The sequence below is a fragment of the Scomber japonicus genome, chromosome 17 (genome assembly GCF_027409825.1).
Source record: "Scomber japonicus isolate fScoJap1 chromosome 17, fScoJap1.pri, whole genome shotgun sequence".
In the NCBI taxonomy this organism is placed as follows: domain Eukaryota; kingdom Metazoa; phylum Chordata; class Actinopteri; order Scombriformes; family Scombridae; genus Scomber; species Scomber japonicus.
Window position 1 is genome coordinate 11,785,479 of NC_070594.1, and position 288,358 is coordinate 12,073,836.

Genomic DNA, 288,358 nt, shown 5'->3' on the forward strand with positions numbered 1-288,358 from the left:
TGAGAATATTGACGAAATATTGTGTGATGACACTATATATTCTGCGCGGGGGTAGCTTCGTCCCTTGTTGAATGCATGTTTACGGTAACATCTTCCCCTCGTTAACTGTAGACTTCGGGAAAGGAGAGAACAACGGTCTTCCCAGGGTACTCAGGGTGTACCGTGAAGTTTATCCCTTCCCAGTGGAGGGAAAAAAAGGTTTGTGTGTGGGGTCACCGGGGTCAGATTCCTCCATGGTGTGCGATTCCTCACCGTCTGTACGTCTAACACCAATCCTTGTGGGGTATGGCATCAATACTCTCTTTTATGTCGGGAGACAGCGATCAATGGGTCTCTCTTTCCCCGAACGGAAGCACTCCATATTCAGCGGTTGATTTCACGGCTGGATATCCGACACACCACTTAATGGATGCGTGTGTGTGTGTGTGTGTGTGTGTGTGTGTGTGTGTGTGTGTGTGTGTGTGTGTTTGTGTGTGTGTTTGTGGCTCAGTGTACAGTTGTAGCAATGTAATTTAATGTGATTAATCAACATACAGTAGGTTTATTGAACTCAACAAGGGAAGCTGTTTTTTTACACTCTGATTAGTATTCTCACAAATGCTAAGGTAATGAGAACACCACAACATTGAATATATAAAAGCACAGTTCATTGTTACTACTCATTAGGCTGAATACACAGGGAGTATACTCACCAGTTCAGCTCTTTAATCAACTTTAGATCATTGAAGTCCCCCTCCATTCAAAAATGTGTTTTTGTTCTTGTTACTATAGTAGAGTATTTGAGTTTCACTGTGCAGAATGATACTTGCAGAATTTAACACCACAAGGCTAACTTCACATTCATCTACTGCAAATGGAGAGTTCCTCTGTGCTTAAAGAAATTTGATTTTAAGAGGACCTGTGAGCATGATTTGTGACATTGCAACTACTTTGGAAGCCAATTCTGGTCCAATATTCAATTTGTATAAGTGTGATGTTGAAACTTGAAGCCTCAAGTCTAAATATACTTTAGATAAAACTTTTCAGTGAACAATGAGGCGTCTGGTGTCCAGAAGTTAAACCTCCATGAGATTAAGTGCATTTGCATATTCATAGATTGTGGATTCTTTTAGTGAGGGAGGAGTAGATGCCATTTTAAGGATTTTAACATGGGAATAGTAAAACTATATCAGACACACATTATTGTTTCAAGCAGAGTATTTTTATACGTCTTAACACATGTCTGGAGGGGATCTTCAAGCTTTTTTTTTAATGGTTATTAAATCGTTATCTGCTACAATATAAACTGTTAGAAAGAATGGAGATTCTAAAAGTGAAAGAAACATAAGCGGATGTGTGATTTGTGTGAACTGACTGTTGTGTTCCTGTGCCTGCCTGTAGAGGTCATTAATACAAAAATTCAGATTTTCTTTTAACACATCACGCTTTTCTTGTCATGTTGAGAGATCAGCCAAAATCACTTTGGATTCTTAACACAGTTAGCATCTTGGTTGGGTGCCATAAGCCTCTTCTCTCATGAAATGTAGATTTTCATACATACATTTTTTTCTAAATTTCCATGCAAGACAACCTGGAAAATTGCTGGCTCAGGATATGCTGGAATATCTTCCATCATGTCCCAGTGAGAATAAAATTCCCAGGTAAAGCATGCAAAAGATTGCACCATTCTTATGTATGCTAGCCAACCATATGTGAAGTATATGTGAGCTTTCCCAAGGTAATTGAGTCTAGCCATGCTGCAGGCTGCATGTAAGAAATGCATTTGACAGTGTTTTTCCAGGGCTTGATTTCCAAAAATATATCTCTCAGGGTCAACATTTCAAAGTAAAATTTCTTGCAGAGTAAAGCTGATTTTGGAGGAAATAGTGCAGGATAATTCAATACAGCTAAGCCTCTTTTAGATTATTGTACAGAGAAACCTCTGCCAGACTATTGCAAGATCGTGTGCTTTAGCATCATAACATATTGTTGGTAGTAGTATTAGATGCTTTGCTATCCTTTCAAGGTTTTTTTTTTAATTCCTGTGAGCTACATTTTGTTCCTACTGTAAGATATGTTGTTAAATTCCTGGTGCAGTGTACATGATGTGGTTGCCTTTCATTTTTTTCACAGTAAAAAAAAAGTGATGGATCAGCAGTGGAGCTGGAAGCCAGCGGTTCAGGTGAGGGGGAGCAATGTAGAAGCTTTGATTGAAGAAAACATGAACATGTGCTGAAATACCCACACTATACACACAGGGATACTGAGCCAAGCATGCAAACTCTCCCTTGCTGACACGTAGACATGTAAACACACAGTCTTTGCAGGTGCCCTTGTTAGAACATTGCACTAACTTCCATTCACTGTGGAAAACCTAACCCTAACCTTAGACTTATAGTGCAGAACTCTTACATATGAACTCATGCTGTTGACAGATGAGTTTACACAATGCTGATAAAGTCTGTCTCTGCCAGGTATATCGCTCTGTACTTCACTCCCACCAGCTGGGCAGCTAACTCTGCTAACTTGAATAGTGATAAAATAATTTAATTTTGCTAGACTTTGCAAATGTTATCGGACTGAATTGATACATTTCTGATAGTGACACAAATGATTTAATAGCCGTTGTATGATGTTCAAAACTATTTATCCACTGTTTTACAGCTGCAAGAGTAGCGATGGAGTAGGGTACAGTGTTGACAGGGTGTTTCTAATTATTCTCACTGCCAGAAGGGGGAGACAACTATTTACACCTGACCTCTTAGGCTTAACCAGGACCTCAGAAATTATACTTTGCCTCATTAGAAATGGGTTTTAATCCCCATGAGGAGTACTGGTCCTGACAAGGTCAGTGTTTGTACTAGAAAAGGTCCCCAAGAGGTAACAGAAATGCACATGCACACACACACACAACACACATACCAGATCTGAGGAGGAAAATGGTTTGTGCATGTAACTCACGCCCTTAACGGCCCTTGGGACAGGCTCAGGCGAGGAGACTTGGTCTCAACTCTATGAATAGTAAAGCAGATCCAGCTGGGACTCCCAGTCATCAACATAAATAACAGATTAATATCTTTTCTTTTACAGATAAAACATTATCTTCCTCGGCGTGCCAAATGAATCGCTGCGATTCAGACAGCGTTCATTTACACTGAGTCCTGGGCAGAATGCAGTGGCTGTGAGAGTCTGGTAGTGTGTGCTGTTGAAAACTCATAAAGGTGGAATTGCAAAGCTAATAAACATTCCTCGATTAACTGTCCTCCATATGCCTTGTAGATATACTTCTGATCGCTGTTGCTTTGTGAAATCGAATCACAAAGTAGGAGACTTGCAGGTATTACAGCCCTTAAAATTGTAGTTACTTTTAATGAAGTTATACGAGACGTTGTTTACATTAATGTAGTGTAATGGTGAGTCTACTTTATTTGTCTACGGATAGCCTCGAGGCTTTGTAAAGGCAATGTGAGCTACAGTATTGAGCCCAAAGAAGATTCAATGTCTGCTGTGGGGTTTTAGATTTAAAGCTATGAAAACAAGTCTTGCAGTGTTATATGAAAGAGTTTCATTGATGTGTATCATTGGGTCAGCCAACTGAATAATGTGCTACTTTTGGTGCTACAAATGGTGGAAAATGTCTTTCGACCTTTGAAGTTAAAGTGATTTCTACAAGGCAGTGTGTAAGTGAAGCCAGTGGTGGCTGATGGCACACAGATCAGTATTACTCACTAGACCAGACCTCCACGGCTGAGGGAGAGAGTCGGCCCCAGTGCTGTCTGTCAGCCCTGTGATATACGCTCGCAGAGAGAGGTTGCGGGAATGGGAGGGGAGGTAGGATTTGATGGGTACATGCTGCTCAAACAACAAATGGCCGCTGGGCTTGTGTGTGTGAGAGAGTGTTCACAGAGAGCAGGAGCGAAAGCGTGTAGCCTTTAAGGGACTGACTTTTATTTGTGGCACGATGTCACATTTCCAAGCGTCACACCGGCAGTTCTTTGTGTGCGCCCGAGGTTTTCTAGCCGTTTTTCTAAAATGCAAATGGCCCTTTCCGCTTTTTTGTCCAATAAAGAGAGGAATCGAGATAGGGTAGAGGCATTGTTTGTTTGTCATCACACAATGACATTTCTGCTCATCTCTGAGCCTGGAGCGAGGTAGCAATTTAAATGTTAACATGGAACGGGTAACACTGGCAGGATACAAAAGTAGACATGGCATCTCTTAGACAGAAAGGCCCATTCCTCCTTATGGGTTTTATATAAGATTCCTACTGTCTATCAAGCACCAGTTACAGCCAGTGTTCACGAGTAGAGATCTGAAAAGATGCATGTGAAAATTATGTGAGTAATCATACTAAAAATCACAGGATGATGAGTAAAAAAATGAATCCTGTTGGCACTGGGGCTGACAGATTCTTGTAGAGTACCGCAAAAAAAAAAAGTATATCACAGAAAAGACTTGGATGATAATGTCAAAATATTGATTTTAGCCACTTTAACTATGATTTGTAATCAGTTTGTAACGTACATTTAAACTGTAAGTGACCATAGCAACAATTGTGTCTCACTATAAGTGCTACCACATACTGAACTAACTGCTAAGGGTGTAAAAGTTAATTGATGTGTATCAGGAAAGTGTGAAAGATTTGCCTACAGTGGTACACAACTATCTGACACAGACACAGCAAAAAACTATCTTTGCAAATAATGCTCTCTCAGCAGCAGCACTCCTGTGCCTCTAGCATGTGTGTGTATCAGTGTGTGCAACAGTTACTGTTACTGTGAGGAGCAAGTCAGCAGAAGGTGCAAGCTTTAGCTTATCTCAGTGTGTGCTACAGTGAAGTAACATGTGTCCATACAGTACAACATGATTGAAAATACCAAAAACAGAGGTGAATTCCCTGTTTATTTTAGGGTGTTTTCAAACCTCCATCAATCAGTCGGGTGGATCAGACTTTAGTTTGTTTCCCCTTGGTATGATTCATTACGGAAGGTCTGAACATTGCCATGGCACTTAGAGCGCACCATAACAACCCTAAACCCTAAAGTCCCAAACAAAGTTGGAAAAAATCGTTTGTGGCAGGAACGTGATCCACTCAACTACATTGAGCTAAATGGGACTTATAGCTATGTGCATAACTGCGATGCAGATGAGCTAGCAGCAAGTTGGAGAATGAATCAGGAGCCGACCTAAACTAGGGCAACAAAATGCACTACCTTCTTATATTTGGGCAGATAAGAAGATCTTCCTCACAACATTCTTCTGGTGTGTATGTCCTTGCTCTTGCCCCAGACACATCTAACCAATGAACAAAGTGAATGTGTGGCTTTCGGTGATGTATATGGGTTCATTTGAAAAAATGTTCTGTGTGAAAAGAAAGCCAGCAGGAAAATGCAACAGGTCTACTAGCTCAGCCACTGATTTGTACCGAGTAAACGAACTCTAGGTATGAAAATTGAATTGATTTGGCTTTGACTTTATGGTTTTTGTGTTGGATGGTGCTTTGTGTATCTAGAACTGAATTGCTCAAGCAGTAGATACACACCTTTACCAACCACTGACTGACACCAAACTGACTAGAAACAGAAGCACGGTAATGCACTCCAAGGTGTTTTGTTACAGACCTCAGAGGAGTAAATGCCTCCACTACATCTATTATTTTTCTACTTCCTATGCCTCATTGTGCATTATTGCTTGCGAAAAGTATGAGGATCTGCTTATACTGAAAATAGCAATAGACTAATGGGATAATACTCAAATTTGGGCTTGTGAAATGTTTGCTTGAATAAAAATGAGCAGAGTGGAATATCAGTGCATGGTAGTTGTTTTCGGGTTAGAAATGATTTAAGATTAACTGTTCAACATCTTAGATGGAAATAATACTGTGCCTCCAAATTGGATTTCATTTCAAATGTTTTTATTGTGGAGCATAATTTTCAAAGATGGTATTGCCATGATTCCTTTCTTTATAAACAAACATCATTTTAAAGTTACAGGGAAAACAGACTTCAACAAACACATATTACATATCAAAGAAAAACCTCTGAAGACCTCTAACCCACAATCAGCGTCACACTCTCCCTATTATCTACTTCATCCTGACCCCAACATCAGACTCCAATTAAGATTCGGTTCCTTCTGTGACATGAGAGACTAAATGTTGGGAATTGTTTTCAAACTCTTTTAACTTGTCTTTAATGATAAATCAGACACTCTCGAGGTGAAGTGTGTCCATCAGTTCTGTGAGCCATAGTTTCAATGTTGGGACTGCTGAGACTCCATATGCCAGAAAGCATCGCTGTGCCAGTTTTAGTTTCTTTACATATCCCCAGATACATCTATTATTAAAATTGGGTCTGGGTCTAGCTGAATGTTCAATATCTTTGATAAGAAAGTGAAGACATTAATCTAGTAACCTTGTATTTTGGGACAAAGAGTGAAGCTATGTATAAGCTATGTAATAAATTACCTTCCTCTGAATTGCATTTTTCATACAAAGGAGAGACCCCTGGAAATATTTAATGCAATTTTTTCCTTGGAATAATGCAATCTGTATATGATTTTAAACTGTATTAAACAGAGGCATGCATTTATGGAACATGTGTGAATATAAACTAGATTCTCATCCCATATGTAATTTTCTATCAAAGTACTCAATTCTTTTTTCCCATTCCACTTTTATGTTGATTGTGGTTGGGGCGGATTATGCCATGTAATATATCATATCAACATGATATTATATGATCTCATCCTGCAAACCCTTTTAAGTATTCATCCAACCTATCTGGTCCTGCATTCTTAAATTGGAAAGATGTACCTTTAAATAATTTCTGACTTGAAAGAACTGAAAAATTGATTTTTTTTGGCAGAACCATATTTCTGTTGAAGCTGATGGAAAGATGTTTGCAAATGTCCCATCTATATAAAAGTCCCCTATACATCTCCCCAGTACTTTCCTGATGTTGAAGGCCCCATCTAAACTGGATGGAAGATAAGAAGGACTTGCTGATATTGGCAACAAAGAAAGAGATCATTTTGAGTTTGAGATGTTTTGATAGCTGTTTCCAGGCCCTTATTGTATTTTGTATTATGGGGTTGTGTTTATAGCATGTTTCTCTAAGAGGAACTGGAGATAAAATGACTGCACCAATAGAGTATGACACTCAATCTTCTCACTCTATCTCTAGCCTGCTATGAAGCAGAGCAGTACATCTAAACAAGATGCAATAGAACAGATGCCTGCAGCCTAGCAATACTATATAATATTAGGTAGTGCAAGTCCTCCATGTGATCTGTAGTGTACTTTCTTTATTCTATGAGATTTATAATTCCATAGAAAAGGCAGAATTATTGAGTTTTAAAGGAAATGGAGATGAACATTGATATATTTTGGAGGTGATGAAGCAATTGTGGAAAGAAAACCACTTGAATTGGATAGGTCATGTCCAATAATGAAACTGAAAGTGTCCTCTAGAACTGAATGTTATCTTTAGGTTTGTCTAGTAGGGGAAGAAAGTTTGCTTTAAACAGAGAGCCCCCAGGTGAGTGTTTCCAATGTTACTCCAAAGGGAAGTGATATAAACCAATCATAATATTCCAGTCTAAGGAAAGCATCAATTTGCTCTTATTCCTGTTGACCCTATTTACAGAAAAGGTGCCGAATAAATCAACTACAGTTCAAATTGATGGGATGGTGATTTCAGGTTGGGATACACATAACAAAATATAACACACATACATGTTATCGTATCGTATTAACAGTACACTCACATTGACATTGAACAGCCTCTGCAAGTGGCTCCAGAAAGTAAAGCAAACAGCAAAGGGTAAGTACGCCCCCCCTGCCAAGAGCCTTTACAAAGCCTAAACTGGACAGATAGCATCTGATCTGTGAGTTTCATTGCAGTCGGGTTGCTGTACAGTAACTTGATCCAAGAGAGACGAACTCATCACCCATCTGAAACTTTTCCAGAACTGCACAGATATGGCCATTCAACTTGATCAAACGCCTTTTTAGCATCTAGACATCATATTAAAAAGTCTTTCTGAATTCTAGGGGAGTGCATGGTATTAAAGAGATGTCTGAAGCTGAGAAAAGAACTCCTTCCAGGGACAGAAAAAAAATGTTTTGGTCCATGTTCAGTAGAGAGATACTGTATCTTCTGAATCTTTATCTTTATTTTGAATTAGGATCATAATAGCTTCATTCAGTGTTTGTGATAATACACCATCTTTTTACACATATTTACACATTCACACTTGGCAGATAGGGGTCTAATAGACTACTAAACTTCTTGTATAACTCATTTTCTAATATATCTGGAACTAAGCTTTTCCCCTTTTCAATGAATCAATTGATGTTATTGAGCATTTGACCAAGATGTATACACCCCCTCATAAAATTGATGGAATCTATTTGTTGTTTACGTGAGGTATGGAGATTATCGTTTTCATTTTCTATTTCACATAGCTGCCTTGCCAGTAATTTGTGTGGCTTATCTCCGAACTCAAAGTATTTTTGTAAAGGCTCTACTGGCTTTCGTAGATAGTATTTGATTGAGCTTATACTTGAGTGATGAATTTTTGTTGTATTTTTCTGTGGAAGGTAGTTGAGCTTTCTCTGCATCCATTTTGCTTATTTAGTTTTCTAATTTTAGTTGTTCAGCTTTGTCACATTTTCTTCTGAGAGGATTGAAAAGATGAAATCCCATCCTGTCACACATGATTTAAAGGTTTTCCATAGCACTGGATGAAAAGTTTCTTTATTATCATTTGTTTCAAAAAATGATGTAATTACGCTTCTAGGTACTCACATGGTACTCAACTTTGGCTTATTGAGAAGTTGAGGGTCAAATCTGCAATTTCTTTGGGGCCAAATTAAGTCAGTTTTTTATTGTAAGTTGACAGGACAGTGATCAGAGATAATGACGTTATGGTATTTTATATTACAGATATTTTCCCATCTACCAGAAAATAATCAATCCTGAAGTAAACATTATGCGCCCTAGTATGGAATAAATATTCCTCCCCTGTCTGTTTTAAGATCCTCAATACATCATATAAATTGATATTATCCATATATGTTTTTATGAGACTACTTGCATTAGAATGCTATCTTCTGAGTAAAAGACCTGTCTGAAAATGGGTCCAATACCAAATTACAATCCCTCTCAATATTTAGATTAGTATTTGATATATCTTCTATTAAACCTAAAACCTTCCTAAAAAAGTTCTCAATCATCATACCTTGGCCCATATATATTTAACAATGTCATTTGAGTGGAGTGCATTTCCCCAATAACCATAACATATCTCCCATTATTATCCAGTATTGTAGATTGATGTCTGATCCTTCCAGATCAGTGTGGGGGGCCTCCTCTTGCTTTCACCAAAAATTGGGAGTGATATATTTGGTTTATCTATCTACAACTAAGCTTATTGTGAGCATCATTTTTCAGATGAGTTCCCTGTAAGAAAATCACATCTGCTTGTAGCCTTTAAATTGGATATGACCTTCCCCTTTTCACTGCTTTATTAATCTCATTCACATTCAATATACAAAAGACTACTTCTCTCCCATTTTCCCTTTATCAATGCTATCACGCATTGCAGATGAAGTGTGAATCTTTGCAGCCTTGGGTTAAGCAGTCCACCCCAACCCTCGATCGAGCACAAATATCAAGTTAACCAACATCATCGGAACATACACCTATCAGAAGAAACAACAGCCTATATACAACCTCCTCGGTACAAGTTATTAATCTCTAAGTTCCTGCACTGCAACAAAGCCAGATTCAGAATCCAGATATATAGTATATATCTCTTCCTGGATCAGTAAAACAAATTAAATGAGTCCATCTTGATCTTCAACAGAATAGAAAACAAACCACTATCAAGAGAATTGGCTCACTTCTATCGGACTTCTATCGTCTTCTCTTATTAAGTCCCAACCACAGGCTTTCATTATTTTCCTTCTGACAACAGAATGAAATATAAGCACATCGTTTTGGGAAATTAAGTGCAAAACAAATATTTTAATCAAGCTCAATGCCCGTATTCGTAGTCTAACCATTTTAACTCTCTGAAAGGAGAAACAGAGAAATAAAAATAAAGAGAATTAATTAAGGCGATGAACTTCTTGTAATAGTACAAATGTGTGTCTGTGTGTGTGTGTGTGTGTGTGTGTGTGTGCATATCCACGTCAGTGTTTCTTATTAATGTATCTGAGTATTTGTACATGTGTATGATTGCGCTCCCCTTTTGTACAAAAACCTGCCAAATTACATAAAGAGACCAAACTGCTTTTCCTCACACCAGCAAGAAGCACTCCTCCTGTGCCACTGTGAGGTACTCTCAATTTGGCAAGGTAGGAAAGTCCAACTTTCACTCCCAGTAAGTTCCTGGCAGGGGTGAAAGCTACACGGTGCTTAACCACAGCCTGTGGCAGGTGCCAGAATGGTTGGATCCGATCGTCTACATATTTCAAAGTCCAGTTGCCTGTGACTTTCTGCAGTATTTCTTCAAGCGTGTGAGAGTGTTTCGGTGGCCCATCGTCTCCTGGACGTGTCTGCTAGGCTCTGTGGGTTCAGTCTATCACCAGAGTTTCTGCTAGATCAAGCACATTTTTAAATAACTGTGCCCTAAAGTCTCCCCTCTTTTGCCTATTCTCCTTCCCCTCTATCACCTTGGCATTTTTTAGGTTTTGCCTTCCTCTAGGTCCTAGCATATCTCAGACAGCTGTTTGACTTGATTGGAAAGGTGTTTTACTTTATTTTCCAACTGCACCATGGTGTTTGAGGTGCAAGTAGTCCATTCAGCTATTCCCTTTAATGCTTCATTCCAGGTTTCAATTTGTGCTTTTAAAGTAATGATGGCTAAATCATTTTCCGCTTTCAATGCAGCTATTTTCACTTGGTCCACCACAAAGTGGTCATCACATCTGAAATCTTCTCATCAACATTGTATATTTCTGATTTGACCTGGGACAGCTTGAGGGTTGGGAAGAAGGGATGGGAATATGTGAGGTGGGGTGGGTTTGAGGGTTGGGAAGAAGGGATGGGAATATGTGAGGTGGGGTGGGTTTGAGTGTTGGGAAAAAGGGATGGGAGAAGGGAGGCCTTGGGTTTTTGGGTGGACTGGGAATGAATATTGCTTATGAGGATGATGCGGGGATGACTGTAATTGATCTCTATTCACTCAATAAAAAATAATTATAAAAAAAGAACTAAATCCTGATTATCCAACGTCTGTGCATTAATTTTGGGGTCCTTCCCCCAACTTTCCCCAAAGGACCCATCTTTGTGTTTCCTCTTTTTGTTGGCATTTTTGGTTTCTAATTCTATTGAACACTATTGAGTACTTATACAGTCTTTTTTTTATAATGCAGCTTTAAACGTAATTTGAGAGCTACCAATACACACGTGCTATCTGCTCATCACAAAACTGGCATTTTTATTCATTCAAATTGAATTTCACTCTGCACATCAAAGCAGTTAGAAATGCTGCTGAATATTGCTTAAAAATAAAATTCTAACTTTGGAATGGTTTTGATCAGAAGAGTTTTTCTGACACATTAGAAAATATGCTGCTGTATCTCACTTTCCAGACTATTCGAGTGTCAAACACTTCTATGGTACCTCGCTTGTCACTGCCAATGGTTTCTAATTCTGCTTAATTAATGATGGAAAAACACCTTTTTCCTTCATTAATTAAGCAGAATTAAAAAAAACCTGTCTGACAGGACGGTGAGATTAACACCAAGTGAATCTCATGGCTATTTCCAGGATATCTTTTTTCTTCTTTTTTTTTTAAATCAACATTTTTGTAAGCAGACTCAAAGGCAGACTGACCGGGTTGTTTTGATAGTGAGAAATAACGCCCGTCGTGAAAGACAGGGAGTGCACGCCCTTCCATCAGGGATTCTTCTTTCATTATCCAGTCTATTTCCATTTTCCTATTGTACATGCCAAAGCTGGTGTTATTATGCAAACACCTACCATGATAGAAACACAAACATCACATTGACATCTTATTTTTCTCACTAGACGCTCTTCTTCCTCCTACTACTCCTTTCACATTAACACACCTTCATCATGATTAAAAGAGAGGTAAAAACAATACAGATGGAGATGTCTTGAACAAAAGCTGAGACTGTATTCCTGAAAACAATGACAGCATCATTTATTACAGCAAATTGTTTATGTTAAACTGACACACCCTTATAGCATGCATTCAAATTATGACACTTATACATTGGAAGTGAAGGCAGAAATGGGGTGACTTTATAGAGCCTCATTATAGAGGAGGGGGTTGGTCATCCAAATTTTGGACCTCTAATTTCTAACTTTAAGTGTGTTATCCAGTCATCACACAACCATCATTTTACTTTGTCAAAATTGTATTTCACTCTACACATCAAAGCAGTTAGAAATGCTGCTGAATATTGCTGAAAAATAAAAATCTAACTTTGGAATGGTTTTGATCAGAAGGGTTTTTCACCTACACATTGGAAAATATGCTGCTGTATCTCACTGTTCAGACTATTAAGTGTCAAATCAACACACTTCACAACAAAATGCGTGGTACTATAGTACCTGACTGTTTTTTAATTATTTATTTTTTGCTGCATTAATTCGACAGCATTATGAAATCTCTGTCACTGTGACAGAACTGAGAGATCTTAAAAATAGACAATACCATCACCTACAATATCACACGTGAAGTGAATTGCATAGCTGCTTCCACGATATCATTAAAAGAAAATCACTGTTTCTGGGAGCAGACTCAAAAGGAAGATTGACTGGGTTGTTTTGATAGTGAAAAGTAGGAGACTGGCAGGAGAGACAAGGAGTGCACACCCTTGTTATAATATGCAAACACATAACCACCATAGAACACAAATAGCACATTGACTACTTATTTTTCTTGTCAGACACTCTTCTTCCTCTTACTTCTCCTTTGACATAAATTCAGGTTTAACGTGATTAAAAGACAGGTAAAAACAATATATACATAGATATCTGTCTTTTTAAGGCCCCCTCCTGATGAGTCCACTCTGTTCTGATTGGCCAGCTTTCCAGAGATAGTTTACAAGACATGAATCATGTTCCTCACCAAATTAGCACAGCTTCGTCAGCAGTAAAAACAAGTCGATACAATACAAGCATATATAGAAATCCGTCACAATTTGCATTCAGAGCAGCCTGACGCCACTGCCTTTTGCTCACTGGCACCACTTCTACATACATTCACTTCATTTTCCGACACTTTTAATGTAAGCATCCAACATTGTAACATTATACATATGAGGGAAAATTGGGAAAAAGCATGATAGGTCCTCTTTAATCTTAGCTGTTTAAGATGAGGAAATATTTAGATTTTTCATCTGTGATTTGCAACCGTTTTAAAAGGCACATACATAGATGAGGATCAAAAAACAGGATGAAAAAAGAAGCCTGATATTATTTTCTACAGCCAGAGTTGTTGATAGACATAGACAGAAGCACTGCTTTAACCATACTAATTTCTGCGCTACCATGCAGTCCAGATGGCAAATCAGAGACCCCATAAAAAACATTAACTTTAACAACACCACCGCAAGCAGCTGAGAGCTACTGCACTACACCAGTTGGTACATTAACAGCCGTGAATCAAGTGGAGCAATGTCGGTCTCTGAGTGGTCTTCAAACAGAGCGTCGTTTTAATGGGATCCTAGGGGCCCTACATATCAAGGCTGGAGGTCGTACAGGGAAACGCCTGTTTCTCTAGGAAATAATGAGGTCATTCGGTGTATAATGAGGCAACTGATGTGGCGAGGGAGGGGTAGTAAGACACAAGGGATTTCAGGCTCTACTCAACATCAATTTGTCGAAACAGGTTTTGGATTGCAATTTCTTTTCTTGTGTTTTCTCCCGTGCTCTCTTCCTCCTCCTCCTCCTCCTACTGTCTTTAACACGCTGTAATTTTGTCGTGTCATCAGTACCAGCAGGGTGTGACATCCCGCTGCTTTTAATCATTCTCAATCAGGAGGGACTGTCTCTCTTTCTCCGTGTCTTTCGCCATGTCTCTCGCTCTTTCTCTCTGCAGGAGACAGACAAAATGGAGAAGAATGAAACATGTGCGTAACCTTTTCAAGGACAGCAGTGAGGATGGGCCGTCCGGCTCGAAAGCACTTTAGGAAAAGAAAACCACTGGTGCGGTTAATACAGAAAAGAAGAAGAGAAGGAAAATAGATGAGGGGGCCTGAAAGCCGACTATGATGACTTCTATATATAGCCGCTGCAGTGCGTGGTGAAGGCCTGCACCGCTAAGACGGCATGCTCTTCCAGCTAAAGGGATTTCACAGAGAATATGTGTGTGTCAGAGTGTGTGTATGCACGCATGTATCTGCATGTGTGCATGTGTTTATTAGGACCAGAGATTACACTGAGCGGTGCTGCCGACAAGAGGAGAGGAAGAGAGGAGGAGGAGGAGGAGGAGAAGAAGAGAGCTGTGTTGCTGCAGGAGATGTGGCGTCCTTAATTACAAAGCAAACAACCAGGCCTTCTCCCTTACAGGATAAATGCTTATGTATTTCTCTGACGGGCTATTATTACAAAACTTTTCTACTCAGCAATTTCTAATAATTAAATGTTACAAAGACCCATTTTCCTTGCCAGGATTGTATGGATTTTTTTTTAGGTTGTGTATTATTCAGCAAAGGCGACATCTTTTATTCTCCCAGGGTTGGTTTGTGGAAAGAACCCAGGCTGCAAATTATCCACATAATAAATGTGAGGTATAACACATTCAGACCACTACAGAATAGTGAGTAATATTGCTATTATGAAATTGCATGCATAACGTACTACTTAACCTGTTTAAGGACACTGTCCCACCCGTGGGATATTTTATACTCTATACTTTGGTCCAAGATCACTTATACTCATTCTCACTTTTTGGTTGTGAATTTTAAAGAGTTGCTTTTCAAATGAGACCACAGTTTACGAACAGTAACCTCATTTTGGGTACATTATTTTTAGGCTTGTGCACAAACATACTGTAGGGCTGCCTGGTAAGAGGTTAACACTTCTTTTAGATGTGTAAAGAGCTTCATATTTTGTAAAAATCAGTATGCAACATGTTTTATTCATAGATTAGGAACTTGGTTTAAGTGATAGATCCAAATTCATCTTCACTTCTCAATCTTTATTAATTCAAGGTTTACTATGATTCTATGGTTAAGCATGCATATTCCATGATATTAGATATTTTTGCATAGGTTTTAACAAATCTTTCAGGCTCATTCACTTTGAAAGAGCATACAAACCATTTATTTTTAATCCGAACATAAAATGTTTAGAAGTGAGTTCCTGCTGGGATATAGGATATAAACTGGGCAAGCTCTACCTTCAACTACCCTGATTTCTGTTTTCCTTCCCAAATTAAAACTTACGACCAAGCTGACACACTGGTAACACTGCATCCACCCTCTCTTAGTCACCTCCAGTAAATGAGGATTGTGACTGAAAGCAAAGACATCAATATACCCCAAGATTGTCTCATTTAACATTTCATTTTTAATGCACTTTTCATTCATAGTGAAACTCAAAGTGCTACAGTATTAATGACGTAGAACACAATAATGAGTTAAGATGAAAAACCCTTCCTGAATAGAGAGGTTTTTAAGCCTTCTTAAAAGAGTCTAGGGTCTGTGCTGTCCTCAGATGGTTAGGAAAGCTGCTCCACAGAAGGCTCGATCCCCTACGGTGCGAAGCTTGATACTGGGGGCCTGGAGGAGTGAGCTGCCGGCAGATCTCAGGGTGAGGATGAAGGTTTGTGGTGTGATCAGTTCCTGTAGGTAGGGAGTCCTGCTGGTGTCCGTTTTTTTTTTTGTTTTTTTTTTAAATACACTTCCACTAGGATGTAGAAATTTGATGGATATGAGAAGTGAATTTTACACTATAAAAACTGACAACCTGTCTAGTGTTGAATACTACTGAGAAATTTCATATTTACTGGATTTAAAATATTGATTTTAAAATGGAAAAGTCAGAGAGTCCGCTGGGAGACATGAACAAAAAACTGAGTTATCCTTTTAGGAACTGCAACAGCCCCATATTCTCTATCTCTCTCTCTCTCTGTGTGTGTGTGTGTGTGTGTGTGTGTGTGTGTGTGTGTGTGTGTGTGTGTGTGTTTCTTGGTGGAGGACAAGGCAATAACCACAATAACTGCAGTTATTGTGAAGACTGTTTGGAGTCGTGAACTTGCTATTAATCAGATCCAGCTCAGACACACCAAACATGTCTGCAGCTTTTGAGTTTTCTCTGTGTTTGTACAGATTTTACAATGTGCCATTTTTCCTGCTCAGCTATTATTTACAATGCAATTTAAGATTAATGTTTTTCTTCAGGGTAGATCATATCTATGCTTGCCAAGGGGAACAAAATTTGAAGAGCTCAGGTATTTCACTACTTATTTTAATATAATAAGTAAAACATCTCCATTATCTCTCATTGTGACGGTAAGTAGCGATGGAAGTAAATAAATGACTCCTGATTGTGAAATAATGAGTATCCCACTTGCTGCTTGGCAGCCAGCTGCTGCTGTCAGCAGGTTTTGAATCACTGTGAAAAGCAGTGGAACGAGGGAATAATGGGAGTTATTAAAATTGGTATAAAGAGATTATCAACATCCACCTATCAAACACTTCACTTGATGTAAGGAGATGAGCAGATAGGAGAGACGTCCACTTGACACATGAGTTCATTATGGTCAGATTTGATGTTATTAGTGGATTAATAAGGTTATATTATCTGGGATCACAGCCACAGGTGTGAATTAAAAGGGAACATCCACTGTCTCAAAGTGAAGAACTGGATTTGCCGTAATACAAATAGAAAAAATTATTATTATTGTCAAACTTGGTGTGATTTCAATTCAAGGCCCTGACAGAGACAACTTCTGATGTAGAATCATTGGTTCAGTGTAAAAACATACACGTTCACTCACAGAAAAAAAATCGATAACATTCCCAAGTAGACCTGGGTTTACTTGATCGCCATCATTTACATTATTAAAGTTAAGGAAGCTTTTCCACCACAGCTCAATGTATAATGCACAACTAGTCTAAAGTTTGTTAAGTTATAACAGGACACATGATGCCACTACCAGAACCACTAGGATGCCCAAACATCATTTTGACATTCTACATTCTGAGATGATTCAACTGTGTATCATAAATATATTAGGACTCAATTTTAGGCATGTAGCATTGGCTAAAATATTGGCTGGGAAGGTATGTAGAGTCTTGTTGAAGGACACTTCAGCCACTTATCTGCTTACCCACACAAGGTCTCAATCCCAGAATCTCCAGTTAAAGGTTAGTCTCCAAGCTAATTATGCAACCCAGAGGCCCCTGTGCAAACCTGTGTGTATTTCTGTGGAGTTTGGATGAGGTATGTTTCACTAGGGTTTCATAGTACCAGCCTTCAGTTAATGGTGTCTCACCATCATGGCTATGAATTCCAACTACTTGTGTTTTTGTTTTTCAACTTTTTATAGACTGTGTCATTTTCATAGATTAGTGGTGAAACTTGGAACATGAAATATAACTTAATCAGGTCAGCGTTTTCTCTTTGTTTAGTAGTTTGATTTACCTGAAAAACTCTTGCATTTATATGGTGCCTTTAAAGTTTTCACTCAATCACACACACATTCATACACTGATGGCAGAGGCTGCTATGCAAGGTGCCAACCAGCTCATCAGGGGACCTAATCTAATACTTATTCACACACTCACACACCAATGGCACAGCTTTCAGGAGCAATTTGTGTCTCAGTATCTTGCCCAAGGACGCTTCAACATGCGGACTGGAGGAGCCAGGGAATAAATCACAGATTTTCCATTTACCTCCTGAGCCACAGCCGTCCCTGCATAGTGCTCATTAGCAAATGTTAGTGTGCTAACAGGCTAATCTAAAATGTTAAAACCTGCTAAACATCGGCATATTAGTACTGTCACTGTGGGCATATTAGTATGCTGATGATAGCATTTAGCTCTTGCACCTGTCGCCTTACCTTTTCTAACTTTTGTTTTCTTATTTAGTCATGAATGTTTAATGTGATTGAGGACAAAGCACTAGCACTCCCTAGCACTCTCTTGGCCAAACAGTTATCTGGAGAATAGGAATCAATATGTGCAAATTAATCATGTTGAATTAAAACTATTGAAGGTTAAGTGTGGGATTCCCCAAGGTTCTGTGTTGTTATATTAATAATATGAAATGAAAGTGTAGTTTGGAGAGAGAGAGAGAGAGAGAGAGAGAGAGAGAGAGAGAGAGAGAGAGAGAGAGAGAGAGAGAGAGAGAGAGAGAGAGTACATACATGCATATCAATAGTGAAAATCTGTATTTGTTTTGCATCTAAAATGTATCCTTACATATGAGGGTATACTTCCTGTGCTTTCATCTTGTACATGCACGTGTAAGTCTCAGGTCGGTGCTGTGAGTTTGTGGGCGCCAGACCAGAGTTACTGAGAGCAGTTAATGAGAGAGTTGGCAGAGATATTAGCTGATCGCTGTAAGTCAGTTATCTGTGTTAGAGAGGATTAGGTTCCACACGTTGTGCACAACCTCACAGGAGCCAGGAGCTCAGTCTAAGGGAAGCTCATTAGATTTAAATATGGTTGTCTAGAGCAAATAGTGGACAAGATGGATGTAAACTGCTATTGTGATGATGGTGTAATTCAGACGGTCAAGCATGAGTGTGTGTGTGCGTCTGAGTGTAGTGCATGTCTTTGTGGTGCGCATTAAAATGAAAAATGTAGATGTACTTTGCCTAATCACCGCTTCACATTCAAATTTGATTATCTGCTGTAACAAGATGTTATTCACTGAAAGAGATAAACATAAGGTGTCAGGAGACTAATTTTGGCAAAGCCCACTGACTGTTTATTGTCATTCAGTTTACTTAGGAAGAAAAAAAAACTTTCATTTACGGCACATAGTTGTTATAGTAGACTGTCACTCAAATAAAGCAACACATACTGTCTGCAAACAGGATGCCACTCGACGCCTTATGTGATGCCGTTTTGACAGATTGCTGATTGCAAAATCCATCTTCTTTCAAATAATTTAGTCGGACGTAATATCTAAACACATTTGTCAGCATTTGAAGACGATGAGGTGTTAAGGTGTTCTTAGAATATGGTGTCTCAAAGAGAGCAAAGCAGGAGACAGCAGGCAGACAGGATCCAAAGGAGAACTATTTATTGAAAAATCAACAGAAACCGTGACACAGGAACAGGCAAACTGAGCAGCCGAATCGACCAGCACTGAAATAGAAACTGAGCTTAAATACTAGCTGAACTAACGAGGCGATAAAGTGCAGGTGGGGACATGGGCAGAGAAGCTCAGGTGAAGGGAATGAGGTGAAGAAACAGGACGGCAGTAAAGGAGCTGAATGGCTGGGGAAAACACTGGGAACCGAGCAGCAATAATGAGGCTGATGCAGGGCAGAAGTGGAGGGAAAAGGAAGGCTGAGGAGGAGAGTGGGACGCTATAGAAAACACACCAAAAAAACCCACAACAACCAATAACTGTAAATTTAAAAAAAGAAAAGAAAACAGAACTTAATCCGTGAGTAAAATTAAAGTATAATATAATTATGTACAAAATGTTTCAGGAATCATGTGAATATAGCTTAAAGTATGGCATCATTTCAGTGCCAAAATGCCTTGTACTCATTCGCCTTTGCTGAGTTTTGGCACTTTGGGGGCGGGCATTGAATAGACGCCCCCCAACCCCCCCATATTAAAGTGCTCAAATCACAACGAGCAAACCCAGCGAATAAACTACACCATAAATTACTAAACTCAAAACATTTAATATAATCTGCAATTGATCTGTTCTTCTCCCTCTCAGCCCACTCTAAACAAACAGGGAAAAAAGTTTGAGCGTAACTGGTGCAGAATGACAACCAAGGAACATGGAGCCAGACTGTGACAGGATCATGACGTATGGACAGAGATGTTATAGTTTTTATGAAAAAACAATGAAAACAGCCCATGTTAGAAATCACCTTCAGCAGCGATGTCTATGAAACAATAGACACAGTAAGTTACAGCAGACTCTTATTAAAATAGAGTATGTGACAGTAACTGTGATGAAGGAGAATGGAGCAAATATTTATTTTAGAAGAAACTATAACCAGGACTGGAGGAACTCCAACCCACAAAGACTCTTTTGGAGTTTTAGTTACGCCCTTAGAGGTTACCATTTACTTAGCCATTGTAGCTATGTGTCAACAATGAATGTTATTTTGGTGGTTAAGAAGACACCAAATGGATCTTTTTGGCTTCTGGTGTGTTTTCCCTACAATTTATAATGCTGGTGGAGATTGCTTATAGTACAATATAAGGACAGTATTAACCATCATGTTAAAGTTAGGGTCATTTATCTGTTTCTTTCCAATAACACACATTAAGCAATGTGTGACCCCCTCGGCTCACTGCATTCATCTCTTTCCACTTCCATAACTGTTTCTATGAACTGGAGTCACCTGGGTATTTTTTTATGTTGCTCACAAAGGCACATCAAGGCACTTTTTTTTTAGTTAACTCTTATTCAGTTTTTCTTTTAGTTACTTAGTGTGCTTTCATATGCTAGCAGTGTCATAAAAATGCATAATTTCACCATGAAACGACCTTGACAGGAGAAACCAGAAGAGTAAATAAGAAAGTGGAGGCAAACAAAGACAAGGCGATTTTTAACAGCCGGGGGGCCATATGAGACCACCTGTGACAAGTCTTCAGTAGCTCCTCCATCACTGCTCACTCCTGGCTCTGCTGTTAGCAATGTTTGTCAGCCAGCAGCCAGAGGAAGGAACTCAGTGCTCAGCTTGCCTCAAAAGCTCCACTATAGTCAGAAGAAGCAGTACTCCTAGCTGCAATATTCTCCCATTAAACATAAATGTGAACTGTGTAGTCTCTCAATTAGAACTTGTTTTTATTGTCAGTTTTTCTACCATCAGAAGTGTTTGGAGTAGGCGAATTTGGCTCCCACATGTAACTTGCAGTCATGAATTACTACTTATTAGGCACTGCAACTAGTTCCAGCAAGAAAATATCTCTGGCACTGTGTGGGAGTGCAGCAACGTCAGGGAGGCTGACTGTGGCTCAGACCGGGTCGTCCATTAATCGCAGGTTGGCATCACCAAGCGGGTCCCTCTTGTCCACATGATGAATTGTCCTTGAGATCCCCAAGTTGCTTCCAATGGTCAGGTCAGTGCATGGTAGTTCACTGCCATTATTATGTTGGTGTGTGGAGGTAATGTGTGAAATACTTTGGATAAAAAGTGCTAAAGTCCTTTTTTTTTCTTTTAAAAAAATGTCACTCAATTACTAACTGACCAAGCAGCTCCATTGTCAGTCAGTAATTGAGTTTGGCGATGAGAAAAGGATCCAGAAGAATACACTATTCTTTGAGAATGAAGCAGAGGACAGGATTTTTATCTCCTGGGGGTCTAAGGTTGAGGGAGGCTGTTTTCTTGTTAAGGATTGCTGGTAAAAGACGTTATTTGATATGTGATATGTTCTGCTTTCATACTAAGGCCTGCTCCGATGAAGAATATAAGATTAAATGAGACAGAGATGGACATGTCCTGCAGTGATAGGTTATTATATAAAAAAAAGGCCTTCTGCCAGTCGTTACATAACGCAGTGGTGAATCAGGGAGATGATGACAAACACACAATGCTGGGGACAGTGGTCGTACTTTAAGCTCTCTCTCTCTCTCTCTGCAACTCTTCCTCTTTGTGTTTCTCACTTGGTCTTTCTCCCACACAATATCTCCCCTCCAGACTTTTTCTCTTCCTGATCTCCTTCTTCTTTCTCTCCCTCTTTACACTCCCTGTCACTTTGTCTGCCCTTCTTCCCCTCTATCTACCTGCAGTGAATAAAACAGAGAAAAAAAATACCCCACCTTATCTTGTAATTATGTGTTACTATCTCATAATCACAATAAAAGATCTCTTAATTACAAGAAACTAACTCATTATTACAAGATCATGATCTTATATGAGATTCGTACAAGATTAGCAGAACTACTGCACGACCACGGAAAGTTATCAGCATGGTTAGCTTGATACTTTCAATGTATAGGTTATAAGTTAATGAACATTTTGTTGCTAGGAGACTTTAGGTTTACAGATAACGGTGTGACGACTGTGCTTTTTGTTACCTTGATCGGTTGACGTGTCATTGGAGTTGTCTCCGTAGGCAACAGAGATGATTAACTTAAGCTAACAGGCATGATTGACTTGATAAGTAAACATTAGCTTATAGCCTCGGTAACAAGGGAAAATTATTGATGTAACCTGTAAATGTTATACATTTTTCAAGTGTTCTGTCACTGCAGTGGGAAACTGAGGAAATGGCAGAGCTAACGCCACATTACCAACGTAACGATGATCTGTGGAGTTTTCTTTGAAAGCTACGTGTTGTTGGGAAAAAACATTAACCAAATCCAACAAGACAAAGTGATTCTAGTTTCATCGCACAAACCATATTTCCCTAGAAATGATTATGTAGGATAACTACGGTGTTAGTCATTATAGGTTGTCAGAAATAAAGAACACTGAACTACTTAAGTGGCCTATGAAGAATTATAAAGTTATAAATTAGGCATTAATTAGGTTCTGCTTGTGTTGGATTTGAAGATATCCTGGGGCTTTAAATCTGTGGACTAAAAGTATTTGGATGTGTAAGACCTATTAGCCTTTGTAGTCTGCAAGAGAAATTAAAGTTTCTTAATGTGAAGGAAGATTTGGAGCTGTAAAAAAAAAGGGGGGCTTCCTTGAACAACTGAGATTCTCCTACAGGTTTACAAAGACTGTTGCATAACTACTTACACGAAGAAGCACTAATTACACCCAGGCTCAGTTAGTTTTGCAACTGATTTGCCTTTTGTTTCTCTTTTTGTTAAAGAACATAATGATTATTCAGTAAGAAAATATCAAATGTTTTTGTTCAAAGTAAATTAGTAATGTGTCATTGTATTTTATCTAGGATTAATATTTATTGTCGGCAGTGGCAATTTATATGGAGAAAAAATGATGGGGCACCAACCACTTCAATAGACTCTTGCTACTGATGTTTTTTTAACATGTCTTGGATCCATGTTTCTAGTAGGTCTTATATACATACACAAGAATAGAGTATGTTTGTATGACTAAGTGAGAGAGAGAGAGTGTGTGTGTGTCCATGAACATAAGCTGACACAACCAAGCTCAGAAGAAATTAGCTTACAGGGCCATAATTGAATAGCAAAGAGCGAAACACATCTGAAGGCCACAATAAAGTGCACAGACAACTTTTTAGGGGTACCAATTCAACCTGTGACAACAACTTAAATGGATTAGCCTGGACTCACTGACACTCATCACCATCTATATCAATCAATCCAGGTCAACAATATAGCCAATACACAGACCAGCACCACAAAGGCGCCGGGATGATAAAATATGCTTTCACTCACCAAAGCTGACGGCTCTCTTGAAAAGAAAGGTGACAGGGCAGCTCTTCCTCAGGGTAAACTTCTCGATTACTTTTGGATGAAGCCCTGTAGCTGCTGAATCAGCTGCTTTTCGATGGGCATTGCAAGTGAAAGTTTTTATCCTCTTCAAGGTGGAAAAGTTCCTGTTCGACTCAGATGTTGTCATAGAAATATTTTTTTCAGCAGAGTGACCGCCTGAGCATAAGCCTCCTAAGTTGTTAACATGGATATACTGGGCTGTCTTACAAGTATGATGCTCAGTGTGGCGGTATAGAGTGGTTAGCTCAGACTTGAACTTTTCTTGTTTCCTACAGGCCACAGTTCCACAGTACAGTCAAGCTCAAATGTAGGGAATGACAGGACAAATTGTGGGAAGAGCGAGCAAACCAGTTTTGCAGCGATCAGATGGTCACTCATTGAAAAAGCTCTGTTCCGCCTGTGCCTCATGCACACATAGTTTCAAAAATAAATCTGAATATTACCAGATTCAGAGTCTACACTGCTATTTCACATTTTCCACACAGCTTAATACATGTGATGATCCCACTGAGCACATACCTGTTGTCCTCTACTTAGTTGTTCAATTGAGCATCTGTATGCACTGTCAATGTGGACAGCGACATTTGCTTTTCTGAGTAAGTTAACCACAGTTTCATAGCATTGTGCAGATGACTCCCATTGCTCTTGTGTTTTGTAATCCTCTCAGAAAAGATGTTTCAAATCTTTGTAACTCTGTCCTCGAACAAATAACGTTAACATCTCCACCAAAATACAGCCGGGAAACAGCTGACGGCTGTCTGCTATAGGTCATGACAGGGCCCTGGTACTTGAATGATTATTGTGCATACCAAACTACTGTAGGTTCAATTTCAATACATGACCTCTGTTATCCTATCCCTTATTTCCTGTTTGCCTCCTAACTATTCTTTACACATACACATCCATGTGTCTGCCCCACTCTTCAGCATTTTGTGTGATATACACTGAATGTGTTTGCAATCTGAGTCTGCATATTCTTAGATAATAAATTATAGAAGATTGATAAAATCATCATTTGTTTGCACAGTTCTTTTTTGTGTCCCACATGAAGTCAACCTAATGACCAGTCACCAGTGCTTTGTGAAATGACAATGTTATGCTATTGTATTGTATTACAATATATACTCTGCTACAAACAAACTGGCATTTCATTTAAAGCTAGCTCTGTGATCAACACATCACTTATCAGAAAAATGGAGGATGTCTAGCTTGGATGCTATTTTATATACCAGTGTACGGGGACAGGATTGCTACAAGGCGATGCTGTCTGGACAAACAAAAACAAAAAGAAGACAATATTTCAAATATGTCCCTTCTTGACTGTAAAAGGAAATGAATACAGCAACAGCAAGCCATTGTGAGGAATATGAACAGGAACCTTGGCCCAAAAAAAAGCAAGCTTTGATCAATCTAAAAACGCTCAAAGAATACATGAAAAATTGAGCTGGGGTGGATCCATGAGGTAGAAAGCACTCTGGTGGGGATAACAGTACTTCAACCAAAAATAACTTTATGTCTCATGCAAAAGAGCTGTTTTTGTCTTCATGAATTTGTACTTGATGAAAGCATCCCTGTTAGTGAGTCATTCACACTGTCAGAATGTAGGATTTTATGGTTTTACTAAAGCACAACATGTCATGTAGACAAATGTGAAATCAGAAAGGCTGTGGGAAGAATACTGGCCAAGTGATTTCTGGACCAAGGATACTTTCCGTTGTGTTATTCGAGGTACTGAATGTTCCATAACAAGACCCTCCTTCAATTAGCACACAAACAAATAATTCAGCAACCAATTGTACGCCCTTGATAGAATGTCAGCAGTTGCAGGACAATACCTGAGGATCACCATAACTACAACAGCAAAGCATACAGGTCATGTAGATGAAGATGAAAAACCAAAGTAAATCCAGTAAAGTGCTGATGCTAATTGAATCAAGTCCAGTGACTCCAGTTTATGATGGGCTCCAATATTATCTGTGTTACAAAAATTGGAGTCATAATTATAGTTTTGGAGGGCATTTGTTATTGTGAAGCGACCTTGGGTTTCATGAAAGGTGCTATACAAAATAAAGTTATTATTATTATTATTATTATCAATCAGTTGCTCACACTTGTTTTGGAGTTAACTTGTACAAAAAAGCTACCCAGAGCTACATGTGGAGAATATACTGACCAGTAACTACTACACTATGGATGTGTAGTAAGAGAATACACATACAGTACTGTTAACACTTGCTTTTTCGTTGTTGTTGTTGTTACTTCTGGAAGTCGTAGAAATAATAACCATTTAACTAAGTATAACAAGCCATGCAGAAACCTTCAGGGAATCTCCCTTTTTGCAAAATGCCATGCAACATTATTTGTTCAAATTGTTAAAAAATGTTTTTATCTGAAACTATTGCAGTAAGTAATGTACCTGACACACACATAATTACCATAAAATAAAACCCCTTGTGGTTCTCACGTATCAGTAAACTAATATCTGAGCAATGTAAACAGACTGCTAGGCTTAAAGGCTGTGAAGTTTGCCGACTTCTATTAATCTTATAGTGAATACAGAAGCCAGTTGTCAGTCATGGATGGGTGAAAAGAACACAGCGTTATAAACAATGATTGATTTTCCTGTGTGCGGTTCTTTCCGTTAGAAAAGAGCAGTAAATGTAATGCCTGTCGTGTCAATTCACACTTTTCTACTTGTGCTTATCAGTATGTCTTTGATGTGCCTTTCAAACTTTGATGTGTTAATGTTCTGTGTTGAAAATTTCTTGTGGTGGTGGTGGTTTCCCCTAATGTCGTATCACTCGAGAGTTTAAGTAACAGCAGTGTATTCTGTGATTAAGTTTTACCTAATTATTGTTCCAAAAATGTCTGATTTTCACACAATGACCCCGTTTATCGCAAGTTCTATTCCAAATTATGAGTAAATGAAATCTCTTATACAAATGATTAAAAATACTGTTCTGGGTGTGATAAATATTATTATGGTGGAAATTTACTGTATGTACATTTTGACCGATTTAATGCACCGAAGACAATTTTAAAATTCTATGACCGTGGCCATTCCTGTTTTCGTGGTTGTTTTAAACTCAGCTAAAACATACTGGCTGCTTTTAGAGTGTCCTGGTGATCGAGAGGTTAGAGCACATGCCACGTAATTGCAGCATCCCTGGTTCGAATCCAGCCAGGGACCTATGCTGCAGGTCATTCCACTCTCTCTGTCCCTGTTTCTCTCTGCCAGTGATTATATAAATAAAAAGGCAAAAAAAAAGCCCAAAATAAAAAAAATGTACTGGCTGCTTTAACATTGGTTGACTAAAGCAGGTGCCAGTATTTGTAACCAATATTAATAACATACTTCAAAATTGTTTTTATTTTTAACTAAAACACAGTTGAACAAAATATTATCAGAAATATTATTTTACCTGAAGTCTAAACTTAACTGCATTCACCAACATGTCAGATAATTGATACTAGTCTTCATCATTTGCAGTTTAGTCTAGTGTGCTGAACATTATTTTATGTGATTTGTAACTTTCAAGATGAAGTCCACGTTAGAGTGTTTGAACCTCAACTATATATATATAAAGCTAGTTGGTACATTTATGAAGTGTTTCACAAGTATTTGTCACAGGTTACAGAGCACATGGACCCAAATACAGAGACTGTAGGCAAAAGCAGGACTGAAGAAAAAGGTGTTTATTTTTGGAAGTGTGGGCAAAAAGCTAGTTGAGCAAAAAAAAAAGCAGATACAAGACACAACTAAACAGCCAGAACATTGCAAATTCAACAGAGCAGACGACTCAACAAAGAATGAACTGAAAACTTGGCTTACATACAAGCTAAACTAAACAGACAACACAGAACAGGTGGCACAACACAAGGGCAGGCTGGGAGCTGATTGACTGGAGAAAACACTGGGAACATGGCTGGGCTAACGAGGATGATGCAGGGAGGTTGTGAAGGAGGGAAAGTGTGGAGGGATGAGCAGAACAGAGACAGAAACACCCACTACAAACACAGAGACAGACTGGAAGGACAGAACAACTAATAAAAAGCAACAAAAGTAATATGTTAGTCTTTCCAAAAAGCCAACTCAACATAAGCTCTCTCCCACACAGTCCAGTTTTCACAGAAGGGAGAAAAAGCTGGTGGACAATGCCAACTACAGACTCTAGTTTCAGTGACAGAACCATAACAGTATTGTTGAAATGCCTAAAGGGTCTATAGTAGTATAGACAAAGCCTACAGTGTGTACACATACATAATACATGCCTTAAATAATCAAGGCCATGTACACCTGCACATGACTTTCAATACAGTTCACAATATGATAACAAATAAAGAACAGATGTAATACAGGTAAGTTTGCCATTTACCAGCTCAACACATTAATACATTTAGGAGTCTGTAGGAATCATTTAGACATAAGATATTATCAGATAAAAAGTAACAATTCTGTGGCAATCGTGACATTTAAGGACAATTTGATATTAATAATCACTGGCTTCTGTGTCCTACAGTCTGGCAGATCTGAATATTGCCTGTCTTCTTTGTGCAGTTCTCCAATGTCTTTGAGGGAACAGCCCTAAACACACTGAAGGACACAGCATTGTTAAACTCTCAAAATGGGAACCATAAAAATCTGAATATTGTTTGTTGTTATGGTTTTAATCCAGACTCTGGTTACTGGCAGACAGAGACATAGACTGAACTGGCTCACTTGAAACATGAGGCGGAGGATAACAGTTGCAAACACCTGGATACATTAACCACAATCTGGCAAAACTCTTCTTCTTTGTCTTTATACAGTGGTAGCAGAACTATATCAGTCCAAAACTGCCACCCTTTGGTCTGGAATGATCACTGCAATGGTGTACAGACTAATGTGTGCATTATTACAAAATTAAAATACTTTTATCCGATCCTGTTTCTCCAAAAAAACATATCTGGTGTTCTTATTTTTGGTGATCTACTCAACATTCCTCTGACAACAATTCCTCCCTCCCATTCTTACCCCCTTGTCTCATTTCTCCAACTAATCAATTAAAGCGTTGTTCTTGACATTTTAATAGTTTACCGAAGAGCTCGACTCAAACACGTCCTCACATGGCTCCGCACAGACCGGAAGTCGTATGTGTGATATGAGATGAAATGGTGATACCATAATGCTGTTTTAAGAATGGCAAAAAGTCATGTTCAATTAAGTGAAATGTAAACAACAGTCTTTAACTCATTGGCTGCCAGCCATTTTCAGAGCAGAGCCCCATACTGCCAGCATTTTGACCTATCTTTCAAGACCCACAGAATATTGTGTTCTATGACTATGTAAACACCGAAGGTACCAAAAGAAAGAGAGAAAAACATAATTGACGTCAATGGCAGTGAACGGTTGTAATCAGATTGACGTCTATAAACGTCAATGGCAGCCAATGAGTTAATCATAAAACAGATGTAGGGTTAGGGTTTTCCTAATATTGAAAGTAGGCTATGTTTAAAATAAATGTAGGTATTATGACTTAGAGTGAGCATTCTTTGCAATTTAGTTGGATGATGAAGAAACTATTCAAAGTATGTCACATAAAAAAACTTTGGGTCTATCCAACCCAAATGTTGCATTTATAATCCTGGGAGCCAAGTAACAGTGTGTGGATTAATTTTCTTATAAAAGACAATCTTTCATTTTTATTTTCAATTATCATCACAGTTATATTATTCTGAGCTGCAGTGATAGAATCAGAGTGTAAAATCATCCACACTATCAGCTGTAACTCCAGGCATAAAATAAACTTTGGAAGAATTAAGATGCAGCTAAAATCATCATTATGTGCTTAGTGTCGTAAACAATCTCTCTGTTTGTTAGAAGCTCTGTTTTAAATCCAGAGTGGAAATAGAAAGTCTGAAAAAATAAAATGTTTCCATTGAATGATAAAAATCTATATTACTCTTTTTTACTTGTCACTTTATTATATCTCAGGACCGACTCACTGACCATCCAAGTTAACTCTGGAGCGAGTCAGCTGTTTAGCATAAGTTACCATGGTAATGTACCTCAGTTAGAGGTGAAACCTGAAGTTACCTCGCTATTCCCAAATCATACTTCATAGTAAAGGTTCCAGGACTCAAAATAAAAACAACGCCACGTTCAAGCACTAAACAAAGAAGCACAAATGGTGCCAAACAGGTTGGGAAGGCATCATCAGTGGTCGTCCATTTGGAGAAACTGCAATCCTGGGGCGAATTTCGTGGTAGGTACTTTGTGGTAGGTAACATTTATTCTTCATACATCTTTTCAAATATCCCATGTCCATATGTACATTGAAAGAGTTACTGGATACTGCAGTCATTCCTTAAAGTAATAGCGGACTATATAAATTCCTGTTCAAAATGCTCGGCTGAAGTTCATAGTTTCAACAGAGAAAAGATGGTGCCTTTAAAAGTTCAAAAAAAGTTTAAAAGTTCATCTTTTCTCCTGTTTCTTCCTTTTATTACTATCCTAAGCAGCTCAGCAGGAAAATGCTGTCAGTGAAAACAAAAAGAGGGAAATCTGAACTAAGAGGAGTAAAACTAGAAGACAGCTACTCCTGGATTTGTCTAACTCTGACTGCTGAAGCCTCATTTATGCTGCAGATGAACGTTGGAGGGCAATTTAGCAAATAAGGACAGTGGATTGTGTCCTTATTACTTACATTGGAATTGTGGATAGGAGAAATTATTACAGTGCTGGTAAATTACCAGCTCAAGTAAGAGACGGTCTCTCTCTCTTTATGGTTACCTCTTACAAATATCTGCATCTGCTCCACAGGTCTCTGTTCACTTAATTAACCAGAAATAATCCTGGGATTGCTATTTGTGGATAAGCATGTGACCATACGCAATCTGTTGATGGCACCATTAATACATATTCCGTCTTAGTCTGACATATGAATTGAAATGCTACAAGAAATTAGGACGTGGGTTGCTGAATCGATGTCATCTTAGATGTTTCTGCAGTTTTAGATATACTCCTTAAAGATCAAGTACCTGACAGTGACACCACCAAGCCAGCTGAGATGCATTTCAAATGCATGAATTTGTATCCATGAAGGACCCAGTGTTGGTTTAACTGCTCCCACAGGAAGGCAACGACTTTCAGCAGGTCAGACTGAGCTTTTCGCCTGAACAATCCCAACAACTTGAGATGCCTGCACAGTGTTGACATATAAATATTAATGCCGTCTACGTCAAGTAACATTTCCCAGTGTATGATACTGAGAAGGAAATAAAAGCAGATTAAATGCGATAGCACCATAATTGCCCATACCAGTGTCTTATCCTGTAGCCTAGGTTAGCAACAATAACTAGGCTACATTAACGTTTCCCATAATTACGAGATATTTTCTTGTAATTATGAGATTGAAACTCATAATTATGAGATGAGGTGTCCGATTCTTTTTCTTGGGTGAATGCATTGTGCTTCTATACCATCTTTGTTGTAGATAGCATCTCTTTAAATACACCATGTTTTGTTTACAGTGTATCAGTGTGACCTTGCAAATTTTGGTTAATTTGAACAGATGCACTTTCATTACGTGTACCATCACATCAACAGTGGGGAGGATACCAGACTGCTGTTTCTCACAATGCAGAGTTGAATTTGAAAAAACATCATTGTCTATCTCTCTGATTCTTTTAATACAACAAGACTTCCAGAAGACAAGCTTCTATTTTGAGCCTCTTAATAAAATGATTCTTTTGTTTCATCATTTTGACTCTCCTTTATGGTCTCAGCTAAGCTGCATGGTCAAAGAGGCGCCACGGGTGCTTTCGAAGTGTCCTAGAAAAATGAAGAATACTGTAATTTGATTTCATTTATGTTTGCTGCAAGCGCAATGAACAGCTTCATTGAGCAATCTGTCACTGGCTAGCAATAGAGGCTCTGTGAGCTCATGCAGGATGATGCCTGAGAGCAGGAATTGTTATTTATTTACCTATTTATTAACCCGATGTTCCCTTCTGCTATCTTCCGGACTCGGCACATCCTTTCCAGACACGGTGATAATGAACAAATCATGGCAAATATTGAAGAGTGTCTTCAAGTATTATAATCTAAAATAAAAATGCACTTTCCGTCTAAATGCAATAATTTGTGCAGTTTCAACAAATGTTTTCTGCATTTGGGCACAGAGTAAAATGTGACCTTCTGTAGAGGAGTGGTAAGTGTTAAAGATGAAGAAAAGAGGAGGAGGGGAAGCAGGGCTGAGTGTAGCCTAATAGATGAAACCTCCTCTCATCTCTCACTGTCTCTCTTCATATATATATATATATATATATATATATATATATATATATATATATATATAAATACACATAATGAACGCAATGACCCATGAAAGAATGCAGTGCCAGCCACCACACGCCTTGGCCATCCTTTCACTCTGTGTACCGTGTGTAAAGTGTCTTTTATTCACCCCTCCCGCGCCACCACTCACTCTTCCCCCCTCTCCATCCAAGTAAGCCAATCAAAATGAAGTGGGATAATGAATTACGTAACAACAACTTCTGTATAATCGTCTCCCTGTCTGCCTCCATGCCCCCAGCTACATGGACAATTAGAGAAGAGAGAGAGAGACAGGACAAGATGGGAGAGAGAATGCATGAGCGAAGGATGGCAAGACAGGGGGAGAGAGGGCTTGAGAGTTGAAAAGGGAGCAAACAGCAAAAGCAAGAAAAAATTAGAAAATGAGACATCTGACATTTAAAATGTCTTTATTGAGTCATTTAAAGTTCATGTGGCACAGCAGAGCATCTCTTCTAAAATATGGTTGACAGAACATGGAGTATCACACACACATTATGCTACTAAACAACATGATATCACTGTTTCTTTGCTGTGTAAATGTAAAGCCCGTGAACCTATAGTTGTTATCAAGGTTTTGAAAGTCAAAAGGTGATGAACAGCCTCATCTTACTCTAATGTGTGTGTGGTGGAGATAACTGAGCCTGTAACAACAGTTTCAAATGATCATTTTAACCCAAACAGCATTCTCACACCATAAGACATCATTATTTCTTAACAGTGATGTGTAACTGTTTTGGAAAGCACTGCTGATAGAGGTACCAGATTAGAACACTCCTACACTCCACTGCTATAGTACACTACACTAAACTGCTGGGTTAAAGATAACACAAAAAGGATTATTTTTGTAACCTAGTGCTGCGTCAACAAGGGACTGTCCTAGCAATGAGCTGTTATAGCCAAGGGTCATTCTGAAGTGCATGGTCAAAAGACCTATGTGGTCATTTAATTTGGAGGACTTGTTGAGATAACCAGAGCGAGGAGGAAATTGTTCCCCTGAGACTAAAGAACTGAAAACACAGAAACACAGTGATTAAACACAAACCACAGCCTGTCTTGTAAAGTTCACAGGAAGGGGCTGTTATTAATGGAACCAAATACACTTCAGTTCAATGAAAAGCTGGCATCCCAGGCAGGTCAAAATGGACAGGTGGATATACTGTAGTTTGTGGGCTGAAATTTGTCTAAAACGCACCACGGTTGATGCCAGTATGATAAGCCTCAACCCCAAGTGCTCACATCTTTTGTGGGCACAGAAGACTTTATATGAGACACTTCACACAGCAGATCACTCACTTGGAGGCTCACAGTCTTTGCAGGCTGTGTGTAACATTGACTGACTTGACACAGAGGTCACGCAGAGACGTCTTCCCCATCTTGGCTATAACATCTGGCTCAAATCCCTGAAAAAGGGATACTGCCCATCCATTCTCTAAACTTCCAAATCCGTTGGAGACACTAAGGTCTGGTAAGGTCACTTCCAAAGTCTTTTCGAACCTGCCCCCTGCCCAGTACCCAAGCCAGTTGTATCTCTTTGCAGACTCAGTACTAAAGGCATCAAAACCAGAGAATGATTAGATAAAGACCTTTGTGAAGTAACTTGGACCGAATGAGCCTTAAGCTTCAGTTCTCTTCCTGGTCTAACAGCATTAAGGATTAAGGGCAATTGTGCAGATTTGTGGTTCCAAATATTCTGCCTTACCTAGACTTTTGCACTGCAAGTTTGACATTGCTCAGAGCAATTTTGAGCTTTTACTTCAAATACACTGACCTCCACACAGTGTGTCCAATAGGTTTCTTACAATGACTTAGAACTGAAATTGCGACTATGGAGAACAATGGTGAAACAGTTGATATTTGTGTGTCTCTGAATTCAAGGAGTTACTGTATGTAACTGTATGTACTTTCCAGTCTTAGCAGGATTTGGGTGAGAAATCGGAACCATGGGGTACAACAGATGAACAAGGTCAAAAAATATTTTTTTTAATATTTATATTATGATGGAGTCTGTAGCCTCCTAGTTACCCGCACTGCAGGACCATGTGCTCTTCTTCTTTTTGATATCTACATTGCATGAACTATTTGCGTTAAGTTTTGGCTTCAAAGCGTCTTTATTGTGCATTCAAACTACAGAATTGTGCTAAATACTGTGCTAAAACAACCCAAGAAGCTGCATTGGTGAGGGCATGGCATGTTGTTTTAAATACTGCTGAAATGATTATGCTGAAATATGATTCAGGAAGAATTTGAGTAATATCCACAAACCTGGAGGCTTTTTCAGATGCCAAAACACTGCACAGAGGTTTCACATAGGGGACTTTACAATTCTGGAAAGTTATCACAGGAGGAATCTTTCATGATGATCAACAGATAAACAGTAAAATGTGCATTTCCTGATATTTGATTGGCCAATGCAGAATCTCGCTGGATATTGTTGTATTGTGTTGAGGCAAAAGTTGAGCCAAGTTCAGCTTTTTTCCCCGATGACCCTGAAAAAGCTTCAGCAGTCTCATTGAAATGAATGCTAGATGTTTTTTTATGCAGTGCTGTCATCTGTCTTAACATAGCCTTAGCCTGCCACGATCAGTTTAATTTGATGGACTGCAGAATAAATACACCTCTCTGGTCATGCTGCTATGATGTCATTGCCCAGCAGTAGGATCAAAGAAACATATGGCAGAGATTTGAGATTTGAACAAAGTTAGTTGCTGTCATTTTTTCATTTCCACATTTCACTTACTTGTGAGGTGGTCCATGTGATCTTGAGTGGTATCAAAAACAAAAAATACTGATAGATGAGGGAAAGAGACAGAAATGAAAGCAGGATAGAGTCAATGAAAAGAGAGATTAAATATGAACCTGAGGAGTGAAAGCCTCATTAGGTGGAAAAAGGGAGTGTGATAAAGGCGAAGGAAGGAAATGAAAGGTGTAGTGAAAGTGAGAGGGAGATGGAGTGTGAATGTAAAAGAGGAAAATACTATTGAGAGGTGCAGGCTGGAGAAAGCGAGGGATGTGTAAAGACAAGAGACTGAAAGGGAGCGGAAGAGAGATGGAGACACATGGAGGGGTGCGTTAGAGGCTTCATGCCACAGTCAGTGGAGTGTGGACTTGTTCGATAAAAGCTGCGTAGATCCCAGCAGAGGCTCCGCTGGACAGAAAAGCTTGACACTGACTGTATGACATCAGACTTTAAGCTTGTGTAAAGGTGACTGTGATATTGCCTCGGCTTGACTGCCTCTAACAGCAAATGCAAGAGAATACACTCAGAATAGTAATTAGCTGCTTGATGTACAGTTTTATGTGGTGTGAAATTGGGTTTTTCAGGTGTTATTTCTCCTCGCATTCGCCGTAATTTACTCAAAGACTGTCACACAATGCAAACCAGCTGCCAGTCTCATAATTGGGAAAATTCAGCAGAGGATGGTATAATATACTCCGGTACTTTTTTTTTTCTGCTTACAGTGACTCTGCCAGTTAGTCAGGCATGTATGACACAGAGCAAAAATGCCATCCAATTTCCTTTTTTTTCAAAGGGAAAAAGGCACCTCACTATCAAAAGCAAACATCTCTCTGAGCCTGTCAAAACAGATTGCTCTGACACGCTGGTTTGACACAAGCAAGGGCACCCTCCACTCCTCAGAGAGGTTTGGTAGAAGATACAGAGACATAGAGACAGACAGCGCTCATAAAAACCTCCTTCCACTGACAAACTCAATACCCCATAGGAGAGGATGCTGCCAAATTGACATATAACTTTACTGTATCTGTCAGTATTTCTCATTTTCTGATGCAATAACCCTTGTACAGTACACAGTGCCAGACTGCAGAGATAACACTATGTTTCTGACACCCGTGGCCTTTTGTGATGGCTATAAGTCAGTTAGATAAATTAGGCACACTTACACGCACGCACACGGGCACATCCTCATACATCGCATTCTGCTTATGTCATCAAATGTGCGCTTGTAGCAAGAATACACTTTACCTGTCGCCATGGCAGCTGCGTGGGGTGATTGCAATCACACAATCAGCAGAGGCTCGTGGGAAATAAGCTTGGAAGAATGAGCTCTCCTGAGAAACAGAACAGACAGAGAGAGAAAGAAGGGAAGATACATGGAGCGAGAGAGGCAAGAGCTGAATGGAGGCGAGGCGAAGGAGAGACAATCAGAGCAACCTTTTGTCTGCAATGATGCGAATAAAGAATTTGACTTTGCTTGTTTGCAGAATTTGAATACATGTGTGAATAGCATGAATTATCGAACAAGAGGCAGGCTAAATTAATAATGATGCCTTTCATAATGCACGTGCAGAATGTAAAGCCTGGTGAGAAGGTAAACCACAACAAGAACAAGAATTAAAAGCCCAACAATAGGCTGGCTACTTACTAATGAACAAATGTCTTTGCTTTTAAAAAAAAAGAAGAAAAATGCTCTTGAGACCTGTTCTTTTTTTCTTTCTTTTTTTTCTTAAAGCACCCATGGTTTGCTTTGCTCCTGGGTGACTGTGTAGTTTGTTCCACCAGCAGGGGGGAGTCTGCCACGCAGGCAGAAGAGCCCCCTGTGGTGCAGGCTGTTGCTTGACCTGAGGATGCCAGTGGAGGATTGTTGATAATAAGCTCTCTGAGTTATGGGCCGGATTGTTTTTGTTGACTGTAAAGGCAGCAGAGAGATTTTAAATGCAGTCCTGAAGGAGACAAACTCCCACCTGACCCAATCTTTTACAATTCCATGATATAACACTCCTACTTATGCCCTAAGCTTGTATTTCTCTTTCTTGCCTCCCTCTTTTATATATCTCCTTCTATTCCACCCACTCTGTCTGCATCTCTCGTACATTGGCCCTCTATGGGAATAAACTGAATGAGTGAACCTGACTGTTTGAGTGAGTCGACTGTTCAGCTCATTCCCCCGTCCGTATCGCTCTACATTAGCCTCATTGTATTTCCTCTCCCTCCCTTTCCCCCCTGGGCGTCAAATTAGCCTTTACCCCCCTGAGGTGCATGAAACATGACAACACGATTCACCCCTTCACCCCCACGAGCCCATCTCCCTGTCATACTTCCCATTCCCATAAGCCCTGTGTGTCCCTGCATCACCTTCCATGACTCTGCCCTCCACCTCTCCCCTGTCGATCTCTCTCTCCCTGTCTCCAGCTGCATACAAGCCATATTTAGCATAAGCTGTAGAAAATGAAAATACTGTGCTGGAAGATGCCATCGCTGTGTGTTAGTGGGTGAAGTTTTTACACTGGGGCCTGGGGTATGTGTTCTTGCAACTATACAGCTCAAACCGACCAGATGCTCCACGGGGGGATGAAAGAGCGAACGTAGCAGTTTTACAGTGCTGCAATTACTTCACGCTTCACAAGAGTAAGATGAGGAGGGAGAAGGAAGAAGAACTAGTAACACATAGTGCCTTCAAAGAAATGGAAACCACAACAATGCTGTAAATCAGCAGGGCTCCAGTGCAGAGAAATAACTTGAAATACATCGATCAAGACAGTACACCTCTCTGTGGTCATATGTCTTTCCATGTCTTGCCTTGTTAGCACTCTGAAACACCCTGGACAGCTCTCTGTAATTTATCTCCCGAAATTTAAGAAGTAGGTTTGGTTTGACAGAAATTCCCTTTTCCTCACACTGAGAGGAGTATAGGATCACGCCTTTCAGTGACTGACTGCCAGACAGCTTCTGTCAGGCATGGCACAGTCAATAGAAGTGCAAGCAGAGTGGAAATATTATTGCCCCAGGCATGCTTTTCCTAGCCCTGCAGTACACCCAGATTATCATTGCCCAACAAAAAACGATAAAGATAATCTCCAGTACTGTGAATACTGGGGAGGAACATCGAGGGCAAAGAAAAAAAAAGAACAGCCAATTCCGGAGAGTTAATTAGGGTTCGGATGACTGGCTGCAGAGGGTGTGGATGAGCAATGTGCTGCTCACCGATAAAGACGATTGGCTCTATTTATTGTTGTTTCCTCAGCCCTTTTTTCTCCTCTTGAAAAAACTCAGCCTTGGTCTGTTAATGATTGCTGATTGCCTGATTGTTTTATTAATGCGATTACTGACCAAACTGTCTGTTATCTTAGTTTGGATACAGGACATTACAGGGAAGAGATGCATGTTATCTTACTAAGGCAACAGTAATTATCAAGGGCGTAGGAATGAGTTTACCATTGGGTGGACACATATCGCAAACCTGACAGATCTGTTAATGGTTTGAACAGAAATATGTCATAAATGAACTACACTGCAAAACATTCACACACACAAAAAAAAATTCTACAAAAAAGATAAATTTGTAAAGGTAAACGAAAACACATTTTGAATGGAAGTAATGAACTGATAAATATAAAAAATATCAATTCTTTAATTGCAGGCCTAATCATCCAGTTTTGTAGAGAGTAATAAATAACATGGGAAGAATATTGATCAAAATTTGAATTCAAATTTTCTGAATAAATTTTCTTTTCCTAGTTGTATCTTATGCCTCAATGAACAGACACAGATACAGGCAAAGAAAGGCAAAAACAGCATCAACAATTTTAACATGTAAATCAACTTGTTTTTACTCTCGAGTGCGATATCCTTCCACATTTCCACTAACTAACATTTCCACTAACTGTCTGATATGACTCTGTCCTCTGACTTCATTGTCTCTCAGCTATCTGTCCCTGCTCTGAACACCCTAAAAGGAAAACAGTCACAATGACACACAATGCGACAAGCCTGCAGTTACTACAAGAGAGTAATCCCATGTTTCCCCTTTTTTGTGAAATCTTGTAAAATATCTACTGTACTGTTATGTGTTCTAATGTAGCTGAGTGCAGGAGGCATCAATTAATCTATAAGCAGTTACTGTATGGTGTGTGTTTCTGTATTTTCACATTTACTCAGTTATGTGTATATTACTGTATATATTACATTTACTCAGTTATATTAACTTAATGGCATATCAAACAATTTGCTTTCAAAAACAAAATCCACCAAGTGGTGAAAAGGCTGCTTTTTAAAATATTTAGCATCATATTTTTTTCAAAACAAAGAAAAGCTCTTTTTAGCCTTGAGGTGGTTCAGAATGTGTCAGTTGACCAACAAAGTTCAAATTTATATTATTCTATTGTAACAACAGATATATGTTCTTCATAAACAGAAAACATATCACATGATTTACATGTGTTTCATATGTAGTACCACAGATCTTATAATCCGATACAGATATAGATCAGTGCTAAATTCTGACCAATCATATCATTCGGACCAAATGATATGATTGGTCAGAATTTGCACAGAATATTATAAGAATGGAATAATGATGAGTTTCTATGCCTGGTGGATCTCTCTAACATTTTAGAGTGCAAATACCTTATTAATAGCATTTTAACCTAAACAAAAAATGTGTAAAAATGTAACAAAGGTAAGGGTAGCTTTAAATACAACTAGGGGGGAGTGATCTACAGTTTTAAATAAAAAATATAGTTTCTCTCTAAATAAGCACTAACACAATGCCCAGAACCAACTGAATGTAAAATGCGGTGAACTCCCCATCAAATCAAGCATGTTCTTGACATTTAAATCCCCCTGTGGCTTAGAGGGGGTCTGCAGGACTTTGTCATTGCAAGTGATGTTTCTATCGACTCTTCAGTCATACAGCTACTGGCCCTCTGAGCTCTGATCAATGGACCCTAATGCTTCTATTATAATCCATGCTCTCAAATTAAGGTTGCATTGATCAACAGGCCTTGGGTTTCTACAGTGTGGAGCTGCGTGAGGGACTGGAGGGAAATTTCTGTTTAAAGCAAACAGAAAATCTTGGCAACAAGAGAGGATGGTGTGAGACTTACACAGGAAGCGTGTGTGTTGCTTTTTCAAACTCAATGTTTAATTTGTACCCTTTCCCCAAGGTTTTTAAGTATGCATTGTTGCTATCGGTTTAAAGGGAGTGAGAAAATGCATCACGCCTGTCGATCAAAGATATTGTTGGATTTTAAATACCGCTGAGCTTTGGGGCGCTCAGGGAAGAAATTGCTCCAGGTGTTTTTCGAACAAAACAATATTGCCTCAGTAAGCCCATTTCAGCATCGACATGCATGCAGTTTTTCTTGTATGCTCACTGTGAAATAAGAAATCATGGTTTTGATGTACAGGTACTGCAGATCAACACTGCAGCTCTGACCTGTGGATGTGCACTCTGCTCTCAAAGTCCTTGCCCTTGCCATACAGTGATGCATGATTGCTAAAGTCTTTATTGTATTTCAGTATACTATTGTCAGTTTTCATATGCACCAATTCCTATATACTGCATGATGATTCAATTAACTTGCAAATCATTAATGTCACAAGGACAAAAGAGCACTAGATAGCGTGGAAATCCAAATTAACTCAGGGTAATATTATTTTCTATCACCTGAATAGAAATTCTCATTTGTTTGACAGAGCAATAACTCCCATATGTTGATATTCATCATTAGAACTCCAGGTCTGATGATTTAAATACATGATCCTTTTCTTGTTTCTTATCACACTCTATCAGCATGCCAGTTTTATTCTGCAAATGATTTCTGTCTCTCTCTCTCTCTCTGTCTCTCTTCTCGGCCTTCGCAGGTCTATCTATCTTTCACCTGGAGAGCTGTTATTTATATAGCCAATCAGTCTCCTCTCCATTTCCAAGGCTGACCAGGGCAAACACACCTAGAGAGTGAAAGCAAAACATGATGGAGTCAGTCAAAAATGCAGTGTCAGGGAGCAATGTGAACATTTCACTTGCAGAATATCCAAGTCAGTGCATCTCGTAACAGTGTGTAAACCTCCTTACCCTATGACACTGTATAATATAATAGTACATCATACAGTGCAATACAACTGTATAACATTTACAGCAATGCGATACAATGTAAAGCAATACAATATGACAAAAATGGTATACGTAAGCACAATTAAACGGTATTGCATTTTACATCCAGCACTATACATTAATATCACTTATTTAGTGTGTTTAGTTTTCTTACTTGCCTTACTTGGTCAATTAAAGCCCTTATGTGTAGGAGAGTTATGCAAGAACAGGATGTTTCGAACGTTTTTTTTTGGTTGGGGGAGGGGGGTGTTGTACAAAAATGTCACAATTATGGTGAATATTGGGGCAGTCTGTGTTTTTCAACTTCAACCAGTGTAAAGGTCTAATCAACTAACAAGTGAAAACACCTGTGTAGGTGTGCTGGATCGTTAACAGCACTAATCATCTTTTATACAGTATTACAATGATATTACAATGAAAGAATCCCAGCTCACCTTAACTTTACAGAGCACTTTAGCATGTTTCAGTTAATTGGTTTGGTTTTATGGCTAATTTTACATTTTGTGGTTCACTCTCACTGCTCTCATCAGCCTCATTTCCAGCAGCCAGCTGCTGTTTTCAGCAAACCAACTCAACCTACTGTGTGCTACCTGCCCACGACCAGACAGCAGACAGACATAGTTAGCAACTAGCTTGTGAGCATACTGCTTGTGGAGCATTTATGGGGTCGTATGAAAAAAAAAAAGAATTACAACTAAATGCTTATGTTGTTCAGTGTCTACTGGATGTGTTAATAGACAACTGTTTGCTAACAGATTAGCCTTATCAACTTCATACAATGATAATAGATCAGTGTTGTGTTTATAGATTGTTACGATGCCCCCAAGTAGCCAAAAGGGAAGCAATTTTGTCTCTAAGCTATTTGTCTTGAATGAGCAATGAATAATAAATTTAGTTCTGAAGCATAATAACAGGATGGGATAGTCCATAAATATAATGATTCCAGTCACATGAATTGGATGGCTATGGCAGAGATTCAAAGTTTGAAACCACAGAATTTACTCTTCAGCTCCTTTCACTGCCTCCCAAAAAGACAGCCCCACTTCTTGTGTTACCACCATTATCTCACAGTCAAGACACTCAGTCCAGTCCTAAATTACATCTTCCTCTCCGGCTTGCTAGCTGCTCATTTCCACTTCTGTCTTTCCATTCTTTTCTCTTTCTCCCTCTATCTTACTCTCACACACTGCCTTTCAGTGGTGACATTAATTACAATGAGGAGCAAACGATGGCACTCATTGCTCTAGCATTACAGCGGGCGTATTCAGCAAATGCTGAGCCTGATGAAGTGTCCGCATCACACTGCACCATGATTTATCACTTATTTCTGCCACAATGCTTGGGCTGATAGCTCTTATTCTACACCATTTACTGCCTCAACATATGTCTCACACACAGCGTGGTGACTGTGTCATTTCTATTGATGCAGGCAAAGTGTGTGTGTGTCTATGTGTGGAAAAATATGGTTATGGTTATATGCACGAGTGGGCTTTTTTCAAATTCTTAAGATACCTATGTTAATCATGTGTGTGTGCCTATGGGCAATTAGCATGTGTACACAGTTAATTTGAGTTGGTCTTTATTTCTGTGAAAAAAGTTCAAGGCAAATGCTTTTCTCATACTGTCAGCCAGACACTGACTTGGGTTTTTTTATTCAGAACTTAATAGCAGTGAATCTCGTCTGTGCACATGTCATATGGATTGGAAGTTACAAAAGGAACATGCAAGTGAATGCACGCCTTTGTATGTGACTGTAAAAAGATATAAAAAAGATAATAGTTTTTTCCAGAAGCGACAGCATGGGCAAGGACAACAGAAAGAATAAAACAAGACAGGTGAAATCAATTGGGAGACACAAAGGTAGGCGGACAACGGAGAGTAAATGAACAAGTCACAGGTGCAGCAAAGTGAAAGGAAAGCAGACATGTGAAGCAGATTGAGAATGTGACAAAAGATAAGTAAGAGGCGGAACTTGCATAAAAGAAGAAGTGCGTGTGCTTTCTCAGTCTAAATTAGTTGGAACTCAAAGATGGCAGGAAGATCTCTAATCCTTTCTCCCCGAGGCCTAAAATCACCTGCCATCCACAAAGTCACTGCCCATCCCACAGGAAAACACTCATTACAGGCTGCCATTACGTTTGACTGCATCTCCCTCCATAACCTTGAAACACTGTTCACTCAGCCAAAAACACTTCAATCCAGTGGGAGAGCCAGGTCAATTGAGTCAATGTCGAGTGACTCCTTTCTTGTTAGAGAATGTTACAAGGACAAGCGTAGGTATATCACATGGGAACATGAAGGAGTGGGTGTAACTATATACATTGATCTCAGGAAAGCCGTCCAAGGAAATCAAACCTGAAAATGAACCTACAGAATGAATTTCTTTGAAGACTTTCAGAAAGCTATCCTTTATGATACGTACATGTGTTGTGTGTGTTAGTGTCTTAGTGTTGTCTACCAGTCAAAAAAGTCTAAATGAAGCAGTCAAGAGTACATTTTTAAGGCTTGTTCATCCTTTTTCTTCCCTTCTATCTGAGTTCACTTGATTGAAATTCTCCTGTTTGAGAAACAGTTCCTTGTGGGGATTGGAGATCAGCCGAAATAAAAAACTAACACATTTTCAAGGCATCATTGCAGCATTTTTCTCCTCCCATAAACAATTTCATCTTTCCTTGTCGATTCAAAATATGTGTACTCTTTTGAAATGCAGCACACATTACTCAAATCCTTATCTTTTATAGCGGAAAATTATGTTACAGCATTGCATTGGCTATGACTTTCCACACCACTGCAGTGCTGACCCCTAATAATAAATCTAATCTGCATTTTTCTGCTACTTCATTTGTAATGGAAAGTATAGCAAAATATACAGCAGGGAAGCATCTGATGTCTAGGGAGACAGATCACAGAGGAGGGGAGCTGTAGCTAATTTCATGCCTTGTATTTTTCTGTCATGCATGGCTAATTCACGGTTCAGGCCGTCGCAATGAAATGCGTGCCCTGTGATCTTCTACAGTCCCCACACGCCTGGCCCCCCGATTGGTGGAGCCTGAGCTATCTTTATGCAGGAAGGCCTTGCAAATTCATATTACAGTTTGCTTTCATACAGTGCTAATTCAGAGACAGCACGATAAAACCAAGGGAGAGACAGTAGTGGCAGTTCCATTTGGGTTCGCTACCCTTGACTGGCTCTGAGATGTAAATGACTATCCACCCCCAACGTCCAATGTGCCTTCTCTGGTCTTGCTCCATTTGTAATTTAATACCTTCGACAGAGTGCAGTAGTTGGCTGAAAAAACATACAAGTAAACGTATTTTTCATCATGGGATACAAAAGGTACTTTTAAGGGAATAGATGTACATTTGAGGAAATATAGTCTTACCAAAAGTTAGATAAGATTGATGCTACTGTTACGACTGTACGGTGTGTGTGTGGCTGGAGTCATCAACAAGTTAGCTTAGCACAAAAAAATAGAAACAGAGCGAAACAGCTGGCACTTTGTTCAAAGTAACAAAATCTGCCAACCAGAACTTCCATAGCTCATTAATCTGACCACTTCTTGTGGCCAAGAAAGATGGCATATAACTCCCGTCAGATGGTGAATTGACATTTGTAAACTTTGTGCGGCCTAAACAAATGAAATATAATGTATTGATTAATGAGCTTTTAAGTTAGGTAGTATAGGCAGACTTACTTTCCTGGACAGACCCAGGCAAGCTGTTTCCCTCTTTTTTGTTGCTGTTTTATGTGTATCTTGTATGGTATCCTTGAGTGTTTTGAAAGGCAGCCTTTAAATAAAATGCATTATTATTATTATTATTAATTCTACTCTTTGTGCTAAGTTGAGCTAACTAGCAGCTGCTTGTAGCTTCATATTTACTGTACTAGAAACATAAGAGCTGTATCGATCATCTCATCTCTTAACTCCAGGAAAGAAAGCAAATAAAAAGAAGCCGTCTTGTTTTATTGTAAATAATCTGTCAACATAAAGGTTTTGGACTAGTGATACTACCAAGTGCTTGAGTTGTATTATTAAATACCAACTCTGCAAGGTGGAACAAACCCTGAATATCGCAGCTGTGCCCCTTCTTTCTCAGGAGACGATGCCAGCTGATGTGCAACCAGGTAAGTGTGGGGCACAGCTGCACATCCTACCTCCCTTCTCCTTCACCTGTCGAAAGCAGTTAGGCCAGAGTGGCCCCATCGCACCACCCGCTACCGAAACACGACGTCTGGTTGCTGTGGAGAATGCAGCTGTCCCTAGGTGAACCTGGCTGGCACTTATTATGATAATAAGGTCCGTTTTAGAACACTGGCTGCCTGTAGTGGGGTAGTTAAGGGTAGGGTTGAGGGTGCATGGATACACGGGGTGAACAGAAGAAATTGAGATAGGAGGGAAGTATAGAAAATTGGGGGGTGGACCGCCTCAGGGTACCTACATGCATAAAGATGAAGGCACAGGGGCCAACGTTGCTCCAACAAATCAGTTAGACAGTGGTTGGAGGGCGCAGCTGGCCTAGCAGTTCCCAAACTGTGACAGGAATATGTCTCACATAAAGCTGTGTGTGTGTGTGTACAGATCTGTGTTCAACTATGTCCACTGACATACATAGATGAATCACACACTCCACCACACATACACTGGATTCTATCTCAAGATGTCCCCAGAATTCAGATGAAATGCAAAAGAGAATTTTGAGTCTATTTGAAAAAGGAGGCGGTCGTAGAAATTTTCCAATTGCTTGGATTATCCTTTCACCACCAGAATCAGATTTACTGTACTGCTCTGCTCTTTCCTGCGTTGTTGTGTATGTGACAACACTGAAATACACTCTCTGCAACATCTTCAACAAGTTCCCTTACAACCTTGTGATGCACACACATGCACACTATTGCCTGATTTTCAGTCACTTCTCAAATTCACAGCTCAGTTCACTACTGAACTGTCTTACCTTTACTGAACATCAAACGGCGCAGAAAATGAGGCTGAACTCCTGATGCTTAAACTTGCTTCTCAAATCCTTTGCCTCACTTCGAGGGTTCTGTTTCAAATATGGAGCGATACATATCTCCACTGCTGGAGACACTGCTGCTCACTATCAGCACCCTTCATCGAGCGACATGCTCTGGAGATTAGCCATGTGCGCTGCTGCTCTTACTGGAGCTGCCTGAATCTTCCCCTACCCCTTCTCAAGGTCAGATCAGTGTGGAGTGTGGCGCACCAGTGCCACGTGTGTGAAGGCATGAACGCAGCATGAAATGGGGTTTATCAGAAAGCAACTCTGCTTGCTTATTTATTTGAACACATGCAGCAGGCTGAGTAATTGAATAAAAAGTCTGTTGTTGTGTGCTGAGAGCATTTTAATTAGCTCAGCTCTTTCGTTCACCTTCTCAGCCACATCCTCTCCCCCAATGACAAAGTAATTTTGTGTCAGTTAGAGACTTCCTCTCCAACCTGGAAAGGGGCTCCCTAAAAACCTGGATGGGCGTGGTTTTGCAGGATGTAGCAGTGAACGCATCGGCGAGTTCTGTGACCATCAACCCGTTCTCTGAGTGGATGTTTTTCCATGATGAAGGGTGAGTTACATTAGTTTTGTAAAAACAGTGTAGGTTACTAGTTTTAAGTGAGGAAAGACCTGAAGACTTACAAAAGATCAAGATCGAAGTATTGATGAAAGAAAATCCCTCGTAACACAGTGCAGGAGAGAAAAATATTGGGGGTCTGAGGGTGTCAGACTAACTACACTGAATAATACATGTGTTCAATATGAGATAGGTTATTTGTGCAGATACATAATATTCTATTAAAGTATTCCTACAATTTGTATGTTTGGTCTCACATCTGTAGATGTGAGATGGAAATAAGGAGGAAATAATTTGTGTGTGTGCTTTATAAGCCTGTGTGGGTTGAGCATCTTGATGTAAGATAGGACACTCAGTAACCTTTAATTTGTTTGGACAAACTCTATATTTAAATAATGAGACCGAAGGAGTTGCAACATACACTGCCTCTGGTGATTGGATTAACTGAAATGTAGTTTAGTGAGGAGTTCCCAAACTTTTTCATGCAAAGGACCCTAAAACTTATTGAACAGAAACCTTTTTTTGTGTGGAACCTAAATGCAGTGTCCCCCTGAGAAGTGGTATCTGACCCATGATAATACAAGTAGGTAAGTGAGGAAGGCAGTGTATTTGATCTGTGACCTGGTCAATGATGAAAATATTCAAGCACTTAGCTCTATTGTAGGTTATTTTATATGAAAACCTGTGCTAGATTTATTTCTAAAGCTGGGGGAATTAGGCCAACTGGACTGAATAATACAATGTGAGATCAGTTTATTTGATGCATGTCATGTCAAGTATGAAGACATAAAGAATATGAAAATCTGCAGTGAAGTCTGGTCGCTGTTGCAAAAATTCTATGTTTGAAGGTCTGCAGGTTTAATCTTGGGGTTAAGGCAAAGGTTATGTTAATAAACAACTTAGGTTATGGTTTTACTAGCTTTATCCCAAAAGTGACGAGATGACCAACAAGAACGTGCATGAGGTACGCAACACTCTGTGATGCAGTATTTAATGGGGTGTTCACACTACCAAATGGCAAAGCCACATCATAGCTGAGTCACCACTGAAGTGTTGCTCAAGCACTCTTTGATGTAGTTATGTCATCATGGGCTTGTGTACCATATTAACTTCCAATTACCTTTAATAGCTAGTAAACAAGATTTAGTATTACTAGTATGTTACATACCTGGTACTCCCATAACAGTTGCCACCCTCTACCAAGCTGCATTTTTTGGTACAGTTACAGTAAATGCAAAGGGCAGGGTTAAATAGCACAAGGTACTAATGGCAAGGACCAGATTTTCTTCCATTTTTTGATGCAACAGAACAGGAATTGTAGAAATAGAGAAGGGGAAATGGTGAAACTAACTAACAGTTGAGGACAGCACAACTTTGATTTGTAGTGTGTCACACAGTGACATGTGTCAGGGGTCAGTTTGTAACATCATGTTGCCGCCTTCCATCGAAAATTACTTTTAGGCTGTTGCTTTGTCACCGGAAGTCTAAGCACACAATAAGGCACTGCCATCTCAGAATAGGAGACTGATGATGGGACTGCTGGTGCTGATGGGAGGCCACCTCCCTCCTACCACTATCACCCTGAATGGGATGTGCACTGTGGAAGGTGGAGAAAGTCCAAATATAGAGGAGGGAATAGTATCTCAGACAGCCAGCCTGCTGATGTAAAAAGGCCCTGACTGACCGCTGCTGGCTCCCTCTCTCCCACTCTCTGCTAATGCTTTCTCTGGCACTCACACAGAACTGCGCACAAGCAGGCTCACATGGAAAAAACATGCAGTTGTGTATAAAGCTCCAGCATCATCTTGCCATTTCAGTGCCTGCCTCTTTCTCATGTAAAACAGATGCAGTAGTAGAGCTCAGTCGTGGAAACACCTGCAGGTATCTTTGTTGTCACTTGTGAAAGTTTGTGTGCTTGGATTTGTGTGGGTGTGTCTATGGTGTGTATGTGTGTGTACAAGACTGACAACCCACCTTTGAGTAGTGCTGCCATCTAGTGGTGAAAATATAAAGTGAGGAGAACACTGCATCTGATTTATATGACATGGTTCATTCATCATGTAATAATTGGTGAATAAATACATTGCTATATCACATCCTCATGCTGTGGTAAATTAAGAAAAGGGGGAATGTGCGATTTAACAATCCTGTAATTAAGGTATCATTCCTATATTACAGCCTGCATGGAACACACTGATATCCAGGTTGGCATATAGATATCTCAGTCTTGATATTACATGTAGATGAAAGGAAGTGTTTAATGCACGATTCATACCCCCTTAAGATGTGTGATGAGCAAATGTGTTTATGCTGCAACACAGCATAAACTACATAATAAACATAAACACTGATTCATCCATTCTGCTGCAGACTTAATCATGCATTCTTGTGACCTAATTGTGTCCATAAGACAAATGTAGGCATATTTTTAATAGAATAGCGCAGTTAAACCAAATCAAAATGGTAAGTTATTGGGACACAAAGATGACAAGTAACATTTTTATCAAACAGTGTGTCATGTTGAACATCAATCTACCCTCCCCCCATAGCTGCTCCCCTTCCTTTAGATTAAAGGCTCCATTGGCAGTGCCTGCAATTTATTTACCTCTTATAAGCTGTGCAAGTTCTCTGCTGACCTTGTTTGGCCCAGTCTTTCTCTGGCCTCTATCCTGATGCTGGCAAAGAGGAGCACTGACCAGGAGTGACTGCACTCTGGGAAGGCTAGATAGCATGGCCCCCGGCTTCAACAACACTGGGTTAAGGCCAGTGTTAAAGGTTAAGGAGAATTTAGCAGCCATTAAAACATTTTACAATTTCTGTCAGTGTGCTGGTTGTAACCTTCCTCTTATTGTGTGTGTCCATGATTTTTCTCATATTTCACAATCTAGCTCCATTTTCTCTCTCCTTTTCCTCACAATATGGGGATTTTTCTACCATAATTGAAATGAAAATCAAAACAGACGATTTATAGGTAGTACAGAAAGACAGTCAGCGCATTTTAGGCACACATGAATCAGTCAGTGTTAACCAAAGAGCACAGTAACTCTCCATACCTGTCTCCTGGATTTAGGATACATTTTGGACAATATACAGGAACACACACCCATGTAATTCAAACTGATTCCCTTCATCAACGCAGCTGCATAGTGGAACAGTAATGACATTCACTGTGTAACCATATTTGACAGGTAAGGAGTGAGTGGAAATAAACAAATCTGGGAGCATCTTTCTGCCGTCTGTAATTTAAGGTGACACATCGTAAAAAAGCTATATGAGACTGCAGTGCAACAATGAATAAGCAAAGTGCTACAATAGCATTACTTCACTTTGTAAAACGTGTTGTGCCTCATGCAGTAAACGTCCTCTCGAGTATTTCAATTTGTATGTGTGTGTACATGTGCATGCATATTATGCATGCTTTAAAATGTGTTTGTGAGAGCATGTGCATGTGCATTCACCAGACTGGGAACTCGCAGGGGTCTGACCCACTTTGAGTTGTTTTCATTTTCATTCACTCCCCATGAGCAGCCACAAGGCTCTTGCTTTCTCTCCACTTCTCCCCTTTTCTTCTTCCCGTTCTCCTCCCAGTATTTACCTGGTTATAATTGTGACATGAATCATTTCCGACAGGGAGGAGCTCAGCTTGGAGAACAAACTCCCCGACAAAAGCCAGGGACAGGAAGAGAAACTTTCTTTTGATTCCCGTAGTAAAGCAACTGATGAGTTTACAAGTGCTCCCTGTATCTCTGTGTTTACCTGTTTGACTGATTGCACTGGAACAACATCCACCTCTGGGTGTTTAATAGGAATATGAGATGTTGTGAGCATGAGACGTATGAGTGGAAAAGACAGAATATTTGTATTCACTTTTTTTTTCTCCAAATGAAGACAGGTTTAAAAATATAAAAGTAAAAAAAAACCTCTATTGAATGAGTTATCTTTAATGCCAACTCCGCTCCCTAATGGGGCTGTAGATATTATAGATATCTGTAATAAGTGTGTGTATATATATATAATATTTTGCTAACCCCTAGATTCACTTATTCAACACTATGGGTTTCTTAAAAAGGGAGATGCACTGATGGTATCCTTTTTGTTTTACTCTAGGTGGACATGTTGTTTATCATCTCTATCTCTGATGTTATGCAGCAATTTCAGTGGTTGGAAGAAGAGTGAGTCTGTCGATGCTAACACCCCTCTATAGTGACCAAGCATCTCCTATATGATCCAATGGCCAAGTGCTCAGCGGTATCATAAGGGAGGGAATCTATCAGTCCTCCTCCTTGCATTGATTGTCCAACACTAAAAAGGACTCACATAAGGTAATAAATTCTGAATATTCAGAAATCAATGCTGAGATGATTTGAATGGGTCCATTTTAATGAACTAAATTAAACTGGGGACATGCTTATGTTTATTACTCTGTTGTGATAAAGCCCAGGAAGATTTGCGTTTGCTTTTATCTAGACTATGGTCAGAAAAATTCTAATCTGATGCTTAACACAGTTTATAGCACCTCTGCAAAACAGGTGTGGTGAACTTTATCACCCTCCGAGTGAGAAGAATGGATGAAAGACCAAGTCGAAGTTCTTTGAGTTTTCTTTATTGCCAATATTGGAGACAGAACTCTATCAAATCTGAGGCTGCTAAGTGTCCCTGGTCAATGGAGCCTTCCTTGCCTGTCTCTTCCGTTCTCTTACGTGTAAGATCTTTTATACTAAAGTTACGCCCCAGAATGTACACAATTTCCCAGACATGAGCACTCTGCATCTCATCCTTAAAAGGGCACAATCTATACTTGTTTATATTCCAAATTCCAATGCCTTTACCATTTGACAACCTCTAGATATTAATTACCATTATACTGGATGGAACCAGATTTCACATGAAGACACTGACTGTTATATAAACTATACTTTAAGGCCTACACACAGAGACAGAACTTTAGCTTAAAAATACAATAATAGAAATACATAGAAATACATAGCAGAAAATACACTACATATGTCCTATGATGCAGCAGGTGGAGGATCAGTTTGCTATAAACGTGTGCTACTGACTAAGTGAGGTTGGACCTATGACAGCACAAACACTGGTATCCATTCCCCTAGCAGGGAATACGAGAGGAAAAAGTCTTGATGCTGAGCTCTCTAACAAGCTTTCCCTGTTACACCATAGCCCCTGAAGACCTTGTAAATGAAGAACACACCATGACAAGGATGGGCCTCATTGGCTTCTCTTGTTGTCTCCTGGTTGTGCATGCACATAATGTTCTGTGAGCAGGAGCTGGTTGCACCTGGTATAAATTCTGCATAGCTAACTTAACCAACAAAGTGTTATAGCTTATAAATGTATGACCCATTTAGAGGTGAAATAACAGTAATTTCGGATATAGTCAACACATCATAACTGGTACTTGCTGTAAAAAAAATGCTGTTTAATAACTATGTAAACAGGGAAGGACTGTACTAACTCTGAAACATAAATATCTCCATGTATGCAACTATAACTCAATTTCAAGTTAAATGTATGATTTGTCCCCCAAAAACTCATTTTTAGAGGATATGCTACAACCTATGATGCTACAGTGACTTCCTGGTAGATAGCTGGTGCAACATCAGCAGCAACAGTCCCAGCTGTGTGAAGTAGGGTTACAACTTGTAACAGTCAGCTTTAAGGATGAATGACTATGTGTTTGCTGACTTTGAGCCACTGAATGTCAAATGTACTCAACTAAATGCTACTTCTTAGACAAGAGAAGGTTCAGAGAATCCCATTGGGAGATGCAATCAATCAATCAATCAAGCTCCTGTTTGAGTACTATGAAACACAATATGACAATATGTCTTCCCAAAACTGAATTCAAATATCTCCCACCATCCTTAAGAAAACACTCAACAATCTTAAAGTGCTGCTTACACACTCCCTGTAGGGTGATTTCAGTTGAGTGGTGATACGATGCCCAATCCGTCAGTCATCCTGCAGTCCAGGGAGGGGCAGACAGAATGGTATTGGGCTTCTCAATGCCAAATGCCATGCACGGCTGGAAAGTGAAGCACCCAGATGATTGGGTTTATTAAAAGCTTTCTTGTCCTGTGCCACGGCCCAGTGATTGATCTCCTTTGACGTGTCCTTTTACCCCGTGTCACATTAATAAACTACGTCTCTGCTGAGAGACTGACAGACTGCCTCCTCCTCCGAGAAACAGAGAGGGAGAGGAAGGAAGAGGGATGGGAAGGGAACAGAGACAGGGGATACAGAAAGATGGAAAAGGTGCAGACGCTCAGAGAAAAGTATTAGCACAGAAAGAGAGAAGGAAGACAGAGACAGCAAGGTTGCACTTTTAATGCTGATCATTATGGCAGGAGAGCATGAGTCAGGATATTCATCACTTTCATAACATTGGCTGTGTCTACTGCTGTGGTAACATTACATAATATTCATATTCCATGGGAAGAAATTTACCAGCTTTTACGTTTTCCCTCTGTTTAGTCTCAAATGAAACATTCAGTATAACTTAATGGCAAATGAGACAGGAACACAGTTTTATTTTGACTATTTTATAGAGGATAATGCTGGCTGTCCTTTCTGTATCTGTAAGTAGAAACAGGTGTAGGTGGTTAGTAGTGCCATCAAAAGCCATAAAAGACATTATAAAACTATTTTCACAGATTGAGTGATACTCTTTATAAGGAGTGAACTGTATAAAATTACTGGCCCCTTTAAAGTATTCCACTTGTGACTCAAGATGACTCCAGGTGAAACAACATGAAATTATTATGAATGGATTATAAAATCATATTTATGATTGATTATGACTGAGAATGTCTGCATGTAAAAACTTGAATAAAAGTTTGCTACACTTTTAGATCCTGATTAGTTTTACCGATATGTTTTAACAAGGTAAAGATTTTAATCATTTAATCTTGATCTCAAGAAGCTGTCAGCTCGATGTAGCCTACTGGTCTGCCTTGACTGCTGTTAGGTTTGTTTTTAGCCGCCTGGCCACACTGGGGATTTAATGAGGATTTTAAGCTATCTTTGGATTTTACTCTTCTTTCCCTGGTTGGGGGGGGGGTTCGTTTGACACTACCTGACCTGAGTATTTATGAGGTTTCTCTAATCAGATATTCACCAGCTAACAAGTTAACACGGAAGAACTAAACCAAAGCAGCATGCCACCATTTACTTGGTTGATGTGAGTTTATGTAAGTTATTTCTCAATTAACACCCACAACCTGCTTTTTAGATCCAATTCACACATTCTTCAAACAGTTTATAGCTTTTTTTGATGAAATTTACTCAGCATTGTAAACTATTCAGATGGGTTTTCATTCTACTGCTCTTAAAACATTCAGTTAAATCTCTTCTGAAGTTAAACAATTTAGTTCCCTCACTCAGGGGTGATTTTAGACCCTTTCTCGGGGTGCCCTACACCCCTAAATTTGATCCCAGCAAAAATTAATAAATAATTGTATTTTTTGTTAACACTAGCAGGGCATTGTATATCAAATTCTCATTGGAGAGTATGTGGAACAGGTGAGGAGTTTGAAGTATCTTGGTGTTCATCTCTCAAGGGACCTGACATGGAGAGTGAACACCATAGAGCTGGTAAAGAAGGCCCAGCAGAGACTCTTCTTCCTGGGGTCCCTCAGAAAAGCTGGGCTCCCACAGAAACTCCTCACCAACGTCTACCAGTGCACCATAGAAAGTGTCCTGAGTTATGAATGCACGGTGTGGTTCTCCAGCTGTACCTTGGAGGAGAGGAGAGATCTGCGGTGAATCACCAAGACTGCACAAAAGATCATCGGTGGGCATCTTCAAGCCCTGGAACAGATCCACTCTGCTCGGCTGAGGAACAAAGCTGGAAAGATCAGGTCTGACTGCACATATCCTGGACAATGTATTTTTGACACCCTCCCCTCTGGCAGACTCAAAGTCATGAGGGCACAAACTGAGAGACTAAAAAACAGCTTCTTCCCCAGGGCGGTGAAAGCTCTGTTGGAAGCCTGATATGGACACTGGCACCTTACTGGACTTGCACCTTACATTGCACTTTATATGTGATGGACATTCTGACCTTGTATTCCTTGCTATTCCTTTTATTTATGCTTACTCCTTTTATTTATGTAGAAATATGCAATGACAATAAAGCATCTATCTATCTATTAGGAGCTAAACCCCCCTAAAGGTCTGATCCTACAATACAGAAACTTGTTTTTAATCAGTGAAATTATTTTATGAACTCTTTCGGGCCAAACATAGCACTGAGACAGCATAGGTCAAGCTTGTAAATGGGCTGTCCGATATGGATATGAATAAAACGTTCTGCATTATTACTACTTGACTTGTGTGCAGCCTTAGGTTGGTGCATACCATAGATCAGTTGATTCTTTTAGGTAGACTTCACTGTCTGATTGGCCTCTCTTGGACTGTATCTTAGCGATGAAAATTAATTCTGGTGCTCCTCAAGGTTCAATTATAGGTCTTAAACTTTTGATATGCTGCCACTTGGAAACATCATGATAGGGAAAGGCCTCCATTTCCACATATATTCTGATGACACACAGCTTTACACTGCAGAGTCTACTGATTTACTCAGGCTCAATAGATGCCCTTCTGAAATGTCTTTTAAATAACAGGTTATAGATGGCAGATCATTTTCTACAGCTCAACCAGCACAAAACTCTAGCCTTGGTTATTGATTCTGAAACTCTTAGAAACAAACTCAGTGAGAAATTGAAAAATACTGGCATTATAACCCTGTCATCAAGTAAAAAAAAACCCCATCTCGGATCAGTTTTGAACATCACATTAGAAACAAAGCTAAGAATGCATTTTTTTCACTCTATGAACATTGCCAGAGTGCAACCATTTCTCTCTCAAGCCAACACAGAGACACTAATGCATGGTTTTATCACTTGCAGGATTGACTGTTGTAATGCTCTATTTTCTGGTCTCTCTAAAAAGAATATGACTCAGTTACAGTCACTTAAAGATTGAGCTCATGTGTGTTGACAGAAATGATTTTAAGATCCCTTTATTGATTTATAAAGCTCTTAATGGTCATGGTCCCACCTATTTATCAGATTTGCTTTTAGCCTATAAACTCTCAAGAACCTTCAGGTCTCATATAGCAGCCTTTTAATTATCCCAGTGAGGCATCATTTTATTACTATGGTCCAGTTTCTGGAACAGCCTTCCTGAGGACTTGAGGGCAGCAGCCAGCAGAGCATGTTGATATTTTTAAAGTCAAACTCGAAATGTACCTTTTCAGTCTGGCTTTTTATTACATTTGTTTATTTATTTGTCTATTTATTTATGTATTTTAGTCTTTTTTACTTTTTTGTATGTCTTTTTTTTCTATTTAAAACCCTACATTTTATATCTGGTTTTACGTTTATGTTATTGTGTCCGCTTTTCATTTACCTTTTATACGGTTTGAAGTTTTAAATTTTTATCTATGTAATTTTAAAAAATGTAATTGCATTGTTTAGGCTATTTCTAATCCTGTATCTGGCGTTTCCCCCTTGCAAATTGATTATATTTATGAGAGCATTTCCTTTGTTTTTTATTGAGGGATGTTATTATTGAGTGTTTTTCTTTTATTTACAAAGTCGTTTTTAGCTTTATGTGTGGACTTCTTGTTACATTTTATTTATTTGTATGAAAAGTGCTTTAAAAATAAAGTCTGACTGATTGCATTTGTTATCTGAATTATAATTAGGTTGATCTTAAAGTCTTTGATGGCTACAAGTTTGTTAGTAAATTACATTGCCTTATATTTTAAAAAATAAGATGCACCAGGTTCATTACGAGTCTAACATTACACTGTCTAGTCTACACAGCTCGAGTCATTTCTGTTCTACTTTAAGGTTTTCTATATTCGCACTGCGCATGCTCAGTGCAGTGCTAAGGAAGAAAGGGGAAAATGTCTCTGGCGAGGTGAGTACCACGACAAGGCCTTTTGTGTGTTTAATTCGCTAACTCGTGTCTATAACGATATAGTCGACAAAGATAACACACTTAACATGTCTCGACGATATGTTTGACATGCGGGCTGTTGTTTTCCTTCTTTTTTTTAATTAATTAACGAAGTTGTAACGTAAGCTACGTTAGCTTAGCCGCACGCAACCATGTTCACAACATATCAACTGTGTGGCGATTAATGATGTTTAAACTTCATTATTGAATCTGATCGTTCCAGAAATGTTGCTACAGTGTTAGCTAACTAGCTGTTTGATAATCTAGCTGAGTAAAGCTAATCGGTGTCTCTGTCGGCTAATGTTAGCTCGGCTTTACGGCAGCTGAGCCACCACGTTAACACTTTACCTGATACTAATCTATACATCTTTGTGTGTTTAGCTTTTTACCGGCGCCTACCCAGCTGTCCCAGGACCAGCTGGAGGCAGAGGAGAAGATCCGAGCCCAGAAGTCCTACTCCACCGCCTTGGTATCATCCCGGAGAGAGCCTCCTCCTTATGGACACAGGAAAGGCTGGGTGCCACGCTCACTTGAGGTAAACACGTTTATTTAATGAGTGCACATCAACCTGGTATGTAGTTAAGTTACCAGATCGCTTGGCGTCATCAGGGACATTTGTGACCTGGTTAATCAGAACTATCTACTTACTTTATATTGTAGTTTGATTTATCCACACTTCATATACTGTAATATTGATTGGGCCAATAAGTATGAGTAGATTCAGAGTTATCTTAGATATGATTAAGCAGTATAAGATATGACTGGGTTTTCTCATTTATGTAGTGGTGGATGGGTATGTTTTATGTTCAGGCCAACTTTTCAGGTTCAGGTTACTTTATTGATACCCGTAGGTAAATTTGTTTTGTAGTGAGATGAGATGATGTCCTCCAGTTATATAATAGACAAACAAATGTACAGTAGAGACAACAAATTCAACCTAAGAGACACAGAAAAAAGAAAAAGCATCAACACCAGCAAACTGTCTCAATAAAGTGAAGGGATTAATGCCACAAATTTCGTATTCTTTAACACAAGGTTAGGTTTTTGTGCTTTCTCTCTCCCTCAACCCCAATTGGTTTATGACAGATAGCCTGTTTCTTTTTAAGGTTTCTTCACCTTAAAGGGGAGTTTTTCTTTACCGCTGTCACCAAGTGCTTGCTCATGTGGGAATGTTGGGTCTTTTGAATTCAATCAAAGGGTACGGGTCTAGGTCTGCTCAATGTGAAAAGTGCCTTGAGAGGATTTCTTTGTCGTGATTTGTTGCTATATAAATAAATATTGATTGATTGAGTGAATCTGTTTCTGTAGGACTTTGGAGATGGAGGTGCTTTTCCTGAGATCCATGTGGCCCAGTTTCCTCTGGAGATGGGCAGGAAGAAGAAGACATCCAACGCTCTGGCAGTGCAGGTGGATGCTGAAGGAAAGATCAAATATGATGCCATCGCGAGACAAGGACAGGGCAAGGACAAGGTATATGGGAAAAGTACTCCTACAACACAAACACTATCATGAAAAATATCGAGCCCAGATGAAACTACCAAGACTTGTTGTTAGGGGGCGGGACGATATGCTTTGGTCACGATTCCATTGTATCACAATTCTAAGGTGCCGATTCGATTTGTATCACGATTCTCGATAATTACGATTCTACAAGTATTGCGATTCGATATAATCAATAATTGCAATTTTCTTTTCCTTCTTAAAAAACAAACAAATTGAATCATACACTTCTAGAGATGACAAACCATGAATGACATTCCCATAAACACTGCACATCAGTCTGTCAGTCAGTCCAGCAGCTGACATTTATTTCAACTGAGACAAAAAGAGGTACATAACATGTACAGCATTTTTTTAAAGTTATGTTTACACAACACAAATGTGGGCTAGTTTTAATATAATTAACTTAATGTAATGAATTGTTCAATAGATTAACCATATGTTTTTGAATAATGAGTAAACTGTTCTGACTACTCAGTGCTCTCTGAAGTAGTGCTGTAAGGTAAAAATAAAACACTTGGCCAAAATAGAGCCTCTAAAAAAAAAAAAATCGATTCCGGGGAGAAAAATTTATTTTTAAAATCGCCCCATAAAAAATCGCGATATGTACATTAAGGCTGCTCAATTAATCGTAATTTGATCGTGATTACGATTTAGAGGCCAAACAATCTCAAAACTGATAAAATCGGGGGGGAAACGATTTTTATTAATAATGAGATAGCACACAATAACAAAGGTTTTATTTTGAAAAGCTTTGACTAATATCCCTGCAAGCGGCAGATAAAAGGCTGCTGCTTGGAGAGAAAATTAATTAAGCTGAATGGACAAGGAATTGTGATTATGATTTTTTTCCCCCATGAATCGATTTTTTTCCCCCCACCCCTACTTGTCGTGCTCTGTCTGAAGTTGGTAGTTCAGATCAATTTGGCAACAAGTAGTCGCACATTAAAATGAGAGATGAATGTCTCTCTATGACATTTAGCTTGCTTCAGTGGTTGTTTCTAAACATTTCTCATCTTTTGGTTGTTGCAGGTGGTCTTCAGTAAGTACACAGACCTACTTCCTAAAGAAGTTCTGAATGAAGACACCCCAGAGCTACAGAAACCTGATGAGGAGGCTATACAAGAGGTAAGATGTGGTGCTAAATAATGTGAGAAAAGTTGATGCAAAGTAAAGTTTTTAATTTAATATTTCAATTATATATTTTGTATCTATTTATTTAGTTATTTGAAGATGGAAATATAGTGAGAGTTAAAGGGGGGAAAATCAATACAAGGGTTCCGTCCATTATAATATAGCAGCTTCACTGAACACAAAAAATTGAATCTGTTTTTTGTTCTTTGATATTTTTAAGGTTTGCTCTCACTGTAATTCTAAGCAGTCTACATGTAAGCACGGCCTCTGCACTTTCAATTCTGACTTGTGTTTTGTGTCCTATTGTAGCTGACAGAGAAGACCCGCGCTGCCCTTGAGAAGCAGGTGTCTCAAAAGATTGCTGCTGCCATGCCTGTAAGAGCAGCAGACAAACAGGCTCCTGCACAGTACATCAGGTATGGGTTATCATCTGGGAATGACTGTATAGCAATGCCAAAGAACTTAGCATTGAGATCATTTCCATTTTTGAGAAAAACTTAACAGACACATTTTTTTTAAGCCAACAGCGCATAAACCAGTCTTCATGAAAACTTACACCTGTCATCTAGACTTGAGTTATTCATGTTTGTTCTTGTGCTCTTCAGACTGATCTAAATTATTTAGCAGTTAGTTTGATGTATTCGAGCTGTCAGAAAAGTGACTAATTCCTAGAGTGCAGTCTAAAGCACATCCTATCTTTAATCTGATCTGGGACCTACCTTTTTTTTATTCGTCATCCTATGTTTTCAGTTACTTTTAAATTTTACATCTTATAGACAAATACTTACAAAAAATATTTGCTTCAAGTGAACTGTTTTTTTGTTTTGTCATGTTTGGGAATAGAATTAATTATGTCAGTGAATAAAGCTGCAAGCATTTGTTTGTTTGTGTGAAGGTAAACGTCTTCTTCTTCCTCTCTTTCTCTCCCCAAAGATACACCCCGTCCCAGCAGGGAGTGGCTTTTAACTCAGGGGCCAAACAGAGAGTCATCCGCATGGTTGAAATGCAGAAAGACCCCATGGAACCGCCACGTTTCAAGTAAGTAAACATGTTTGCGTCATCAGTCCCTCGCTACTTTACACACAATTATTTTCCTGCTAAAATCTATGTTAACCTACTGTAACTGGATTCTCCTTGGCCCATAATTACATTTGATGTCTATACACTTGTCTTTCAGGATTAATAAGAAGATTCCTCGAGGACCTCCTTCTCCCCCTGCCCCGGTCATGCATTCTCCAAGCAGAAAGGTATTGTTGACTTTCCACATTTGGCTGAGTGGTTTCTTGTTATTCTTGTTTCATTCCATTTAAAGAGCTTAAATGTTAAATTGATGAATCAAAATGAAGCTGCTTCCATTAACTTGATTTTCTCTCTTTTTGTTTTAGATGACAGTAAAAGAACAGCAGGAGTGGAAGATTCCTCCATGCATCTCTAACTGGAAGAACGCTAAGGTAACGTAACACTGGGCTTATTTGTATTTCTTAATGTGAGCAATGATTAGTCTCTGCAGGCTTTTTCTATGTTTCCTATTTAATACATACATATAAAGCATAATATTCCATTTTTAGGGCTCTAGGACTTCATGATAATTGTTATAATTACTCATTACCCCTTTTCCTCTCTGCTCATTTCTTTCTCTAATGATGCTTAACTGTTTCTTTCAGGGCTACACCATTCCTCTGGACAAACGTCTGGCTGCTGATGGTCGGGGGCTGCAAACAGTTCACATTAATGAAAACTTTGCCAAGCTGGCCGAGGCGCTCTACATCGCTGATAGAAAGGTACAGCATCGTGTGTGATTCATTTATTGTTCCAAATTGTTGCATGTGTGTCTTTTCTTTTTGGACTAAATAATGAAATGCTGGTTGTGTCTGTAGGCCAGGGAGGCAGTGGAGATGAGAGCCCAGGTGGAGAAGAAGATGGCCCAGAAGGAGAAGGAAAAGAAGGAGGAGAAACTCAGGGAGCTGGCTCAAATTGCTCGAGATCGCAGGGCGGGAATTAAAAGTCACGGGGATAAAGGTGAGTTCCTGGTGTCGGTGGGAGGAAAAAAAAGTGTCAGATTTTTTCATTTTTCAACCAATTGGCTTGTGTGTATTTGCGGTATCTTTGGGTGTCTGGTTTTCTGAGTGAGCAGAGCAGACTTTATCATGAGTGCTGTTGCCACTTTCAAATCTGGAAACACGATTGGCACAAGTGATGACAAAATTTTTCATCCTGCCAGTGTTAACAGGACCAGTAAGCTGTGAAATGATATGTCTGCTTCTCTACTGATAGTTCACATATACTCTGTAGAAGTACCATCAGCTTTACACTGTCCTGTTTTTGCTGATATTCTTTGAATGGCCATTTAAATGCATCGTGTAACATCGACTGAGAATGCAAAATCTGAACATCTGACATTGTTTTTGTTATCAATTCCAACATTTGTCTTGCTGGTTTACCGGTTTCTGACATTTTCTCTTCACTATATCTTCCCTCTCCTGCTGCGTTTGAACTCTATCTGTTTTTCTTTTCATCATGTCGGAACGCTGCCTACAACACAAATCCCGTTTCTCATCACCCACGTTTTCCTTCTTCATGGTATTTAATTAACTTATTTTACTGTTTTTGTTTCTTTGCACCCGCCTTCTCCCCCTTTTCCCTCCATCCACCCCCCCTCCCTGTCTCACCCAGCAGGTGGCGAGGACGGTGAAGCAAGGGAGCGTGACGAGATCCGCCATGACAGAAGGAAAGACAGACAGCACGACAGGAACATTTCCAGGGCTGCTCCTGATAAGAGGTACTGGACACACACTTCAAGCACACCACATGTGAACTCATCCACCCCATCCCTCCTCCGTGTACACACACACACACACACACACACACACAGATGCACTTGCACACTGCTGAATCATTCATGGGGCCAGCAGTAATACTGAACAAACGCAGTAGGATCCAGCTGAGTACTCAGGCAGTAGTCCTTGTCTGCAACGATCCAGAGACTGTTTGTGCATGTGAGATGCGTGGTCAGTGTGTGTTCAATCCATGTATGCGTGTGTATGTGTATGTGTGTGTGCGCACCGTCAGGCTTGTCAGTTGATGGAATTGCAGGTCCCTGGAGAAGTGGAGGAAGTGAAACTCGGGAGGAGAAGCTCATTATAATCACGATTCCAGCTGTCAGAAGCCAGAAACCTTGTTATCTTAAAATTAACTTTCACGTAACTTTGAAAATGGCTGTTAGCTAAAGGACAGTCAAGACGTTAAAGTCACCAAGAATCAAATGGAAAAACTTTCACTTATTCCAGTCTCATATTTCATCATAAATTAATGCTGTAACTGAAGGTGTACATAACAAATTTGCCAATATATTATCACATTATGTTAACAAGACACTGTAAAATGTAACACTCCCTTGAGACTTCATATATTTGTTGCCGCAGCATTTTGTGTATTCAAATTATTTGTCGAGTTGAAAACTTTTCTAGCTCTAAATTTCAAACATTGTTCTTCGTTCCAGGTCGAAGCTGCAGCGAGACCAGGACAGGGACATCAGTGAGCTCATCGCTCTGGGAGTGCCCAACCCTCGTTCCTCCAGCGAGGCTCAGTATGACCAACGTCTCTTCAATCAGAGCAAGGTTAGAGCACATCATACATACCTCTCTGCATTAATAGAAACCCAGATGATTTGTTTTTTTATTTCATGGGAAAAAATGCAAACGAGTCCAAGACTTGAATGATGGACCTGCTCTGTGACATGAAGAGAGAATATTTCCTAAACAGATTTATGTCAAGGCAAGAGAGAGACAGTTGCCTTGCAGAGTCAAGTCACTTCAAATATCTGCTCGGCTCTTTGAAAAAAAGTTTAGCGTCACCTCAAACTTGGAAGTAGTAGCAGTGTCGAGTGGTTTTGAGAGTTTTGAGAGAGGACAGGATTTGATGCTTCAGTCGCAGAACAAACTTTATCGGCGAGGGTCCAAACATTTTCCTTAGTGGGTGCAAAAAGCCAGTTAAGAGATTTATATGCAGGCAGAAACTCACCTCACAAGATCTGGCTATTACACTGTTGTGCTCTACCAGACTCGATTAGGTCTCAGTGCAGTATCAGTAGAAAGTTAAATAATTGTATTAGTTTAGTGTGAAGTGTAGCGTAATTGATCTTTTTTTTATAATTAAAAATATAAAAGGTTAGACTAAATTGAAAATATAGGCTGAAAAGTGCCACATTGGCTGCGTAGTGCTGTCTGTGAAACACGTTAGAAGAAGGAGTGTGCTGATTTGGGGGTACTTGAGTTCAACAGGTGTAGGGGAGATGACCATCACATCCAAATATGTGTATATATAGAGGTTGGCAAGAGAGGAATATTCCAACATGACAATGATTGCAAAAACCCACAAGACTCCAATAGAACAACACTTTAGAGTATTTTAAAGAGGAAGGTAGAGCAACAAAAAAAACCCTCCAGCAAAGAGCAGCTAAAAACAAGTCATCTGTGACGAATGGCAGACCATCTTTTCAAAGATTGTCTCTAGACTGGTATCGACCCTGCCCAGGAGGGTCCAATCTGTCATAAAAAAATAAAGGCAGGCATACAAAAATATAAAGAAACAGAAGGATGGAGTCTCACTAATGAGGGGTGTTCTGCAGGGCTCAAAATTAACACCAGCCATAAGCCAATTGCTGGTGAAATATGAAAGTTATTGTTAGATTTGAATCACTCACCGGCCAAAAAAAACAAAACAAGGGTGGCTGCTAAAATTTGAACATGGTCTAGCCGTTTGGTCGATGGACAAAAAAAGTTGATTTTGAACCCTGGTGTTGAGACTTTCGTTGTAGTTTGGAAATGGAAAGGATGAATAATTACTTAACATTTCCATGCGTATACTACTTCTCTCTCTCTTGTGTCTTTGCAGGGTATGGACAGCGGTTTTGCTGGCGGTGAGGACGACACATACAACGTGTACGACCAGCCGTTCCGCAGCGGCAGAGACATGGCCTCAAACATCTACAGGCCCAGTAAGAGCATAGACAAGGACGCCTACACAGATGACTTCGACACACTCATGCAAAACAACAGGTACTACGGACCACTTTACGTTTTGCATGTTATTTGATTGAATTGTCTAACATAACATTCTTCTGTACAGTTTTACCTGATGTGATTTGATAAATGTGCTTTTTCAGGGAGTCCTAGACAGGAAATAGAAAATTGTAGATGCACATATATGTACCAACAATTGAAATACCACTCAGCAGAGAAGAGATGTAGCTTAATTGTTAATTGCACTATAGTTCTATTAGTCCATGTATGTTATGTTATTGAAGCTTATTAGTTCCCAAAAAAGCATGATGATTATTATTATTATTATTATTATTATTATTATTATTATTATTAAATCACACTGATGAGCACCACCTGCACACTGACTCCAAACCACACTTCTTTTTAGAGAAGGCAGCATCGGCTCAGGTGCTTCAGTAACAATAAAAACACAAATTAATGAATTTCTTGATTGTCTGATGTGATTTGATGAGTAACATTCGCCTCAAAAACTAAACATATTAAGCAATGCACAATAAAGATACCAGTACATGCTGCTTTCATTCACAATACACATTAATTAATTAGGAAAAACATAATTTCTCGTAACTGCTTTAACTTAATTAGCATAATTAGATTTTTTTTTTTTTTGGTAATATAAAATTTGTTTAAAAAAATACTCACAGCCCACAATGGGTCTCCAGTTGATCAAATTTAGGACATGCAAATTTATCAGCACTGTTGAAGTTTAACCTTCTTGGGGGAAAAAAGAAAAGAGAGCCTGAATCATTTTGAGGTCGTCGTAGCTTTATTTTGAGGCACGAGGCAGGCGTGCACATGATGTCCCAGCAGGAGCTTTTGTCCTTGGGGCAGCAGTGCCACACTCCACTAGCAGAGCATAGCCTGTCCCATATGTTTAGTCACCAGCTTGTCAGTGTCCTTTAGGAATAGCTGGCTGGCTGCAGGGTGCTACACCATCGTGCAAAACCACATATTTAAAAAAAACAAGAGAAATAAAAACATATGTTCCGTGGAATACCCTGATAGTTTGTATCCTGTCCTTTTTTTTTTTTTCTTTTCATAGAGAAAAAAAACATTCGTACATCTGTTAAAGAAGAAGAAACCTGCTTGTTGTTTTTTTTAGTTTCAATCTTTAAGTCCTCTTTTCTGCCTTGAGAATATCTGAAGGACAAAAACGAGTCCAACAAAACTTAAGATTGCTTGTGCGGTTAAATGACCTCCTCACATCAGTGTGACCAACTATGCATTTTTAGCACAATCTAATTATCCTTCTACCCCCCCCCCCTCCTCGCCAATCAGGTTTGTTCCAGACAAAGAGTTCTCTGGCGGCGACCACGGGCAGAGGCGGGAAGGCCCAGTCCAATTTGAGGAGGATCCCTTCGGTCTGGACAAGTTCTTGGAGGAGGCCAAGCAGCACGGCGGCTCCAAGAGGCCCTCCACCAGCAGCCGCTCAAAGGACGACTACCACGACAAGAAACGCAGGAAGGAGTGAGAGCAGCCCCGTCGCTCAGGGCAACAGCTGCTTGCATGTTAAGAGGACCGGGGTGGTAGCCTTGCAACTTTCGCAGGGGCTGAGAGGTGTTTTTATTATACTCAAGTCTCTATTGGGTTTTCTTTCAGAGTGAGAGAAGATGAGAGATTGTAAACATTTTTTTTTATTCTTTATTTTCTATTCTTTTTGTTTTCCTTATTTGTTGTTTATTCAGCTGTAGTCAGAACACGCTGAGCATTCGATGTCATCTGCGCTAAAATGTAACATGGCTGACTGATGTTAGATATAATGAAAGTGGAGCTGAAAGGATAGCTGTTTGTTGTATGAGTGCGTGTGTGTGTGTGTGTGTGTGTGTGTGTGTGTGTGTGTGTGTGGGATCTGAAAACTTATTGGTACAGTGCAACCAATGACATTTCGGATGTGGACGATGATACTTAGGGTCTATGCCGTGGAAATATGTATGTATTTTTTCCCCCACATGTATACAGAGTAAACCCAGCAAAATCTCAGCAGGAACCACTCCCTCTCCACCACCAACACCCCCCCCCCACCTTATTTTTTTGTGTTAATATTTAAGCCCCTAGTGTATTTGTTACAGCTACAGCCCGTATTTGATGCCAGATAATGTACAGCAGTATAAACTTACCTGTAAGTTGTAAAGCAAACCAGCTTTATAATTCTTGTACAATACTACCAATGGAATAAATTTGATATAGTGTGTCATTTGTATCCCTCTTGTGTTTCTTTTTTTGGAGTAAAGTTTTGTATTTTATTTCAACTAACTATACTGATTTTTTAAAAATGAGATGCGTTTTCCACCTGTCAGCTTCATTCAATCCATTTTAGAGCAGCTTAATTCCAACTTTTACAACACACAGTGGAAAGTCAATTAGTTGTGTAATTGTTATAGTTTGCTAGTAGTAGATTCCCACTATTTAAATCACTTTCCCGAGTAATGTGTGCCATTTACATAGATGATTAAATGCCCAAAATGGACACAGAGAAGCCATCAATTACAAAGTGTGAGTGGTGACATTTTTACCAGAAATGGGCTCAGCGATTTATGCGATGATTAGAACAAAACTGGTTCCATTAATTACAATTAATTATGATTTATGCAGTCTGACAGTTTTATTTTCCTGGGCTTCGGAAAAATAATCAACATGGCATTACACAGCCCAGCAGACTCACAAATCTCTGCTCGGTGCCATCTTTCACTCATGCCTGAATAAGGCTCCGACAGTTGTTATATGCACATGATTTATGTTTTCTTCAGTGGGCAGTGTTTGGTATTAGCGCAGTGTCTTGGACTTGTGTGCTGTGTTTTATTGCTGGGCTCTCACCAGCATTGGAAAAAATATAGCGGGGGGGGGGGGGGATAGGAAAATAACTTCCTGAGGAGCTCAAGAACAGAATCCAAATGAAAGTGAATTATATTGGGGGGGTATACAAAAGGAACATTGTACTTGGCAAATTTACTGCATGTGCTAAGGTTGCTTGTGTTCAGGATAACTTGTATATATAAAAGCCAACTTTGAAAGTGAGTGTTCAAATATGTACATCCTTATAAATATATTCCACACTTCGTCTCGGCCGCTCTCCTACAGAAGCATCCCTCTGAGCAGAAAATGACCTTCAAACACATTCATTGCTCGCTTGCATTCAAATTCATTCTTCTCACCAATTGTGATCAGAGCAGACGTGACACTCACTGCCTGGGTTGGGTCACAGGAAGAATGCTGCTTCCCCACTGCCTGTCGTCTGCAGCCGAGGAGCTAAAAGACATTAAACCCTCACTCAATTACGCCAAAGTGGCCCTGATGTGATTTAACACTGACCTATACTCATGTGGAGAGGAGCTAACATGCTCAGAGTTGTCTTGATTCCTTCCCAGCATTACATGGTGGATGGGCAAGGGGCATGCTATCCTTGTCTCCCCTCTGCAACCTGAGGAAACAAGCTGAGCCGTGACTCTGCGGTAAGAGAGAGGGGGGCTCTGGTGTAATTTAACATCGACCTTTGTCATCTTTGGCAATCGTCGTATCTGTTCTTCATTCAGCTGTTCCCACTCCCTTCTCTTTAGCATTGTTCTATTATCTGCACAGTCGACATGGTCAAGCAGTGCGTACCCTACCCCTGTGTGTGAATAAATGTTGACTGAACTGATGGAAAGCCACTCTTCTATCAGTGTGAGTTGATTTGAGGACAGCAGGGGGGGTTTATTGAGAAGGCCTGGTATGAATGTCAAAGTGAAGAAATCAATCTGACATGTACCAGCTCAGTGTATCTGAATCATGGGAGGGGAGGAGAGGGGGGGGGGTGAGTTTGATTATCGTCAGGTGTTGGAGGCACATGTATGAATGTACAAAGCGAGAATGTAAAATAAGAAATACTCGACGAAATACAAAAGAAAATCCTTGTTAAGGCCTAAAGAAACATGGTTTCCTCTAGACAACACAATCAATTCAAGCTTTTCAATCTGGCTCAATTCCTATCTCGGGACAATAGAAAAAATGTGGTCTCTCCAGCCTGTGTTTGTGCTCAGACCATTGAAACGTTAAGGACAGATTGATAATGGGTCTCCACTCGGCTCGTGTCTGCCTTTATGAATGTGCACAGAGGAAGATGAATGAGATTCTTATTCATGAAGGTAAGAGGAAATTGGTTCCTTGGCATTGCTTTTGTGTGCTCCTCAGTGTAAACTGTGAACATATTGTGCTCGGACCATAATGGAATCTTCAGGTCGAAGGCAGAGGCCATGATGGATAGCTTCTTATCTTTGCTCTGCATGGAAACAAACCCAGAAATAATAAACAATGTTGTGTTGTTGTAAGCACACCTTTACACTGTTTGGTCTTGGAAGCAGGAGGATAGCTCAGTTTGTTTGGTGATGTCTTTTGTGATATTTTTTCGCCTTCCTCTTTCCTCTCAGTGGTAGAAAAGCAATAAGTTTGATGATAAATGTCCCCACTGCTACTGTTGACAGGAGCGTATCTGTGTTCCCAGGGTCCTATGTTCCCCTGATCAATATTCTGTTAACACACATTAACCCACCTATTATGTTTGGGTAGGTTTTTTTTTTTTATAGGAACAAGGCTTCAAAACAGCTATATAAACACAACAAAATAAATTAGTATCCTTTTATTTGGCTGCCTTACTTTAAGGAAGTGATAACTTTAACCCAGACCACATTTCAAGCGATCATTTTAACCCAAACCATGATATGTCCTTAACCCCTAACCAAGGGGGTTTTGTGCCTAAACCTAACCAGACCTTAGCCACAAAGTCATCACAACATAAACGTGATTTGTAACATAGCAGCATATTAGAAAAAGCTTCCATGGTTCAATGTGGAGAGCATCGTAAATCGATATAATGTGGTCATTATAAGATCCTGGGGACATAGGACCCTTAGAGGGCACATATGTAGAACTGGGGAACATAGGAGCCTTTGTCATGTTCCCATTATGTGCCACACAAATCCGGGGAACATAGGACCCTGGAAACATAGGAATGACTCCCTGTTGACCGGTCGAAGATGGTGAATAGAGAGAGATCTTATCTCATGCCATGAGATTCTTTTCCAGTATTGAAGGCTGTAACACAGCCAGCCCTTTTGTTTTGTTGACGCACTCACACACTGACACTGCTTCTCGTGCACATGGATGAATCATTTTTAAGTATAAATTCATGCCAGAGGTAAACTATCTGTTCTGTTAGAGTTTCTTGGCCTTATTTAATTTACATTTACATTTTTTAAATCTGCAAGCTTGACTTAAAGTTAATTCATATTTTTATATTAACAATGGATCAAATGCTTATGTGAATTGTCATATAACTGTCATTTAACTCTACATTAAATTACAATTTCTTAGCTGTCTAGAGTGTTTCAGCATGTTTGTTGGTTCAGTCTCACCACTTTCTTAAACCCACTTCCAACCTCAACAGGTAGCTGCTTCCTATTAAAATAAAAGCTCAAAAATCAAACCCCTGATATCTACCCAGCACCAAACAGCAGACAGATAACCACTACTGAGTTACCACAGAGCATTTTAGAGCATCTAGAGTATTTGAGAGCAAGCGTGATCTAGGTATCAATCTCATAATGTTAGAATGTGTAAAAGTTGTTTTTGGGTTTGTTTCTCTTCTCTCTCTCTCTCTCTCTCTCTCTCTCTCAAAAAAAAAGATAATCAATAGTGCTTTAACAGCATTATATAAAATATTCATGTAGGTTTTTTTTATTGCTGGGAAAATTATTTGTATGCTGAACATTAACAACATCAAAATCATGGCCTACATTATGCTCCATTCCACAATTTGCAGATTCTCTCTCTAGGTGTACTCAAAAATACAAGGTTATTTCTATATGCTCTGTCACTCTAATGCATACAGTGAATACAGTGTACAAAGCCACAGAGTCTGTAAATTGAATCTGTCAAACTGACATTCTTCACTAGCAGTATTCACCTCCGCAGCTCGTCTTCTCTGTCACTCATTCACTTTCTTATCATTAGTTCCTCGTCTGTGCATATTTAGGCCGGAATTCACTCATCATTATACCAGCAGTCTAGAGTTGGACAGAGTCTACTGCTCACTGGAAAATGGTCCGCCTGTCAATCTGTCTGTCCTGCCTAGCCTTACCTGAATCCAAGAGGGCAGAATACTTCCTCTCCTCATTGGCTCCTTCTTGGTGGATAATCTATTACGGTGGGAAGATTTAGACAGGCGTAGCAATCTCTAATGGTTGTGTCAGTCAGAAAGCATCCTACCGGGCTATACACCAGTGGCAGGACCCGCCCAACCGTGATGGGAGTGCACATCGCCTGCTCTGGGATTTGCTGTGACAGAAACTGATTGACGCCTCGTCCAATGTCTTCATTCTAGGAAAGAGCTGGGCTGGAGAGATTGTGGTTTGACTGGTGGCATATGTAGTAGCAGAGCTTGAAATATTGTTCTGATGTTTATGATGTAATAAAGTATTGTTAACTTCTGAAAAAAAAGGGGTAATTTCAGAGTTGTATAACAATGGGGAAAGCAAATTGTAGTGCTCTGATTGACACTTTGTCCTCAAGTAATTGGTATATAATATTAACCACATGAGTGATCAAGAATAATCAGGCATTTTCAAGGCTGGTGTGGATCATTGACTCGGATGTGACTCTTGCAGTTGCTCTGGTTTGTGCATGAGTGTAATTCCAAGCAATCAGTAGGCTCGTTTATACTCATTTATATGGTTACTTGTGTACTATTGTGATTTCATCATTTGTTATCTACCACATTTAGACCTCACTGAAGTATGAAAAATGGCTCCTTGCTTTCGACTTCCTCTCTGGCAGCGTTGGGTCTTAATAGGCTGTCGAGGGAATAGGAGGAGAGATTGATTCTCCTGATGATTTCATTAGATGACATCAAAGCAGGGAAATTGCAACAGAGAAAGCGGGAATACATCCTTGGTGAATAGGAAATCATCTGTCATTTGAATGATACTGTAAGAACATCAGTGGTGACATGTAACCTTGTCACTGGAGACACAGTAATTACTGCGTTTTTCTCAGTAGGGATATTTATGTTGCAGTGCAGAACATTGGACCGCATTGATATTTTTGTTTTTAATGCAATAGGATAGCAAGAATACACTGACAACACCTACAGTTTATCATAGGTCAGGACCAAAGGAGGATTAATATGCGTATCGTTTTTATATCTATCTGAATGTAGGTGGTAAGTCATCCAGGTCATGCGCAGGGCTGGGCTGAAACTTTAGGAGGCCTCAGGGCATTCATGTACTAGGCACACTACATTAAAAGAGCATTGAATCAGACTAAAATATGCATTTTCCTCACTTTTTGTGTAAGGAAATCTAATTATACTCCAATTTTATGCAAAAGTTTGACAATATAATTATATTTCTTTACACAAAAAGTTAGGCTAATAAGTGCATATTGAGTTTGCATTCATCAGGTGGTCTAAAACACAATTTCAGTGCTGTTGTTGTTGCAGTTTGCTAAAAAGTTCACCGTAATAACTCCACCATGTACTTTTCTTTCACTTTTATTTCAATACCTGCCGAGTCATCAGCAGCTTCGCTCAGTTCTACTTGTTCCATTATAGCTAGTGTTGGCTGTCTCTCTTTAACTCTTTTTAACTGTTAAAACTCACAGTGACAGGTAGTCCTGTAACTATACTGTCCGTGTAATTCGAATAATGACACAAAATGATGTTCAGAGTTGCAGAGAAAAGTAAGGAGTGCACAAATCACAGACTGAAACAGGGAAAAGATATTGGCTTGGAACTTGGAATTGGAGTATAATTAGGAACTTGACCACTATTTGAGAGATATAAGTAACAATGACCTTCTAGAAATAATGTTTAAATTATTTCAGAGTCCCTTATTCACTTCGTCACTTCATCAAAACTCACAAATCAGCTTTTTAGTGAATGTTGAAATGCCTTCTAGACTGCACCTACTTTACCTGTACCTACCTCTTCATTCAGCTCTGTTGAGGACAAAGACACATCACCACCGGCAGGTTTTAGACATACATCAAGAACACATCATTCAAAAGTGCTTATTCATTTCAAGTCAGCACGATTTTCTCATCAGAATAAATTCCAATCAACATTAAAGCTTCTTGCAGCGTCTGTATCAATGAGAGCAGATCCTCTTTCCTTTTAACCCTGCCTCTGATCCTATTAAAGCTGGATCCTTATCACCTTTATCAGGTTTGGAATGGATGGGAGCTTAACTGCCTCTGTTCACATTGGCAAGAGCTTTCAGGACTGATGTTTCATTATTCTGCACTCAAGGTTACAACCTTGAGAGGAAACAAAAAGGAAAGGCTTGAAAAATGATTAGAGAATCAAATCATCAGATGTTATCGCCGATGCCTTAATCATGGAAGTCACACCCTAGAAACACGGGGCTGCACACCAATGCCACCAAACACTGAACTGTAACCCACAGCATCAGCGTATAACCTCTGTTTGCAAGTCTGTTATCAGACCGGGCTCAACCTTTGTGTGGCCCAACAGTGCCATCTAGGAGGTTGAAAATAGGAGTAGGTTTATGCAACTTTGGACTGCACATGCATTTTCAGTATGCATGAGAATAATACACCTATACACAAGTAAGCACATGCAAATAATGGAGGACAGAAGGGGGCATTGTAGGATCGACATACAATAGCGCTGTCCAAATTCCTTACACCTTATCTAACACGTACACAAACACACCAGGACCAGGAGAGGGCCACATTTCAAAAATAGTATATTTACCAAACAGGAAGAGACCAGGAAGTACAAAAGTTGAGGTCTTCCTCAAAATCTGGACTTTGACTCCAGGAAACACTTCTATTGTTGTTGTACCCTCTCACACCACAGACCTCCTTCCTTTCCATGTACTTGAAGTATCTACTACTTGCTTACTCAAGTACAAGAACAAAAACAATACAATCAGAAACAGAATGTACTTAAAATATCAAAGGTAAAAATACTCTTAAGTGGCGTAATGGTCCTTATATTATTGTATTATAATTAAAGAAGCATTACTGCTGCAGCTGACTGAGATTATGCTAAATTTAACATACTGTTGGTTAGTGTATTCTCCATCACTGCATCATATTTTCTAACCTGATCATTTGTTTTGCATATAAAATATAATTCCTTAAATAAACTAGTACCTATAGGTCTAAAATAAATATCGACATGGGATAAAAAGTACAATATTTTTCTCTGAACTCAAGAGGAGTAGAGGAGTAATGTAGCAAAGAATTATATAAATGTATGTTGTTACTTTCCACCAATGTTCAATAACAGGTTTTTCTCCTCCTTGGTTTGTCATTTGAGTAAGCATAATGCAGGTACTGTAGGATGGAAGATTGTGCTGTTTCCACAGGCTGATAGCATCAGATAAAAGTCTAATGTCACAAGTTACAGCTTAACAGGCCTGTCAATGACATGCTTTATGTGCTTTATGCTAATACCAGTCATAACAGCCACACCATAATCCACTTAAACATTTCACAGCCAAGCACTCCTAAAGGTTGGGAGAAGAGAGAGACTTTTCCTTAGCTCTCAAAATCAACTTTTAACCCTCTGAAATACCCCATGAGTCATGACTGTTTGGTGTTGTTGCTGTCATAGTTTTTTCTCCTGTGGGAATCATCTTGGAGATAGCCTTGAACCTTGTTGTGCATCTCCCAAGCCCAGGTGAGAAATTGCGTCACTGGAAAAGGGGTATATACTGCTGAGCTGACGCCCAACCAAAGGTTATTGTGGGTTATTTCCATGGGTTGGGCTTTAGGACGACCCACGCTGGAGAGACGGTGACGTTTAGCAGAGAGGGAGAAGTAGAGGAAGAGCTCTCACACTGTCCCTATATTAATGTGCCATAAACATCGTCATATGAGTGAATCATGTTGAATCACTCTCACAAAACACTTGTTGTGTTGTCTCATTCAGGGTTATTATAGCTTTGAATTTTTCATTACTGTTTATATTTATTAAGTTTTTCTTTTTTTTAAATTTCAGTTGAGTTTTTGTTAGTTTAACAAGTAATTAAGTAGTTTTAGTTTTATTTTGAAGAATGGACTAGTTTAGTTGAGTTTTTATTTAGTTTTAGTCATAGTTTTATGTTTCCAGCAGGAAAGCCTTTATTTGTAGAAGCTGAAAAGGATGACAGAATGAATGCATGACACTAAATATGATTTACCAAGTCATTATTTATTAAAGGTACCATTATTTTATTTTTTAACCATTAACGATTCTCAACCCACAGCAGAACTCACTATTTATCACCTGGAGCTAAATCAAAAGCAAAACTTGAAATGGTCTGCGACAAAGTATCAGTTCTCATTGAATTGGTTATTTGTTTGGTCTGTGAAATATCAGTAATTAATGTCAAAAAACACATCACAATGGGAGATACATCTAGTGGAAAGGACTTGGCAGAAATATAAGAAATATAACATTCATGAGTGTGTTTTCATTGGTGTATAATAACTCAAAACTAAGAATTGTTGTGTTTTTGTTAGTTTAGAATGAATGGGTCTGTTTGAGAAAGCCTGGCATGTTGCACGTTGCCATGTTTCTACCACAACGGACAAACCAAACACTGTCTCTAGAGAGGGCCTTTTGTGTGTTTCATGGCCACCATTTCTTTTCCTATTCATTTGATTGTAGTCGCTGCTACAAATCCCACACACTGGTCCTTTAACTTTTAATAATAATGTGTGTCAAATGATTTTAAAAAAATAAATCCTTGTAACCCCATTAAATGACTCCAAACTTGTGATTATGTCATAAATCATTATTGGACAGGTACACACCTCAAACTCAGATAAAGGTCAACACAGACATACTTGTTCCTCCTTCAGCAGATAAATGTGAAAACAGCCTTCAACTGTCAAAGTCTGCACAATAACAGTCAAATGTCCAATTGAAGAAGCAAGACCAAAAGTGATTTTTTTTTGAGTGGAGTTGGACTTTGAATTAGATCCTTATTGATCGGATTGATTTTCATTTCAGGAACAGTGATTAAATAAACTTACTGTCCATTAAGAATGTACTGCAAAAAGTAAAGTATTTCACCTCACCTAATATCAGGTAGCAAGGCTGCACATATTTTGTTTTGGACGTAATAATCTTTCTGTCAGTTACCATAATTTTCAACATCAAGAGAAAAACCAATTTCCGCCAATAATTTAAAAAAGAAGATCCTGTAAGTCAATATAATGAGAAACTTTCTCAAAATGATGATTTAGTATCTCAAAATAATGAGGAAAAAATGAGATACTAATTAGTCATAAGATAAGTCAATACTTTGACTTGATAGTTTCTCATTGTTTCGAGTTTCTAAGGCAATATTTGGAGTTTCTAAGTCATTATTTGGAGGAAGTTCCTCATTATAATGACTTACTTTTTTTCCACCATATTGCCGGAAATGGGCTTCTGTACTATATAAACGATCTTTGTAGCGGAGCTGTAACACCATTGGCCTAAACTAGCGGGGGCGGGGCTTAACCGTCTTCTTCTTGAGCTCATACATGACTTCACGACTAACGTTACACAAGTTGGGGCCGCTTGTTATCGTGTAATTTCCACTCACACACGGCCAGCAGAGATGACGGAAAGTTCAGCGAACAAGCTGCTAAACGGAGAGGCCTGTCACCGCTCCTCGGGTGCTAAAAAATCGAGCAAAAATGGCATCGTGAAGAACCACTGCCTGTTTCAACAGCCACACAAGTACCGACGCCCCCGGGAGAAGGTAAAGGCCCACCCGTCTACTGCTCGACACGGGAGCGCTGTGTCCCGTGTGAAGTACAGCTGAGATCATTTGAATTTCAACAATGTTTATGCTGCTTTGTACTCGTTATCTGCTCATATTGAGGCCATGAATGGCTAGTTGTTTCTGCTCTGAATTAGTTTTATTTATTTGTGACATGACGGCAGCATCACGTCATCTCTCAAGTAAACTGTGTAGCGTTAATGTTATTATATAGCTTTAATTACAGCAGACTATGTTTCTTCCTAATGCCACATCTATAGCTACTTGATAGCTGTTATAGCTTAGTATCCCCTCTCATTTTGTTTTTAAAAAGTACGTGACTATCATTCATTATTTAATGTGTTATTTAAGAGGCAATATTAGCCTGTTTATTAGGAGTTTGTTGAATGAAAGCTGCACTGCAAACTTCTTGTATAGTGATGCATGCCACCTGATCAGGGAGGATTGTAGTGGTGGGTTTTTTGGTAACCTTACACCTTGTTGTCTCTGTGCTCCTGTGTGTGTGAGAGAGACAGTGTGTGTTTGTGTGTGTGTGTGCGTGTGTGTGTGTGTGTGTGTGTGTGTGTGGTAAGTAGACCGGTCTCTGTTTACACTAACACTGGTCTGAAGACGACCAGTACCCTGTTGAGTTATTTACCAGTGAAACTACCAGTCTGTCTCCTGGGAGAAGAGAGAAAAGGAAGAGCGGGCCTGGTTCCACATGACACTGAAAGCGGGAGAGGAATGTCTCCAGGCTGTGAAGGGTGTGGTCCTTCCTAGGGTGGAGTGAAAAGAACAGAAAACACAGAGTTTGTCTGTGTTTTTGTGTGTAGCTGAGGAGGAGGTGGACTTTGATGCTATTGTTTTTGTTTTTTGTTGTTTGGGCTCACACAGAATCACACAGGACAATCTTAAAGTCATGCACTGTATTGTAAACACTTCAAAAGAATCACTTTGGCTTTTCACGTTGAGAACGTTAAATTCCAGACTTGTGACAGCGCTGCTGATTTCGACATATAGCGGTTTTACACAATTACGTCCAGATGTCATAGCTGTCATACCAATTAGATCCTTATGCATATAATTTCCTCATCCTGCCAGATGAAAAGGGGGAGCTACAGATTATATCAATACTTGATAATAGTATACTGATTCTGTGTTGTAGCAGTGAAGTTCCTTAATACTAAAATGAAGCATTCAGAGCACTAATGAATTTAAATGTTTACTTTTTTTACCCTGGATGGTTGATGTATTGTTCAGATGGAGGCAGATTAACTTCACTAGTGTTACTATGTATTTATTAAGACATAAAGGTTAGTCATTCTCTAAAACTGGCATTTTCACTAGAACAAGTGGCATCACATCTGTCACCTTTCCTGCTTCTTGATAAGACAACTTAAAAATATCTGGGCCTCTGTATGCAGGAGAAATCAGAGAGTGGATGAACTCTGTGAACTGTGCCTCCCTGCAGGACAAGAACAGTATTTAAACCATTTTACAGTGAGCTTCAGTCTCAGTCACAGACCAGGGATACATTTCCTCCCTAGATCAGGTCCCCTGGCTGAACAATTGACCTCACTTTATCGAACTAGCCATAATCTCTTATATGGAGGATATAGTAAAAATGGTTAGAAGGAGGATTTTCCAGAGCAGGTGGGAGTAAACGATCTCAATAACAGCCTTCAGGTGGGATCATAGTGTCAATAATGGCTTCAGTAAAGATGAGCTGTGCATGGAATTTGCAATGAGCAGGGAGAGAAGTTACTCTGTTTTCTCTCTTTTTAGGCCCTAAAAAGAGAAAATATACTCCATGTACAAGCTTTTCTCGTTGGTTATACATCGTTACATGATCGTTGTTTGTTCAGCGTCCGAGTAAAGGTGTGAAAGTGCAGGTTTTTCTCCAAATGTGCTGTTCAGATGCTGGCACAGGCCTCCCTCATTTCAGTTGGTGTTTGACTTCCAGGTATAAAAATTAAACAAATGTGACGTCAGCCAAACTGGATTTAGCTGCTGCGGTTGACATCAGTATGCAAAAGTCTCCATTGAGTGGCGGTTGGATGTGAATGTGTTTTTTGTGTGCTCCGTAAGGTTAAAGTCTCCGTTTGGTAAGGTGTGGGCTGCTTGTTGGGCTTTGAATGCATTTTCATGGGACTTTTTTAGAGGGGAAAGACCTGTTTGACTGGTCCTTCACACACACACACACACACACACACACACACACACACACACACACACACACTGCAGTGCTCTCCTGTTCCCTGACTCAGAGGTATTTCTTGGAGAAGCATGACCAGTCACATGAGGTATGGTTGCTAAGCTGCGGGTTAGAGCTTGTAATGAGTGACCACCCTCATTTGTTTAGTGTTGGTTGTGCAGACATCCAGTCTGCAGCCCTGTTTAAAAATGATGCTAGTGGGGTTTTTTTGTTGTTGTTATTTTTGATTGCCTATAAATTATTACCTTAACACTTAAAGAGACCTTGGCGTGCATAGAGTTTTGTGGAGCTCCTCCAGTGTGTGACCGCATTTATATGGTCCCATAATCCTAAATCAATATCGCTCCTCATAAAACTCAGTGATGAAGGTCATTTTACTGCTCACTGGTCTATAGAGGCTCAGGCATCGGTGTGTCCTACGAATAAATGTGCTTATTGTAGCCTTTATTAGGCTTTAACTCACTCTCTTAAAGAGTAAAACCCAAGTTTAACAAATCAGCCCAGCTGTCGTCTAGTGTGTGTGTGTGCCCAGCGTATACTGGATTGGTCTGGTCTGCTTTTTGTTGCAATTTATTGGGCCTCCTGGGGTGGCAGATTTAATGAGTAAACAGACCTAAAGCGTAGATAACCATTAACTTTAGTTTTTAGAGGAGAAATGCTCCGCTCTAGGAATGATTTTTTTTTTTTTTTTTACATAAATATGTGCCTTTGGGCTTAGCCGTGCTTGTAAAACTTGGTCTTTGGTTATACTTTGATGAAGGCTTTTAAAATGCAGTGCAGTCTCTGTCTATGCCACAATAACGGCATGATATAAAAATATCGGATGAACCTTGCCTGTTAATTTTAAAGAGAAAATTTTAAATTCAAGCACCTTTTCCCCTTCTTCTTCTTCTCCTTTTTATTTGTCCCATAGAAGCGAAATGTCCCACACAACGCCAGCCTGTACAAGAAGCCTTATGTGGAGTCGTTCGAGGAGACGCCTCTCATGGTGGCCGTGCTCACCTACATGGGCTACGGGATTCTCACCATCTTCGGCTACCTGCGGGACTTCCTTCGCCAATGGAACATCGAGAAGTGCCACGTGGCCCGGGAGAGGGAGGAGCAGAAGGTAAAGCTGGTGAAAAGCACACTGAGTCAATGTATACCCTTTGCGGTCCCTTTTTTCAAGATGGGGTTTTACTTAAATTTGGGGTATCTAATCCTCCAATTTCAGTCCTAAAACACTAGCTTTTACTTGATTGGGAGTCGGGGGAGTTGGGACACACTCTGTGTAAAAGACAGTTGTTTTACTCTATTCTGGTATCTGGTGTTTCTAATGATCACCTGGTTCAGTGTTGTATACCTATGCAACAACCTTAACATGACCTCACTAGCATCATCATCTCTGTTTTTTTTCCCCTCTGCAGGATTTTGTCCCCCTCTATCAGGACTTTGAGAACTTTTACACCAGGAACTTGTACATGAGGATCCGAGACAACTGGAACCGGCCCATCTGCAGCGTCCCCGGTGCCAAGATGGACCTGGTGGAGAGAGTTTCCCACGACTACAACTGGACCTTCGAGTAAGTCGCTGCCTTGTGGTTGTTGTTCGGGTTAAATCAGAACCAAGGTGTTGTCAGTGAATGCTGATTGGCCCCTCAGAGGTGTGTGTGTGTGTGTGTGTGTGTGTGTGTGTGTGTGTGTTTCTGTGCCTTTGATCCTTAGTTCAATAGGAAGTTCATTGATCTGCACTGACAGTCATTGACCTTGTATTTCTTTTTTTTTATACAACAGAAGACAGGAAAAACTAAACAAACAAACAAACATTGTATTTCTGATAGGGAGAGTTACTAATACATGATTGAGGTGGTTATGTTGATAGCACTATTATCTGTCACATGGTACCGAACAGCACTCAAGCAAAGTATTGAAAAAACAGAAGAGCAGTCCTCTATAAATGATAAATCTAGCATGAATACGACTCACACAGAGCTAAATTGAAATAAATGACATATAATTTACTGTCACATATTTTTTCTGTCATTTTATTTTTTATTTTTGTCCAAAGGTAACTGACTGATCCACCAGTAATATTATTATTATTATTATTATTATTATTATTATTATTATTATTATTATTACAACGCACTATGATTAAAAAGTGCAAGCTTGTTCTTCTGAGTCATGCCTGTGTAGTATGTAGTACTAGATGCTTGTGTAAAAAAGACTAGTAAAAGCAGACGTACTGATTTAACTCTTTACTCCAGTAAAAGTAAGACTTAGTTTAACTGAATGACTTAGAAGTCGACAAATGACTCACTTAACACATTTCGTTAGCATTTCATAATTGTGGTAGCAGCCGTGCAGCAGATGTAATGAAGTCAACGCAGCACGCTGGATGCAAACTAATATTAAGCCTATAGCCTATTCATTATAATGTCCATGGACATAAATTGAGTTGTTTTGCCTTAATAATGAACCCATATATGCATAATGTCTCGGCATTGCATTTAGTGTTGCTTGAAATGACCAGAGCTCAGCTAGTGTTGCCTTTTTAAAAATCGTCGATTTCCCGGGATTCCCTGGAAAATTGGCTTCTTTTCCCGGGATTTAAAAAAATAAAATAGTGTACCATGCTTAAGCACACCTCTTCCAACCATACTGGGCCAGGGCAGTGTACCGTACTCAAGCATGGTACACTTGCACTCACACTAGTCAAATAATCTGGATTTTAGGGGGCAAACGTGCTTGGGCACGGTACGATTGCCTAGTGTGAGTGCACACTTAGTTGATTTTATGCTCTATGCTGACATTTACCTGCTGAATTCCCTTGGGACAATAAACTGCTGCATATTATCGCAGTGCCTGATAACTGCAGCAGTTGAAGGACAACATTGAGCAGGAAATGGTTGCTAAGTAACCAGGACAGAAAGGCACGCATGTTGAAGGCAATTATTTCTATTTACCTAGAACAAGGGTATCAATTCTCTCTTTCGCTCTCTCACAGGCACACAGGCAAAGTAGTGCGGGACGTCATCAATATGGGCTCATACAACTACCTCGGCTTTGCAGAGAACACAGGAGCCTGTGCTGATGCTGCTCTTGAGGCCACACAAAAGTATGGAGTTGGAGTGGGCAGCACTCGCTGTGAGATGGGTAAGGTGTAAAAAGAAGAAAAAGATTTTTGAGAAGCTGATTCATCTCCTGAGAGAGTGCTCGTTAGAAAAAAATGAGCTCTCGATCCATGAATCAAATAGACTTCCTGAAAACCTCAGAGGGCACTTTAACAGCTGCTCCCTCTTTTGTTTGGTGCTCTTTCAGGATACAACAGAAGCCATGGGCTTAAGTGGATTTGAAGTACTGAAAGAGTATGAAATATAGTGACGTATTGTGAAAGCTTTGAAGTTCAAGTCCTTTTCAGTTCAGTGCCTAGTTTGATGCATTCTTCTTTGGGCCTGGGCAGCTACTGTTTAGTGTGTCACATTTACTCTTTTTTATCTTTTATGAGAGAGGAAAACAAACCTGAAATAACTTCATAGCTGAGGTTTGTGTGGTTAGCTCTGTGATAGTGGATTGACCTCACTGTTATCACTTATTATAAAGCAGCTATAGCAAAACCAGCGTTGGACTGAAATAGGGTGGCAGCTAAGAGTTATTTTCATCATTAATTTAATTGTTTATGTTGTCAAAAAAAGTTCAAAATGAAATGGAAAAAATCCCATCACAACTTCACAAAGCCTAAAGTGATTAATTAGTTGTTTTTTTCTGTTCAACAGTACAAAACCAAAAAGATATATATTTAATTTGCTAACATACATGATAAAAACAAGTTTACTCTCAGTTGATTTATGGCCAGCTGTTGACTGAAGCAGTCTGCACATGTGTACGCCACACTGATGTAAAGTCGTATATTGTTGTCACTTCCAGGCAACCTGGACATCCACGAGGAGCTGGAGCAGTTAGTTGCCAGGTTCCTGGGTGTTGAGTCATCGATGGCTTTCGGCATGGGCTTCGCAACAAATTCCATGAACATTCCTGCTCTCACCGGGAAGGTATGGAATTTCATTCACTTCCTTTGTTTGTTTGTTATTTTTGTTCTCCTGTGAACATTATATTCCTTCCTTTATTTGATGACGTAAAAAAAAATGCAGTGTTTATGTGGCTACATTACTCATACTGTACTGTTAAGTGCCATTAACAATTGAACTGTAAAAGGGGGGAAAAAGGTTTCCTGTGTAGAGTAAAAACAAGCCACATGTTCAGATTTACAGCCAAGGCTTGAAGAGTTCAGACTGTTCCACAACACACTACTTTCCGGCTGAATCTTTCAATGCAGCAGTTGGTGCTTGATATTTGATCAAAATCCCTGCCACTGTTGTTCTAACCCCAAGTCACTCATACCGGTCTTTACTTGTGTCCTTACTTGCTCTTTTCTTCTATAGCCAAAGTCTCTACAGTAGTGCTTGAACAGGAAGTAGAAACCGGAGTTGACGGAGGCGTGCCCTATTTTTGAGTTTAGATACACTTTTACCGAAAACCACATGTGTGGAAAAACAAAAAAAGCAGATGGACAGAAAGAGAGAAAGAGAGAGTGAAACTTACTGAGAGAAATACAAAGATTTAAGTCACAAGGGCTCGTCATTTCTCAACTCAATCTGTTAGTTCCCATCCTTATGTGACGACATAACTGTGTGTTGTGTAATGAACTCATCTATTCATTGACCAGAAGCTATGGTGTGATCTATGACCGTGTTTGGGTGTGCTCACTTTTGAAAAATAGATCACATGAGCAGTATTTATGATCTGATAAAAACAAACTTTATCTCAGATCATTTCCTCAGCCAGAGCCAAAAGAGGTGTGATTACCAGACAATAATATAATAACAGTAGTTGTATGAGTTCTGTGATTTGTCAGTGGTTCACATGCACATGGTTATCATAAAACACAGGCAAGATTATACTTGGATTGAGAGAATCTTGGTTAAGAATCAGTGTTATTAATATGTTTTATTTACTGTTCTCAGAGCCTGTAGAAATATCACACAAGATTACAGGTTGATCATCACAGAAAACAAAATACTATATATATTGTCATGGTTACTGTATGATGTAATATGTTCACACTTAGTCACAGCATCTTAATCCTGAACAAGCCAGGTCATTTTCAGACACTCCAGTCTTTCTAATTGTTATTTCTCGAAGACGTCTTACAAAGTCATTGCTCAACACTAAAAAAAAAAAAAAAAAAAAAAGCCAGCATGTGAAATCCTGGTGTGTTTATAGTTTTGCAAGCACCGCTCCAAAAGAGGGTTGTTTACTTGAATCTTCACGCAGTAGTGTTTGTCTCATTAGGGAATACTTTTCTCCTGATGTAAAACAATAAGAAATAAACTCTGTCACGTTAGCTTCAAAAGAACATCTGTTTTTATTTGTTACTTGTTTTTTTTTTAGGGTTGTCTTATCCTGAGCGACGAGCTGAATCACGCATCACTCGTGCTGGGTGCCCGCCTGTCCGGCTCGACGATTCGGGTCTTCAAACACAACAGTGAGTGACCTCTAATAACTACCACTTTTTTTAATTTAAGAACAATCAGAGAGAGAAATGGGACTGAAGGTCGACCACCCAAAACATGCAATGACGGAGAACACAGAGGATTAGAGTGTCTAAATTGGATCTTTCAACACTGTCAGACACGAGAGAGCTTTAATCTGCCTAACCCAACATGAAAGTAAATACATCTAATGGGTGTGTGTTGTACACGTGTTGCGCCCACGTTCACTTAATGCTTATTGTCTATGATACTTGTTTACTCTTACAGTACTACATTTGCTTCACTACTACTACTTTTTGTGTTTACGATATTGAGTCATGCAAGAACGTAATAAGGGCAGACACTCCTAATCACAAAAAAATGATCACAATAATCCAAGTACAAGCAGGAGTCAGGCAGGTTGATTGATAAGGAAAAGCTCTCAATGCTTCAAATGGTAGTGATCAGAAACTATTGACAAGAATCAAATAATTAAAGGATGCTCACATATTGCTTAAGTTGAATACAGTCTTAGAATACAACTTGTTTTACCTACAACCCCTCCCTTTTTTGTAGACATGCAAAGCCTGGAGAAGCTGCTGAGAGACGCTATCGTACACGGACAGCCGAGAACCCATCGACCCTGGAAAAAAATCCTCATCGTGGTGGAGGGCATTTACAGGTATACACCATAATCATTCTCTCACACATGTCCGGCACACTCACACAAACCATACAAGCTTGAAAATGGACTGCGTTGGACAATCCACTCTGTAAAAATGAGGCTAAATGGGTTTTATTTGTTATATTGTTATTTCACTGTGAGTATTTTCACACCACTTCTCTGTCACATTATGCTGTGTTTACTGCCAATTACTTGACCTATTTCCTGCGTTCATCTTAATTTAGCTTGACTGGCAATAATTGTATTTGTACATTTGCAAAAGGGCAAGATAACACTTTTCAAACAGATAGTGTGTAGGATGTTTCTGATTCCTCCTTTGTCTTTCATACCAGTAAAACTGTTACTGGTTTAAGATCTTAAGGTATCTCAATGCAAAGGTATTGATTTACTAAGGCTGCCGTAGGTCCTAAAGTCTGTTTTTACGATATGAACACGGTCCCATCTTTACTGTAGCAGCAATCCCATTTGCAGTAAAACAATGAAGCAGTTTTACAAGATAACTTAAACCATATTTCAGCAGATTTCGAGCACCGTGTAAGAACATTTCTCTATATCAATTTGACTCAATGATACACTCACCTGCTGAGTTTGCATTAAAAAAACTCTTCAAAGGAATTTCCTCTTGGGACAAAATGTGAAAACCAATTTCACAATTCCCAGTTCAGTTTCACACCCACAGTCCTTCTCTGATGGCCACACTTCCTGATTTTACGGTGTCTAAAAATAAAAAATAATGGCTGTTCAGAAGTGTGACTGCTCTCCCTTAAGCATAATGTATTCCTTGTTCTTTGGAGTGTACTTAGTGTATAGGCAATCAATCCTGTTGATCAATATAGTTCTCAGAAGCTGCCCGACTTAATCAATGTCCTTTACTAATGCAACGTTAATGGAGTCTTATTTCCACCGGGATTTCCAAAGCAAATGCTTCAGCTGCTGAAATAGACAGCACACAGATGCACACCTAAGCAAAGATTAGGCAATTGTCTGAAGGGTCAACTGCTTACACGCTCCCTTAGATTACCATAGTTTACTAATGTTAGATTTGGACTGTGGATATCAGGTAGTCTAAAAGTAGTGTATTCTCCAAAGAGGGAGCCAGACAGCTAATTTCACAGAAGAGATAAACTCCTTATTTAAGTCTACGATGTCTGTGAGGCGATTGAGTCTACCTGAATTTGCTGATTTTTACGTCATTTTCTTATCCTGCAGTATGGAGGGTTCCATTGTGCGTCTCCCAGAGGTTATTGCTCTGAAGAAGCGCTACAAGGCCTACCTGTACTTGGATGAAGCTCACAGTATCGGGGCCTTGGGGCCTAACGGTAAAGGAGTGGTCGATTACTTTGGCCTGGATCCAAAAGATATAGACATCATGATGGGAACGTTTACCAAGAGCTTTGGTGCGGCCGGGGGATACATTGGAGGCAAAAAGGTTAGTGAACACAAAGGTAGAAACTAAAGCTGTGAACTGAGAAAGAGGAAATAAAACCTTCTCCAGAGGAAGGGAAGTAATGACGCCTACTGTTAACAATAACTGGAATACTTAGTCATCCTCTTAACGGCCCTAAGCTAATTCGTTATTGCTAAACCTAACCCACCCGTCACATGTATGTCATTCTATTATGATATGGGTCAACACCATTTATTTGTAATAGGAATTTTAACTTTCTGTTTTCCCTGAAAGGAAGAAACGGTTGCTCATAGTTACAGTTAAATGTTCACGTGAACATCTGCTAAGCTCTGAACAAGCCATGTAAGTTCCAGACATGTTGGTCCTTGCAAAAAGTATTGCTCAATACTAAGAAGCCATAATGTGAAATCCTGGGGTACTAGTTTTGCAAGGAAGTAACACCTTCAAATTTCCGTTCAATATTTTACCTGTTTATCTTGTTACAATTCCTCCTGTGTAACGAACTATGGAGATTATATATGTTCTCTAGTTTAGTTCCCAGTTTGCACAGTAGGTGGTGTGTGGAGTATGTAGTATAAGGTTTAAATAGGTAATGCAGTAATCACAGCCAGGTGTGTGTTACCGGCGTGAAGTGTAACTGCTGATGGACATGATGTTGTAAGAAAACACCACATTGAAACATGGCTACGGATGTTAGGACTGAATCATTCATGCTGCACACATGATACACGTCAATTAGGCAAGTAACGGGTGAAACGGCCCTTAATGGCTTTTAATTTTTTGTTTAGTCAAAGTCAAATCATTACAAAAAGTATTTTTAAATGCTGCAACATCAGCTACCCCGTAACCTTACTAACACACTTCTACAGTTTGGATACAGTTATTCATCCATTACAGAAACAATGTGTAATATTCAGAATAATCTTGTATTAAGTATGTTTAGGCATACAAGGACATAAAATCACAACAGTCTTCAGAACAAAGAATTATTTTTTTTTCAATCATGTTTGGCAAATAAAAATTAATTTTGATGTTATTTCTCTCTCAGGAGTTGATCGACTACCTGCGGCGCCACTCTCACAGCGCCCTGTACGCCACTTCCATGTCTTCACCTGTGGTCCAGCAAATAATCACCTCTATGAAGATTATCATGGGAGAGGATGGGACCACACTGGGTAGGTGCCAGAAAATGACACCAATCAGTTAAAGTGTACCTTTGCATTGGCAGCGAGGGTTGTGTAAAAGCAGCTTTCATTAAATTTAGTTGTTGCTCTCCATGATAAGTGGTTGTTGGAGATTATCTTTAGGTTAAGACCTTTTTGGGTGGGCAAGAGCAAGTGGAATTAGAACAACATGCCAAATCAAAGCCAGTACTTGATGTTTCCAATTTCCAATGTTTCTTACCTAAATTTTGTGAGTCTGACTTGAGAGATTTATTGTGCCTCAGTGTTTTTGACGTTACCTTCCATCAGTGACCACCAGGTGGCAGTATGAAACCACGGCTGAGATTCGAATAATTCCTGCAAACCTGATATCTGCAGCCAAAGACCAGAGAACTTTTTATTGCACTTAGGTTCAACTCATGTCCGTTCTGCCACCTTTTGTACTTTGACTCTTTCAAACTGAGCATTCTTGTTTACCATGTAAATGTTTCTATCCCGGCCAAGTGCTGATATCATAACCAACTGGCAATTATTTACTTGTAAATAAAGGTGTGTTGGACTATCTGACATGTGGAAACCTATTGTAGATATGATGTAAATGCAACATTGGACCCATGCCCTTCATTCATCTACATTTACATTTAAGAAATATCACGTTTCTTTTGTTTTTATCTTTTCTTTTATCCAAATGCCTTCAGTGACTGTGCACTTTTTCTCTGTCCCTACCTATATTATTTTGGGCAAATGTTGTTCACTTCCTAATATTTTTCTCTTATCCTGGATAGTTGCGTAAAGATTGCAAGTGTGTTTTTTTTTTTAATTGCCAGTACAGAATCTGATTACACAAGATTACACCAACAGAGTATTTGAGTCTTCTCAGTCGTTATGTTTCCGTATGTGTATTTTTAAGAACTTGATGGGTGGTGAGTTCCCTGCCTCTCTCTTTTGATTCAGCCCAGTCTGATGGATGGTCTTGAAGTGGCGGTATGCTGAGTCCGCTACACTCTCCTTTATGGCTTTCAGATGTATGTTTCTTCTTGAATGTGTGTGCTTCTTTGCCTTCACGCTGGGTACAAAGCCAGTGTGGTGCTGAGGGCCAGAGATCAGCGCAGATCAAACTCTGCTGGACTCATCTCCTACACACACAAACAGGTCACTGAGTCTTGTTTTTCTTGCAGGGCGGCGTCTCTTCAACTCTTTATGGGGCTTGATTGATGCAGTCTCCCTTAAAATGCTGATAGATCGGATTTCCTTAACCCCCCCCCCCCCCTTCTCTCTTCAAGTCATTTAAACGCTAGGTACAGGAATAAACACCTGAACCTGGTTCTAGTGGTTCAGCCTTTTATAGTTTGGCCTTTCCACAATGTCATCAACTCTTGTCTCTAAATCATCAGTGTGAGAGGAGAGGTTCAGACTGGCTGACCTTGCAGCATATCCTAGCCTGACAAGTTTTCTTTGTAGAAGAGTAACAATGGCAGTCTGATTGGTTGCAGTCCCGTCACTGTTTGAAATCCAAGCCTTTGAAGTTTCAGACACTGACATGAAGTCGAAGTGACAGTTGAGCTGCCTGCTAACAGTTTGTTGCTGCACTCAAGTTGCTAAGGATGGCTGTTCATGGTTCCCAGCACAGGCCTGCATCAAAATTGACTTTTCTTCAATATGAAAAGAATGCTAAAGCGTTTGAAAAGCAAACTGTCTGAATATATGATGCTACAGGGTTTTTTTTTTCCTTCCCTAGTTCATCACTCAGTACTAAGAATAACTTTGGATTCTTTGGCTGTGAAAAAAAAAAGTCTGGATGAATATAATGTAGGAGTTTGTTGTGTCTCAGGGTGCTTTTGAAGCTATGGTGTTTCTGCGCTGTTCTTCAGCACAGACAGGCAGATGTGCGTTGCTATCGGCGCATCGTACCATATGGTTATTTGTGTGGTTAAGATGTTATCTCCGGAGGCTCGGCCTGAGGCTTCAGCAAGTGAATCCACGGTGTGTATCAGACTGACACGTGAGGATTGATGCCTGTTTAGTTTAACCCCCCACCCCCCACCAACCTCAAACCTAGACTCCTGTTTGTGTTCCAAGACAAGTGCTATAGACCAGACTCTACTATCTCTGGCTTGAGCTGTCAGTCGATTTAAAGGCAGGCTAAATAGAAGAATACACAAGTCATCAATAGAGGAAAAACTCTGCACTCTGCATGCTGTTTCCTTCACTTGGACTGTGGTCAAGAGCTGATGTTTCAGTTTTATGAGGCTTGCAAGCATAAATAATCACTAAAAATAGTGTCAGACGTCCATACCCCACTTCAAAGGTTTTTTTCCTTTTTATTCTGACAGATTAGACCCCTGCACAGGCTGGTATTTCATGAGGTCACTTAACTTAATGCACTAATAAGAATGATGAACTAACAGGAGAGCGAGGAAGATGTCAGTCAAGCACAGTATGTAAATGCACAATCCTGTGGTCTAATCAGGCAATATAATTGAAAACACCTGTGTGGGTGCACCATGGATGTGTTTTTAGGGCTGCACACTACAATTATCGTCAATTAAACTGTCAATTATTTCCTCGATTAACTGATGAATTGTTGTTGTCTATAAAATGTCAGAAAATTGTGACAAATGTCTGATATATTCATAATATATACTGTATGTCTACAAGTCACCAATGCTAATGGGTTAGAAGTGGGTTAATCAGCAAGCTTATGCCCTCCTTTTCTATTTCCAGGTGCGGATCGCCTCCAACAGCTGTCAGAGAACACCACCTACTTCCGCAGGAAACTCCGGGACATGGGCTTCATCATCTACGGCAACGATGACTCACCAGTCGTACCCATGATGCTCTACATGCCTGCCAAAATTGGGTATGGGATTCTTCTCCATTTCACATTGTGTCTTTTTTTTTTTTTTTTTTTTTTAGTTGTAAAAGTTGTATTGCTTTTAGCATCACGGTTAAAGTTGCAACACACTACAATCAACCACTAGATGTCACACTAGAGCACCAGCATCTCAGACCAAAACAAATGTGTGCATTGCTTACTCAATAAAGTTCGGAGAAAAAAAGAAAGCAGTCCCTGAACAGGGTCAAACTCAGATCAAACCAGGCAGTGGTGATCAAATAGAGATTGTGTTACTAAATCTTTCTAACCTCCAACTGTTTTCAGAAACATATTTTAGTCTGTTTAGCTGTAATTTGAGAGTTTGTCATGCAGCCTCCATATTGGAAATGGATGCAGAGGACATGGAGGGACTCACAGCCACACACAGCAAACAAAGAATAGAGAAGCTCGGATAACAATACACACACACACACACACACACACACACACACAGAGAGTGTGACTTAATCCTCACTCCGGTTGCCATTACTCCTCATTATATCTTTACATAGCAAAGAGTTGTTTGCTGACATCAAGTAAGGCTGAAATATCATTTATTGCAACATTAACATCACAATTAAGATAGCTAATTGGAAGAATCTCTCAAATGATTTCAGAAAGACAAAGGCTCACGTTCTGGTTAAAGGACTTTTCTCACTGTGTGGTCTTCTCCAAATAGAATCTGACTTAATGTGTGAATGATTTCAGTTTCACACATTAAACGCCGGCTAAGATGTGGTAATGGCGGAGAGGTGGCACCATCTTCAAAGCGTTGCAGCATGAGTAATCTTACCATTTCATTTCAGGGCGTTTGGTCGGGAAATGTTGAAGAGAAACATCGGCACGGTGGTCGTCGGCTTCCCGGCGACACCTATCATCGAGTCAAGAGCGCGTTTCTGCGTTTCGGCTGCCCATACCAGAGAGATGCTCGACACAGTAAGTCATCTAACAAGCCCAACCGCTGTCAGCTCTGATCAATACTGAGTTTTTATATCAATAATACTTAAATCCATGCGACAATCATAAAAATGCCATTTGCACCACAGTTGCAAATATTCACATATTTGCCACACTACGTCTTTCGGGTTTTCGGCGAAATGGACAAAAATATTGAATATCTGAGCTTGATGCTTTTATTGAACTTCCAATCTACTTATCATCCAAGATGTAAAGACAGAGACAATCTGCTCAAAATCTGTCTTCTTCACCACTGGATCCAATTTAAGAGGATGTTGTTACAGAACAGTCTGTTATTGTTGAAGTCTCTAATTTTATACTCAACATGATATACAACTTTGCTTAGATCCATGGTTGATCATGGAGTCATGCTCTCAGTAGGCTTTTCCCAGCAGCTGATCGACCATATCTGCCTGCCTCACTGCTGGCTGTGTGTGTGTGTGTGTGTTTGTCTGTCCATGTATCTGTGTGTGTGTGTGTGTGTGTGTGTGTGTGTGTGTGTGTGTGTAAGCCTGTTGAATAATAAGGGCTCTCAATATTTCCTTTATTATAAAAGAACTTGGAAGGCCAAGCTGTCTCTAAGTATTACAGTGTGGCTCAGACAGAGACTTTTATTTGAGCTTCTCTGTCTCTCCAAAGACACTTCATTCATCTTGCTGAGGAGCACGTCAACACCGTTTGTAATAGTCCATTTAAAGGGCATCAGCCTGCTTTTTGTAGAGCACTTCGGGGAGCCGCTTTTTCCGTCTTTGGAAAACCCAGCCCTCGCTATTTCTCAAAGCATGGAATCAGAAAAAAGGTCAGGAGGGAAGGTAAATTGTTTCCAGGTGCCCTGCAGTGTTGCAATGCTGATACAGTCTACTGTAGAAAGAAGTGGAGGAGTTTCTGTTCAGTTGTGGTTTACGCAGCGAGCCTTCTGTTCACCTTTTGCTTTACAGCCTGCTCTCCTTCACCACGCTGACATGTTCAGTACGTAAAAAAAATCCAAGTGTGATTAAGGCTTATCACTTCATTTATAACCTACAATCCCAATCCTCTTAAATGTTATCACTTGTGTATTCTACAGGGTTAGTTGTTTTTTTGTTTTTTTTTAAATTGTCTGGCTATCTTAATTGAGTTTGACGTGAATAATGTCTTATTGGATTCAGATTGATGGTGTTCTTCCTGTTGTTTTGCCAGGCATTGGCGGCTATCAGTGAAGTGGGCGACCTGCTGCAGCTGAAGTACTCCAGACGTGAACTGCCTCTTCCCTCGCTGGGGTGGATGTCTGAAGAGAGCCTGCTTCAGGACTGAGCCACATCATCCCCTTCCTGTCATATCTAGTCCTCTCCCCCCCAAACTCACTGTCCCTCCTCCCAGTTCCATCCACATTCTTTTTTTTTTTTTCTTCCTTTTTTTCCTGGTAACCCTCTCATTTCTTTCATTTTTCCTTTTTGAGCCAGACCCCTCCGCCCCACCTCCCCACCTCCCCCATAGCTCAACTCATATCAAACCCCAGCGGACTCAACAGAACCAAAGTCTTAGGAGGTCTGACCCATTTTGAGAACTTTCCAGCTGATTCACCCATAGCAGGGGAGGACCAAAATCACCCTCATCTGTGTCTGTTGTTACAAAAAAAGTGTGTTCAGAGAATTTCAGGTCTTAACTTATTTTGACTGCATCGGTCTAACGTCAAGTCTTATTCCTGTGTGCACATTGAATGTGTATCTTATTTGTGCAATAATAACAACAATATGGAGTTTCTCTGTAATTCAAACAACCTAGAGCAAAGTGGACTGATTTTTTTTTTCCATGAGTTATTACTCGTGCACTTGAGGTGGGAGGGGGGGGGGGGGCGTAAACTATTTTAAAAATCTGATCAAAGCGGTTACTACGATGTACTCAAAAAAAGGAAAAAATTATATATGTAAATATTATTTATCACAAAGTCAGTAATACTGCCTTAGGGTAGCATCCCAAACCTCAAAGAAAGATACAATATTTCACAGGAGTAACATAAGCATGTGTTGTCCATATGTATTTATCTGACGGCTTTTTTCCTAATCACTTTTACTTGAATAGAGCGTATTGAATATTGGGTTCTTTCCCTAACCAAAGGATATACTGTATATGTATAGATATATTTTCTACCTTTCTCTTAAAATGCAAAGCAGATGTTCCAAAAGAAAACGTTTAACAGGGAAAGAATCCCAGGGAGCAAGACTAAGGAATATTTTTTACAACTTATTTTCTATAAATATTTTTCAGCCTTATTTACTGTTTACACCTGCACTCAAAAACTTGAGCCCAATGTCTTTAACATTTCTATAAGCTAATGAGCTACATGTGTGATTTTTTTTTTTTTTTTTTTTTCATTCTCACTCAAGTGCTTTCTTGTGCATCAGCGTTGACACGATCTCTGAGCACGGTGACACACTGTAAATTAGATCTGTATGTATGACGATGCTGCTCTCATGCTTATCTGATGTACAGACAGCTTTATTTATTTAAAAATGTCTCAACTTTCAGCTATCTACTTTTGTGATAATTCTAACTGTTATCTGAAAGGCAGCTCCAGATGTGTCCCGATGGAAGGTGTGCATTTTAATTGACTACTTGCGTCTTACTTCAGTGCGGCACTACTGACAGGCATTATAAATGCACAGATGACGTAGTCACTGAAACTTGCAAGGTGTGTATTTGGGTATGCTTCAAGTGTCAGTGTTTTTTGTCCCGTGACTGTATCATCTGTGATCATCTTCTGGGATGGCATTCCAAATCAACTTGCTTTCATTTTGTCAAATGTTTGTTTTGTTTTACTGTTTTTTTTGTTCTGTCTGTTTTTCTGTGTGAAGTCACCCTGAAACATAGCAAACTGTACATGCTGCCGTTAAACATCCTGTCTGTGTGTGTTTTTATGTTCTATCACTTTATTGATGTGAATTGGAGGCCGCAGCAGTTCAGCCAGTCAGAAAGCTGGCTGTTGTCTGGCAATGTGACCATTCCTATAAATGTTCATCAAAGTGATTAAACTCAACACAGGTTTAGAGATGATTTTGTTGATGTTTTTGCACAGCATTACAACTTTTTTGGGTCTTTTTTTTAAACTGTACATCCATTAGAAATTAATCATTGTTGTCTTTGAGTGAGTCATTCCAATTTTGTTGTTTTTCACAGAAAATGTCTTGAATAACAACTCAATGACGCATTTGCTTCAATAAATATTATATACAAAGGTGAAACATGACTATAATCTGGAATTGTACTTTTCAGAAATGGGCTCCGATATAAAGAATTCTCTTCCCGTCAGAGTTTCCTCTCAAGCTGTCTGCACAACGGTGCAGTATGTGAAGTCTCTACATTTCTGTCTATGGAGGCAAAAAATGTAATTGCAAACAGCAACGTGACTGTTTCTCTCAGCCAGGTTTCCCTCACTGACATTGAGGAATTAAAGCATGCAGAGATATACTGTAGTTGTTTGGATCTCTTTGATGTAATGTGACAATTTCCAGTCTACCTACCACAAGTACCTGTGAACTGACCTGCAGTGAGTATTTGGAAAGTTGCTTATCAGTTGCTTTTGCCCTTGGAGTTTTGTTTGGGGTTAAGATAAACTACTTAGAGGAGTTTGAAAAGCCATGATGTTTGTTGACCATGCTGTTGGAAACAGTGCTGCAAAGATTAAATAACCTTATTTGTATCAAGCTCTGGATTGGGTTTGTGTGTATTTACAGCAGACAGCAGACAGACTGTAGTCACAACTTAAAAGTCCATGACAAACATGTTAAAGCATTTTTGACTGATAAGTCACTGACATCCTGCCATTACACAGCATTCCACACTGGCCGACCTTTCACTACAGTCTACAAATGGCATTTTTCCGAGACAGTATGGTGAGATAACTGCTTGTTTCCAGAGTTTAGAAAATGTCAAAACACGCCTAAAGAAAATGACATGTGATTTTAGGGATTGTTGTAGGAACAAGGGAAATAACCTTGCAGGGCAGTGTCCAAATATTTCTCTCTAAAATGAGTATTTAAGGTGGAGTATCAGATTTAAATGAGTGTCCACTTATATGTATCCTTATCCTAGCCCACTGTTGGCTACACGTGAACCTAAACCATTTACCTTCACAAGAACCCCAGTGGCCCAACGCATCCCCCCCCCCCCCACACACACACACACCCCACACCCCCACCCCCTCCACACAGCTGTGAGCAATGAGCATCCCACCCCCAACTCCTTCAGCATCGTCCCACTAAATGCGTGCGTAAAAGGCAAGTTTACCGAAACCGGTTGGTTGGGCGGTACACACACACACACACACACACACAAACACATACACACACACACACACATACATAGACAAACACATTCGCTAGAACCGGTGGATGAACTTCAACTGGATGATGGATTAACGCATCAGACAGATAGCAAAAACGCACAGCATACTATGAACTCCAGATGTCAATGTATTGGAAGAAAACAGCCACCCACCCACGACGGAGTGACTCACAGTTTAAAGTAGCTGAATAAACGAGCGCCGGTGCGGACGGGGAGATTCTACGTGGGGTATTTGCCTTTTCTTTCTGGTACTTAAAGCTCTCCCAACTGTGGTTTTTATGGGTAAGAGAAGCACTGAGCTCGACCCGCCATACGGACAGACAGTTGCTGCGCGAGGCGCTGGTGCCAGATATGGATAGCGCGCGGGATACCTCTGGACACTGGCGCGCATCTTCATAAAGTGCGACACTTCGGAGTTGACGAGAAAAAAAAAAAAAGAAAAAACTTAATTTCTTCCGAGTTTAAAAGTTGTTGAGAAAACAGAAGACGAGCGGGGACACAAGCTTCTTCTTCTTCTTCTTCTTCTTCTTCTAAATCAACAAAAAGAGTGTGAGAGAAAAAAAGCCTCCAGAGAACTTTTGCGAACCCTCACACAGGAAGCTCTGCAGTGGAGAAGATGCTGTTTGTGATTTGGTCCATACTTCTCTTTAGTTTGGGGACAGGGTTTCCTACCAGACACAAGAATGTTGCCCACAAGGTAAGTTTTCTACAGACACTGATTGTTGTGTGTGTGGTGGCTTTTTTTTTTAAATTTTTATCCATTTACAGCAACACTAAAGTCACACCTGCCGCTCACAAAACCTTAATATCTAATTACAGTTAATTACGAAAAGTCTGTTGAACCTTTGCTTAGTGTTAAAAAATATGTTAACTTAAGTTTCTGCCACTTTTATTGCTTAACAGTCTTTAAAAAACTACTAATATCAATCCCAATATTATAATATAGGTCTAACACTGGTAATATTATAGAAACGATACATTCTTGGGATGAACTGTTAAAGGGAATTTATGATGTGAATGAAAATCATGTTTACAAGATTTTTTTAGTGATGATCCCAACACAGCTTCTACGCTTCTTTGTTCATTTGTTTGTTTATTAAAATGTTAATAAGGTAGAAAAAAGGTGAAATAGCTTTTGTAAATAACATCACTGTGATTATTCAGCCATCACTCCTCCATCAGTTTACATTTAAAGACTCAGAGCTGAAGTGACAGAATGTGATTTCCTCAGCAGTTGCATGTTGCTCTCTCTTATTGTTCAACTTCTCTCTCCATGTATAGTAAGGTTTGACATTACTGGGCATACACTGTGCTATAATAAATCCAAATTCCCTACACACACACACACACACACACACACACACAGAGAGAGAGAGAGAGAGACACTGAGCAGTGTGTGTGGTGTGTCTAAGGGAATGTTTGTGTTACACGGGGACATATTTGGATATCAAAGTCTGTTTGTGTGTGTTTGTGTCGGGGTTCAGTTTTTTTTTTTTTTTTTTTGCCTTTGAACTCTACTTCTTGTGTGGCCTCCCATGGATGCCCTATTGGGTCTCTCCCTCTCTCATCATGTGTCTGATTGATGTCAAAGCAAAAAGAGACAGAGAGGAAAAAAGAAGGGAGGGAAGAGAAGAGAAGAGAAGGGGATGATTAGTAAGGAGATGAAGAAGAAGAAGAAGAAGAAGAAGAAGAGGAGATTTCACTGTGGCTTATGTGATTGTTCGTTTCGTTCAGCAACAGGCTACAGTTGGTGACTCTGTGTACCTCCGGCGTGACCTGCTGGATGTGTGTCTGTAAGTGGCGGATGGAGAGGAGAGATTAGCGGAGGAAGAGAGAAGGAGGAGGAGGAGGAGGAGGGGAGGCTCGGTATAGAAACGGGTGCCCAGTAACGAGATGCTTATGTAACCAGAATAAGGCGAGCCCTCTCCATCTCTCACACTGACTGGAGCTCTGGGGGTCAAGTGTCATTCATCTGATTGTTTACGTTAGCTCTTTTTTGTGTTAATGTGGAATTTCCTGTTTTTAGTTTTTACCCCCATGTCTCAGAGAAGAAGAGCAAGACTTTTAGGGGTGGTAGTGGTGGTGGTGGTGGGGGTGGGGTGGGGTGGGGGGGTTGGTTTGTGTTGAAGTGGCCTCCTTCCCAAATACTGAGACCTGTTTGCAGTGTCTGTTTTCTACCCAAACCAACCACCCCCCCGACCTCTACAACCTCACTCTGATTCTACCAGGCATGCATTTGTTGTCCTGTCTTTTTTTTTTTTTTTTTTCCATTTGCGAAAGATGGTGATCAAAGAGCGCCCATAGTTTATTGTTCTTCTGTAATGGTTTGGAAACAGCCAAGTGCAGAGGCCTTTGATATCTGCGGGCACATAAATCAGGGCTGCCACACCGCCTGCCTTCCCAGCGTGGCCCCCCCACTACCCGACCAGATCCTGTCCCTACCCCTCACCTCCAACCCCTGCTGCCCTCGTCCCGTCCCGTCCCGTCCCCCTCCCGATCCCCTCTCCTCTCCCGAACCTGAATGTGTGTCACCACCAGCAGTAGTGATGATGACAGTAACCCAAAATGGAACCGGCTGTCTCAATCAAGTGAAAGGAGGACACGATGCTTTTGCCAGTAGGATGGATTTCTCAGTCATGTTTGTCTGAGGCAAGGCTGAGGTCCCCAAAATGCATCCCCATGTAGTCTCCCTGGTTAAACACACTGCATGCCATCAACCAGCGGCCCCTTTGATCAGAAGAGCCCCACTACGGAGAGGAGGAGAGCAGGATCAGAGAGAGAGAACGAGGGGGAGGAAGAAAGAAGGAGGAGAGTGATATACAATGCTAAAGAATACAGGATCCAGATGTGTAACAAGACGAGATGGAGGGTGTGAAAGTATGCGGCCTCCCTCGTGACGCCGGACTTGTCAGTAGGTGTCAGGGCATGTGTGTGAATGTAAGGTGTGTGTAAGTGAATATTTGAACTGCTGGATAACAGTAAAAGGGTCAAATGGAGCATCATGCTGGAAGGTTTGTCCAATTAAAGTGTACAGTATCCAGTACAAGTCAAAAATTTGGACACACTTCCAAACTTTTGGTACTGTACATCAGGTGTAATAAGACAGCAGCTGAAAATGGCCTTCATGTCCTGGTATGTGCACATTTATTACAAGAAATGACGGCTTAGCTCTTTAAAGGTATTATTTCTTTATAATTTCTTGCCCTGGCCTCCAAATATAACACATTACATTGGTGTTATCTGCATGGATAACTTATTACATTATTGTATTAGTGCAATCCTAGCCTATATAAATAGATTTTTAAAACCTGGTAGCACATAGAGAGTTCGTTATTCATGATTACAAAAGAACTGAGTTAAAGAAAAACACAATATAGTTGAAATTTTCCACTTAAACACATGTTACCTGAAAGTACCAGTCAAACATTTGGACACACTTTCTCATACAAGTGAATGGAAAAGTGTGTCCAAACTTTTGACTGGTACTGTAGGCATACATTAAACAGTGTCTTGCAGCTCCCCATGGGATGGACCACATGTTTGGCATGGCAAGAAAAAATAACTCATGTTTAAGCCAATAACAACAGAAAGACCATCTAAAAAAAAGAAAGTAAGAAATCACCATAATACACCAAACCTATTATAATAAAATATATATTATGTATGTACTCACAAACATTGAAATATGCAACCTTTGTATTGACATTCTTTTCAAAACAATCTGTTAAATGCAACCCCCTGTTGGATTTAACAAGATAATGTTTCTAGGCAAAAATGAAGCTAATGTATTGCAATATATAATATGTCCTTAAAGAGTTTGACAACAATGTATTAAGTTACAAAGAAAGGCTGAGTTTTCCTAAAGGGTTATCTACTTTTCACCACCAGTTTACAGATATTTGGGTAGGGGGCCAACTTCTCTTCATCCATCATTTATCATGCTTGACAGGCTTCTCCTCTAAACAGGCATTATGTGTTCACATGCTTGAATTTGACCAACCACATAACTTCTTTATGGGACAATCACAGGCAACCACTGAAAAGTACGCCCTGTTCTAGAGGCCATAACTATAAATCATCAACTGTTTGGTCATTAATCCAGACATTTCTTGTTCTCTTTAGCCCTCCAACTGCCACTAGTTTGCTTTGTACAGACCACAATCTGGCTCCGGTCCAATATTAAAGTCCTGTCCACTCAAATGTTTGGGCCAGTTTAACATATTCTGGACGATATGAGTGAGTGGATGGCAGACAAGGGTTCATTAGAAGCTTTGGACTTTGGTTTTGACCAATGAAATAGACATGTGTGCTTTTTAGACATGAAACAGACACATACACCCTGGAGAATCAGACCAACCAAAACATCAGATTTCAGTGATTCTATTCCAGATACAGTTCATATATCTACATCTCCCAACATTATACTGTCATTTTTAATCCCAGGGATCAACATTTCCTCCTGTTGTTCTTCCGTCTGAGTGACAGTAAAAAGATAAGTGGTGGTCGTAGTGGCGGCAGCATTGCAGGTTCAGACACTCGCACCAGCCCAGGGGTCCCACGCCTCCCAGGCCCTCTCATTAAAGCTAAAAGAGGATCTCTCTCTGGCACAGGCCCCTCTTTGTCCACGGCCTGGATGCCATGACTGTTGTGGGAAAAAAAAATTTGAAGTGATTGAAGTGAATGAAGGCTCGTTGGTCACTTGGCGGGTTAGTTGGATGCCTCAGGGACTCTCTGGAATTGCTGACCAAGCTGTGAGGTGGTAGATGTTTTCAAGGTTTCTTTCTGGAAACAAAGCACTAATTGTTTGTATACTCACCAGTAAGCCACTATAAATGATAGAGCTTTTTTTGTCAGTGACCCAAAAAGCAGCCAGTAGTCAGTTGACTCATTTGCCCTTCAAGGTGATGTCTGCTCATAGGTCATTTGCTGCCATCCATTTTTCTTTTGGTAGTTTCTCTTTATTAAAATCACTCCTGGATTCTTGTCAGTCTCACAGATTAAAAACACATTAGCTTACATGTTAACTTGTTCATTCCATCAGGCTCACGGTCACCCAGTTCACAGTGGCGGGGTCCAATATGTCCCTGATGCTTTGGAGCAACAGAACCAGGTCCAGAGTCTGCTGCCCGAGCCCCACAGCCACCAGAGAAGATGGTCCCACCCACAGCACCGCTCCGTCGGTGTTCTGCCACAGCCGGAACCCGAGGAGGAGACCAAACCCTTCATCCTGGATCTAAAGAACTTCCCCGACCTGGCCAATGCTGACATCAACTCACAGAACCCCAATATACAGGTGAGTGGGGAGAGGGTAGCCGCACATTGCTAAAATTTGTTTATCTTCATTTGTCTACTGTCACCATATGGTAACCAATAATTGGTAAATGATGGGTTAAATAAAAACCATTTATGAAAGGAGGGCTGGACTGTTTTGTCTTATGTTGTAATGATTTATTTCCTTAATGTATTACAAAATCAACAATCTCCCAGTCTAATCTTAGAGACCGAGCTGTGTCTTTTTCGCTACTATTTAATCAAAGTGTAATATAGGAGAAAGTACTCTGTAATCATAAGCGTCACCCATTAAGTTCTCATCATCTCCTAAATTGACCGAAAAAGTTCAAAAAAAGTTGTTCTGTTTAACTTATCTCAGAGCAGTTATCCACTCCAACTCTGGTCAGTGTAATCAGGATGTGGTTAGAGGGACATAATGATGCCGGCCCATGTCTACATCAACTACAGCAACTGATGAAATGTTCCAATAAGTTTTCATGTCGCATATAGACCAGATGTAGCATACAGTATTTCAACTAAAAGAAAGCTGAAACGAATAATAGCAGTTCCCAGATCATCATACTTCTTTCCGAACTGTGAAATTCATCTCCCAACATTTACAAAAAGATAGTTTTCCTCTGCAGTCTTCCTGTTGCCTGGTCTTCACATCAGCTGAAGCGGGGCCCTTGGAAGCACTGCAGCATCTAAGATGAGTCATATAGAGGTAATGAGAGGTAGTTAACCAGAATAAATGCTCACATTCTCTCCCTGAGAGGATCGTTTGGTTGGCTGAATGCTCATGCTCACGTCTGGCTGGCTGATTTAGATCCGGGGAGCGGGTTTGTCCCTAAAATACTCCTCCGAGGATTTTAGACGGTTGATTTCTTGAGAAAAGATTGTCACTTAACCAAAACTGCACAAAATCATCGGTGGTGCTTTAGTTTGTGGCATTGAGATAGCAACACTTGACAGTTCAGTTGCTTGTTTAATACTTGTTATTATGTCACTGGCCTCTACTCACTATTAAAGTTAGTTTGGATTTTCAGTTACCCTTTAGTCTGAAGTTTTGGTTTGCTAGCTTAAACTGTTAGGAGAGGGTTGTTCAGTCGGTATTTATTTCAAATTCTTACAAACCCCTCTCTCTGTCTATGTAGGTAACCATTGAGGTGGTTGACGACCCTCAGATGGAAGTAGAGATGGACCTTGCCAAGGAAAAAGACTGGCTACCCTCCTCTTCCTCCTCCCCCTCCTCCACAGTAGATTGGCTCGGAGGCAAGAAGCTTTTCTGGCCGCTTTTCTGGAGTTACACCGATGCCGATTCCAGCGAGGACAGCAACAGCCGGTCAGGCGTGGAGGAAACTGGCGAGGAAGAGGAGGAGGAAGATTACTCTCTGGATTACGGCAGTGAGGAGCCCTTACCCAGTGGAGTAGGCGGAGACTGGGATAGTCGTTGGAACGAAGGCTGGGATCCAATGCAGAGCTACTATGGTATGTTTTGCCAAGTGGTACACTGACTGTCTGCTAGTGTAGCCACACAAACAGCGCTTTTTAGATATGATTTCATTAAGCTGATTACAGCTTTTAAAAAATTACCAAAATGTATCTTTTTTGCTAGTTTTACTGATGCAGGGATGAAGGAATGTGAAAATGGAAAGTATGGGAATGCAATCACTGAATTTCTCATGAAACAAATGACAAAGAAATAATGAGAAACTCAAAGGTGAGAGAGACAGGAATGAGAGAGTGAGAACAACAGAGTGGCTTAGGAAGGCTGCATGATAGACTGTCTTTACAGTCAGAGAGAACTCAAATGATGCCAGCATGCGAGGCAGTATGAGCACTCGACCATCAGGACATTGTGGGTTATGGGCACTTTGAAGTCGACACTGGTCGTGCTGGTCGCAGAGGCCTGCCTTTTGAAGATGGGTCCGATGCGCTCGCTAATGGCAGCGTGAGGCCGGCACTGTTCTCTGGGACAAAACAGCCCTCAGCTTGTGGACAATTAGAGGGCAGATTGGGAACACAGAATGACAGGGGCCATTCGGCCGACCCTTTCATCCTTCCCCGGGACCCCATGGGCCCCCCCAGACCCTGGCGGCCCTCACTGCCCTCTGCGGCTCGGCCTTTTGAGCCAGTTCAAGAATTTCGGGGGGCTTTCAGGGTTCTGCATAACTTTTACAGCTCTCTTTCCCCTCTTAATTCTGCCTTCCTCTGGTGGGAAAACTGCTGTGTCTCAGCTTGCACAGACCACTTATTCAGTGGTAAAAATAGTAAATAATGAGAGAGGAAAAGGAAAGGTGTACAAAGTGAACAAAAGGGAGAGAAGGCAGAAAAGATAGAAAAAGAAAGTAGGAAAGAAAGAGAAAAATTTGATGGCCTGGCATTGTGTAGACCAGAGTTCTACTACACATCAGAGTACAGTCATGGGCTAACCACAGCCTCCAGCTTCCATTCTTTTAAGAAACTTCCCATAGATCCAAATCCATGTAAAATAGATCAATTTTTTTTTCTAGGTTTTTGAAGTTTGTTGTTGCACAAACCTCTGTCATCATAGCATAATCTCATAATATGAGAGCAGGTGTCTAAACCCTGGATAGTGTTACCCATATCCATGTGACAACATATAGACTATCTATTTAAGTGTTTTGCATGTAGACGAGCCAGCAAAGGGCAACAATGCCTATTAAGTGGTCACATCTAAAGACTTAGTGAACATAAATCAAGGATGTTTGCCTTAGCTTCTTCTGTAATTAAGACTCTCCTGAGACCTCATTCTCGTATGGCCACATGGCGAGTTGGCAGCGCCCACAAAGTAAAATTGGGTGCTCGCTACACCCAAGCTGGTATTTCTGCACCCACCTCGCCTTTAATCAAGAATGACTTGTTTTCAGTGCTATTAACACCACAAGGAAACGTGGTGCGGAGGCGGGCAGCCACAGCACAGCCTCTCTCTCTCTAATTTTACTGAAGCTTTCTTAAAAAGAATATGGGTTTGCATGGGGAAGGTTAGACCAGGAGAAAATTGTCATTATATGGACTGAGAGAGTCCAGAGACTTTGAAAGCTTATTCTGGATTAGAATGTAAAGTACATGCTGAGTTCCAAGGTGTTTTTCTTTAGATTTGCAGGGTTTTCCTCCTTCATAATCCCAGTCAGCCCTTTGAAGCTGCTTCTTTTTAACTTGTTAAATATACTACATACCTGTGTCTGAAAGCAGATGTACAGCCCCCATAACTGCAAATTTGATCCCATGCTTTCATTAAGTAATATTTTCATAATCTCTGTAATACTTTTTCACAATATGTAAATGACATTGTGCTTTCTTAATGAAATATGTCATGCAGAACTCAAGCTAACGCAAAGTTTGTGTATTTGAATTTTGTTCCCACAGAGAAAGAGACAGATGAGTGGACTCCCTGGTCTCCATGTTCAGTGACATGTGGACACGGTGAGAGGAAGAGGACCAAGTCTTGTGGCTACTCCTGCACACTGACAGAAGCCTCAAAGTGTGACCTGGAGCCTTGTCCAGGTAAGAATATACTTCCATTTTAAGAAATCAAAAGACCAATCAACGCTAGTCTATTGAGACGTCTTTTGTGCTTTTGAGAATGGTGTCAAAGGTGGTTTTTACACTACAGTTTATGTGCCGCTCTCCTCTTTGCAGGTGATGTCAACACAGTGGTAGAGCCCTTCCCTTTCGAGATGGAGAATGGCACAGAGCCATTTGGGACAGGTGATTGTTTATTATTGAAAGCTTCCCATAATATCTTAGAACAGCTTCCAAAAATATTTTAAGCCATTAATGGCAAATGGTTTATACTTAAGTGCACCATTTTACAAAGGTCTTTCAGACAGTGGTAAACCTTTGTTTTTCAATATATATTCAGGCACACGTGGTAATGTAGAACTAGCTTGCTCAAAACTATAACATAGATGTTAGTGTTCATGCTACCATGACAACACACAAGTTTATGCGGTGTTGCTGTTGTCTTTCCAATAGATGTGGACAGCTGTGAGAAGTGGCTCAACTGTAAGAGTGAGTTCCTCCAGAGGTACCTCCACCAGGTCTTGTCTGAGCTGCCCAGCTGCCCCTGCTCCTACCCCTCTGAAGTGGGGTACACTGTGGTCAGTGTCTATGATGAGACTCATGCCCGACCGTTCCGCTGGCGTGATGCCAGTGGCCCCAAGGAGCGCCTGGACATCTACAAGCCGTCAGCACGTAGCTGCATCCGCTCAGCTCTTTCCAGCGACTCGTCCACTCTTGCAGCGCAGCACTGTTGTTATGACGATCGTGGGCGGCTGATCACGCGGGGAAAAGGCGCAGGCACGCCTAACCTGATCAGCACCGAGTTCTCGCCTGAGCTGCACTTCAAAGTGGATGTGCTGCCTTGGATCCTTTGCAAGGGAGACTGGAGTCGCTTTCATGCAGTTCGGCCACCCAATAATGGACTGAGCTGCCCAGAAAACCCCCATGAAGACGTGTTCATGAATGAACTGGAGGAAGCCAGGGAGTACTAAGAACTACAGCCAAAACTACCACTTCACTCCGAGAGTCAGAGGGCCTATTTTGAGAGGAGACTGCCTACCTTAAAAGTCATGTAATATTATGTCTAAAGCATGCATCAGCCATTTACCATGCATTAATGACTCAGAGGAAATGCACATTTGTGATTGGGAGTTTTGTGGGGTTTAAGAATGATGGTGAAGTGTGGCTGTCTCAAATTAGGATTTGGCACCGTGTCCTGATATCAGACTCAACTGAACTGAACTGAATTACATGAATGGGAAAAAAGTGTTCTCCCATTGCTTTCCAACCTGTTACACATCTGGCATGACATCAAGCTCTCTCTATATATATTCAGTACACTCTCCTGGGTGCATGTAAGCATGATGTCTACTACCTACTGGCTTTTTTTGATGGTGTCCTGGAGTGCTTGTGAATGACAAAAGCAACACATGGTAAACATCCTGATCATGCTTCTTGTAGGTTTTAGGTATGAATATGGGCTGGCTATTTTGATGAAGCACACAAATGTATGGGCAGAGTCCAACAGATGAATATCCCAACAATGCTGCTACAATATAATATCCTTCAGGTTTTAAAAAGGTGTCAAGGGGAACAAGGCAACAGGAGATCCGTAGACCCAAAAGATGCCACATGCAGTAAAAGTAATGTATATTTCAGTCAATCCTTTGAGACACGACAATTAGTAATGTTACAAGAATTTGAAATCTATACCAGAGAGGTAAGCTAAAAGGCTTTGAAACATTCTGTTGCCATTATTGAGTTAGTGAGCATTATGACAATAGCCTCTAGGCAGTAATGATACAGGAACAGCACATTTGATTTCAAATGTTTTGTCACACAGATTGATTTCATGTGTTTCCTCACCTTTTTACAGCCAGGAAAATATATAATCTGGGTGCCAAAGAGTTAAAAATCAGACTGTTGGTGCCTGTGCAAATCCAGCCTCCTAAGTCTCTATGGTGCAAATATAGGAAAGAAAAAGCTCTACAGTGATATTAGGTTATGCTCATAGATGTGTCTCTACAATGTTCTCAGGGGGAACTGACCATGATAAAAAAAAAAAAAAAATTAAAAAATTGTTAATTTACCTCGACAGCGGAGCACTATTGGACCTAGTACAAAGTGTATTGGGGTAAAGATTAGTAGACGGGTATCAGCAGTGTAATCCAGATTGGAATTGATGAACAGATAATGCTTTTTGTGCAGTTTCAGAAAGCAGTTCAGAACCCTTATTACTGAATAGTTGATGTTGATGCATTGTGTGCGATATGTCATTGCTGTTTAAGCTGTTGGCTTAGGGTCTTTGGGTTTATGTACAGAACGTGATTAGATAGAAAGGGCATTCCTACTCAAATAAACATTCTTGAGAGGTCATGTAGTGGCCTTTTTCTAGCTGACAGAGTATTGGAAGTAGTCGCCATTACCAAATATTTTGTCATCAGGGTATAGACCATAAGATCTGAAACAATGCTCATTCCTGTGACAGTTTATCAAACAGTCAGTGGCAGTAATCTTAATTGTACTTAGAAATATCTTAATATTGCAGGACTTGCCCTTTCTATCAAATCAAATTCTAAAGGATGTTCGCTCCAAACCTTTTTTTTTTTTCAGGAATTCTGCTTCCAGATGTGTACATGTGAACACGCATTTACATTTTGGAATCACCGATTTTAAAGGAAGGCACTTTATTTAAGGTTTATATACAAAAGATTTATCAAAATGTACTCATGTTTGCCATTTGTTAATGATAGTGTTATTGTGAAGGGAAACTTGTCGGAAATGCTGCATTGTTCTATGAAAGTGCATATATCTAAGTGTTCTGTTGAGAAAAAAAAGCATGATCTTTTTGTGATTTCTAAATCTAGTATTACTTATATGGTGTTGTACAGTATTTATTTGTCTGTTCTCTTTTTTTAAGTTTACTGAAGCTTTGAAATGACTCTATACTCAACATGGTGCACTAATCGGACTGAGAAATGAAGGCACCCAATATCAAAAGGGAAACCACTTGCCTCATATCACTTCATACAGCAACATCAAGTGTTTGTGTTTCATTCTATGTTGTACTGCAGTGCTCTATGAATATATTGTTGCAATTATGCTGAAGAAATATATAAAGACTTTGCATTCATCATCTGACTTTTTATTGTTATTTCTTTCCCCTGCACTTTAAATATTGTGCAGTAAGGCTTAACATAGCATTGTAGCGCAACATTCCTGAAACAGCTGAGTAATTATATTTTTCACTGACTGCCACACCTTTTCTCTCCAACATGACAGGTAGCAACTTCCTTATCTAACTCAGCAAGAGAGAAAATACATGGAAAACATATCAGACTGTTTCTTAGCATTGTGTTTATTGCCTTGTAAAGTGCTTAACAGTCAAAACAAGTCAAACCATTAACGGAGGAAGTGGTGTATATTAAGAGTGTCCACACACAGCAGAGCTAATGTAAACTGAACAGTTTAATAATCTGTAACTAATTGATTGTGGTTTTGTGTGTTAGTATCTGCCTTGATGAGAAGCAATGGTAATGTGACTGCAATATTTTTTAAATCCAAATGACCTTATCCACATTCAAAAGATCCTGAACCGAGCGATGACAGGATTCAATTAGCTATCACGGATGACTTCTCTTGGTAGGGTTCAAGGAAGTGGCATGTGCAGTCGCTGTTTGGATCAACACCATCAAACGTTTCCTCAGTTTACTCTGCTTTATCGTTTGTGTGTTAACTGTGTGATATTGGTTTTCTTTATAAGTAGAGCGCACGTCTAAAAGTCAAAAGTCGCACTAACATCTTCTGCGAGACTTTTAAACAGTCAGCGGCAGCCTTTTGAAACCATGCGTGTGGTTAGGATTTTTTAAAATCTGTTGTAGGCATTTTTCCAGACAGTGATTGACAAGACTTTTGCATTTTACATGAATAGGATTCTCAGTTCTGGTTTGGGTGCAAATGTTGAGGTCCAAGCAAGAGCAAGAGGCTTGTCAGTGTTGACTATACATTTCTTTAAATTATGGTTCCCGAAAAGAAACTCTAAATTAAACTTCATCAAAGAAATCAGAATTATGTGGAAGTGTTTCCTGTCAACTAGTCAGACCGTAAATGCACCATAAATTTAACCTTATAAGACCCTGCATGTCTTAGCTAACAACCTTTGTCGCTGTTATGTATCTCCAGCATGGTTTCTAGGTTGATCTATTCCTAACATCACGTTGTCTGGCGCTATACTCTTTCCAAAGGATTAAATAACATTGAGATTAAAAGTTCAAAGGTCGGGGTAATGCAAATCCATAGGCTTAGGCAATCCAAATACTCCTCTTAGATACTCTAATTCCTGTAGGTCATGATGCATATACTTCACTTGCTGCTCTCATTGACCCAAGAGAAGAGAGCAAAAAAAAGCATGGTTATGCATTTACAATAGAACATCAGGTCTAAAGTGGGACACAATTAGCACAGGATGTACTAGTGTTAGGCTCATATGCAAGGATATACTTAGAAATCCATCAATTCATCTCTTTGGTGTATATCCACTGTGGAATGAACGATAAGGAGCTTGGTAGGTCTACTGTGGTCCTCCAGTGATTCCTAAGTTGACTGCAGATGAGTGCCGCGTGGAGGGAAGCCAGACACATGTTGACCACATTGCTGCCGCAGAATAACAGATAAATAACCGCAGATGTGTAGACAGAGGAGAAAGCAGAGAGAGGGAAAACAGAGGAGGGTGAAAGGGAGAGGAAAAAGAACATAAAAGAGAGGGGAGGTTTCAAAACTCTGTGGCTAAAAGATGTTATCTGAAATATTGAATGAAGCAAGAGTTCCCGGGCGGATGCATTTAAAAAAAACGGGTGAATACACTTGACAGCTTATGGAGGTCATGTGCATCATGTCACTGAGGGAGTGTGCTGTGGTTATACAGAAGTTCAAGCAGACTAAAATCATTGTAGTTCAATGTAGCATGAATTATTTCACACACAAAATGTGAAAAGATTGGACTGCAATCCAATAGTGTACATGTGCATTCCACTATGCACCTACATGTAAGCCCGTGAACGTGTGTGTGATGTGATTCATTCTTAGTTATAGTACTGGTGGCCCAGGCCTGGTGCCAGCACTTGGTGGTTACAGTACTGTTTACTTTTGTAGGCTGGCAGGAACATGAGATTTCCTCTGGGTGTACTGTGGCTGGTCGACCTGCAAACAGCATGGCCCTTGAAGTCGCTTGCAGCTCCTGTTACAGGCTGCCTTGTCCCCAACCTCCCTCTGTGGATCATTGGCGATGAGGGTATCCCCCTGCAAACATACTTACCCGAACACAGAGACAAGGGTTCAGCCAGAAACACACACGCTGCATTCATGCTAACAAACATATTCTTGTCTGTGAGCGCAAATCCATGTACATACTTAAGCTGCTCTACCTACAGGATTTATAAAAATTCCAGGAGATCCTGCAATCTTATGGATTACGTGTAGTTTGATTTAGCCCATTCCCTGACCAGTTTGACACAGAGGGAGGCCTTGTTCTGAGGTGAAGACTAATCTCAAAATGAAGCCTCAATTCATAAGAGGCAGAAATCCAAGAGTTATTAAGCACAAACACTTAACACCAACATTGCGAAAGTGTATTTTCACTTTCTGCTCCCTTTTCTCCAGCTGCAGGTGATATGGGTGGTTAGTTTTTTTAAAAGTTACAAGACAAAGCCATGCTAGCAGTGTTGGCACAGTGGTACATTGCTAACGTCAGCATTTTAACATTCACTGCCAAAATCTCACAATTAAAATGTTAACATGCCGATATCTAGCAGGTCTAATGTTAACCAGGTTCAATTAATCTGACAAGTTTTGACCTGACAAAAAGATGAGGGATCACCGAACTTCTTACAACACATCCTGGAAGGGACATAGATGTCTGTACAAACTTTCACAGAAACGGCATGGAAAACTCAGGGAATATCCAAGTCGCCTGGGGACCATGAATGTCTGAACAAGATTTTTGTGCCAATTTAATCAATAGTTGTTGAGATGTTTCAGTCTGGACCAAAGTGGTAGACCAATTGAGCAACAGACCGGCTGACATTACCATTCCTAGCATGGCTAAAAATATATTACATGTATCAAAACTAGTGTGTACATTGTTGTTGAACAATCACTTGCAGGAACTGTTACGTTCAAAAGCCCAAGAATGCAATGCAATTGTGTTTTTTTGGTGTCTAGTATCAAGATGTGCTTTCCTCTAATATCTTACATGCTCCTCAATGTTGCAGACTGAGGACAGGCAAATTGTTTTATCAAGCTAGAACAATATTCAGCACAATAATCCCAACACTGGACATCAATATCCTCAGAGAAGTCTGAATAACTGACATTCTTTGGATGAACCAGACTCTACAAACTTTTGTTTGTTTACTCATGTCCAGTGGGAGTCTTAATTTTCTCCCCCGCTCCCTCTCTCTCTCTCTCACTCTCTCTCTCTCTGTTGATAATATAATCAAAAGAGCAGCCAACACAATACCTTTGGACATGAGAGGGGCCTGCAGATCCAGTAGTACTGAGGCGGCAGACAGCCAGCCATAACAACATCAAACAGCCCCTAGCCTCCAGCGTTTACACAGAGCCAAGACCCTGGACCAAAAATATGATTGCTCGTTCTTTTTAAGATAAGAATGCAGACAAGCTTGAAGGTTATTGCGAACAATATGTACAGGTATGAAGTGGCCATAGTGGTAAAAATGGCTGGATTGTTGCAAATAAGTCGGAAGAAAATGATATTTTAGCTCAAACAAGGTTTCTTGTATGGCTTAGATCAGAATGTGAGGTTGTGTCTTGCAGGAATGATGGAAACAAGAGTGGACGTCATTCTCATTTAAATGTGCAAAACAGTTTATTTTGACATCAGATAACAACATAATCAAATGGTTTATTTCCACGGTCAGTTTACAGTTCATTCTCTCAGGAAAAAAATAAAAGCAGAGGTGAGAAAATACTGGGAATTTCAGAAACTGACATATAGCACCCTCTTCTGGTAAGGATCAGTATTACACGGGCCTCAATCTTGCGCTTGCTCATGTGGGAATGTTTGGTCTCTTTAAAATTAAAACCTGAAGAGTTCAGTTTAGAACCTGCTCTATGTGTAAAGTGCCTTGAGATTGGCGCTATACAAATAAAGATTGATTGATTGATTGATTGATTGATTGAATCTGTGCTTCACATCTTAATATTTTGCCTTTACTTTCTGAAATGACAGTAAATAGCCAAAAATCTGTTTATCTAATTAAGAATTACATTACTTTAAATTTTTTAAATTCTGTGGAGATTTATTTTCCCACAGTTTTGATAGAAAGAAATCATATAGAAATCATATTCTACTTTCAGGGTCCCTGCTTCAGAGTCCTCTGAACAAAACTATGTGATAGATACAATCAATACATTTTCCCACATAGGTGGTTAAGTTTTGTATTTGCATTGCCTCTGATTTCTGATTTCCTGTTGGTTACTCTGCCCCACACAACTTGAAAAGCTAATAACAGCTTGGTTTATCATGTTAAAATCATGTCAGATTTGTGTCGGTCTAAAAGATTCATCATGTAGGTGACTGTGTACGAGGAAACTTATTGATAACTCTTTTAGGTTTTATCTGCTAGAATGACAGACCCAAATTATTCCTTTTATTGTCTCAATCACGATTTCCACCCACACATAGGATGCTGCACAGGCTAGTACGTCAGGTAGTCTAAGATGAGTGCGACCAATTTAACACATAAAGGGCACAACATAGCTGTTTCTATATCAGATCTTGCATCTTTAACGCTAACTTAGTCACAACCTTTTAGGCCCCTTTTTTTAGCATCGTGGAATGTGTTTAATCATCAGCCAATATATTTTCACGGGCAAACATAAGTGCACAATCTCCATCTCCATCACTTAGCCGATCACTGCTCTATGCATTTCCCTATTTAACCTATGTGAGATTCTGTGTTGACTCAAACAATTACCCTGTTACTGCAGTGCTCCTGGAGATGGGTGTAATTGTATAAACAGCGTTAGGGTTTCCCGCTTCACCAGTTGAAGAGAAAGCAGGCGGAATCTGATGTGTAAAGTGCATCTAACTACGTAGTTCTATGCTCTGGTTGGCAATATTGGTCCTATTTTGAATCATGGAGGATTTCCATGCTGAAACTGATGGGTGAGGGATGAACTCTGAAGTGGGAGACAGTACATTTTTGTTCAAAGTTTTTAAAGTTGTGAAAACTGTTATTCACCCGTGCAACATATTATTTAGTGGGTGCATGACTCATAGTCCTAATAATGCTTCATTAATTATTTGGGACTTGTAAATGCAGTAAGACACTGGTTGTATATTCCTGATGCATTTTCCCTCTGACGCAAGTGCTACAACATAGTTTTACTTTTAAATGTCATCATGTGCAAAATATCTCAAATTTACTCAGTTGGCCTGTAATGTAAATTAAATGTCTGCAAGTGACGAATTCTGATTTCCTCTTTATGATGATAACTGCTTGAAACTCTGGGCAGGCATTCTCTGTGATAATTAGTATCATCAGTCTTTTTTTTTGTTGGTGAAATGGCTGTGGTAATCACTAAGAGCATTGCAACAACCGAAAAAAATGTCTAATCTGTATCAAAAAAGCTGTGGCCGAACAACAGTATAAACAAAGGAGCAACCAACACAACCTACCTTTTCGTTTGTAAAGGTAAAGCTATGTGAAATTAGCTGGCCAATAATAAGTGATAACACCACGAGTGTTTTTTTTCCGTTGGTGTCGACGCTTAACAAGTCTATTACCATTAATAACTGAAGGTGAGACCCATAAAAAGAAACATGGTCTCCCTAAAACAGAACTGACAAAGAAGAAAAGCATGTTTCCCAGCCACAGGCCCCAGCGAGGATCGAACTCGCGACCCCTGGTTTACAAGACCAGTGCTCTAACCACTGAGCTATGGAGCCTGTTCCGCTGTGTTCAGCTGTACGAAAACAATTTAAAATGGTCAAAGATAATATTGAAATGACGTAGTTAAAAGCCGTGGACTGCCTAACCCTTCACTTACCTTTCAGTCGGTGTGGACTTCCTAATCCACAGACAGACTGTGAGACTTGCCTCGCCAAAATGGCAGTTTCCCGTGTGTTTTTAAACTGGGCTACGGAAGCGCTTTTATATCTCCTCATTTTGGTCTTCATAGCGTTTCTCGGTTATTGTCTGTACATTAAATACACTCATATGAAATATGACCACATACCCGGGCCGCCGAGAAACAGGTGAGTTAAATGCGTTGTTCTTTCAACTCTACTCCTTGCTGCCGTGTGTATCGTTAGCTAAAGCTGTTCAAAATTAAGCTTTACCTGACATTGTTTTTCTACCCACAGCTTTTTGTTTGGACATTCACCAACGTTTGTGAAGGTCATGACAAGTGGCGGAAATATACACGATACATTTCTGAAATGGTAATAATAATGCAACAAACAAAGTGGAAAAAGTTTTAGGTTTGGCACCACCAGTATGGAAATGCTTTAACACTATAGGCTGCTTTAGCAAGCTCAGGCAGTGAGCACAAGTTGACGTTGGTAATACACACGTGTCATTTAATGTGTAAAATAATTTAATGTGCAACTCGTGTATGTTTACAGGTCTGAGACTTACGGACATGTTTACAGGATAAATATTCTGCATATGGTTATTATCGGCGTTACTTGTCCAGAGGCGACCAAGGTAAACCCCTCACTTTACAATCTGTTTCAGCGTCTTATTGCACAGTGTATACGAAATTAAGTGTCTCCAGTGGTACACACAGTAAACATAATTATTTACAGTATCAAAAAACTACAGACAAGTAGACACATTACAGTCTGAATAAATAAAACATTTTAAAAAATACAAAAGTATTTGTGCAGTATGAGTCATCATTACATAAGCATTGCACAATAAACAGTGTATAATGCCCTTCTTTGCTTGAAGGCCATGCCAAAAACTACAATAGAGTGCAGCTATTGAGCTTTTTGGAGAAAATATGGCAATATTTCATACACATCACTGATTTTAATGTTCACTCCAATTTCAGGAAATCTTGATGTCCCCAAAGTACCCCAAAGATAGATTTCTCTACAAGCGACTCTTCAACCTGTTTGGTCAAAGGTAATTTATCAGATTAGTTGTACTTTTTTATACTGTCTACATCTAAAGAATACGGACAGGAGCACAGGAAGAATTTGACAAAAAAAGGATGTGAGATGTGAAAAAAGTAGTCTTAGTGTATGTGGCTGTAGTGTCAGAGGTAATGACTTTGGAGGTTCACTTCATTGTTCCCTTATATGCAGTCATTAACAATCTGAGAAATGATTTTTGTCCCCCCATGTCTCTCTTCAAGGTTTTTAGGCAATGGCCTGGTAACAGCACAGAACCATGAGTTATGGTATAAACAGCGCCGGATCATGGACCCCGCCTTTAGCAGCTTGTGAGTTATTTACATTTTTAAGTCGAGGTGAGATCATTATCTTTGGCATAAGAGACAGAACTGAGTATGTGCCCAACCATTCCTTTTGCTTGTTGGGCAGAATTATCCTAATTCAGAGATATCTGTGGAGGCTTGCAAGTATGTCCTGGCTGTGCTATTCCATTTTCTAAAACTACTGTTATTTCCAGGTATCTGAGAGGTTTAATGGGCACCTTCAATGAGAGGGCAGAGAAACTGATGAGTACACTTACAGAGGCTGCAGATGAAAAAACAGAGGCCAAAATGCTCCACCTTGTCAACTGTGTCACTCTTGATGTTATTACCAAGGTATTGTGTCATAGCCTTTTTTACAGTTTCCTTTGCAGTTGCTATGGAGCATCTAATTTTAGAGCAGGATTTTCATCTCATTTTATCAAAAGCTTGTCAAATCAAGCTGTAACTATCTCATTATACATTTCTTCTCTTGATAACTTTCAGGTTGCTTTTGGTGTGGATTTAGAACTAATGAAGAATGATGATGATTCACCTTTCCCTAAAGCCATTGAGATGTGTCTGAAAGGGATGGTGTGCTATGTACGAGACCGCTTTTTTGAGGTATGACTTTACCCTTGGTTTATTCTATAGTTTGTATGGTTGAAACCGTGTAACCTTGTGTGACATCTTAAAAATCCTGCATTTCAGTTTAAACCAAAAAACAGATCATTTATGAATGAAGTGAGGGAAGCATGCCGCCTGCTGCGCACAACTGGAGCTCAGTGGATCCAGAACAGAAAGACTGCCATGCAAAATGGCGATGACGTACCCAAGGATATCCTCACACAAATCATCAAATCCGCTGGCAAAGGTTATGGTCTTTAAAGTTCAGATTTGATCAGTTAAGCACACCGTTTATCACTGTGTTGTAACAGAGTCAAGACACTTGTAAAAATAGGTTATATGGTATTTATAAGTACAGAGTTTAGAGTTTTAAGAAAGTAGGGAATGGAAAAAAAACTTCATCATTAAATTTTAAGCTACCACCTGTTCAAGTAGATACAGTAGATAGGTCATGTAAATAGATCATGTGTCATTTAATTTGCATTTTAAATGACTTTCCAACATGGTGACTAGAATTGACTTGTTCAATCCCATGTTCTTATTATTTCAGAGGAAAGCATGACTAAAGAAGATGAGGAGTTGATGTTGGACAATTTTGTGACGTTCTTCATTGCTGGTGAGACCATGTTGTTGAATACTCTTTGAATCTTGGAATGTTATGATGCCACTGTGCTCCATTTGAAAGATTAATTTTGCCATTTGTAACATTTTAGGGCAAGAAACAACAGCTAATCAACTGGCTTTTTGCATCATGGAACTGGCAAGACACCCGGATATACTGGAGAAGTAAGAGCTAATAAAGTGAAAACAGTTTCAGATTGTCTTTGTGGCACTGCAAATTTCTTGAGTATTGCTTTATTCCTCAGAGTGATGAAAGAGGTGGATGATGTCATTGGGATGAAACAGGACATAACCTATGACGATCTTGGTAAACTGGTCTACCTCGGACAGGTACATGTTATAGGAAAATGATATCTCAGCTCTTTCTGGAGGTGAAGCATTCTATGATCATGTGTTTACTCACTCTGTTCTTTTGGGAAATGGCGCCATCTGCAGTTTAGTTGCTAAACCAGGATCTATGACTTGCTTCATGTAGTAAGTAACTGATTCAAGATGTGTACCTCACACTGTAACCTCCCCCCAGGTGTTAAAAGAGACCCTTAGGTTGTACCCAACAGCTCCAGGCACATCTCGTGATATACTTGAAGACATTGTCATTGATGGTATCCACATACCTGGAGGAACCACCTGTTTTGTGAGTAATTTACTTCTGAATGTGTTTGTACCTTGAAAGCAGGATGTGAATGTCAGAACCCAAATAATAGCTACTATTAACATGTTTAATACGTTGCTCTGAAATTCAGCTTAGCTCCTATGTGAGTTCGAGAATGGACAAATTCTTCAAGGACCCGCTTACATTTGATCCAGATCGATTTCACCCCGATGCTCCCAAGTAAGTGACACAGAAACCTACAATTTTCACCTAGTGATATATTATGATATACAGTATATGACAAACGTATTGGGCCCTACCTATTAATCATTTGAATTCAGGTGTTTTCTTCAGACCCATTGCCACAGGTGTATAAAATCATGCAGTCTGCATTTAAACACATTTGTGAAAGAATGGGTCATTTTGAAGAGCTCAGTGAATTCAAGCATGGTACTGTCACAGGATGCCACTTTGCAATAAGTCGGTTGGTGATATTTCTTCCCTGCTATATATTCCATGGTCAAATGTTAGACCAAATAAAGTCACAAAACAGGTTCAATGAGTGCTGAGGCGCAAGGTGTATAAAAGTCACCAATGCTCTGTTGTGTTGACTCAATAACTGCAGAGTTCCAAACTTCAAGCACAATGCCAAGCATTGGATGCAGTGTTGTAAAGCACGCTGCCACTGGACTCTGGAGCAGGGGAGTGACGAATCACACTTCGACGAATCACACTAGTCTGGCAGAAAATCTCCTGTAGGTGTAATGGTTGGGTGTCCCGATACGTTTGTCTATATAGTATATCTTCAGTCGTCACATTAGAGAATTGCCTCGGACAAAAACAGAAGAAGATGGTCTATATTAACTGTCTATTGTCTGTTTTACAAGGCCTTATTACTGCTATTACCCCTTTGCCCTTGGTCCACGATCATGCCTGGGACAGAACTTTGCTCAGGTGGGTGGTGACAGACAGACTTATAAATACTCAATACACACACCCACACACTCACACACTCACAAACACACCAACAGTACCACACACTGTATAAACACACTGAGTTGTGTTTACAGATGGAGGCCAAAGTGGTGATGGCCAAGTTGCTCCAGAGGTTTGACTTCACCCTGACTCCGGGACAGTCCTTTGACATCCAGGACACGGGCACTCTCAGACCAAAGAGTGGCGTGGTGTGCCTTATCAATCACAGGAATCACAAGAAATAAATGGTAACACAGTATCATGAAATGAGAAGAAATCATATCATTGCCTGTGGTGAAATTGGGTACTTGGTTTCTTTATTCTAGCCTACTGTTTACCGCTCTGTGCTCTCATCCTTTGTAAAGAACATAGTCTGTGCAATACATGTTATAAACATAATATATACAAATCAAATTATTATGATTGTACATTTAACTTGCTGCTCTTTAACCCACTGAGCCAGTGCCTATAACACTGTATTGAATTGCTGAATATCCTGTTTTTATACTAATGAGAAAAAAACACTGACCCATAATAACTGCTTTTATTGACACTGAATAGCTTTTACACTGACTTTTTTCACTTTAATGTGCTGATGATTATTATAATACCTGAAAGTGTGATTGTATTTCTTGTTCAGCTTGCTGTGCAGTGATTTCATGTTCTCAACCTGCTGCGTTTCTGTCTTTTACTGACAGTGAACACAGGGAGGCGCTGTGACTTTGTAAAAACAGTCTCAGGCACCTATTAAACTGTTGTTTTCAGAGGGTCAAAATATGTATTCATCTGAACGTTTTTCATCCTTTCAGACATTCTTTTGAAAGAAAAATATATTAAGAGGTGAATAAAGATGTGGTTGAATGCTGATGTCGATTTGATTAGGTGGTTTACATTTTGAAACATTAGTAGGCAAATGAATTGCACTACAGTTGCATGATATATCTTTCTGTTTGCACTATAGCAAATCATAATTTTATGCTGCAATCTTATATTTAATGCTCTATTCTAGCATTTTATTTGTCTCTTTCTATTTGTCTGTACTTTATTTTTATTATTAGTGTGGGGGGTTAATTGTATGTTTTAATGTTTCTCAAATTACATGGTTTTCTGTTTTATGTAAAGCACATTGAGTTGCCATTGTGTATGAAATGCGCTATATAAATAAAACTGCCTTTGCCTTTTCCCTGAGTACAATGAATTGAAGCATTAGACTGTAAACCGGGAACATCAACTCAAAAGTATTGACTTCCGATTTACAATGGATTGCAGCGTTGACAACGCCACTCCGCATACACTTCACTGTGGACTTGCACACTGTTAAAATGGCAGTTTTTCAAGTGTTTTTAAGCTGGATCGCTCAAGCGTTTATATTTTTCCTCTTTCTGTTTTTCGTAGCTTTCCTCGGTTATTGTCTGTACATTAAATACATTCATATGAAATATGACCACATACCCGGGCCACCGAGAGACAGGTAAGTTAAGTGGGTTACTTTAATTCCACCAACATATCTCAACATTACCTGACACTTTTTAAAAATCTACCTGCAGCTTTCTCTTCGGACATACACCGACGTTTTTAAGAGTAATGAGAAGTGGAGGAATTATGCACGACAAAATGCTGGAATGGTAAGCACAAGCGTAATAATGTTGCGTAACGAACAACATGACGAAAGTAAATGCGTCCACACAGATGCAATGAGTGGCACAAACAAGCAGTTATCATCCAATCATGCTCTGTGGCACTTATAAAAAAAAGCTGTGTGGGCCAAGTTTTTGTATCAAGAAGGCAAGAGGAAAAAATCTAAGTGACTTTGAAAGAGGGTTGATTGTTATGCTGTGGGGGGAATTTTGCTGGCATGATTTGGGTCAATGAAAATCAATACAAAGTTGTCCTGATCCCATGATGAAACATATCTACCCTGATGGGAGTGGTCTCCTTTGGGATGACAATGACCCCATCCATAGGGCATGAATATGCCAGTAGGGGCTGGCTCAATTTGCGGCAGCGGCATCTTCCGCGGCATTTCTTGCGGCACCCAGAGATGCCGCAGAAAGTGCCGCTGGCTGCCGCCGGCAGCGGCATCTTCCGCGGCATTTCTTGCGGCACCCAGAGATGCCGCAGCTAGATGTCGCTAGTAGGCACTTTCCGTGGCATTTTTTGCGGCATTTTCTGCGGCATTTCTTGCGGCACCCACAGATGCCGCGGCTAGATGTCGCTAGTAGGCACTTTCTGTGGCATTTTTTGCGGCACTTTCCGTGGCATTTTTTGCAGCACCCAGAGATGCCGCGGCTGCTGGGTGCAATTATGTGATACGGCAAGCCGCTGTGTGCCGGGGGATAATGCTTGTGTCACCATGTGCTGGAGCATGGAGGAACACGTAGGGGGACGGGGCAGATGATAATAGCCTAAGTGCGGGATAGGCTATTAGTTTGAATTTCGGGGAAACCTGAGGAAGTATTTAGCAATGATATCCAAATTATAGCCTACTACAATTTGTCCAGATAAACCATCAACCACGAAACATCTCAAAATTATAGCCAAACAGATTAATAGATTTTTTCTGCTGTTTATTTATTATTATTTTTAATAATTCTCTTCATTTCTGCCCTGTTCCTAACTTTAAGCATACGTAATTTTGATGAATTCAACCCTTGAAATTACATTTTTATGGTTTCAATTAATAGCCTTGCAATGTTTTCCATAAAAATTTATTAACAAAAAGAAACAAACACAACAATTGAACAAGGTTGTGTGTGTGTGAGAGAGAGAGAGAGAGAGAGAGAGAGAGAGAGAGAGAGAGAGAGAGAGCTATATGCACACATCCACTACTTACTGAATTTCAGCCTGCTCCTGGTTTCCCGTCCTACATTATTGGACAAACGGATTAATCCAGGTGTGTCTGACCTCAACTTTTGGTCAGACACACCTGGATTAATCCGTTTGTAGGACGGGAAACCAGGAGCAGGCTGAAATTCAGTAAGTAGTGGATGTGTGCATAAAGCACATTAATCTTCAAATCTAGCCCACACTTTCAAGTCCATTTTATCTATCAATTCCTGATTGAAAGTGTCATATTCGGTCTTTTTTCCAAACACAAATGTGAGGTGTTCTGCTGGAGAACATTCGTCGTAGTCCTCGTTCCACACTTTCAGTTCCTCCAGCAGGTCCTTTTTTTCTTTGTTGTCCATTGAAAGAACCGCTGGCAGTTTCAATTGTCCTTCAAAGGATCTCTTTTTGCACCAGTCTGCAGCTGCCACAACATCGCGGAGAAACACATTTTGCTGCAGTGAAGATGAAAACATGGTCCAGGTATGGATGTCATTCTCAAATAGGGTTAAAATTTTGAATTTTTTAATTGCACACCATTAACCAATAGAGCCTAGTTCATAACTTGTACGTAATAAGGAGGACCTGTAAGGTGTTGCTGAGGTGATGAATATCTCAATTTCCAATAAGTTACCATTGTGATCTTTTTCCGGATAAGCAACAGCAGATAGATGTATGGATTTCATCTACCAATTTTGTATTTGTTTAGATCCACTTTTACAATATACAATAATGGATCTGGCAAAATGTTTAGATATCTGTGACATTTAATATTTTTGATATATGGTGTCTCTAAATGTGCTGTATGGCTTCCCCCAATCAGCACTCACTACTGATCAAGTTAAGTGGGCTATAACATAAACCTGTAATACAAAATTACTTTTTCATTTCACAATAAGATGCAGCAGTACTTTCTGAGAGCCAATATGTAAAGCTCTTTTGTTAGGTGCAGAAATAGTAACTTGTTACCTCTTCCTCTGTGTCTGCTGTTATCATATCTTCAGCACTGGAAAATAAAAAAGAAATTATATAGGTTAAGTGTATTGATGCAAAACCACTTTATGCCACAACTAGCGCCATAAATTATTTACTGGCACAAATTTGGCATCTACACCCACACTGCAAATAAGTTGTGTACCTTTGCTCTTCCCAGGTAGTTGAGCACTCCTGAAGCACTTTTTCAGCTCGATATCGGCACATGTTGCTGCTTGTTTGCAACCACCGGATCAAAACCTAAAAACCAAATAACAATAAATAGAGTGAAGTCACGTTTTCATTATGCTGTAGTTGTGGTATTATTTTAATTGTCAAATTACTTGAGTGGAAATAGCAGACGCTTTAAATTATACAACTAAAATCAAGGCACACATTTGACTAAATTGATTATGACTTACCTATGTTTCTCCAGTCGTCAATGTCTCTTTAGGGATTTGAAATACAGGACTGACAGTCGTACGCTGATGTGACAAATGAGTGGGCAGTCGTCAAAATGATTTGACACGCTCTCGGGTTGCCAGGTGTGACAGGTAACTCTCCAAAGTAGGTTATGATATTTAAAAATGCGGTTTTATACACAATTTTCCATAATTAAAAAAAAAATCTCTCATAAAAATTAAGTATAGGCTATTTTAGTAGGCCTTGCCTCTTATTATGTCACATATCTCCAACACTATAACAAAAATACACAAATCCGTTTATCAGTATTATAGACCAATTGCCTAAAAAGCTGATGTTAAAAATGTGACGCAGTCTCATTGTGTCATAAAGTGTCACAAATCTTATTGTAAGTATTGCCTTAGCACACGTCCATTTTAGTTATAGTGGATAAAGAAAGATGAGGACAGGGAAACCCAAACATGGCAACCATTCTATATGTATTCTTTAGGCTACGTTTAACATGTGTGGCATCAAAACATAATTATTTTCTAACGTTGACATGTCTGTAAATTGCCATCTAAAGCCTAAAACCATGCCACAGTCATGAAATCATTGCCGCGTAAAGTGCCTACTACCGACATCTAGTTGCGGCATCTGTGGGTGCCGCAAGAAATGCCGCAGAAAATGCCGCAAAAAATGCCACGGAAAGTGCCTACAAGCGACATCTAGCTGCGGCATCTCTGGGTGCCGCAAGAAATGCCGCGGAAAGTGCCGCTGCCGGCGGCAGCCAGCGGCACTTTCTGCGGCATCTCTGGGTGCCGCAAGAAATGCCGCGGAAGATGCCGCTGCCGCAAATTGAGCCTGCCCTCTCTCGAATATGCTATGGCGTTCACAGTCACCAGGTCACAACTCAATTGAACACCTATGGGAGATTTTGGACTGACCTGTAAGAGAGAGTTCTCCACCACCGTCCTCAAACACCAAATGAGGGAGTGTCTTTTGGAATAATGGTGTTCATCCCTCTAGTAGAGTTTCAGAGACTTGTAGAATCAATGCAAAGCAGCAATGAAGCTCTTCTGGCGGCCCAAATGCATACTAAGACACTTCATGTTGGTTTTTCCTTTAATTGATCCCCCCTGACTCTATGTTGTCTGTGTTCACGTATCTTTATTTGTTAAATATATATTTCAGTTGTTTTTGTGTTAGTTTGGGCAGAGAATTTCACGTGTAACTAATATGTTGCTTATAGGTGTGAGACTTACGGACCTGTTGTCAGGATAAATGCTCTGCATATCGTTATGATCACCACTACCTGTCCAGAGGCAACCAAGGTGAACACCGCACTTCACTTAAGTATTTGTGTAGCCATACCTAAGCCATCAGTTCCACAATAAATAGTGTTTAATGCACCATGGACATGCATGCTTCAAGTCCTTGCCAAAAAATGACCATAGCGTGCCAATTATTGAGCCTTTTGGACTGGAGAAACTATCATGGTAGCATTGCATAAGCATCACTTTTTAATGTTTCTTCTGGTTTCAGGAAATCTTGATGTCCCCAAAGTACCCCAAAGCTAAATTTCTCTACAAGAGACTCTTCAACCTGTTTGGTCAAAGGTAATTTATCAGATTAATTGTACTTTTTATACTGTCTACATCTAATGAATTCAGGAAGAATTTGTCAAAAAAGGAAGATGAATTGAAACAAGCTGTCTTGGTACATTTGTCTGTTGTGTTAGACCTAGGTAGTGACTTTGCAGGTTCCCTTATATGCAGTCATTAACAATCCTATTCACTTAATGAGAAATGATTTTTGTTCCATGTGTCTCTTCAAGGTTTTTAGGCAATGGCCTGGTAACAGCACAGAACCATGAGTTATGGTATAAACAGCGCCGGATCATGGACCCCGCCTTTAGCAGCTTGTGAGTTATTTACATTTTTAAATCGAGGTGAGATCATTATCTTTTGCATAAGAGACAGAACAGAGTATGCGCCCAACCTTTATCTTATATCCAGTACTTCAATCACAATCATTTTAAATTCCTTTTGCTTGTTGGGCAGAATTATCCTAATTCAGAGTCTCTGTGGAGGCTTGCAAGTATGTCCTGGCTGTGCTATTCCATTTTCTAAAACTACTGTTATTTCCAGGTATCTGAGAGGTTTAATGGGCACCTTCAATGAGAGGGCAGAGAAACTGATGAGTACACTTACAGAGGCTGCAGATGAAAAAACAGAGGCCAAAATGCTCCACCTTGTCAACTGTGTCACTCTAGATGTTATTGCCAAGGTATTGTGTCATAGTCTGCTTTACAATTCCCTATGCAGTAGCTCTGGTCCAACAGGACTTTTCATCTCATTTTATCAAAAGTTTGTCAAATCAATCTGTAACTATCTCATTATGTATGTTTCTTCTCTTGATAACTTTTCAGGTTGCTTTTGGTGTGGATTTAGAACTGCTGAAGAATAATGATGATTCACCTTTCCCTAAAGCCATTGAGATGTGTCTGAAAGGAGTGGTGTGCTATTTACAAGACAGCTTTTTTGAGGTATGACTTTACCCTTGGTTTAATTTAAGTTTGTATGGAAACCTTGTAACCTTGTGTGACATCTTAAAAATCCTGCATTTCCAGTTTAACCCAAAGAACAGATCATTTATGAATGAAGTTAAGGAAGCATGCCGCCTGCTGCGCACAACTGGAGCTCAGTGGATCCAGAACAGAAAGACTGCCATGCAAAATGGCGATGACGTACCCAAGGATATCCTCACACAAATCATCAAATCTGCTGGCAAAGGTTATGGTCTTTAAAGTTCAGCACACAGTTTATCACTGTGTTGTAACAGAGTCAAGACAATTGTAAAAATAGGTTTAATGGTCAGGATAAGAACGGAGTTTATATTTTTAAGTAAGTAGAGAATAGTAAAAAACATAAAATATAAGCATCCACGTCTCAATATGTGCATCATAAACGTCATCATTAAAGTTTAAGCTGCCACCTGTTAAAGTAGATACAGTAGATAGGTTATATAAATAGGTCATGTGTCATTTAATTTGCATTTTCAATGACTTTCCAACATGGTGACTAGAATTCACTTGTTCAATCCCATGTTCTTATTATTTCAGAGGAAAGCATGACTAAAGAAGATGAGGAGTTGATGTTGGACAATTTTGTGACGTTCTTCATTGCTGGTGAGACCATGTTGTTGAATACTCTTTGAATCCTGGAATGTTATGATGCCACTGTGCTCCATTTGAAAGATTAATTTTGCCATTTGTAACATTTTAGGGCAAGAAACAACAGCTAATCAACTGGCTTTTTGCATCATGGAACTGGCAAGACACCCGGATATACTGGAGAAGTAAGAGCTAATAAAGTGAAAACAGTTTCAGATTGTCTTTGTGGCACCGCAAATTTCTTGAGTATTGCTTTATTTCTCAGAGTGACGAAAGAGGTGGATGATGTCATTGGGATGAAACAGGACATAACCTATGACGATCTTGGTAAACTGGTCTACCTTGGACAGGTACATGTTATAGGAAAATTATATCTCAGCTCTTTCTGAAGGTGAAGCATTCTATGATCACGTGTTTACTCACTCTGTTCTTTTGGGAAATGGCGCCATCTGCAGATGAGTTGCTAAACCAGGATCTATCACTTGCTTCATGTAGTAAGTAATTGACTCAAGATATGTACCTCACACCTTAACCTCCCCCCAGGTGTTAAAAGAGACCCTGAGGTTGTACGCAACAGCTCCAGGTACATCTCGTGATTTACTTGAAGACATTGTCATTGATGGTATCCACATACCTGGAGGAACCACCTGTTTAGTGAGTAATTTACTTCTGAATGTGTTTGTACCTTGAAAGCAGGATGTGAATGTCAGAACCCAAATAATAGCTACTATTAAAATGTTTAATACGTTGCTCTGAAATTCAGCTTAGCTCCTATGTGAGTTCGAGAATGAACAAATTCTTCAAGGACCCGCTTACATTTGATCCAGATCGATTTCACCCCGATGCTCCCAAGTAAGCGACACAGAAACCTACAACTTTCACCTAGTGATATATTATAATATACAGTATATGACAAACGTATTGGGCCCTACCTATTAATCATTTGAATTCAGGTGTTTTCTTCAGACCCATTGCCACAGGTGTATAAAATCAAGTATCTAGCCATGCAGTCTGCATTTACAGACATTTGTGAAAGAATGGGTCGTTTTGAAGAGCTCAGTGAATTCAAGCATGGTACTGTCACAGGATGCCACCTTTGCAATAAGTCAGTGGTTCGTGATATTTCTTCCCTGCTATATATTCCATGGCCAAATGTTAGACCAAATAAAGTCACAAAACAGGTTCAACGAGTGCTGAGGTGCAAGGTGCATAAAAGTCACCAATGCTCTGTTGTGTTGACCCAATAACTGGATGCAGTGTTGTAAAGCACATTGAGTTGCCATTGTCTATGAAATGCGCTATATAAATAAAACTGCCTTGCCTTGCCTTGCCTAAAGTACGCTGCCAGTGGACTCTGGAGCAGGGGAGTGACGAATCACACTTTAGTCTGGCAGAAAATCTCCTGTAGGTGTAATGGCTGGGTGTCCCGATACGTTTGTCTATATAGTATATCTTTAGTCGTCACATTAGAGAATTGCCTCAGACAAAAACAGAAGAAGATGGTCTGTATTAACTGTCTATTGTCTGTTTTACAAGGCCTTATTACTGCTATTACCCCTTTGCCCTTGGTCCACGCTCATGCCTGGGACAGAACTTTGCTCAGGTGGGTGGTGACAGACAGACTCATAAATACTCAATACACACACCCACACACTCACAAACACACCAACAGTACCACACACTGTATAAACAAACTGAGTTGTGTTTACAGATGGAAGCCAAAGTGGTGATGGCCAAGTTGCTCCAGAGGTTTGACTTCACCTTGACTCCGGGACAGTCCTTTGACATCGTGGACACCTTCACTCTCAGACCAAAGAGTGGAGTGGTGTGCCTTATCAATCACAGGAATCACAAGAAATAAATGGTTACACAGTATCATGAAATGAGAAGCAATCATATCATTGCCTGCGGTAAAATTGGGTGCTTGGTTTCTTTATTCTAGCTTACTGTTTGCCGCTCTGTGCTCTCATCCTTTGTAAAGAACATAGTCTCTGCAATACATGTCATAAAACACATAATTCTTTTGAAAGAAAAATATCTTAAGCGGTGCATAAAGATGTGGTTGAATGATTAGGTGGTTTGCTTTTTGAAACAATTAGTAGGCTAATTTGGCAAATTACTTGCACAACAGTTGCATGATACATCTTTTTCTGTTTGCACTACGTTTGTGCTTAAATTGTAAAGTAAAGAAAATTTGACAAATGTTTAACAGTAAGTTTATGAATGTGACAAGCCACATGTGTGTTGTAATTAAAACATAAACGTCTGAAACTATAATCTAGTGCACTTTTGTTATTTATTATTATAATTAGTATTTTCCCAGTGCTGAACAATCTTATTGTTCCTTGAAATGGACTGAGCCTGTGCTTTATGCGGGTGGAGTTGTTACGTTTACTTTGATATTTGCCGTTTTCGAGTGAAACGAGATTTAATTTGAGTTCACATTTCTTGCCTTTTTTTGGTTTCCCATCGTTTTGAATGGAGCGATGTCCAGCGGAGAGGGCGCACATTGCTATTGAGCGCAGTGTGTTGTGTTGACAGGACTCTGCATCGCGGACCTGATTGAAAATAATTGGTAATCAATCAAAAAATCATCAAGTCGTAATCGACAGAAAGTTGGTCCAATAACTTCTTTCCCGTATCCATAAAGGATTGTCCTATTAGATTACGGAGGGCATCCAGTTCATGCACACTACCAGTGCCATTTGGAATGATGGACACCTATATGCTGAAGCTGAAGGAGCTGGGGGCCAACCAGGACAGTAGGAGACTGTGCTGAGGGAGAACTCAGAGCTGAAGGAGATCATCTTCATGCTGGATGAGGAGAGGAACAGAACAGGTGTCGAGGATGTAAGTACGTCCAGCACATGTAGTGCTGGTAGTGATCACCACATACACAAGCCCACATCAGAGAACAGTAAGTTGGGCCCCACCATGAGGTCCATGGGCGACCTGTCAGTACCATCACAGAAGCATCCCCAATGGACTTTAAAGTTGGACTCAACTTTAAAGCCGTCAAAGCATGTTTCACAACACAATCACTACATAAAGTTGTTATTTATTTTTTTTAAATTGATGAAAAGGTAATTCTGCTTGTTTACTGTAGCCTATAAGCAGGTTGTTGTGACGTTCGGGTAGGATGTGTCTTTTGGTGAACTGGAGCCAGATGGGTCTTCTTACCCAAGATTCCAACTTTAAATTTGGCCGATAAATTTCACTTTTCGGTGTCGGTGATCTGTTTTCCCCATAGGTTTTCCCTGAGCACAATGAATTGCAGCATTAGATTGTAAACCCGGAACATCGACTCAAAAGTATTGGCTTCTGTTCTGATTTACAATGAATTGCAGCGTTAACAACGCCACTCCCCAAGCACTTCACTGTGGACTTACACACTGTTAACTGGCATATTCAGTATATGAAACTTACCTCACTAAAATGGCATTTTTTCAAGTGTTTTTAAGCTGGATCGCTCAAGCGTTTATATTTTTCCTCTTTCTGTTTTTCGTAGCTTTCCTCGGTTGTTGTCTGTACATTAAATACATTCACATGAAATACGACCACATACCCGGGCCACCGAGAGACAGGTAAGTTAAGTGGGCTACTTTAATTCCACCAACATATCTCAACATTACCTGACACTTTCAAAAAATCTACCTGCAGCTTTCTCTTCGGACATTTACCGACGTTTTCCAGGGTCATGAGAAGTGGAGGATTTATGCACGACAAAATGCTGGAATGGTAAGCACAAGCGTAATAATACGTAAAGTTGGTGAAAAACTTAATGATTAACGCCTGTTATACTGTACCTAGATCAGTGATCAACATTTGACTTTGGCTTGTTGCATAACTAACAACATAACGAAAGTAAGTGCGTCCACACAGATGCAATGAGTGGCACAAACAAGCAGTTATCATCCAATCATGCTCTGTGGCACTTATAAAAAAAGCTGAGTGGGCCAAGTTTTTGTATCAAGAAGGCAAAAGGAAAAAATCTAAGTGAATTTGAAAGAGGGTTGATTGTTATGCTGTGGGGGGCATTTTGCTGGCATGATTTGGGTAAATGAAAATCAATACAAAGTTGTCCTGATCCCATGATGAAACATTTCTATCCTGATGGGAGTGATGGGAGTGAATATGCTATGGCGTTCTCAGTCACCAGGTCACAACTCAATTGAACACCTATAAATAATAATCATAATAATGCATTTTATTTAAAGGCGCCATTCAAAGTACCCAAGGTCACCTTACAAGGCACATATAACACAACAACAGTACATCAAACAATATAAATCAGGTGACATTTAGTGCAAAGATAAAGAATAAATATGAATGTGACTACAAAGTGCATTAGTACAGTAAATAAACAAGAATGAAGATTGCATAGTTAGTGGGAGACAGAGTAGGCCACTCTGAATAGGTGCGTTTTCAGGCGGGATTTAAAGGTAGAGACACAGTCTGAAGTGTGAATGTCTGGTGGGAGAGAGTTCCATAGGCGGGGGGCAGATCGGCTGAAAGCTCTTGACCCCATGGTGGTTAAGTTGGCAGATGGGGCTAATAGCTGGTTGGCAGAGGAGGATCGGAGAGTTCGAGAAGGTGTGTAGATGTGAATAAGTTCAGAGAGATATGATGGTGCCAGGTTGTGAAAGATCTTGAATGTGACGAGTAGAATCTTAAAGTCAATGCGGGATTTGATAGGGAGCCAGTGAAGTTACTGCAGGGCAGGAGTGATGTGTTCAATAGAGGGAGTTCTGGTTATGATACGAGGCTGTCTCAGTGCTGTGGAGGGGACGGAAGCCTGACCGAAATTGTTCATAGAGATTGTTGTCAGACAGATGGGTGTAGACCTGAGCTGCAATCGTTCTTTCTAGTATTTTGGAGAGAAATGGCAAGTTTGAGATGGGACGGAAGTTGTTCAAGTCATTCGGATCAGCGCCAGGTTTCTTGAGTGTTGGTGTTATTGCAGCAGTCTTTAGTGATGATGGAACAACACCAGAAGTCAGTGAGGAATGAATGATGTCAGTTATTAACGTGGACAGGGCAGGTAGGCAGATTTTGACCAGGTGGGTAGGTAGTGGGTCTAACTGGCAGGTAGATGACTTGGATTTATGAATGAGACCACTTATTTCAGAGACAGTTGGCAGTATGAAACTGGTGAGCGGAGAGCTGAAGGAAGATGTAGCCTAAGAGTGCAGAGAGGATGCAGAGTTTTTAGTAGCAGTCAGTGTCTGGTGGATATTTTCAATTAGCATTGAAGAAGGTCATGAAGGTATCACACTGTGTAACTGTGAGTAGATGAGGTGGTAGAGCATCAGGTGGTTTCAGAATATTGTTTAGAGTTGATAATAGGGCTCTAGTGTTCCCATCAGCTGTCCTGATTAAGGTTGTGTAGTATATGGTCTTGGCTGAGGAAAGAGCATCCTTGTATTGGAGTATGTGATTATAGTACATTTCTTTGTGAACTGCAAGGCCAGTTTTAATATAAAGGTGCTCCAAACGACGGCCTTTAGTTTTGAGCTGGCATAGTGCTGGTGTAAACCAAGGAGCAGAGTGGGTAAAAGAGTATTTAGCAGTCCTAAAAAAAATCACCTATGGGAGATTTTGGACCGACCTGTAAGAGAGAGTTCTCCACCACCATCCTCAAAAACCAAACGGAGTATCTTTTGGAATAATGGTGTTCATCCCTCTAGTAGAGTTTCAGAGACTTGTATAAGCAATGCAAAGCAGCAATGAAGCTCTTCTGGCGGCCCAAACCCATACTAAGACACTTCATGTTGGTTTTTCCTTTAATTGATCCCCCCTGACTCTATGTTGTCTGTGTTCACGTATCCTTATTTGTTTAATATATATTTCAGTTGTTATTGTGTCAGTTTGGGCAGAGAATTTCACGTGTAACTAATATGTTGCTTATAGGTGTGAGACTTATGGACCTGTTGTCAGGATAAATGCTCTGCATACCGTTATGATCATCACTACCTGTCCAGAGGCAACCAAGGTGAACACCTCACTTCACTTAAGTATTAGCCATACCTAAACCATCAGGTATGGCTTAGGTATGGCTCAGTAAATAGTGTTTAATGCACCATGGACATGCATGCTTCAAGTCCTTGCCAAAAAATGACCATAGAGTGTCAATTATTGAGCCTTTTGGAGAAACTATCATGGTAGCATTGCATAAGCATCACTTTTTTAATGTTTCTTCTGGTTTCAGGAAATCTTGATGTCCCCAAAGTACCCCAAAGCTAAAGTTGTCTACAAGAAACTCTTCAACCTGTTTGGTCAAAGGTAATTTATCAGATTAATTGTACTTTTTATACTGTCTACATCTAAAGAATACAGACATGAATTCAGGAAGAATTTGTCAAAAAGGGAAGATGAATTGAAACAAGCTGTCTTGGTACATTTGTCTGTTGTGTTAGACCTAGGTAGTGACTTTGCAGGTTCCCTCATATGCAGTCATTAACAATCCTATTCACTTAATGAGAAATGATTTTTGTTCCATGTGTCTCTTCAAGGTTTTTAGGCAATGGCCTGGTAACAGCACAGAACCATGAGTTATGGTATAAACAGCGCCGGATCATGGACCCCGCCTTTAACAGCTTGTGAGTTATTTACATTTTTGAGTCGAGGTGAGATCATTATCTTTGGCATAAGAGACGGAACTGAGTATGCGCCCAACCTTTATCTTATATCCAGTACTTCATTCACAATCATTTTAAATTTCTTTCGCTTGTTGGGCAGAATTATCCTAATTCAGAGTATCTGTGGAGGCTTGCAAGTATGTCCTGGCTGTGCTATTCCATTTTCTAAAACTACCATTATTTCCAGGTATCTGAGAGGTTTAATGGGCACCTTCAATGAGAGGGCAGAGAAACTGATGAGTAAACTTACAGAGGTTGCAGATGAAAAAACGGAGGCCAAAATGCTCCACCTTGTCAACTGTGTCACTCTAGATGTTATTGCCAAGGTATTGTGTCATAGTCTGCTTTACAATTCCCTATGCAGTAGCTCTGGTCCAACAGGACTTTTCGTCTCATTTTAACAAAAGTTTGTCAAATCAATCTGTAACTATCTCATTATGTATGTTTCTTCTCTTGATAACTTTCAGGTTGCTTTTGGTGTGGATTTAGAACTAATGAAGAATAATGATGATTCACCTTTCCCTAAAGCCATTGAGATGTGTCTGAAAGGGATGGTGCTCTATTTACGAGACAGCTTTTTTGAGGTATGACTTTACCCTTGGTTTGATTTAAGTTTGTATGGAAACCTTGTAACCTTGTGTGACATCTTAAAAATCCTGCATTTCCAGTTTAACCCAAAGAACAGACCAATTATGAATGAAGTGAGGGAAGCATGCCGCCTGCTGCGCACAACTGGAGCTCAGTGGATCCAGAACAGAAAGACTGCCATGCAAAATGGCGATGACGTACCTAAGGATATCCTCACACAAATCATCAAATCTGCTGGCAAAGGTTATGGTCTTAAAGTTCAGCACACAGTTTATCACTGTGTTGTAACAGAGTCAAGACAATTGTAAAAATAGGTTTAATGGTCAGGATAAGAACAGAGTTTAGATTTTGAAGTAAGTAGAGAATAGTAAAAAACATAAAATACAAGCATCCACGTCTCAATATGTGCATCATAAACTTCATCATTAAAGTTTAAGCTACCACCTGTTCAAGTAGATACAGTTGATAGGTTATATAAATAGATCATTTGTCATTTAATTTGCATTTTCAATGACTTTCCAACATGGTGACTAGAATTGACTTGTTCAATCCCATGTTCTTATTATTTCAGAGGAAAGCATGACTAAAGAAGATGAGGAGTTGATGTTGGACAATTTTGTGACGTTCTTCATTGCTGGTGAGACCATGTTGTTGAATACTCTTTGAATCTTGGAATGTTATGATGCCACTGTGCTCCATTTGAAAGATTAATTTTGCCATTTGTAACATTTTAGGGCAAGAAACAACAGCTAATCAACTGGCTTTTTGCATCATGGAACTGGCAAGACACCCGGATATACTGGAGAAGTAAGAGCTAATAAAGTGAAAACAGTTTCAGATTGTCTTTGTGGCACTGCAAATTTCTTGAGTATTGCTTTATTCCTCAGAGTGATGAAAGAGGTGGATGATGTCATTGGGATGAAACAGGACATAACCTATGACGATCTTGGTAAACTGGTCTACCTCGGACAGGTACATGTTATAGGAAAATGATATCTCAGCTCTTTCTGGAGGTGAAGCATTCTATGATCATGTGTTTACTCACTCTGTTCTTTTGGGAAATGGCGCCATCTGCAGTTGAGTTGCTAAACCAGGATCTATCACTTGCTTCATGTAGTAAATAACTGACTCAAGATGTGTACCTCACACTGTAACCTCCCCCCCAGGTGTTAAAAGAGACCCTGAGGTTGTACCCAACAGCTCCAGGCACATCTCGTGATTTACTTGAAGACATTGTCATTGATGGTATCCACATACCTGGAGGAACCACCTGTTTTGTGAGTAATTTACTTCTGAATGTGTTTGTACCTTGAAAGCACGATGTGAATGTCAGAACCCAAAAAACTTTTAGAGTGTGTTTCTATTTTATATACGTTAGGGATTGTACTTATCAGTTAAAGAACACACACACAACAACACAACTCACATTTTTTGGAATACAGACAAACAATACCTACTATTAGAGCAGCAGTTTTAATTTCGTTGTATTGTTCACAATATAATGACAATAAAGACTTTGACTTGACTTGACTATTAAAACGTTTATTACGTTGCTTTGAAATACAGCTTAGCTCCTATGTGAATGGTAGGATGGACAAATTCTTCAAGGACCCACTTACATTTGATCCAGATCGATTTCACCCAGATGCTCCCAAGTAAGTAATTTAGAATTTTCACCTAATGATATATCTTTTCAGTCGTCATATTACAGAATTGCCCCAAATAAAAAAAGAAGATGGTCTGTATTAACTGCCCATTATCTGTTTTACAAGGCCTTATTACTGCTATTACCCCTTTGCCCTTGGTCCACGTGCATGCCTGGGAAAGAATTTTGCTCAGGTAGGTGGTGGTGACATGAAGACTTATAAATAATCAACACACACACCAACAGTACCACAGACTGTATAAACACACTGAATTAACCCAATGGGTTGTGTTGTGTTTACAGATGGAGGCTAAGGTGGTAATGGCCAAGTTGCTCCAGAGGTTTGACTTCACCCTGACTCCGGGACAGTCCTTTGGCATCCTGGACACTGGCTCTCTCAGACCAAAGAGTGGCGTGGTGTGCCTTATCAATCACAGGAATCACAAGAAATAAATGGTTAGAGTATCATGAAATGAGAAGCAATCATATCATTGCCTGTGATGAAATTGGGTGCTTGGTTTCTTTATTCTAGCTTACTGTTTACTGCTCTGTGCTCTCATCCTTTGTAAAGAACATAGTCTGTGCAGTACATGTTATAAACACAATATATACAAATTAAATCATGATGATTGTACATTCAACTTGCAGCTCTTTAACCCACTGAGCCAGTGCCTATAACATTGTATTGAATTGCTGAATATCCTGTTTTTATACTAATGAGAAAAAAACACTGACCCATAATAACTGCTTTTATTGACACAGAATAGCTTTTACACTGACTTTTTTTTCTCTTTAATGTGCTGATGATTATTATAATACCTGAAAGTCTGATTGTATTTCTTGTTCAGCTTGCTGTGCAGTGATTTCATGTCCTCAACCTGCTGCGTTTCTGTCTTTTACTGACAGTGAACACAGGGAGGCGCTGTGACTTTATAAAAACAGTCTCAGGCACCTATTAAACTGTTTTCAGGGGATCAAAAGTTTTTATTCATCTGAACGTTTTTCATCTTTTCAGACATCATTCTTTTGAAAGAAAAATATATGAAGAGGTGAATAAAGATGTGGTTGAATGCTGATGTCGATTTGATTAGGTGGTTTGCTTTTTGAAACAATTCATAAGTTAATTGGCCAAATGACTTGCACAACAGTTCCATGATATATCTTTCTGTTTGCACTAAAGCAAATCATAATTTTATGCTGCAATCTTATATTTAATGCTCTATTCTAGCATTTTATTTCTCTCTTTCTATTTTTCTGTACTTTGTTTTTATTATTAGTGTGGGGGGTTAATTGTTTGTTTTAATGTTTCTCAAATTACATGGTTTTCTGTTTTATGTAAAGCACATTGAGTTGCCATTGTGTATGAAATGCGCTATATAAATAAAACTGCCTTTGCCTTTTCCCTGAGTACAATGAATTGAAGCATTAGACTGTAAACCGGGAACATCGACTCAAAAGTATTGACTTCCGATTTACAATGGATTGCAGCGTTGACAACGCCACTCCGCATACACTTCACTGTGGACTTGCACACTGTTAAAATGGCATTTTTTCAAGTGTTTTTAAGCTGGATCGCTCAAGCGTTTATATTTTTCCTCTTCCTGTTTTTCGTAGCTTTCCTCGGTTATTGTCTGTACATTAAATACATTCATATGAAATATGACCACATACCCGGGCCACCGAGAGACAGGTAAGTTAAGTGGGTTACTTTAATTCCACCAACATATCTCAACATTACCTGACACTTTTTAAAAATCTACCTGCAGCTTTCTCTTCGGACATACACCGACGTTTTTCAGGGTAATGAGAAGTGGAGGAATTATACACGACACAATGCTGGAATGGTAAGCACAAGCGTAATAATGCGTTAAATTAGTGAAAAACTTCATGCTTAACGCCTGTTATACTGTAGCTAGATCAGTGATCAACATTTGACTTTGGCTTGTTGCATAACTAACAACATAACGAAAGTAAATGCGTCCACACAGATGCAATAAGTGGCACAAACAAGCAGTTATTATCCAATCATGCTCTGTGGCACTTATAAAAAAAAGCCAATTTTTTGTATCAAGAAGGCAAGAGGAAAAAATCTAAGTGACTTTGAAAGAGGGTTGATTGTTATGCTGTGGGGGGCATTTTGCTGGCATGATTTGGGTAAATGAAAATCAATACAAAGTTGTCCTGATCCCATGATGAAACATCTACCCTGATGGGAGTGGTCTCCTCGGGGATGAAAATGACCCCATCCATAGGGCATGAATATGCTATGGCGTTCACAGTCACCAGGTCACAACTCAATGGAACACCTATGGGAGATTTTGGACTGACCTGTTAGAGAGAGTTCTCCACCACCATCCTCAAACACCAAATGAGGGAGTATCTTTTGAAATAATGGTGTTCATCCCTCTAGTAGAGTTTCAGAGACTTGTATAATCAATGCAAAGTAGCAATGAAGCTCTTCTGGCGGCCCAAACCCATACTAAGACACTTCATGTTGGTTTCTCCTTTAATTTAACCCCCCCGACTCTATGTTGTCTGTGTTCACGTATCTTTATTTGTTAAATATATATTTCAGTTGTTATTGTGTCAGTTTGGGCTGAGAATTTCACGTGTAACTAATATGTTGCTTATAGGTGTGAGACTTACGGACCTGTTGTCAAGATAAATGCTCTGCATATTGTTATGATCACCACTACCTGTCCAGAGGCAACCAAGGTGAACACCTCACTTCACCAAAGTATTTGTGTAGCCATACCTAAGCCATCAGTTCCACAATAAATAGTGTTTAATGCACCATGGGCATGCATGCTTCAAATCCTTGCCAAAAAATGACCATAGAGTGCCAATTATTGAGCCTTTTGGAGAAAATATCATGGTAGCATTGTATAAGCATCACTTTTTTAAAGTTTTTTTCTGGTTTCAGGAAATCTTGATGTCCCCAAAGTACCCCAAAGCTAAATTTCTCTACAAGAGACTCTTCAACCTGTTTGGTCAAAGGTAATTTATCAGATTAATTGTACTTTTTATACTGTCTACATCTAAAGAATACAGCCATGAATTCAGGAAGAATTTGTCAAAAAGGGAAGATGAATTGAAACAAGCTGTCTTGGTACATTTGTCTGTTGTGTTAGACCTAGGTAGTGACTTTGCAGGTTCCCTTATATGCAGTCATTAACAATCCTATTCACTTAATGAGAAATGATTTTTGTTCCATGTGTCTCTTCAAGGTTTTTAGGCAATGGCCTGGTAACAGCACAGAACCATGAGTTATGGTATAAACAGCGCCGGATCATGGACCCGGCCTTTAGCAGCTTGTGAGTTATTTACATTTTTAAGTCGAGATGAGATCATTATCTTTTGCATAAGAGACAGAACTGAGTATGCGCCCAACCTTTATCTTATATCCAGTACTTCAATCACAATCATTTTAAATTCCTTTCGCTTGTTGGGCTGAATTATCCTAATTCAGAGTCTCTGTGGAGGCTTGCAAGTATGTCCTGGCTGTGCTATTCCATTTTCTAAAACTACCATTATTTCCAGGTATCTGAGAGGTTTAATGGGCACCTTCAATGAGAGGGCAGAGAATCTGATGAGTAAACTTACAGAGGTTGCAGATGAAAAAACGGAGGCCAAAATGCTCCACCTTGTCAACTGTGTCACTCTAGATGTTATTGCCAAGGTATTGTGTCATAGTCTGTTTTACGATTCCCTATGCAGTAGCTCTGGTCCAACAGGACTTTTCATTTCATTTTATCAAAAGTTTGTCAAATCAATCTGTAACTATCTCATTATGTATGTTTCTTATCTTGATAACTTTTCAGGTTGCTTTTGGTGTGGATTTAGAACTGCTGAAGAATAATGATGATTCACCTTTCCCTAAAGCCATTGAGATGTGTCTGAAAGGGATGGTGCTCTATGTACGAGACATGTTTTTTGAGGTATGACTTTACCCTTGGATTATTCTAAAGTTTGTATGGAAACCTTGTAACCTTGTGTGACATCTTAAAAATCCTGCATTTCCAGTTTAACCCAAAGAACAGACCGATTATGAATGAAGTGAGGGAAGCATGCCGCCTGCTGCGCACAACTGGAGCTCAGTGGATCCAGAACAGAAAGACTGCCATGCAAAATGGCGATGACGTACCCAAGGATATCCTCACACAAATCATCAAATCTGCTGGCAAAGGTTATGGTCTTTAAAGTTCAGCACACAGTTTATCAGTGTGTTGTAACAGAGTCAAGACAATTGTAAAAATAGGTTTAATGGTCTGGATAAGAACAGAGTTTAGATTTTTAAGTAAGTAGAGAATAGTAAAAAACATAAAATATAAGCATCCACATCTCAATATGTGCATCATAAACTTCATCATTAAAGTTTAAGCTACCACCTGTTAAAGTAGATACAGTAGATAGGTTATATAAATAGATCATTTGTCATTTAATTTGCATTTTAAATGACTTTCCAACATGGTGACTAGAATTGACTTGTTCAATCCCATGTTCTTATTATTTCAGAGGAAAGCATGACTAAAGAAGATGAGGAGTTGATGTTGGACAATTTTGTGACGTTCTTCATTGCTGGTGAGACCATGTTGTTGAACACTCTTTGAATCTTGGAATGTTATGATGCCACTGTGCTCCATTTGAAATATTCATTTTGTCATTTGTAACATTTTAGGGCAAGAAACAACAGCTAATCAACTGGCTTTTTGCATCATGGAACTGGCAAGACACCCGGATATACTGGAGAAGTAAGAGCTAATAAAGTGAAAACAGTTTCAGATTGTCTTTGTGGCACTGCAAATTTCTTGAGTATTGCTTTATTCCTCAGAGTGATGAAAGAGGTGGATGATGTCATTGGGATGAAACAGGACATAACTTATGACGATCTCGGTAAAATGGTCTACCTCGGACAGGTACATGTTATAGGAAAATTATATCTCAGCTCTTTCTGAAGGTGAAGCATTCTATGATCATGTGTTTACTCACTCTGTTCTTTTGGGAAATGGCGCCATCTGCAGTTTAGTTGCTAAACCAGGATCTATGACTTGCTTCATGTAGTAAGTAACTGACTCAAGATATGTACCTCACACTGTAACCTCCCCCCAGGTGTTAAAAGAGACCCTGAGGTTGTACTCAACAGCTCCAGGCACATCTCGTGATTTACTTGAAGACATTGTCATTGATGGTATCCACATACCTGGAGGAACCACCTGTTTTGTGAGTAATTTACTTCTGAATGTGTTTGTACCTTGAAAGTAGGATATGAATGTCAGAACCCAAAAAACTTTTAGAGTGTGTTTCTATTTTATATACGTTAGGGATTGTACTTATCACTTAAAGAACACACACACAACAACACAACTCAAATTTTTTGGAATACAGACAAACAATACCTACTATTAGAGCAGCAGTTTTAATTTCGTTGTATTGTTCACAATATAATGACAATAAAGACTTTGACTTGACTTGACTATTAAAACGTTTATTACGTTGCTTTGAAATACAGCTTAGCTCCTATGTGAATGGTAGGATGGACAAATTCTTCAAGGACCCACTTACATTTGATCCAGATCGATTTCACCCAGATGCTCCCAAGTAAGTCACATTACAAAATTGCCCCAGACAAAAAAAGAAGATGGTCTGTATTAACTGCCCATTATCTGTTTTACAAGGCCTTATTACTGCTATTACCCCTTTGCCCTTGGTCCACGCGCATGCCTGGGAAAGAATTTTGCTCAGGTAGGTGGTGGTGACATGAAGACTTATAAATAATCAACACACACACCAACAGTACCACAGACTGTATAAACACACTGAATTAACCCAATGGGTTGTGTTGTGTTTACAGATGGAGGCTAAAGTGGTGATGGCCAAGTTGCTCCAGAGGTTTGACTTCACCCTGACTCCGGGACAGTCCTTTGGCATCCTGGACACTGGCTCTCTCAGACCAAAGAGTGGCGTGGTGTGCCTTATCAATCACAGGAATCACAAGAAATAAATGGTTAGAGTATCATGAAATGAGAAGCAATCATATCATTGCCTGTGGTGAAATTGGGTGCTTGGTTTCTTTATTCTAGCTTACTGTTTACCGCTCTGTGCTCTCATCCTTTGTAAAGAACATAGTCTGTGCAGTACATGTAATAAAGGAAAACACAATATATACAAATTAAATCATGATGATTGTACATTTATCTTGCAGCTCTTTAACCCACTGAGCCAGTGCCTATAACACTAAATTGACTTACTGAATATCATATTTTTATACTAATGAGAAAAAAACACTGATGAAACTGTATCAACCATAATAGCTACTTTTATTGACACAGAGTTTTTATACTGACTTTATTTTGAACTTTAATATACTGATGATTAATATAATACCTCAAAATCTGATTTTTATTTCTTGCTCAGTTTTCCATGCAGTGATTTTGATGTCCTCAACCTGCAATGTTAGTCTTTTACTGACAGTGTACACAGGGAGGCGCTGTGACTTTGTAAAAACAATCTAGGCACCTGTTTAACTGCAGTTTTCAGAGGATCAGAAGTTGTTATTCATCTGAACGTTTTTCATCTTTTCAGACATTCTGTTGAAAGAAAAATTATATTAAGAGGCGAATAGGGATGTAGTTGAATACTAATTTTAATTTTACGGTGGTTTCGTTTTGAAGCAGTAGGCTAATTGGGAAAATTACAGTTGTATTATGCATCTCCCTGCTTGCACAATGTCTTTGCTTAAAAAGTCATAAAGTAATGAAAAACAAATACATGTCTAACTGAGTTTAATGGATGTGACAACTTAAACGTACCACTTTAAATGCAGCTGCATTAATGTGTTTTATTGATGTAATTATGGAATTTAAAAATAAAATAAACGTCCTACATTATAATCTAGTTAACTTTTATTATTAAACATAATGGTTAATATGTATTTTTCAAGTGCTGAACATGTCTTACTGTTCCTTTAAGAGGGCTGAGCTTATGCCTTGTGAGTCTTCAGCGCACTTTTCATCTACCTGCTGCCCACTCCTCTCCCACGTCTTGATTGGCCGTCTTGGCTGCAATCCTCTTGAATGATTTCAAACCAAAGTGTTTGGACAAGGAGGAGGGGGTCCGCTGCTAATTCCGAGCTAGCTGTGTGGAAAAGGCTTGAGTCCTCCGTCCACCGACCCACCAAAGCCTGAGCAGAGAGGCTTCACCCAAGGAGCGTCGTTTACGGTGAAACGCACTGCCGCTGAGAAAAGTAGGCTTTTATATACAGAGAGAGGTGTCGCGTTTACTTCAATGGTCGCCGTTTTCGTGTGAAACGAGATTTAATTTGTATTCAGGTTTCTTGCTTTTTTGTTTCCCATCGTTTTGAATGGAGCGATGTCCAGCGGAGACGGCGCACATTGCGATTGGACGCGGTGTGTTGTGTTGACAGGACTCTGCATCTGGGACCTGATTGAAAATAATTGGTTATCATTTTTAAAAAAACAAAGCATGTGCTTTCGTTATTGACGGAATGTGAGTAACCATCACTACATTCCCAGATCCATAAAGGATTTTCCTTTAGAAATATATTGAGGGTATCAGTTCATGCACAGGTTGCGCTAGCATCACGTTAATATTTTGCTCTTTTATTATTGGCTTTTGAAACAGGATAGTAAAATAGTACGATGCTTTCATACTTTGAACGATGCATTCTTATTTTAACACAATTCCGCAACTGAGGCTTGGTTAATTGAGTTTCGACAGTTAATTGCAAGCCACCCTTGAAACGAATTGAGACTCTCAGCCAGGGCAGTCATGGCTAAAAATCCGTCCGAGGGGCCCCGGGATGACCTAAGCCAGCTGACGGACGAGGAGCTGCTGCGGTGCAGCAAAGAGGAGCTGATCCGGAGATTAAGGAGGGTTGACGGCGAGAAAATGAACTTGATGATCGAGCATGGCAACATGATGAAAGACATCAACCGCCGGCTGCAGGTGCACCTGCACGAAATCCGCAGCTTGAAGGAAATCAACCAGAAGCTGCAGGACGACAACCATGAGCTCCGGGAGCTCTGCTGCTTCCTGGACGATGACCGACAGAAGGGCAAGAAGCTGTCCCGGGAGTGGCAGCGCTTTGGCCGCTATACTGCCAGTGCCATGTGGAAGGAGGTGGGCACCTACATGATGAAGCTGAAGGAACTGGAGGCCAACCAGGAGACTGTGCTGAGGGAGAACACAGAGCTGAAGGAGATCATCCTCATGCTGGATGAGGAGAGGAACGGAGCAGGGTCGAGGAGCTCCATAGACAGTCAGTCCAGTTTGACCAACCTGAACGGGGGTACAGGCACGGTCAGGGATGTCGGCGATGGGAGTAGTACGTCCAGCACAGGTAGTGCTGGTAGTCCTGATCACCACAACCACAACCACATACACAAGCCCACCTCAGAGCACAGTAAGTTGGGCCCCACCATGAGGAGGTCCATGGACGACCTGTCAGCACCGCACCATCACAGGAGCATCCCCAATGGACTCAATGGTGAGTTCATACACTGCCTCCACCTTGACACACACCTGGCTGTCACATAATCTGCATGCAGGCTTACCACACAAAAAGAGTCCAAACAATCAGCTCAAATGTGAGTTCTTAATTAAAAAACTTTTAGGTTCTAGTGCATTCCACCCAACATTGTTTCTTTGGCCCTTTGATCTTATTTTCACCTTTTTGTCACAAAGAATACTCTGAAAGTTTCCAGCTGCATGTAAAGATCTCCAAACAAGGCTGGTTTGGGGATTTTGAAATTACATTTAATTTATTTGTAGCGTTTGTTTCTCATCGATAATACAATCAGGCTGTGTTGCATAGTTGTGATTGCACTGACAACATATGCTGATCAAAACTGCTGTGAAGGATTAGCAAGGGGGGGGGGCTTGGTTTTACCACACAGTAACGTCTTGATTGGGGTGATTATGACACATACGCATGTGCACACGCAGCATCCTTAAGTGGCCTTTTCAGTCCCACGCTACTCCATCATTTGAATCTGCACTGATTTAGGTCACTGCTCTTTTGGTCCTTAAGGAGTAGGGCTTATCTTAATAGCTTTTAGAGGGGGCTCAGCAAATTGATTGTTTTTTTTGTTTTGGGTTGTTTTGTTTTTTTTTTTGGGAGGAGAGGGAGGGTCGTTCACTGATTATCATTGTTGTCTTTTGGTTGTGGAAGAGCACTCATGTCTGCTTAGGGACTGTTAGAAATGCATGGCGTGGGACCAGAAATCAATGTCCCTGCTTTAAGACCTAAATACACAGCTGAGAGCTGCGAGGGGGGATGAAAATGCTATGATGGAACAGGAGAATACTAAGCCTCGTTTAGCTAGCACATGGGCTGGTAACTCGCCATGATCTGTTTGGCGAGAGGAATAAATTCTGGGAATCCTCTATCCAGTTGAAACTTTACTCATTTTTTTTTTCATATTATCCTGATGTACAAGTACAGAGCAAAAGCAGGGAATAGGAGATTAAAGCAAGCAGCTTCACATCAGATCAGGTCACATGTTATCCATCACATTCCCGTAATTGTGCAGTGTGAAAACCGTGAAGGTAACAAATACAAAAGGACGGAAGCATGCATGAGGGAGAGATGAGGGAGCCCTTAATCCGGAAACACACACACACACACACACACACACACACACACACATATATATAGATTCACACGCAAAAACACACACATTTTTGGGCGGTGTTTGGCTGTCATTACGTAACATCAATATTGTGTCGGTAGCGGCCTAGCACCTCTCTAAGCTGTTGTTTTGCTACATGTGTGACATTGTGTGCCCCTGAGGCTGTGGCTCCGTGTGTTCATCACTGACAATGACATACAGACACATAGAGTCACATGACTAGCATGATAAAAAAACCTGATTCAATTGAGAAAAGGTTTATTTTGTTGTTTTTGTTGTTAACAGCAATGCAATCGCAATCTGATCGATGCTGTCTAGTCTCCTAAACAAAGCTGAGCATCTCTCCGGCTTTTACATAATTGCGAACAACCCCGTGGGTAAAAAAAACCAGAACTCACAGAACTCGTATTGATGTTGTGTTGTGAAATAACCCAAGATGTCAATTGATGAAAACAAAGACAAAGCGATACAACATTGATCATAATCTACTATTACACAAGCTGGTATAGGCTGTACCCGGATGCAGGCAGATGAAATAAGTGTTTCATCACTCCACTTGATGAATAATTCTCAAAAAACCTGCTTGGATAAAAATTTTAATTGCCTGCAGGTCAGCACTAGTTTCTACAGGACTGACTTGTAAGAAGTTGGTCTTCTGTAACCGCACAGATTGACTCAATTGACTGGTTGAAATCTGAGTGGAGTGACCATGTTGTGAGGTCAGACGTGGCCGCGGTGTGAGGTCTGTGGAGTGGCTTTATTTAATGCTGTCCAAATGCCAGTGGCTCCCCTGGGCATTTAGGAGACAAGCTCGAGGATTGCCGCTCAAGTGCTAAATGAACAGCATCTGTCTTGGTGCCAGACACACGCACACACACACACACACACACACACACACACACACACAGACACACTAAGGCGAGGAGGAGGAGAAATCTGTCTTTAAAGTAAAACTAACAAACTTGTTTGACTCTTGAATTTCATATCTTTTCAGCCATTTAAAAAAACAAAAAACATTTGTTCATCTTTTTGGCTAATGCAAATTTAGAAAATCTCCATTTCTTTAGAAGAAAAAGAGGCACTGGGAGAGGAGTGTATGAAAGGGGAGTCCAGCAAAGGGCCCTCAATGGGTCTTGGTGGTGTTGGGGGAGTGGCTGAACGGTGGTAAGGGGTTGGCTGGGAAGCTTTGGGGGTGGAGTGGTGTGGAGTGTTGCAGGGCATATTGAACCAAAATGAGGTTGGGATTCGGGGGACATCCTGCTGTCTGCTTAATTGAATTTCTTGTGCGTTGACACGGTTAACAACCCCACCACCCCCAACCCACACACACACCAGCACCAACCATTCCTCTCCCTCAGGGGATACAGACTGTGTGAATGCATGTTTACTAGGGCTAGATGTGTGCTGTAATGTGAGAATAGAGTGAAAACTTGTGTGCTGAAGAAAATAAAAGACACGGCAGCGGGGGCTACATTGAGTACTACTGTGTTTCATAATCTGTAATAGTGACTTCTATTTCTGGGCTTTTCAACGTCTGCATTCACTTTTGGTGGTCTGGAACCCAATTCCACTCAAAGACTTTCTGAAATATGATGCTGTCACAAAGAGTGTGCATTAGCCCCCCCCCCCCTTTTATAGTGCCATACAGAAACAGACCTTCAGTGTTGGGCGGAGTATAGCTGCATGACATTAAGACAAAGTGGCCAAGCGAGACAGTAAAGTGCTGCTTTGACATTGGCCAGATGAACTGATAAAGATCCTCTCTGCAATAATGCTTGTTGACCTTTAACACACCCTCACACATTGCCTTGGCCAAATGGCTATGGAGGAACAATGTTTCTAACTCAACAGTTAAAATGACTCTAAATAAGCCAGAGAGTGAGGTGCCTCTGACTCAGATGAAGAAGTGAGAAATGATCAGGCAATCAGGCAATGTTGATATTGTATGGGAAACCCTGCTGTAACCAATAAAAGACCAATAAAGGACGTAACCAATATGATGAAGGACTTGCGGTCTCAACAAAGCATTTTTTATTTAGTTTGACATAGAAGAAACTGATTTGGTTGTAGTCATTCAGTGTAAGATACTGTCCACTTGCTAATGTTAGTAAGGTGCAGGGAAATAAAACATATTGTAAATTAAACATTGATTTGGCAAATAGTTGTAGTTAGTAGTAGCTGTGTTGGGAGAGCTAAGACACAGTGGTGACCTTTTTAGAGGAGAAAGCTATAGAGTCTACATGGGAAGTAAGCTAACGTAGATAGTTAGCTCCACTTTTATATCATTAAGTGTCCAATGATAGACTATAAACTTATCCAGAAAAGACAAAATGTTTGCAGATAGTTATGATGATACATCTTTTGAATCAAGTGTAAAATTTCAAATATTGTCCCATTAGTGAACAAGCTAACGAAATAGTTAGCAAGCTTGTTAGCTAAGAGATTCTTTGAAAAAAAAAGAAGAGTGGACTCAATAGAGTACACCTGGTGTGTTAAGTCAAGATGGCTGCAAAGATAACAGAAACAGGGATTCATTGTTCATGTTGTATCTCTGCCTAACTTCAGTAGATCATAATATACTGGTTATGGAATGAATCAGCAGATGCTCCAGTTCAGATAAGCTCAAACTTTTCTATGGATGCCAGTTTTTGGTTCCAACAAAGGTCAAAACATGGCCTGCAACAGACAAGGTAAGCCTTATTTTTAGCCTGGCAGATTTCTGTAAATGCCTTATTTTACTTTGTTGTAAAATGGTGCGGACTGCTGAAAAGACAAAAGTCTAAGCTTTATAATAGATTCATAAGGAATTGAATTATAAAATAGGTTTTTCAAAAATTGATAATCACTGCAAACACGAAAGGTTCCTGAGCATACAGTCATAAGTTTGCACAAAAAATATTAGGCTGATGAGTCCACTAGTATGTGAGTTTAGTTGCAGGCAGATATACGGGACACACATACACGAGCAAACGCACGAACCCCTCCTGGCTTACCCCTGGCGGAGATGATTAAATCCTGCGAACAAAATGCCAAAGGAGTGGAAAGTGGCCCAGTAGAGGAAATAGGAAGAAACTCGGGGAGCCATTGTGGCTGACTAACACTGGCTTGTCCCAGCTGGCTAGCATGTTCATGGTTAGCTTGCTTGCGAGTACATTTCGCAAAGCCACTTTATGGCGTGACCATGCTTTTACCACAGAGTCTCATCAGACCACTGAGCTGCATGAGGCTCTCAGAAACCAGTTGGATATGTTAGAAATCCACTGGAGAATGAGATTCAAGCTTCAGCGTAATGCATTCCTACCAATTTGATTAATATGTTGTTTCACATCAAAGGAGACAGCTTGCACTGGCTTCCTACGTTTGTTCTCTTGAGTAAATTGGGCTGTTCCTAAGAGGCCACGTCTTCCTATGTTTAGTCACTCTGTTGAGTCACCCTATAAAGCTACCCACTTAGGTTCAAATTAGTCCTAATTACCTCACTGAGAAGTCATAAAATTGCATGTTTAAACCAGAACCTGTCCTATCAACATGTGTGTGGGTGCCACCGTGTGTGTGAACTCTTCTCCTTTCTGATTTAGAGGCTTTTCTCTCCATCTCTCTTGTTTCAGTTTCCTCCTCTTTTACCCCTGGGGAGTGACATGACCTATAAGCTCACAATGAAACTGTAAAACCAGCCCTGCCAGTTGGCCACGTGTGTGTGTATGTGTGTTTCATCATAGTAACAGATTAGTCAGTGCCTTTGCCTTGATACATTCATATGTAACTGTAGCATTGGATTCTTCTGAGTTGCTTCATCAATAATCTTTCAAAGGGCAAGTTCAGAATGTAAGTATCTCTTGAGAGTATAGTTTAATTTTCTTAGAGAACCAGTCAGGATTTTGATATCTTGTGCTGTATATTGTGTTTTTCTTAAATAAACATCAATCAATCATAGCCAGTCGGTAAAGTGAGCCTTGCATTTCTTTGAGTGAGCTCCTTTTTTTCATTTCAAAGGAAACTGGAGGATCAACAACACAATGGTGTTTTCCTCTCGGCTGTGGTTTCAAGTCATTGTGTGGCTTGTCTGCGGGTCTAAATAAAGAGGGCGTCTAGCAGGAATAGGATGTTTCTGTAGCTGATATCCTGTTTGTCCACACTCACATTCATGTTTCTGTCTTACAAGATGCTGAGTTGGTTTCTCGTAACGTCACCCCTGCAGCAACTTCAAAGGAAGAACAACAGATACTATTAGTGACTAAAATTAAATGACTGTATTTGCTAAAATGAATATGTTAGCACTGTGTCCGAAACCAAGTCACATCAGGTTATGAGTAAGTTTAAGACTCACTGGCTCTCGTTTCCCAGCATGTTATCAGCCCGTGTGAGGCTTGGCCAGCTGATAACATAGATAATGTAGTAGACACACAAACCCACCACACACACACATACACACACACACACACACACACACACGTGCATAAAGAGCCATGGGGGAACTCTCAGCTGTATACTGTCAGTGAAAAGCTAGCCTGTCAGGATGTCCCACATTCCTGGATAAACAAAAGAGGAAGTGGGTCTCTCTCTTACTAGTGACACAACAGGAATGAGGCTGCACTGAACGAGGAACAGACAGGAAGAAGGAAAACGAAAGAACATGAAAAACGGAACCACTCGAGCCTTCTATCTCTCAGTCTCTTTTTCAACTTTTACCTCCCTCGCTTCTCTTTTTCTGACATACTTCACTTCTCCGGTCTCTCCATCTGCATCCATCTCCCTCTCAGTTCTCATGAACCTGCTGTCTGATCTGCTGTCCGTTCATTGCCATCAACACAGCATTCAGCCGACAGAATGAGGTTATTGAGCCAGCATGAGCCTTTTGCACACACAGACATGGACTCGCTGTTAGATCTAACGCCAGTGCCTTTTAACAGAAAAATAAGTTTTATAAGAAGTCCTGCATGTTTTTTTATGTTGGCGTGGTCGCCTCTGACGGGTCGGAGCGTCAGAAAGTTCGGCTGTTTTCTGATGCAAATGCTGCTCGATACACTCTCTGCATCTTCCTCTACGTCTTCAGTGATCTAAATGGGTGTCCTTCTTTTCTGATTGTTGGGCAGTAGGCTGCTGGAGGGGCTGGGTTGCTCAGTCGCCTAGGCAACAGCAATGATCAGTGGGGCGAGTGTACGGCGCCCACGCCTAGCCTCAGAGTCACTGAAGCGGAGGGAAGTAAGCGATATGGGGGATGGGGATAGGTTTGGGCCATGGTCGGCCTCCATGCTGGTTGACCCATGCAGAATGATGCCAGCCACAGCGAGGTCAGCTCAGTGTGTGTGCGTGTGTGTTTGTCTCAAGTAACTCACTCAAAACAGGGTGCGGTCCTCCCAATCATTCCTATGTAGTTTTTAAGAATGCTTTGGGGTAGGGGTGGGGGCTTATCATACAGATGAGATGGGTTCGGTCAGCAAAACGGAACATTTGCTTCAGGTTGTCTAAAACATCTTTCCTCACTTATTCTGTTTAATGTAAAGAAAACTTATGTAAGACTTAGCTTTTAGTAATCAGCTATATTTTCAGACATGGAAACCTAATTGAGCATGGCTTATTTTAAGAAGCAGATAATTGCACCTGTCATGTTCTCAGGTGATAAGCTCATAATTCCTATGCTGTATCATACTGTAGCTGCATACATAATTATGCTATGGCCTGGCAACCTCATCTGTTCTGTATGCCCGGGGGTTTTCCGACACACAATACCCAACAAGCTGATGTGTATTAATATGCAGAGCTACAAGTTTAAAATCTCCATCTATAACAAATGTTCTTTCTTTTTTTGGAAAATTACATCTGACATTGAAGGGAATTGATATTGATTTTCTGTCTGAGCTTCACACACTTCAGTAACAAAGTGACTCACTTGCTGGCAACCTGGAGACACAAGAGACCTTTTTTATTAAACTCAATTTCAGTTTAGTTCAATTATTATAACTGTAGAAAAACACTAGTGGTTGGAAATAATGAAGAGTTTAGCTGATGATATCTGACGCTAAGAGCCAAGTCAGTCCAAACTTGAACATTTATCAGCTTGCCATCAAACAGCTGATTGATTCTGGCTCTGTCAATCACAGTATGTATTGAATCCTAACTTAATTCACATTTTTTGACTTTTTGGCCACTTAAGAGTAGCGCTACAAGCTGTAAACACAACATTGACATTTTATTGCTTTACAAAGTTTATATAGCAAATGTATGTATTTTCTCATTCATGGAGCAACATTACCATTTATTTGGAGTAGTGTTTCCAGGATTTATCCCCCGTTGAGGTCTATTTTGGTCTCCACCAACTCTTTAGAATAACATCTGGTTGTTTAGCTGCTAGATCTACTTTTTCAACCGAGAGCTGAAAGACAGTAAGGTAAGCTGAGGAGGGCTGCAGGGTCGGGTGATAATTCTCTCTGCTGTGTCCAACGGTAATGCAACAAATGAGGTGGCAGCTGGCTGGAGGGAAATCCCTATGGAGCTGGAAGTTTCTGATTAAGTTGCTGTTGGCTAGATTTTATGTCATTTCCAGTAAATGAAAAATCGAAATATCGCAATATAAAATGTGTGTTTTTAAAAAAGTACAAATGTAGGATGGCAAGTACTCTCCCATCTTCAACTTGCAAAGTGCATATTTAACGGATTCAGTGTGGACAGGGATGCAACATGATAGTTGGACACCGTTGTGCTGTTAGGACAGGTAACTGCGAATGATACACATTTCGCACACCAAATTATGGCTGCAACTAATGATTGTTTTTTGTTTTTTTAAGATTTTTTTCGGCATAGACACCTTTTATCCAACAGTAGACAGACAGGAAACATGGGAGAGAGATGGAGGTGTGACATGCAGCAAAGGACCTCCGACTAGGATTCGAACCAGGGTCGGCTGCGTACATGGCATGTGCTCTCACCACTCGACCACCTGCGTGCCAACTAATTGTTTTAATTATCAATTTTTAGTTTTAATCTGTCAACTGTTTTCTCAATTAATTAATCTTTGGCCATAACCCAAAGATTATAAATTTACTGTCACTGAAGACTAAATCAGAAAATAATGACTTTTAAGGAGCTGGAGAAAAAATCTTGTGCATATTTTTCTGATTCAAAATGAGTAATCGATTATGAAAATAGTTCTAGACCAAACAGTCTTTTGACTCATTTGGAAACAAGCGCTGAAAGAATGTCCTCTGCAACCCAGCGTGACTACACTGTTCAAGGTTTGAGCAAATGAACTGTTCTTCTCTTGTCCTTTTGTCCCAGAGTCAGCCTGTCCTTAACTGTCTGGAGCTGATTTTAATTAGCGGTACAGCACCCGTGGCAACACCCTTATTGATCTGTGGTTTATATGTCAGATGGGATGAGATCTAAACAACTGATTAAGATGCAAACTAGAGACGCAGGAGGGGAGTGTGAAAGAGTAACTGGGTTCAGGTGGCACTGTGACAAAAAACCATCTGGGGCCGCACCATAAACTCACTATCAGCAATTTGATTCTGTCTATGCATCACACCCAGTGACCTTTTGACAAGGAGTGGAACAGTCCCGTGTTGCCAAAAGTCAGCAACTCCGAGACAGAACACCTCTTCATCAGCTCCTTTTCGGGGGCCTGGAAGGAAGGAGACATTCATCTAGATTTTCTGTCTGTCAGCTCTTTGCTTTTGGGTGCTGTGACATTGGAGACTGGAGTCAGCAAATGTCATCACCTTGCTTGCATTTAGATCACGCTGTCACCTCACTCCAACTAGTAGTTTAACAGTTATAGATTGCTTTCTCTGATACACTGGATGCTTAAAATGTTGGCATGGGGCCGCTTTAGTTGGGTCCCACGTGGAACGGGGCTCATTCTTTTTCAAGTTGAGAGACATTTCCTTTGGATTTTGTGAAATTGTTGTGGCTGACTGGAAAATCGGACTGGAAAATTGCTCCTGCAGCAATAAAGAAATATTGAAGCACTTGATTTGTTGTTTAGATGATAACAGCTTCACTGTGAAAGTTGGACCTTTTGCATGACTACTAGAAGAAAAAAAAAAATGAAATTGGCGGCAAGGCTTGGAGATGGGTGAGATAATGTGGAGTTTTGAGGGTCGGCTAAAGCATCTGGAATGAATTGTTCAGTCTCAACACTGTTGCTCCATCCTCAGTAAGTTTTTTTGGAATGGTTTCAGGTAACCTCGCTCTGCTATTTTGGAGGCTAATTTCCTCTCGCAGGCCAGGTTCAAGTGCCAAGACTGGACTGTGCAACTTGGGGAAAACATGGTTCTGTTTGGAATTGGGATGGGCAGACATTTCTCTCAAAATGATCTTGTTAATCGGAGGCTGGAAAAACAAACAAACAGTACACAAATATTTTGATGACAAGTGATCTATTAAAGGGGATTATGTGTTTGTTTTTGTTTCATGAATGCAGAAATATGAAGCTGACTCAGTGTTGAGAATGAAGTGATTGGGGGTTGGGAATATGTATTTGGATGTTGATTCCAGTGGAGAGCTTGCAGTGTAACCACCCTCCTCCTCTCTTTTAGAACTGCTTCACATTAAGACTACTGTGGCCATCTGTCTATGTAGTGTATTGTTGCCATACTGTGTTATGTGGATGAAGGGAAAAAGATGTTTCCACTCTGTTTCCCCTGAATTTTAAGCTCATACATGTGCATAATTGCTTCAATTGGTACCAAATAAGTAAAGAAACTGAGAAATTCATGCATTTTAGTTTGGGTCAAGTTTTCTTTTCACAGGAGCCAAGAGAATGAAGTCATATGAACTGATGGGTAAATCATTAATCGGACAGTTTTGGTGGCCGTCTTCATGCATCATCATGGACCCACATCGGAAAGTCACATTCTGGTGACAACTTATGTATTCATTTATCTTCTCTGGTGGTTACAAAGAGCTCCCAAACAATGAATTGTTTATGAATATTATAGCCTGAGACATAACAGTCTCAGCCTATAATAAAAGAAAAAAAAAAGATTTACATAATTTAGAAATAAGTATTCCCGAACCACTCCTACTTAATCATTTAAGTACTAACACATTTTTAAATACACATGTACGCCCATACCTACATCTACACACATGTATATATGTACATAGCACATACATGCAAATATATATAAATTCAGCATAAAAAACCAAAAAAACGACACAGAATAAACTTAGAAAAAAAAGTGGGTCTTCCTCATAGACTATAAAAGAAATGGACGTAACATCTGTGACGTCACCCATTGGTTTGTGGACTGCTGCTTGGAAGCCAATAGTTTCGGATCTGGGCGGCGTCATCTTGAAAATTTCAAGTGCATGGCGGGGAAAAAAGAACACGGATTCTACTTATATGGGCATGAGGCGGAGTCATGGGCGGAAGTATGGGCGGAGCCAACAGCGGAGCGGGGAGGTTGCGAGGGCTGGATCTCGAGGACATTGGTCAATCAACCTGTCAATCATGAGGTAGCCACGTCCTAATGCATACCCTGCTTTATCGTCAAATATAAAATCAGGGAGAATGAACAGATGTATTTAATTGGCGTAAAGCTCATACTAAAGTCAGAAGAAATGATGTGTTTGGTCTGCTTTGCTTTCACACCATAAAGGAACTGCACCAGAGTTATGCAGCTGCTTGACCTCCTTTTTCAGGTGGTTGTTAAGCTTGCACCACTGTTCAATAGACAACTTTGTAACCAGCCCAAAATGAAACATGACAAAGCTAGTGATGCAGGGAGATATCAAGTCTCTGTAGTTTACTTTTTTATCAGCATTTATACCTCCCACCATATTGAAAGGAAATGAGCTAAACAAGAGAGCAACCATCTCTCTTTAGCATCAAGTTAAAACCAGATAATGTGCTCATAATTGGAGAATATAGACAATGAAGAAACCACTAGGGCAGCCACATAAATAATTCTAAACATATTCAGACGTGTTCTAACATTCAGTCCCCAGATATCTCCAGTCGAGTCAAAAACCTTTCACCCTCATGCTTTATTAGATAAAATTTATAAAGAAGAATTATTAAGAAGAAATTTGACAGATAAGAGTAGCGTGAGTCACATGGGGAAGGTCAGAGGCCGGCTTTGAACTTTTGAGTGCTTGTGAATTCATCATCAACTCTCCACCCTCACATTAAATATTTATTCGGAAGTGTTTCATCTGTCTTTCCTGCGTCCCAGTTGTGCTGCTCATGACAAATACTCTGCGACAATTTGATGGCTGTTGAAATTCCATCAAAAACGTATTAAGACCACCCCACTTAACCGTGGCTCGGGCCTCAGATTTAGAAGAGCTGATCAAAGTCATTATTTATCTGAACTCGGCCAAGTGTAGAGGCAGCGTTTGATTCCACCGATGTGACTGTGACAATCATAAAGCGCTTAGGTGAAAGCTGATAATCGTATGAAAATGTGAGCTCACGGGGAAAAAAAAAAAAAAAAAAAAAAAAGAGTTTGTCTGGCTAAATCAATGACTGGCAAACTGGAATGGGTAAGAGGAGGGGAGAGAGGTACAAAGTACAAATGCGTCTGATCTTTTCATCTGTTTACGCATTTGCGTTTATTGGAGGATGTTTGTGCTGGTATTAACGTGTGTGGGCCAGCCATCAGGGATGTCCGGGTGATTATCTATAAACTCAGGAGATGTTCCTGGGTCTCCCTCCGATCCTCTTTAACTCCATCAGAGTTAGCTCCGGGTTCAGCAGATGTACAGATAATGTCTGATTACACACAGGCTGCTTTGATCTGGAGTCCCTCCGGTTTGGTTGCAGTGATAGATCTTTAAAAAGGGGGATGTGGTGGAGATTGATAGATGGAAAGTGGAATGAAAATGTGGATGGGAAGAGATTGGTTTTAGAGTGTTTGGCTGGATGATAAAGGGGAACAAGGCGACAGTCGTACGAAACACAGATCCCCCTCTTGTTTCTGTTGCAGTCAGTTTCTGTCAGGAAGGGCATTATGGCTCGGTATAGAGTGGGTCGGTGTCAGATGAGGCAAATGGAGCCAGTTATTCATCTTCAGAGGGGCATCATGCAGCATATTCTAAACTCTTCTCACTCACACACTGAGAGGAGATGACATTTCTGACAGCCAATTATAGCCGGCCCGTCTCTCCTCTCCAGCACTGTGGCCTCGTTCGTTCTGATCTCACACTGCTCCACTCGTCTGCTGCTGTTTTGGGGGGGGGGGGGGGGTTAGCATCAGCACATTTCGACTCAGGCGTCAGCTTGCAAAGGCAACAAAGGTCGGTTAACGCTTTACTCAGTGTTTCTCCTAAGTCACCACAGACAATATCATAATTGGAGTATGACTGTATTCCAACATAATTATATTTGAATGTGTTATGCTACAATTAAAAAAAAACAAACAAAAAACAACAATATTAAATACAATCTACAAATTATTTAATGGGAAGGGTATCGATTACATCTGAATTAGAAGTGAACAATTAGAGGAATATGTTTAGCTGTGACCTTTCTGATCAATATTGCATTTATTATTTATATAGCAACTATTGTCTATACATTTCTGTTAGGGCTGGGCCGATATGCTTTTGTGCCGATTCGATTCTCTAACGATTCGATTTAAATTGCGATTCTGATTAGACAAGTATTGCGATTTTATATCTCAATGATTGTGATTTTCTTTCCTTAAACAAGAACAGGTTGAACCAAACACTTGATAATACATCATAAGTCATATTTACAAAAAAACAATACACACATCACATCAGATTGTGAGATTTATTTTTAAAACTGTGCACCTGCCCTCACAAAAACACATTCTCATCTGCCAACATCTTACAATAAACTAAACTGCTACATTTAGCTGGTCTTTAGTAAAAAAATAAAATCAAAATTAAATAAATAAATAAATAAAAATCACCAGAAAAAAAAAATCACGATTAATATAAAAATCGATTTTTTTGGCCCAGCCCTAATTTCTGGCCTGTATTTCTGGTGTACATACCATGAATTATCATAAACTTTTTTTTATTAACCAATCAAAGAAATGCTCTGTGACCTTAACTTTTCACACATGTAATAAAATCTTACATTAACAGTGTCCTTTACTCATTTAAAAATGGTGTTCTACAGTATTTATCAATGACAGTAATAATCTGGTATAGAGCTGCAATGATTAGTCCATCATTGAGAATATAGCTAAACAACAAATGACATCCGAGCAGAAGTACAGACGTCTGGAGTCATAAAATTAGGACACACACAAATGCAATCCCCTGGTTTCATGCAAGTGATGGATATGCAGCAGTGTATGTGACACTTTTCTATGTCTGGATGAGGTTTGACTGATGAATGAACTCTGTCAACCCGCCCATGCCTCAAGTACAAACACCACTGCACAAACTGTGCTCTGAAGTCTCACCCATTTCTTTGATGCCTCCACTTTGACCTGTGGCTGTCTCCGTCGCTACCCCGGCACTAGTTCTGATCTCAGTCTGAAATAGATTAATTGAGTAACAAAAACCAGCCAAGAGGGATTTCAGGAGATGTTTTTACAGCGCGTTATCTCCTATACATCCTCTCTGTCTCGCTCGCTCCCCTCTCAGTCAACAAAAGATGTAAGAGGATTAAACCATTGATGTCGTAGCTCTCTGAAACACGGCAGAGGGTTTGGAGGGGAGGGCTTCTCCGTTAAAAGGATTTGAAGAGCAAGATTCAGTGCTGAATTTCTGCCCACCACTCTTTTAAATACATGGCACGTAGCCCTGCGTATGATATGCACTGTATGAACCCAAGCACTCTCTTAAACCCTTTAGAAGATATAATAGTGTTAAATGGCATGCACACTTGATGAAAGTGCCCCTATTAGGGTGCAACAGAATGTCCAAACAGAGTGAGGGCGAAGGAAAATGGATGGGAGGAAGTGTCTGCTGCAGGGCAGTTTGAGAAGAACCTCAAAAAGAAAGATGCAAGGTTGAAGATCTAGGAGTAACAGAGGACACTGCGGAGCAAGCAGCTTCTCCTTTTGCTTGTTGCTAGGATACTATGCCCTTTTATTCAGTATTATGGGGTGTGCTTTACCGTGCTTTCTCTACGGAGTGGCACCTCTTTTCGCTCTGTGCCTTTCTAGATCTTTCTCCGCACTTTCTTCTGTCAACTTTTATTCTTTTTGTTTGAGAAACTTCTTAATAAGTTGAATCTTGTTGCCAACGGTGATTTTAAATCTGTGTGTGTGTTTATACCTGTTACACCTTCTTGTTGCTGAAACATAAAATATATAAAGGCAGCAGGCATTAGATGGAAAAGGATGGAGAGGGGAGAGGGAGGCCGTCGCCATGTGCTGCTAGTTAGTAATTCTCTCAGGCCGAGACCCAGGCTACATATGGTGGAGTATTTATACAACATGGAGCAAGATGAAAGGTATGATGTGAGCGGTTTCCATGTTGAAGTTAATAATTGACTGTTTGGAAAATGCCAGAGGAGAGAATAGCGTCATAAACTTCTGCCAAGACGAATGACAGCAGAGGCATGGAACTGATTCCTATTGTGTTGATGTTGTATTTACCACAGTCATGGCGGCGCGGTTCACCAGACTGGTGGAAAGGCTGACGGCAGAGGGTTTTTTGGGGAGCCCGCAGCAGCAGCAGCAGCAGCCGTCAGCTGATGAGGTCTGATGAGAATGGTGAATCAGAGAAATGAGGAGAGTGGAGGAGAGGGAGAGGTGGGGATTAGGGAGAAACTGGGGTTATGTGGAGGGTTAGGGGAAGGAGATATGGCGGGAGGGAAGAGGAGCATGTGGAGTGGTTGGGGTAGCAAAGAGGTAAAAAGATGAAATGAGCAAGAGAGAGAGAGAGAGGAACATGAAAGGGAAAACGAAGAGACAGGAGGAGAAGGTAGATGAGGAGCAGGTGAAAGGGAAGGAAAAAAAAAGAGCTTGGAGTCAAAGGGAGGACAGGCAAAAGGAGAGAGGGTATAAAAGAGGAGACAATGTCGCAGCTACTAGAAGGCACAGCTGGAAATTGGCCATCCCTGAATCCTCAGCTGCTGGCGCTGAGAGGTTAGAGGAGAAGAAAAAGCTTTTAAAAAAAAACACACACACACAAAAAAAAGACTGAGAGGCTAGAAATATATCAGTGCACCTGCAGAGCACTGAATGAAGACTTGCCGCCGACTTTTCATACTTTTTTTTATTTTCAGAGAAGTAAATATTTCAGCAGAGAAATGCGTTTTATCTCCGCTCACACAGCTGCTATCACTGTGCTTTACATTTTGGCTGTCTTTTTTTTTGGGACTAAGAGTGGAAAGGAAGATTTAAAAAAAAAAAGTTCTTCAAAGCTTTTTGGCTACAAGAATTATTTATGTAAGCATGTTGTTATTTGTGGAGTCCTATAACTTATCCTTGATACTTTTGTGTATCAAATGCCAGAAAAGAGCATTCAGGTTAATAATATTGTTGTCAGGACTGATAATGTGGGCAGTATGTTTGTCCTACCTGCTTTGTGTATGACTGGAGAGATTCCTGCAGTGTACAAGTACATGCGTATACTATAGGTAAACATAGTGTACACTCCCTTTTCACATTCCAGGAGCTCAACCTAACAAAGCAGAAACTATGCAAATCTCTATTGTAACTGTGCTTTTAAAGACTTCCTATCATGAGTGTGTTTTCACAACTGTTCCAACTTGGGGTGTGTCTAGTTTCTTAAATGCTTGTGGTGGTGGTGGTCTGATGTAGACTTATTTACTGTTTTGCTGTGAGTAATGAGTTTCAGTGTGATGTGTTGAGTTTAAAATTGTGATTATTCCAAGGCGTTTGTTGTTAATAGTTTTTAGGTGGGGCCTTGCTATGGCTTTAAATTGCTGAGAGGAATGTCAATAAGACAAACTTGCTGACAGGAACTTGGATGAAAAGGAGCAGTGAGCGCAGCAAATTATAGTAATAAAAAAGAAAAAGAAAACAAAAACAAGCAAGTCAGTTATGTAAGACAGGTGTGAGTGTCTGTGAACATGCCCTGTTGATGAACTGCCTGGGGGGGGAGAGGGGGAGAGAGAGAGAGAGAGGGAGAGAGAGGGGGAGAGGGGGAGAGAGGGAGAGAGGGAGAGAGAGGGGGAGAGAGGGAGAGAGAGAGAGAGAGAGAGAGAGAGAGAGAGAGAGAGAATTATTTTATGTAAAGGAAGTCAATAATTGAGCAAGTGAAGCAGATAAATACGCTGACAACAGTTTTAAGCCTGCAGCATTTTAAGTTTTAATTAGCTACCATTGTGCATTTTAAAAAGTCATGTTTGCATCTTACAGTTTATGCTGACAGCTCACAGATGCAACCATCTTATCCATACACACATCTATCATGTATAGCTCTCTGGTTGCTTTTTGAACACAACCCATCACATAGTGGGCAATAGTGTAAACCGGCGGGGTCATTTACAATCAGCAGTTAACATAACCTCTGCATCTGTTTGGGCTGTCAGGGCAGCTGCAGCAAGCCCACAGAGAAAAGGCAGAACACGCAAAACTCAACAGAGACCTCCTTCAATGGAAAACTATAAATAAATAACATTTGAAAAACACACACACAGTAATGCAAGAGAATGTTGTACAGGACAAAGAGCTAGCATATGTTCCCATTTGCTAATCTGCAGGTTTTACAGTAAGATGATTAGAGGTTTGATAACCCTCCATTTAGGGGAAAAAAGGGCATAAAAAGGCTAAAGGCTTGTTTAGAGCCAGTTAGAATTTATTTAGCTTCTCTCAAACCTCCAACCTCCAATCTTTTTTTTCAAGTCAAATAGTAAAATAAAAGAAGAAATTGTCCTGTTTCAAATCTGCAGACAGTGTGTGATCAGCCTCCTCTTGATTTCCTCTATCAGTTTCTTTTAGTGATTTACTGTTGACCTCCCTCCGTTTCACTATGAGTCAGTTAGTAAGATCCACTGAGTCAGAGGGACCACCTGGTCACCACTGGTTCATTCTGATCTATGTCACTCACTGCTAATGTGAGCTGACACAGCGACTCCCAAAGGACAGCTGGCTCTGCCGCAGACAATGGAGGCCATGCTGTGTGTGACCCAACCGTGCCGTCCAAGGTAAAGTTAGTCTTGCTTTCTGCAAGTGAGTCATCTTGTGCCATCTTGCGTCTTGTGGCTTTTGTCTGTGGTCGCGAAGGTCGCAGAGGCAATGGAGGTGTGCTGGTTGACTTGTGGTATGTAGTCAAAAGGCTTTGCTGCTAGCCCAACATAGCCGCGTATTGTTAAAGGTCTGTGGTCCTGTTCATTTAGCATAATATCCAGATTGTAGGTAGATGCAGCAGCAGAGGCCAGTTTCAGTTCACATGTACCACAATATAAAAACAGTGATCTTTCCTGCTGGATGGTGGTGTTATGTTTCAAATTTAGGAGTTAATATTCATAATGTATAGTATATGAGAAAAGAGTATTAGTTTCAAGGAAAAGTTTAACATTTTGGAAATATTAATTTATTCGGTCTTCAGTCTCTTATTTCCAAGAGTTAGACAAGAGCATTGATGCGACTGTCTTAGGGCCAGCCTCCAATTAGCTTAGCATAATAAGTGGAAACAGAGGAGAAAAACTAGGTATGGTATAAAAAATCCACCAGCATCTACAAGTACCTCTAAATATCACTAATGAACGCATCATATTTTATTTGGATCATCTGAATACAAACTAAAATGGAAAAAGTGTTTTTTACAATTCTGTTTTTATATGGACTTAACAAACAGTGTATGAAATGCTAATTTGTAGGTGCTAGCAGACAGATTTTGATACCAGAACCAGGCTAGTCATGCTAAGCTAGTTATGCTAAGCTAACCAGTTGTATGCTCCAGTTACATATAGACAACATATAGACAGCATTTGGAATACAATGGCTGCAAGCTAGCATCAACCACAGTAATAATTTTCTAGTCAAAAACAGTTTTATTTTATACTTTGAGAACACCTTTTGCTGTTTTGCATTTAATTGCTGGGACCCAGAAAAAAAAAATCTTAAAAGAGTGTGACTGTTAGATTGATGAGGCCGGCTTATAATTCTGCTTTGTCAGAGGACGTATCAAACCAAACTGCCTCTGTAACCACCCTACTGTGTAAATGATAGCTCTGCATCATAAAGTGAGAGCGTCACTTGATGACCAGATGATGGAGTGTCAAGGAGGTCTTGTATAATACAATTACCGGTTGATGAGTTTCCATTAGGCTTTATGAGATATTTATATTCATATATATATGTGTGTGTGTGTGTGAGAGAGAGAGAGAGAGAGAGAGAGAAAGAGGGAGAGAGTCCGGCTGTAGTCTTCAATAGATTGATTCAGGGCAGGTTAACCATCTGGCTATAAACCTTTAGTCTCACTCACTAATGGAATTTGTTCCCATAATTCCCCCCCACCCCCCTCGGTGTATGTGTGTGCTCGTGCTTTTGCCCCCTGTACAAGCTACACTAATAAACCTAATGGCTATAAGGCAGAGGTGGGGTTTAGGCCTATTAAAAAGGATGGAGCGCTTCAGTGCTGCCGTGGCAGTTATGGAATTGGGACCCATATGATATACCACAGCGCAGTGTATAATGTCATATAAAACCCTCCCGATGCACCCTCGCTACAGGCTATATAATGCCATAATCCACTCCATCATCCGATCAAATGTAATGCCCTAAATTTTAAACTTGCCTCGGCACAGGCAGCGGCGGCGGTCATAAATGTCATTACTGCCTTCAAGGGTGGAAATAAGGTTGACGTTTGTAACAACAGCACTTGATGAAGCCATTCATTAGCTTTAATTAGATGTTTATTGGTGTGATTAATCATGAGCATGTGAATGGAGCAGTGTTTGGTTCAGCTGATGCTTGTTTTATTGATTGTATGCTTTGTATGGCTCACACACTCTGTTGAGGTGTGTGTGTGTGTGTGTGTGTGTGTGTGTGTGTGTGTGTGTGTGTGTGTGTCTTTGTCAGCTCTGTTTTTGAACTTCAGACTCTTCAAGTGTGTCCCAGTTCCTTAGTACATGCAAAATGCTACTATATACTAATTTAAAGCATTGTTTAGTAGTTTTTTAATAGTGTGTTAAATGGGTTTACTTTTCCAGCATATTTACACATTTCAAATCTCCCTAGATTAACCATGTAGTATGGAATTGGGACACAGCTGTCAGTCTTCTGCGTGAACCCCTGATATCGTCATGTGACCTCTCTAACACTGAAAATCTGCCAGACAGGTTTGAAAGAAAGCATGAAGGTGTCACAACACTGTCATTTGATAGGGAGGCACTGATAACGCTTGGATGTTTTTTAAAATTTTACATTGTGTAAAGTAGGACTGGGCAATACATTTTTATTTAAATTGATCTAAATTGATATATCGGTAGCGTTATATTTTATAGATATCATTTTAGATTTTGAATAATATAAAATTGATTAAACTGTAATTTTCTGAGCTTAACACACTGTTCTATTATCTGCATTTATCCACTTAGTCATTATATCTACATTATATCTACATTACTTACACCACTAGTCAACCCTACAATATTGTCAAAATATCGATATTGAGATATTTGGTAAAGAATATCGTGATATTTGATTCTGTCCATATCCATGACGTAATTTTGAACACTACACTAAGTTATTCAAGTATTTCTCATTTTGCCTGGTTGCAAGTGTAATTGGAGAATTGTTGGGTAAAATTAATGATTAATCGCATTATCAGATGATCTATGGAAGTTTTTTTTGGATTACCCAATTACGGTTTAGTCCAAAAATGTCCAAAAATAAAGACGAATACCCACTGCCAGTTTCCAGAGCCCAAGGTGTTGCTTATTTCTTTCGGAAAACCAATTAAAGAAGCAAAATAATTCAGTTCATAATGATATAAAGTATAGAAAAGCTTCAGGTGTAAATTGTTGTCGATTTATTTTCCTGTCAGTTGATTAATCTGTGACACTATTTGAACTCAGCTGTGAGCAGACAAACACACCATTTTTAAAGGACGCCGTGCTCCAGCTGAATTTAAACTGGCAACAATTAGACAAGATCAGACACCTTGGGAATGCCTGGCAGCTCCAATCAAACGGAAGAAGTGCTAAGAAAACATGTTCTCGCTGCCGCTTGTCTCTCCGCCCGGCAGGCACAGCGGTGACAAAAATAACCAAGTGTAGCCTAATGTTTTTCTTGTCAGGTCTCGTAAAAATGTTTTCCTCTAAAAAGGTCGGTGGCTTTTACGCTGACTTGACTCTTCTTCTCTGTGATGTTTCGCACCTTTGAGTTCATCTTTCACATGCATGCGAGCGCACAGGCTGTAGGTGCACATGTGCGTCCTCTTCTCTTCCCTGTCTGGGCATCGTGTGTGTGTGTGTGTGTGTGTGTGTGTGTGTGTGTGTGTGTGTGTGTGTGTGTGTGTGTGTGTGTGTGTGTGGATACATGGAAGATTAAAATGTTATTTTCCTGCTGCTGCCTCTTACAAGGAGATTTTATTTTGAGGGTTAAAAATAGCCTTGGATGGGTATGTTAGCACCATGTAGCGATTTGAAAGAGGATGAGGATATCTGCGACTCAAGCCAATGATCACTTCTCAACAGCTGGTCTAAATTCAAGCAAAAATATAAAAATACTGAGAAAAATAATCAAGAAATAAAGATGTGGATAATGAGTCCTGGCTAGCCTTGTTTTGTCCTGTATTGGATGAAACTAAATAGTCTAGCCTTGAGTCAGTACTAACCATTCATAATGGGATGTAATAGAATTCCCTTGGTTATTATGCCTCTTTGTGTCTCGTCTGTACAGTATCTCTAACTCTACTGTATGCACGTCTCGCTCTCATTCTCCTGTTCCCTTTCTAATGGTCTCTTTCCCCGTCAACTGCGGAGCATAACCGCTGTCGCCTTTGCTTAGTTTCACCACATCTCAAAACGCTGTTGTCAGGGGGGAGTCAAAGGCTACACAACTCCGGTCCAACATCAATCCAATTTCGGCTGCAATTGGATGAGATAACTGTCTATCTGGGCAGCTCTTATGCAACATTTCTTTCTCTTAATGGCAATTACTGTGCTAATAGCCCCTCAGAGATCCTTTTTACCCACCAATGATTGGTTAATAGTTGGGAAAGCTCTAGATGACACCAGTGAATTGAATTGCTTCTTTAGAAATCCCTCCAGTTAAATGTGCATTGACTTATTTTGTTGCTATTCTTACTTGTGTTCTTTTTATGGTGTCCTCTTTTTTTTTGGGATTTCCTTCATGTTGTCTCAGGTAATGCTCTGTTTAGAGCTCTAACCAACCATAGCACAGATAAAACGAGGAAGATTTTGTCAGCACTGAGAATAAATAGCAGAGCCACAAGTTGAATCTTGCCTTGCTCCCTCTTTCTCTCTGCTTTACATTAGAATAAAACCAGAGGTGGTTATTATTCCTGTAAACAGTAATGAAAACTAGCTAGATGATGTCACTGGAAAGAAAAAAAAGTTATATTCACCACACTGGAAGAAGCCTCAGTTTGCACATCGCCTCAGAAACCCGCATAGCAGACGGGATTTTCAGGGGTAGATAATAAAGGGGTTTCAGGGTTATACTTATTGAGGAACGTCCTCTGTATTTACCATCTAACTGCGAGCTGTTAGACTCTTGCTTACATAAGCACAACCTTTGCCAGCTCAGCAGTCAGTCAGACAGACTTTAAAGGAGAGGGGTGGTATGCAGATTTATGCTAATGAGGTTGCCATGGGGTTTGTAGTGGTGAAACCGTGGTAACTGGGAGAGGAATGAGGTTAAAGAGGGCCATGGGCTCTGGGAGGATGTTCCCTACCCACAATGCCCTCTGGTGTTTGTTTACACACTGCGGTGGTTTGTGGGTTGTGTGAGGTAAAGCCAGCCATCTCATAAGCCTCTTCTGTAAAGCCCCCCATGGGCACTGTGGGGCATCATGTTGATGACATCCAGGCCTTTACAGGCAACATATCTGTGAAGCTGTTAGCACGTTAAATAGCTGTTTATGGTGACATTCTCCGAGTGTTTGTGTTGAAAGGGGGCATGCTTTAACTTGAGATCAACCAAAAAGTAAATATTGATCATTCCTGCTAAAAAAGGGGCTTTAAAATCAACACAAGTTATCCCTAAATATTCTGTCTGATACAGAAGTGTGTTTAAACAAAAGGGATCGTGCAGTTTTTTGTACATTGTTATTTACAGCAAATTAGGGGAAAATGCAGTAGAACAGTAATCCCACAATTCAGAAAATCCTACCTGGTTGACTGATCTGGAGGAATTTTACATCCCATCCCTGAAGCAGTCAAGAGTTATGACCTTTGACCTTTAGTGTCAAGGGCCATGAGTGTCACTGAGTGTAAGATGGCAAAAAAAACAAGCTCTTGAGGTCTTCTTGATATAGCAGAATACAAAAAAGATATCAAGAAGAACATCAAGACGGTCTTTGTAAACCAGTACCAGATGGCTTGTACTTTTTTTTTTCCAAGGACACTAGTGAGTTTTTATCCTTTAACTCAATACAGGTTGGGTACCAATATCATGTTCTTAACCATCTTTCATAGAGGTGTAAGATGGTTAAGAAAAGTCTTCTACAACACAACATTAACACAACGCATATAGCCATTTTCCCCTCAGACAAGATCAAGCAAGCCTCAAATCCATCTCCAAATGTCACTAATCTTTTCAGTTTTGTGTCTCGCAGTGAATAACCAACACACGCACACATGGACAGTAATTAAGGATGTGGACCAAATATAAGCACTCAGCTTTGATTTCATGGGATTAAACCCAACTGGCTGCCAGATTGCCATTCTTCTAGCCTAATCAAAAGATTAAGGGCAGAGGGCACTAGCCTTACAAGTGGCCCGATCATCTACAAAACAAATAAGCCATAGCTCTTATATTTATTTGTCTGATGATACTCAACCACTGCAGGTGTTAAACTATATGCAGTCATTTCTACACAAAAAAAAAACCCTAACCCTAACCCTAACCCTAGCCCTACACGTCAACTTTCAGTGGATTTATTTTAAAATCACATCTGCACGTTAACACATGAGCTCATACGCACGTAATCATCAAAACACACGAACATCACACACACACACACACACACACACACACACACACACACACACACACACACACACAGACACGCACAGACAGACACATTTACAGCCAGCCAGCCGCGCTCAGCTGCAGGCATGCGAAGGCGTCCACTGACCCTGTAAGGGTGGTGACGAGGAGCGGAGGAGACAGGGGAGAGACGCATCACTTTGCCAGACGGGATGTGTGATAGAAACAACACACACACGTCTGCGTTACTGTCTCCTGGAATACCTATTAATAAACTGTTTGCCTCTGCCTCTGCCTCTTTCTCCGTCTGTCTCTTTCTTTCTCACCAAGGATATCGACATACCAATCAATAAGTAGACATGAGAGATTTAACCTAGTCTTCAGTTTCCACTCAATAGACATTAACAACCATTGATACATTAAAGAGTCCCAGCCTACCTCCATGCAAATTTAAATGACTGCAATGAGTGTAATTACATACACAACATGCTGTGGAGTAATTTAATTAAGCCAATAGTGATTTCCTGGCAACTTCCCTCTGTTTAATCTTGATAGTCATATTGATTTATGTTGGAGGAAATATGTGAGGAAATGAGGATGAGTGTGTAGACTGTCAGAACATTTTCTCATGGATGCATGAAACAGGAAACAAGTGAGCACTTAGTTTTATACACTGAACTTTTTTTTGATAAACGGAGGATGTTTCCAAATGGCCAAACATACTTCAGTCGTCGTAGGGTCTGTGTGTTTGTGTGATTTCCAGTCGCTGTCTTATTGCCATCTTGATGGGAAGCTGTTTACACTAAGTAAGTGGACCATCATGTCTGAAAGGTCTGTGTCTTCCCAGTTTATTTACTTAAGGTCAAACTGATAGTGAAATTAATTTTTGCAAGCAACATTGTTAGCTGTTGCCTAGCGCCATCTGTGATTTCAGCACTCCTCCACATTTCTCTTACACTATGTCATGATTCAAATCCCCAGATGACCTACAGAGTGCTGAGGTTACACTAATACCACTAGACCCTGTTCTTTCTAATGCAGCACCAATATGCTACACTGTATAGGTAGCATGCTAAATGAAATTAATAAAATGGAAAATGCTGTGTAGATGCCTTGATGTCTATCAAAGGCCTGAAAATGTCTGTCAATTCTTTTTTAGCAGCTTCAGTAAACAGTTAATGTTAGAGCACAGCTGAAATACTCTTTAACAGCAAACACACAGCTTTAGTATCTGTATGTGGTCAAAGTCCAAGGTTTCCCCCCGGCCAATCAGCTGTCTCATTTCCACAGCAGGAGCGTGGAGGGCTTCACAGGGCTAAGATACACCAAAGTGAACTAAATATTTATGTCACAAAAAAACTGCTCGAGGCCAAATCGCTTCTCGTAATTTTGTGTTCGACCATTTCTCAAAGGTCTGTTACCTAACATTAGTGGGAGAACACATTCAGGGCTGAGTTAAAACCCCTCCAAGCCCTTAGTAAGCCCATACTGCTGACAAGCGGGAATATTATTAAAAAGATGATTTCAGCTGGTCAATGTTTAAGAGTGTGTTGATACACACATGTCGTCCTTTTTAAAGTGTAAACCATTTGGTACTTTAACTTTCACACTAGTCACTCAGCATGGGTTGTTTCTCTTCAAGCATAAAGTAATACTGTGTTGTTATCACACACACACACACACACACACACACACACACACACACACACACACACACACACACACACACACACACACACATACACTAGAAAAATGCACATGGAATAACATGTATTGCTTTCTCTAGCACACATTCACACACACACGTACACTGCAGAGTGCGTAGGGAGGTGAGGCACTCTCTCTCCTTCAGAGCGGGTGCCATGTCTTGTCAGATGGGGTTAGCTCCCCGCCAACTGATGAGCCAGTGGAGCCTTTGAAGGCCTTCCAGGGGCCCGTGGTTTACGTGCCTGGGTTGCCAGGTTCCGCCATCCCCCTCATTAATGCAGCATGGGTGCCCACTTAACTTGTTCCTCTCTGCTCCTCTGGTCGGCTTGCCCTAGCTTTGACCGGGCACTGGGCATCCAAGCAGATGAGGCACACACACACACACACACACACACACACATGCAGAAACACACGGACATGCTGGTCAAACACATGCATGTGTACACACAGTCAGTGCTTACAAACACACAGCCATGGTTACAGGTCCATGCAGAATGCAGATATGTCACAATTCACAAACCTGCATTCACATGGAGTATACTGTACATGCTAATATGACCTCTATTGTTCTTTAGTGTGTGTGTGTGTGTGTTCAGCCTACTCTGCTAGTAGAAAATATGTAACACAGAGTTGAAACAATTAGTCAATAAATCAATTAATTAATTGACCTCCTTTAAATACCACGTACCGCTCTAACTACTCCCCAAAGCATGCCACTTCTGCACATGGAGAAATACCAAGCTTGACAGGCCTAGTTATGGTTGCTAAGTCACGACTAACCAATTACTATTCGTGGGAGGACTTTAGAAAATGAATTGTAGAGTCTTTTTAATCACCCTTCCAAAAAGCCAAAAACACATGAGTGAAAGTATAAAGCTTTGATTAAACAGTCTGCTTTTTGCAATACATCCGTGCTCCTTATACACGTTTTTTACACAGATCATCAGCTGGTAAAGATAGTTTTGCCTGAGGCACTTTGCTTTAGTCTCTTTTCCTTTTAGCATGATGTCCTGTACGTAGCCAACATATACATGTTTTATCCTCTTCAAATGAGTCAGCTGGAAGCATTAACAGGTCAGCTTGAGACAGTGTTTTCAAGTAAGTTGGCATTTATTCTCTAGCTGGCTGTAGCTGTGCACTTGGGTATTTTTTTTTTTTAGCAGAAAAGGAAAACTGGACATCATCTAGAAATAGGAGGCCTGCTTTTGCTTGTCAAAGCCTGAGAACTCAGACCTCACCTCCCCTCAGACAGAGCTTGGAAAAAGACGACCCCCCCCCCTTTTAGTAAATCCTTTGTATATTTGCTTTGCTACACTCAATTCCTGGATGCCTATGGGATCATGATTATGATCTCACAGACTCTCAACAATTGAGCCAAGATATCCTAATATTGATGTTTGATATAACTTCAGACTACACTAAATACATAAAAAAGTCTGTCCTAAGGCATTTATTAGTTTCTGATTCTGGGAAAGTGGGAAAAACACTAAAATTCCCCCCAAATTTTTCTCTGAGCCACTCCTGAAACTCTTTGCCTGGAGAAGCCTGCCTCTTACTTTGACAACTTCTGGTTTGAGTTATTAATCAATATCTTAAATATTTATCAATATTGTAAATTGGACTTTTAGTTGAACATGACAAACAACTTAAACATCACCAGGTTCTGACTAGATTCTGTCCTTGGTTTCTTTTTCCCTTTCTTGTCTTTCTTCTTTCCCTCCTTTTTCCCTCCTGGCTTCATTCTGGTTCTCCTTCCCATCATGGATGTAGTGTGTTCTTTCTAGACTTTTTCAAGGTTGCTGGTTGGTTGAGACATTGTCGTATGATAAATTGGACTTTCTGTAGCCAGTGAGGTCAGATTTCATGGAATTCACTGTGCCCTAACTTGGGTGTTGGTTCTGAAAAAGGAGAGAGAGAGAGAGAGAGAGAGAGAGAGAGGGAGAGAGGGAGAGAGAGTCTGTTTAGACCATTTCTGCTGTTTCTTCAACATCTTGAGGTAATTGACCCAACCTCCTGCCTTGAACACACATACAGTGTAATCACAGATGGGTTTAAAAATCCCCTCACCCTCTCCCTCACACACACACACACACTCTCAGCTTAGACACCCATGCAAACCCACATGCACTCCCCATCTTACAAACACTGCACATATGCACTCATTCATACTCCGCACACACATCGCCGAGAGAATATCCATGTCTCTGTGCTAAAACACTGCAATACAGCTGTGAATAGGAGATGAAAGCCAAAGCCGAGCCAGGAATAATAAAAGCGAAGTGATTTCAATGCACTGCAGGCTTCTAAACAGCCATGGGATCTGACTTGAAAACATAAGGGGATTCCAAAGCCTGGTCCTTTTTAACCAATACTATTTTACCAAAGCTACTTTGATGTAGCAAAGACCTTGGAGTCAACAGCACAGAGGCTGGTGATGCTCTAATTGTAACAATCCCGTCGATGTAAATTTGAATGTGTGATCTCTTTTTAAGACGAGCCCTCTTGTTTGTTGTAAAAATCCTCCTTACCGGCGTGCCTGACTCCCCTGACTCCCTGCTGTACTTTGTAACATGCTCCTTAGAGAATGGCCTGCCTTGACCTCCACTAGGAAACTCGGCCCCACCCACAGCCCCATACTAGGAGTTGAAGCATATTGTGTATAGAAAGGGTGTAACGTAGAGAAAGCAGGTAGAAATGTAGAGAATAGACTGATACTGCTAGATACTGCTAATTTTTTTTTTTTTTCATGTTTTAGCCTATTAACTATGAATGTGATATGCTTTTGAACACAGTCTTTCAATATTTGTCTATTCACATCATTGCATTACCATTTCCAGGCAGTTCAGTGCAGGCTTATTGAAACATTGTGCCAGGCAATGATAATATAAATGTAATGAAAATATCATGATTTGAGATATTGTATGATATGATGATATGGTGTGTCTTTTGTTGGGTTTAATGGTTGCATTACAGTAAAGTGATGTCATTTTCTGAACTTATCAGATTGTCCTAGCTGTTCTATTATTTGCCTTTACCTACTTAGTCATTATATCTTCATGTTCTGATGATTATTTATCAAAAATCTCATTGTTTAAGCACCAATATTCATCCTAAGTCATCATAATATTATCCATATCAAGGTATTTGGTCAAAAATATTGTGATATTGGATTTTGTCCATGTCGCTCAGTCCTAGCTGTTGATTATATTATAAGGTAATGAATGGAAACCAATGGAAGCCTGGTATGATGGAGAAAAAAATACATATAAAAATCTAAAATTGTACAGCATGGTCAACAAAATGTAATATTTGACAAGATTTGTAGTTATGGATCTCCTACTTTAAAAAAAAAACACACTGATAAGGTCCTTGTGATGCAGATATGACAAAATAATCCCAATTTAAGGACTTCTCACCAGCATTTTTCCAACCATATCACAATCTTCCTTCGCTGATGGATTTCACCTGTGAGACTGTTTTAATTTTAGCAGTTTAGATTTATTTGTGTTTTTTATTTGGTAGAAGTGAGGCAGGATGAGTTGTAAGGGACAGATGGGGATAGGTTGTTTGCAGCACTACAGAAGACAAAGAACCACTAGTGGAGGTCATGACCTTTCTGTTTTTTGGGAGCTTCTAAGTTGCTGGATAAAAAGTGATGGGGGGGGGGGGGGAATAATACACACAAGTTTCAGCGTTCATTTTCCCATCATTTAAACAGCTCATTCTACCAGCGTCTCCCAAAAATGTGTACACGCTTATGTGTTGTTTAAGAAAAAACCCAAAGACAATGACAATGGGTGGGAGAAGTCACCACAGAGGGATGTGTTCAAACAGAAAGAGAAGCGGTTGATGAAGGAGTGGAGCACAGTTAAGCAGGGAGTGGCTGCTGGAAGTGGGTCACAGTGGCACTGACGTGATTCAAAGTGACGTGCAGGGAGAAGGCCGGACTCGCGCCACCGTCACCTTTTGTCTTGCGCAAACACACACACACACACACATGCTCTCACATTAAGATCCATCAGCTTGATTTATTGGGCCGAGCGACACTTACACCAAAAAATATGACTCCCTCAGTATAGTTTCTGTGCCTCTCTGTATTGTTTACTGCCTAGTTGGGCATTTTTACTTCCCTGCTTCTTCACAGCGCCTTGCAGTCACTTTATTGGCTCTTAAGATGGCATTCAGGTTATGCATAAGTAATAATGGCCTCTCCCTAGGTGCTTGTTGTATATAAAAGAGTAGATGGTGAGCTGAGTTTTGCAGGGTAATTATTTAGGCTTGGCTATGCGATCCCTGTACGATCTGTAGCTTTACCTCCAGCCCCGTGGAGAAGTGACGAGGGGAAGGATGTGAGCTGGAGGGATGGAAGGATAAAAGAATGGAGGAGTGGCGAGGGATAGAGGGAACGCTTTAATTGCCTGACCCTCTCTCCCACCAGGATGGCTATGTGGAGCTGGGTGTTAAAGAGAGGGGGACGGCTGGATTCTCCCAGCAGATCCCTGCGGCTCTGTGCATGCAGCATGCATGTGTACTGTCAGTTTGTGTGTATGTGGAGGTGTTGAAGCGTTTTGCGCGTGATTTGTGTTCTTGTGAATGTTCCCACGGCAGATCAGCACATATTTGAGCAGGACCACTTAATCATGCCATGTGTGATGCTGAAGCGATGCGCTGTGAGATTTGATGTAACCCCCCTATAACACATCAAAGGCTTATAGATGGGGAGTGAAAAGGAGGGATGCTGTAGTATCTGAAGCTACTCAGACTGCTCCTAGCTGTGGGACTCCTCACTTTAGGCCAGTTCTGGGATCCTCCAGTCGAACATGTCTGAGAAAAATGTTGCTCATCTTAATTTTTTGTTTAATTTGTTCTAAGGAGATAAAAATAAGCCTGACAGACTCAGATGACTTTTGACTTTATTGGATTACTGATGGCAAGATCTCAATCTGTGTAAGTAATCTAAATATACACAGCAAAGAGGGAGAAAAAGCAACACGCGTTCATTTTTTTCATCCTCCCCCTCTTTCTGGGGCTTCTCTCTTTTGTTGTTTGAGTGTGCTGGTGATGACTGAAGGCTGAGGAACCTTCATCCTAATCGGCTTGAGATCTGGCTGCAGATCAGGCCAGCAGATGAATCCAGATTAGAGGGTCACAAGGCAGAGAGAGAGGATTACCAGCTCTGGCCACTGCAGCCTCCTCTTGTAGCTGACTAACCAGCCAACTGACAGCACTGTCTGTACCGCCCCTCCCAAAAGTCAAGGGGCTGAACATAAATAGGCCTGAAGACCCAGCTGGGGGCAATGCACTCTTGTCTACTCTCAGGTCTTGAGAAAGAGATCAGTTTTGTTCATTTGAAAAAGATTTAAAGCTGGGTTTGGGAGAAAATTAGCATCTTTTAAAATCAATGCTAAAATACATATTTTAAACTATGGCTGACATGTTTCAATTATATTAATGATATAAAACATTTGGACTGAGGCTGAGGTGACAAGACAGGATTGGTACTGAGAAACTATGCAGTGCTGTTCAGCTGGGGAAACCCATGTGGACCTTGATTTGGGAAATATCTTGCTCATTATGCAGACCTTTAAAGATACAACGGTTCCATGTTTTCCCCTGTAACACGTCAAACCTCTCACGCAGTTTTAATTATGCAGTTTTCATTTGCGTCTTGTGTGGTGAGATGTCCTTTAAGCCAAGTGACACTAAACGCATCAAATATGAAAGTGAACCAGGATGAGCTGTGAGGGACAGATGAGGATAGATGTGTTTGCAGCACAGCAGAAAACAAAGAACCACCAGTGGAGGTCATGACCTTTTTTAAAGTATTACAAGTTTTGGGGAGCTTAGCTTGCATTTAGTTGAAATTGCTGTGTAAAAGTGATGAGTAATAATAATTCAAGTTAATACAAGCTCATTTATGAATTGTTAAAGAAGAACCAACGGTGCGTGGAGAAGTTACAGCAGAGGGATGTGTTAAAACAAAGAGAAGGGAGAGTTGAGGGAGTGGCGACTGTTTGTCCTAAGGTCATCTTCAGTGTAAGTCATTTTGGACACAAGGTTGTTAAAAACCCCTTTAAGACAACATTCTTCAACAGAAATGCAGATACGTTAACCTGGTTTCTATAATTCCCCCCCCCCCGATAACACAATTTGTTTTTTTCATTTACATTATGTTGGATAATGTTAAGTTATTACAGAAAGGTGAAAAAAACTGCTCACTCAAGCACATGTAAACACATGTTGACACATGTTCACCTGGATTAAAAACAAGGGTGTAGCTGCTATCATTGAGAACCCAGGTTATCAGCGTGTTTGTTTTTAATGGTGTGTCTGTGCAGAACAGCACCCCCTGGCTGCACAGTGTGGATCTACCTGGTTATAGTTTAGTTTAGTTTAGTTTAGTTTAGTTTGCACAGATTAAAAATTACACAAAAATGACAAAGAACAAATAATGGAGCAAGGAGACTTAGAAACCCTGAATTGGCTTATTTGAAGAATTTTAAAAAACATTTTTGAAAAAATGTAAAAAATTTCACAATGTTACAGAAAGTAATATGACTACATAAAAGTGATGGCAAACTTAATATATGTAACTATATATAACAAAATAAAAACAGAAAAATGAGTGTGCACATGCATGCGTTATTGGTTTATACATCTGTATACGATGCTTTTCGTTAATTCATTTTAATAACATTTCAGCTTTAATAATATTTCAGTTATACATAACAAACCAAGGTCAGTGTTACCTCACTGATGCACCATGTTATGATTGTATGTGTGTGTGTGTGTGAGAGAGAGAGAGAGAGAGTAGTGAGTGTGTGTACATTCCCCTACAGCAGTGACTCCACCCAGCATTTTTATTAGCAACACTCCCTGACGGCTTTGTTTCCTATATCTCCATCATCGTCTACACTCTCTGCCTTTCTGTTCCTCCACTTAGAAAACAAAATAAAGTAAAGCTGTGTGTGCACTGGTGTGCTCCTGACTAGCTTCCGACTAGTTGCTGAGCGCAGCTCCTCTGCGCAACTCAGCTTTGATCTCATCTCTGTAAATTAAACATGCCTTTTTAGAAAACAGGCTCTGTGCCACCTACCAAGACAAACTTCACACAGCTCCTGTCCCTGGTTTGAACTCAGTAGAGTTGATTCCTGGGTTTTTCTTACCATTATATGACTTAGGTGCAGCACCTATGTGTTTTTTCACAGTGCCTTGAATAGAAAGAAATTATATTGAGAGTTCTCTACTGCGTTTTGCTGTCATTTATAGTTGTGCTGAATTCGCACAGTGTGATCACTCAAAAAAATGTAAAGGATCATTTCAGGACAGAGCACTTACTCCTAAGGAAAACCCTGGATTTAAGTAAATGCAGAATTGCTGCTTTTTTTCCAGGATCAACAACACTTATGGGAGTCTCTGTGGGGCAATTAGGCCCCAATCACACTTGTGTGTCATGTGTTATGAAATAGATCTCAAATATGGAGATGATATCTGTTTCTCACTGAGTGAGTGGCGCAGGGGAATGTGAGCCAAACTGGGAAATGACCCCAGTCAAGTACGGGCTGTGAAGACTGCTAATCTGGGTGGGAATGCTCAGTGCTTGACCTTTAACACCAATTTACAGCTAGTTTTTTTTTTAAGCACATGTGAGCTTTTTACAAGGCACCATAGATGGCTGAATGGATGGTAGATGGACTTGCAGAATAATATTAGAAGTAGTTACAGTTTTCCTAAAAGCCAACAAGTTTAAGTTTGGAGATTTAACAGTTTGGTTATTAATCGCTTTAGTCAAAAAATGAATTGTCAAAAAGGAATCGTAATAAGAAATATGAGTCATGATCTGTTTCCAGCTTCTCTAAATGTGAAGATTTGCTGCTTACTCTGTTTTATATTATTTTAAATTCAGTATATTTGGGTTTTTGACTGTTAGTGAGATGTAACTCTGGGGTTTGGAAAGATGTACGTTTTCATTGTTCGTAACAAAAATAAAGGATTCATCAATATTGAAAGGAATAGTTGGCAGCCCTACTTACATTATTTCTCTGATACGTGTTAAGATTTTTATCTGTCAGGGTTAATTGTCTCAAGCTATGCTACCTGCTTAGACTCAGACAGTTCAGCATACTGGACCAAGCCTGTGGTCCAGTATGCTGATTCATAACAAGCCCTTTAACAAAAAATGCTCAAATTGAACTTCTGTGTCATTGTTGTGCTGCAAAAGAATGCACATGGTTTAAGCTATAGTTCCAAAGCAGAAGATCACTGTTCAATAGGAGTTCTAAATATTGCACATATTTCAACTCACAGGATAGGTACATCTTTTCATTTACTTTCTTAAGACAACAGTCAGGTGCCAAAATAAAAATTGAGTGAAACATGTTTTTCTCACCATGATCATTCGTCCTGCTCATACTGGCTATTAGAAGACCCCTTCATTATGCATTTAAAATGGAAGTGATTAGGGCCTTCTTCTGTACAAAAATGCATTTAACAGTTTATCTGAAACTAATATGAATCTTCAGTCATCCAAATGAGTCAAATCAAGCAGATATCTTTCAATGCTAGTCTTTTTAGTGCCAAATTCCCTCTTTATGTTACTATACTTCAACCGCAGCTCAACAAGGAAACACTCTCTGAGGAAACCGAAAAGAAGAAATTTGAACCTAAAATCTTGACATGACTAACTCAGGCTGCTGAACCCTCATGTAAGCTTCAGATCAACTTCTAAATGCATTTTTACACCAAATGACTATGTGGGCACACTGTGGATTTTGGCCCCCATCACTTACATTAAAACCACAACTTGAAGGGGATGCTTTAATAGCCAGTATAAACAGGAGGAACGATTACATCGAGGAAAACCTCTGTCAGTGTTCATTTGGGCACTTGACTGTTGGTTTAAGACTGACTGGAAAAAATTGTGAACCTACCCTTAAAGACATTAACCCTGACCTGAAAACCCTCAGTAGGAGAATTCCCTTCCTCCAGGAGCTTTTTGGTCTCTCAAAGTGCACAGCAACCTTTGGAGCTCTATGTGGTCCTTTTGCTCCAGTGGTCCTGCCTGCCTGTTTTCCGCTTGAGGTCTTTGAAATGCTAATCTCTTCTCCTCCCCTCTTTTCTTCTCCGTCTCTCCTCCAGATTCCTCCTCCAACTACATCAGGCAGCTGGAGACTAAAGTGCGGATCCTGGAGGACGACAACAATAAGCTTCTCTCTCAGGTGAGGTGCACACATACGTCTCTCCCTCTCTTTCTGTCACTTGCAGATGTGTGAGTGGCACTACTAGCCCAGTCAAGTACCATTTGAACTCATTCAACCCCCTCTTGTGCAACTTTTTAATCCAACCCGTAAACATGTGATCGGCAGCTGGGATGAGATAAAGTGTTGTGCCCGATGCGTCTGTGAAGCCGCCCCCTCACAACAGCCTGCCTGTTAGTTGGAGAGTATGTTTATCCATGTTTAATTCATGGGGAGTCAGTAAGCTTCTGTAGCGAGCAAGTGATGTTAGCCCCTTCGGCGAACTGCGGGAGTGGAGGAGAGATGAGAGAGGAGGAAAAGGAGGGGAAGAAGGCATTTAAGTGACAGTGACAGAGTAAAGAAGCTCTCCCAAAGTTAACCTTGCTCTGACTTCTCCCAAATTTGGTGGATGGAGGAGCTGAGTGGGTGGAGGTGGGAGTGTGAGGATGAGGGAGGGAGGGAGAGGGGGAGGGGGGGGGGTTGGATTTCTGTTCTGGTTCACTAGGAGGTTACATGTCAGTCTGCAGTGGTGTGTGTTACATAAAGTGTGAAGGGGATCAAATAATGAATTATTGGTAAATCCTCATCTTTTTGTTTTTAAAGTAATGCTTTCTGATGCAACTCATCTGAATGCAAGTCAGACTGCACACAGTGGAGCAGTTTCACAGTTTAAACAGCTTTTTGATTTGAAGCCCTTATTCTTTTTTTTCCTTTTCTTTAAATACTGATTCCTCTTTCCCCAATTATCTCCCAGCAGAGTTATATCTAGGCACTAGTGTAGGCTGGAATCACTGATACGAAACCTAAATGATCCTCATAATTAGCTCTTAAGTGCTGCAATTAGGTGCTACTCTGTCTCACAGCAGTGTTACAGCAAGGCATATAATATTAACCTGCTTCTTAAAGTCGACTAATAGGCCTTGTTCACACTGAGAGGATAGTGTTTCTTTTTTTTTTTTTAGGTTGGGATGTTTTTGCAGTAATAGAACTTTAACACTTGTTCATTGAATACTTCAAAGTATAAAACAGCTGTGACTAACAGAAATGTAATAAAAATGTGGACTGACCATGACTATTGAAGCTGAAAAGTTGTTTTTGTAATAATATTTTCATCTTTTGTGGATCATACAGATATCAGCCTGGTTCTTAATGGCTCCAAACGGACAATAATCAAATAATAAACCAATACACCATTATGTTTTGTTCTCTCCCTAGGCTTATAGCCGGTATAGCTTATCACAGATACCGATGAAAAAGGTAACTTTCTTAAATGCCACTGTTCGTCGACTCTTCTGAAATGCTCCTCTGCTGGTCAATCGGTCGAGCCCTTTATGTCTTTTCACTCTTTTATCTGTCTGGTGGTGGGACTTTTCACAGCTTTGAGCTTGTTGCCTACTCTTATACAGAGGGAGGACACCATAAAAGCAACACCTGTACAATGTAATGCACTCAGTTGCAGTAACAAACAGTGTAATATTTAGTTTACTCTGACACTTTGAGGCAGGTACTGGTTCGACTCTATGGTACTGTTTAAAGAAAAGGTTAGACATTTTGGAAATAAGGTTATTCACTTCCTTACCGAGAATTATATGAAACTCCAGCCAGGAGACTCTTTGTTTACCTCAGCACAAAAATAAGGGGAAACAAATAACCTGACTTTGTACAAAGGTTAAAAAATCTGCCTACCAGCAGGTCTAAAGCTCACTTATTAACACATTTTAATCTTGTTTAGTCTAGACAGAAAAAAACTGAAGTGACACATTGTGATTAAGTCCAGCAAATCACTGCACCCAGCCAAGAAATAGTCCCCGACATAACCTCCTGTAAAAAAAGACAGATAGAACACACAAGATATAATGAGATATAGTGAGCTTTAGAGATGCTTATAGGCATTTTTTTAAACCTTTAATCAGAGGCAGGCTAACTGTTTCTTCTCCAGTCTTTATGCTAAGCTCAGCTAACCACCTGCTGTACAACCTTATGGTTCTTGTACAGATATGAAAGTGATATCAGTCATCTAACTCTCAGCATGTTTCCCTAAAGGTTGCACCATTTCTTTAAGGTTATTCAAGTATGTGGTGTTAAACTTAATAATTTATCTGTCATAGTTTATTATAGAGCAGTTCAAATAAAGTGAAGCTTTAAACATTAATATAGAACAGCATCACCTGTCTGACACAGCGTTAGTGTCACAAGCACAAAGGAATTCAAGTGCATTACTTTGTAAAGGTTTTGCTTATGTGTCCAATCCTGTTTTTTGGCCCCTTTTTTGCTGCTAGCATGCTATGCTAATGAATGAACACAGGTGGCCCTGCTTGTATGTGGCCTGTTCTGGCAAGAAAGCTTTTTCCTGTCCTTGGAGCTGTTTGGCACAGAGCAGTCAATGTTTGGCACAACGTACCCCGGTTGAATAAATGCTACATTGTGCTTTGGTGCATAAATGACACACGCTTGTCCTGGCTTGTCGGGACGTCTGGTGGGCTGAATAATTTAAGATACTGGGGCAGATACAGGTAGATCCAGGCATCCATTATGCATGGCCAACAACTGGTGTGTGAGTGCAACTGAAGAATGCAGGAATGTATTAAGTTAAACATACTATCTTGAAGGTTGTTTGCTTTCCATGAACATGTAAGATTTGCCATGAAAATATGAGCCTGTTGACCTTTCCTGTATTTTACTATTTAGTTTGACTCTTATGCAATAGCCTACTTTCTAAGCAGGTGAAACTGTTACTGTTACTTGCCTAAATGGACAGATTACCTAACTTCCTGTGTTATGAAATTGGCCCAGTGAAACTTATGTTGAGCTGAGGGAACAATAGCCTCTTATCGCAGGAATGTTGACCCTCCACACCGGATTGGCTGGAGGGTTTTTACACTACTAAAAGGAGTAGGGAGTTACAACATTGTCCCACAGTGGATATTAACAAAGGCCTAAAGAGCACAGGTGCACCCACAATGAGGAAAACAGGTGTGTGTACGTTCACACTTAGCCCCAAACATCCACACAATTTTATCTTTAACTTTTCTCCCACTCAGATCTCACGTGTCTTTCAACCGTTACTTATCTCTGTTAAGTCATTGAAGTGTGAGGCACTCTGTGGACTTGACTACATGCTCGCTGCCTCACTTTATCATTAACAATTAAGAGCTCAGTGTGACGCTGAGAATTTAATGATTTATATGACAGATTCAGATGACACTCCATTTGTTAACTGCTGGGATAATTTAACTCATTTTGTGAGAGTGGCCTGGAGTCAGGTCCTGTGGATTCGATTGATGACAGAGGTTAATGAATTATGACTCATTCATTGACAGAGTTATTATATGACTGATTTATTGACTGATTGAGAAACTAAAAGATATATTTGCATTTTCTGGTTAATTGATTTATGCAAAATAAATCTTGCTAGAACTTAAACACTCTTTAAGCTGTTTACCTGCAGAAAAAGGTTAAAAAGGAACAAAAAGTTAATATAATACTGAAATGGGTTGCCATGGGAGACTACCCAATGTCAGCACTGATTCACTTCTGTATTCCATTAAATTATGGCGCTCAAGGAGCATGCTGCTATCCTCGCTGCCCTTTTGTCAAGGCGGCATCACCCCTGCCCCTCATAACTCAAACAGGAAATGATGCGTGGCGTCCACAGCTTCTTCCTGTCAGCACCAAGAACACTGTGATGAATGTAGCGATCGAGAAGCCCAGAGTTTTAGCCAAGAAGACCACAGAGGGCCAACTGTCCCCAGCTGTCCGGCAAACAAATAGCTTTCTCAGTGGTCAAGGTCAACTCAGGGAGGGAGGTCAAGTCTTAAAACGTGCCTCGGTTTGTTTGTGAAGCTAAACTAAAGATAAACAAAAAGTCCTAGTTAGATGAGAGGAATCTTGTCAGTAAAAACTCTAATATGTTACTGATCACACCAGCTCTTCTCATCCAAGTTAATAGATGTGCTCAGGTTATGAATTGTTTATTTCAGTCCACCGGATATGACATTTTGTGACATACTCTAAGCCTGGAGAAATGACAATGAGATATTAGCCAAGGTACAGAATTGAAGGCATGAATATAAAAACCCAAAGGATAGATCAAGAAGTGCCAAGGGAAGGATTGGGAAAGGTTAGAGGAACACCGACAGGATACTAAGCTGGAGAGAGGAAGAGGAGGAAGGGATATTAAAAGACAGATGACAAGGGGAGTGCAGATTGTGGCTTCATGTGTATGCAAATTGCGTATTTTACTGCTCACCTTTTTGTTTGTGTGTGTGTTTGTGTGTGTGTTTGTGTGCGGGACACCCAGACAGATAACAGAGACAGAAATCACAGCACATTGTCCATGCATTCATAGACGCACACCAACAGCTCATTGGGTTATTTATAGCTGGAGTGCTGCCGGGCATCATGTGTGTTTACATGGCGAGCCGCGCAGAGGGAACACTAGTGCGTGACATGAGAAATGTCATAAGGAACAGTGGTGTTGCTGCGTTGCTGCCTACAGCGAGAAGCTAGGCTGGTTAGGGCCCCCAGGAACCAGTGGTCTTTGGCCACTAATGAGGACAAATCTTAGCAACACTGTTCCTGCGTAATGGCCCTCAATGATGGCACAACGTGATCCAGTGCCAGTGCTGTGAAGTGCCATTTATGTAAAAAGCCAAAACAAATAAGATTCAGCTTGGCAAAGGAAGTGCTTGAAGCAATGTCGTCAGAGTGACGATGAGAGTACAGGTGCCAGTGCAGGAGGGGGGCAAAGCCACAGAGTCCTTAATTAACCATCACTAAAGATTTTATTATAGAAAGTACTGCCCGACTGATATATCAGCAGGCCTATAGTGGAGGCAGGCCAATACTTGTGTTATCTTATGATATCAGGTATATCAATATCAACATGCATATTGGCAAATATGGAGAAAGTATTAATTCAATTATTATTAAATTGTAAACTGTAGCATTTTGAATTTTAGTGCAACATTTTTATGTATTTTTAACTTGTCTAAACTTGTCAGTTTAGTTAACTTAGTGTATTTACTGTGTTTCTGTTGGTAGTTACTTGAAATAATTTAGTCATCTTATATTTGCTCTAGATATTTACTGTAGCTGTTATCTTTGATTGCTTTGATTCCTTTAGCTGTAAAACATCATTACTCAAATGCACGGTACAGGCTGATAAATAAATTGATTCTAAAAAATAATAATTGGTAATAAATTGGTATTCATGAAGAAGTCAACCAACAACAAAAAAAGAAGCAAAGCAGTCAAAGATATCTATGATGTATTTTAGTGTCTCCATTACATCCAAATTTAAGGGATCTTATCAAACACGCTTACATTGCAATGTCAATATCAGCCTCAAAAATCTAATATCGGTCGGACTCTTCTCAAATGTAAATGTTAATGTACAAAAAGAAAATTTCTAACAATATTGTTATTGGATTTTAGTTTCTCTCTTGTATTTGTATTGACATTAAAAGTACAGTATCAGCTGGGCTCTAATACCAAGCAGTTCATTGTAATTTACTTTAATAGCAATCATATAGCATCTGTATCATGTGTAAAAGTATTAAGACTAATAGATGCATATACATTGATTTTTATTAAAAGTAATGACTGACAGTCTGCATGTACTTACTGTTGCCTTTTGATTAATAATCTCTCTTAAACTCTCTAGGTGTATTTAGTTGACATTGCACTCAAATCCCTATTTTTGTATTTGTGTTTGTTTTTTGCCCGTTTGTGTCCAGCAGTGCAACCCAGGTGACCTTCGCGCCCTGAGGAAGGGAATGACCCTCTACCACTCAGAGTCCCAGCTGTCCTCGCTGCCTCAACGCCAGGACGCCATGCACATGGTCAGTACCCAGGAGGCAAACACACACACACACCCACCCACACATAGAGGGATGATCAGTCATATTCGGCCACTTAAACAGTCCTAGCCACTGTGGCCATTTATACGCCATGAGGTTGCTTACACAAACATGGTTACATATCAAAACCGGATTCAATTGCACACAGACGCATACTTAATTGTAGGGAGGACTGTCACCGATGCCTCTGCACTGGAATCAAGTGAAGTCAGCTCTAATTCACATTGCTTCTAACTCACCAATTATACCTCCGCAGGCAACCTCACAGGGAGTGAAACACACATTCATACATGGGAAGAAAGAAATAGAGGGGAGAAGAAGAAGAAGAGAGTTAGAGAGGAGATATTGCATGAGTAAGATTAGACAGACTGGAAAATAAAGGAGGAAGAGTGGAAACTAAGATAGACAAGGATGGAGAATTAAAGGAGTCAGCTGTCCCCTCTCTTCCTCCCATTTACTGGCCCTTGAGCTGCCTCCGTCCTCCCTGGAGCCTGTTTGAACCGAATCCCACTATGAAAGTAATAATCTGCTACAATCCACCGCCACCCCTAACCCTGCCACTGTCTGGGGAGGAGAGGCTGGGTAATTGTTTTCTGACTGCTTAAGGAAGGTCAGAGCCGGGCTATGCCAGTACCCAGAGGACTAAATCTTCCCCGTGTAAAAATCTATATTGTGTTTTAATCACAGGCCCAGTGTGAGGCAGCGTTCAGAGCCAGCCTGCACCTTTTAAGCTTGTGGGTCAAACTCGCCTCTTCTTGGAGGTTGGTGCCACTCAATAATGTCCATGAACCTTGACTCCCAGGAGAAGTTTCTCCCCATGGGATGAAGCATAAACTGCAAATTATCTTGATGGGCTGTCTCCATGCATTTAATTTCTCGGTGCAGTTTCATGTGAAACAAGGTCACGATATTGACTCGAGGTGTGAATTTTTGCTCCTTAGCAACGTGACATCTCATGTCATTCTGACTGAGGTAGAAAAGTGGAAGTGGATTTGTGTTAACACATTTAGGTATATTTAACATTCCTTTATATTATCCATCAACTGGTTTTAACCAGGACAGACATGCACTTGAGGAATATGACTAGCGGTAACACCAGCTATTAGTAAATTAAAATTTAGCCTTGTTTATTAGGGGTCTATTAAGGGGAGTTTTACACATCACTACATTAAGGTTGGACTAAATTAACTATTTCTTATATATACATTTGTAATCACCAAATAATTACACCTACTCAATATCTGGTGTGACTATGAAGAAGCTAACTGAACTAGCTAACCGAAACCTAGCTAAACGAATGTTAGCATGCTAATTTATGACCGTTTAGTGGAATATGTTCAATATGTAACATTTACAAGTATTATGTTAATATATATATTGTTTGTTCTCTTAAAAATGTTATATTGGTATATTATATGTTGATACAGATGTTTTCCTATCATACATATTTAGTGAGGAAGCAAATTGGAGGATTATTTTAGAGGCATAAAAAAATAATGGTTGAAATTGATGCAGCTGAGGCCAAGATATCCTGACATGCTTTTCATGGTTCAAACTCTAACAACTCATAATGTGGCTCAGTAGCATTCATGTTAGCCTTCCCTAATTCTCCTTCCTCATCCTCAGGATAAAGAAAAACACCATAATCTTGAAAGACCAATGCAAATTCAGCAGGCTTATGATATACCAAAGCAGTTGCATGCAGTACAAAATAACTTATTCTTGTGATTCGTGTCCTCCTCTTATGATGGCTTTGTTGTCGTGACAACTCCATGGAGATGTACTCAGGTTGAGCTCCATAGTGATCGATTGCCTGCTCTCTTCTAATGTGGCCCAAGTTCACCCATGTGTGAGAGAAAGCCCTCGTTGGAAGATGAACAGTGAGAGAAACAGCGAAAGAAAAGATGAGAGATGTGGGGCCACAGACAGCAACAACAGCAGAACTTCAGTGAACTCTGGTTGTGTGTGTAATCTATCAGCTCATCCTTTATATCTAGTCCTTTGTCTCTTTGTTCATCCCCAGTTTCAGGTCAGTGAGTGTGCGTGAGATTGTCAGATTGAAAACGAGTGAGAAAGATGAAAAGAAAAGATGGATAGAGAAAGAAAGAAGGCAGCCTGTGTGATTCTCAAAAACACTCAACAGTCGGGTCTCATTCTGCTTGCTCAAACTACAAACTATTGATTTTGACAGCGTTTGCTTTCCCCTCTTATCCTGCAAGGCCTAAATCAGGCCTGTTTATGCAAGCAAGCCATCCCCAACTGTACATCCATATGAACAGTAAACATTGCCTGGAGCTGGCTGTGTCTCTGCACTGTCCAAACCCTTTTCTTTACTGCACGGCTCCGGCGCAAAATAAACTGAAAAACCATCCTGGCCCCAGCACTAGCAGGAAGTGTTTACACATTTCAAATAATGGCTTTAACCCACAGAACAGAGCATCAAAGGAGGCAACAGTGATTTGCATTTTTTTTTTCTTATAGTCGACTTCAAAGTCCACAGCAGAAAAGCTGTACGGGAAATTCAGCTGATACATTTGTTGCTGTGACCTTTAACAAAAAGAAATAGACTTAGCACCGTGGGACATGTGTTTGTATTTCTCAAGAGGATTGCTATAATGTATATATATTTTCTTTCAAATATAGACTTAGCCTTAGGAAATGTGTTTACTAGTGTATGGACGTAGCCCTATACAGTACTTCAGTACATACTTCTGAAGGGTGGTTTAAAAGGTTTCTATACTATATATAAAAAGTCTTGGAGGTAGGGAAGTGTATTATTTAAACCATTATGATACTAGTATTAATACCAATACCCTTAAAGTGACACCAATACCAATATAGTACTTAATTCAATACCCTTTTTTTCCTACTTCGTAACTTTTTGTATCATTTGTAACTATGTAAGGATAATATCAACTTTTTCCCAAAAATAGAAAAAACACCACAATGTTCCTTATTTTACTTCACAAATCAAGCATATTAATAACCTTTCACCTTCTAAAGAAGTAATAAAATGCGCATTCAATATAATTGTATGGCTTTCAGTGGTTGTCAGGGGAGAAGTTGTCAGGTAAAACCTGCTGGACGGGCTAAGAAATTAACTTTTCATATGCGTGATTTGATATGAATAGACTGTCTGCAAAACATCTTCATATTATTATTTTATCTCTGTGGTATTTGTCAAATTTGTGGGCTCAATCTTTCACCCAAATGGGGCCAGTGGGTGTGGTAGGAGCTGACAAATGCATCACCAGTGAGCAGAGAATTGAACCGGGGCTAACATAGCCACAGAACTGTGTCTAATGCAAGGCCCTGATGCCAGGTTACAGTGAATGGTGTCATTGTGTGTCCCAGAGATCTCTGTGTCTCTTGAACAGAGAGCCACTGTCTGGAACCAACCGGGGGGTGGGATGAGTCAAGCAACCTCCTGGTCTTCTTCCTGGCTGGCTGCTCCCATCACAGCTGGTTATATCACACTGTGCAGGTAGCAGACCTGGCTGAGAGTTGAACACGTGGTGAATGAGATAAAAACACAAGGGAAGGAGAGCTGATATGAGCTGAGATGAAGGGGATGACATTTTCAGTGCTACAGTACAAGAAATCTCTGTCACTGACATGGCATGTGTAATTTTTTTTTTTCTGTTTTCAATTAAGGTATCTTGAGTTTCACTAAAATGTAGAGCTCCATGACTCAGTGCTCACTTCATGAGGTTAAACTGTATGTGACAGCAGATGTGACATCACGGCAGCTTGACAGGCTGCAGCATGTCCTCCAGATGTTGTGGGCTCAGACTCAGCTCTTGACCTATCACAGGTCACCCTTACTCTCACTCATCTTGGTTGTTGTGCACTATGTTTTTTTTTTTAAACGTTTCTTTTTCTCGCCTCAGGGTACGGGCCGTCTCCCAACCAGTGAGTCCTCTCCTGCCACAGGTTACCTGTCCTCCGTCCAGAAGCCTGAGGCTGTGGTGCATGCCATGAAGGTATTTCTACTATTACCTATTTCACTTGGTTATTTAAATTTTAGGGAAACTAGTGAAAAAACTGCCACTTTTCTGATTAACATTACCCTAGTTGAAATCTAAGTTTTTTGTATCGGGGTGTGCACTGTCCAAAGATGGCATCATATTTTAATACATACAAAATGCAAGATTTAATTATTAAAAAAAATGTGTATAGAGCCGATCTTACAAACCACCTAAATTCTGCTTTAATCTTCAGTGAGGCTCAAACACTAATGTATCTACGCACAAAAACAAATACACACACTCAGCATTGTGTCTGCCTTCAGGTGCTGGAGGTCCACGAGAACTTGGACAAGCAGCTTCCCGAGGACTATGAGGATGATCTCAGCGAGAAAGAGAAGGCCATCGTGCGAGAGATGTGCAACGTAAGTGTAACAATTCCCCTCCTCCTCCTGAATTGTTCCTCTATTATGTTGTATTCAATGCTACCTTCCTACATGCTGGAATACATTTAGATATTGATGCATGGTTAGATGCAAGTAAAAACTGTTGCACTTTTTCCTTTGTGAGGAATAATGCTGACCTTTGCTGTAAACAAGGGGACATAATCTCCATAATGTTCATGTTTGTCTGATGGTCAGTTTTTCAGTTCTCTTCTGTGTGTAAATCAGGTCAGGTTTTGAGCTGCTTTCACTAATGAGGAACCCTCATTTAGACTCATTTGGTTTGGAATGACACTTGCAGCAGTGTCCCAGGCGCATCGCTCCCCCTCGCTCTTTCTTCCTCTCTTTTTCTCTCTATCCATTTCCACCGCTCCCTCATCCCTGCTGCAAAGCCAACTCTAAACTGGACGTCCTAAGTAGAGGCTCGTAGATGAGCTGTCAGAGCAATTAAACTGGAGCGGCAGGGAAAAGAGCACTCCCCCCCCCCCCCCCCTTCCCTTCCCACCCCGCGCCTCAGCCTCACCCTCACCCATCCATTTTTCCGCTCCTCCTTCCGCCCCCACTCATTTCCCTCCATCCTTCTGTAGTGGTGCTGAAAGGCTCGGTCCAGGATAAAAAGGTCGGCTGATTAGAGAGGGAGAATGAGAGCTGGGCTATCTGGGCCCTGCAGAGGTATGTGACAGGCCAGGAATCTGGGGAGTGCTACAATAGTACCTCTGTAATATCACTGGAGTCCCCCGGGGGCCCCTCTCGCTCAGTCGGAGATCTCTGCCTTGTAGACACAGAGGACAGATACAGAGATAGCTCTACTGTAGTGTGTGTGTGTGTCTGTGTGTGTGTGTGTGTGTGTGTGTGTGTGTGTGTGTATGTGTAGTCTTTGCAGCTCAAAGTCAAAATGTGAGCATTTGAAGTTTTCACTCTTGAAGAAGAAAGTTTTTTTTTTTTTTTTTTTTTCCCTTCTCCCCAGCATTACTCTCTCGGTCTCTATGTCTTGCCTGTCTCTTTCTGTATATCTTGCTCTTTCCTTTCCCTCCTCTCAACTTCTCTCTCTGCCTCTGTTTGCAGGTGGTGTGGAGAAAGCTGGGTGATGCAGCAGGATCAAAGCTGTCCATCAGACAGCACCTCTCTGGGAACCAGTTCAAAGGGCCGCTGTAGCATGGCAACCAGCGCGAAACAGAGAGAGAGAAAGATCAGGATCAACAGTACCTACACTCACCTGAAAACACCTCTTGCTATCTGCGCCTACACAACCCATCATGCCGTGCTCCCTACTGCGTACACCACCCAGGATTCCTTCTACAAACACTCTCTTAAAGACTGGCTAAGATAGCTACTAAATGGACCTGTTAGTTCTGCTACTCACATGTACAACGTTACGTGTTCAACAGGTTTTTATCTCCGAGCTTATTAAGCGTTGACAACTGGCAGCTAGTTTCGCACAGATTCACCACATTTTCTTCGTTGATTTGGAGGCTTTAGGCTACACACAATGATCTCTCTCTGCAAACAGGATACTCCAGGCTCAAATCAAAGCTATTAATTCACACCATGTATTGTCCTTTTTAGAGAATAGCTGTGCTACAATAAGTTAAGTGACACAACACGGTTTCAAGCACAGAACAGACGAGAAGGAGGCAGAAATCTCGTAGCATGTTGCCCGGGATGTGAAGGCAACATCGTGGTGGTATCTTCAGATAAGTTTTGATAGTACCTCCTGTAGAGACCCTAGCTCCTGTCACATATATCGCTCCCCTAGTGGTCAACGAGTATAACTAGCATTAGCATTCTAAAGTGTTAACTAAGTGAAACCCACTGTGACCTAGCGCCTTTTGCTCATAAGACAAGTCTATGGATAATTAAGTCTAGAGATCACTGTTAACTTGTGTATATTATGTATAAAAACCATAGCACTACTTCATTGTTATTGTTGATTTTACTTTTATCTATTTTGTAATTCTAGCGTGGCCATGTGATCAATAATTTAGTTTGAAAAGCACACACACACCGGACCTTTTTAAACAGGGTTTGCTTTTGGTATTAAAATTCTTTTTTTTTTTTTTTTTTTTCTTGTTCCTTTTCTTTTCTCTTTTTTTATTCTTTTCCAGATGAATTGCTATTATTCCTTCTCTCTGTAACCTCTGAAAATGTATTAAGGCCATTCTGAATCAAACCATCTCAATGAGTTAATGGGTAGAAATTTTTCTTACTTTTGAATTGTGAAATTAACTAAAAAATTGTATGCTGTGTGCATGCTTGACAATCATTTTCTCAGGTTGGGAGGGCTACAGCTTTACCTTTGCCCATCTGTGACAGCGCAAGTGTGTGTGTGTGTGTGTGTGTGTGTTTGTGTGTGAGTGAAAGGAGACTGAATGGCTCTCTTGCAGCTGTAGCATCTACCTGTGAATCCTCTTTTTCTCTATTGAACCCTTGTTACAACACGGTTGAAGACTGCTGAAGACATTTGCTGAATCCATACACAGTACAGAACTAGATTTTAATGGCCAAATGCTAAAGTTTGTGGGAAGGCTTGCACAAAAATTCAGCTCGGGTTAAATTTTCAGTTTTATTTCACAGATGGAAGGAGAAAAAAAAAAAGTTGTTTTTTCTGAAGTTAACTCCCTTGTTCTGTTGTCATGGCTTCAGCAGGTGTGTTTATGCAGTGCATGTTTTCTTAAAAGTTGATTTTTTTTTTCTCCGTAGAATGTGAGAGATAAGTCTTCCCTTAGATGTCTCCAGAAAAAAAACACTAACATTTATGATGAGTATTTCTTGATGTCAGAATGAACAAAAACCTTGTTTGTCAAAGTATTTATTGCCAGGTGTCAGATAGAGATGGGAGCGCTATCAGTAACCGTAACAGTCATAGGTTGAATTTATCAGACTAACTCTGCCTACTGTGAAGCTATCTGATAAATAAGTATAGTGACTGGCAGCTTAAGCTCTCCCATCTCTAGTGTTGTTCCAAATTAGAACATTTCTGAGGCTGCCCACCATGCACCTCTGTTCTCTCGAATGGGTCTAAAGAAACAAATCAAAGTGTGTTGGGGTTTTTTTTTTTTTTTTTTTTTAAGTGCCCTTTTTTCTAGGAACTGATTTGAAGCCATGATACAATTTTGAATATTTGGTTTGAAACGTGCCACTTTTTTTTTCTCTGCATGGTGTTTTGATTTGGAACCTAACTGCTCTTTTTTTTTTTTTTTTTTTAAAGAAAAAGCATCTCTACTGTTTTTCTTTTCTTCTGCCTATGTACTACAAACCACAGTACAGAATCCTAGAATCTACAGTGTAAATGTCAATTCCTGTAGTAACTAGCATGACTGTAACTTCTTTTAATGAATTTCACTAATGAGGTGACTATTGGCAGGTGACACGAAAAAGATGAAATAGGCCACTTTTAGAAAAATTTGGGAGAAAATAAATAAGGTTGGTTAATGATGCCGTATAAGTGCTGTCTTCATTTGATGCTTTCAAAATGTTTGCGGGCATGTTGCTGTCATCAGTAGATGAGTTATGCTGCCCCCTTTTGGTATAGTGGTGGAAGTAAAATTACAGATATTACTGTGAAATTCTGCACACAATGAATCCAGTTGCAACACTTTTAATCCTACAGACTGAAAAACAACTCAGTTCAAAGTAGGAAAAGCAGGTCTTTATTTTTTTGTTTAAGTGCCACATGGACACAAAACCAAAGCTGCGTGCGGCGTACAGAAAAGAGGAGCCCAACTAAGGCACATACGGATAGAAATTCTCAAAAAGATTTGTCTAAATGTAGAGGTCAGATATGTACAAATATACCTTATAATGTCCAGTGTTCGACACAGCTGATTTGATTAGAGGATTTCTGTTTGGTAGTTTAACACTGTTTGCAGTGCAGGTTCACTAAGACTAACAGGACACGAAAAGTAAACAGCAACAAAATTAAAAAGCTGAGAAATAAAATGAAACTAGTGACAGAGGAGATGTCTTGAAACCTCTGTTTACACAGAAAAAGAAAAATACACAGGATGTTTACACTATATATATATACAGCCTGTTTCTTTCAGAGTGAGTCTTTTTTATATTTGACCACTTCATGTTCATCTCAATTTTTATTACTTACTGTCGTTCTCAGGGGAAAAAGGAAATAAGCAGACAAATGTAAACAAGATCATGATGATAGAAATAAGAAAGAAAATGTAAGAGGGTCACTCCAAGGTACACTAAAAACGGTACATTTCATCCTCTCACAATTAGTGAATAAGCATATGTGACAAAACTAGAAAAGACTAATAATTTCTGATAAATGTCCAGAACACAAAGAAATGAGTGGACATCGTTTGTTAAAATATCCATGAACTGGATACACAAAGTACCATCCTACAAATGTTTTAAGTCACTTTTTCAAAACAAATATTTCAGGATTCTCACTGCAGCCTTTCAGCACCAGTTCTGGTTCTCGTAACAATGCTGTCCAGATCTCACTTTTCCTTTCAAGTTAATCCTTGACGAGCCTTTGTTTAGGAACCCGTCAACAGAAGTCCTACTAGAGGTGAACAAGCTCCAAGTTGCCGGTTGTTCTCCCTCTCTTAAGAGCTTTCATCCCTAGCGGCGGCTCGGCACAGCCTCAGCTTAGAGATTTTTGTCACGCTCCCTTCTCCTCTCATCTCATCCACCCGCCACGGTTCATGGGCATGCCAGGTGGAGGGGGTAGAGGCACCTGTGACTGTCCTGGGGGCACAGGGGGTGGAGGGTACCCAGCAGGTGGGAGGCCTATACCCGGAGGGGGTCCGTGGCCCGGTGGCATACGTGGAGGTGGCGGCGGAGGGTAGCTGTTGTAGCCCGGTGGCGGATAGGCTGGGGCTAAGTTGGGTGGTGGGTAGGAAGAAGGAGGAGGAGGGGGGCCTGGAGGTGGAGCTGCAGGTGGGGGGTAGACGTGAGGGTGATATGGCGGTATTGGGGGTGCGTAGCTGGGCGGCATCGGGGCGTAGGAGGGACCCTCTGTCTTCATCAACGACTGAAGGCTCTGGAATCCCTCCCCAGACATGTAAGAGCTGGAGGTGGACATGATGTAGTTGGAGGGCGGTGGTGGAGGAGGGCGATGGGGCAGTGGAGGGGGCTGGTGGGGAGGTGGTGCGTGCGGGGGTGGAGGAGCCGCCTCATTTCCTGGTTCTGCTTCTGTGGGAGGGGCTGGAGCCGGAGCCTTGCGGTCTAATGAGCAAAACAAAGAGAGCGGAGAGAAAAAACAACTTATTAAAAATTTCCCATGGACTTTCCCGTAAATAATACGAGGGTTCTCATTCCCCCCATGATGATCTCAAATAACCTTTCCATTCCTAGACAGTTAGCGCACAGCTAGACCAAGACTGCCAGGCTTCAGCCACATAGGAGGTCTCATTATCAGGCTCAAGCACTAATCAGATTGGTCTGGGAGAGGTTAGGAGTGTGTGTGTTGGGAAACGTCATATCCAGACAAGTTGCTGGTTATGTAAGCAGACTGAGAGGACTAAAGACTTTGGGTTGGAGTTCTAGGTGGGGGGTCCTGGTGGGCTCATTATGGGCCTATTTGGTAGCACACGCAAACAGACAGCTGGGCGTTGAGGGGATGCTAGCATGTACCCACGGTCTACCAAACATTTAAACTAAACAAAGAATAGACTGGAGGAAGACTTACCTGGTGGAGGCTGAGATGTAGGCAGAGGAGGCATGGGGCTCTCCAGTCGAGGAATCTTTGATCCAACTTGTTCTGTAAATTAAATAGACCAGAAAATAAGATGCAAAAGATTTTTAAACTCAGTGAATGCATTAAGGAACTTTACTGCAGGCATGAATTTTTAGAAAATGTTAAAACCTGCCAGGAAAGCACTGATCCCAGACATTTTACTCTACAATATATATCTGTAATTGTGCCAAGACTGATGTTAAATTGATGTCATATTAATTATCTAACTTTTCTTGGAGGTATTTCAGTGGGTGGACTGAAATTTATTACATCTCTACTCCTTTAAAATCCAAAAGAGCAGAATTTTGCCTGTATAGGGTTTAATATAAGTCTTACCTGGAGCCTTTGGTTCATCTTTTGGAGATGTCTGAAACAAAGAAAAATGAACCCAGATAATTAACTTCTATTTTGAGGCAGTCATGTTTGATCACTGTTGGTTGACACAGAAGTTTGAACACAAACAAGCTGCAGAGGATGTACATTTAAATAAACTAAGGTTGAAGTTCAACAAACTTTTCACTGGCCTTGATTTTATGCCATCATCAATGCTATTTACTCACATGTGAGCGTTTGAGCTGGCGTGCAGGGCTGCCACCCTGAGGGGACGTCTTCTTTGGTGGTGGGGGAGGAGGGTTGGCAACCTGGGGTGGTCCCTGCGGAGCTGGAGGAGCAGGGATCATTGGAATGGATGGCCGTTCCTTTTCTTGTATCTGCTGGGGGATGGGCTTGTTGCCCTGGGAGTACAGGTCCAGGATCTGATGACAAATGTCTAAAAAGACAACGATATGTTCGTTGTTTAAATCTGAGTGTTGAGACAAGTCTGGAAAAAGGATTAGACATAAGTCGTAGGAAAGGTCTCGTGTGTCATGACTTATCATGAGTACCTTCAAGCAGCTCAACTGGGACGTCCTGGACAAATTGCTCCCACCAGCGACGTGATGACTGCTTGGCAGTCCACTCCTGGATGTCAAACTTACAGAGGCGACCGGCCAGGTACATGACAGCCACTGCAATAATCTCTGGCTCCCACTGAAGAGACAGCATGGTGCACAGGCTGGAAGGGACACGGGAAATATGGTTACTGTGTGCTCTCATTTTGCTCAGCTGTGAGGCAGCTGGGACTTATATTACTATATAAATGCTCTCAATTTTGATTTGACATTATTGCCTTTATTAGAGAGCTAAATATTTACCAGCCTGCAGGTTAGGGTGATATTAATATTAAGAGTACCCAGTATGTGGACTACAGAGGAAGTCGTCTGTAACACAAACAGTAAGAATGCAATCAGGGTGTACATGCCAGCTGCTCACCTGTCATTGACAAAGGTCCATGCCATTTGTAGCACCTTGCATACTTTATTCTTCTCTCCTTTAAACAAGAAGAAACAATGAAAACAGATGAGGACAAAAGTCATTCGTTACTGACTCCTAGCACCATATTATATCTGTGACTGTGTGGGTGTAATGCCGTACTCATCCCATCTCACCTTTGAGCTGCTTAACATAGCGTAGCAGGAACATGTAGGGGTGCTCCACCTGCAGGTCAAATTTGATTGTCTGCAGCAAGATTCTCTCCAACACCATCACCTCTTCCTGTTGAAAGAAATGCAGATACAGAGGTGAGGTGAGGTTACAGACCACTTCTCACCTCTAACATAGTGGCATAATAACAGTATCCTGTACAAAGGGTTAGCTCTGCATCCTTTGTTGTTTAATAGTTTGATTTTTAAGAACTTAATAGCTGCACACTCTTCACACAAGCAGGGATTAAAATGGAAAATAAGGGTCAGGCAAGGTAAGATTCACTGTCCTGTGTGAGTCAGTTTTCCAAACCTAATTTCCAAGATTTGTGAAGAGAAAAAAAAAAAAATCAATGTTTCGTTCTTCTGTGATTAAATGTCATCAAACTGTCCATGAGCTTGTGAGATCTGCCTACATCAGTCTGTACTTAACAAGTCTTCTCACTCACTACAACAAAGAGTCTACATAAGCAGTCAGTCAAGAGGCAGGATTGTACAAAATACGCTTATAACAGATTAACGGTGATTAGGTTGCAAGAATGTATCCTTTTTTTCTTTCTAAACCTACATGATATTATATGAGAGCTTTGTTATGCCGGGTTACAACAGATTTAAGACTATTAATTTCTTTTCTGCACTCAGTGACCACAAAAAAAATTCCCCGTCTGAGGTTGAAGGGACCTTGCCTTTTAACTGAGAACAGTCTCAAGACAACAGAGGGAAGGAAAGAGGAAGTGCACCTTTGGATCATCTCCAAACTGGGCAAACTGCACATCATTCAATAAGCTGCGGGCTGTTTTGATGATGTCTTTACACTTCTTTGGGGTTTCCTCCACTTTTCCAGCCAGAAAGAGACAACAAGCTCCAGTCACCTGTTGAGATGCAAATCGCGACGTTATTTCTGCACATTTAGTCCTCTACCAGAATTATGATTCACAAAAGATAGCCACTAAATGAACTTACATATCTGGGGAACTGCTTGAAGGAGTGAAACATGTAGAAACGGTGGAAATATATGATGCCAGTTGCCAGTGTGTCATAATGTCTGCTGACAGTCAAGGATATTACTGAACCTCACATACTGTTCATATTCGGGCATTTCACACTATCCCCTCATAATTAGTCCAGTGTTTCCCACACATTCATTCTTTCGTGGCGGCCCGCCACGAATAGATTTTTCGGCTTTTGGCTCGCTCGACCTCGCTCATAAAAGCATAGTAATGGGACTCTGTCTGCGAATGTAGCTTGTCGTTACAATTCCGGGGCAGTAGGTGGCGGCAATAAAACAAAAGAAGACGCACTTAATTCACCTGGTCGGCCAGAAGAAGAAGAAGAAGATAATGAAGAAGATAAAGAAGATAAAGAAGATAGACAGACGAAGATATACATAGACATATGTCTTTGCTAGAGGCTATCTGCTGGTGTGTGGTGTGTATGAAACAGGAGGAGTTCACGGACGTAAACAAAACAGTCACGTGTCCCACAGATGCAGTGTCGGGAAAGGGACCGTATATGGTTTGTTCCGTGTCTGTTTCCTTACGTGTTGGACTAAATACATGGACATATTGAGGAAAATATTTCGGTTTTATGGAAACGGATTTCATATTTCACCAGAATGGATACTTGGCGAGCTGTACAGAAAGTCCTGAGTCATAAGATGATCGTTGTGGATAAAGAGAAGACTTTGAAGGTATGTAGCATTATAGCTGTTAGCTTACTTTAGCGGAGTGGCTAGCCGAGCTAACCGCTAATACTATTACAGCTGTGAGCAACCATATAATTCATGAGTGGTCTTGAATGAATCAGGAGAATCTAAGCTTTCAATGTAACAATGTACGACATGAATATATATATTTTTAAGGGTTGGTGTTTAAAACATTCAGAAGAACTTGTCGCTACCTCTCAACTTCCGGTCCGTCCCGTAGGCGGAACAGCGTTTTTTAAGTGTCTGCAGTTCCGATCCTTCATGTTGGCTGAAACAGACAAGTCACCCTCAAATATGCTGAAAACCATGTTGAAGTTTGGCCTGCAGTTAGTCTTCCCTAATGTTTATGTGGCTTTGAGGATGTTCCTTACGTTGCCGGTGACAAACTGTGAGGGGGAGCGATCATTTTCTCATTTGGGGAGAATCAAAAATGAGCTGAGGACCACACCACCACAAATAGATGCCTGTCTTGTGGGAAACACTGTAGTCTCTAACCCAGAAGTGAAAGAAGCCAAAAATCTTAACAGGACAAATTTTGTTTTATCATTTCCTGATATCTTGGTTGATCTCTTACTCTATCTCATAAAGAGCCAACTGAAAAAGACACTGATTTATCTTCTAATACTTCTCCCAGTGTTCACATTAATCAATCAAACAAGGATACAGGCCAAGCCGGGTTCCCACATCAAATATGAAGCGGGCTCCTTCCCTCCGATACCGGGCTTCTGTGCCAGGGTCCAGGCCCTCAGACTGAGATGGGGTGTGGGCTAAATCCTTCTTGTCCCAGTACCAGCATGGCTTGATGTGGTCCAGAATTAACTGGCCAGTCATTAAAAAGTTGGATTCCTTCATTGGCTGAGGAGAGGCGGCAGAGGATGGACCCGCTGCACTGGACTGTAAAGTAAAGATGCACAGATGTTACTAATAACATTTACAATAGCTCTGCTGTGTTCAAGTATGAGAAAACACAATGACATGGTGCCAGGGAGTAAGCATCCAAAATACCAAGACTCTTACAGGGTAGGTTCACAGTTTTTCAAGTCTGACTTAAAACAACAGTCAGGTCATATCAAGTGGATATTTACCACATTTACTGTTTTTTTAGCATCAAATACTCTCTTTTTGTTTCCCTGTTGAGCTGTGGTGGAAGTATATTAACAAAAAGAGGGACTTAGGCACTAAAAAGACTGTAAGGTTGAAAGATATCTACTTTTGACTCATTTGGACGGTTCGAGCTTCATATTAGCTTTAGATAAACTTTTTAATACATCTTTACACAGAAAGAGGGTTGTGTCCCCCATCACTTGCATTGTTATCAGTATGAAGCACGAGGGCTGATTATGGTAAGAAAAACATCCTTTAAAAACTGAAGCAAAAGTTAAATCATCATTAAGATGAAGGTAATGATACACCCACATGGACTCCTCTGGATGTCAAGGCTTTTGTCTATTTTGTAAAAAAGGCCTAGTCCTCAATTACTCTTAAAGAATAACAAAGTGCTCTAAATACTATCAGCTTTGGTTTATGTTCAACTTTGATAGTCTAAACCTAAAAGCTATCAGGGGTGTCATGTCGATTCTGCATCGCTGTCAGTATTTTTCTTTACTTCAGCCTGGAATAAAGAAGGAAAAAATGCTAATATTTAGGCAGCTTGTGACAACACCACTAGCTGAATATCTTTTACACAGTACCATGTGTTTGAGGTCCAATAGGAGGGAAGTTAAGGGGAAAATAAATGTGAATATTACAATTATTTAATCACTCTGGATTGTTTTAACTAGCTTGTTGGTTGCCAGGAGTTAAGTATATTTTCTATTACAACTGATTACCAAATCTCAGAAAACAATTAATAGAGCAAATAAATAAACAGGGCTCCAGTTTGTATTGTTATAAGGTCCCATTATTAACCATTAAACCTCATGAATTAAACCTCACATAAATCTTTTTGGATTAAATGCAGTCAGGAGACTGCAGAAACTCAATAAAACACATTTAAAATGGGTGGAAACCTTTACTATATTTAGTCTAATAGTCCTTTTTTCAGTTTTCATTAGTATTCTGCTACAACGTCTACTCTTTCATAAGTGTAAGTGTAAGAAAAACATTTATAATCAGTCGCTAAATATACTTCATTTCATCTTGAATGGGGGGCTAACTTCAGCAGCCTGACTTCACCTCTCAATCCATTCATTCACAGCTGATTTGCGGCTAAAGCTAAACATATAGCTAGCTGAACATTAAGTATATTGCTTCGTTAGTACAGTAATATGGATGTCAATAATAAAAAAGAAGGATTTCAACCAGAATGATTATATAAGGAAAGCTCTTTAGTGTTAGCTGAGCTGCTGTAGCCGCGGTAGGGTTAGCCAACTTGTCGCCGCTCAGGCTAACACTACAGCACCTGTTTAACATTCACCTCTGTTACCCCTCCTGTCCTTCTGTGTCTCCTACCTTTAACATGTAGCCGTCGAAGTAAACCACTCAACGCAGGCAGCAGAATGAATAATCCGCAGTTATTCACGATAAATGTGCTAACAAGTGATCAACAACAGTCCCCATTGTAACAAGGGCACCGTCATGGTGGCGCGGGTACGTCACTGTGGGCTGACGTCATGACGCAGGAAATCTACTACACGTGTGCTGGAGTTGAGGGGTTGTGTGCGCGCGCGCGCGTGTGTGTGTGTATGTGAAGATATTTTGGGATTTTATTTTTTAAAATATTAATAAAAAGTTTTTATCCAAATCATAAGAATGTAATAAACAGAGGGATGGAAAATTCACCAATTCACATTCATAAATTCCCCATCTCTGGAGTCAGTGCTATTTAAAGCTTAACCAATTGTCCATGTTATCTCCAACATACACTCCCATAGGCATAACTAGTTATAACAAGTTATTCTAGTAAAGATAACAGATCTATGAGACCTCTGTTCCAAAGAGATATTACTACACAACCATATGTAATCGCATATTGGAATCAATTTGTGGATGACATGATGTGGAAGACGGCCTAGAGTTCCTACCAAATCGATACTTAATCACCAATAAAGTTAAGGAAATTTCCTGTCAACTCATTCATAAAGTCTATCCATCTGAAAATGATCTTAAAAAGAGATTTAAAAGAGACATTGATGTGAGTTAGTAAGTAAAGTGAGTAAAGTAAGGACAATTCTAAGCACCCGTGACTGACAGGAGCTTTAAAAAAATATTAGAAGATTAATTCATTTTTAATTAACATTTCATCATGAATAGACATCAATGCAATAATTAATTTACAATTAAACTAACACATTAAACTAATGCTTTATTTGTAGCAGAATGTTGCATGTCTACACAGTGTTATATTTTTACAGCTCAGTGTCAGTAAATATTAGTTTACAAGAGAGTTGCAAGCCTTCACAGGTAAAGGTATGGTTACAGAAATTGGCCATGGTTGGTGTGACCTGTGTGTGGTGGTGGGGCCCCATGTCTTTTCATAGAGCCCAAAATCCCTGGTGCCAACCCTGATTATGATGGCCAAATTCCATATCCATAAATGTAAATTTACTGGTAAGAAACCATGCTTTATTGCATATAGCAATGAAATCAAACAATACATTAATTCAATTCAGTACTTCCTACAACCAAAAGCAATTAAAACTGTAATAGCTTGAGCTTTGTTAAAAAATGTATGTTTGTTTACTTTTCATCTGCTAAACTGATTTGTTCGGTGCTGTTTTTACTGTTCAGAGAATAAAAAAACAAGGTTTATGTGTGAATAATTCATATTTTATTTCATGTATGAAATTATTAGTTATTTCCAATAATATCCACTAGAGGGAGACAGAGAATTACTAGTGGACTTGGACAGCAAGGAGTAGATTTTTGTAAATGCAGTTTATTATTTGACCAAATATGAAAAAAATTAAAAATATATTTATTCTATGTGAATGAGGAAACTACAGGAAAAACTACAGGAAAGCAAATTTAAAAAAATATTAACATAGAATCTATTGATATTTTAACATAATTAAGTGTTTAGGTGACTTCATACTGGATTTTGTCACTTATTTTGTCTGCCTGTTTAACAAGACAATGCAAGTCTGCTCAAATTACAGGGCTGCATGTGTTTTTAGTAGGTAACTCTATAAAAGCCTAGAAATATGGCCTAAAACCAAGAGAGAACAATATAATAATGATAAAGAAGAATGAGATCTGAAAACACACATATATATACACACATATAACATAAGCAGCAATAGTGCAGATCAATATCTACAGCCAAAAAGAAAAATCTTTTTTTGATCTTTATTAGAGGTGTCTCATTTTTTAATAAGTTATATAAGACATATTTGAGACACCACGTGTTTATATAAAGAAATAAATGTAATTAAAAATGTGAACCAAATTTTATTGGCTCTACTTATACTTCTCCTGTGTGATTTGGAGTTATAGACCATACAACAATCTTTTTTTAATGAATTTTTAAAAAATCCAGCCCTCTAATGAATTCTGAACCCCATAGTGCGCACTGCTGGTGTAATAGATGAGAGTGGCTGAAACAATACCATAAGTCTTTCATCTAATATCTTAATGAGATATACATTTTTCATTGTATAATTACAAAAATTGGACTGAGAGTCTAATATAAAAGGAGCACTATAACACTGTGTGTAAGTTACAGGTGACATGTTACACACGGTTGTGATCATTATCTTAACTACAGTTTTATATGATTAAAACAAGAATAATATGTTTTTATTCGCAGGTTAAATCAAAGTATTTGCTGTCCTTTAAATACATGTTGGCTATGAAGTTCAGGAAGCATCTTTTGAACAGCAAAAGGTCGCAATAAAGTATAACAATCTTATAAAAACGAAATAATTGATTTAAACTAAGCCTTTGAAGCTGATATGAACAAGAACTCCTCATAATCATCATCAACTTTGTTGGCTTGGAACGTGGCAGAACAAGAGTAGACTACAAGTAACATCTTGTGCCCTCTTCGTTCGTCTCCCAACCTCACTTCTGAGTAAAGCCGGCATTGAATCATTTACTTCATCCAAATTAAAATTTGGAATCTGCATGCATTATATATTCACCCGTGCTCGGACAAATCCTCTTAACTGTGGGAGAAATTGTCAGGATGTGTCCTGTAGAAAAGTAAGAGCCGTGTCTAGTTGTATTGCCCGTAGCAAGGGAGCATCTCAATCTGTCACTCAATTCTACACACACACACACACACACACACACACACACAGACCCCAGTAAATCAGCTTATGAATAATATATACTTGTACTTTCTTTATTAATATTAAACATTGCATAATGAACCGCCGACTATAAGCAAATCCCAAAGCAATATTCATATTACCGTGAGCTGTCCTGGAGTGGACCTTTCATTGTTTATATCAGTCCTGTCACACTGGGGTTTAACATACTAAAATGGTTTCTTTGACCAGTTTGTACACTTGACCTCGACAACACAATATCCTTTTTTTTTGTTTTCCACTATATATGTTGGTCTATTTTAAGATATTCATGTCATTTTGGTTTTTCTTCAGAGAATACACAGATGGGAGAAACATGAAAAATAGAAGATAGAAGGATGTGATGAAGGTTGTGACCCAGAATTGAAACCAGTTAAGTCACATGCACTTTTGTCCACTGATGTGCAAGAGCTTCCCAACTTAAACTTTATATTTGGGCTCATTTTTATGTTCTAACATGAATGATTGCCTTGAATCTCCTTAAATTGGGGTCATTTTGGAATAGAGCTAAAATGAAGACATAATGTCTTCTGTTACTTGGACAAAACTTTCAGTTCAGTGTATCCTCATCTCTTGTTTAGGTAATGCCCTGCAGTGTGTTCAGGTATCTCCCACTCAGCGATGGCACTTACCACATGAGATGCATGTCTCCTTAGAGGCAACACTTTGGACTTAAAACCTTTCCTGTGTCCACAAGCAGGGTATTTGTGGTATGCTGGCCCTGTGCAACCCAGCTTAAACTGCCTTTGCCCGGAGCCAGCAGATACAAGCTATAATGGAGACATTGATGTATTATTAAGAAACCCATGGGTAAGGATCAAGGAGATGCTTGCAGCCAGTAGAGATGGCAAGAAAGTGTGTGAACTCAGGATAATGTTTTCCTTCAGCATCCAATGTGTCCATGACTGCTGTTGCTCTCTTGGCCCGATGTGAAAAAGAAGACATTTCATGTAATATCACGTACCGAATTTATGCGCTCCAGTCAAAGCAATCTGCTTGACAACACGCTCAGCCTATCTGTGAAAGATAGCTGTTGTGCTTTAATGTTTCCATGTGGAGTCTGCTGAGGTTATGTCTACTTGAGCCAGAGCTGAGATGACATTTCATTTATATAAATAATTACTGTCCTGAAAGTCCCCTAGGCCTGCCCTGAAGCAATCAAACTTCTAATGCTCTTAAAATTGCCCACCATGTTTTATTAATAGGAGACTATAAAATGTATTGCTATAGCTGTACACTTCTGTGCTGATCCATGAGGAAATAGAGTCAACTTTAAACACATGTATTAGGGTTTTATTTTTATTCAACAATGTATTTCAACCAAATTACATTACACCTCATTTTTGAATTGTATGGTGAGGTGAAAAATAAGTGACTTGAGAGTGTTCTTAACTGTGCTCTAGCCTGCACAAATGCAAGCACTTATCTGTGCATACACCCATCTAAATGAATACAGTGAATTATGTGCAGAATGATTGCTCATTAGTGCCATTAATTGCCTCTGAGTGAACCTGATCTGCTCTTCAAGGACTCTCTCAGATTCTGAACTGTGTAAATGGCAAATTAAGGACGCTTTTGCTTCAATTCTAAAAATGAGAGTATAGTAATGCTATGTTAAGGCATCACCCCTAAACAGGTTAGTAATGTCTCCTGACTGTGCCAACAGAGGGTACTGTTGCCTCACAACATGTTTAAATTATCCCAACAAAGATGCAGCCTGGTGTTTTTTTCCCTGCTCTGATTCAGTGTGGGGAGCTAGGTGAGCTTTTCATTCATATTGATTATGTGCTGTATCACTATTACACAGCCTGAATTGTCACCACAATACAAAAGCAATTAATAATCTGAATTAAAGATGACCTTTGAACCCAAATTGACCTCTGTGGTTTATAGCTCAGAACTGACTGTGTGTGTGTGTGTGTGTGTGTGTGTGTGTGTGTGTGTGTGTGTGTGTGTGTGTGTGTGTGTGTGTGTGTGTGAGTGTGTGTGTGTGTGTGTGTGGTCCCAATAGACCAGTCAAGACGATTTCCTTCTGATATGCTAAAAAAACATTATCTGATATTATATGCAGTTTTTCTCGTATATGATATTTTAAGCGGAAAAAAAGTTTTAATAATCAGCAAAACAAAAAAAGACAATAGGCGACGTGGAAAAGGGAAATTGATGATAAAACTTTTGGGCATCACGGTCTTTTGGATAAAATGTCCAGAGTAGATAGATGTGAAGACAAGGGAGACTCTTGGGCTGTAAATTGGCACTGCCTCAAAAGGTAGATATGTCCATGAAATAAGCAAAGACCAGTGAGTGATAATTACTTTTTGTATAGAGCCCATCTCTGCGCTGCAGGGAGCCACCGCTAGTCCCCCCCCCCCCACTGTCCCCCCACTGTCCGCCGCCTTCACGTGTGTGTTTGTGGTGTCCCGGACGAGCAAACGTCACGGACGCACTTGAACTTGAATCCAATCCCACTCCACCGAGGCAACCCCAACCACACACACCCCCCACACACACACACCATACACACAAGCACACGCCGGCTGCACACAGTCTGAACACACAGGGTCCTCCCAAACAGAGCCTATTTCATCGTGTGAGTCAACAAGAAGTAGCCTCGACACTGTAGGAAAGTAGGAAACATTGGACCTCTGCTTGTTGGACGAGAAGGAGGAGGAGGTGTCTTGTCTGCCCGCCTGCGCGCTCTCTCTCTCTCTCTCTCTCACTCTCTCTCTCTCTCTCTCCCTCTCTCTCTCAATCAGCGAGGCTACTGCCACCAGAGCCAAGAGTTGCCGTTCCGCGCACCGATGCCAAAACGCGCAGGAGGAGTCAGTGCCAAAGGGTCATTTTAGCGCACCACTGCTGAAATGGAAGGACTGTAGGGAACCCTAGAGTAAACGGCAACCATTTGACCCCAGATGATATAACCATATCATTAAAATTAAGAAAAGGAAAAAGGAAAGGAGCCAAATAACAGCCAGTACCCATCACCGGTGGAGCGCTCCGCACTTCATCTGTCACTACGGTCGCTGCAGAGGTGGGCAGTCCAGGATTTTTACCTATCTGCAAAAGGTCATTGCAAAATATTACCTACCTGCGCAAATATCACCTCATCGGCCGCCAGTAGCAAATTGCCCCCTAAAACTACACTTTGGCTTCCTCAATCCAGGTGTTGCTACCTCCGAAGACGTGACGCGCTGCAGGACTTTGTGGACAAATCGGTCTTCCATCCATATTGCGCTTTGGTCCGTCTCTGTAGACCTTACGAACGCGCATCAAAGTTACAGTGGGAGACTGAGTATAGTGAAGGGAGTGAGAGGGGGAAAAGTTGGTTACCTGCGACCCAGAGAGGACCGACACCACGGTCCAAGCCGACTCCAAGTGCCGTTCACCGGGCGATGCCAGAGTAAATGCCGGGGCAATGTCCCGCCGCAAGCAGGTGAACCCGCAGCACTTGTCGTTGACGCACAGGGAGACAATAGGCCTACAAGGTGAGTTTCATTTCAAACTTCATGTGTGAATACATTTACTTGTTTAACTGATTTCTTGAGTATCATTACAATCAATTGTGATTTGTTGGATAAAATAAATACTTATTTTGAAATGGATTAAAATCTTGCCGATGCAGTGCTTTTAGTATCTGAACAAGCAAGATAACAATCGACAATTTGTGAAAATGATTTTGGCATGTTCCATTTGTACACATACGAGAAAAAAAATATTACAATGTGGTTCGTTTTATGATTCTTTTAAACTAAATTTGAGTAATTGCATGGGGTATTAATAGTTGCTTTATATTTTTAAAATACATTAACACAATTCAGTAGTTTGATATTACAAATGCGCCTTTTACAGCTTCCTATGACTTTACAAAGAGAGATGATCTTATGACAACTACAGTGGGACTGTCTGCCGAAGTGTGAGTGTGTGTTCGTGAGTGTTCATGTTTGCATGTGCACGCACGTGCGTTGCGCGTGTATGTGCGTGCAATCCAAACAATTCATCCAACACAATTTGGCTTTTTTCCCCATCATATTGCAACTTGTGGCAATAATGTATAATTGATACATTTGTGTGCACGGCGTTGATCAGCAGTTCGCGGATTTAAAAAAAAGAATGCAGTTATTCCTTTTGTACCTTTTTTTTTTACAAGGTAACGTGTATTATAATTTTATTACCTGTATTTTCTCCTTTAATAATCAATCTCTCTCTTTTGCTCTTTTGCACTCTCACTCTCACACACACTCTGACACATTAACACACACTCATAATTATTTTTATTGATACATACAGGCCTATCTGTACGTAAAGATAACATTTTAGGAACAGTCAAAAAATCTAATTGTGCTTGAAAATAAGTTCAACTTGCAACCACAACAAAGAAGAAAACATCACACACCCAAGGTAACAACAATCAAAACTTTTTTTAATATTTAAGGGTCATAACTCGTCTGAAGCTTTTCCGAGTTGCCAACAATTTTTTTTTTTTGATTAAATTGCGCAGATTAAATCTGTGGCAGGATTTTTGGGGGGCGTATGATTAAAAAGTCGCGTAATCCAATTTCAAATCAATTATATCAATCTAACCTTCATCTCCCAGCGCTCTGCTTTGCCTAAATCCAATTTCATAGAGGCCTAATCGGAGTAATTCATTGCAGAAGTTCATGATGTAATCTTTGGCCAATCTGTTTTGTGTTGAAAAGGGTTAGGCGCATTCCGTCCCACCCGAGACGCTTAGCATTTAGACTAATCATTTATCCCAATCACTTTGTCTACCTCTCTCTCTTTTCTCTGACTTTTCTCCAATCGAGGTTTCATCGAATACTTGAGGCAATTTTAAACATAATAGGAATCTGAAATGTCTGTGTTTGCTATGCTTGTGTTTTTGTTTTCTAATTGAGAAAGTGTGGTATTTTCTAACCAGATTTTAGGCAGATGACAAATATTGATCCAGCTTGAATATTGATCTCACAGTTTTCTCCTCTGCTGTTACAGTCACAGTCTGTCAGTTAATTAAGGTGGAGACCACAATTCATTTTTGAGTGCATGAAATTTATAACTACAGTTTCACCTCAGGCATATCTGTGTGTGTCTATATATATGTGTGTGTGTGTGTGTGCGTGTACATGTCTGTGTAGGTGTGTGTGTGCGTGTGTATGTCTGTGTGTGTGTGTGTGTGTGTGCATGTACACGTCTGTCTATATGTGTGTGTGCATGTGTATGTCTATGTGTGTGCGTGCGTCTGTCTATGTGTGTGTGTGCATCTGTCTTTATGTGTGTGGGCACATCTGTCTGTGTGTGTGTGTGTGTGTGTGTGTGTGTGTGTGTGTGTGTGTGTGTGTGTGTGTGTGTGTGTGCACGCCTGTCAACGTGTGTATGTGTGCGCATGCCTGTGTGTGTGAGATTCATGTGTGTTTAACATTTACCTGCATGTATTATGACAAATAATTGCAGCTGTTTGCATATTTTCATTTGTCTGCAGGGAACTTGTACAAATTTGGACTAACTATTAAATATTTCCCTCCCCTGCTTCCAGCAATGGGTCACTTTGTTTGACATCTTTTGTTGGTTTGCATACTGGTTACACAAAACCTTACAGCACCTGCTGTGCAGTCAGCAAATTCTTGAAACTGAACCTGTGGTACTGTAGATAATTGCATAATTAGATTGATAATTAGATGTCACAGATTAGCTTTAAATTCCTTATGTCCGAGCTGCAGCTGCGTTCAGACATCTACAGGATGCATCTGTTCCTGCCTGAAGCTTTTAATGACTGATTTTAGAGCTCCTTTTAATCACTGCTGACCTGTCTGCAGAGACTTCCAAGTGTCAAACAACAACTTGAGTCGAGATATTTGCAAATGCTGACAAACGTTTGATGTTCACCTTGATCACGCAGGAGTCAGTGTTGTGCCAAAGTGGCTATTAGAGCGAGTACAGTAGGATGCTGAAAAGCTGGGCCATCTGGAGGGCCTGAATCTCGTCCTACCTGTTCTTTCACATGAAACACACACACTGTCTCCTGCTTGTTTAACTGTGGCTTCAAGAAGTGACTTGACCTGAGAGGCACAAGTGCAAGATTAAAGAAGGACTGGACTTGCAGGTATTTTTTTAAAAACTTGTTCTGTCAGGGAGGTCAAATGCAATGCTAGAACTGGACCTTGAGGTGATGAGCAAAAAAGAACTTGCAGTATTATTTGCGTCCAGTTGTTCTCTCTGTATGAGAACAATGTGTGTCTGTGTGCGAGTGTGTACACAGATGAGCAAAGTGCCTAAGCTATGTTTACCATACATATCAGGATACATTAATAATCATACCGCATCTGTGGTTGAGGTGGACGGAAAGCCTTTAATGTACCTATGATTTAGTGTCTGAAGGCTGCATGTCGCTGTGGGCTATTTCCTTTAGTTGGGTGGGTCTGGAAGGACCAGGATCACACCTCAGGCTGGAGGATCTAAGGAGCGCTGTGGGGAAACTAAACTGTAATATGATTGAGTCAACATATAACGAGAACATTGCACATGTACAGAATTATGAGAAAACATTCAGGAAAAAAACAGGTGGACTTCCCCGTTTTGTTTTTTAATATCATCTCGTCAATAGGTCGTCTTGATCCTGAGGTTGTACAGCATTTAATATCAGCTGTCCAGACTAGTCACAAGGTGTCTACTTACACAAGTAAGAGTATAAAGTTTCTGCAGGGTGCCTGCATATATGAAGAACATGTCAGATCAGGGTTAATACAGTGTAACAGAGCACAGCATTGTGCCCTGCAGCCATGGGCCTATAGGTCATGCTCTACTTGGAAGTACAGAGAACCTGAATATCAGCATATTTCTGGACAGGCTTTAGTTGAAGGCTATGTACTAGAAATCTACTTGCCAGGCCAGCCATCAAGAGGGACATTCAAGTGACTGTCAGTAACCGCAATGAATGCACACAATGCACAAGTATGCGCCAAAGGCAAGCAGACACACACACGCACACGCACACTCACTCACTCACTCACTCACTCACTCACTCACACACACACACACACACACACACACACACACACACACACACACACACACACACACACACACACACACACACACACACACACACACACACACGTAGACTCAGCACTTTATCTTAACCTGCATACTCAAACTCCACGACCACATATGCAAATTTTGTGAGTGTGTACATGTTCAAACGATAACAAATCACATGTAACTGCATTCTAGCTAAACTGAGTTTGACCTTCAATTTAGAGTTTATCCTTTGTGAAATCTAGAGTCTTGTATGAAAAAAGGCTAACATCCCTTCCGGGCTTTTTTTGAAGCTGTCAGTCAATGATTCAGCTTTGAGTCACATCTCTGACAAAGACACCTAACATAACATAATGAACCTATGAATTAATCACACAGAAAGGTGGAACAATTAGTTTTTAGCATCACAGGCCTGGTATTTTCTCAGTGTTATATCAGCATTGTTACAGAGAATCTTTCTCCGGATCCAGCAATGGAAATGCCTTGTGATAACTGTTTACTCTCAGAATTGGCATGCTACTTGTGAAACAGTTAATGTTTTCTTCTTTATTTGCACCATATGGCTGTCAAATGCTGGGGAGAAACCCACCGTACGTGCTGCAACACCACAGTAAATATTCACACACACTGTGGTAACCGGATGATAATCTCACAGGAGATGATTGGTGAGCGATTTATGATTTACTGTGAAACGTTTCAGTTTGCTCTCAGATTTTCTTTCAATATTTCAATATCATCGAACACATTTAATCAATTTTGCAATGCTATGAAGCTTATTTTTACTGTTATTATTATATCTCTAAAATTGTTTGGCAAATGTGATTTATATCTCCAAATGCCATGCCTCATAGATTATATGTCATTTATAGAGATTTAGTGACAAGTCACAGTCAGCTGTAGAGCCGTATTTTGCTCACTTTAAGACTTGATAATCTAAGATTTATGATAAGAAATGAGACTGCTAAAGATTAAATTGTGATAAGATAATGAAGACACAGCCCTGGTCTTACACAACGCACACTGTTGCAGCTCTCCCTGGCAATCGCAGCCGAGAAAAAGGGTTAGGCTAAGCGAGGCCGCTTGTTGTTTGAATTTTTGATTGCAACCATCTGCAACATTGCTGGTGTCATTTATTTTCAATGACAGTGTGAATCTTACCCGATTTTTCCCTGTGGGGTTTACACGTGTGTGTGTGTGTGTGTGTGTGTGTGTGTGTGCATATGCATGTGTTTCCAGCTCAGCAAATGGAAAGGGAAAACAAAGAAAGGGAGACAAGTCTGAACAGTATGGTCGACTGTCATATGAGTGCCCCTGGCCTTACTCACCTTTTACTACCAGAACAGAGTGTGCAGCTGGTATTAAAATGTTGTGTAAGGTCAGGACTTTTAGCGTCAACAGAAAATAGTTTCATGCCTATCTGTTTAACGCTGCTTGGAAGAATAAAAACAAATGTAGAGTATGCATCAAAAAATGTCATCCTCTCAGTTTTCTTATTCAAGGAAAGGGCAGAGTAAAACTTGTCAAACCATGCTGTCATTTTTTCTTTTCCATCACCTTAACCTCAGGCACAATGAAACAACAAATAGAGTCATCAGTTTTATAAGAACATATAACAACGAACACAATAATTAGGGATTAAAGGGATTTATAGGAGCAATTAATATCAAAGGACACAACAGGAGCCCAGAGTGCTCGTACTGTATTTTCACTTTGGCAGGTTTTACCTACTTCGCTTGGTTTACCTTGCTGTTAAAACTGGCGAGGGTATCGATTCTGAGCATGGACATCACTATTACTGTGTTATCATATACCACTTTTTTTTTTTTTTTGCAAAATTACAATCCAAACAAACTGTGAGGTAAACATTTTAATACTTGGAATTGAAAAATATCTCAGCTGCAAATGAAACAATTCCTTGCTTCTGACAACATGTACTTTTGGCCAGGCGTTTGAATATTTTTGGGACCCTTTTATACAAATGGAAATATTAGTGAAAGAGGCCCATTGTCTTCAGCTGTGTCTCCCATCTGGTACATATTGTGCAGTGGCAGTGTGCAGCAGCGGCAGCAACGGCAGCAGCAGCAGCAGCAGCAGCAGCAGAGTGACTGACTGACTCTCTCCTCATCAAACTGATAGGGGGTGCTCTAAGGCTGCCTGACTTAACTCACACTTGATAAGGCAGAGTAGCAGGACTGTCATAGGGTGAATGTGGCTCAGTGTATGTATGTGTAAGACAGAGAGAGAGACCAAGTGAGAGAAATAAAGTATGTGTGGTATCATGCAAGACAGCTGGGTTTCATTGCTATCATCACGCCTTCTCAACGATGGCATGTTTGACAGTGCGTCTGCTATGTTCCCTTACCTATCAAGCGTGTTCCTCTCACATAGGAGTTTATACAGAGGAATTAGACACTGTCTGTCATGATGATAGCCTACATTAATATGTTATTCTTTCATGTGCATGTTTCCATTTCACTGTGTTTGTGTTTTCTTCTCCTCCTACAGCATTCCATGCTCGGTTTCTTCTTGCATACATGTTTTTCTCACACAGGTGAGCCTCGGGATAGATGAGTGAGCGGGTTTTAGAGAGGGGTGCGGTTTTTAGAAGATGTCCGACTGATATTCCAGTGGCATAGTGACAGTGCCAACGCCTGGTAATTTACTGCTTTCTGCCCCTAGGCCTTGTTACTCAACTAAAGGTTAACAAACAGGCCCTACTCAATTTGTCTCTGTCTCTCAAAGGGAGAAAGTCAAGTTCAAATGCCCAGGTGTCTGTCAGCTCGTTTTCTCTACATGCAGGATCTGGATCTTTTCATATCACCATCATGCCACCTGTCTTGTCATCAAAGTTAGAAATAGGAACATGCCATATTGTTAGCAGAGGGGTCTCCTGCAAGCAGCCCTACTTAAATGCATTGCACATATGCACACATACATGCATGCTTGCGTGCGTGTGCACAGTTATGCGGCTTGTGTGAACACTCTGGAACATTGCTTCATGTGAATTATGGTCACAAGCTGTGAACTGTAGGTAAATATGTGTTTGTGTTCCTTCTTTGCCGCCAAAGATTATGAGATGGAAATTATTTGGCAGGCATCCAGGAACCCATCGCCATTTAGAGAAAAGATATTTGGCATCAAATCATCACTCCAGGGCGAAGTGAGTGGACTGGAACGTGTGTGTGAGTGTGTGTGCAGGGGTGATACATAGTTGCAAGAACATATTTGAAATAATAAAATGGGGAGGAAACGTATGTAACATTCAGCTAGAGCTCTTCCCGAGTTTAACGGTTACAACTGGGAGTTTAGAAGAGCAACGCCTCCCTGACAGTTTGAGATGAGTGATAAGAGAGTTTAGGATCTCTGCTCTGATAACTGCACACCAAGACACAGGCGCACACAAATGAGCACACACCCTCTTTGTCTAATCTTTGCAATTATTAGGGTGTCATGTTTGGAGAAAGAGAGAGAAGAGAGGCAAAAAGGAGGGGGGGAGGAGATGTGGGTGCTGGAAGTGGAGGAGAAGAGACAGGCAGGCGCTGCTGCTGTACTCTTCTCCCAGGCATCAACACCTCTCCCTGGGTACCCGCTCACTCAGACGCCCCTAGAATCTCTGGAGCTTCAGGTTTCCTCCGGGCTTTTAGAAGAGGACACATTTTCATACTGGTACATCGGGGTAGTGTAAAAAAAAAAGGAAGATGTCCATGAGGGATTTGCGTTAAGCTGAGGGACTCAGTCTCCACCATAGGGGAGAGGGGGGGGGGGTGTAATGGTTATTAATGACCGTGTCAGATCTGTGAAGAATGAGATTTACTCTCTTAACAGGACCTCGGGTTTGGCTTTATAGATTTTCTGTCTGTGGAGAATACAGTGTTCGAACTCACCTGTGTGCTGCTCCATTCATGTTCCATGTACACACACATGACAGAGGCACACTTAGACACTGTACTGTTTTTTTTCCCTGTCTCATTTTTCTTCTCTCTCTCTCTCTTATTCTCTGACATACACAAACATGAACACGCTCACACACACATGCTGGTGGATGTGGCCTCCGCTACGCAACACTTTGTTCTGCACAAGCTGGGGCTCCCACATGGTGAAGGCAGCCGTCTAGCTATGACAGCTTAGTGCAGCGAAGGCCCTCACCGGAAACCCAGCGTGCACTGTGAGATGAATAGTTTCCTGGCCACACACACACAAACACACACACACACACACACACACACACACACACACACACACACACACACACACACACACACACACACACACAGACACACATATACATACAGTGCTGGGTCCCACCCACGCAGATCTCTTACGGATAAGCTGCGCAGGTGTTTGTCTAGGCGAAGTAGCTTTACAGCGGTGTTGTTTTATGCCATGAAAGTGACACAATTGTAAACGTAATGATTATCTCGTGTGGTAAGGAGAGATGGTTTTTATCAGGCAATGTTATCAGGAATAACTAACCTCACCGTGCACTTTCTTTCTGACTGTATCTCTCTGTCTCTCTGACTTTCTTCTTGTTCTCTCTAACTGCAATCTGCAATCTTACAAAAAAAAAAAAAAAACATTGACATCTTTTACCTTCTTCTTCCCTTTCTTGCAGCAGAGGCCAATCATGATTCAGGTGCGGGATCTCCATCTCCAGAGCCCTCCACCCCCAGCCCTCGGAGGACAGGACCCGGGGAGCATGATCTGCTGACCTGCGGCCAGTGCCAGACCAACTTTCCTCTGGGTGATATCCTGGTTTTCATAGAGCACAAGCGTCGTCTGTGCCGGGGGCCTGCAAATGGAAGAGGCTCCTTCTCCAAGCCCGGCGAGCCTGGTGGGGCACCAGGTCTTGTCTTTTCTCCCAGGGCCAGGTCTCTGGAGCTGGGGAGAGGGCCCATTCCGGTGGAAGTGGGCATCCAGGTGACCCCTGGAGGAGAGGACGATGTGCACAGGAGGCTGACGCCGGCCAAGGGGATCTGCCCCAAACAGGAGAGAGGAGGTACGTACATGTGCATTTAGAAAAGGACACAATTAGAAGAACCCATAAGCCGCTTGAATCTAAACACACACTGTATTGCTCTCTTAAGCTCTCTTGTCAGTGCAGTTGCAAGTGTCCACACAAACTTAAACACATAGGTGCAAAAAACATGCACTCAGACACATACACACATCTCTCACCTGTCCAAGACAGATAGCTCTCTTTAAAGAATCCCAGCTGCTTGTTATTTTGACAGTGGCCTTCAGGAGGGATTAATGTAGCCTGGGATGATTTCATTAGAGTGAGTGAGAGCTTCACTGTGTGTCTATTCTGCTCCGTTCTAAGTAAAACATCACACACATGCACGCACAATCACACACACCAAACAAACACACATTGGCAGGCCTGAAGGACTTCTTCAGCTGAAACCAATTGTGAAAGGCGAGGAAGAAGGTGATAGAGGAGCCGCCCCCACTGTGTGTGTGTGTGTGTGTGTGTGTGTGTGTGTGTGTGTGTGTGTGTGTATTTGTGTTTTTTTTTTTTGCTTGTGTGAGTGCGCATCACGTGTCTGCGCGTTTGTAAAGAAATCCTGCAGCATATGAAAAAAGAGGTTAAGAAAGCTGATTAAAATTCATCTCTGTGCGTGGTGAGGAGAAGGGGATTAATAAAGCAGCAAGGCCGTTCATCTGGCTATAGGGGTGGGGGGTGGAAGGGGGTACGGGGGGAGAGAGAGCGAGGCCTGTAGACTGCCAGCGCTGCAGGGAAACCAGTTCAAAGTTATCAGAGGAGACAGTCACCATCACACCCAAGAGCTGGGAATGCTATCCAGGATTACACAGACTCCAGTAGACTAAGAGGGACTTGATTAGAGAAGGGAGACGGCTTTATTGTAAAAAGTTACCTGCTAGAATTTTATTTGAAAAGATTACTCATAGAAGCTGGTCATCACAGAGTGGTGTTATGTCATACAGAGAATTAAAGGGGAGACTTTTGTATTGCATTACATTATATGTACATTCACATGTTAGAGTACATATCATAGCTGGATCAATATTCAAATTAATACAAAAAAGTTAAGCCAAGACAAATGATGTAAAAGGTATGAGGAGACACTTTATGTAGACATCATGACACCAGGCTGCACCCAGCAGGTGCACGATAAAATTAGTTGTTTTTTTTTACATCTGAACAAAAACAATCCTTATTCAGTTATTCCCAAAATGTAAAAATGATCATCTGTGACTATCTTACAAATCAAGCAAATGATCAAGTCACGCAAAGGTTTTATGACTTTTAATTTACTGTCATTTCACAGACATAACTTTTTTTTTAGGATTCTATGAGACCAAGCTGCTTTGTGACGTATTGCAAAACTGTTTTCCATGAAGTATTTTTTTTAAAGGTCCCTGGAACACCGATTATAAATCGAACATTGTGTTTGTTTCTGAATCAAAAACTGGTGAAGACATATTTTGTCATCACTGCAAAAAATCAGCACATGTGCACAGTTTCTGCGTGTGGCCAGCAGCTGTGTGTGGCCACCATCTTTTGTAGATGGAACATTTATTGAAGGAGATCACAAATGATATGTGACAGTGCAGTTTTAGATGTCATGGCTAATTTCAGGAAATAAAATCTGGGAAGTTTTTGTCGTAATCGTTCAAATAGTATCTTCCCAGTAAAAAATTACAGATTGGAGAAGGTGATCATTTTTAAAATTTCATTTAGTTGGTTGTAATGTGATTTTTGCTAATTGTCTAATTTATTCAGTTACACTTTAGAAATGTAATGAGCATTAAACAGCCTGTAGCAGCAACAGTGAACCCACCCAGATTCCTTGTTGAGGCAGAAAAACATGCAGCTCATTTGGAAGCTTATGAAATGAGAAAGACCCAATGCATTTTACATGTCATTTTGTCTTTTTAGGTGGTCAGAGTAAGAACACTTAGGCAGCATTAGCGAGTGAGTCAGCCTGTTAGAGCAGCAGTCAGTTAGTCAGAGAGACAGTCTTATCACTAAGAGAACAGGACATGAAAGCACTCGAAGCCCCAAATGAAAGAGAGTAGGAGAGCTTTGTTCAACACATTAGATTGCCACTCAAGGCAGTCTCAAGTTTCAACCAAATTAGATTACATTATTAGGTCTAATTAAGTCCAATGTTTTAGCAGCAGACACTCTCACATACACACAGACACAGACTCACACAGGCTGTCATACACACACACACACACACACACACACACACACACACACACACACACACACACACACACACACACACATACACACACACACACAGGAAATATCATCACAATTACTTTCAAGTGATATTTAAGAACTTTGCAGCCAGCACACACCCAAACACATACATATGATAAAAACACAAGAAAATGGGTGTATCAAACATAACACAAACGTACAAACATATTTACATGCACTCATAATTCACTGCAGTGTGCAAGGAGAGGTTAAGCTTTATGCATAACCCTTAACCGTCCGCTCTCCTGGATTGTTTCTTTTTTTTTTTTTACCTGGTTGTGTTTTATAACATCCTGTCTGGCCTCTTTGTCTGTCAGCCTGCTTGCTTAAACTGCAAACATGCTGCAAGGCCAGCAGATTCAACCCCAATAGGTGCAAACACACTCACACAAACACACACATGCACACGGTGTAGATGAAAAATGGCCCTTGTGTGCCCTGTTTTTTTTTTCTTCTTTTTTTCCCTGAGTTTCTCTTGCTGATGCATGCACTATGTGTGCATATGTGTGGGCTCTGTCAGGGTATGTTAATATGTGTGTGTGCATTGTATGAATATGTGTATGTGTGTACATTGTCTGTGAAGAATGATGGGTGTCACCGTGCAAGCGAGAGGTTGTCGCTAGGGGAACGTTAGCATGCTAAGACGACCCTGGCCCTGCTTTGAACCCCTCCCAGGACGGCTGCCAGGCCCCCTTGGAGCACTTTAACACATCCAGTAGCTACATACGGGCAAAGTCACATCATGTCAAACTCACTCTCTCTCTTTCTCTCTCTCTCTCTCTCTCTCTCTCTCTCTCTCTCTCTCTCTCTCTCTCTCTCTCTCTCTCTCTCTCTCTCTCTCTCTGTCTGTCTGTGTGCTTCTTTCTCTCTCACTCACTCACAAACATTGTGTGTAGAGAACACAGGGTAAATATTTCATAAGACGACATGAACGACAGCGACATCTTTAAACATCTCTCTTTCTCTCTCCGTCCACCTCTGATCTCGGTGTCATGTCCCCCCGCTCCCTCCCACTGTTAAGCAGGAAGCAACTTATGAGCTTGCTCTCATACCGATACTGGTGATCTTAACTGAACTGGATTCATGATCAAAGAATTTCAATGAGATACCCACTACTTAAGAACTGTCACACCTACATGCATGGCCTTTTTGTGGGTGTGAAAGTGCTCAGGGGCGTTTTAACGTACGTACTAAGATCGGTTTTGTTCTTGAAGGAATGGGCAACACAGGTTTTTCTTTCACCAGAAATGATTCACAGTGGTTTCTGGATGAAAACATGTGGTGTAGCACACAGAACATATCAAAAGCATCCATGACCTTTGTTGTCAAAGAGGTCAGATCTGTAATGTTCGACACTCGTTTTCATTGCGGCTGCCACAAAAGAATTGTGACATTCCAGTTTCCACACCTCTCCAGCACTGTCAATGTGAAGGTGTCTCTCTCCTCTCTTCTCTTCTTTCTCTGTTTTCTCCCCCCATCTTTTTTTTTTTTTTTTGCCCCACCACCCAATGCTCCTTTAATCACCTGGCTTGCTCTCATTTCCATATTAAATAGGCTTTAATCATGAAAAGCAATCAGGCTTTTGCATATTCATACCTTCCCCTGTACGCCGGCTTCCCTGTCTCGCTCCAGTGCCAAGCAGCCAGTAATCAGTAGGCAGGCGGCGTAATGCCATAGCCCCGGCCCATCGCATGAAAACACACACACTGCGTGAGTTAGAAATAACTTCACATGCTACTTACGTATTATCTCTACTCCGCGAGAGAGAGATAGAGTGAGAGGGAGAGGGGTAGAGATAAAAAAAGGAAGATGGCGAGACTGATCCCTGATTTGAGCTGCGAATATTTGTACAGAGGCTCAAGGAAAAGTCGATTTGCATAATGACTTTGTAGTTTTGCATTAATCACATTTGCATATGAAAATGCGTTAATTACTCCTGATGATTTTTTTTTAAACTTGCTTCATTTGATGTCCAAGCTCTGGGGTTGTGATTAGGGGTTACATGGTGGCAGTTGTGTAGGTGGTGTGTGTGTGTGTGTGTGTGTGTGTGTGTGTGTGCCTGCAAATGTGTCTTATGTGTGTTCATGCTTGTGCATTTCTGGTGCAGTCTGTGTGTGCGTTTATGTGTTCTTACATGAGTGTTCTGACTGCTTGCCAGGGAATTTATCTTGTGTCTGCTGTTAGGCATGTACGTTTATTTTCATTTTCTTGTTTATGTGTGTGTATGTATGTGTGTGTGTTTCCCAGTTTCTTTGAGTGGCAAATATTTTCTTATTTTTCTGTGGGGAAATAAGAGGAATACCCTCGCTCTTCCATTTAAATACACAACTTTTTAAAAAGAAAATAACATGATACTGTATCTCCTTCTCATGTGTTTCTTTTTCAAATGTAACTTCCAATAGGAAAAAAAGAATGTTATAGGTATATATATGGTGACTTTATTTAACAGACAAATATTGTGTCGTTTTGAGTGTGTTACATACATTACACTACTGTAATTGATAAAGAATACTGCTGCTTCTATAAATAGAAAACAGGATGTTCCTTATATAAGGGTGACGTAAAGCAAAACAAAGTGAGGTGGTGTCTTATTTCTGGGGCACTTTTATGATTTTTTTAATGTTTTTAAAAATATATATATATTACACATTATATCTAAAATGAATCCAATAATTATTGCCATTTCATAAATTGTGTTTTGGTGTATTTGAATACAAACAATTGCAAATGCTTGTCTTCAGTGCTGCCTCTGACTCCCTGCATGAGCAGCTTGGGTCACCTGTGCTACTTGTAGACAGGTGCTGGTTAAACCTGAAGAGTGAATCTAAACATTCATGTTCAAATGAACGTGCAACAAATTGCACTGTTTCTTAAGACATGAGCAGTAGTGGTGATCCTGAGGAAAATACAGCAAAATACTTTTGCTCTTTTATTTGGGTATGAAGATTAAGAATAATTAAAATCATTGCCGTTTGCAGTAAAGAATTTACCACTTATGTGCCTGTATGAGTGTACTGGGTTCACATACACATCTCTGTGTGTGCACAATTACAGTATACATGTTCTTGCCTGTGTAAGGGCCCCTCGTGTTGTTGGCCCATAACATTGTGCCTCAGACAGGACCACCCCAGGGGCCGTCTGACTCTGCTTGTCTCTGTCTGTCTGCTATATACAGCAGGGTCAACTAGGTCTATAAGGGAGCTGCTAAAATGGCACAGCTGCACATGCACACTGCCACACACTTGCTCACCTGACACACACACACATACACACACACACACACACACACACACACACACACACACACACACTGATAGAAATGTACATTTACAAGTTTATGCAGAAAAACGGAAACTCAACACGCATGCAGGAATATATTGTACATAAACTGATAAGACGCACTAAACATGTGAGCATGCAGGAATGCATAAAATGACTCACATCTCACATTAAGGACTGCATCTCCCACCAAACACACTCATATGCACGCACACACGCATGCACACATACACGCGCGCATGTACGCACACATCTTAAAGGCTCCCACATGAAGGCATCAAACGCTCCACAGCCAGCTTTATGGCACTCATATGGCAGCAGATTTGATATTTTCCTACCACAGCGGGGGAATAAAACTCGCCACTAATTTGGACTGCGAGCGCCACCGCTAACTTTCAGCATGTGCCGACTGACTGTGTCTTCCAGATGTGTGGACTCTTTGCTCCTTAACAGCCTTACTTAAGAGGCATTAGAAACCTCACACCCCATCCCTGCTACGCATGGAGAGTGATGATGGAGCTTTGGTATTCAACACAAACATGCTGCTTTGTGTAGAGCTTTGAGTGAAGTGCTGATGTGAACTTCATGGTCCCACTGCAATGGACCATAAGTTGTCTTGTGTCAGTGGGAATCTGTGAATGTGTTTATGTTCTTTGCATAAATAGCTATAATCAAGGTAATTTGACTGCAGCACTGTAGTTATTTGAGCTACCCCTCACCTCTCCTCTTTGGTGGTGACATTTGATAACAGGTGTGCTTTCATCAGCGCTGAGTAATGTAGCAAATATAATCAAGGATCCACTGTATGTATCTGTATGTGCTGTATGTGTATGTACAGGTACTTTTGAAATACACCCACACACAAGACCATAAATGAGAACCTGTTAAGCAACACCTCTCTCCCGCTCTGGAAACACTCCTTGGAGAAACCTTCAAGTGTACATGACGGACATGCAGATAAAATCCTCATGTGCCTGTGTGTGTTCAGCTATTGTGCAGTCTGCCAGACATTAGTGCATAGCATATAATGTGCCCCTTTCAGGAGTAAATGGGGAGATTTTCTGATCGGGGCGTTCACTCCCATTTTTCTATTGAAAAATAGCGTGTGTTTGCCTTTGGGAGGAAAAGGGCTACCATTAGTATTTGTGAAAAGGAAAAGAGATGGCGCTTGTTAGCCAGTCAGACAGGGGTAATCCTACTTTCTACACTGTTGTTGTTCCCTTCTTCTTATCTTATTAGCGTCTTGCTCTGATTGGGTGGGATTGTGAGAGAAGAAAATGAGGAGACAGCGTTTATGGCCGTATTTTCCTTTTACGGGCTGCCTCACCGCAAGAGATATTGAAAGCCTTTCATGGTACACTTACGATTCCCCTTATTTCATCCACTTATTTGTCTTGAGCAATTACTCCGAGAAAAAACACTAGACACAGACAAACACATGACGAACATAAGCTGCCTTCATGTTGGTCTGTCAGACATAAATCAGTGATGTGCCAGCAACAATACCAAGGCTACAAACAACATATTAATTGATACAGCCTTCACACACCATACACTACACTCTAATAGTAGCTATTTAATGTATGAGGGGGATAAAAGCATAAAACAATTAGATAATCACAGAACCACTGTCTAATGCAATGATAAAGGGTCAGTTTATGCAAAATACAGAAAAAACAGATCTCTCTCTTATAAGTGTTAAAATTTAGTCACGCAGATAGTGTTGATTTTACTTCTCCACATTTTGACAGTACAATGCAACACCATGAAGGGGAATGGATTTTCAATGTGGTGCTCAGAGATTTGAAAAAAAAAAAGACATTGAATTTAAAGCAACATCTCCTTTCATAGTCTTTCTATAGGGGCTATTTTTTTGGTGGAAACCAGCTCCTGAGGGAAAAACTAGTTATATTTCATCCGTGAAGACATATTGATGTTGAATATTTCAAACATATTTTTTTCAATGTTGTGAGCACCACAGAAATGTAGGCAAAAAATATATATAGATATCTCAAAACCAGGACAATTTGTTTTTAATATTTTGGGGTGATCAGACTGTAAATGAGAATATGTTACAACTGTCCTCCTGGCTTTTAGAAAAAATGTAAATATGTTTTTTATTAGCCTCTATTACTTTTTGAACTTTCACTTTAACTCATAAAACCTGCACTGCCATCCATGAAAACAAGGTAAGAAACTCTGGTCTGCTCTGGTCTGTTTCATGGATGAAAGTGGGGCTTGCACTGTCATGTCCATAGATGGCATTGCAGACAGAGGAGTTAACTGCTCAAGGTTAAGGGGCTACACTCTCCCTGTATACTGGCGTAATTCATACTTTTCCAGAAAGCCCTCTTCTCTGTGTCTGTCTTTCCCAGAGCAGAACAGAGCAAGTCAAAATGAAATAAAGCCTAAGATGTTATCAGGGTGATTGGTGCCAGCGGAGCTTGTCTGGGCCTGTGGTCTGGCGGGGCAGCACTGGCCCATACCAGTGCTTGTATGTGTGTGTGTGTGTGTGTGTGTGTGTGTGTGTGTGAGGGGGGGGGGGTGTCAGTGTGTTTGTGTGTGTGTCCTAAAGGCACTGGATAGATGAAAGCTTGCTTTAACCATAAGCTATGCAGGAGCCGTGCCAGGAGCAGGAAATGTATCAGCGTGATAACAGCCAGAGAGACAGAGAGAAAACGAGAAAGAGACAGAAAGAAATGAGAGCGGGAGAGAGAGAGAGAGAGAGAGAGAGACAGAGGGAGAGGCCACACGGAACCCACAGGGGAGGCCTGGGGCCAAACGTAGCCCCATCACACATTACGCACACATTCATGTCACTTCATAAATATGTGTTGGGAGCGTATGTTGAAAGATAAATCTATGTCCATGTCTGCATTACTGTGGAGCCTTCAAGTTTAGGTTTTTAGCGAAACAAGAGACAATTTGACACACCTGAGTGTGTTTCAGGACGGAGAGAAGAGAGAGAACAGAATTCACCTGGGGACATGACTGTTGCAATCCTAATAATATTGTGCCGCCGGCCTTCACTGGATCACAACAACACCTTATAGATGAGACAGATAGGCGAAAAGACAGAGAGAGATGAACACAGAGAGGGAAGCATGTTGCCTTATCTACACAGCTTGTTAATAATATTATAATACTGTAAGATTAAGCTTTGATGCACATACTACTGAGGTGGACATTGAGCCATGGCTTACAGAGGATGAAGTGAAATGATGAAGAGTTTTTTTCATTATTGATTACTGTCTTGACAAACTGAATAATCACTTGGTTTAAAAATGGCCCTTACAAATTCTCAGAACCTAGATATTTCTTCAAATTGCTTGTTTTGTCCAACCAACGCTCACAAAAACTCAAAGCTATTCACTTTAGCATCATGTAAGACGAAGAAAACAGCAAACCTTCACAGTTGCAAAGTTGGAATCAGTGAATTTTTTGGCATTTTTGCTTAAAAAATGATTAGAATTATACTGATTAATAATTGTTCACCTAATCGATTAATCAGGTAATGGCTTTACATGCCCATATCCAGCTTTTCAAAATAGGCTCCATACCCAACAACTTCTGTAAGACTGAACAAAGCAATTGCTAAATTTCCATTTTTCATTTGTAACACTCTCTCCTTTGTTTCTTCGGTTTAGTAAGCTAACACTAATTAGATAGCTTGCAAATTGGTGTCAAATGATGCAACACTCATTGTGCTCTGTGTGCTCTCTCTTGTGACGCTCACAGCCAGTAAAGTAGCCAGAATTAAATATGGAGCTAGATAAATATTGGAGTAATGGTGAATTAGATCATGAATGTTCAGGCTCTCTTTCCCAGCTGCCCCTCCACAGTCACTGGAATGGACTGTACGCCATGTCTGAGGCATGTGAGGGGCAAGTTTTATAGCAGGCTGATTGGGTTGGAAGGGCTTGTGTGCTGCATTCAGGGCCCTGGTGGTATTTTCCTGTGGGCTGCTAGTTAAGTGGGACTGGCTGCTTGGCTCCAATGGGCAAAGCCAGCTGGGGACCATTACTACTGCTGAAAGAACATAGCACCCTGTCACAGAATGGTAGACCGAGATCCACACGGGCATATGCACAAACACATGCATACATTGAATGCATGGTGCCATATGCACATACATCCACAGGCGGAGGCTCAAATTATTTCTCCCTTTTTTTTTGGCTTTTTTTCCACTCACACATCGGTTAAGCTAACAGCATTCACAAAAGATGCCATGTGACTGCAGAATGTGCAGCCTTGGAGGAATTTGAAGAAGGACACATACTTATCCCAGGTTGAGATTAAAACTGTGACTTTTGTTTCATTTAAAAATACAATTATGATTAAAGCTTGAACAATAAAGCCACACATTTCTTCAAAAATGTCTTGCTTCACAAGAACAACAGAACACATTTTTATGCTTATGTTTGCATAAGATGATTGATCCAATGAAAAATTTAATAAACCCACAAAACAGAATTCGCATGTCACTCATATGTCAAAGTCAATTTCCTATTCACTGCCACTGAATAGGAAATTGACTTTCTGGACAAAGTGAGAGTCCCCGAGGGGTATAACTGAAGCTCATTTGGATGTAAAACCTCAAACAAACATTGTGTGAGTCCACAAAGTCAGTCTCCATTTCATTGTCAGAGCAGCTCGAGTGTTCAGTTTCATTCAGTTTTTATATTTTGCACGTCTGTAGCAGCAGTGGGGACTGTTTGCCTAAAATTTCACATTCTCTTTATCCTACTTATTAAAGGTGGATTTTTTTTTTTTAATTTGCATGCGTCTCCCCCCTATTGTTCGAACAAGTGATGACGCCATTGTTTTCTATTTTTTTTCATTCCCTGCTGTGTCGTGGTAAAAGGGTAGAGGTGATTGAATGAGACGTTTAAGTGCTTGTGATTCTGTTGTTAATAATGGAAATGCAGGTGGTAATTAGAAAAAGTGTAATAACTCATTTGATTCTTCCTGCCCTATTTTCTAGGATTCCTTTCTCCAGCGTAACCACAAGCACGATTGAGTGTCATCCATTTGTCAGTGTCATATGATAGACAGCAGACCCCACAAGTGTGTTCACATACCCCAAGACACTCATGCAAAAAGGCACACACATACACATATACACACAAACACACAAACACACACACACACATGCAGGCACTGGGACCAGTTAGGAGCTGATGGCGATGAGTCAGGCTTAGAGAAATGCTACAGAGAGCTTAGCTAATGCATTTTATGGAGCTCCCTTTTTCTTTTCATTCTCACTCCATCTTTTTTTTTCTATATCTCTCGCTCTTTCTGCTGCCGCCCCCCCCCTCTCTCTCTCTTTGTCCTAGAAGCCGAGCCAAAAGTCATAGCTCTTTACTGACAGAGAGGTTTTTCCAGTTATTTTTCACAGCGTGTCCCCTGTGCCCTAGCTGGGATAGCTTGCCTCATGGCGGTAACGTGCTCCCTCGGCCGTGCTACATGAGAGCCTCTTCCACTCATGCATTGTTGTGCAGCTGGACTTGCTCAGTGTGTGTGTGTGTGTGTGTGTGTGCGTGTGTGTCTACGATTGAGTTGTTGGAGATACCTGATCCCTTTTATTGTTCATTTGACCCGCATCCCAGGAGGCATGAGGGTCAGGGTGGAGTACCTAGATATCTTGTACAGGTGTTTAGTGTGTACGTGAGAGAAAAGGAAGACAGGGAGAGGGAAAAGAGATAAATAAAGTTAGAAGTGAAAGAGAAAATAGTTGTTCATTTATGTGGCCTGTGTGTGAGTACATGGCGCTTGATCCCCACACACTTTTTCAACAAACACATTAAGGAGCACTGTTTCTTTAAATCCTCTCCAGGGTTGTCAGGCATTTCAGCTGGTCATATTGGCTGCAGACACACACACACACACACACACACACACACACGCACACACAGATGTATATGGTTAGCAGGCCGAAGCTGGTTTGAGTTAGCGTGGAGCCAGTCACACTGTGTGAGAGCCTTACCCCCTGCCTGCTACTGCCACCCTCCACAGTCTCTCTCCTTCTTTCTGTCTCTCTGTTGCTCTCTTTCTTTTACTGCACACAGTATGTGTGACAGTCAGCCGCTGCTCGCCGGGGCCGCACTTTACCGTCCGACTTCCCTATTCCCTGTGACACACACGCACACACACGCACACACACGCACACACACACACACACACACACACACAAACAAACACACTCACACACACACAGATATACACAGTTGATCTGCGTGGCCCCGTGTCTCCTGATTAGCCCCCTTCATGAAAAACAAGCCATCAGAGCAGAGGGGAGATGAGCACGGAAGAAGGAGGAGGAGGAGCAGGAGGGACGGATGGGAGATGTGAGGAGGAGGAGAGGAGCAGAGGTGTAGTAGGGGAGCAGGGGGTGAGGTGAGGAGGCTGGGACCCCTGGGGACCCCTAGATCACAGCCATGCTAATGAGGAGCTGCTTTGCCAGCAGCAGAGGTGTCAGCTAACCCCTGACAGGTGCACACACTCGTACTCCCAGGGCTTGTGCTGGCACGTGCACGTGTATGTTTGCGTGTGTGTGTGTGTGTGTGTGTGTGTGTGTGTGTGTGTGCGCAGAGAGGGTAGAGCATGGGAGGGGCTGCAGGGCCAGGTTTGCGTCCCAGTGGCCTAGCCTGCGGGCGGCTTTGTTCTGTATGCAAATCTGTCGCTGTGACGTTCTGTCGCCCTTGATGGAATGTTGGAGCAGTACAGCGAACCTGAACCCCAGGAATGCTGCAGTACACACATACGCACGCACACAAACACAAACACACACACACACACACACACACACACACACACACACACACACACACACACACAATGCTTACTGTAACACCTTTCCCACTCACCTCCTTGTTAACCAGAACCTGCATTGTCTCAAATCAACGTTATTTTACACACTCCCTGGATGTAATATTTTTCATGCTGTCTAGTGCAGAAAAGTCTATGTCAGCTGAATCTGGTGCAGAGAAGTTGGTTGGCTAGTGTTGCTACTTAATGCCACTTATTTTCAATTGTGATTTTTCTCCCCGAGCTTTGTGAGAGTTAATTTGGCATCAGTGGGCATTCATTACTATCCACACACTGCTCACTGTCAGCTGAGAAGCTCCAGTTTGCCCATTTTGTCAAAAGCTGAGCTTGTGGATTCTTGTTATTCTTCTGTGGTCTTATTATAAGTCCCTTTGGATTAGAGCATCTGATAAAGACCCAAGATGTAAGTGTAATGTAAATGGAGGGAGCTCATGCTTCAAAATATAAATCAAACTCTGGCTGGAGTGATGGCATATGTGAATTCCTCAATTAAACACAAATCCACATGTCTACACCATACGGCTGGTGTCTACTTCAAGCCCGCCAAGCTCACACCAACTTTTCTGCAATGGCCATATGCGAACAGTCAATACCATGGCTCCCCTTCATTCACTGGCATTTTGTTTGTACTTTTTAAGGCAAAATAATGGCTATAAAAGGCAATCTGGAAAGAATAAAATCTGATGTAAAGCTCAGATCTTAGTCCCTGAAGACTGGGTTAATTGGCCCGGTGGTTTAGTAAAAAAACCAACCCAGGAGAGAAGGAGAGCATTATTACTGGCCCACCTCAGCTCCATGCATGTGCCAATGTTTTAATAACTTCCTCCAGGCCTCCTGGCCCTTAGCCCTTGTTTTGTTGCACAGGACAAGGAGCTGCCCTCTTAAGCTGGTCTCAGGCCTGTATTGTGTTCCTCTGTTTCATGGGAAAGTCTGTCTGCATGGACATCTGGGCAGAGCAATGTTTGACAGTCTTTTTAAGGGGAATGTCATCATCGTTATTCCAGCAAAACGACAAAAAAAAAAGAAGAGGAAAAAAGAAGAGGAAAAAAGTTAAGTGTATATTACAGTACTGTATCACTGAATCTTGCTGTGGCTCCAACTCATCTAATCTCTTATCTCAGCCACATTCATTGAACACTGTGTGTGTTACTATGTGTGTGGGTTAGTGTGCATATGGTGTGTCAGAGTAAATTGGGCGATTAGGTCCAGCATCAGTGACTGCGTGGAGAGAAGAATGTAACTCTTCTAACTGGTAGTTGACCTTGGTGGTCAGCAGTGGAGGGGTCCCTGCCTGCGTGTCAGGCAGACGACTGTAATTACCACAAACTGAAGCATGACACGGCCCACCGTGATTCTTTAATGAAGGCTTTTATTGGCTGGAGCACCGAGCAGCGACAACATTCACACTCTCTCAGCATGTGTGTGTGTGAGTGTGTGAGAGAGAGAAAGAGGAAAGAATAGAGTGAGGATGCCTGCAACACACACAATGTGTGTCTATCTTTGCGCATCTATGTGTGATATAATCAGGAAATGTATCAAGTCACTGTCTGTGATGTTACTATTAGGTATCTAAAGGGAGGTGTTCTGCTTGCATATTTGAGTTTACCACTTACTTCTATTCTCTGTCGGTTAGAACCGGAAAGATGACAAGAAACTGGTTTGAGCTGCGGTGCATTTGATAGTTGCATGTGATAACCTGAAAAAACTGTCAATCTATCAAAAACATCCCCAGACATATAATATACCATATTATTTAGGCTTTGATATTCTCTTAATGGATTGCTTAATTTCGTAACTGTTGCCAATATGCACTTTAGAAGAAGTGAAACAAGTTTTTGATACACTACCGTCTCATGTAACTGTCAGTGTGCAGCATATGGCACTTCCGTATTGGGCACATCCGGCAGCTCGCTGTATTTTTGTATATGTCGACTGCATCTATCTAGATATTTGTTCTTTGATTCTTTTATTTGCTATCAAAGTTTCTTTTCCTCTCTCTGTTTTTTTCCTCTCCCCCTGATTGCTTGTTTGGGAAGTTGATGAAATTTGTCTTTGGCCGTCATTAGGCAGCAGCCATCAGCTGCCACTCTATTAGCTGCCACGCTTCCTTTAACAGCATATGGCACGGCTGTGTAAGATATGACAAGATGCAAATTTGTTGCTGTTGTGGTGGTGGGGTGGAAGGTTGCGGGGGTGGTGGTATTTGATTGGGTAGCTTGTATTGATGAGGCCATGTGTGAGGACTCAAATGTAGATAAATGAAAAAAACAACAATCACAATTTGACAAATCGAAAGAGATCATCAATCCCTCTCCCAATCTTACATCTTCATTTTATATTGATCCTTGTGTGTTGATGAGATTATACAGCTCCCAAGTCTATAGACCCCTCTCAGTCCCTGGGGGCATGTAAATAGCCTCTGTGTGTGTCAGTGTGTATGTGTGTGTGATCCCAAGCACGTCTGGCCCTTAAAGTCCCTCCACCTCTCTTCTTACCCCCTCTCCTCCTCCTCTTCCCTTCCCTCTCTCACTCTCTTCTCCCCATCCAAGCTGTTAAGCTGTCCAGCTCTCTGCTGCCAAGCGGCCGTGTGAAGCCTAGCCAAACTAAACACGGGCAGGCAGCCCGCCACTTGCCCCACACGTGCACACACATGCACAGGCATACACATACATGCACAAAAATATGTTCACATACATGTTCATATGCACACTCATTTACGCATGTTAGTAGCAGGAGTCAGGTTATGTACCACACCACACAAATAGTGAGAGTGACGGCTACACCAGAGCCCCACTAATAGCAGAGAAAAACAGACAGAATCAGTAAATGAGCCCCTCATTAACTTTTTCTGACCCCATCTCCCCTGGGGAAAGCCAAACCAATCACATCGCCAAATCAGCTTCCTGTACTAGACACTGATCCAACATCAGCTTTCGCTCATCTGCTCTGCACGGTACAAGTGCGTGTATGTGTGTCAATTTGTGAATGTGTGGAGGTGTGCTGTGAGAAAGGAGAGAGGCAGACTAAGAAAGTAAAAATAAAATATTGTTGCGCATATATCTGTGTCTGCATGTGTGTTTTACATTCCATGACAATGGGTGGCTTTGAGGCAGTCAGCCATCTGAAGGGCTCTTTTCTTGATCACATAAGACTTTGGGCAAGAGCAACTTCTTGGTCTTTGTTTTCCCCCTCTGGGCTCCAAGCTCTGGGACCACCATACCAACTTGACTCTGCTTGCGGTAGCCGCTGATGATAAAGTAGATGCAGATGCCTTGCAAGCAAACACAAGACTGTGGAAATGCCTCTTCACTGCTAGCCTGTGTTGAATTAGATGAATCCCAACCAAGGCCCTTTTTATGAGTCACACACTGGCTGACATGGCTGTGCCACAGTGACTGATAGATTCATTTGGCATTATTAAGTCATGCCATTTAAAGGGGCAATTTGTCAGTGACTGACATGCAGTGTGTGTGTGTGTGTGTTTGTGTGTGTGTGTGTGTGTGTGTGTGTGTGTGTATGTATGCAGCCACAACATATCACTTTACTGTACTTGTGAATATTCAGTGACGTAAAGCTTTATTTAATGTGGATGCTGTGTTAAGACTGGAAGGGTCTTTGTTGTTTATACATTGTCCCCATCACCTCTCCTTTTGTATGCCTTTTCTGCCTTTCTCTCTAATGCCACATCACACCCTCCCTCCCTCTGTCCTCCTGCTCCCATATTTCCTTTTCCCCCCATTGGTGTGCTTCTTTTTCATGGCTGCCTCTCCTGTCTCCATATGGAAATGACAGAATAGACGAGATGGATCTGTACATTAAAGCCTAGCTGACATTAGAATTAGCATAATGTGTTGTGGCCTTAGGGCAGTACCTGCCATCTGCATTAGCACACACACACACACACACACACACACACACACACACACACTCATGCAAAATTTCATACACACACAGACAACGCCCATGAAAGACCCTCATACACAGACACTAATACAAAATAATGTAAATATGTTTTGGGTGTAATTAAATTTCCTAAACTTGAACATACAAAGTCTGTAAGTAAAATGTTAGTTTGAAATTATTTTAAAATGTTTTGTTCTTCATTTTTAAGTTTTATTTGTTTTTAAATGTTTTATTTGGTTTTTACAATAGTCGTTTGAATCCATGAACATTACACTGACTGACCGCAATAATAAAAACTGGAGGGCTCAATTTTCACTGGACTAAATTTTTTTTTTTTTGTCTTGGCCCACAGATAAAGATGAGCCATCCAGCTACATCTGCACCAGCTGTAAGCAGACCTTCACCAGCGCCTGGTTCCTGCTTCAGCACGCCCAGCACATTCATGGTATCCGCATCTACCTGGACAACCACCTGACTAACTGCTCCCTCACTCCCCGCATGGCTCTGCCTCCACCCCCAAGTGCTGATGCCCTTCCTCGCTCCCCTCTTCCCACTTTCCTCGGTGACGCCAACAACCCATTCCACCTCCTCCGCATGGCTGCGCCCCTGCTCAGGGAACATCCCCCTCCCCCGGGGTTTATGGAGACCCGGTTGCCTGCAACGCCACCCTTTGTCAGCCCTCCGCCTCCTCCTCGACCCCCTCTAGAGCGCCTGGGCCCAGAGGAGATGGGGCTGCTGTCCCAGCACCCCAGTGCCTTTGAGAGGGTGATGCGGATGACCCCCATGGAGCCTCCTTCCATGGACTTTTCTCGACGTCTGAGGGAATTGGCCGGCAACACGACCAATAATGGGGGACCCACTCCTCCTCTTTCACCAAACCGCGTGCCACCCATGCACCGCCTGCTAAGTCCCACACTTTTCCAGCCTGGCTCCAAGCCCCCAGCCTTTCTCACATATGCCCCACAGCCACCCACCTCACAGGGGGCACATGGTTCCTCTAGCCCTCCTGAATCCCAGGGTCAGAATCAGGCCCCAGGGAAATCCAAATCTTGTGAGTTCTGTGGCAAGATATTCAAGTTTCAGAGCAACCTGATTGTCCACAGGCGCAGTCACACAGGAGAGAGGCCGTACAAGTGTCATCTATGTGATCATGCTTGTTCCCAAGCAAGCAAGCTTAAAAGGCACATGAAGACACATATGCACAACAAGTCTGGGTCCATGGGTGGCTCCCCAGAACAGGGAAACAGAGGAGAAGGAGGAGAGGGTGAAGACAAGAATAGGGAAGGAGATTCAAGAGGTATGGGGATGGACAATGAGGAGGAGGAGGAGGAAGAGGAGGAAGAGGAAGAGGAGGAAGAAGAGGAGGAGGAGGAGTTGAGGAATGGAAGTCGGCCAGATTCCAACATCAGTGACGACTCCCAGGAGTTCAGCCAGAATAGGGAGAATGGCCCCAGACAGTCTCCTGAGGAGAAGCCCCTGAGTGGGAATAGAGTAAATGACAGTGGCGGGGTGAGCATCATGCACCCATACAACCATCTGGACAATCACCTTAGACTTAACCCTAACAAGAGAAGCCTGGAGAGACAACCTAACGGAGAGGGTGGAGAGAGGGATGAAGCAGAAAGAGAGAATGACAGGCAACAGGAGAGACAGCGGGAGGAGCAGGAGGACCAGAGGCCCATGTTGAATGGCAGGATCAGCGTATCTGAAGCAGAATCCTTTCCTGGGCTGTTCCAACGTCGGCCCACCCCCATCACTAGCCCGAGCCCCTCCAACAACAAGAGGATCAAGATAGAGAAGGAACAGCTGGAACTTCCACCAACCATACCCCTTATCTCCCCGGAGAACGTCTACTCTCAGCTCCTGGCTGGCTACGCTGCTTCACGCCACTTCATCAGAGAACCCTTCCTAGGATTCACTGATTCCCGCCAGTCCCCCTTCGCTACCTCCTCTGAGCACTCCTCCTCTGAGACGGGTAGCCTCAGATTCTCGACTCCGCCTGGGGAGATGATAGAAGGAGGGAGTGCATCAGGCCGCAGTGGCAGCAGCACCCCTCACCTCCTGCGGGGGCCGGGACCTGGCCGGCCCCCAAGCTCCAAGGACAGGAGGAATGACACCTGTGAATACTGTGGCAAGGTGTTCAAGAACTGCAGCAACCTGACGGTGCACCGACGTAGCCACACGGGGGAACGGCCCTACAAGTGTGACCTGTGCAGCTATGCCTGCGCCCAGAGCTCCAAGCTGACACGCCACATGAAGACCCACGGGCAGTTTGGGAAGGAGGTGTACCGCTGCGACATCTGCCACATGCCCTTCAGTGTCTACAGCACGCTGGAGAAACACATGAAGAAGTGGCATGGTGAACATTTGATGGCCAGTGAGGTCAAACTGGAGCACACAGAGGACAGAGGTTAAGCCAGCAACCATTAGTTATACAGCCTACAGTGCACCCAAGCAAACACCCTCATACACACACAAGCACATACAAATGCACACACAAATTCTTGATGACCACTTCTTCAGCTATGGGGCTTGGCTGGATAATCTTTCTCTTAAAAAAAAAATTGAGACTGATCGATGTTAATCTTTTTTTGTTTTGTTTTTTTGTTTTTTGGTTTGTCACAGAAACTGCCACCTGAGAATATAAACAAAGGGAAACTTTAATGAGAACTTGTCTGGAATGCCCAACTTGGTGTTTCTTGGCAAAACTGAGGATTTTATCAGTTAGGAATCCATGGAGCCTTTCTACTGTGCAATAATTTCTGTATTTATTGGATTTTTGTAATGATATTTGGCATGTGCAGGTGCATCTTTGTGGGATTTCATATGGAGTTAGTTTTGAAATGTGCTAAAAACTTTTTTTTTTTCTAAAATGCGATAACTGGAAAGAAGTCACCCTTAATACAAATTTGTTTTTTTCCTGTAAGGAAGCTTATTATCATGTGAGATTAAAATCGTGTGAAGCAGTTAGCTTTTAAAAGTAACGATAATTGTTTTGTATATTAACTGCAGCAGCGGACTACAATCCATTCCCTCATACAGGCCTAAAGCACTGAATGTCAGTTTGACAATAAAACACCGTGCTGGATTTTAAAAATCCAATATTATCTTATAGACCTGATAGTTACTTTTAATTTGTTCAGGGAATTCGTCCTTTTAAATATTGGCATGTGGATAATTTCAAAAGGCAGTTACTGCATTGCTGTCCTTCAGTCAGGACATAAATAAAGGTTGCACTTATTGGAGGTAGCCTACCCTTAACTGATTCTCAGTACATTCCCGATGTAGGATTAAACCCCCATATTTAATATGTTGAATAAGTTAAGACTACTTGTGATTAATGTGAGAAGGAGAACAGTCCTGTTTATGGTTTGTAAATATATTCTTTTTTTTATATGTGTTAAAGTAGCCCCGACTGTACGTGAAAGATGGCCTAAAACTAAACAATCAAAAGACCAGCTGCTTGCATCATCCACAGTATATGCTACAGTAAATGTAACTACCATACATTATTGCTTTATCAGACCCACTTGATTATCACCCCCACTCCCCCACTCCATGTGTGCTTACTCAAAGACAATTTGTTAAACTAAAGCTACTTCAACAATTGTAACACTTTCTGAACCAATCTTTATCTTCCTCTCATGTCTGGCATGGCAGCTCTCTCTGACCCAGGTTAACATGCCGTGCCCCCTAAGGAGCCACAAAATGGTATCAAATGAAAGTCATTTCAATATGTGTTAGCGTGTGTGTTCTTCCCTCCGCAGTGTGCTCTAAGCCTCTCTCCGACGGCGTCTTTTCACAGTTCACTAGCTCAGATTCATGCATTAGAGCGGCTTTTAAAAGGAAGCCTGTTCATTCGCTTCACAAAGTGATATGGGTTTAACTCCCAGTAACAGATTTTGAGACAGTGTGCATGTTCGTGACTTTTGGGGATTACGGCTTTTATTTTCTGCATCGTTCATCCTGAAATGAATCTGGAATAATAATAAAAAAAAGCTATATGAGTTATGATAATTTTGAGCACAGCTGCACTGGGGGACGGCCGGGCGACCTTGAGTAGGGGCTATTCTTATAGTAAAAATGAAAGAGTCGAGCTGAGAAATGAAGAAGTGTGAGAAAGAAATAGAGGGAGAGAGAGCAAGACCTTGACCAGGGAGAAGAGTCATTCAAATGAAATTGGAAGCATATGAAATGTGTTTCTTTTTTTTTCTTTTTTTGTGCCCAAATGCACATCTACTGGCCACATCTTCTAACAGATCATCAGAGTGAGGCAGAGCAAGCGTGAGAGGGATGGAGACAGCAAAGCCACATGAAAGGAGATTGAGACTACATCTTTCATTTCAGTACCGCAATCATCAAAATCATCTTCACTTGAAACTTTGACCTGCTTGTTTGGCCTATATTGTCAGATTTTACCTGCACCATTTTGTTTTTATAAGAAAAGAATATACTGTACCTTCAATGCAAATTCCTTTCTTTGTGATTTTATACAGGAAATTATGTTGAGGTCAACAGCTCTCCATATGCTATTCAGATGCAGCCTAGTTCAATATATTTTACTCAATTTCAAAGCAGTATCATAGCAGTTTGTGAAATAGTCACAACATGTAATTTATAGAAGTTTCCAATTTTTCATGATACTCAGCACTACTTTCAAACTAATGTATTTCAATTGGAAACAACCTATGTTTTATGCCTGCACCAGATTTTTTTTCTGTCAGTGGAGACTGTAGCACTGTTTGTAGCAAGTACTCCAGAGCAACCTATAGCAGCGTTTTTTAATATGGCGCCTCTATCATTGTCAGTAGACAATATAATTTGTTTGTGCTTTCCAAAACTGTTACAAATTACTGTTAATCAGTAATTATGCTTTATGGTATGTCAACGCTGTGGGTAAAGTCTGTTTGGGTTTAGGCACGAAAACCACTTGGTTAGGGTTAGGGGAAGTTCATAGTTTGAGCTAAAATGGCCGTTTGAAACATGGTGTAGATTGATGTTACTTCATTTAAGGTTAAGTAACCTTTGTTGTCATGGCAACAGTAATCACCAAGACGGTCGTAGTTACGTTTCTTAAAAAACTGTGCTGACCTATAGTCGGAAACATGACACTCTCTCTCAGCAAAGTCCACTTTTTGCAAGTTGGGATCTATCTATCCGCATCTGCCCAATGTGGAAATTTGTCACCTGTCATCTGAAGTGCGCCACTTGACAGCTTCTTTGAAAGTCGTGCTGAGTTTCATGAATAAAAATGGCAAATTCATGTCCATGTACACAAATCTGTAGATTAAATTTTGTGACTATTTTATGAACTGCCATGATACTGGGCTGCAACCCGAAAAGTAAGATTGGTTGACAAGCTATGTTCAGCTTGCTTGCACATGTTGATGCATGAGTGCAACATCAAGATCCTGTTATATACGCACAGTGTATTCATTTCAGGAGAACTCAGTTCAGATTAAGGCCAAAGTGAGCCATGCAACTATGAAATATATCACATTCAAATGATGAACAGTGAAACCCTGAGATCCAAATCACACATGGACATTCAGTCTTACAATATGTTTACAGTGTTGAAGTATGCCATAAATGAAAAACTCTGTGTAAGTGTTTAAAAATGATAATAAAGTATTGTTTTCGCAAATGTTTTTGAATGCCATAGCAGTTTTGTATGATTATCCTGGTGGAGGGGTTTTATCTTCATGAATATGTTTCTGTATGATTACTTGTTCACTGTATGGGAAGAGATTTTTTTAAATGTAATATTACAGAATCATGCCAGGTTATTATTTTTTCTAACAAGAGTGGTGCCATTATTGAGTATCTGTCTATTCTTTTTTGTGTTATATTTTATTATTTTTTTAATTGTTTGAATGTCGTTCCTGTTGTTGGTTTGGTTAAGCTATCCTTAAGTGGATGTAAAACAAAATGAGAAAAAAAAAATTTGAAGAATGAAATGAGAAGAACCTTCGGCAGGGGAATACATTGGTCTGTGTGGGAATGCTTTTCCAAATCAATTCTATGAGACATTCATGGACATCATGCTTTTTGCTGTTTTTTCCTCATGGTTGGTTGAAGGTCTTGTGATGGCACTTACAACTGTAATTTTAAAATACATTTTCATATTTCACTTTTCACAACTTTCACTTTCGCTCTTTGTACAAAACAGTTTCCTTGTTCTTTTTGGGGGGAGTGCATCATTGTGAAAAAAAGTGATTTCAGAACAGTACACATCTGCTGTTTTGAGCATATATGTATTTTTGTAATGTGTTGAAAAATCAATACAAGAAAGCCAACACTTCAATAAATGTTGCAATTGCTCTATGATTGAAGCAACCTTTCATTATGGTTATTTCATCCTCTTCGCTGCACCACAAATAACAATTATACACATGTCTTACACACTATGCATATTACTCATTAGTAGTTTTAGTGAAAAGCAATAATCCTAATTTAAGCCTAGTGTTGCTATTGCACCGCAAGTTACCACATCTGTAAAAAAAAGAAAAAAAAGAATGAAAGAAAGAAAGAAAAGAAAGAGGAAGACAGGCAAGAAAAAAAAAATATTTTAGCCAATATGTTCTGGAAACAAAGTATACAGCTGCATCCCACACAAATGATTAATGTATTTCTAAGCTATCAATAAAGTTACATACAAACCACCAGAAACTGCTGCTAATAATTTTGTATGACCTCTAATCTGATGTTGGCTTCAGGGCCTGAAACCTAATATTTCATACAAATTGCAATGAACAGAGGCTAACCCATGATAAAAAGGCATGCTTTGTGCAAAAATCATTCAAAGCATAAAACATATATGTTCCTATTTTCCTATTAATTAAATGTTAAAACATTGTTTGTTTTAGCTTCTTGGATTAGCAGAAAGAAAGTTGGAAAATACATGTTAACTCATTTAGAACAATACAAGGATTTACCCTGCATCCATGTTTGTTTGTTTTTTTAAGTTTATAATACTGGAAAACAAAATATGTCAAGATACTACATATGCACTACTGCTGTGTCATGTTGTCATTTTCTCAGATGTTTGTTTATTTGGGTATTGAAGGCAATACGTTTTTTTTTTCTGCCTTACCCATTTAATTTTAATATTTTTCTGCTGGTGTTACATTACAATAAGAGTACAGTTTTACCATATTATATTTAAAATATTGTATTTTTAATGCTGATTTAATCAGAAGCCATATTTTCATATTTTTCATAGAATATACACCAGATAACATGATACAAGCAAACACATCAAACAATTAAAGTTGCTTCTCTTTAGTTTTTAAGATGTTTTTTTTTTCATCTTTGTCTGTATTGGTCAGTGGGCAGTAAAGATGCAGAAAGGAAACAAGGAAAGAGAGAGATGGGTTGCTGTTTTGTGACACGTGCAGCAACCATTTGGCTACTGGAACACTTCCCTTCTTGGTTTTATTCAATCATAAGAGGGAACGCAAGCTGCACTGGAAGTTGGCTCTAATGTCTAAAGGTGTCTGAGTTGATGTTTTTATGGTTAAAATTGAAGAAATACCTATCATACTGTCACTAAGGAATCTTTTTTGCTTGCAGATATTTGGACAAGACAAGACACATAGACTGAAGTTATTAAACCTTTATAAGAATTTGACGAATAATATTTCACATTGTATTTCTGTACCTGTAAACTGACGAAACTCCTTACAAAATTTTACTTCAGAGATGACTGCTAGTGCGCCTCCCTGTACCAAAAAACAACAAAACTGTGAGCATGAGCTACAGGTTTTATTTCTGAAGGTAGCTGTTGACAGTCTCATGCTTCATAAATGAGTATGGGCATGAGTAAGGGGACCCATCAGGTATTTCTTGATATGAAGCCAACAGCAGTCAAGCCCATCCTCGCTTGAGCCTCCAGGCCATTGGATACCTTAACAGAAAAAGGGCACATACAGAAAGTATGTGTGTGTGTGTGCTTACTCAAGCTTGAGGAGAGAGCCATAACAATAGCGTGGAGATAGAGGAGTAAAGAAGGGAAAAAAAGGCTTGTGCAAGGCGGGCTTGTGTGTGAACACAACGGGAGGAATTTGCAATGTCCGCCAGCTCTTGCCACACACAATGACCAATGAAGTGTCTCAGTGTCTTGGTATTATCCGTGATTCAATGTAAAAATATAATTGCTATGTCAATTTTACTAAAAATAATCAAACTAGCAGCTACAAATTGCTTGCACGCATGATGTTTGGATGGTTTGGTGTCTGTAGGAAGGATCTGATTGTGAGTTTCCCAAATGTGTCTGTGTATTTGTGCCTGAAGGCTGACATCTGGGTGCCATGTTGATGATTCTGGTCTTCTGGTCAGCATAAATGTGCATGCTGAGAAGATGCCACATTCCCACAGCTCTTATCCTAGCAATGGCATTACTGTTGACACAACAATTGGACTAGCATGACTTTCTGAAGATTGTTAGTGGCTGCAGATGTTTTTAATGATTAAAAAAAGGTAAGAAAAAAATTATATATATTAATGCATAATGTGAAATGCTCTGCTCTGCTCAGTTTACTCCTTGCTTTAGATTTATCTATTTAAAATACATGAAGGATGCAATTTGTTTGGCATTGCACATATTTTTCTTATCAAACTGACATGTTGGAAAATAAAGTTGTGTATTTGTCTTGCAAAATTGCAATCATATAACAACCTCAAACATCTTATTATACAACTTATTTTGGCAGTATTATTCCCATACTGAACTGAATTTCTTTTAAGGGCTACTATCCATATAATCAGAGGCCGCACAAATGTACGCTTGCAGACCCATTCCGGCCACTTCTCTGCCACCAGCCCATCTTGTGCAGTTCACATGTGACATGAGGTTGAAAGACTCTCTTTTAAACTTGTTTAGAAGAATGCCCCCCTCTGTGTGTGCACTATGTGCCCAGCACCGTGGGAAAAAAGTGGCCTCGAGCGCCAGTGGTGAGGAGGTGCTGTATCCTTGTCACCAGAAAGCACTGGGCAGAGGCCCTGAAGTCATAGACAGAGAGTCGCGAAGCGGGAGATGGGAAATCATGCTTTGGAGTAAAACCACGTCCTCGGGGAACAGGGTGTCAGCAGGGATTGCGGTTCACATCCTGGGCCACACAGAACCACACTGCCACCGCAGAGACCCTACTTTCCACTGGATCACAGGGCTCAGGCCCCACTGGCCTCTCTGTAGATATCCAGTTACTAATCTACTGGCCCTGACCAGTACCCAGTCAAATGACGCTGCCCGCCCAACAAGCAGACTGGGCTTCGCCCTGCGACACAGCAACCAGAGTAAATCTGGCCCAGCTGGCTGCTCTTGGGAAAAGGGGGAAAAATGGGTGGAAAGAGGCAGGGAAGTAGGGGAAGGGAGGAGGGAGGAGAGGATGATGGGAGAGCAGGGAGAGCAATTTAGAAGGGTGGTCAGGAGACAGAGAGCAGTGTGGTCGAGCGTGGTCACTCAACAGCTGTGGCTTGGGAAGATTCTCTCTTCTGGGAGAATCTGACCCAGAGGAACAAAGGCTTTGTGGTCATGTCAAGCGTGTAACTAAAGGACAGGAAATGCAGACTTTTTCAGAGGGAGGAAAAACACTGAAGCCACTCAGTGGGAGGTTTTGGTCGTTTACGGCACAACCATGTCGTCACGCATCAAAACAGCACACATCTCGAAACTGAAATGACAACTTTCCGTTGCTATAATTGCCTCCCTTATATTCAGACAATTCTTTAAGTATAGGAATCCATTGTTTGACAATAAAAAACTACAATTTCCTTTATTTTTTGAGCCCGATAATATGGAAGAGTAAATGGACATGACTCGGTAGACACCTGATGTGATCTTATTCAAAAGTGATTTGCCTTCAGTTTATCCTGTTTTTATCGCTAAAACATCTCAGTGGGTCGTGACTGCACAAGTCCTCCTAAACACTGGCCGTCACCTCGCCATGGAGACACAGTGAAGCAAAACATTTATTTATCTTAGCGCTCCAGCCACACCCTCACTGTCTGCATATTTAAGTCTCCTTTTCTTTCCTTTCAGTCTCTTCATCACTTGTTCTGATTATCATAACCTCACTTGTATCTATTTCCATTTTTCTGTCCTTTGTTCTCTGTTTCCTCTCCCTCCCCCGCTCTCACTAGATTGATTCCTTCCAGATAAACTTTCTCTCCTCATAGCTGCTTCTTCCACCCCCTCCTCTTCTCTTCTGCTCCTCCCCTCTCTCATTTTCATAGACAAACTCTCTTTTTCTCTTTTTCTCTTGTACCCTCTGTCCCACTGTCAGTGTAATTCCATTGGTGTCAGACCTCCCAGGTGGGCCCAGACACAGGTAGATAGCTACAGCGGTGGGGAAGCTTTTTTGTGCTGTCGGCTTCCTGACGCCCAACCTGCAAACCACACACACACACATAACCACTCACACACATACACACCTTGCCACAGGGGGGTCAGTGTCATTGTTGACATTGGACACATGCTCATCGTGGTGCAATATTAAATCTTCTCATTTGATTTGGACTGTAATTATGTCGTAAAAACAAACTGGCTGTGAAGCCGTGGCCCGCCAGTGTGATCTACTTTCATCAAGTGCAGACTGGCTTAATTATAGAGTGCGCTATACACCCATCTTTCACTGGGCAGCTTTTCCTGCTGCTTCTTGAAGCCATCACATTCTTTTATTGTGCGTTAATCACAAGGCAATTGGGCCGTTTGCAATGGCTGGGGGTAGATTTTTAACACTGGTCTGTACACATCCTACGTATTCTGGAAAAAAAAGTCAGGAGTTAAGCAGTTGTACATGGTAATGGAATCTGATGCCTCCTCTATTTCTGTGGTGTACTTAATGATATGGTTTTCATACCACAAAGGTATTCAAATGCGAGGAATCTCTGCTGAGAATAAAGGATTTGCTGTTCTTTGTGCACTTCAAATTGAGTGTGTGAGGTTAGACAGATAAATGAGTAAATTTGACAATAAATGACCAAATCTCATCAAAAGAAATCATATTGATGTGAAAGACTGTAAATAAAACTTAGACCTTTTCCCCATGGGATTTTATTTCTGTGTCATTATCTTAAGAGGGAGCCATAAAACAGTTCAAGGAATAACACTCAAGTATGAAGATCTATGAATTTTATGAGCAAATTATTTCCTCATACTGCCACAGCTTTTTATCTGGTTTTTACAGGCAGACATCTGAAATACATGTTTGTTTAGACCTATATTTGCCACATGGTTAAGTCAAACCAGATCCCACCTTCTCATCAACTTGCACAGGAGGACACCAGATGCCAAATCACAACATATGGCAATATGTATATTCATTTTTTTCTGTACTTCATGCAATATGTTTTGGAACGCTGCTTCAAATCACTCAAACGATTAAATGATTTGCAGGGTCTAATACATGACATATCTCAAACTGATCATCCTTTTATTGAATTTCATTAAAATTGTGAATGATTTTTATAATAATAAAAACCTTCACTCAGAGAAATCACAAATCAAATGATAATCGTCAAACCCCCAAATAAAAAACAGGCCAAAGCTGGTGGTTTATACCAAAGATAAGTGTGTGAGGGAGGGGTAGAGGATGGAGCTGTCTGGGGACTGACCCCTTTATGTCTTAATAGTTGAGCTGGAAAAGAGGGGAGACTATGAAAGCTGAAGGGTCACAGAGGGAGAACTCCCTCGTTTTTTGTCTCTCTCCGCTAGTCTTTTATGATGGGTTCATCTGTGTTGTGACAGGTGTGTGAAGTGGGCACCTTACTAGAGGTAATTGCCATTTCTCTCCTGTGGGTCATTGTTTGCCCCTATGCCTGAAAAGACCATTAGAAAAGAGGATTTTAGGTTGTTATGGTGGCTGAGTTAGATAAGAATACGCACAGAAAACTGAGTAATTGTAATTCTTTTGCTTTTTCAATTGTAAATTACATTTTTAAAAATATCCAAATTATAAAATATTTAAAATATTCAGAAATCCTGAGCAGATCCATTAACAGTGTGTTTTGATGTACATAAGCACAGACAGTAAACACACCCTGCTGATGCTGCTGTTCTTTAGCTTAAACAGACTGCTGTGGCTTCACTGCAGAAACCATTATGGTGCCACTGAGGAGAGTCATAAAGGTGATTAACAGCTGCTTCTAATTAAAGATCAATGGAGAGTCTTTCTGAGGTGATTTGTTATATGAATTAGGATGCCCACTGTCCATTAATGACATCAGGCAATGTCACTGTAACGGATTGGGTATTGATTCCCATGTTTGAGCCACAGCTCAAACTAAACTATAGATCACGACTGCCCGAGATGTTGGGATTAGTTTATGAATGCGCCTTTATTCACAGCATGGTAAAAAGTCAGACAGCCCTTAACAGCCCCCACCCTGATCCTCCAGATGTGTTTGAGAATATATGGCTTTTATTTAATGTATAAATTGCATCACAAGATGGATAAGTGGCATACATCTCTCTAATGCTGCTGGAGTTGAGGTAGGTGGATATGAAAACCTGAAGTGCTTTGCTCTCACATCCTGGTTTGGTAATCAGACATTACAGATCAGCAATGCATCACAGTATCTGAGCCACGAGAGAACAAAGTTATAGAGCTGATTTTATATGACTATTACTCTAAACACCCACTGTATGCATTTTGAATTTCAAGGTTTTGTATTAAGTACAAATGGAATTCATAAGCCTTTCACAGACATTTGGATTTGTCACACAGGAAAAGCATAGGCTCTGTACAACTGATATTTTGGCTTGTCGTAGGCATACCAGTAAGCCAGCATTCACAACACCAGAGCCTTGGAGCTGGCAATACCAAATGAACACAGCTGTTTTATTAGTCACTTGTCTGTTTTGAGACTTGTTCAGGTTTAAATTAGAGAAACTTCAGAAAAACAATGCTAATAGGCAAGTGCTCTTTTGGTCACATTTCATGCTTAGGGACAAGACATAAACACTGAGATTGCAGGGGCAGCTGTAGCTGAAGAGGAGCAGATTTCTCCATTAGTCATAATGTTAGTGGCTTGATTTCCTAGTTCTCATGTTTAAGTGTCCTTGGGCAAGATACTGAGCTTGAAGTTGCTCCTGATGGTCAAACTAGCACTTTGCTTCCGTTCTTTATTTTGGCAAGAGTTGCTCCTACTGCTAAAGGTAGGTCACTTTTAACTGCCTACTTCAGTCTTGTTTATGCCGCTATCTATTGGCTCGGTAGCTTTATGAATAGTAAATGAGAGCAAATAAGCATTCCAAGGATCTTTATTGAATTGTGATGATGAATCTGCAGGGATCCACCACTTAGCAACCAACCTAAAAGACAGGAAAGCCGTTTTAGATTAAGTTCTCACATTAACCAAGACAGTACCTTGCGAGCACCATATCCACCTCCTGGGCTTCTTTGGGAATCTCCAAATTCAGTTTTTAAAAAATTATTTTATGTAATGACTGTCTTCCCACCTGTCCCTGCCCTGCTCAAAGCTGCTGCTGAAGTGAGTGCCTGGAGGACACTGGCCTGTCAGGAACATGTGGTCATAATAAGGATACCTATGATGACGATGCTTACTGCAACCTCTGCCATGGCCTGATGGTCAAGGTTCACTGGTGAACACTTGCACACCAGGAGGTGGTGGCAGGAAGTTTTCCCCTTCTGTCTCAGTTTCATAGTTGCCATGCTCAAAGCTGTCCTCCATATGGGACAGCTCACCTCCCTGGAATGAATAAGGAAGAGGGTGAGGTGGGCACATGTGGGGCAGGGACCATTACTGGGGAGGCATAGCCGCTGGCTTTGGGTCTTCCAGAAGTTTCCTCACCAGAAAAATGACTTAGGGGTGCAAGTGCCCAGGCAAGGTCTAGGAGCAGATGTTACATGAATTTAAACATAATAAAATTTCACACAAGTAAGGCACACCTGCTGAGATGTTATTCAGAGGGTCATTGCACTGCCCACAGAGTAACATTTCAGACCTTGTGAGGCACCAAAAGCTGAAACGAACCATTTACAGTTAAATGCTGGCGCCAGTTACCTTGGCTCTGGCCAGGTTGGAAAGAACTTGGATGTGCTGAGCCTGCAAAGAAGCTATGAGGACATCCAGCAAAAACGTTTGAGCTGTATGAACCTGCTGCTGGTTCTCTCTGGACACTTGAATGATAGTAGTTAGACCCTCTAGCTGGAGCAGTTTGATGGTGAGCTGGAGCTGAGGCAAATTTAGAGGCTACTTCAGAACCAGGAGCTACAGGTGAGAAAAAAAAATGTTTTAGGTAACTTAAAAATGTGCAGTGCTATACCAGTGCTATACCTTGCTTAGCAGGGTAACTAACTTGCACCAGTCAGCAGAACAAGGAGCAAAGCCCTATTGGAAAAACAAAATGTAACTGAGCAGAAACCAGGCAAAACATAATAAAGAACCTGTTGCTTATCTCAAAGAGAACAAAGCAGCCATCATGATGAATGAACAGCTCTTGTTACAATAGCACCCTGTGAAAGGTTTATAAATGTTGCAAGTGACCTGACTTGTCCAATCAGAACATAATGTGCTAATGATACACGGCTGCTGGCAGATTCACCTTCATTCATCCTAAAGAAGGTGAATCTTCCAATCTGAAACTTCAACAGTGAGGGAATCAAAGCTGTCCTAGTTGGCTCCTTTCTTGCCGATGGTGATTTTTTTGTTTTTACTAAATGCTACACTATGTGCATTGCATTACTGATTTTGAGTTATATTTTCAGCTAAATTAAATTCCCCTGCTTTGTGTTTTTGTCTGTATATATTTTGTTGTAGTTCTGATGATTTTTTATATTTGTCATATGGCTGAATAAGATCTTAACAAATGTTTTTAGCCTTTTAAAATGTTAACAAATTATTTGATATTCATCATAGGTTTAACCTGCCTATCACAGAGTTCTTGGAGCACATCATAGAGCAGCATGGAGTACACATTTTGATTAATTGCTTAGCAGTTCAGGTGTTTGCTTATTTACAAATATCAAAAAGGAAAAATTAAATCACAGACAGAAAGAAGGATCAGTATAGTTATAACAGATGTGCCGCCAGAGCCAAGGGGCCTATTGTGGGATGTTTCTACAAATATACATAAAACTAAAGTACAGTGTTTCTTGTCACATAGTAAAATTATGAGGAAAAATGTGCCCCAACCCTGACCTGAAGAACACATCCTAAAGAAACTGAAAAGCCGCCCTACTATATAAGAAATCTAAATGTGTTTGATAGTGGCACATCCCTTCATTAAGATCTTACTCCTCTATACCCAGCTTGAGACTGTGCCAAATGTGCCATGGTTCTACATTGTGACAATTTCCGGCACTTCAGATGTGTATTTCCTGGCTTTCTAATCAGAATGCTATTTTGTATCTCAAAAGGGGCTCCATTCAACCCAACATTAACAACCCTCGTCTGTGATAATGTGGATGCTTCGGGCCATAGGCCACCAGCTGCATCCACTTGTCAGTCTTTGGTACAGATGCCCTGTCTGTCTGCTGTGGCGAATGAAACTCATGGACTAAATTGGTACTTATTGTGCAAAATGATTTTATGTACGCATTTTAATGTGCCTCATCCAATTCTTTAACGTGGTTTAATTTTATCTGCTGACAGCAATCTCAAATTTTCAAATGACTTAAATAGAAAGCTCCTGTCCCTCTTGTATGTTATGTCTTTGAGTAGCCAGTTGAGACCAAATGGAAAGGCTACAGATCTTTGTATCAAACCCGAATACTCTCAGGCAATTTATCCAAATCTGTTGAATTTTCTGTGCATCATATTAGTTTCTCATACAAATCAAATGAAGAGAACTCAATTATGATGGATCAATAATTCAGCATTCTCAATTATGCTTTAATTGTAAGAAGCAATATCATCAAATCTTATTGTGTGGTTAGGTGTTGTTGCTCTGCAGAGCTTTAGCTGATTGTTTATATGAGATTAGGACTGTGTATCAAGGAAAAGATCAGGCAATGTCACACAGCCTTGGACAGCCAGCAAGTGACACGTGCACATACACACTCCCGCACACAGTCAGATACACTCCCAAATACACAAATACACAAACAAACACACACACACACACATACACACAAACACACACACACAAACACACCGGCACACTCTTAATGACACAAACACATAACATAAAGCCAAATGCTGCCACTAAAATTTGCATGGTGCTCAGTAATGCATTAGTGAACATCACTTGGCAATCTGTTCATACGGGCTTAATTGGATTTTAATACCGCCTCTGATCTTGTTTTCTAATTAACGGCGGTGGCTGGCAACCAAGCAGAACCATGCACCCAGCAACACCTTTGATCCCGGCCATATGGAGTTCCTCCAAGCACGCCGGGGATGTAAAAATCCCTCACCTAGACGTGGGCGAACAACAGGCCCCCGAATCAAAATGGATGGGGTGAGGAGAATGAAGGAGGGTGGAGAATGGAGGAGTGTGGCAAGGGGTGTTGAAGGAGGAGGAGGGGGGAGGGGGGGAGGTGGGGGTGGGGGCGGGCAGTGGCATGTGTCATCCACACATCCCAGCGGCATTGTTATTGATTAATTTCTCTCACGATCAGTTGTGATCACAGATACATAAAACATGAGAGGGGGGACTGAATGCCTGTATACCTTATCATCCTTGCTGCCATTCGACACCCCTTCCTTGCTACGGGGAAATGTCAATAGCTTTTCTAATCTGTTTACTTCTCCCCTTGTGGCCACTTCTTTATGCTTTTGATGAAGGGCTGCCAAAAAATGTGTCCTTTTCTACCCTTGCTTTCCCTGTTTTGGCTGGCAGAGTGTGGGTATTAAACTTTACATCTGCATAGTCACTCTGGCTCTCATGCTGTTATTGAGTTATTTAAAAAGGAATCACTCAAAGATCCAGCACATTTAAAAATAAATTCAGATTATTTAATAGATTATTAAAACTGCTTTGGGGCTAATTTTTGCATGTTCAGCCAGTTTTTGGAAGCATGATGTGGCATCAACATGTTGGCTAAGGTCACCATGGAGCTTCAGCACCACCAGTTTTATTTTAGGCAACATAAGTGGACGCATCTAATTAATTAATTTTCATGGTGAAGTCAATGCTAGAGAAGACCTAATATAATATAGAATATTTTCAAATGTCATGTCAAGTTCAGTTGACATTTTACCTTACCTGTAGCAACCAGTTATCACAGCTTAGCTTAGCTCCAAAACTGGAAACAAGGGGAAATATCTATCCTGGCTCGGCATGAAATTAACAAAAATCCACTTGTGGCATTTGTAAAGTTCACAAATTAAAAGGTTGTAGTTTCCAAAAGCTCAGATTATTTCTTTGAGACCACTCTGTGTGTTCATTTCTTTGTTTCTTCCATATGTCATCATTTGCTAATGCAGCCTGCTAAGGGGACTTAAAGTATGCACTTGAGGTGGAGGAAATCCCTGTATGCCCTATGACGAAAATGCAATACGTTGCATGAGTCAATATGTCTGTGAAGGTTATCAGTCTTGTCTGGTCATGTCAAGGTAGTTGGACTTATAGTGTTGAAGACATTTCACAAGTCAATCCAGGGGCTTTGTGCACTGGGGGGGGGTCACCGGTAGTCATTATCTGTGGGTAGTTATAACCTTGAAATCAAACAAGAGTTATAATAGTAGCATCCAGTGTAGCATTCAAACATGCATAGTGATTTTAGTTAGCTCAGTAAGCAGCCATGCAGCTGTTGTTTCAGACAGCAGCTCATTAACTATGCATATTAATTAAAAAACCTGAGCAAATTGAACACATTTCATATCTACAAGTATTTGATTGACAGCCACAGAAATTGTGTTTTTAAAGGGTGTCAAATCTCTACAACACTGACAGTAACTGTTTTGATTACACAGTGAGCTTATATTAACACTCTCTTTATGAAAAAAAAAGTCATTAGACCATAGAATTTAATTCTTTTAGCAGTGTATCTTAAAGTGTTGATCATGCCAGCAGTAGCTCTCATTGAAGAGGGTGTAAATCCACACTGACTGTCTCAAAAGGCTGTTTGGCAGATTATGATGTCTTTAATTTTTACTTTTGTTGAGAGGCACTCTGACATCAGATGGCCTTCTACAACAAAGCGAAAGAAGAGGGAAAGGCTGAAAGTCCCTGCCAATGGTTGCACCTGAATAATGATGCTTTTTTACATGCTGGTTGTTTGTCCTTCACAGGGCAATTATTTGAACAATGTGTATATACTCTTTTGAAGAGGATTGTGACATACTGTGCCCTGGCTAATGACTAAAAATGCATTAAGACTAAAGTGGGGTGTCTAATGAAGATGGTTGACAAGGCATGAAGGCCTTCTCTTTATTTTATGTGGAACTCTTTCTTTTTATAAAAGACATAGCCTTGCCCTCCTTAAATTATCAAATTGTCCTTCAACCTTAGCGTGTTCTAAAGTTTCTCATCTTTCTATCAAAGACACTTTAAAGCATATTGAACACTGTTTACTTAAATGCCATATTGATTTTGGAGTCCTTTCTATTAAAACTTAATGGATGACAACAATAGAAAATGGCCTTAGCTGCTGTTTGAAACAATCACATGCTAATGACTACCTTTATTCTTGTTAGGCAACCATTGATGTATACTGGCTATATCTACATACTGCAAGCCAAAAAAACGGATTGCACAATTCACATACGAAAGATAAGAAAAGACTCAGCATCAGTTGAGGTTTTTAGTTGATTTCCGTTGCCAGTCTACATTTAACCAGAATTTTATGCCATCTACATTAATGTCTGTTTCATCTCCCTTTGTGTACACCACTGTGTAGTGATCTCAGCTGCCATAATCCTGATTCTAAGACATTATTTAATATATATTTTGCTTGGATACAGAATACAATTTTTAAACCATTTATCTTGTACAGTAGGCATAATCACTGCCAAGAATATTTCACTTTTATAGAATCCTTTATGGGAATACAGCTAACTCTTTAGTTCTAAGTATTACTAAAAGTAAGTTATCCATATCATACTTTACTATTGAAACATTTTTAAAATAGAAAAAAGGAAACTGGTTTACAGATAATTACATACATACAGTCTGAAATGTATACGTCTCCCATGCTTTCTTAAAGTACATTATATAGTGTTAATAGTATGTTTGTCCATACACATGTCAGCCTGCCAGCAAGAGAAGCTGCTCTGCCAGTTTGTCTGACGATGACACACAGGCTTGTTATTCAAACTGTTAGCAGAGACAAAAGGTTACAGTAGGCTATATAAGAGAGATAAGAGCGAGCAATTAATTAAAATGCGTGATTTTGTTAGAGGCATGAAAACATCTTGATTCTCTGTCCAAAAACACATATTTAACTAAATCAAATATGGAACATGAAAGATGGTGCAAAGAAAATGTATATGTATCATATAGCCTCAAAGATTCCCAACAGATTTTTTTTTTCTTATGGTTACAGTCCCATAACATTGAATTCAAGTTTGGAGAGGGATTATGAGGTTTGGATACAGAAGAGTTTTCATCTCAAGGGGATCAACGTTTTAGCCATAAAATGCCCGGGTCTGCACTTTACAATAAATGGAATAAAAGTTGCATCTTTATGCTGACTTGGCCCCTCAACAGCAAATCTCAGTTTATAAATCAAGATCATAATTTGACCATAACATGATAATTCTGGGATCCTGAGATGAAACAAGAGCAGATTTAAATTGATCCTGGGCTTAATCGCAGAAAATGAGACTGGGAGTAAAAGAAAGATGAAAACACCCACGTGGGATCATCTTTAAATTTCTGCTGAAGGTAAATGTAGTGTACATGTTGTCTGTGTGTGTACTGTACGCGTACAGCAAATATGTGTTTGGCCAGGAGTTTAAAGTGAAGGTATAATTATAGGTTAAACACAGAATTGACACAAAAAAAATATCTTTCTCTGCTCTTCTCAGCCACTTACACGTACACATGTATGCATCACACACATTGCAACGTCCACAGCGGTGTACACGCCCTGTGTACTTAGCCCTGGGTAATTATGGCACAGATACAGAAACCAAAAGACAAGTCATATCACTGATGCAAACCGTCCCTGGGGTCAAATATGATGAACATCAGTGGCATACCACAGCAAGTTATAGGCTGAAGAGCAGTTAGTTTCAAGCACTGGAATGTGCCACCTTTCTCAATCAGCGTTACAAAACTGAATGTGATAGACATGTATTTAAATACATGTTTGAATTATAGTGTGTGATTTTTATTAGCTGTGTGAGCCAAGCAATGATAGAATTTTATGTTGTGTCCCTAACTGTCTCCCTATAAAGAGAGTCACAATGTCAAGAGAAACATGTGAAAATGTTGTTTATTGTATAGAAATGATAATAATCAATCAAAATTGACAAGTGAGCCCTGAAAACTATAAGAGTAGAAGCCTCTTGGGAGGACCAGATGTTTACATGAGTCTCCATAGTAGATGAAGGAATTTCAAAAGAATATGGTCAAGTCAGAAACCTTTTGTCACATGGCAATTCACTCCTTTTCTGCCTGCCGTCAAAGAGGAGATTAAGTTGTCAAAATGTGGGTCCTGGTCCAGACTGGTCTTTTGAGTGGATATTCACTAGTCTGATCTCCACCATTGCTAATAGACAGAGCTCAAAGGCGAGCAGGGAGAACAGAGGAGGGAGAGGGGTAAGAAGGCTTTAGGATCACTTTACCTGGATTCGGCAGTGTGGCGCTGGTGGATTAGTGCCCCGGGCCTCATGGCACGCTAGTCTGCAAACACCCCCATAACACTCCTCTACAGGTACAAACATACATGCACACACACGTTCATTTATGGCACAGTGGCCAGTAAACACACAAACACACATAGCTGAGGTTCATTTAGGATGTTCACATACGGTTTGCCTCAAGTCCAAACCCACATGTGCCTTTAAATACATTCAACAAACTTGCCAACATACATCCATATGGTAAAGCACTGAAATACACAAACAAATGCCCAGTGATCTCTGTAGTAACATCTTAGGTCTATGTGGCAACAGTCCAGATAAAACAACTACTCTTAATTCCAGTGGCTTATAAAACTTCTGCACTGATTCCTGGCTTCTGTACAGCTGGGGTGCCTCACACAAACTTTCTTCGACATCCTAGAAGCTTTCAGAAGTCTGTTCCTGGTCTGATACCACTCTGTAAGGTCACTCACTCATCCAGAACTGCAAAACCATAACCCATAAAGGAGAAAATACAGGTTGTTCTTGGCAGGGAGGAGAGAAACCCACCGCAGCTCCATCCCTCTCTGCCGCCTCTGCCTGCTCTCCCCCCAGTCACTACCTGATGACTTCTCCATCCGTTTTAATTGGTAATTATTTTGCGGGGTTTAATGCCTTTATTCAGACTGTCAGTGTGGAGTCAGGAGAGGAGGATTAGGTGCCCCAGGGGGACGAGACACTGGCACGGCCAGGACAGCTCATTTTTACACGGGCAGGGGAGGAGGACAGCTCATCTTTGATCCGGTTGGGGCTTCGCAGGCCAGAGGGGTGACAGCTGCACTTTCTTTAGCCCACATTTGAATTTGAATTCTATCTTAGGATGCAGTGCGCCGCGGACTTGGCAGGGCAGTGGGGTAATCTGCTCGGCACAAACGCCCGGGCCTTTTCTTCCTGTGTGCCCTCGCAGAGATTGGAGTAATTAAAGTTAAATGGAATGCATTAAAAACTCACTTGTGCCGAGGCTGTGGCGGCCTTGCCAACAGTGAATGGGCTGGGGCTGTCCTTTTACGCTACTCTAATCCTGCAGAATATATGTGTGCCTCGTGACTTTGATGCTACGCTACCAAAGCATCAGAAACGGCTACCAGTGGAGCTACAACTGACTGTTGGCTTTCACCTCAGAAGAACATCTTGGAGAGCAAATTCAGCTGGATTCTGACATTGGCAGCGAGATGGATAGAATCAGCTCGTAGAGGCTATTAGCACTTTCCAGACTCACATGTCACTCTCAAATTGCTATGCTTTGATGTACAGCCTGTTTAAATACACACCAACTGCCTTTTCCCCTGACCTATGGTAACATTTAGAGTGAATCTTGACTAGTTGGCTATAACAATAACACATAAAGAACTTGTACTGTCAGTTGTTTTAAAATAGGTTGGCCTATACCAGAAGTACTGCTTCCCATGCCAACAAATGCTGTCTCATAAATTAAACTTTGCAAATAAGATGGGCACTCCCAGTTTGTCTGCCATTTTGATATGGACAGTAATTGCTGCAAAATACAAACCATAGCCATAGGCAAGAGACCAGACCCGCTTTTCAAGGTGGATGTCAAAAGACTTGAGGTATGAGACTAAGGTAATTGTTGTCTTTCATTTTAGAGGAATGTTGAAAGAGACAAAGGGGGGCAGGCTACAAAACTATCATCATAATCTCTACCTGGCTTTGTGTGTGATCCTTGAGCCCTTCTAATGAGAGGAGATAGGATGGGAACATAGGGGTGTAGGAGGGGGAAAAAAAGTGTTTTGTAAAGCAGAAGATGCAGAGCAAGTAGTTAAGAGAGAGTCTGATATGTAGAAAAGTGTGAAGATTCTTGCTCACTCACTGATGCTTCCTTTGTGGTCTATCTACAGTATTTCAAGCTCTTTAACAAACACGCAAGTCAGTAAATCAGTCAGTCATTGGCCCTTTTTTCAATCTGTTGAACTTATAAACAACTCCTTTCTCAGGAAAAAATTTAAATAATGGCTTTGAATCAGTAAACAATCATTACACACACGCTTCCTAGGTTTCTCGTTAAATGCCTACAGCCAAAAACATGCACAAATTTGTTTGATAGCACTACATAATACACCAAATATTTCCCTTTAGGCTCGTAAGGGACCAAGAGTATGAACCTGATGGCTGCTAAATTTGACTTTGGATCATCACTTTTTTATTATATTTTGTCCGCAAATACACTAAACACAATACAGAAAACAAAATGTGTCAAAAGAAAGTTGAATGACACTGATCTACAGTTTTCAAGATTTTCTTGGATATCAGAACAACTTTTTCTCCATCACAAGCTTCCTGGTTACATCAGACATATGCCAGCTGTTCTTTTTTTCTGTTTACATTACTAAAAGTTCAGTGTTTTATTGTGTGTAGCAAGGTGGAAATTAAAAGTGTTGAGGTTAGGTGGTGGTGAACATTTACCTTTTCATTATTACATTACATTAACCATAACACTGATCTTTCTCTAAACTAAACCAAGTATGAAGCTAAACACAGCAGGTGCTTAGCTTAGCTCGACATAAAAATTTGAAGTAGTTGGAAACAGCAAGCCTGTCATTGGTAATAATACCGTCAAAGGTAAAAAAATTAAATAAAAATGCCAGTGCCTCTAAAGCTCAGTAATATAAAATTAATTAAGCTGAACAATTTCTAAGCCAGGCCAGTGACTTCCTGGAGTCTCTGATGTTTTTTCTGGCAACCTCACAGTGATGACAAGATGTCACTGTGTCACTGCCCCAGCCAAAATACTAAGCTAAGTTATCTGCCTCTATAGCTGTGTACATATCTAGCGTACAGAAACAAGAGTGTTATCTATCTTTGATTCGGATTGTGATGCATAACCAATATCTTCTTTGCCTTCCTCCAATTTCTACATGCACTTTTCAGGTAAGAGAGGGAACGTGTGATGTACTCCCTCACTACTGCACTGTACGTTTTAAACCTTTAAATAATCAGTCACTTAATAATCAATATGAAGATAATTGATGAGGTACGTAATGGCATACATCCTCTTTTAACACGCACATAGCCTACACACACACACACTAATTCTTTTTGAAGACAAGTACCTAATCAAGCACCTAAATTGGATTTTGAAGACAGCTGATCTGACAGAGTCCTCAGGCAGATTAGATGAAAGACCAGTAAAGAATGGGGAGACAGACAGGGTGAACAAACCAGACAGAGGGATAGAAAGCTAGACAGACCAAAGGAAAAAGACAGAAAAAGGAAGACGCACAGACAAAACATGCACAGTCCTACCTAATCGGACAGATGCATACACTCATGCATCTGGACATTTTACCTGCAGGTCATGATTCAAGTGTATCTGCAGCGCATACATCTTCTCTTTAGCTGCAAAATCAGTGGAAAGTGCCGTGATTACAATCACACTGCTATTGTCTGTAATAAACAGGTGAGCTAGTGCTTCTCTGGAGGAGGAATTCAAGTGCCTGCTCACTTAAAAGTGAAAAGAACCTTTGAATAACTAATTAAAAAGCATCTGAATACCAGTATAAGACCTTGGTTTATACTTTTGTGGATTTGATTAGTGGTGATTTGTCTATTCGCTGACAGACGCTTGATGTTGGCGAGATAAGGGGGAAAAAAAGCCAAAGTTTTTGGCTGGGAAGCCCTATTATTCATGGGCAGCAGTTGAGTGTGCATTTCCATTAGATGTGTGAAGGCCTCTAAGGTCTAAGAATGCACTTTAATAGATACCTGTCAAATGTAATTAACTATGTTTTTCCTATATCATACGCTTTCCCATCGCCTCCAGCCAGAGGCTCCACAGTGTGTTTGTGTGTGTGTGTATACGAGTACACATGCATATGTGTGTCTGTGTGTGAGAGAGACAAGAGTCTGTCTCAGCGCCTTTTGCCACCCAGCGATTGGAGACAGTTTTAATTGCAGCATGACAACCACAAGAAAGGACCAGAAGCCCCATAAAAGCCAAAGCAAGCTGGCAGCCGTCCCACAGTGGAAAGCTAGCCATGCCATAATTACAGGTAAAAAGACCTCTAGCACTGTAGCTCAGCACCGTGTTTATTTGACACCAATCATGCAACTATGCAGGTATCCCAACAATAACGTGCTCTGTCCCAACAGGACTGAGGTGCCTCAGAGAGAGACTTGGACATCACGGGCAATCAAGGAATGCCTTGTGGCTTGGAGACTGAGCCCTCGTCAGAACATGAAAGCGAGCAGAGAGACCTTGATTTTAAAGGGCTCTGATGAATTCACCAGCGCAAGTTACATTGTTCTCAGTCAGAGAGGAGCCTCGCTTGGCATCAATAATTCATTTTACAAGACTCACTTCTGCCTCCAGTGAGCAGGTTGATTTAAACGTTTTGATATCTGCGTCCAACGGTGTAACGGGCTGCATTAAAGACACATTAGCAAAGTTAGTGACACCTCCTGCTGAAGAGGGAATGTATTCTTTTCACAGTTAAAGCAGAGGTGATCACCTGTGCTGATTCTAGGAGGAGTTTTTGAGATGCACTAATTTCTTTTCTTTGTAGTTGTATGGTTTTGTATATGAGCAGAGGAGTGTTTAATGAGTGTATGCTTGATGGCACACACATTTAGCCTAGCCTATGGGAGGAGCAGGATTGTCTCTCAAAATGACAATAGGGGTAGAAAAAGAGCTCCTGGTTGGTGAACGCTGCATGTTTTTAAAGAAATGTGTTAGAGTGAACTGGGGACCAACCCCCCTGCCCACCTTACCGTACACTCAATAAGATTTGAAATCCACTCAGTTCATTCAAATCAGACTTCTTCTCCCAATCACATTGGTATTCATACCAATACATTGGCAGTATAAATCACAAACATTTTAGAGACAGCATTGCTCTCTATTTGGAAATCCAGACCCCAGCACATAAATCTCACCTCTGTAAGTACTTTACGAGAGCACAATGTGTGTTTTATGTGTTCTTTATGAGTGTGGAAAGGCCACATCTTGAATGACACTCACTGCCAGATCCATTGGGGGGGAAAAAAATACAAAAACGTTTTACAGGCTCATTTTCAATAACATATGCTCACTTTCCACTTAGAATGAGTCTGTGTAAAAATGCAAGGCAACATGTTTCCTCTCACTGCTGCTCAACCCTTTTTGTCGAGTTATTCAATCACTGACTTGTTTACTGGTATCCTGGTTGTGGTGATTTACTAGTTAGGTAATGACTGTCGAGGCAATTGGCTGCTAAAGTGGTGAACCGGGGCTCAAGTGAGGGGCAGTGTTTATCATGGTATTGATTTTCTGACTCGGGTGTCACAAACTCTTTTGTCACTGAAACTGGGCCACTCATATAGCTGGCCGGGGGAAGTCACATGACCCACAAGCTAACAACAATTTCATTATTGTATTCACATTCTTTGGATTTAGTCAAATTGTTAGGTAGGAAAATCTCTCTCTCTTTAATGCAGTTTTTTTTTAAATTAGTCAGGAAGCTGACAACAAGTCTAACTTTACTTTTAACATGATCAAATGTAGAGAAATGTCTTCCCCTCAAACTACAATGCCACATATAATGTAAACATAGGCTCTTCCGGTCTGCGCGCTGTAAATTCTTTCGTCTGATTTTGTGGGCAATCCAACCCGGGGGCATGCATTTAAAACAAGTATATAGAAATAGCCAATTTTCTTGCATTAAATTATGCCAAACAGTGTTAAATTTAGACTGTTTCATAACCAGTTAAAATCTACTTGTCGTTGCTTTAAGCACTATGGTGAACAGCAGTGATTAAGAATAGTGAAGGAGGCCAAGGATTTCAGGGAGCAACTTGCCAGCAATACCAGAGTTGGGTCACCCAATCAGACAAGGAGATTATTACTGCACTGAACATATTTTCACTGCAAATTTGTGTTGGTGAGCCACTTACAGATATTACACCAAGATTGTGGAGTATATTGTCCCAAAAATCCAATTTTTTATTGAATTCCCTTCAAGTTCAACCTATTCTAACTCATTCAAATGCACCTTTGAGATATGAAAGTATATGTTCAAGTGACATTTTTTCATCAGTCTTCCCAGGGGACTCTTGGCACTTAGAAACATATGGTTTACGATTGCCCATCTGTCTATACATGTTCTAAAGATGCAAAAGATATGCTGTCAAATTTCATAGGAACAGATATGATTTTACTTAACTTACCTGTTACTTAAGGATAAATCTGTGCAGGTAAATTTTATGCAATGTAAATGGATGGCTGGCTTAACATCAGTAAAGAAATACCATTAAGTAAAGGTAAGGGAAGTAGGTCAAGGCTTCTGTAAAAGAGATACGAAAAGAAACTCTGGTAACCATGAGGTTGCTTCCCATATGAATTTAAGTGATTGTGTTTGAAATACAGATTAAACAAATGTCTTAGTCCTACCTCATACTCCCTTATAAGTCCTTGTTACATGGTGTTATGTTTCATTGTGGTTGTATTCGATGCATTGTGTTTGACATACTGTTGTGGTGTATCCCAAAAGAGAAACAATTGCGCAAATGAAAAGACTAGACGCAGTGTGATCAATACTTACTGCTGTCAGACCACTGATTGGCCACCAGCACTTTTGTCTGTGTCACTAAGCACTGATGAACTCTACCCTGAGCTTCAAAAGAGAGGCGGAGTAAAACACGAGACCACACACAACTATGAGAGGGAGGGTGGTCTCTGATCTGTCAACAGAGAAGATGTACCGGGGGATTTCATACCTGGAGTAATATTATGCCATCTGGGCCAGGTAATGTGAAGAGTGAGACTGTCCTGCAAATATTAAAGGAAAAATGTATTAGATTATTTGTATTCAGATCATTGAAATGTTTTTTTGTTGAACCTACTTTCCTTAAACCTGAGGCACACATTGACATGTCTTGTGCCTATGCTTTTTCGTACTCTTGTATAATGTGTTTCCCCAAGTATGATCGCCAAGGTTTGGAAGAAAATGATGAAATGTATAACAAATATTCTAAACAGCTGTTTAAAAGGTTTGGTTAGATGACGGTCTATTGTGAAGCCACTGTAGAATAGATTAGTCTAGCTCAGAATAAAAAACTGAAAACATCGGGGAACAGCTAGGAGAGCTACTAGCGTGTAAAACTGAATCAATTGACACGTCTCATTTAGTTTGTTAAATCTGTACAGAAGTATAAAAACAACTATTTCTCTTAGAAGCTGACTCCACCCAGTCTCATGGAAGCTTACGAAATGACACTCCGCAAAACAATTTTCCAGTAGTTTTTGTGCCTAAACCTAACCAGACCAGGTTTTTAAGTCATTCGTTTCAGTTTCAGTTTTCCAATCGTGACTGGCAGAAAAAAAGGTAGTGCTAGCATGATATTTTCAATTGAAAAATATTTGTTTGAAAGTTGTGCTGAGCGTTGTCAAACAATTGGATAAAATGTCTATCTATATTGGGAAACCTTTTACAGTGCTGCATACTGCATATGATAATTATATATTTAGAAAATAGAACTAAAGCGATTCATTACAAGATGATTAGTCTAACGTCTAACTAATCACCGCCTCACTGAAATACCGTGTGGTCGGATTTTGGCAATGTTTACAGCTTTAACAGTAGCAGCAGAGTAAAAGCTATCAGGTAAGTGTTATTTTAATAAACTCCCGGTGTACTTACAAACTTTCCAATGCATCGATTTATGTGTAAAGACCCTATTTGTACTACTGTAGAAGTTTGATAACAATCCAGGTATTATTAGTGGGGTAATTTACGAGATACACTGGCGGTCCTGTTAGCGCCTGTACTAAGCCATTCAGCTGATGGCTCTAACTCCACTAATTTGCGACCAAATGAAAAAAAAGGGCTGAGGTGATGATTAGATGGACCTCATGGTGCATATGACGCTAGGTCAAAATTATGCCGAACCATCGCTTTAAAGTTAAATGAATTAGGAATGCCAGTACACACAGAGTACCAAACACACAATGACATACTGTCTCAAAGAGCCACGTACAGTATGTAAGTGTTCGGAAATAGACACACCCACACACCCTTATGCAGATGAACTGAAAGACACATAACATGTACTGCCATGGGTTACTTACATGCTCCTACTTTGCTTTTGCTACACGATATCCAGCCATGCATGTCTCTCTCACACTCTACCAGCGCACATGCACACACACACACACACACACACATTTTTGCTCTCTCTCCTGACTAGAATTTGCATATCTAGAAAGTATTTCCTGGTAAGTAGAGCAATGGCAGCTCTCAGGAGAGACACAGACACAGATAGAAATTTGTATTAAAAAGAAGAAACATCTAAGCGAAAAAAGAACAAAACCACGGTACACCATTATTTTAATGATCCATCATGTTCAAAGGAAACTTATTCACAATCCGGCTGCAATAAACAAGGGAATGAAACACTAGAGTAAAGTGCTTTTCATTTGCAGCAGATGTTTACCCTTCATTTCTACTACTCTGTAGTTTTTCACCATATTTTCTCAAACAGGTCATATAGCTGCTGCACATTATGCTGTTAAAGATCTTTTAAACTGATGGTGTTTAGGATCACAGTATACAACAAAGGGTTAAAGGTCACTCTCCACTATAGACAGGTGGGAGTGGATTCTCTAGTGAAATTTCCCTTTCCCTCCCACAGGCCAACACATTGTAAGTTCAAGGTTCAAAGGTTATGTGTCCCAGGAGGTGTCACACTCATTACCCAGGAGTGCATCAACCGAACCCAGAGGGCTTTCTCAGTATTTATGTAACCTCTGACTTCTGGTTACTGGGGAGGCTCCCTCTGTCTGTCGTTCAAGCCGTCCTTCACTCTCAAGTTTACTCCCGTCACGGAGAGGTTTAATGGTTCAAGTTCACAGTCAGCGAAGCCCAGACATGTTGAGGCTGCCCTGTCTGAGACAAAACTCTGTGTTAATTTGCTTTTCCTTTCTGTACGTGTTGTGCAACCGTATGTGTTTCTGGGAAGATTGTGACAACATATTAGTTTTTTACTTTGTATTTTTGTAAATGCAGATTGTTTTGTAAAAAGCTTTTATTGGTTATGAAATCCTGCTATGGCTGATCATGTGGTAGCCACCAGGCGCTTAGTATTTTTTCAATCTTGTTTTGATTTTTCTCCCCCAGTTTTGTACCTGCAACCAATTTAGTCTTAGAAATAAATACAATTTTATCACAAAGGAAAAAAAAACAACAAAAACACTCTCTAAGGCTCTATCGATTGAAATTTTCTCAGCCGTGTTGGCTTAAAAGTTTAGATTTATAGGTCATTGTTTTGTACTATTTCTTCATGGTTTGAAACACTGAACCTCATCTTTTCAGCCAACATGGATAAGCTCAGGAAAAAAAGAAAATTATTGTCTACAATGTCTACAATTCCGTGACGACTGGGCAAAAGATCATAACTCCTGTGGTGAGTCTGTTTTCTTAACAATCAACAATATGTTAAATGTGGAAGCTGTTGCGTTTGATCTTATCCTGCCTATATCCTATTAAACATTACCTCAAGTGACTAGAGTGACACAGAGGACACACTGTTTATAAGAGCAGCTAAACTGGATCGGCTCCGGCTGATAGACGGAACAGAGAGTCCCAGTCCAGGATCCTTCCACTCCTCTCCACCCCTCTTTCTCTTATAACGCCTGATTGTTTAAGTGATAAGTGACGGTGATGGATGAGCCGGGCTTTGTGTAATTATTGTCCTGGTTATCATTGTCACTGCTGATAGCATACATCACCATGTCCCAGCCCAGTTTGCGTGTGATAAATAACAGTAGCCAGACAAATACATTCAAATCATTTGTGAACAGACCCCTGGAATGTAAACACACGGTCAGGCTAATGGAGGGTCCTGGAAGGTACGAGATGGTGTGAAATCATGACTATCGTGCAATGGTGTGATTGTGATGTTTTCACTGTGTATCTGCTGTAACCAATGCCAAATGAGAGTTGCGGTGGACTACACACCCATACACACACACATTTGCTTCTCTGCAGCTCAGTGGCCCTAGCATGCTTGGCTTTTTCCCTCACTCACTGCATGTCCTAGCTCATCAAAACCAGAGGAGTAGGTCAGTCATTTTTATATACTTTGTTAGGGATGATTAACTGATTGTAATGCTTTATCATGCATCTATGATACTTGACAGCCCTTAGGTGATGTAATCTCTTAGGATGATTTATGGATTATGGCAATTAGCTCAGATAAAGGCTATTATTAGAGTTCATTTGCCTTTTACAGATGACTGCGTGGATTGTGATGTCTTTTCGAAGAACATTTACACAGTACCTGTGGCAAGATAGAATCTAATACAAGATAAGGAATGGCTTGAGGAAGTCAGCGTTTAATCTACAGGCTATCCAGACACTGTGATGTTTCCCGCACATCGATGTGGTCAGATATCATCTGCCATTTACTACATTTGCCTATTGAGTGTTATTTATAATCATAATAATGTGAGTTCCTGTTATCTTTGACCCATCACAATAGAATGAGCCTTGAAATAGTCTTTTTCCTCTTTCTCTTTTTGCTGCACCGCCATTGCTTCTCTCTCATTCTCTCATGGACTACAGCGAACATGACCTTTGACCTTGAACTCTGTGGCTGACTGAGCATTATGAGATGCTAATTGGCCATGTAACAATATATCAAACTGTGATATACTGCCATGTAAAATTTGGAAAAGCACATTGCGGACTAATTAGCGTTGCCAATTCTATCTCTGGTCTTCTCACCTTATATTTGGCAGGTCACCTTTTTACAGGCAAATAATAAAACACAATATTACATTAACTCGCATTTTCAGTGTTCATTGGATACATTTAGGGAGATTAAATGCTTAATTTTGCTTTGTGCAGTTACAAAGGATGCTGTTCATTATAACTGCATTCTCATTGACAGTTTGAAAAAATAATGCTTTGATATTTTTACTTATGTTCACAACATTTCAGTGTACAGAGAAAATGCTAAATGTGTTGATTATTGGGTAATGCATCACTTGACTTTTAGTGAAAGTTCTGCAGTCCTGGAACAAACATATATTCATGCAGTATTACAAACAATCAACACATTTCTCAATTCATAAAGCATTAACTAAGGTGTCAAAGTTTTTTTAATTTTTTTTTATCAAACGTGGATAATTACGCATTTGCATCAAACATTTAAGGTATCATTTCTATTTGCAGTTATTCTTAAAGATCAGCCAATTTCATTTAGTTTATTTTAAATACTCTACTATGCAAATGCTGTATTTTAATGTACTTACATGTACAGCAAAAGAGCAGCAGTCTCTGCAGCTATCTAGTCACATTTATGTGCAGTCCATGAAAGAATCTGTCCTCGCCTTGCCAGTTTGAAATGTCATCTGATCCCATCAATTATAATCTGCTCTACAAAAAGACTCTCGCTCACACCTAATGGACATTTTAAGAGATTAGATATCTGACAATCAATTGACAGGCTAAAAGACCAGAGGAGTAACCTGGGTCATTTAAGCGAACACTGAGTTAACAGCAAAACGTTGACATCTAAGGGTCTTCTGCTTGTTCCTGCAGTACAATGCCATGTAAGTTCAGTGTAACATGTAATTATAAAGTAAAGAAAAACAGCTTTATTCATCCATTCATCAAACATTATTCATGACTGATATCCTGTTTTACACATGACCCTTGCCACTTGCAAAACACTCATTAAAATTTGTAGTTTTTGAAGTTAATAAGATGTTTGGGAACAGACAATGTTGGTCCCCTGTTATCAACTCTAAATATGACAAAAAGCTTGGTTTGCCAGCCAGCCTTACAATATAAAACCTTCAAATCAGTTTCCCCTGATGTAAAACAAGTGAAATAAATATGTGCTTTTGAGTTTGTTATACTACAAATGTGAGAAGCGCTGAGGTGTAACTCTGTGTAAATTGACACATTGGCTCAGTTGGTGAGAAAGCATTGTTCTTACATTAAGAGTTTATATGAAGATCAAGTTGCAGTGTAAGAATCACAGACTTTTTTGTGCCTGTCAACAGAGGAGACAAGGACCAATTTGATAGCCCTAAAGGCAGATCAATCAATGCTGGCCTGTGGAAGTCGAACTGTTGGAAAGGTCAGACAGGTCAGGGAGCACTGAGAGTTCACTACTGACTGCCTGAAGCTGTCTCTTCGTCATCTTGAACAATAGGTCATTGTCACAGGGAGGCAGAGTTGCTTATCCTAAATTTAATTGGCAGTTTCGGCTCAAACAACAGTTGTGTGGGTGATACAAAAATCAAGTTTTGTAGATTCTCTTGGAGTATTTTGAGGGAAAATTAGGTGTGTACAGCTGCACACAGTACAATGAATGACCTGAAATGACAGCAGCTTGGATACATGAGCCACTAAGTACCCCATAAAGCACCTTCACGCCTCTCTTTCTCTCTCTTTCCTTCTCTCTCTGTCTCACTTTCTGCCCCCCACCCCCCATTCTCCATCTGTCTCTTTCTATAGCCCTGTCTTACTTTCTCTCTCTCCACCACCACTTCTTTTTTTTTTCTTTATAGACAGATGATATGCTGTCCTCCTTCCAACACCCTCACAGTGCCATATTTCTCTCCCTGGAGCAAGTAACTCTGTCTCCTGCCTGTGTCCACACTCCTGTCCCCCCCTCCCAACGACACAACCCAGGACAAGCATGGCCTGCAGCTTCGATGGCCCTCCGTGGAACAAAAACACACGCTGCCTCTCAAAAGCCTCTTTTATCCGTGGTGAACAAAAAGACGGCTTCACCTCCGCACTGTTCCCACCATTAGGCCCTGGCCTGGGCCCTTTTCCTTGTCCCCTCCTCTCTCCCTCCTGCTCACACCCCCACTGGGGTCTTTTCAGCATGAGGTGGTGGGGGTGTGAGGTAGGCTCTTTATGTTCACATGTGTCCATGCTGGTTTACTCTGTCAGACTTGCCCCCTTCACAAAAGACGTGCAAAGAGATTGACCAGCAGCTTTTGACGCGGCCACCCCCATTGAGATGTGAATGAGCATGGGTGGAAAAACACACCTGCACCTTTATGTGTGTGGGTTCACAGTTAATGCTAGAAGGGGTATGTCTGTTCTTTATGACATGGAAGTTTGACATAAAGCCTGAAATCAACTCTGAATCAGGCTGCAATGGGACAAATCTGTTTACTCAGGCTGAACTTAAACAGACAGGCTGGGTCAGATTTGTAAAAAAACATTTTTTTCACCTCTACATGTCATAATATTTTGATATCACGAGCAAATTATATGTTCTCTTGTTCAACATATGGGAGCACCACTCAATCAATGAGATCTAACGACGCAGTGGCAAATTTGCATTGCGTGAATACAAAGTGGGTCATTTGGAAGCGTTGTTGGCATGTAGACCCTGTCATAAAACCAAATGCGTTTACATATTCAGTAAATGCCCCTGTTCAATGTAATGTTCACCCTTACATTCATTCTCTCTTTCAAAAAGCCAAACGAGAGACCCAGGCCATTTGACTCTGACTGGGTCCATGAAGAAATCATTATCCCCATGACCTGAAGCTATTAATTCCATCTCTCACTCCTCCCTCTGTCTCTCATTTCTCTCATTCTCTAGACAAATTCATTTACATGAAAGACCACTCACACTGGCACGGGCCTGCAGGTAAATGACAATCTAACCAACGATTTCATGCAATATTACCATTTCTTCGTGCGCATGCAGTCCACGGGCTGTGGTAAGTGTATCATTAATAAATCTGCCCCTTTCCCATGACTGAAGGGATCAACATGTTTTAATTATCCTGTCGTGATTTGAACTCGATCAGCGTACCATTCAGTTACACAAACATTCCACAGTGAGCGAGATAAACACTCAGCCTCCGCACTTTGCATACAGAAAGCGGTGCAGGGACAAGGTAGGACACGGTCAGACTCATTTTTTTTCTGTTTGTCTTTCTGTCTGTCTGGGTTTTGCCATAGTGGAGCAGTATGGTTTGTTTAGTGCCGCAAAAAGACAGACGGTGTATCCTGACAAGTCTAGACCTGGTTGCATGTGTCTGATCAGCCACAGAAGTGCAGACATAAAAGGAGGGAGAAAATATCTATATTAGAGAAAAGAGCTGAATGCTTCATTTTTGTCAGACTAACATTTAGTTGAATAGTTAGTTCTAGTATTATAGTATTATCTGACCTGTTGAGGTCATTTAACTTGCAAAAAGTATTCACTATCAAATTAGTCCCTATTTTGCTGAGGTCTGGTGCTGTCTCAGCCTCCATACAAAGATCACAGTGGGTGAGCAGCATAAATACTTGTACTGGGACCTCAGCATTTCACAGGAACAGGCTCAGGCAGTCTAAGTGTGTGTGTGTGTCTTCCCATCTCTTCATCAGGAAAAACTGCAGCCCTTTTGATGCTTTGGTGTCTAAGTCCCGTAGGGCAATGGGCAGCTTATGTAGTTCACACAAACACACACAAAGCAGAATTTCCACATATACACACACCCACACACACTCACGCAAGAAGGAACCTGTTATCAAAAACTCGTCCCACTGGCTGGCTGCCAAATGAAACGTGCTGAGGCGAACACTAATCCACTTTAAATTACAACGGTACTGAAAGCCTGTGACCACAGCCAAATATTGATATGGGGTCATTAGTCAATTATGGCGGGGACTCTTGCTGAGTGATCAGAGGGGAGGAGTTGGGGCAGAGGTGGCCGAGCAGGAGGTGTCAGAAGTGGTCCGAGAGGAGCAGGTCACTGTGGGGGAGATTAAGGTATTAACAGGCTGCAGGGTTAGTTCCAGATAGAGTTGTAGCAGTAATGCATGCAGTCATGTGACCACATTCTCCCACCTTTTTTTCTCCTTTTTCTCCTCATTCTCTGCCTTAAAATTCAACCACCTTCTCTTTTTCTGCCTCTCTCTTGTGGGAAGTGTGTGTGTGTGTGTGTGTGTGTGTGTGTGTGTGTGTGTGTACATGCATGTGTGAATGAGAGAGACGTTTGAATGTACTGTATTTCAGTGCATCACCACCCCCCCTAGTGGCACATCAGGTTTTAGTCTTTTATTACTGTGCTCCTTCCAAAATGTATTATGACTCATTAAAATAAAATATGTCTGAGAAAATTAAATTCTGCTTTTCTTCAGAACACCTCTACTCCAATTATAGCCAATTACAATTATCTATTATTAAATTCTGGCTGATTGAAACAATTTTTTTTTTTTTTTTTACCTGGTTTTATTTGTTGAATTGATATGTATGGCCCTCAGTTTTCTCCTTCAATTGTAATTAGCATGAAGATGGATAGAAAATCTAGAGGAATCTAATCATTCAATTAGGACCATAGTGTTTCAGGCTAAGTGAAACTACATCAATGCATTGACACAGATGATACCATTAATTTCCTCTGGGTTAGTAATTTGATAAGGCATCAAATTGGAGAGATTGCATTGCAAAGGGCATCATCACAGCCAAGCCAATTTAGACACTGTGTGGGGCAAATACTGCACATAGAAGATTAAAGAATGAATATTAAAACAATGAGTTGTGTTTATTTATATCATGTGCATTCTGAAATGAAGTCTTAAATTATTACATTTTAACAGATGTTTCAATGTATATTGTGTAATGTGACATGCTGTTGCTGTCAGAGGCCCAAACAAGTTTGCATGTGTTCAATTTGTCCTTGACAGACACTCTAAACGTAATATCAAGAGCTTTCATTGTCCAATACCTTTTCACAACATGCTTACACATAAACAATGAAATGATTGCAGCTCTGAACACTGCAAATACGAAGAAGACGACAGAAAAAAGCCCAGTAACAGACCACCAGTAAAGTGGAGACCACCTATAAATGCTTTCCATCGGTGGGTTCACAGAAGCACTTCAGCTGTAATACTTTAATTGCTCAGGGACTCAAAGTCTAATAAGGTTTCTAAATCGAGCTGCTTTATTTGTTTTCCTTTGACTCGCGGCTAGAGCAAAAATGCAGCCACTCTAATTGCAGTGCCGTCATTAAGAGCTGCGGGTATTAAAAGTTTCTTCCTCCAAAAAACGAGCATGTTGCAATGTTGTTTTTTCTTCTTCTCCAGAACTAAATTATGAGGCCCTTTCCGTCAAGGCCACGTTCACACAGGAAGTAATTGAGTTTAATAGGAGAAATAAAAAAAAAATACTCTGAACAAATGTTGAAATATAGAGGGATAGAGTTCATTTACTGTTTTTACTAGTGGTGTGTGATGTTGTTTCATGACAATTATCTGGTCGCTATTAAACCAACCTCAGCTCCTAAGAGAGGTTGAGTGTTTGCTTGTGACAAAGAAGGAGTCTTTAATTCTGTCATTTATTTATTCATAGTTAAGTGGTGGATTTTGTTAAATTGTGATCTAGAAGCAATCAAATTCCCTCAGATATAAACAAGACACATTTCTCCAAGGCTAAAGAAAGACTTTTTTAAAAACACAACATTATCTCTAACCTAATGTCTGTCTCTGGTGATACAGAAATTAGAGACACCTGCATACATTTGTGCAATTCTCACACAATCTTTGGGACAGATATGTAAAAATATGTATTCTCAGATCTTTATTTTTATTCATATTTTAATCTCCTTTGTGCTGCCTACTTTTAATTGAGTTTGTATTACTGTGCTGTAATTATCAAGTGAGAAGGGAACGAAGTGTCTGTCAGCTCGACGTGTCACAGGTACACTCTCACATTGGCATGGGAAGGGTGGGGGGTGGGGGGTCTTGTGCGGGTCCCGTGATGAGACACACAATGGCAATCACAACTCAATTAACACTTTCTATATATACAACTGTGCGTGCACTGAGACACACGCACACATGCACACACACACACACACACACGCATACACAAGCGTACACACAAACAGCGGGGAGAGGAGTGAAAAGGCTGTTTTTCAACCCTTTCTATTGATCCTGTGGCTTTGACAGCTACACCTGTTGTAGGACCTGTGACAGAAGTGGAACACTTTTTAGGACTTGAGTTGGTTGATGCCAATTAACTGTTCTGCCCAATTACTGGTATGCACCAAAGCTTAGGTGGAGGGAAGAAGGACAAAAGTTTAATTTGAGGGAAAGAGAAGAAAATAAATCTTCTTGTGCATTCAGTTCTCTTCACACCAAGGTCAAAAATAATGTTTTAAATAAAAAGGTGTGATTAAGTAATATAATTGGGAGTAAATATAGTGTTATATGTGATTAACAATGAATACAAGAATGTAGAACTAACCCTAACCCCTAACCCTAACCCTACATTTTCTGTACACTCCCTAAACATTTAAAAAAAAAATGCTTGACTCACACATTTTGTGCATTATTGTGTATACATCTGCTCTGTCCGCCTTAATTACATTTCCTACATGGCTTCACAGTCTGCCAACCTTCCTGTATGATACAACTGATCTACTTTTACTGGGGCCAGTCAGAAAAATCAACCGGAGAAGTTATTTCTAAGACGTTGTCCTTCCACTCCCCACATGCCTTTCTTCTTTTTCTCTCTCTTTTTTCCCCTGTTCCCTTTCCCTACCTCTGTCTCTCTCTCTCTCTGTCTAAACTTGCTTTCCTTGATGAGTCCTAGCAGGGAATCACAGGCTCGGAAAAAAGGTAGGGGCCTGACAGAGATTGATGTCTGAGCGCTCCCCCTGATTCGCTGATTAAACCCATCAATCAATATGCAGAGGAGGTGTCCAATGCAAATGGATCCAATCAGGCGGAACGGAGTGGTATTGTCTGTGTGTTGTGGCGAGTGGTAAAGTTAGAGGTGGAGGACAGGCACATCAGCCAGCTTTGTCTCTCAAACACACAGACTAAAAAAAAGGATATGAGCTCAAAGGAGAATCAGGACGACAATTTGAGATTGTAAAGATTGCGACTGGATGATTGTTGTTAATTGTCTTCCAGTGGAGAAACAATGACACTGTGATCATGGCAGACGTTCATTCAAAAGAATTACATTGTGAGGCACATGATCGCTGACTTTCTCCTGTTCTCTGATCACACACACACACATGTACTCCCTCTCCTCTTGTGTAAACAGGAGAAAAATGGGCTCATTCAACTACGGCTGCTAATTTCACATCACACACAAACACACAGCAACTCAGTATCTGTCTCTCAGATGCACACAAGCGTGCACAAGCTCGCATGCATAGATCATCTGGGCGGCATTCTCCTTGTGCCGTCCCCATCAGCTCACACACACTATCATATTTTCCATGTCTCCATCTTCATCCAATCTTACTGTAATGGTACAGCGGGGACTGCGGCTGGATCTCCCCTCTGGGCCCGGCTGCTCCCTGAAGTATCTGCCTTGCTCTCACTTCAACCCTCATTTGAATACAAGTAGCATCCTTGGTCATTACAGGAGGAGAGTGTGTCCTGCTCGCTTGTCATTGAGATTGGTGTGTGTATGTGTGTGTGTGTGTGTGTGTGTGTGTGTGAGAAAGAGTCTAGATGGTTGTGAAAGTGACACAGCCAGGATGGATACCATTGTACCCAGGGGTCACGTTGGCCTCAGAGAGCCGCTGCACATGCAGTCATTTCGACTTGTCGAAAACATAGCTGCTGTCGCAATCACCCTAACCAGCTTTTATTTCTGTCCAGTTCAAGTTCATTATTCATGATTGTTCCATCAGTGTTCTATCTCCATCATTCCGCAGGCTCACCCTCCTCATTCAAACCCCACAGAAGGCGAAGGCTGGTCATTTGTTTCAGTAAATGACACAGATGCCTCTCACTCTGCTTATAGACTTATTCCTCCCCCTTTTTTTGGAGAAGGGGTGGGGGTGAGGCGGTGGCGCATGTGAGGGAATGATACCATGACACCTTCTTCCCTCCCTTTTCCTCCTCCTTCATCTCCTCCCTCTTTCTTTCCCTTTCTCTCTTTCCCATCCACCACTCTATCCATCCCTCCCTCCTCCCTTTCTCGAGCTCCACCAGAAGACAACGAGCCCCCAAAATGGCTGCCTTGGTGCCAGGGGGACCACAGGCTGCTCTCCCATCTCCCATAATCACCGGGGCGATGCTCGGATGCCTCCCCCATTTGCATAATGCCATCCTGACACTTTCACTTCCGCCATCCATCACCGGCGGCGTGAGTCCCGCGGCCTGCTCCGTCGCTCCGTCTCCCCCTGATTGCGTCCTGTGTTTATCTGCCCAAGCACAAAAGATTGATTCCCCGCTGTCTCTCGGCCTTATGTTCAGCAGATAGGGATTTTCGCCGAATGATGAAGCACCCAGTCAGCTAATGATAAACAGAAAACACATATTCAAAAGGACGGTCTCCCCCCTCTCTCCGGCTTTAGTGTGGCTGCCGCTCGCCTCGCCTTCTCCTCTGCCATGTGTGGGGAAGGGAGGGATGTCAGGTTAAGGAAGTGAACACACTCTGCAGGGAGTTCAATTTGAAACGCAATTGTTTTCCTGTCAGTCCTTTTACATTTTTTCTGTTGATTTGCTCCAGGGGTAAGGGAAAATGAAGGACCGGGAGGAAAGGGAGATAGCAATTAAAATAAAACTGTCGTCTTGATGGCTGCTCTTGTTCTTCTACACACCATAGTGCAGGCGCATCTGACAGACCATGCTTTAAGAACATATCCTGGCTGAAAGATAAAAGCATACATGAGTGCAGCCCAGTAGCTTTTAAGAGGATGGAATTGGTACAAGAGGGTTCCTACTGCTACTCAAAAAGGTACAAACCAAACCCAATAAGTGCATAATTCATTTAATAACTAAGCATCTAACATGATGTTAAAGTTAACCCTCTGAAAGACACTGCTTCACTCGTAACATCCTCTAAATGCATGTTGTAACAGAAGCATATTACATTATAGTATCCATTAAATCAACAAATAAAATGTTTTGACATCATGCATCACTTTAATGAGTGGGCTGGAGTCACATTTCTTTAAATGTTCTTGTGCACAGTTTACAATGTGATAAGTATTCCTCACTATGCAGGCAATGCTGTTGTACTGTATGCAGCTGCAGAATGCCAATGCAAAGCATTTCAGCAAGTGCACTAAGTCTGCAAAGTTTCACTCCACGATAACAAAATACTATTAGCTGCTGTCACGTACAGGAGAAGAGAGATTATTTTATTTATTGAAATGAGATTGAAATGATAAATCTCTCTCCCCATGATAAAACACTGGGACTCATAAGCCTAGTGTGGGGGATAGGGATTAGAAAAAGATGGAGGCGAGAGAGAGAGAGAGAGAGAGAGAGAGAGAGAGAGAGAGAGAGAGAGAGAGAGAGAAGGAGAGAGAGAGGGAGGAGTGAGAGGGGAAGAAATTCATAATGCATAATAAAACAAAAGGTGTCGTGGGAAACATCACTGATATTAAAATCAGAGGCAGACAGATCTATATGAAAAATGCAGATTTGAAAATGTAAATAACCATGGCCCTAGGGGGGAGGGGGAGTGATTCAAAGATAGGATGACAACATGAAGAGAAAGGCATTTATATGGGGGCTTTGATGTTTCTCACATCCAAATTTATGCTACTGACGACCAAAATAATGCCACTGAAGGGGATTTTACACAGTGCACTGCTGGCCTTGTTTCATACCATGATGATATAAAACACATTATGCTTCACATTATCTCAGTGTGAGAATGCCTGGTAATGAGATGATTCACATTCAAGAGGGATACTTAAGATTGCATTTCAACATTTCCAAACAACAACACGTTATCTTCACATTAAAGCCCTGTTCCGAAACAAAGGCGTTTGATCCATGCTCAAATATGTGTTACCTCAATGGGAAATCCACACAGTGTGCCTAACCTTAGCCTTTGAGGATGACCCTCTCACTTTAATCAAAATGCATCCCAGATTGCTTTGATTTTCTGCTGGAGTCGAGCTGTCAATCAAAATCAGGAGGAGAATGGACCCCGGTGTTTAGATGAAATATCCCTTTAATAAAGCTGACTGTCTTCGTCACTCAAAGGGCAAGAGAAGATCCCTCTGAAATGTGCTCCTGTTTTCAGAGGGGTCTGTCCGTAGGCCTAGTCTGTGGGGACGCTTCCGGTGCAGGCTCCGCTCTCAGGGCAGCGCCATTGTCAGTACAGGAAAAAACACTTTGGTTTTTATTGAAACCATAGAAGAAGATGTGAGACAGGCCCATAGTTGTTTTTCAAGAGCTGAACATAATGGTGACAATGTGGCTGTGACTTCTTTGATTCAAATTTGTTTGGTTTGTTTGGTAATTAAATAAGGCAATTTATGCTTAGTTGTTTGAGTAGCTATATCAAAGTAGTGTTAAAAATGTAGTGTGATATATTAGTTTACCTTCATCTATTCATCCCAGGTCATCAAATACCAATGCTTTATTATGCCCCTCTGGTGTCTCATGCAGATGCACAGGGCGCCCTTTGGCTTCTGTAGAGTGAGGCACTGGCCTTTCAACTAAATTGACTGTAGAACCATGTGCAGCAATATTACAACCTCAGAGAAAATGGTGCATTCTGGTTAGTTTTAGACATAAAAGGTGGTTTAGGTGAAAAAACACTTAAGTTAAGTTTAGGTAAAGATCGTGGTAACAGTTATCACCATGACGTTTGGAAATGTGACACTTGCAGTACAAAGCAGGAGGCGTATAGCAAAGCAGGAGGTGAACAGTGGTCTCCTGCAGCAAAGACCACTTTTTGCCATTTAACTACAGTATCTAGCCATCCACTGAACCCACCAATTAGAAGGAAAATATCAGTCTCATGGTGTCTAATAATGGCGCTGATGGGTTTACATCAGAGTTAGTTGAAAGCCTCTCATACAGACACTAAAGGGGGTTTTGTGCATTGGTATTAGATGCCAAAGGACGGAGCATCAGTATTTGATGCTGTGGGAATGAAAACGGCATTCCTCCAGAGTTACTGTAGTGCATCAACGTTAGCAGAGTTAGCTCTAGGCTAAGTGCCGATAAAACATGACATGCCATGACATGACTCAGTGTTAACTCTTCTCTCGCGCACCTTGTATCTTACAGGTAATATTTAAAGAAAATGTGAGAACGTATAGGAAACTTTTTTATTCAGTAATACTTTGGACAAGAACTTGAAAATACAATGTTTTGAGTTACATACAGAGATGCCTTTATTTAAAAGTTTCGAGGAAGTAACCCGCCCCGTGCTACCTCATTTTTTTCCCCCTGAAGCATATTGGCGAGTAAAAAGTTCAGTTTGAACAACACCCATTCTGGTTTTAACTTGTGTAGCTTCCTCTACACAACAATGACCAACAAATGTGCATTATCCCAATCATCCAACCCATATGGTATGGATGTTTTGCTATGCACTAGTAGTGCTATTATTTTTAACAGTGTGTGTCAAATATGAGGTTGCTAGCATTGGCTCAAGTCAACTTTACATAGCCTACATAGATAAAACTTTTCCATGTAGGCTAGATACGATGCTTGTTTTGGAAGATTTCTTATGTATCAATAGATATAGGCTAGAGTCTTTAAAGATTATAAATACAACCAAAAACAGTGTGATCAAATAAGCTATCGATTGCGAGCTTTTCATGTTATACTTACTTGATCAGTTCAGATATTGTGAAAAAAAGGAGAACAATGTTTGTGTCTGAGAGCTGAAAAGAGGCTTCAACCCAAGCAGTGTTTGTTGAATCAATGAGCTATAGGCTATATGTTTGTCACTGTATGTGATATTAAATCAATTAATATCGCTATCGTTAATCACTATGTGCTAGACTGAAAAAAGTAAATTAATACATTCAGCATTTAAATAATACTGCTACATTAAAAGTCTATAATTAGTTATATTGGCAGTTGATCACTTTACATGGTATGATGACTGATATAAATTACTACATATAAGGATGTATAGGTTACTACATTGCCAGAATTATTTAATATGGATTAGATAATCATGTTAAACAGCAACATGTATTTGCTGTGACAGCTGATATTTCTGTGGTCTGTTGTCCTGACAGTGGAGTTATTGTGCGTTTTGTTTTATTTTGGTGGCATTTCCCATCCTGACAGTGGAGCTGTCCTGAGAGCTGAGCCCGCACCAGAAGCATCACTACGGAGGAGACCTGCAGGCAGACTGTCGTGCATGTTTCTGCCGCTGTGCCAAAGTGACAGTGCAGTTACATGAAATATGAAGGTGCTGTGGTGAGAAGAGAGCATCAAATCACTTGAAGCGCTGACGCCTCGATAACAACATTCATTAGCTCTTGAGATTAGAATATATTCTCATAAATGCCAATCCACACCTTACTCCATTTTTAATGCAAGATCTCTTATCAAAATGCTGCCATATGTTAAAAAATATTAAGGGATATTTCACTAGAACTTTAAAAAGTATGCATACTGATTAACCTTTAAAGAATTATTATGATTAATTACAAATTTGATCTTCATGGTTTCAGCCGTCATTTCTACCAATGATTATAACAATGTACTCAATTGAGTACTAAAAGGTTGTTTGCTGAGATGCTAAAAAAAATCCAACAGGGCAAGAAACATGGGCAGTCAGGCAAAGAAAATATACTTTCTAATAGGGAGCACTGTCAAGCATTTATAAATTGAAACTTTATAAATCATTAATAAGACTAACTTTTGGGTAGTCATGTGTGAAAAATGTCTTTGACTGATTGGACCATATGAACATTTCCCTTTTCAGAAAAGGCTGCAGAGGATCTGGACCAAAATCCATTTAATTAACAATTTATTAGGTATTTATTAATGGATTACAAAATGTTGATAACTAATTTATTAATGAAAGTTTGGTCTTGACCTTTCTCAGGTATCGCATCACAACAGTTCCAGATATATGCATGTACATATACATGATTGGCAGATTATACAATTAGAGGTAGATGATTACAAACATGAAGTGACTGATGAATGGATTATATTGAGAAAAAAAATCAAAGCTTTTTTTTAGAAAGTGGTACCATTTGGAAGAGAATATGAAAGCACACAGTAATAATTAATACAAGATTCTCTTTTTTATTGCTGTTTTACCTAAAAAAATGAATGGCTTAAAGAATGTGACTAAACTGTTTGTTTGTTTTTCACAACCAGTCAGATCGCCTGACCGATTGTATTTCTTGCCCCCTCAGACTTCCTTTAAAGTAATGTTGTCATGGTCCTTGATCTCAGCAATTACTTTGGTGTTGTCATAGAAACAATAGTGAAAGCTACAAAAATAAGACCCAAGCTGTAATAAACTGGAATTATCCCTTTAATTGGAATCCAAATAAGAAACACAGGAAGTATTTAAGTGATTAATAGTGGAGCTGTGTGCCAGGTTAGCTAACATGGACGTCTTAGCACTTCCATGTGTAGCTCTGCTGAGGTCAGTCTTCCTGAGCCCTTTAAGAGCACATAAGGCCTTCACTCCCGCCCGCTCCACAGCTGCTTTTAGTCAGGGCCCTCCATCCTCTCCCTCCCCTTCCCCATCCCCTTCCATCCCTTCATCCCTCCTGCCCCTCAGCTTTCTGTTCTCTTGCCAGGACTGTAATCAAGCCTTCAGCTTGTGGCCGGGGCCTACCCCACTCCCAGCCCGAAAAGCCACCAACAGACTAAACTATGAGAGAAATGAAGGACAGAGACAGAAGTAGACGAATAGGGTGTGAGAGATAGTCATTAAAACCGTGCCCTGTATGCTGAGAGAACACTAGCATAATGTTTTAAATACAGGGATTGCTACAGTTTGTTTGGGAAAACATCATTGTCGAAAGTTCTGGCACTGTTAAAGATGCCAATGCCGGAACAGTACACGAGTGAGCACTAATCAAAAACATGTGCACCTCAAATTCCACTCATAGCATCGTCTCATTATGGCCTTTGTCAGGACTTTTGTTGGTAGCAAAGGGGTGAGAGTTATGATTATGACTATTGTGCACACAGTCAACATCTTTTAGAGGAAGAAGACTTTCTTGCTACGAAGGGTGCTTTTTGGAGCTGTTCTCAGGGGCTGGCTGTACCTGCTATTGTATGCTTTCTCCCTTTTCCAGTGTCATCTTCCATGGCTGGAGGGGACGGTGTACCCGCCATGGTCATGTTCAAACAAACCCCCATCGTATTCCTTGCTGCTGCTCCTGAACACGACGCCCTCTCAGATGACATGACTGCAACAGCAGCCCATTATTCTGGACAGCCTTTTGGTTTGCTCAAGGATGTGATGTTGTCAGTGCTGCCTTTCAAGGCCAGGTCCATGTACAATCTGTCAAGGCCACTGAAAAACAATGCTGAGGATCATTACCCAGGCCATAATTTACTTTTTTGCATCTAAACTCTTTGAGCACTACGTGGGTAATGTGGTGATGGTGATTCAGTTGATGTGGGCTTTGAATTTTATTGAAAAGAAAGTTTATTTTCCATAAAACAGATTAGAAGAAAAGTATATGCCAGTATGGGCAAAAATATTGAAATAAAGTTTGGTCCCTACTTCAGAAGATCCCTCTTCAATATATTTAGCATCTAAATATTTGTTTGCCTTCTTAAACAGAATTTAAATAAAATAGGTTCACTTTATTTTCTAAAGACATTTGTAAAGGAAAATCCATGGCAGGAAATCCGCCCAAATCCTTGGAAAATCCAATAATATTTGCACAGAGCTTAAAACATGCAAAGTCCCTGCGTACGAATTAAGCTGGAAAGGAAAGCCCTGCTGGTTATGCATTAAAATGGATTGGAAGAAGGGTTTGACTCCTACAGGTAAAAGCCTTGGAGTGATGACTGATTCTGCACTTTGAGGAGACAAAAACCAGAGATGTCCCTTCACTGCTGTCCAATTCCTTACTGTGCTGCAGGATAATCTGTTTGGCAGCACTGCACACTTCTCGGTGACCCTCTCCAGCTTTCACACCTACCTCGTGAATAAAAAGATGAGCACAGAGAAATCCCTTTACTGTACACAACACAAGGCCATTGATGTGCTGTACAGATGTAAAGGATAGACTCCATTGTGACCGGAACGAGAAGAGAGACAAACCTGCGCACAATAGCCCATCAGAACATAAAGTTAAAGAGAGGAGAGTGGAGAGAAGGCTTTTTCTTTAGCTGAAACTTCTTCCAAGACCAGTGCTGATTACAGGCCTGACACAGTATGCCTGTGTGCTGTCAACTCGGGAAAAACAAACATGGAATTTATAGCACATTAAGAATTCAACAGGCAATCTATTCAAGCAATTAATGGCGTATGAAAATAAGCTCTGTTGGCGTTGAAAGCACTCCAACACGAATGTAGGCCACGACTGTTGTGTGCTTTTGTTTTCCGCTGATTCGCCCTTGAGGATCACAGTTCCAGAGCTCACACACTTCACAAAGCTTCCCTGCAAGTTTTTGTGCCCCCCTTTCATATTCTTGTGTTAAAACGTACAGCATATCTACAATTACAGTTCCTCCTCTGTTTACCCACAAAGCATAGTCAAGGTGATTCTGATTATACTAAACAATGTTTGACATTGACAAGATATTCAGGACATGCTGCCTTTTGTCATCTCAGAATTGAAAAATTACACTACTTTAAGTAAGCTGTCATCTGACAGTTGAAACAGGCCCGTGGGGGAAATGTAAATACAGCATCCGGCTATTCTCGTAGAAAAGCTAACAATGCAAAGTACTGGACATTCAGTTACCCTTAATTTCCCTATTAGCTTCAGTACATTTATCTTTCTAATCTAATTACTGGTTTGGCAGAAATGCTCATACTATAGCAGACTGTTTTTAACCACAGAAGTCACCCAACACACACCCAAAGAGAGACACACAAAGAAGCGTTGTGCCTCTGGGCATACAGGTACTGTAGAAGTGACCTTAAACCTCATCATGTCTTCTTTGCGATGTAGGCTTGTCACTCACAACACATTCCTACCATATTTGTAAGCACAGGCATAAGTTCCCCTTTAGAGCTGTTGCCTCTTGGCATCTTCTACAGAACAGGGATTTCAGGAAGTAAAATGCAATTGTATACAATTCAACAGTGTCAGAGGCTCACATTTAATTTCAAAGCACGTAAATTGTTATATGGTGAGACTGTAGCTACAAAATTCCTTTAAAACTTGCTGGATAAATTGAAACATGCAAGTTGGTAGAGAAGTTGGCAGGAGGTTGAGCGGGTCATCCACCAATCAGAAGGTCAGCAGTTTGATCTCTGATTCCTCCTGTCTGCATGTTGAAGTCTTTGGGCAAAATACTGAACCCCAAGCACCTTGCAGGGTAACTTGCTGCTATTGGTGTGTGCAGGGGTGAGTGAGCAGAAGAAAAACATTGTGAAGTGTTACATAAATGTGGCCATGTACCATTTTTTGCCATTTAGAAATACAAATTATTCAACAAATTCTGTTCTATGGGTTTTTAAGCCACAGTGACGCTATGGCAAGTAAACAGTGGAAAGCTATACTGTAAACTGAGTTCTGACACTGTGCCCTGACCCATGAGAGGGATTATGGTGAGGCTTTGACAGCCCAGAAGTTCCACAACAACCACTTAGGACAGGAATCTGGCCTAAGGTCCTGAGGGAATGTGTGCATATGTGTTTTGGAGGCTTTTTTATGCCTGAGGTGTTTCTCATGAGGGTCAGAGTAAAAGAAAACAACCATGAGTGACATGGATTTTGAAGGAGTTGTTATGAGTGTAGCTTCTTAAATAAACCTCACCAGATGATTTCCATGAGAAGGTAAATGTTGTACACATTGTTATTGTAGGCTGCCTCCTGCTATACATTTGCGGGACATATGCAAAGTGTGAAGACAGTAAATATATGGATTACATTGCGCCACATTGTATGGGTGGCCTATTTAAAGGTATCTAAGAGGCAACACATTTCACGTTTCTAATGCCAGTTCCAGCAATTTACACATGATAATTCCAAGATTCACACATGAATGACACAAAGTGATCATTTCAGCACTTCACACATGCACAACATTAGTTTCACATGTTGTAACCTCATAAAATGATTCTCAAGGAGAGGCTGGTACAGATTAACACAGTATACATTATAGACCACTGATGCCTCCCTGACATGTGACCAAAATTAATCAGATTTAGATTCAAGTGATCAAACTGTAATTAATCATGTGAAGAGGGAAATGATCCTTGACGCGGCTCCAGCTGCGAGATGCCTCTGTTTGGTCCCGCGTGCCCCTCTTACAGGGGGTCCACCGGGGCTACATTAAGAGGCTTTGTGCCAATGTCACCTAAATTACAGTCACTTAACACAACAGATGTACTGAATGTCGAGCAAATGATGTGCTCGGGTTGGGGCGGCACATTCACATGCATGGAATAAATTTTACCCGATGTATCAAACATGTTTTTGTTGCATCCTCACCCCTCTCAGTGAATTTGCATTTTGCTATATGCATAGCATGCACCACTAACCCACACTGTCTTGTATCTCAATCTGCAAACAACTCCATCGATGGCTCTTTTATTTGCCGGCCTTTACAGTCTCCAATGCGGCTTCTGCATAGGTAAATTAAGCGTATACAGTATATTTCAGTGCATCAGTTTGAGGAGATTTTCTCTTCTCTTATAGACTCAGCAGTGGATATGCCAGACAAGCTTAGTTCAGAAGATTATTTTTCTCTTTGTGTGTCAGACTCCTCAGCAGAGGCACAGGCAGATACAGGTATTCAGATGGGAGCCAACGCCGACCAGGCCATTGTGCTTTCCTGCACGCAGGAACAGAGCGTTCTGGCATTGCAGGTTAAGAGGGGGACAATAACCTAGGGTTGCAGTCACAAATTACATTCATCAAGTTTATCAATAGCAAGTCAGGAATTAAGCCAACAAGCTCACTCTACTCACACATTCTCCCCCCCTCTTCCATAAGTCTGGCTTTCAGTGCACAAGTTAATTCTGCATACACTGAGAGAGACGATCTGCTCACAATTATGCCTCTTTGGATGGATATTTTGTTAAACCAACACCGCTACTGCTGTTACTTGGGCAACAATCCCTAAACATCAGTACAGATCTGTGCATAAAAAGTAAGGCACTGATACTATAGTACAGCCCATTTTTATGATAGAGAAAGAGAGCAAACATTATAGGCGGTTTAAAAGATGACACCCTTGAACAGTCTGTAATTGTACTTTACTAGGAGAAAGAATAAAATAAGAGGAGATATGCAGTATTCTGTAAAATCATAAGACATTATGCTCCAGAACGGGTTTGTGGGGCGGGGCGTATATATCCACATAAAGCACTGCCGAGAACCTCCAGCAAATTACCCCGCAGGCCTGTGAGGAGGGGGAAATATCACTAATTGCCCTCCATTCTGTCAGGTCAATTGACTCTAATTGGAAAAATAATAAAAAGCATACTACCCCGGGAGCAGCAAGCTCTGAAAACGACAGGGTCCTTTTTGGAAAGAGAGCAAAGGGGGAAGGGGGGCAAAAATTCCTCACTGCAAATATGGCATCTGAAATCTATCTTTGCCACTGCCATTGCTCCCTCAAAAACAATTACAGCATGCCTTCCTTATGCCACTAGGCAGCTATAATTACAGGAAAAGGGGCATGGGTTACATACCAAGTGAGTATAATAAAATGACATGTGATTAGGCATTTATGTGCATAATCCGGCTCTTTTTACACCTCAATGTGTTATCTTTGATAGTTCTGAGAGTAACATTGTCCACAGACATGTGTGTCTGTGAAGGGGGGGGGGGTGGTCCTCTGGTCAGCTGCTGTTGAATTGTCTCCCCAGAGAGCTCAGCAATTTGAAGTCAAATTAGCGTAGTGGGGAGGCCAGGCCACCTACAACAGTTAGAATATACAGTAGGAGAACAAGGAGGTATTGAATATGAGCTATGCCCCAGGTGTTGGCAGACAAGAGGGAATAAAGCTAATCTACTATCTACATTACTAAATTATTGGAGATGAATGGCTCTGCTAATATAATCTCCCACCCTGAGGGGATGATCCTAAGATTAAGGGTCTGCCTCAGTATTCATTGCAGTATTCAGCCATTTGAGTCGTTCAAAAGTTATAATTTTATTTAAGCCCAGTGCTTACCACAAACCAAACGAAAGTTCTCCAACTTGCGCATCCTCATTTGACAGAAATATAAACAGAGTCGGTATATAAAGTATGTTTTTCTTCTCTTCCATTTCTAGGTAATTGATAAGTTTGATCACAGTGGTCAATTATGTATCAATTTATCTCAGAACTGCAGGAATTTTCCATGATGCCATTGGCAGCTTTTCTTTATTTGTCCAAAGGTTTTACGAGAAATCATATTCTAGATGAATGACTTGTATTACTGAGTTGTTCCATGTGTGCTGTGTTTGACTTGATGAAGAAGTCATCAGAACTCAAATTTCAATTTCTTCCTCCTTTCTTAACCTGAACTTAACTGAGGCTGAATTTTATTGTCAGTAATTGACTTATTGATCACGGCATATCACAACTTCTCGAACTCTGTGAATGAGAAACAATGTTTTCAGATTCATTTGGATTCAGTGCGATCGCAGGTGTTGGAATCTTTGTGATTAATTCACTGGCATGTTAGGCTTCCGGATGACAAAGACGTTCTCCTGTGAGACCCACTGGCACATCCCCCGCCAGCGACGTCTTGCCCCTAGAGACAAACTTAGGATAAAACAATGACAGGAGCCCAGAAGCACACAAGCCAGTGCCAAACAGCACACCCACCTGCTTATGATCAATGAAACCTCACCGTATACTATCTCGGCATACCATGCCAGCCACTGATGAAAGGCCTCATCGTTAGTGACCGTCTATGATCGGCTCATCGCCTGTTTTGAAATGTAAATTGACGGAAAAGGAAAGGGCTCCGTGAAGGAGTGGCATGCAGAGGAGAAAAGGGGACCCCACCCTCTGGGGAGATTAACGCCACCCGAGTCAGACATGTGTCAAGTGGGGCTTGATGAATCCTGGGAAAATGAAAAAAAGGTATGAAAAAAATGAGACAGAGGAAAGAAAGCCGTTTCTCTTCCCTTCTTGCCTCCTTCTGCACATCCCTGCCTCTCAGATCATCATCTCCCGCCCTTATTCTGTCAACGCCCTTCTTGATGGTTACTGTCAGAGGTGCGCATCTCTTTTGTAGTGTGGTGTTTTGCTGCTGCCACAGTGGAGATGCTTCCTTCCTCTACATATGCACAAGTAGGCAGGGGTGGGGTGTGGGGGTGAGGGGGGGTGTTGGATGGGGGGTTGGCAAGGCAAGGATGCCTGGTATCTGCTGATCCTGACACACCTTTGGGAATCAGAAACCAAAGGACAGAGGGAACGCTTCTCGAGAAAATAGCAGGAGCAGAATATCGGAGTACAGGGATTTGGGTGGTGGTGTGGGTGGGAGGGGGGTTGTTGCAAGGGCAAGGCACATGTCTGTGACATTGTGGATGATAACACAGGGATGTCAGCTAACCAGTGTGCTGAAAAATCTGAAAGAAGGAAGAAGAGGAGGAAAATACAGAGAGGACTGGCTGTTTAAAGATCTGTATTCGGTCAGTGGAGTGAAGGAAAGACAAGACAAGTCATGGGAAAATGGTATTGTGTGTGAGTGTGTGTGTGTGTGTGTGTGTGTGTGTGCATGTGTGTGTGTGTGCATGAATGTGTGTTCAACCACTGGTCATCCACTCCTGTGAAGAGGAATGTGTCTCTTGTCACACAAGGGCGGAGGTGTCACCTTCCCGGTTCACTCCTGTGTCTGCCTGTGCCTGAAAAGACCATTGCATCATTTGAAGTAACGATGAAATAGAATAGCTAAATAATGTCCCAGCAGGAGGCCGCTTGCAGAGATGATACAATGCGCAGGGCCTGCAAACTAATGGCCAGCTGTCTTATAATGAGCCCCGACGATCCAGGCCCACTGATTACCCCCCTCGCCCCATTGCCATACCCTCTGTGGGACATTACGGGCACTATGGGGGGAAGGTGGAAAAGGAGTGGGAGTGCAGAGGTAGAAGATGAGGGTGGGACTGTCCCTCTCTCTTACAGCCCCCTCCACCCCCCCCCACTCCCACCCCCCAACCCAAAGCCCTCTATCACCACTACTGAACACCGAAACCCTCTCAGTTAACGAACCGAGAGCCGTCTAATTAGAGCTCAAAAATTCATGAGGGTCCTCATTAATATTGAATATCTGTTGTGGGCCACGACTTCAAAATAAGCACTTGCATATGCAGATGGAAGGTGAGAGAGAAGGAGGGTGGGAAGGAGGGAAAGAGGGAAGGAGTGCATTGTGCCCTGCCAAAGTAAAAGTAGTCAGGTAAAGGTGGAGGGAAAGAGGTAGAGAGGATCTAAGGGGGTAGGGAGTGGGAAGTACATGAAAAGAAGAGAGGGACGGAGAGGGAGACAGACATGCAGAGGAAATAGAGGGAGAGCAGAGAAGTGGAGAGGGGAGGAGAAGGAAAGGGATGAGAAAAAGTGAGGGACCCCAGAGAGCTGTACCTGTGGAGAAGAGTTGTAATGTTGGAGGACTCTCCTGGGAGAATATGCATGGTCTTTAATGAGGAGGGTGGAGCGCAATGGCGACGAATAACAACAAAAAAAAAGAAAGAAAGAAAAAACATTCTGCTCTTAATCCCTCGCTGAGAGGAAAAACTCTTTCAAGCAGGTACGCAGAGGTATCACTTTTCAAGTCCCTCACTCCTTCTGTTTTACCGTGGAAAAGGGTACACGGATAAAAGATACAGTCATTTGAAGATTGTCTGCTACCAACAACCATCATTTGCCTTTGAGATAATTCTGGGTATTCCACTTCAGATTTAGAGGCATATGGGTAATGCAGAGGAGGGGGGGATACACTACATTAACTATATGTCAGCCACTCTGGAAGACATCAAGAAAGTCATTTCATAGTGAAGAGAAAAAAGCTGACACGAATAAACAATTTTTCCTCACAATGCTATACTACTAGATGCTTGTCTTTTGTGTTACTGCAAAAACATTTCTATGAGGAACTGAGTGGAGGAGTGTACATGGCTATCCTAAGGTCTCAGAGAGGGCAACGGGTCTTGGGACAATAGAGGCCCCATTAACGCTTGTCATTTCAAATAATTCATCTTAGTGTAAATCTCACTGATTTTACCAGACTACATGCAAATCCTGGTCTGTCTTCTCCAGTCTGGAGGGTTGTGGTGATGCACATGAAGCTGTTATTGACCATCAATGCATGTCAAAAATCTATTTATTTCACTTAAGCTGCTATTATCAGAGGGGAAAGACTCAATAGCGGCTGCTTCCTCAGACTGTGCACTGACATAGTTACACTAAAGAATACATATGCATCTTGGAGAGGAAGATGCATGTGCAGCTTGTCAACGTTTGCCTCAAATACACCTCAAACTTAACATATTTTAATTTGTCTCTAATGCTTGTAGGATGCATTTACACTTTTTTCTTATTGGATAGCTATTCTATCTGCCCAACAGGAATGAAGTGAAAATGAGTTAATGGGTGATAATGAATTTGTGGTCTGCTGGCTGTGTTTATATAACAAACCAAATTTCCAATTTGCTTTGCATAAATCACCATTGCGTCACAACCGCAAAGGTGAATTGTCTGTGTTAGACAATTCAGACTCTGGCTGATCCTAAAACTTACAAACTTTTACTTTTTGCTCAAACTGGAACCTTTTTAGGTGGCTGAGATCGGTCTTTGCCTCAAATTCATGTGGCTTAGGATGAATTCAGGCCTGTGAGCATCAATGTGAGCTTTTGTTTGAATTTACAAACAATTTTGCACTGCAATTTGCTTCACATTCAAAAACTCAAAATTATATGAATAGTTCAACATTTTGTTAAATGCACAAATTCACTTTTTTCCAGAGAGTTAAATGAAGCAGCTTGTGAGATAAACTTTGACCTCGGTGTACCCCTCTATATACATAGAGTACATGCAAGTATATTTCACATGCACAGATACTTGAATGCATGCTTGCACGCATAAATGTGTGTGAGGACAAGTCTGATAGTGTCAGCTCAGGCAGATGTTTGCACATGTGTGCTCAGTGCTTTGCTTGAGTCCATGTGTGTATGTGTTTGTGTTTGTGAGTGAGGTGACTGTGGTTGGGGCCAACCTGAGCGCTCCTCCTTAATGTGTCTGGGAGGTCCAGAGGAGTCGAGGGCTTTGGAGGGAGTGGATGTGTCTGCGCTGAGAGATTTATAGGCTTCAGCCAGGATCACTCTCTTTCTCTGGTGCCAAGTTAAGCAGTAGCATAATTAAAACCTCAGAGGAATCCTTTTGAAGTCAACAATGGGCTCTTAGGCGAACCTTAATGCAAACACACATACTGTACGCACGACAAACACACACACAATCTAAGTCATGCACACACTTGCACTTTGTTTTTGCTCTCACACTTGCAGAAATACACATGCGACCACACACATATACTGTGTGTCCATGTATCTTCACACACTCTGGAAAGATGCAGGGTAGATTAGATTAGAGCTCTATTTGTTGTCGAGGAGGAAATTCATTTCCACAGCCAGCCAGTTGCAGGTACATTCATACAAGACAGTTATTACTCCGGCACATGATTTGACACAGACCAACACACCATCACAGAGGGGATGCACTCATTGCAAGAAGACATTTCAAATAGCTGCAGAAGAAGAAAAAAATAGTCCTGGGTGCTATTAAAGGTGGTGACAGCATATGGGGCAAAATTATGCATCAATAGCAAATGTGAGACTTATCCTCTATGTGTGCACATAGAGAGAAATGACATTTCCCTAAATGCTCTCCCTCAGTGTATACTAACTTCATCTTTGTCTATGCATGCACACACACACACACACACACACACACGCACAGACACACACTGTACAGGACAATTACTCACATTAAACACCAACAGATGCCATCTTGATTAAATTTGACCGCACAAACACAAATGGAGGTGAGCGGGTCTGCGTCAAGGGTTCCCAGAGCATATGCCGTGCAGGTCGTCAGGAGCCCAGAAAAGAGGGAAGGATCTGAGACCGCCTGCTGTTGTTGCGTTGCTGACAACACACCATGGAAAATACCCTCAGAGCCCTGTGATGGTGCGGCCGTGACCCACCATCCGGCCCTGCTCTGAGACTTGGCCCAAAACACTGAGAGATGTAAACACAGGAGGAGCGACAGTAGATGTTAGCAATTTGCAACGCGTGTAGGTCCTGACCTTGCTAAATGAACAATGGTATTGCTGTGGAGACATGATGCAGGTGTAAATTGGACAATCCCGGCATTTTCTATAATGAGCTATTTCTGCATAGAGTTTTTTTTTCACAGCTCTTGACTTCACATCAAAGTGAGAAATAGTATAGCTTCTGTATCCCAAGGTTGCAAAGTCAAGTTAGATTCATGCCCTGGACCCATACTGGCGTAGATCAAAAGTATTGGGCCTTGTAATATGATCACAGTGGGAGTTCACAATGTGAGCTAACTCGCTCTTTGGAGGGGGAGGGTGTGGGGTGATGAAAATAAATGTGTGATCCTTATCTGCTATTGCCCATAACCCATGCAGGCATGGTGGTGGTATGCATCGATAAACTCATAAACAAACTGTAATTACTAGCCCATTAGAGTCAGGCCCTCACAAACACTGGCTCATAATCCGCACACAGGAGGGATGGAGGCTTGTCGCGCATTTTCATAGAACCCACTGAGCTAAAAAAGTAGAGCAAAATACTTAATGATTTGTGACTGGGGGACCAACATCCATTTGAATATAAGAAGCTTACACACTCTCAAAAGAGATGTAGCAATGTTGACACACACGCTCGTCATTGTACACACACAGCTACATTTACAGAGGAGGTGAAAATGGACAGCAAATTTATGTTTTCTTAGAGGTGAATAAACATGTCTTCCTCTGCTGGGAGTAATCAGGGAAATAATCACTTTAGCCATGGCAACAAATGTACTTCACTTAGTTTTAAGATGATAGCCTCTTTGTTTGAACTGGACCCTGTGGAGTATGGTTTGCTCTCCCTCTACGTCTAGACAGAAAGTCTCTTGACAGTCTTGTCCATACTCGCTCTGAGACAAACCCAAGTCCAGAGGGATTGAATGCAGGAACCTCGAGTTCATTCATTATACAAGACAAGTATCTCTCCGACTCAAGATGTCACTCTACAATCCTAACCAGGCCTGTCGTGTTTTGAATGATACCATTGCTTTCCTGTGACATTTTGGACATTAATATTGCAGGGATTCCTTATATCCCCTCTCCATACCCTTATGTATTCTTATGGACTCCTTCAAAGGCACCGGTCAGGTCCTCTAACCTGGGATATATGGGTCTCTATGTCCATCCTTTGCCTTCTAGTTGGACAGGAGGGATATGCTATGATCCACTCAGTGTGTATATGTCTGTATGTGTGTACACTGTATGTGTATACGGCTCTTCTACCTAAATCTATCTCATTCCTAACCTTCAGTGGATGCAGTATGACTCAGTGATCAAGCAGATCAAGCCTGCATCTACCTCAGCTCCTCTCTGTGGTGACATTTCACCAAACCCCAGGCATCCAGGCCGCCCTGATCCTCCTCAGCCTATGTTTATTCAAGAGACAGGTGGGCCAGGTCGACAAAAAAGGAGGAATTTTATCCAGGGTGCATGGGCAATATTGTTATCAGTAAGGGTAGAGAAAATTAGCATACATAGCAAAAAATGCAGAAACCTTTATTTAGAAATACAACTACCTCTGTTGGTATATTACAATAATACATGGAACATTTGCAGATCTGCAATTTTGAAATGTTTTCTTTGGTCTTAAAAAAGACACTTTTCTATTTTAGTGTTCCACAAAGACACACTAAAAATGATTCATGATCATTTTGTAAAATACTTTATTACACAATCACACTTTGTAAAAAATATGGAAATGATAAATATCCTCTCACTGGATCATCTCTCCAGAATTTTTTTTTTACTATTACAAATTATAACTTCATTTTGATTATGGCCAAACAGATTGTATATAAGAAACTGTGAATAATTACGTCAAACTTTCTCTGGTTTCATCCCTTAGAGGATTTGCTACTTTATGTGATTTTATTAAATTTTATATTAACATCTTTGAGTTATATTATAACTGCTAAATACCAGAAAACAAACAATCTTGACTATGGGCTCTGGTGAAACACTGATGGGAAACTTTCTGCTGCTATAACTACTTTGTGGCATATTATTGGCTAAATAATTCATGAATTAATTAGAATAAAACAAATTGTCATTATTTGTAGAATATATTTGACTCTAGTAATGTTTATAATATTAAATAGAAAAACTTTTCAGTGCAGCTGCAGTTGTTTGTCAATTTGACATGAAAATAATCCCCTTTTCCTGCAAAGGAAACCTTAAGAAGAAGACAAGGCAAGTTTATTTGTATAGCACTTCAACAATAAGGGAATTCAAAGTACTTTACATAAAACCTAAAACAAATCAAAACAAGATATAAAAACAACATATGGCAATAGAAAACACATTTAAATACAAAAAGCAATATATTAGAAATAGAAATAAGCTAAAATAGAACGAAACTGATAAAAGAGGGGAAATAAAAATTATAGTGCAGAGTAAGAGATAAACACTAACATTTGGTTTAATAAAAAGCAGTTGCAAACAGAAAAGTCTAAAGCCATGATTTTAAAGGAAGTACATAACATTTTAAAACTGTGCACCTTCACTAACTTTGTGAGCATTATTTAACTAAAAAAAGCCTATGCGCAAGCAGGAATAAAATGCTGTTACATCTCATGTTGTTGATGCATAAGTAGATAGAGAGATATTAATTATAGTACCTGGCGATGTGTTCAAGTGCAAAGTAATAGCCTCTGTTGTGCTAACGGGTTGTTAATGCGGTTGGTGTTTGACCGGTGCTGAGCTCTCTAATTTGTCTGTAGGGACACAGGAGGTTCTAATTAATCCTGAGCTGACGGCCAAGCCAGGACGTCCCCTGAGACGCATCAGGAAAAGCAAGGACTTCTCCACAGATTAGACTCAACACCCTCTCTGGGATGCTGAAATGGGATGCTGGGCTAAAGGGCTGTAATTGGTCCTATTCTCACCTGGCTAAGTGAAAAGAGGATGCTTTTGTCATGTTTTTTTTGGAAAATGTTCAGAGAAAAACTGAAAATGATGAGTTTTTAAATTTAACAACTTATCTGTCAATCAAATGAGAAAGCATGACTGGAGTGAGGCATAAATACAAAAAAGAATATTCATGTCCTGTCTGACATGCTCAAAAGTTTCTTCTGCTGAAAAGGTTGTCTGACTGAGGATGAATATCATGCATGTTTGTCAATATAATTTGCTCTCCCCTTCACCCCAGAGGAACATGCCAGTCCCTTAAGGATTCTGACTCAAATGCCAACATCTGTCTGGCAACAGAGCCAGAATGAGATAGACTAGGACACCTTCATCAGAGGTATTCTCTGGTTGACAGAAGCCACAAGGTGGAAATCCGGAGATGAAATAATGGACGAGCTGAAAGAGGCTTGAGTATGCAAATCCCTCACTGCACGCACCCCTGTGTTAAACAATCCATCTTGATTAATATTTCATGTAGTGAAAATCTATTAATCAGAAAAAAATGAAACTTTCTTCTTTCCCAAAGGAAGCCAAATCCCTTGTTTTTGCCTTTTCTGATACTTGCATGAGTGATGTCATTTTCTGGGCGACCATCTTGGAAAAATGCAGACAAAACATCTTGTAATAATGGACCAAAAAGAACCAGCTCCTCTTTTCTGTCTGGAGCAGAGCTCATGATAGTCTGAGCAAAGCGAGGCCAAATATGCTGAAAGTCCAAAAGCACTAAGATCCACAAACAATTTGGCATGGCTACTCACACTTATCCCCATTCACAAACCTTCTTTTATGTATGTTTTACTTGGCACCATCCTCCCCTCCTTCCTAAGCCCACTCAACTGATAGACAGAGTGTGTGAGAGTAGCACATCATAGTACCACACTGCTCTCTACCTCATCGCTTTCATTATATTGTCATTTTGAATTATCAGCAGCGATGGACTGGCAAGGATGACTGACACATTCCTGTGAGTGGAGCAGCTACAGCCTGGCTCTCCAGCGTGTCCTGGCAAGCCCCGCTTTATGCCGTGCCAGACGGGAGAGGGCCGGCCAAGTGTCTGGCCAAGGGGCTGCACTAATACTGCATAAACAGGGGGGGAAT

At 40.6% G+C, this 288,358-nt stretch overlaps 10 protein-coding genes and 1 non-coding gene across 16 annotated transcripts; 9 read left to right on the top strand and 2 right to left on the bottom strand.

Moving 5' to 3' along the window:
- Window positions 1–56,145: 56,145 nt before the first annotated feature.
- On the top strand, window positions 56,146–66,195 carry snw1 (SNW domain containing 1). 3 transcript variants are annotated; one of them, XM_053337241.1, is made up of 14 exons: window positions 56,146–56,265; window positions 56,686–56,839; window positions 57,613–57,774; window positions 58,837–58,932; window positions 59,248–59,354; window positions 59,872–59,976; window positions 60,116–60,185; window positions 60,324–60,389; window positions 60,603–60,719; window positions 60,816–60,957; window positions 61,612–61,717; window positions 62,438–62,555; window positions 63,832–63,995; window positions 65,280–66,195. In XM_053337241.1, exons 1-14 carry the CDS (start codon window positions 56,252–56,254, stop codon window positions 65,470–65,472), a joined length of 1,614 nt encoding a protein of 537 aa, XP_053193216.1. In that variant the 5' UTR covers window positions 56,146–56,251; the 3' UTR covers window positions 65,473–66,195. The 3 variants fall into 3 exon arrangements, with proteins under 3 accessions (XP_053193216.1, XP_053193217.1, XP_053193218.1); XM_053337242.1 differs by having other exon boundaries at window positions 61,615–61,717; XM_053337243.1 differs by lacking the exon at window positions 56,146–56,265 and having other exon boundaries at window positions 56,675–56,839; window positions 61,615–61,717.
- Window positions 66,196–75,537: 9,342 nt separating this feature from the next.
- sptlc2b (serine palmitoyltransferase, long chain base subunit 2b) lies at window positions 75,538–92,368 on the top strand. Its single transcript, XM_053337240.1, has 12 exons — window positions 75,538–75,736; window positions 78,865–79,059; window positions 79,358–79,512; window positions 80,937–81,085; window positions 81,857–81,981; window positions 83,381–83,474; window positions 84,037–84,142; window positions 85,355–85,574; window positions 86,602–86,728; window positions 89,441–89,576; window positions 90,398–90,527; window positions 91,728–92,368. Exons 1-12 carry the CDS (start codon window positions 75,593–75,595, stop codon window positions 91,839–91,841), a joined length of 1,695 nt encoding a protein of 564 aa, XP_053193215.1. The 5' UTR covers window positions 75,538–75,592; the 3' UTR covers window positions 91,842–92,368.
- A 3,119-nt stretch (window positions 92,369–95,487) lies between these two features.
- ism2b (isthmin 2b) lies at window positions 95,488–104,665 on the top strand. The gene is made up of 6 exons (XM_053337251.1): window positions 95,488–95,568; window positions 99,913–100,164; window positions 101,297–101,630; window positions 103,533–103,670; window positions 103,806–103,874; window positions 104,142–104,665. Exons 1-6 carry the CDS (start codon window positions 95,488–95,490, stop codon window positions 104,657–104,659), a joined length of 1,392 nt encoding a protein of 463 aa, XP_053193226.1. The 3' UTR covers window positions 104,660–104,665.
- Window positions 104,666–112,565: 7,900 nt separating this feature from the next.
- Window positions 112,566–112,638, bottom strand: trnat-ugu (transfer RNA threonine (anticodon UGU)). Its single transcript has one exon. It is a non-coding gene; the product is annotated as a tRNA-Thr (tRNA).
- A 99-nt stretch (window positions 112,639–112,737) lies between these two features.
- Window positions 112,738–117,230, top strand: LOC128377315 (cholesterol 24-hydroxylase-like). The gene is made up of 15 exons (XM_053337244.1): window positions 112,738–112,947; window positions 113,056–113,133; window positions 113,317–113,398; window positions 113,748–113,821; window positions 114,054–114,140; window positions 114,329–114,467; window positions 114,618–114,734; window positions 114,822–114,984; window positions 115,288–115,353; window positions 115,451–115,523; window positions 115,604–115,688; window positions 115,882–115,992; window positions 116,102–116,190; window positions 116,838–116,904; window positions 117,021–117,230. The coding sequence occupies exons 1-15, from the start codon at window positions 112,799–112,801 to the stop codon at window positions 117,168–117,170; spliced, it is 1,530 nt and encodes a 509-aa protein (XP_053193219.1). The 5' UTR covers window positions 112,738–112,798; the 3' UTR covers window positions 117,171–117,230.
- Window positions 117,231–118,184: 954 nt separating this feature from the next.
- Window positions 118,185–126,366, top strand: LOC128377317 (cholesterol 24-hydroxylase-like). 2 transcript variants are annotated; one of them, XM_053337246.1, is made up of 15 exons: window positions 118,185–118,396; window positions 118,473–118,550; window positions 122,378–122,459; window positions 122,671–122,744; window positions 122,963–123,049; window positions 123,276–123,414; window positions 123,557–123,673; window positions 123,758–123,920; window positions 124,250–124,315; window positions 124,413–124,485; window positions 124,566–124,650; window positions 124,844–124,954; window positions 125,064–125,152; window positions 125,837–125,903; window positions 126,012–126,366. In XM_053337246.1, the coding sequence occupies exons 1-15, from the start codon at window positions 118,248–118,250 to the stop codon at window positions 126,159–126,161; spliced, it is 1,530 nt and encodes a 509-aa protein (XP_053193221.1). In that variant the 5' UTR covers window positions 118,185–118,247; the 3' UTR covers window positions 126,162–126,366. The 2 variants fall into 2 exon arrangements, with proteins under 2 accessions (XP_053193221.1, XP_053193223.1); XM_053337248.1 differs by lacking the exons at window positions 118,185–118,396; window positions 118,473–118,550 and adding an exon at window positions 122,013–122,237.
- A 713-nt stretch (window positions 126,367–127,079) lies between these two features.
- Window positions 127,080–134,566, top strand: LOC128377319 (cholesterol 24-hydroxylase-like). Of its 2 annotated transcripts, XM_053337250.1 has the most exons (16): window positions 127,080–127,150; window positions 127,809–127,884; window positions 127,961–128,038; window positions 130,211–130,292; window positions 130,509–130,582; window positions 130,813–130,899; window positions 131,126–131,264; window positions 131,406–131,522; window positions 131,607–131,769; window positions 132,098–132,163; window positions 132,261–132,333; window positions 132,414–132,498; window positions 132,693–132,803; window positions 133,093–133,181; window positions 133,299–133,365; window positions 133,475–134,566. In XM_053337250.1, the coding sequence occupies exons 2-16, from the start codon at window positions 127,847–127,849 to the stop codon at window positions 133,622–133,624; spliced, it is 1,419 nt and encodes a 472-aa protein (XP_053193225.1). In that variant the 5' UTR covers window positions 127,080–127,150; window positions 127,809–127,846; the 3' UTR covers window positions 133,625–134,566. The 2 variants fall into 2 exon arrangements, with proteins under 2 accessions (XP_053193225.1, XP_053193224.1); XM_053337249.1 differs by lacking the exon at window positions 127,080–127,150 and having other exon boundaries at window positions 127,597–127,884.
- Window positions 134,567–134,697: 131 nt separating this feature from the next.
- Window positions 134,698–139,761, top strand: LOC128377316 (cholesterol 24-hydroxylase-like). The gene is made up of 15 exons (XM_053337245.1): window positions 134,698–134,861; window positions 134,938–135,015; window positions 135,805–135,886; window positions 136,095–136,168; window positions 136,399–136,485; window positions 136,712–136,850; window positions 136,993–137,109; window positions 137,195–137,357; window positions 137,687–137,752; window positions 137,850–137,922; window positions 138,003–138,087; window positions 138,281–138,391; window positions 138,681–138,769; window positions 138,847–138,913; window positions 139,023–139,761. The coding sequence occupies exons 1-15, from the start codon at window positions 134,713–134,715 to the stop codon at window positions 139,170–139,172; spliced, it is 1,530 nt and encodes a 509-aa protein (XP_053193220.1). The 5' UTR covers window positions 134,698–134,712; the 3' UTR covers window positions 139,173–139,761.
- Window positions 139,762–140,202: 441 nt separating this feature from the next.
- ccdc85cb (coiled-coil domain containing 85C, b) lies at window positions 140,203–189,487 on the top strand. 2 transcript variants are annotated; one of them, XM_053337253.1, is made up of 7 exons: window positions 140,203–141,677; window positions 175,689–175,768; window positions 177,002–177,043; window positions 181,525–181,629; window positions 185,538–185,630; window positions 185,939–186,037; window positions 187,121–189,487. In XM_053337253.1, the coding sequence occupies exons 1-7, from the start codon at window positions 140,960–140,962 to the stop codon at window positions 187,208–187,210; spliced, it is 1,227 nt and encodes a 408-aa protein (XP_053193228.1). In that variant the 5' UTR covers window positions 140,203–140,959; the 3' UTR covers window positions 187,211–189,487. The 2 variants fall into 2 exon arrangements, with proteins under 2 accessions (XP_053193228.1, XP_053193229.1); XM_053337254.1 differs by having other exon boundaries at window positions 181,528–181,629.
- Window positions 189,488–189,689: 202 nt separating this feature from the next.
- ccnk (cyclin K) lies at window positions 189,690–197,549 on the bottom strand. Its single transcript, XM_053336872.1, has 11 exons — window positions 197,430–197,549; window positions 195,643–195,872; window positions 194,237–194,318; window positions 194,014–194,145; window positions 193,241–193,346; window positions 193,065–193,122; window positions 192,638–192,807; window positions 192,314–192,522; window positions 192,090–192,120; window positions 191,706–191,777; window positions 189,690–191,242 (listed from the first exon to the last, which is right to left on the bottom strand). Exons 1-11 carry the CDS (start codon window positions 197,436–197,438, stop codon window positions 190,695–190,697), a joined length of 1,647 nt encoding a protein of 548 aa, XP_053192847.1. The 5' UTR covers window positions 197,439–197,549; the 3' UTR covers window positions 189,690–190,694.
- A 6,093-nt stretch (window positions 197,550–203,642) lies between these two features.
- Window positions 203,643–230,915, top strand: bcl11bb (BCL11 transcription factor B b). The gene is made up of 3 exons (XM_053336866.1): window positions 203,643–203,712; window positions 211,869–212,252; window positions 228,853–230,915. The coding sequence occupies exons 1-3, from the start codon at window positions 203,643–203,645 to the stop codon at window positions 230,913–230,915; spliced, it is 2,517 nt and encodes an 838-aa protein (XP_053192841.1).
- The last annotated feature ends 57,443 nt before the right edge of the window (window positions 230,916–288,358 follow it).

Bases quoted from the DNA above. Each gene is read 5' to 3' on its own strand.
- snw1 (XM_053337241.1), top strand. The intron at 61,718-62,437 runs GTACTGGACACA...TCTTCGTTCCAG, and splicing joins AGGGCTGCTCCTGATAAGAG to GTCGAAGCTGCAGCGAGACC. The intron at 62,556-63,831 runs GTTAGAGCACAT...GTGTCTTTGCAG, and splicing joins GTCTCTTCAATCAGAGCAAG to GGTATGGACAGCGGTTTTGC.
- sptlc2b (XM_053337240.1), top strand. From the start codon at position 75,593: ATGACGGAAAGTTCAGCGAACAAGCTGCTAAACGGAGAGGCCTGTCAC. The intron at 86,729-89,440 runs GTAGGTGCCAGA...TTCTATTTCCAG, and splicing joins AGAGGATGGGACCACACTGG to GTGCGGATCGCCTCCAACAG. The intron at 89,577-90,397 runs GTATGGGATTCT...ATTTCATTTCAG, and splicing joins TACATGCCTGCCAAAATTGG to GGCGTTTGGTCGGGAAATGT.
- ism2b (XM_053337251.1), top strand. From the start codon at position 95,488: ATGCTGTTTGTGATTTGGTCCATACTTCTCTTTAGTTTGGGGACAGGG. The intron at 100,165-101,296 runs GTGAGTGGGGAG...CTGTCTATGTAG, and splicing joins CACAGAACCCCAATATACAG to GTAACCATTGAGGTGGTTGA. The intron at 103,671-103,805 runs GTAAGAATATAC...TCCTCTTTGCAG, and splicing joins TGACCTGGAGCCTTGTCCAG to GTGATGTCAACACAGTGGTA.
- LOC128377315 (XM_053337244.1), top strand. From the start codon at position 112,799: ATGGCAGTTTCCCGTGTGTTTTTAAACTGGGCTACGGAAGCGCTTTTA. The intron at 114,735-114,821 runs GTATGACTTTAC...CCTGCATTTCAG, and splicing joins TACGAGACCGCTTTTTTGAG to TTTAAACCAAAAAACAGATC. The intron at 114,985-115,287 runs GTTATGGTCTTT...TTATTATTTCAG, and splicing joins CATCAAATCCGCTGGCAAAG to AGGAAAGCATGACTAAAGAA.
- LOC128377317 (XM_053337246.1), top strand. From the start codon at position 118,248: ATGGCAGTTTTTCAAGTGTTTTTAAGCTGGATCGCTCAAGCGTTTATA. The intron at 118,551-122,377 runs GTAAGCACAAGC...TGTTGCTTATAG, and splicing joins CACGACAAAATGCTGGAATG to GTGTGAGACTTACGGACCTG. The intron at 124,316-124,412 runs GTGAGACCATGT...GTAACATTTTAG, and splicing joins TGTGACGTTCTTCATTGCTG to GGCAAGAAACAACAGCTAAT.
- LOC128377319 (XM_053337249.1), top strand. From the start codon at position 127,736: ATGGCATTTTTTCAAGTGTTTTTAAGCTGGATCGCTCAAGCGTTTATA. The intron at 130,293-130,508 runs GTGAACACCTCA...TTCTGGTTTCAG, and splicing joins CCTGTCCAGAGGCAACCAAG to GAAATCTTGATGTCCCCAAA. The intron at 132,499-132,692 runs GTACATGTTATA...CCTCCCCCCCAG, and splicing joins AACTGGTCTACCTCGGACAG to GTGTTAAAAGAGACCCTGAG.
- LOC128377316 (XM_053337245.1), top strand. From the start codon at position 134,713: ATGGCATTTTTTCAAGTGTTTTTAAGCTGGATCGCTCAAGCGTTTATA. The intron at 137,923-138,002 runs GTAAGAGCTAAT...TTTATTCCTCAG, and splicing joins CACCCGGATATACTGGAGAA to AGTGATGAAAGAGGTGGATG. The intron at 138,088-138,280 runs GTACATGTTATA...ACCTCCCCCCAG, and splicing joins AAATGGTCTACCTCGGACAG to GTGTTAAAAGAGACCCTGAG.
- ccdc85cb (XM_053337253.1), top strand. From the start codon at position 140,960: ATGGCTAAAAATCCGTCCGAGGGGCCCCGGGATGACCTAAGCCAGCTG. The intron at 141,678-175,688 runs GTGAGTTCATAC...TCTCTCCTCCAG, and splicing joins CATCCCCAATGGACTCAATG to ATTCCTCCTCCAACTACATC. The intron at 186,038-187,120 runs GTAAGTGTAACA...CTCTGTTTGCAG, and splicing joins TCGTGCGAGAGATGTGCAAC to GTGGTGTGGAGAAAGCTGGG.
- ccnk (XM_053336872.1), bottom strand. The intron at 192,121-192,313 runs GTGAGTAAATAG...TCTTTGTTTCAG, and splicing joins GCCAGCTCAAACGCTCACAT to ACATCTCCAAAAGATGAACC. The intron at 191,778-192,089 runs GTAAGACTTATA...TTTAATTTACAG, and splicing joins AGATGAACCAAAGGCTCCAG to AACAAGTTGGATCAAAGATT.
- bcl11bb (XM_053336866.1), top strand. From the start codon at position 203,643: ATGTCCCGCCGCAAGCAGGTGAACCCGCAGCACTTGTCGTTGACGCAC. The intron at 203,713-211,868 runs GTGAGTTTCATT...CCTTTCTTGCAG, and splicing joins GGAGACAATAGGCCTACAAG to CAGAGGCCAATCATGATTCA. The intron at 212,253-228,852 runs GTACGTACATGT...CTTGGCCCACAG, and splicing joins CCCCAAACAGGAGAGAGGAG to ATAAAGATGAGCCATCCAGC.